The sequence below is a fragment of the Falco biarmicus genome, chromosome 13, assembly GCF_023638135.1.
Source record: "Falco biarmicus isolate bFalBia1 chromosome 13, bFalBia1.pri, whole genome shotgun sequence".
NCBI lineage: Eukaryota > Metazoa > Chordata > Aves > Falconiformes > Falconidae > Falco > Falco biarmicus.
This window is the reverse complement of record NC_079300.1, coordinates 12,036,489-12,278,441: the sequence shown is the minus strand read 5'-3', so window position 1 is coordinate 12,278,441 and position 241,953 is coordinate 12,036,489. Positions and strand designations below refer to the sequence as shown.

Below are 241,953 nucleotides of genomic sequence, written 5' to 3'. Positions count from 1 at the left end.
TATAATGGAAAAAACATACTTGACTTATACACACACACCTGTAAGTTTGTATATGATTTTATATGCTATGTAGGATCTTGTATAGTGTATATAAATTGTAGTGAGTTGGGATGGGTGTGCCCTCAAGAGCAGAACTGCTCATCCTTATGGGATTGCTTATTGCCCAAGTTGTAGCCTCAATAACACTTGCAGACCAGTGCTCCCGAGAGACTGGCCTTGCTGCTCCTGCACAAGGGTCCCCTGGCCACAAAGGTGACGGAAGGGGATGCCCCAGGCAGAGCGCTGCCCTTCACAATGCCCAGCATCCCATTGCTGTCACTCCAAGGGTCAGTATCCCGGATGGAGGTGAGGAGGAGGATGGTGGGGCTTGTCACTGGTGTGGGACGAAGGGGAGCCCACCATGAGCTGGAAGGAGCCTGGCAGAAGCTGAATTAAACACTTCTCCCACCCAGACCAAAGCCATTGGAGCAGATTTGATGGCTCCGGCCTTCTCCTGGCTTTCGAAAAGGTGTCACAGTTGGGGCACCCGATAACACCCCCATCTTCTGCCCAGCCCTTCTGGCCTCCCTTCTGTTTGCTTTTCCTCCCAGCAGCCCCATGACCGATGGTGCTGCACTTGGCTGGAGCGGAAGAAACCAAGCCACGCAGCTCAGCATGGCGGAGGCTTTGTCTCTTTCAAAGGGGACAAAAAAACAGCCGGCAGTCCCCAGCCCAGCTGGGGGGATCCTGCGGAAATATCGCAGTCAACACAACACCCTCAGGCGCCGCTTCCTCCCCGCTCCAAGCTCCAAGGCTTTGGTACAAACTCTTCTGCTGCCGTAAGGCAACATCTGCATTTCCAGCAGGTGAAATGCTGCTGGTTCCTTAGAGCTGCTGCCAACTTCTGAGTGAAAAGGCACCTTGTTTGAAAAACAGAGGGGCTTTTTTCTGCCACGGCCACCTAAAATATTGCACAACGCTGCTGCTGTTTGCTTTTTGAAATGACGAGGTAAAAAAACACCCTGCGTGGGCTGCGGCCGTTTGCTTTGGTTAGGAGTTTTATTTTCATACTCGTCTGTCTCCTGCAAGAAGCTTACAGGTGAAAATGCTGAGGCTTTTAAAAAGCCCTGCCTCAGACAGACAAATATTTTGCCAGAGAGCCAGCAGAGACGCGGCATGTTTGTGGAAGGGGGGTGCTGGTCTCCTGATGGCCCCAAGTCCTCCTGGCTCCATGACACCCACCCACTGGCCTCGGCCACCCTGCAGGGACACCCACCATGGCTGTGGGTCGGGCACAGGGTGCAGTCCCACTCACTCGGGGAAAGCCTTTGGCCCTGCTGCCCCAGGGAAAATGATACCCTGAGTTCACGCTTGCATCAGCTGTGCCTGCTGCCTGCCTGTGCCTGGGGGCAGGGGCTGGCTTCGAAGTGCAGCCAGCGGGATTTCAGCTCAGACCCTGCGACTCTGCAACATCCCAAGGGAAAGGCATGAGCCCCCCAAGGGCTATGCCAGGCACTCGAGTGCTGAAAGCACCCCAAGCCCTCTGGCTGCCAAATCTGGACCAAGCACCCCTAGTTTGAGGACCACATCTCACCCTCTTCTCCGTAAACAAACCTACAAGGCACATGGCATTGCCTGGGCCCCCATGGCACAAAGCTGGCACACAGGCAGCCGCAGGCAGGTGCTGCAACCACTGCCAGTGCAGATAAGGGGCAATTAGCACGCAGGGGGAAAGCTCCTGCTCTCCCTGCTCAACCTGGCTGCGCTAATCCCACTCCAATTAAAACCTCCTCTTTGCTTTCAGATATTGCTGTGAGAGATTAATGCACCCTAAAACAAGGCATTTCCAGCAGGCAGGCAAGATAAAGCCAAATCTCAGGTTGCAAAAGGCTCCAGCACCTGCCTGGGAGCATTTAATTACCCTGTCAGTGGCTTCAAAAGTAGAAAAGCCACCAAGGCCGCTAAAGCCCTGCAATCAAAAACCCACAAAGGAGGCACTGGCTCAGCCTGCTGCTCTCCAATGCCTGGGGCCAGCACCTGCAGGGTACAGCCGCTTCCCAAGAGCAGAACCATCCTTCCAACCTCTTGAGGATGCTTACACAGGGTGCTAGTTTCTTCTTTATGTTGATTGTTTTCCTTTGCCCTTTGGGCTGCTCTTTTGCCAATAAATGTACTTTATAAAAACACAAAGCAGTGGACAGGTCTAATCTCCTGAGACAACATGCGCCCTTATCGCAGAGGGTGGTTACCACAGAGTAGGCTCAGGCTGTCCTTTATCCAAAGGCAGCAGCATGTGCACACACTGCAGAGCAAATCAGAGGCAAAACTTACTGGGGCTTTCCAGCCCCTTCCCAGGCCCTCTTGCAAGCACAGGAGTGAGCAGAGAGGGGCTCTTGCTGGACTGATCCTTCTAGAGAAGTACAGCAGGTACTGCAGGACCCCATAGGGCAGGCATGTGCCTGGCAGACACCGCTCACCATATCTTCATGTTCTTTTATGGCTCCATCCAGACATCACTCAGAGCCCAGCTTTGCAAAGCTAGTGGATAACAGTCGCTTTCCAGACTCCAGATACAAATCAGCAATGACCAGAACAAAGCAGGATTGAGGGAACCCATGAGAAACCCATAATCTGGAGGCAGAGACCCTCGGGACTGTGTCCCAGCTCCTGCGTCAGTCCTCTCCCCGCCGCCGTTTTTTCTCTTTCCGCCTCCCACTGCTCAAACCCTCTCTCCCTTGTGCCAACACGATGTTGGGGCCAGGTCCACGGGTAGCCGTCAAACACACGGGCTTTTTCGGTGGTGCAGAGCGAGACAGACCTTTGATGTGCCCCAGGGTGGCCGTGCTGCATCCCCCTGCTTTTCAAAGGCCTGTCCTTGGCTATTGTGCTCACATCCTGAGCTTGTTTGTACACTTGCCTGAGGCCCCCAGCCCTGCAGCCCCCCTGCCGCAGTGACAGCAGCCCTGACCGCCAGATAAAAGCAGCCAGGCTCACCGGGCAGAGTTGCTATCAGAGCAACAAGTGGCACAGTCCCGCGGTGCGGCCGCCAAGATAGCAGGAGTTTTGCCAGGCTGACCCCACGCCACTAAAGACTCCAGTCAACAACAGCTCCTGCTAGATCTCCACTGGCCCTGCCTGCCATCGTGGGGCTGTCTGGGCACTTCATCCGTTGGCAGGAACAGTATCAGCCCTCTACACACCAAGGATTTGTCCTTGTGCTGCTGCTCTCCCCCTCAGCTGCACCTGGAGAGGGCCAGCATCTTGTCAAGTGATGTAACTGTCAGGCGGGAAGGAACACTAAAGTAATCACCTCATCTCCCTGCTTCCTCTGAGCAGGGATGAAGCAGGGATAACCACCCACCCTCCTCCCTGTAGGCAGGGTCCAGTTGTACTAGGAGCACGGAGGGGTCCCCAGGACTTTGGGGGTTAAAAACCCAGTGCAACTTAGTCTTTGCAAGCAAGGAAGCCCCATTAAAAGAGCCAGACTATTTTAACCCCACTGGGGCAGTGTCCAAGAACAAACCTCACAGCTGGGCCTCCGTGTCAGCCCCTGGCAAGCAGAGCAGCGGCAACAAGAACCACCACATCCACTTACCTCCTTGTGTGGTGGGAGAGATGGGCAGATGACCCTCCTCACTGCAGGGAGGCAAAAAAACTCCAGAGGTCTCTGAGGAGGGGGTTCATGGGATACCCCAGGTCTGCACGTCCATAGGAACAAGGGACCACACCATCCTCAGCCCCACATCTCTCCCCCAGGTGCTCGGTGCTTTCTGGGTCCCCTGGCTGACAGGCAGGAGCACCAGGCCAGGTGCAGACAAGGCAGAGAGCCAGGCCAGTCCCAGGCACTTCTCCAGGAAGGATGCAAAGATGGGTGTTACTCTGAAGGGAAGATGGAGCTGCAGCCAGCTCTCAATGTTACCTGCCATGCTTCCACTCTCTCAAGTGCCTTTTCCTGGCTGCACATGGCCCACCCCTTGCCTCCTCCACAGCCCCTTTGCTGCAGAAGAGGCAGCAGATCCTCTGCAGATGCTGGTGCCTGCTGCGATCCTTCCTCAGGCTGCATGGCAGCACAGGCCAGGACTGTGACCAAAGAACCAGAGCTCCCGAGCACAGCTGTATGCACATGGATTGCTGGGAGAGAGCAGGGTGGGGTGACCTCTTCCAAGGCAGCATGATGGTTTTTACTGTGAGGGTCAGGTGCAACTGAGAAATTGAGAGATGTGGCAGCAAAGGCCAAGAACACAAGGTCTTCTAGAGGACCCTTCCCATCCTGTTTCTCTCTTCTTTTCCTTCTGCTTTTTAGCTGCCTTCCCAAAATGTGGAAGCTGGTGACACGAGGATGCTGCAAAACTGAAGTGAAACTATATTTTCTTTGCCATATTTTGGTCTCATGTTTCAGTATTAATCCTGGAACACTGTCACATCATGGGATGCTGCACAAAGGAACCCAGAGTCATCTGAGTCTGAGTCAGGGGACTCACAAGCTCCCCAACTCAGAGGAACAGGGGACAAACATCTGAAAAAACAGGGCCAAGCGGCAATGAGGAGGAACGCCCTGATGGAAGCTGGGCTAAAGCGAGGTGTCAGGACAAGCACGGAGGCTCCCACACTGAACTGCAGGCAGGAGCTGGGCCAGGCAGGGAGCAGAGCAGGCAGAAGCAAGCAGGAGCTTGGCTAGGTTGTGGATACCTATGATGTGGCGCAGCAGGGCTTAAACAACAGTCTGCTGCAAACAGCTTCAGAGTTAAAATGCTCCCGGTCTTCGGGAACCAGACAGAGATCTCCAGGTGGATGGTGATGGGATGGGTGCGGGATGATGATCTGGATTTTCATGGGCCTGAATTGTGCTAAAATCACGCACACAGAAACCATGCACCTTGCTGGGATGAGGGATCAGAAGTCAGAAGTCACCAATCCTACATCCCGTTCCCTCTTTGGCCATTTCCCAGGTTTGGCTATCTCTGTTCCTTGCAGAACTTTTTGGCTGAGCTGGGCAGCCTGAGCACCTGGGCTCAGCATCACCTGCAGTGCAGGCACAGCTTTGTGAACAACACAGGTACCAATCCCAGGGGAGGTGGCACCAGCCGCTGATGGCCGGTAGCCAACCAACTCCCACGCCCCGCCTGCATCCAGCCCAAGGTGAAAGGCACTCAACTGCTCTCAGGTACCACGTTGCATTTGGAGAACCCTCATTTTAAGGTATTTCACTGCCAAGGCTAGCTGCAGTGAGAAAAAAATGTCTGAGTTTCCAGAATGTCAGCTTTCTTTTCTTTTTCCTGTCAGGTGTAGAAATGGGGAGCTGCTCAGCACATGGTAAAACTTATTGAGAGGGAACAAAAAACCACCTTCAGCGAGTATTTGTCAGGGCAGGTTGGGGCTGGCACAGCAGGGCACACACCACCTCCTCTGCTAGCTGGAAGGGAGGCACAGTGGACGGAGGCCACAGGGGAAAATAAACCAGACTGCCCCTTTCCTGGCTTGCATTTTGACATCGCTCCTAAGAACCCCGCAAGTTTGAGCTCTGCTGCAGATGTCCCTCCTCCAGTGGGACCTCTGCAGAAACACAGCTCTGCTCGGCAGCGCTGGCCGGCAGCGAGCACAGCCCCGTGCCTGGTACGGTGTGCCCAGCCAGCACGCACCAGTACTGGCACTGCCAGAAGGTGAGGACTTGGTCAGGGGGAGCCCAGGAGGAACGTAAAAAACAGGGCAGGGCTGGGACTGTTTTCTCCAGGTTATACTTCCCTGAGCAGCAGGCTGCATCCAGACCATTGCATTGAGGAACAGTCGGAGGATCCAGCCTGCAGGGCTGACCTCATCTTTCTGAACCCTCTTACTGTGACCTGAGGGAAGCCCGTGCTGAAGCAGGTTTGCTGGCAGGACTTTTGACCCCACGGGGGACCCACACTGGAGCAGTCTGCTCCTGCAGGACTGCACTCCGTGGAAGGGACCCACGCTGGAGCGGTTTGTAAAGAACTGCAGCCCATGGGAAGGACTCGCATTGGAGAAGTTCACAGAGTACTGTCTCCTGTGGGAAGGGACCCCACGCTGGAGCAGAGGAAGAGTGTGAGGAGGAAGGAGTGGCACAAACAATATGTGATGAACTGACCATAACCCCCATTCCCGTTCCCCTGCACCACGCCAGGGGAGGACAGAGAGAAATCAGGAATTAAGTTAAGCCCAGGGAAGAAGGGAGGAGTGGGTGGAACATGTTTTTCTGATTTGAATTGTAGTAAATTAAATTAATTTCCCCAGGCTGAGTCTGTTTTGTCCATGACAGTAATTGCTGAGTGATCTCCCTGTCCTTATCTTGACTCACGAGCCTTGTTATATTTTCTCTTCCCTGTCCAGTTAAGGAGGGGAGTGATAGAGCGGTTTTGGTGGGCGTTCAGCCAGAGTCAGACCACCACAGACGAGCAAGGGACGAATGAGCACAGCATTGCAGAACACATGCACACCCAAACCTTGAAGCATTCCCCGGTTCCAGCACACCTTTGAGAAATGACCTGAGCCATGAGGTCCGAGGCTGGAAGTGGTGACTTCCACTCGTGCTGGAGCCCAGACAGACAGGTCAGAGGAGGCTGCATCCACAGCCAGGGCCCACTCATGGCCGTTCTGGAGACAGCAAACATCAGTGGGTGCTCAAGCCAGGCAAGATGTTCTGCAGTGTCCTTGCATCAGCTGAAAGGAAGCAGAGCAAATACCACAGCCATGGTAGACCTCAGAAACTGCAGCAGAGAAAGCCCCTGGCAGGTGGAGCTCCCTTTGCAGCCCCAACTGGCGCCTGGCTGAGCTGCAAGCCTCAACTTGACATCACACTGACAACTGGAAACAGACTTCCTAAGGGCAAGGGTAGCTTAAAGGTTTCCTAAATACCCCTCAGTACATTATTTATCACTTTCACTCTAAAGTCGCTGAGCTGCCTCCTTACCCGTTGCTTCAACTTGTGAAGCCTGCTGAAAGAAGATGCGTGCTGGAACTTTGTTTCATCAAACGACCTGCATGTTGTACTTCTCCCTCAAGTTTCTTAGAAGCAAGACAGGAAACCACACTGCTCTGCAGCTGCTGGCTCTTACAGACCACGTTCTGCACACCGGGGGGCTCCCACTGCATCGTGGGGTCCCTCTGCCTGCCCCAGGGAGAGGGCTGGAGCGAGGAGCAGCTAATACAGAGCTGGAGCAATCCTGCGGTGTCCACCAGACAGATGCTTCTGCCAGCACAGCGTGAGTAGCCACAGAAACTGCTCTGCTGACATGGGCCACCCTTGTTTCTTGTGCCTGTGCACTACTGCAGTTGGCTGTCACGAAGGCCTGCCGCGCTTCTCATTGTGCAAATGAAACAGCAGCCTCGGGTAGCACAGCGTGAAGAAAAGGCAGCCTGGGTGCCCCTGCTCGCTCAGAGCCGAAAAGGCAGCCCCGAGCACAGCCGGCTCGCCGGGACCTGGGGATGCTGAGCACATCCCAAGCCAGCGCAAGTCCTGCCTCTGGTCCGCACCACCCAGGGAGGAAAGCACCTTCCCTGCTCTCTGCCCTCAAAGTGCTGAGCGGGTGGCACCGATGAAACTGCGACTGCTCCTTCTCGCCGCCGCCGGTGCCACGCGCGGTGCGGGGTCTGCTCCCGCCCCCCGCGGGGAAGGCGGCACCCGCAGCCGCCCCGCCAACCGGGTGCCACCGGCAAGCGGCTGCCCGCCCTCCCGGGGCACCCGAAGGCAACGTGAGAAGCTCGCGGCGGCCTTAGACACCGTCCCCGCGGCGGGAGCTGCTGCGGTAGGGCAGCACGGCAGCAACGGCGCGGCGCGCGCAGCGGGCGCAGCCACCCAAGGGCGCACGCCAGGGTGCCCGGGCCGGGCCCCGCCGGAGGGCGCGCAGGGGACAGCGGACAGAGGACAGGGGACAGGGACAGGCCGCCCCGCCGCCGCTGCGCAGCTCGGCAGCCAACCAGGGCCGGGCCGGGCGGCGGGCGGGCGGCCCCTCGGGTGCTGAGGGGGGGCTGAGGGGCCGGGCGTTTTCCTGCGGGGGGCGGGGCGGGGCGGGGCGGGGCGGAAAGCCGGGAGGGAGGTTGCGCGCCGCTGCGGCTGCCGGTGCAGCGCTGGTGTCGCGGCGGGGCGAGGTAAGTCACAGGGGGCGGCCGGGGGGCGGCGGGCGGCCTGAGGCGGCGGGGCGCGGGGAGCGCGGGCCGCACCGGCGGCGCAGCGGCGGCAGCAGCAGCAGCAGGGGCAGCGGCAGGAGCAGCGGTAGGAGCAGCGGCAGCGGCAGCAGCTGGCGGTGCGCGCGCATGCAGGCAGGCACGCAGGCGGCGGAGGCTGCCGGGCCGCGTGCCGCGGCGGGCGGCAGGGCGCGCGTGCAGGGCGCGCGGCGGGGGCAGGCGCGCGCAGGGCTCCCGCGCAGGGCAGACGTGCCCGCGGCGCGCGGCGTATCGCCCGGCCCGCTTATCTGTCGGCCCGCAGCCGGGCCCGGCCCGCCGTACCGGGGGCCGCGATACCGGCGGGGGCCGCGCCTGGTTTATTTTTCTCCTGTACCGTGTTTCGGAGGGAATGGGAGCCGCTGGCCGCCTCCCGGGGCTGCTGGGCGGGAGGGAGGGGGGTCGTGCCCCGTGAGGCGCCCGGAGCGCGGGCTGGAGGAAGGGCCTGGGCCGCGAGGGGCCCGGGGGGTGGGCTCGGGGGGGCCCCGCGGCCCCGGGGAGGCTCCCTGCCGGCTGTGACGCCCGCCGGCCCTGACGCTCGCCCTGCCCTAGCTGGCCTGGCCCCCGGGGGACCCTCGGTGCGCGCCATGCTGTGCCCGGCCTGCCGGGTGGGAGCCTGGGCGCGGGTGGCCGCGTGGAAAAGGCCGCGCAAAGCCTCCGGGGGTTCATCTATCTCCGTGTACTCTTGCCCTAAACAAAAGGTGAAATGAGCGGATGGCCACGGTTAACCCTTGATCTGCAAACAAAACCTGCTTCTGTGGCAGAGCTCCCAGGTGTAAAGCTAATCCACACGCATCTGAAGACCAGTTCAAAGAAATTTCCTAGCAGCTGTCGTTTGAGGGCACGCTCAAGTTACACGCTGCCAACCCAAACACCCGGCTCAACCCAAGCTGTCTAGTCACTAACCTACAAAGCTTTTTCAAGCATCTTTTCAGAAAGAAATGCTGAAGTAAATTGGTTGCAGTTTATGTTTTGGATAAGTTTGCTGTCTAGAGAAATCCTAAGTATAAAAGTTACTAAAATGCTTTTGGAGAGTTGTTCATGGCTATTCTGGGAGACTGGTCAAAATTGAAATTGCCTTCACAAAGCAGTAAAGAATATAGACATGTAGAAGGGACCTTGCATTTGGAAGTGTTTTAGCAGGGTTAGGGTTTGTGCTGGTTTGCCTTAGGGCATTGTGCTACTTCTGGCTGCTAATCAGACTCAGTTTTCCATCCAGATACATGATGTCCCTTTTCACAGTTGAGCACGTGCCTCTTGCAGCACTCTGAGTAGATAAGACCCTTGGCTGAAATTAGCTGTTTGAGACTATTCCTCATTTCTGCGCACACACACACATGAGTCAGTTTGTTCATCAGAATTTATATTTGCAGTGGGAGTATGTGAACTTCTAGGCTGCGTTCAAGGTTGGTGTGGTTCACCAACATTGTGACTTTATGTAGAAGCATGCACGTAAAATCCATGGGCAAGCGTTGCAGTAGTGGTATTGACTGATCTTGGATATCTTACGCAGTGGCAGGGGAACAGCCTGACTTGACTTGTGTTGTGAACTTCTAGAGCTTTGATCGAGTTGGTGGACACCCTTCCAGAAGGCGATGGACCATGCCAGAGCAGCAATCTCTAACTTGGTAAGACACAGTTCCCCATGTGCCCTTTGTCTCTTGGTGGGCTGGTGATACTGCAGAAGAAACATTCAACAGCATCCACGTCAGTATTGGAGAAGATGATGAATTCAAAGCAGCGTTAGGTGTTGCTGTGTACATTGTGAACCAGATGTCACTGTAGCTAGATAAGGAGGTGGCTTAAGCGGTTCAGTGCTGGTGGGGTTATCGTTAACTGTTACAATGTCTTGGGTCTCTCAGGAAGCTGATAAGGAGGGGGGGTAAGCCTTGACCAGTGTTCCAGGAGGAAGTGCTGCTGAGGAAGCCGTTTAAATGCCTATTGGTACAATAAACATGTGCTCAGTTATGTTATTTTTGGGGTGGGAATTCACAAGTCCAGCCTCTGAATGCAAGCTTTGCTTTGAAAAAATGTGCAGGAGGAGGTAGCTCTGGGCTTGCTCCAGCAAGCCCGCTGGTCCTAGAGAGCTTGTACTGTGAAATGACCCGAGGCTAGGACTGCAAATGTGATGGTTTGGTCTCTGAACAAGTATGGGGAATACATGGGGTTGAGGAGCCAAGCTGCCAAGCAGCTGAGCAGGGAGACTTCCAGGACAGATTGCAGTGTTGCCCTTTCTAGAATGTGAGCAGCCAGCTGTGTCATTGCAGGTAGCGTGGGCTAGAATGGAACTGCGTGTCTGAGATGACATTGGTTTAGTTTTGACCAACAAAGCTGACGTCTGGTCTCTTCACCTCGAGCCGCTGACTTGTGGTTTGAGAGTAAGCAGAGGACTGTGGATAAGCTGCTGAGATTGTAACCAGGCTTGAGTGTTTGCCACCAGCTGCTTCTCCAGTACAGTGGAGAGCGACTGCAGGACTGTTGCTCCCAAAACTATTCCTCTGGGCTGTTAGTTGAGGTAGCAGGATTCCCGTGGGTCATCTGTCTTCAGCCTGGCTGCTTTATAATACTCATCAACAGTGTAATTTAAGAGTAGCCTGGGGCAGTTTAATACAAGATTATCTAGATGCTGGATGAGAGTATTTATGTCAAAGTGGATGTGGCTCAAAGGCACAACCATGGAGGGGTTGCCTTCCCTTTCCTCTGTCCTGACCAAAGTTCCCTTCTGTGTGAGTTGTACCTGTTCAGGTCAGATCAGTGCACTCCTGATTAAGACTAGGAGTTTCTGCTTCTCAACGTTTCCATGGGGTCACATGGGAAATGCTGATGCCATTGACTGTGTCATATCTGTAACAGACTCCCAAGTTAGACTCTGACCAGTGTGGCTCTTGGCTTGTGCAGGGAAAACAGATGCTAAAATAGACTCTGAAGATCCTGAGCAGGTCTGGGTCTAGCTGTCTGTTCAGAGCAGGCAGCCTGACTTACTGACAGCCAAATGCTCAGGCCACACTGGAGCAATTTCAGGTGAACAAGCTGTATTTGGTTTGGAGCATAGGTACAGCTGGCTGCATGGACTGTGGGGTGGTGAGGCAAATGCTTCCATTACATGACAGTCTTTCAACACAGTTTGGTGGTGAGCCGATGTCATACACTCGCTTCAGCATTGCCCGGCAAACGGATGGAGACAACAGCCATGTGGAGATGAAGCTGTCTGCTGATGATGAGGAAGGAGCGGAAACTGGGAGACCAGAGCACCTGCATGCCAGCATGTCTCCTCCACGGAGGAGTGGCAAAAATCTCTTCTTCCTAGTCATTGCAGCTGTCCTGCTTCTTTTGATTGGTAAGGAAGGGTGGGAGGCAACTGCGTGAAGGGGATTCTGATACTGAGTGTATCTAAGGCTGTTAACATATGAATCTGTATTATTTCAGGAGATAATTTAAAGAGCCTGGATCCAGGCTACAGCTTCTGGTCACTAACTCTGTGTCTAGCTCAGACTTATGGTACAGAACTGCACAAAGAAGTGTGAAGCCTGGCAGTGGAATTGTGCCTTGGCTAAAGGGCGAACTGGTCCATGTGGCAAGTGTACTAGTTTTCCCTCTATTAATTCTTCCCACAACTCTAGAGAAGTGTTTTTAACATATCAGTAAAGCCTCTGGTGCTCGGCTTTCAAGGGTTTTAACGTTGCTACTGACCTCAAGTAAGCATTCCCCTTCCCAAAGTCCTTTGGTGGCACTCTGCCAAGCACAAGATCAGGTTTACAGTGTACCTTAAAACATGCCGGCTCAGGCAGAATGTCAGGCTGCATATTCCTGCTGTCCTTCTCAAAAATGGTGTGAGAGCAGACATGCATCTTAACCCTGAAGCTGCTTTGAGTGCACGTGTATGGTGTGGGGCTCGTCTAGTTGTCTTTCTGCAGCACAAAGAAATACCTGTTCTGTCTGTAGGGTTTCTGATCGGCTACTTGAGTTATCGCGGACGAATGCAGAAGGCTAGCAAGTGTCTGGATGGAAGTGGCAAGTGTGAGATGACTCCTACTGCATCTTACTTAGCGGGTGGTGATGACGAAACTGAGGAAGAAGAGGTTCCTGGACCACGTATTATTTACTGGCCTGATCTCAGAGCCCTGTTGACAGATAAGCTGTCAGCCAGACGTCTTGAAGATGGCTTGAGGTAACAGTTCCAGAAAGCTTAGCTATGAGAGAGGCACAGCCTGTGAGCAGAACTCAGGCTCCTTTGGAGAACAGGAGATGTTGTGGGGTGGCATGTGGTTGAATATGGGCTTAAATGGCTCATCCAACTTGGGTTTGCAGGCTGGAGCACTGCAGTGCAACCTGGTGCTGTAGCCTAAGCTGTACGTCTGTTACCTACAGGCAAAGAGTGAAAAAGTACTCTTTTGAAGCTGGCCAGAATGAAGATGAGAGGATTGCTAGATACATTCATGATGAGTTCACGAGCTTCCACTTGGATGAAGTGTGGAACGATGAGCACTATGTTAAGCTGCAGGTTAAAGGCAGGTATGTTGATGAAGAGATGCAGATCTCTTCCTTACAGCATGATTACCTGTAGTCTTGAGCAGACAAGACTGCTGATTTCTGCTGAAAGCAGTGCTAAAACTGTGAGCCGGTTAATAGCTGCTTCTCTCTCTTCTCAGGCTTTCTAAATCCAGAAGGTTTGGTAGCAGCCTGCTGGATGCTTTTTGCTAGGACAGCTGTTTCCTCAAGGCATGCTTAGAAAGTGGAGAGAAAACAAACTTGAGTAAAAACTCAGCCGAACAGCAGATTCCCTGTGTCTAGCATGGGTGACTGACTTGTCACCCAGACAGGCATTGCAGACCTGGCAGTGGCTCCTACAGTAGCTCAGGAGGGTATCAACAGGCATTGTGCTGGCACACAGCTCATACCCTCATGTCTTACTTGCCCCATCATGTCCAGGGAAAATAAATTTGCTTAGCCCCTCCTGTGGAGGGGACTAAGAGACTCGAAAGCAGAGATTCTTTCTGCTACTTGTCTTAGAAATTGGCCTTTGTTAATGTCTGTGAGCGACCCCAGAGACTCTTGCACAGAAGTGCTGGGATGAGTCTGCCTGTTTCAGGCTCTGCATTGACTTGATCAGAATTGCTAGGGCACAGACAGAAATATGCGAGCTAGTTAAATACGGAGTTTATGTATAGAAGAACATAATGCTGTCTCTTTACATTTAACAGGAGCAACAACAAAGTGTCTATTGTGGAAAATGGTTTAGAAGAGGAACTGGAGAGTCCCGATGCATATGTGGCCTACAGCTTGAGTGACTCTGTTGTTGTAAGTAACTCCAAGAAGATCATGGAAAAAAAAGTGCTTGCACACTTACCAGGTGTCAGTCTCCAAAATATGTCCCTTCAGGATACAGAGTATGTAAAACCCTCCCCAGTTGGAGAGCTGGGCTGGGGAGGGTGAGGACTGTGGGGCAAGGAGTGGGCCCACATAGTGTTATTACTTCTGCAAGATGCAGAAGTAACTGTTTAAACTTCTCTTCTGGGATCTAGACAGGAACCCTGACAGAAGTGCTGCTCCAACAGGCATGTTGCATGTGATCAGAGTTTACATTGCTGAGCTTGAACTCCCTAATGTTAACAGGAGTCGCTGTTACTGTGACTCTGTAGGCTGTTTGAAGTATCTTACTGACATAGGACTGCTGCATTTATACCCACTGTTTCTGTTCCAGGGCAAACCAGTCTATGTGAACTATGGACGGAAAGCTGATTTTCAGAAGATACAGAAGCTGGGTATTTCCCTGAATAAAACTATTACCATCTTTAGAGCTGGAAAAATAACGCTTGCTGAGAAGGTAAGCAGCCTGTGCCCCAAAGCCTGGGCAAACTTGCAGCTGGAAGCTATGCTTCCTCCTCTTCAAGGCACAGAGGCATGTCTTCGTTCAGGTCTGGTCTTGTTTGTTTGCACTAAGCCTCATCTGCAGGTCTGGACACCAGGACTGAACAGAGCTGGTTAGTGCTCATGGTGTCATTCTTCTTGGCCTCTGGCAGTCTTGCTGGGACAGCCAGACATCTGGAGTGATGTGGCCGGGAGGCAGCCTGGGGGCTACAGAGTGCAGAGCTGACTGGTGTTGGTGGATGCAGCAGCAGGGCTGCTAGAAGCAGAACAGCCTTGCCTCCCGAGCACCTCTTGCTGCTGCAGCCAGATACTTCCAAAGCTTGGCTGTAGTGTCTCACTTAGGCCCTTGCTGACTGTTCACTTGCACCAAGTGAAGGAGCTGTCACTGCATGCCCAGTCAGCTGCTTTGCGTGTTGCTGTGATGCTTCCTCTGTAGCAAGTAGAACTGAATAGCCAAGCAGCCTAAAGGATCAGAGTCCTGCATGCAAGCTTGTTCTAGGTCTGACCCAGAGCTACCCCTCAGATGGGGTGCTCCTGGGGAGGCCGGGCCGTAGGATTTCCTGTCAGACTCTGCCTGCCTGCATGCATCAGACACAGGCAGAACTGAAAAGTGCTCCAGCAAGGGGTGCTCACTGGTTCTCCAGTTCCCTTCCTACTTTTCAGACTGGTGCCTAGCCTTGCGAAGGGTGTTTGTACTGGTGGCATATCAGCGGCAGCTGAATTGTAGCTATGTTAAACAGGGTCCTCATTAGGCCGCTTTGCCTCTATTTTCCATGTGAAGATGAGCGTCCAGTGGCTGCTTATCTTGTCTTGAGGCTAACGTAATCTTGGGAAAACAGATGGAGCATAATGAAAATTAAAGAACATCTTGTAAGCTGCTCTGAGGAGCAAGTATGAACTGAAGGAATCATGGGGTGAGACACTGACCATGGACTGTCCTAACTGTTCAAAGGGGTGTTAGACCCAGTCTGCCTGCAGTAAAACCGAGCTGCTAGTATTCATCTTCCTTGTGTATTTATCACTATTGAGTAGCTGTTAAAACCTGTGGAGTTAGGCATTGAGGAGCACAACCCTTCGCCCCATTACTCCATGTACTTGCCTTAACCCCCTTTGCTTGCAGTGTAAATGTGCAGCTAATGTTCCTTTTTGCTTCAGGTTGAAAATGCCAAAGAGGCCGGAGCAGTTGGTGCCCTGATGTACCTGGACCCCTCCGAGTACAAGGACACAGATGATCTTGTCCCCTTTGGACATGTGAGTATGCAACTGGCTCCCCTGTTTGTTGTTCTCGTGCACCTTTCACACAAAAAATGAAAATTGTTGGGCTCCTTTGAGACTTGAGGACTCCTCTTGCTTTTCACAGGCTCACCTTGGAACTGGGGATCCTTTCACCCCAGGCTTTCCTTCTTTCAACCACACCCAGTTCCCACCAGTGGAATCTTCTGGACTGCCTCGCATTGTTGTTCAGACTATCTCTAGCCAAGCAGTAGGCAAGCTGTTCAGGTAACACTTTCTCCTGCCTTGCAGGCTAGTCTGCTGTGGCACTCTTGCAGGAGTGAGGATGGTGTTGAGGTGCTGTGAGCCCAGGGAGCTCTCTCCTGGTCTCCCCTGTGTATGGCAGGGAGCGCTTACTGGAACTGGCTGGAGAAACGTCACTTGTATCCATGTCTCCTGTCTTAAAGACTGAACTTAATCTAGTATTGGATTCCTCTTGGCCTCTGCATCCTGCCTCTGCAAATAGTGATGCAGGACTGCAAGCTATTACCTGAGCAGGCCCTGAACAAGGCTGCGCCTGCAGTTGCAGGTTTGTTTTTTTCACAGGATAGCTGAACGAGGTCAGAGCTGAATAATGACTTCAAAGGATCTCTTTTTTTTTTTTTTTTTTTTCTTTTTTTTTTTTTCCCTCAGCAAAATGGATGGAGACAGTTGCTTTCTGGAGTGGAAAGCTGGGGTCCTGGGATGTAAGGTGACACTGAGCAGCACAAGCAACATGACAGTGAAAGTGGAAGTGAACAACGTTATGGTGGACAGGAGGATTCTGAACATCTTTGGCGTTATCAAGGGATATGAAGAACCAGGTAACAGCAACTGCCTTGTAGCTCAGTCTTGAGGGGAACCCTTCCTTTTCTGTGATCATCAGAATGTGACAGCTGCTCCCAGATAGAGACAACTACTTCCTCAGCAGAACCAAGACCCTTCCCTAAGGGTCAAGGAAAAAGCTGAACCACGCTGTCAGGGGAAGGCTAAATGAAAGCAAACAGTGTGCCAGATCCAGGGGTCAGACTCCATATTCTCTTCCTCATACAGAAGCTCAGAGCTGCTCTTCTGATAAGTGGTGTTTGCAACCTGAAGCTTGCAGCTCGAATCTTAATGTCTCATTTATAGATCGGTATGTTGTGATCGGAGCCCAGAGAGACTCCTGGGGCCCGGGAGCAGCCAAGGCTGGCGTTGGAACTGCTATGTTGCTGGAACTTGCCCGTGTGATTTCAGACATAGTGAAAAATGGTAAATATGTGTGTACAAAAGCATGGGGGTGGGAGGTGATGCAGGTTTAGCTCTTGTGTGTGTTAACATTGAAGAGCCCAGTTGCAAAATAATTCTTTGGGAAGGCATAGCGAGTCTGACAAAGCTTCCTGAGAAGCTATTAGTTGTCCAACACAGACAGCTTGTCTGCAGTGAGCGCTTGCTTCCAAGGGACTGTCTGCTTTTATCTGGTATGGCTTGAATGCAAGAATGCCCTTGGATAATATACAGTGCAAACCTTAAACTTGAGCTGTCTATTGGACAGCTGGGCCTGGAGGTGGGAAAATGCTGAAGTGGCTGACCAGCTGGAGTGGTGGGAGTTGCATGGTGGCACTTAGTGTGAGTGCTCTTGTCTCTAGGGTTAATTTTGGGCTCAGGCAGCTAACCAAAAAAGGGGGAAAATACAGACGGCATGGTTTTCCTACACCGTTCTGCAGCGTGGGAGAGGAAGGGTATGGTGTCTGTGCAGCCACTAGTGTGCATGTTTGTCTGCAGCAGCTGGAATGCTTCAGCTGTGTTGAGGAGCAGGCAGTTCATCAACCCAGGCCCTCAGTGCTAATCTACATCTCTGTGGGGGAAGGGCAGGCATCTCAGACTCTCTCTTTACAGATGGCTACAAACCAAGACGCAGCATCATCTTTGCTAGCTGGAGTGCTGGAGACTATGGAGCTGTGGGTGCTACTGAATGGCTGGAGGTACTGTTTCTTTGATAAGACTTCTGCGTGATGACTGCGGGGTTGTGATTTCCTGTTCTGTGGATTAAACATCCTGGTGTTTTAGTGCTACTCCTGACCTTGAAATACTTGTTTTGTTCTAGGGGTACTCTGCCACGCTGCATGCGAAAGCCTTCACTTACATTAACTTGGATGCTGCAGTCCTAGGTAACCTGCTGCTCTAAGTTTCTTGAAACTGAACTGGAATAGCTTGACAGACATCCCTTAACCTGGGGTTGATGCTGCTGTTTGGCTGAAGCCTGGAGGCAGCTCTGCTAGGTCTCAGTAGACTGTCCTGTGTCAGTTGAAGATCCTTTGTCAACAAGCTGAAGATCAGTTGTTGCTCAGTCACAGGGCTGAGCAGCTCCAGCAGTAGTGGTTAATTGTGCCAGCATGTCAAACACCCTTTCGTTTTTGCAGGCTTCAGCCACATGAAGATTTCTGCCAGCCCATTGCTGTACACATTGCTGGAGAGAACTATGAAGGGGGTGAGTTGAAAGGTCTTGGGCTAGTCAAGGTGACTATAGTCGTAAGGAGGAGCTGAAAGCAGCCAGAGCTGTGCAGGGTCACTTTCCCCAGCTAACACCTTCTGAGGAGAAAGGGCTGAGCTACTCTGGAGGGCCCTGTCTGAAGTCAGCTGGGCTCTGGGAATTGCAGTTCATGCATGCATAATCTAAAGTCAGCAAATGCCACAGTTCAGTGGGAGGTGAATGGCTGTCCTGCATGAACCATGCCTGTGTGAAGAAAGGTCAGGGGAGCACCTGACTCTGGCATCTGCACAGCAATGCAAGCTCCAGGATGGACCTGGAAGCCCAAGCAGAGGTCAGAACAAGTGCAGTGACTGTCATCTCTGCAGGTGAAGGACCCAACAAAGGATTCGGGAAGCCTGTATGACAGAGTTGGCTCTGACTGGGTAAAAACAGTGTAAGTATTGTCATCCTGCTCCTTGGGGAAGCATATATCCATAAAGGCACGAACTAACTAGCTTCTGCTGTTTTTGCTGGGGTGTCATACCGTTGTCTGGGGTGGGCTGTACCTGCTGCAATGGGGTCAAACAAGTGTCAACACTAAAACAATAGCTGTGCTCAGTGCTGCCCTCAGCTGCCTGTAGGCAGCCCAGACACCTTTTTGTAGGGCAAAACAGCCTTGTACAAAGGCCACTGGCCAGAAAGAAATGGATGAGCAGGTGGGACTCCTTACCAGAGCCAGTCTTGTCTGGACAGAGTAGTCCATTTGGCTCAGAGCTTCAATGCTAGAGCTTCTAGCTTTTCTCCTGGGATGTCCAAACTGGCTGGTAACTTCTCAAAACTTGTCTTTTGCAGTGTTCCCCTTGGTCTGGATAATGCAGCATTCCCTTTCCTGGCCTACTCTGGAATCCCAGTGGTTTCCTTTGGTTTCTGCAATGTAAGTATTATCTGCCTGCCTGGTGTGCTCCTTTTGTGGAAGGTGCTGTAAGGACATCTGCTCTCCAGGATGGCAGAGCACAAGGTGCTGGTCCCGAGCTCATTGTTTGTGCAAGAGCCTCTCGGGGGGAAGGCGATGCAATCTCAACCTGGTGGCTGTGGCAGTGGTTGCTGTGAAGACTGCTCATGGGGCATGGTTGGCCTACAGTCTCTATTCCAGAGTCCTGAACACTTGTGTTTTGTTAGGAGAGAGGGCACTTGCTTTTATGGAAGCTCAGGTGTCAATGATTTAGAAGCTAAAAGCACTAAGATGATGTCAAGCTGTTGCTGCTTTGGTGAAAGACTACTACAGCCTGCTGGTCAGCAAGCAAAGTGCATTGGGGAAGCAGTACCGTTGGCCAGAGCAAGTTCTAACTCACACTGTTCAGGTCTGCTGCTGCAGCTTGAGGCTGGCAGAAACTGCATCAGCCAAGCAGCCCGCTCTATTACTGCATGTGTGTAGCTGGGAGCCTTTGCTAACAGGTTTCTCTGCTTATGAATTGCTTGGATTTTGGTAGCGTCAGACTTTTTTCCACAAAAATCCTGGAGTTATCCTGCCAAGAAGGGTTGGAGGGTACTGCCAGCACATACCAGACTGGGTGCTGGGGTTTGCCCGCCTGCACTTCTGCAGTGAACTCTGAGGCGGGGCAAAAGTCTGTGTATCTTTGAGTCCAATAAACTAGCAGAGCATCCAGCTGATAGCTGGAGACTGTGAGGGATGAGATGCAGGAGCTCCGTTCCCTGTGCTTTGAAGTTTTGCCGTTAAAGTCTCACTACTTAGCAACACAAGGAGATGAGATGTGGTGGAAGTAGCAAGCAGACTGTAGGGAGGCGAAATATCCTAGCTGATGAAGCACTCTTGCCTTCTTTCTTGCAGAAAGATAAGGAATATGCTTTCTTGGGCACTACTGAGGACACCGTGGAGAACCTGAAGAAGATTGACAAGTTGTCTGCTCTTATGCGTGCTGCTGCAGAAGTTGCTGGACAAATAGCTCTCAGGCTGACCCATGATCATGAGCTCTTCCTGGACTTCGAGAGATACGGTGAAGAATTGCTAGCATTCCAGGAGAAAATTTTGCACTACAATCAGGAAGTGAAGGTAAGAAAAGGGCTCTGAGTGCACTGAATTCCTGTAGGCTGTCATGGGGCTGTGTGTTAATAAGGCTCTGCTGCCAGTGGATACAACAGGGCAGACATCTTCCTCTTTTGGGCACAAACGTGTAGCAATGTGTGACCTGAATCAGTGTTCCTTATAGAGCAGTGCAGGCAGATTTAGCTAATCCGGCAGTGGTGAGCTCTTGAAATGGATGTGGATGGTTTCTTGTCTGGTTATCATTCACAGCAGAGTGCAGCTTTGCATCTCATTTGCACCTCTGCTGAAAGCCCACAAGAAACTGTGGGTGGGGAGAGACGTCACTGAGCTCAGTGACCTCAGAAGAGCCTGCCAGGAACTTGCTCTGCTACTTGATTAAACTGGCAAAAAAAAAAACCAACCCAAAAAAACCCGCTTGCTCTTGGTGAGAGAGCAGCAGCAAAAGAAGAAAATCAGGTTTGCTAACGGATTCTCCCTCACAGGCACTGGGGCTGACCTTGAACTGGCTGTTTTTCGCCCGTGGTGACTTTCAGCGAGCTACAGATGCACTGAGAAGAGACATCGCAAACAGCGACAGGGAAGACAGGGTTGTCCGCAGAGCCCTGAATGACAGGATCATGAAGGTGGGTAGCTACAACTGGTTTTCCATCCTTCATAAAGGAAGGGAGTGCTGGCTGGGATCGGCCTCTTTCTTAGAAGCCGTGGGCACTGTGCAGACCGGCATCTCTTCCACTTGTTTAGTGTCGACGGGACCAACTTTTGCACTTGCTATCGGGAGAGGGTCTGGCCATTGCAGAGCTGCTGGAGGAAAGGACTTAGTGGGGATCAGAATTTGGGAGCTCATGATGGGACAGATTAGGAAAGAAAACCTTGGGAGGTGAGAGTATAACTCTAAATTTGCACCTCTACTCCAGGTGGAGTATGACTTCCTCTCCCCATACGTCTCACCACAGCGTGCTCCCTTCCGCCATATCTTCTTTGGCAAAGGCTCCCACACCCTGCAGAGTCTGCTGGAAAACCTGCAGCTGCTGACAGTCGGCAGGGACAGCGTGGATGTGAATGAGCTGCAACAGCAGTTGGCCCTAGCAACCTGGACCATTAAAGGGGCTGCCAATGCCTTAGTTGGTGATATCTGGGATATAGACAATGAATTCTAGACATGGGAAACACCTGGTTAAGGTACAGGATTAGGGAAACCCACTCCCTAACATGGCATTATGTTTCTATAGATTATCTGGCAACCAATCTTTTTTGACCAAAGTTGAACATAAAATTTAAATCTGACATTGACAAATTCACAGGAGGCAGTTATAAAGCAGGTACTAAGATTACCATGAAATCTCCTATGATCAGGCTCCCACCTGACCACAGTCCAAACCAGTCACGTACAGCTGCTTGTGGGGCTTGCTCTCCAGCATATTTGAAAACTAATAGTTCAGGTGACCCCTGAACTGGTACCTTGAGTGGGGAGGTACCTCACCTATTTAGGTTTTTAATCGTTGGCCCCCTAAACCTAGTGACAAAACAGGCAATGGATTCCTCTTAATGCTTGCAACAAGGATCCATTCTGTGGCAGGGAGCTGCAGAGACCAACCTGCAGTTCAAAAATACAACAACCTAGTAAAAGCCCGCAAGTGCTGGATTATCAGCAAGCTCTGAAGTGCCTGGCCTGCCTTTACTCAACAGCAGGGTCCCAATGACATCTTGGAAGCTTGCTCCTGCCGAAGCAGGTCTCAATACCCAGGGAAAATGACCCAAAGATTATCTAATTCCCCATTTATATCCTTAGCTGGCACCTCAGCCAGTCCTGCAGCATTGAGAAATGGCCCTAGACTGGCACTTCAGACCTTGTTGCTCTGGGGCCTTTTGGGAAAATGAGTCTCTTGCTGGCCAAACCCTGTTTGACTGATGTCGTTTTGCAGGATGGCTCTTATTTGGCACTGAGATATTTATTTGTTTATTTATTTATCAGTGACAGTGTTCACTATAAATGGTGTGTTTTTTTTATAGAAGATAATTATCGGAAGCAGTGCCTTCCATAATTATGACAGTTATACTGTCGTTTTTGAATAAAGCAGCATCTGCTATTACAATCAAACATGATACTGGAACTTTGCATTTAAAATAATTTGAACAGGCCCCTCAAAAAAAGTTTTGGAAAACTATCAATTAAGCTTTCTGTGGCAAAAAAACACCCCTCTGGAAGAAACTTGAAGGTGTAAACCTGGTAGCAAGTCTCCGGGTTGCACTCCAAAGTGGTCCTTGAAATGCTGAAAACCTGGGTGGAAACTCAAATATGAGAAATTTGGCTTCCTTGCGGTGTCCATGCCCCTCTGTGGGCTTTAGACTCCGTCTTCACCCCCCTTTCTAGATGCCGTGTGCTTGTGTGGGTAGCACAGCTTCCTTCCTCCGGTGGAGGGGCCTGCTGTGTAGCCCTAGCTCTGCCCACGGCAGCACTGACAAACTTCTTTTACCTCAGCTGAGGCATTTTTTTGAATGGCAGCTTCCTGCAAACTTCCAGTACCTAATGTATCTTGAAACCTAACTGACATTATCGGGGGCAGTGTCTTCCATAATGTGTAAAGAACCAGGTAGTTTTTGCCTACCACAGTGTTATATCGGAGGCAGTGACCTCCATATGTTGCACTATGGGTGTACGTAATTATCGGGGACAGTGTTTCCCATAATTGTTCTATGCTTATCATGCAAGGTCATCTGCGAAGCTTGATGGTTAGTATCTAACATGGATCAGTTTCCTGCAGTCCTATTTTTTCACTCTCCTGTGGCGATGCAAATACAAACTTCGGTCTGTTATGTACTTCCCTAGATTCTACCTTCTCTAGGCTGAACTGTTTCAAATAGCTGTGCTGTCTTGAAGTGGCTTCCTGCCTCCAGTCACGGGACTGGTGCTTGAATGTTTATAGAAACTAGGCTAATTAGACTGTGTGCTCTGTGATTTAGTAAACTTCCTTCAAATCAGTTACAAAGACTTGGGCAATTAAAGGTGAATGTAGGGCCTGGGGCCGACAGCTGTCTGGAGGGCTCTGGTCATTACTCTGGTGTGTGTGCATACTAAAGAGCCTGGCCTGCTTTGGCACTGAAGTGATGCTGGTGTGCATGCATGGGAAGCTGCTTGCTCCCCAGGTCTCACTGGAAACTCCAGTCTGGCCTCCAGGGTGTTGTGTGGAAGGGTGGAAATCAGTGGCACCTTTCTCACGTTGCCCCTCTGCTCTTTGACCTGAAGCTGAACAGTGCTGCTGTGTGACACCTGCTAAACTGTACTGCCTTTTCCCAAAAAGCAGCTAGCTGGCTGTCACCAGCCCTGTGCTCTGCAACCAGTTTGATGTGATGTTAAAACCTAAACCAAGCGAGTGACCTAAGCCCCAGCAGTAGTCCTGGAGGGAAAGAACACTGTTCATCTGGAGCAGAGACCTGGGCCTCCCCAAGGAGCAGGCAAGGACGAGCCCCCCAGCCCCGTTACTGAGCTCAGTACTCACCAACTTGGAGGGTTGGATTTTCCTTATGTCCAGGCTTGTGCAGCTCCTTGCACTTCCTTAACTACCCTGCTGTCTGAGGCATGTGTACAACCCCGCCTGTGTTGGTTTGCTAGTGACACTCCTCTGGGTGGCATTTAAGAGCTGCTGTCTGGGACTTCTCACTGTAGTTAGTGTTTGCATGTATCCTGATGTCAGACTTAATCTTGCGCTTTATAGCCAGCAGAGAAAGATCCAGCCTGTCTTATGGCTAAGCATTGCAACTGTGACTACTGGGATGTTGGGCTGTGTTGCTGTGTGCTGGCATGTGGCTGGTATGGGGTGCTAAACCCCGTTGCTGGATTACCTGCTGTCTGCTTGAATAAAGTTGTGAAGCGTGAACACTTGACTCCTCGTGTGGGTTCTTGCAAAGCCGTGATGCTGTTGTGGTCACAGGTGAGCTCGGGCAGCTGGAGGGAGACTGCTCTCCTGCCCGATCAGGGCTGGGAAGTGGCAGCTCCGGTACCACCTTGTTGGCATGCGATAGCACATCCAAGCTCGCTGCGCTGCTCGGCCCTGAGGCAGGCCTCGCTGCAGGCGATGGGGATGAGGATTCTGGCAAGGAGGTGGAGGAGCAAGGTATGCAAGCTGTGTGGCCACCCCTGTCTTTTCACGGCCCTGTCCTGCCTGCTGCCTCTTGGTTACTGCCGTTGACCCCCTAAAGAGCCTGCAGCGTTGGGGTGGAGGTCGGGAGGAGGATGATGACATGTCAGACTTCCAGCGGCCCCGGCTTTGCAGGTCTCTGCTGGTGGGAAGGTGGCAGGGCAGGGCTGTGGGTGGCTGTGTCTGTCTCCCAGGAAGCCAGAGTTGTCCTCTGCCTTGTCCCTGCTCCTCATCACCATCCTGGAGCTTCCCCCCGGGCCCAGGTACATGGTTACTGACTGCTAAGAGCCCCAGAGAGCCCTGGCAGAGCAGAAGCTGTGCCCCCAGCCCCCAGGTGCCTGCACCGGCGAGGCCGCGCTGGTTTGGGGCTTTGCATTTTAAACTGCGCAGCGTTTCTCTCCTGTGTTTCCCCGTCCCTGGCGCCGGTCTCGCCTCCTGCTTTACAAACACGGTGCCATGAAGATGCACTCCTTATGGGCTGTCCCGGCATAGCTCTGGTCCCTCCTCTTCCAACAGGGATGATTTACTTGTTGGAAATGCGTTGTTTCCCGCATCTCCCTGCCCAGACCTGGCAGGGCTCCCCTCCCTGCAGCGCCTGTGCGAGGCACCCCAGAGGCCGGGCCGGGGCGGCGCGGAGCGCTGCTGCCGCAGCCAGGCAGAGCCAGCCCCGCCGGGGCAGGTGGGGGTGGGGGGGGTGGGGGTGCAGCCCCTCCCCACGCACCTGGGAGCAGCGGCTGGACAGCCCGTGCACCGGCCCCCGCCCCGGTCCTGCAGCGGAGCGGCCCCGCGGCCTGGCGCTCTGTCCCGGGGTGAGTCTGTCCGCGTCCGTCCGTCCGGGCCCGCGCCCCGCTCCTCACCCGTCTGTCTGCCCGTCCCCAGCCCTCCCGCCGTCCTTGTCCTCCCCCGCCGCTACGTGACGCGGCGCCTTTAAGAGCGGGGCCGGGGCCCGGCCGGGCGCGCGCCGCCCCGGGAGCTCGCGCCGGCAGGAGGCGGCGACGGCGGCGGCGGGGTAGGGGGCGGCGGCGCTCCGGCAGCGCGGCTCGGCGGGGCCGCGGCGGGGGGCGGCCCCGGGAGGGGCTCCCCCAGCGTGCGGGGCCGGGGAGGGGCCCGGGGCCGGGACCGCGTGCACCATCCGGGGGCAGGGGGCGAGCGGAGCCCCGGGGGCGCCGGAAGGCGGGGGGCTGAGCCCGGCGGTGCCGGAGGGTGGCGGGGTGGCCCCGGGGGTGCAGGAAGAGGGGGGCTTCTCCCGGGGGGTGCAGGAGGCGGGGCTGGGGGCGCTGCCCCGCGGCCAGGAGCTGGTGGCCGCCGGCGGCGGGGAGCCGGGAGGCGGCGGGAGGCCGGGGGGTGGCGGCGGCCCGGGCCGGTGGCACTGGGTGCCGCTGGGGGAGCGGACGAGCCTGCAGGAGTGGGGCGAGCGGCCGGGGCCGGTGACCGCCGTCGGCAGCCCCAAGCCGGGCGCGGAGCCGCGGCGGCCCCGGGAGCGGGGGCCGGCCCGGGCGCGGCGGCGGGCGCGGGGCGCGGGGGAGGGGGCGGCGGGGGAAGCGTTGGGCAGCCCCGGGGCGCTGCCGCCGCGGCGGGCGCGGGGCGCGGTGCGGGGGGTGCAGGAGCACGGCCCCAAAGCGGGGCAGGAGCAGGGCCTGAGCCGGCGGGCACAGCAGGAGCGGGGCGGGGGGCGGCGGGAGGCGAGCCCCCCAGCCCGCGCCCGCTGGTGGGTGCGGCGGGGCCGGCAGGAGGAGGGGGAGGCCCGGGGCGGGGTGCAGGAGGAGGGCGAGCTCTACCCGGGGGAGCAGGAGCGCCCCGGCAGCAGCCCCGGCGCACGGACCCCGGCGCCCCGGCAGAGCCGCCGCAGGGCTGCCCGGGTGTGAGGCCGTCGCCAGCACCCGGTGCCCGCTGCCCCGCGGGGGACCCCACCTGCGTCCCGGCCGCCGCCGGCGTCGAGCGGCGCACCCCGCCCCGGCGGGCAGGCGGGCACATCCTGCCTGGCATGCCGGCTGTCCCGGGAGCCACCGTGCCTGTCCTCTCCCTGCGGTGACGCTGCAAACCCGGCGCAGGATGCAGTGGCGGTGAGCACGGAGGTAAGGAGCGAGGCGCGACCCCTTGCTGGGGGGAGATGCGAGGGTCGGGGGGGGGCGGGTTTGGGCCTTGGCACTGCAGCGCTGCCGGGGTGGCGTCTGCCCTCTGCGCCTTGCTGGGCGCTGCTGGCACCGTGCCCTGCAGCGCTGTGGGCTCTGCTGGTGCTGCCATCGTGCCCAAGTGCCGCAGGGCCGCTGAGTGCCAGCAGGTCACACACCCGGCCACTGTGCTCGGGCCTGCCAGGGCAGAGCTGGTGCGAGTGGGTGCCCAGTGCCCTTGAACCCTCCCAAACGGCAGCAGAAGCTGGGGGAAGGTTTGTTTTCTTCCTGGAGGAAGGGCGGCTTTGCTCTGCTTCCTCTTCCCCAGGCTCGTGGGAGCTAGGGCTGAACAGAGCATCCTTGTCCTCTGCGGCCAGCCCCGCGCCTCGGGGTGTTGTGCTGCTGCTGAAACCCAGAGCAGCTGAGGTGCGGGGAGCTCAGCGGGCGGCACCGTGGCTGCATCCCACCACATTGCCGCAGGTTTTTCTCCAAATGCTCAGGACCCTTTGGGTACTTTTTGGTCTTTGTTTTGCTTTCTTTAATAAAACCTTTAAGTTAAACCTGGTAAGGTGGTGCTGACAGCCCAGGTGAGGATCCCACCTCACCAGGAGGACCCTGCTCGACCTTTCCCGGCACAGTCAGACCCCTGACCTGCTCTGCAAGCAGCAGCTGGGGAGGGGGTTTGCAGCGTCTCTGCCCACGGAGCCGCTGCCAGCCAGGGGCTGGAGGCCGTGCCGGGCTGGGCTGTCTGGGCAGGGCAGGCTGGGGCAGAGCCTGGCTCCTGCGCTTCCCCACGCACTCGCCTCCCTGGGGCCGCCTTGGCGCAGTGTTCCCTGGGGTGCCCCAGCACCGCTGGACTCTGGCATCCCACAAGGTGGGTTCCTTCTTGTGGGGTGCTGCATGTTCTGGGGGCCTACGCATCCCTCCTTTACTCAGCCCTTTGCTGAGCTGGCTCAGAGCAAAGCTCTCCAACACAGTTTTGCAGTACCGGGCTTTGCAAACTCTCCTAAAACCAGGACCTGCCCAGAGGGGTGTGTCTGAGCAGGTCTGTGCTGTCAGGCCTGTCTTGAGGGAGGGGGTCCAGGATGGACCCCAAGTGCTGAGGGTGCAAGCCCTGGTCCCGCTGTCGGCCCTGAGGCCACTGCTCCGTGAAGGGAGCTGGGCAGAAGCAGCGTCTGCGCCCCCATCCTGGCGTGCCAGGGCCCAGGGGTGAGGGGTGGGGGCCGTGCAGGCTGTGCAACCTGTTACCAACCCCTGGAGCTACTGGGGCCTCATTAGCCCGGTATTCGTTAGCGCAGGGTGTGGGCCAGCCCTGCCTGCGGGTATTGTGGGTATGGTGGGGGGCTGGCGATGCTTCCCCTCCTCCTCCTCCTCAGGCATCTGCTAGCCTGCTGTCCCAACAGGCCTTCCTGGGCAGAGGAGCAGCTCCCACAGGACCAGGAACTGCTGTGGGCTTGTAGCTGACCCCTGTCCCTGCCACCCTGCAGACCAGACCTTGCTCTGTGCCTCAGTTTCTCTGCAAGAGGCCTCATCCTGCCCCTGGAGCACCGGGGTTTTGACTCCAGTTGTGTCCACGAGGGATGGCAGCTGCCTGGGGCAAAGCATCCCAGGGGCATTACCCACTCATATGGCTTGGGGGGGGGGCAGGAGGGGGCTCTGCCCCCCCCCCAGCCCCCAGCCCCTGCTGGGGGCAGGAAAGCTGTAAGGAGAAAGTCTTGCTCCAGCCCTCTGCTGAGCAGCCCTGGGGGGCCACTGCCCACGCCGCAGCCTGGCTAATTAGGCCGTTAATTAGTGCTAATGACTAGCAGATGCTGGATGGTCTGGCCAGGGTGCTGCTCAGCTCTGGTGCTGGGGAACTCGGGGGTTTAGCCTTCAGCCCCCCACGTCCCGGAGTCCCAGCACAGAGGGGAGATGCTGAGGCATGGACGTGGCTTTGTGCCCATCTGTCCTGAGACCAGGCAAACTCATTTCATGCCAGCTGCAGCCTACCCCAGTGGCATGTCCTGCAGGGGTGTAGAGATGGGGGTGCCACTGGCAGCACCCTTAGGGCAGAGGGGCTGGCTGGACCCAGGGCTCAGAGCATTTGCTAGTGCCCCCCTTCCCTGGCAGGACCTGGGGGCAAAGCCCACCCATGTCCCAGGGCTGGGGGTGCAGCTCCACAAAGGCTTGTTCAGCTGCCTGGGCAGGGCAGGGCTGGCCCTGAGTTTGGGGAGATGTTCCCACCCCTTACCCCCCAGGGAGTCTGGAGGGGTGGGCAGACTGGGGGTGCTGCGCCGGAGGTCCCATCCTCACCTCTCCTTCCTGCTTCACCGCAGGGGGACCCCACAGCTGGTGTCACCACAGCCCTGCCTGCCCCATGGCTAAGCCCTGACGTCGTGCCCCCTCACACACTGCCCAGCTTGCTGTGACGTTGGGGCTGACACTGCTGCGGGACCCCCAGGTGAGACGAGGCAGGGGGGGTGGCAAGCACTGCGGCAATGTCCCCACCAGGGCAGCATCCTTGGGTGCATTGACACCCAAGCTCTGTGATGCCAAGGCTCAGTGACGCCAGGCCTGCTGTCCTCTCCCCCTCCCTGGCACTGCCTGTGGGCACGGAGCCCAGGGCAGGCAACGTGGGAAGGCTGCTGTGGGTGCTGAGGGGGTGTTGCTTTCCCTGCTTGTCCCCCAAAACACCACACCATGTCCCCGCCTTGATGGGAGAGCTCAGGGCTGAGGTGGGCATCAGCTGCAGGGTCAGTAATTCCTGCCTGTCCCCTGCCTGCGCTGGGGAGTTGGGAGGCGCAAGGCGGGCTCAGCCTGCCCTGGCTCGACCTGCAGAGGGGATTTAGTGGAGGAAAGAGGCTTACGGAGGGGATTGGGGTTGCGCCGGGCTCTGGAGGCGTGCAGGGGCCCTCGCCCGCCTGCATCTCTTCTGCCCAGGTGGCTACTGCTGCAGGCAGGGGCTCAGAGCAGGGGACGGTCCGTGCCAGCGAGCAGGATTGGGCCATGGGGCCAGGCTCTGGGAGCCCAGAGATGGCAACGGAGGGGAACCTGGCACCCCGGCCTCCCCGGCCACCCCCACCGCGGGGCTCGCCAGCCCTCCGTGCTGGCCCCCCAAGACCTCTTGCTTGCCTGAGCCAGCCCAGCAAGCAGCATCAGGTGCCAGCACTGAGGGAGATGAAACACCCGCCGGTATGGGGTCCTGCAGCGGGGATGTGGGGGTGGCACAACCCAGCAAGGGGCTGGGGACGGTTCCCGGGGAGCCGGGTGGCAGCAGCATCCCTGGGGGTGGGCAGGATGCAGCTGGCAGCCCCACCTCTGGTGAGAGCAGCGTGTGTTTGTATGCGTGGGTATGTGCATGATGTGTGTGCCCACACGCCTGCGCCGGGGAGTGTGTCACCGCAATTTGGGGCCGCCCCCGGGGCTCCGCCAGGGCTGAGTGAGCCAGCCTGGGGTGCCACCGCAGCCGCCCTGCTGCCGTTGCAGCTGGTGAGATCACTTCCAGGTGACAGGGCCACCAGGAAGGTGGCAAGCTGGCTGTCACAGCGAGCAAGGTGATGTGCCAGAGGTGAGTGGGAGACCCTGTCCCCTGTGGGAGCTTGTTTTCGAGACCCACCACTTCCCAGGGTCTTCTGTGGGGGTGGAGGCGTGGAGGGTGGGTGCAGGGCACTGGGGATGCTGTGGCCCTGGTCCCCAGGGATGCTGGAAGGGATGCAGGGTCAAGCGTGGTGTCCCAGCGGGCTGGGGAGGTCTGGTGTCCCTAGGGAGGGGAGGGATAACCTGTGGTCAGTGTGACTGTCACCACCCTGGGGGGGGCTGGGGACAGCATGCCCCATCTGGCAGCTGTCATTGTGGTGGGAGCCCCCCGGGGTGGGAATTGCAGGCAGCTGGGTCAGGGATGACATGGCACTATGCCATCTGTCTGCTTGCGGGGGACCTCGTCGTTTGGGTTTCAGCTGAGCATGGGCAGGTCAGGAGGACCCGATGCGTGGGGGGTGTGTGACCGGAATCCATGCCCAGGGCTGTGAGGACAGGGGCTATCCCCTCTCTGCTTGGGGACCCCACAGCATCGCTCTCACTGGGCAGGCTGGTGAGGGTTTCGGGGCAGCCAGGGCCGGAGGGAAGGTGGCATAGCACGTGCATCAGTCACCGGCCTGTGGCGTGCCAGCGCGGTGACGCCGGCGGGCCGCACGCAGGGGCGGCTGGCTGCTCCCACGCCGCGGGCTCACCTGCCTCGGCTCTGCGGCTGAGCTCACCTCTGTGGTATGGCAGGAGGAGCTACCGAGGGGCTGCCCCCTCCCGGTCCCCCCCCCCCCCCCCCCCGGGATTGGGGGTGTTTCTCTGGGGGGGTGCAGTGGGCTCGTGCCCCCTGCCCTAGCACGGTGACAGCCTGGTGTCACTCGTCTGGCTACACCAGGGTCTATGGGGCTGGGGGGGTAGGGGAAGGGGTGGGGGTTGTGGGAGCAATTCTAGGGGTCGGGATGGGTTGTTGTGCCCCGTGGTGTTGGCATGAGAAGCAAATTGTCCCTGGGGCTGTGCCAGGCCCCAAAGGACAGGCAGGTCCTAGGGGTCTAGGGGGGGCTGCAGACCCCCCCCCCCCCGCCCCCAGTTGCAGCTCTGGCCCAGGGGGCTCCGAGGGGCGCCGTGGCGGGGCAGTGTTGGGGTATGGGCCAGTCCCCATGTGCAGGTGGGAGGTTCCCCATCTAGGGGGAGGCTTCCCAGTGCCACCTGCCACTGCTGGGAACTGTGCCCAATGCAGTGCCTGGCGGAGGTCTAGGAGACCCCCAGCTCCTTGCGAGGGGGTGTGGGGAGGGGATTGATCCTGGGAGTGAGTAGTCGTCCTGGCATGCCCCCCAGGTCCCCATCCTGGCAGTGCCCGATGGGGCCTGGCTGCTCTCCCAGCCCTGCCATGCTTGCGCCACTGCTGTCGGGTCGCTGCAGAGCAGCCATCTTCCCAGCGCATCCCATCCCCCTCCGCTGGCGCAGGGAAGCGGGAGGGATGCTGGGGATGCTACCCGCCCCAGAGCCACCCCCCATCCCTCTGCAGGTGCCCAGTAGGCTGCCTCCTCACCTGCCCTGCTTGCCACGGCCCTGGCTGCTGATGATGCTCCCCGCTCCTCCACCCAGCTGCCTGCACCGCATCCCCACTGGTGGGCTGCATCGTGCCGGGGTGTGGGGAGAAAGGGGCTGCCAGCACAGTGCCGGCGCTGGCAGTGATGCCACCACCTCTCTGCTCGGGTGCCGGAACAGGGACAGCAGCCGGACAGTTGGGCTGCCGAGCCGGCAGGAAGACAGTGATCCCAGGCTGGGATCGGGGTGAGGATGGGCGCTCAAGGGGCTGCCCCCCCTTCTTTTTTCTCTGTCTCCTCTGCATCCCTCCATCCATTCCCCCCCTCCCCTCCATCACTGTCACGGTCACCTTCACCCTCTTGCTGTTTTCCGGAACTGCAGCAACTTTCTGCCATGTGATCCCAAGCCCGGCTCCAGCCCTCGCCACCCCCAGGCAGGCGCAGGCGTCTCTGCAGAGCCCCCCGCTCGCCACTGTGCCGCAGCCACTGCCGCCGCCCCGGCCATGGGTGAGAGATGCGACTACCAGCGCCTGAGCAGCGCCGAGGAGGAGGAGGAGATGCTTGGCCCCCTGCCCCACAGCTTCTCAGACAGCACCGGGCAGCGGGCCCTGCGGCTGGGCAGCGGGCACCCCATGCCATCCCCCGGGCAGGACATCGCCCCGGGCATGCCATGCCGGCGGGTCAGTGTTAGGGGGAAGCGGCGGGAACAAGTGGGGGGCCACCCGGCTGCCCAAGAGGGGCAGGGTCCTGCTGTGGGGCATGTGTCGGCAGCTGGCATGGGGGAGTCCCTGCATGGCATCTTGCCTCTCTGGCATTTGTGGTACCTCGCAGCATCCGGGGTGGCATGGGAATGGCACCCCCCTGCCTGGCTGTGCTCCCGTCCTGACCCATGGGAAAGGGGTTGCCTGCTGCTGCTTATTGGGGAAACTGAGGCACGGGGGAGTGGTGTGCGGCAGCGCAGCTCAGCTGAGCCTGGCAAAGCTCGGGGAGGTGGCAGGGGGAGCACAGTGCCCAGTACAGGATGCTGTTCCTTGGCCACAGCACTGCATCCAACTGGTAATCCCACAGGCTGTTGTCCCCATATGGGGCTGTCACAGAGTGGGGGGTGTCAGGCTTTGTGTGGGGGTGCTAGGGAGCACATAGGTGCATGTGGAGGGTGCAGCTGCCTCGGGCTGTGGGGCAGGTGTTGGGGTGTTACTGTGGGCAGGAATAATTGGCGGGGGGGGGGGGGGGTTGGCCACTTGTGTGCCAGCTCAGGTAGGTGTTCGTGACTGTGCGTGATGCCAGGCAAGCATGGAGGTGAGGAGTGTGCCACACCGAGGGCAGGCACCCGTGGGCATGTGGGGGTGCAGACAGCTCCAGGTGTGCATCAGGCGGAGGCGGGGGAGCAGACCGGTGTGCTGCCGCTGGCTGTGCAGCGGTGCTGGTGTGTTGGCGCACGTGCGGCTGGGCAGGGCGGTAGCTGGGGGGGGTACATGGAAGTGACGCGTGCGTGGGGGGGCGGCTGCGGTTGTGCAGGTGGCGGGAGGCACGCGGGGTGCCGAGGGTTGTGCCTGTGTGGTCCTGGGGTGCACGTGAGAGTCGTCACCACCCATATGTGAGCCTGGGTGCGCTGCACGTAGGGTGCATCCCTGGGGCTGCAGGGGTGGGTGTGCATGACGTGGCGCGTGTGCAGGGCACAGAGGGTTGAGCGGCAGCTGTGCTGGAGGCCTCTGCCATCTGTCAGATCATGGGGGCTGGACAGGTGTCTGTGACCCTGCCCAGGATGGGGGTTTGTTGGCAGGACTCGTTGGCTTGCCCGCTTCAGAGCCAAGGTTGCAGCATCATCCCCTGTGTCCATGGGTCTATTGCAGAGAGGGAAACTGAGGCACAGAACCTCCCTTAGCACAGTGGGCAAGGCTGGGTTCCCCCACTCCCTTTTGGAGACCAGTACTCCCAGTGTGGGCACTGAACTGGGCAGCCTCACCTGGGGTTCAGGTGTGCAGCAGGCAGGCTGGGGCACAGGGAGCAGCGCACTGGTCCCAGCGGGTGCCATCACCAGGTGATGCACCGTTGGAGGGCAGGGAACCCCCCACATCCCTGGCCTCCCCTGAGCTGGGGAGGGGGGAGCTGGCACGTGGCAGAGGTTGGTGCCGAGGGCACCGTGCCCGGGTGTCCCCAGTCAATGGGCTTGTTGTGCTGGGTGCCTGTGCTGCCGGGTGCCAGCTGGGATCCCTCGGCAGTGGAAGCCACAGTGGAGGTTCCTCTGTGCCTGGGGATGCATTTAACCCTCTCCTGGCTCCCACCTCGCCGGCGGAGCGATGGGCATGGTCTGGGGGAGCCAGGCAGGCGGGGGCTGCAGCCGAGGTTGCCGTGGGTCTGTCCTCTCTCATGCTGTGCGCGCCGGTGCAGCCAGCTGTTCTCCCTGGGGAGCCCGCAGGCAGGCGGCGGGGCTGGGTTTGGATGCTAGCCCCGCCAGGGAAGGGGGGCAAGCCCCAGGGTGCTGGTGGCACCCCACGGCGCAGCCCCGTGGGGGCTGGCAGCTGGGCAGCGGCTGTGCTTGCCAAGCCAGCGGCTCCCCCCGCAGTGCCCATGGCCCTGGCGTCGTGCCTGTGGCCTCGGTGGGGGAGCGGAGAGCCGGATGTCTCCTCTTCCTCCCTCCCTCCCCGCTTCCTGGGGGGAAACTGAGGCCCGGGAGCATTTCCCAAAGCCGGGGCGAGTTTCCATGGAAATGGGAGCGGGGGTCCAGGCTCCCAGCTGCCGGCACGGGCGCCCGCCGAACAAGGGAGAAAGCGGCACATTGATGGGAGCCCGGCCCCCTGGGCGCGCGTCCCAGCCCCGGCCGAAAATAACCCTCCCGGGGAGCGCCGCGCAGGCAGCGGCCGGGACCGAGCCCCGCGGCCGGCCGGGGGTCCCTGGGAAGCGGCTCCTGCCAGGGAGGTGACCCCCAGTCCTGCCTGCTGCCACCCCCCAGCCCCGGCCCCGTTGCGTTGGGGAAGGGGAGGGCCGGCCGGGAGGATCGAGAGCCGGACGGAAGGAGGGGGAGAGCCACAGCCCGCGTCCGGCCGCGGACGCCCCGAGCCCCCCTGCCCGCTCCGGAGGGATAGATGGGGTGGCCGAGCCCGGGGGGCGTCTCTGTAGCCCAGATGATGGGGCCGCGGGTACCCCAGCTGCGCTGAGCGGGCTCTGCTGTGGGACGTCGGCGCCAGGGAAGGGACATCGGCGGTGCCAGGGGCCGGCGGCGGGCAGCCAGGCAGGATGCGACGCTTCCAGGCTTTGCACCGATCCTTCCCCTTCCTCACCCGCTTCCGCCTCTACCGAGTAAGTGCTGACCCCCGCCCCGGGCAGACCCTGCGCTGGCGGTCACCGGCCCTGTCCCCATTGCCTGCGGGCGGGGGACCGGCTGTCCCCGGCCACATGCCGAAGGCTGGCGGCTGCTTTCGCCCCGCATGCCCCGGCGTGCCCCCGTGCGCCCCCGTGCCCAGCTGCTTGCCGCACCCGCCGTATTTTTAGCCCAGTGCCGAGGGCTGTAATTGCGGTGACGCAGCCGAGGGAGCCAAGCACGGGGGGCGAAGATGCCGGGGGGGCCGTGTCGTCTCCCAGGGGAGAGGAGAGGATGGAGGGAGCTGCTGTGTTGTGGGGCCGGGATGGGGGTCCCACCTCCCCTCTGGCTCTCAGCAGCGGGAGGCAGAGCCATGCCCCTTCCCAGAAAGGTGGTGATGAAAGAACGGGGAGAGCTGGAACAGCAAGGATGGGGAGCAGCGGGGGACATTTAGGAGGGGCATGTGGGTCAGCAGATGAGACCCGGCCCCATCCCCTCCCTCCTCGTGCCCTGGCATGGCTAGGGGGGTGCCACCAGCAGCGCTGGGGTGCCCTGTGCCTCAGCCCTGGGGCACTAGGACCCCCCAGAGGCCCTGATGTCCCTGTCTGCCCCCACCGTGTGGCTGCCTGCTGGGATGCCACCACCAGCTGTGGCAGAGGGGACCTGCCCCACCATGGGTCTGTGCTGCAGCCCAGTCAGGTGTGCAGGGATGCCAGGGGCTGAATGGCAGTGCCAAGGTGGCTGGCTATCCCTGCTGGGGACAGCTGTCCCCTTGCCAGTCGACCCCTCCAGCTGGCAGGCATGGGGCCAGGCATGGGTTGCCCCTCAGCTGGGGGCAGCTGCTGGGTACATCCATCCTGAGGCTCTGCCACCTACTGTGTCCCTGGCACCACTGTCTGGGGACAGCCTGTGCTGGAGCAGAGGGGTGGGTTGCTGTTTCTGTGGGCATGATAGGGTAGAGCAGGGGTCCCTGCCTGTCCTTGGGGGTCCTGCTGATGGGGTGGGTGCCTCTGCCAGTGCCCCTGGGGAGCTGGGGACAGGCTCAGAAGAGGAGTCCTGCTAGCATCCCTCATACCCTACCAAGGCTGTACCCCAGCCTTGGTTCTTAGCCCCTCCAAATGAGTCCCCAAGAGGGGATGGGGCAGAGCAGAGTGGGGCAGGGTCACCCCCTAACCTGTTGTGGTGTCCCAGCAGAGGCTGAGCTGTAGCATGCAGGCGGAGGAGGGCACGGACTGGCTGCTGGAGCTGCTCACCGAGCTGCAGCTGCAGCAGTACTTTCTGCGCATCCGGGATGAGCTCAATGTCACCCGCCTCTCCCACTTCGAGTACGTCAAAAATGAGGATCTGGAGAAGATCGGCATGGGACGCCCTGGTGCGTATGTCCCCCCCCAAACCTCCCCCCATATCCCAGGCTGGCTGCACAGCATCTTTTGGGGACCCCAGAGGAGCATGCGGTCCATGGGGCTGGAGGGGATTACAACTCAATGCTGGGTCAGTGACAGTCACTGCGTCCCTGTGTCCTGCAGGCCAGCGGCGGCTGTGGGAGGCGGTGAAGCGAAGGAAGGCCATGTGCAAGCGGAAATCCTGGATGAGCAAGGTAGGGATGGGAGAAGGGCAGGTGTGGCAGGGAAACGGAGGCAGGCGGGAGAAGCTGGACCTGTCCTCGTGTTCTTCCCCAGTGCCTGGCTCTCCTCGCGCCACTGGTCCCTGGGGGTTGGCAGGGAGATGGGCAGAAGCCCCTGCCATGCATACCCTGCCTGTGGCATGACCCTGCCAGCATGTACCCCAGTCCCCCACAGGGTCCTGGGTCACTTCCCAGCGAAGGATAGCCCTGCCACCACGGCACCTGGGAACTTCATTCCTCTCATGTTTTTTGCCTCTTTGCCAGGCAGCTCGTTTGCAGTTAACAAGCCACAGAGCCTGTGCATCTTGCCCCAGCGAGCTCTGTGGGCAGCAGCACTGCCCAGCCCACTGCCCACCCCTGCCTTGCAGCAAGGGGGCACAATCTTGTGCTTGCAGCCTGTGTGACTGGGGCAGGGGACCTTGGGATGCTTACATATGCCCCTGATGCGGTCCCATCCAGAGCTTGTGCTGCTGGCACCACCCGACACCTTGCACCCCAAAAATGAGCAGGGTGCTTGCCAGCTGGGCACTGGGTCATGGCCTCTCCCCTGTGTGACTCATCTGGGCTGGGACAGGGATGAGACAGACTTTTAGTAGAAGGCTACTCAGCCTCGCACTGGGCACAGAAATGCCACCTCCCAGCCCAGCCATGTGCCAGCCCAGCTCTGCACACCCCACACGGGTCCTGGCTGCTGAGGCTGGGATGGACCCATGTCCCATGGGGCACATCATCTGTCCTGGCTGGGGGAAAAGCCCATCTCTGTCCCCTCTGGGCTGACAGTGGCAGCAGTGCATATTGCAAGGCCCATGTCACTGCAGGGGTATGCCACCACACTCGGCCCAAGCTGGAGATTTCTCATGGCTTTGTGCTGGGACACATCATGTGGCCGAAGCCTGGCCAAGGAGTGCCCAGGGCCCTCCAGCTACCGGCCCGGTTTGCCGGGGCTGCTGTGAGAGGCACAGCCCCTTCCCTCCACACAGATCGCAGCTCAGCGTGCAAGCAGCTGGAGGAGCAGAGCCTGCTCCAGCAGCCAGCCTGCCCTGGGTCATCACCGGGGAGCGGTCATCATTAGTTTCCAGAGTGTACAACCCAGGCAGGGGGTGGTCCCAGCACTGCTCCCTCTCAGACCCAAGGGCTTGGGGCATCTCTGCACCCAGGTCTCACCTGCTCTGTGTCCACAGGTGTTCAGCGGGAAGCGCCCTGAGTCGGAGCTGCAGCCCCAGCCCCAGAGCACCTTCCGCAAGCCCCCCACACCACCACCCCCCGAAGCTGGGGGCCAGCACTCCCTCACCTGCCTTGTGCGGGAGCGGGACCTCTCACTCTTCGAGAAGCTGGGTGATGGCTCCTTTGGTGTTGTGCGTCGCGGCGAGTGGTGCACGCCTGCTGGCAAGACGGTGAGGGGCTGCTCATGGTGAGGGGGGGGCAGTGGGACCATCTTGCAGTAGGGGGAAGATGCTTTGGGGCTCATCCCCACTTTTGGCCGTAGCTGAATGTGGCAGTGAAGTGCCTCAAGACGGATGTGCTGAGCCAGCCAGAGGCACTGGACGACTTCATCCGGGAGGTGAACGCCATGCACTCCCTGGACCACAGGAACCTCATCCGCCTCTATGGCGTGGTGCTCTCCCACCCCATGAAGATGGTGAGTGTGGGGGGACGGGGCTGACCTCGATACTGCCCTGTGGTGGGGTCCCGTGTGGTGGGGTTACCAAAGTCAGGCTGGGTCTGTACCTGGAGTCCTCCCACTGGCATCCTCAGTGGGCCACAAGAAGGCTGGACAGCCCCTAGCCTGACCGACCTGCTGTCCCCTCCCCGTGGCCCAGGTGACAGAGCTGGCCCCGCTGGGCTCCCTTCTGGACCGCCTGCGGAAGAACCAGGGTCATTTCCTCATCTCCACCCTCTGCCAGTATGCCATCCAGGTGGCCAAGGGCATGGCCTACCTGGAGTCCAAGCGCTTCATCCACCGTGACCTGGCCGCACGCAACATCCTGCTGGCCTCCAACGAGCTGGTCAAGATTGGGGACTTTGGGCTGATGCGGGCCCTGCCCAAAAATGATGACCACTACGTGATGCAGGAACATCGCAAAGTCCCCTTTGCCTGGTGAGCTGTGGGGAGGGAGGGGGACCTGGGGGTGCAGCACCCACGACCTTCTGATGTTCATGTCCTTCTCTGCACAGGTGTGCTCCTGAGAGCCTGAAGACACGCACCTTCTCCCATGCCAGCGACACCTGGATGTTTGGGGTGACCCTCTGGGAGATGTTCACCTACGGGCAGGAGCCTTGGATCGGCCTCAACGGCAGCCAGGTGGGTGCACAGCAGGGACCTGCCCCCCACCCCGCTCACCCTGGTAGTGCTGGGGGGGGACCTGGGACCCCCTGACAGCACCCGTTGCCCCACAGATCCTGCACAAGATAGACAAGGAGGGTGAGCGGCTGCCACGGCCTGAGGACTGTCCCCAGGATATCTACAATGTCATGTTGCAGTGCTGGGCACACAAGCCCGAGGACCGACCCACCTTTGTGGCTCTGCGGGACTTCTTGGTGGAGGTGGGTGAGGTGGGGTCCGGGGGACAGGAGCCCTGGCAGCCTTCTCCACCGGCTCTGCTCAGGCATGGGCAGGGTTAAGGGTATCACCAAGGCAGGAGGTGATGCTGGGGGGCTCAGGTCAGGCAGCCCTGCAGGCTGGGAGGTGGCAGCTGGTGGTGTGGTCATGTCATCGGGAGGACCCTGAGTGCCACCTTGCCCTCGCCCATCCCAGAGATGTCACAGCTGAGGAGGGGCTGGGAGTGGTGATACTGTCTCTTGCCTATTTTTGGCACTCCCCTGCCCTGTGTGGGGTTGGGCCTGGCCTCAGAACAGGGCAGGGATGTACGCAGGGGGCTGTGTCCCCTGTCCTCACCCCCCCTCTCCCCCCAGGCCCAACCCACTGACATGAGGGCGCTGCAGGACTTTGAGGAGCCTGACAAGCTGCACATCCAGATGAACGACATCATCACTGTCATCGAGGGCAGGTATTGCACAGGGTGGGAGGGCAGCTACCGCATGGCCGGGTGGGGGGCAGCAGGTATTGCATGGCAAAGCACAGACCAGCTGGCAGCTTCAGGACTGCCAGCCTCATTGGGGACAAGGGACCCCAGGAAGGGGGAGACTGTCGGCACTGGCAGAGCTGTGGGGAGCAGCTGATGGCATGCGGGGGGGGCTCTGCCCCTTCCAGCACACCCGGCTGTGTACGCTGCGGGCAGGCAGAGTGCCCTGGCTCCCCTGGGGGGTGTGCAATCCCCCAGGCACCACAGTACCACGGGGCCACCAGGGTGCGGGGGTCACAGCCCACACTGTCTGTCCCCCCGACTCACCCCGCTGTGCCTGTGGCTTTGCCCTGGGGAAGCGCACCCCAGGGGTGCTGCCCAGTGATGGCGGTGGGGATGTGCCACCAGCACCTGGGGACGCGCAGCTGTCATGGCTGGGAGAGGCACTGTGGGGCTCGGTGCCACAGTAACCCCCTGTGCTGCCATGGGCTTCGCTCCTCTGTCACTGCCACCCACCCCAGGGCACGGCCACCCCCCCTCCACAGCCCTGGGGCACCTGCGGACTGGGGGGACCTTCGTTGTTCCCACATATCCGGCTTGGGGACAGCGAGGACCCCCCCAGGGGAGCTCAGCGTCCCTTTGCCCTGCTGGCGCAAGGGAGGCCGGCCCCACCGGCCCCGGGGGGTGAGGAGAGAGGCTCCGTCCTGCCCCTCCCCGCCGCGGGCCGGCTCCCCGCGGTTAGTCACGGCCCGGGGTGAATCAGGCCGGATTTGTGTGTCTGCAGGGACCGGCTTTCTCCGCGGCCGCCGCCAGGGATGACTCTTGCCCAGGGTCTGGCGGTTTAATTGCAGGGAGGGGAGGGGAGGGGAAGGGAAGCGGCGTCGGCGGAGGGAGGGAAAGGAGGGAGGGAGGGAGCGGCGGAGGGCGGCGCGGACGCGCCAGAGCGCCTGCATCGTCCCCGCCGCCGCATCACGGCCGGGTCGGGGGTCCCGCTCCCGCGGCCCCCCGCCCCGCCGCCGGCCCCAGGTGAACCGCGGAGCGTGGGGACGGGGGACCGTGGCCGCGCTGAGGGATGCCGACGGGTCGGGGAGGGCCGGGAGCGCGGTGGAGCCGGGGCGCAGCCTCCCCTGCCTCAGTTTCCCCGGGGGACGCCGGTCCCCGGTGGGCTCTGATCGGCACGTTTTGGGGGTGCAGGGTCCGGGCCGACGGGGTGGGCTCTGCAGCCGAGAGCGGTGGCAGGAGCCCCAGCGGCTGCCGGTTGCTTCCGTAGGGGAGCCCCCTCCCCGTGCCTCAGTTTCCCTGCGGGCGGCTGCCCCCCACCGCGCTGCCGGCGGGGATGCCCGGGCCGGGAGGGGGGGGTGCGGGGGGCTCCTCCAGGGGGCCGCATCCGGCCCCGCCGAGGCCGCCCGGGGCACCGTAAACACCCCCCACCCCTTTTCAAGCCCCTGCCTGTCGTTCGGCGGGCGCCGGGCGTGCGTACGTGTGTGTGGGCAGGAGCAGCGACCTACCTGGAAGTCCCCCCCGGGGACCCAGCCGGCCGCGGGGGGGGGCTGGGGCAGGGCCGGAGCGGGTTTGTGCCGGGGGTCCGAACCCGGAGCCGGTGGGACGAGGCGGGGAGCGGAGGGGCCGGCCCGGCCACAGCATCCCTGTGGCGGGATGCAGCCGTGCCGGGAGGGCGAGCGGAGGGGACCTCCCGGGGCGGAGAGCCGTGCCACCCCCGGTCCCGTCGGGGTGAGGGGGGTGCCCGATACCGGCTGGGCTCTGCCGCCCTCTCGCCGAGGGGTCCCGGTGCTGAGTAAGGCGGCTGGCTGGCGGCGAGCGGGAAAGGTAAACAGGAAAAGGGCTGAGCTGGTGGCCGGGGGTGACTCACAGGTGACTCCAGGAAACCGTCGGGCCCGTGCCAGCCTCGCCGGGCTGGCACCGCACACCGCCCGCCGCCCCCTGCCCTGCCCGTGGGCAGCAGGGCCCTGGCAGACAGCGAGGAGGGTGGGTTAGGGTCACAGCACACACACCCCCCCGCAGTCGTTTGGCACGATGTTGGGTGGGGGGCACAGCTTGGGGTGTCCTCCCCTGGCCCCTACCTTCCCTATCCCCCCCCACCCCCCACGCCAGTTCTCCTGGGCTAGGTGACCACCCCGTGCCTCCCCTGCCCCAGAGGTGGCTGCATCCTGAAACAGGCAGCTCCTGAACGGCTCCTGCGGCACACTGGGGACCAGCACCCCAAGGTGGCCTGGCCCACTCGGGTGCCTCCAGGAGGTTTCACAGCCTGAGTCCCGCTGCCTGCCCATCTCCCCCTGCCCACACCAGCCTGCATGGGGCTCACCAATAATGTAGGAAGAGAGCGAGGGAGACCCCACAGTCCCCTGTCCCCCCCGGCAGTTTCCCCCATGGGACTGGGATACTTCAGGGTTCATCGTGGGACCCCCAGGTGTGTCCCCTGTGCCGTCCTTGGCTGCGTGGGATGCAGGGGGACTAGTGGTGAGCAGCTCGGTGAAGGCATCACCCCAAGGCTCCTGCATAGTTTGGGGCCGCTGAGGGAAGGAAGAGGCACATCTTTCTGGGCACAAGTGGGGAGCTTTGTTCCCCACCACCCACATCCCCAGCACCACCTGATGCAGGGGCCATGCTGGGTGGGAGGCAGAGCATGCTGCTGTCACGGGGCTGGGATCCTGAGTGCCTGGGTTCCCTTCCCCCTTGTGCCACCACCTTGCCTGCATGGACTTGAATGAGTCACCTCGCCTCCTCCCCTGTCACTGGGACAGGTGAGTGTCCCTCTGCCATCCCCTCATCAGTAACAAGGTCCTTTTTATTCCTTAGGGCCGAGAATTACTGGTGGCGGGGTCAGAATAAGCGGACCCTAAAAGTGGGCCAGTTCCCCCGAAACACGGTGACCTCGGTGGCAGGGCTGTCGGCCCACGACATCAGCCAGCCGCTTAAAAACAGCTTCATCCACACAGGCCATGGAGACACCAACCCGCAGCACTGCTGGGGGTTTCCCGATAAAATTGATGAGTAAGAAACTTTTTGTCTTCTCTGCATTCCCTGCCTGATCCCTGCCTTCCCTGCTGCTCGCCGGGCATGGCAGCGAGGCACAGCTTGATCCCCCCCCACTGCCCCCCCGGCTTGTGAAGCATCTCTTCCCTCCTGCTGTACTGGGGATGGTGGCTCCGGGTAGGGTTCCTGCGGCTGGACTAACTCCCTCGCCTCTCCTTACTAATAGGGTCAGGGACATGGGGGGCTGCTGTGTTTGTGGGGGGCTGTCCCAGGGAGGAGCCCCTTTTCCTAGCCCTGCAGCCCCTCGTGGCTGTCCCAGGGTGGGGAAACACCTTTAGGCACTGCTCCGGAGGTGGCCATGTTACCCCAACGCTTTTGGAGTGTCACAGGGCTGCTAAACGCGCGCCTTTCAGCACCTGCGTGGAGGGAAGCAGCGGGGTGGGGGTGCAGCCCAGCCCCACGCTTTTAACAGCATGACTTCTAAAAAGCAAAACATGAAAAAAAATCGATGAAAATTCTTCCCTCCACCTCCTTCCGGCTGCACCAGGGGACATTCCGGTTGGTCTGTGATGGTGGGGGGTCAGGTGCCCATGCCCCCCTGCCAGGTGGGACTGGCCATGCCCAGCGTGGGTGCTGGGTGCAGGGGGACAGTGGGCAGGGGTGCCTTGGCGCAGGGCAGAGGGCATGGGGGGTGCCTGCCAGCGCTGAGCTGGGGGGCCGTGGGAGGGCTGTGTGTGGGGGGCAGGATAGGATTTCAAAGCCTGGAAAGCTCCTGCTGGGAAGAGCCAGCTCCTGTGCTGAGCTCAGCACGTCCCCTGGGATCGTGATCCCCACTGCTGTTCGGCATCCCGCTGCCGGTGCCCTCGGTCCCAGGCTGACCCCATCACGACACCCTGTGCCATGGGCTGTGCCGGCAGCCCCCGGAGGGCTGAACGGAGGCGCCATGCGCGCGGACCTGGCTCGTGCCCCGGCAGGCCTCCCCGCGCCCCGCTGCGTGGGCACAGGCGCTGGGTACGTGCTGCCCGGGCCGCCGAGAACACCGAGCCCGGCACACGCCCAGGCCTTCGGGCTGCACCGGCTCCCGCCGGCTCCCTGCCTCACCGTGCCTGGCTTGCGGTGGCTCGCCCGGGCCTCCCGGCACCCCACCGGCGTGCCATACTGGGGCGCCGTGCCCTGGGCACAGCATCGTGCCGCAGCACCCCAGTGCTGGGGGTGTGTCCCAGGCACCGCACCCTGCGCCAGTGCCCTGGGCATGGCACCCTGCTTGCGATCCCCTGGGTACGGTGCGTCACGCGCGTGGAGCCAGAGAGGGATGGGTGACACCAGGACCAGGACGGCACCAGGCTCTGTGCCGCAGCACTGAAAGCCTCTGGGGTGTGGTGCCCCAGTGGTCCTGACTGGGGCATGGTGTGTGGTGGAGGGGCTGTGGGGTGTTCCAAGGGACAGGGTGCGGGGCCCCCACTGACCCCCAGGTGCTCTTCTCTCTTCCCACAGGCTCTACCTGGGAAATCCCATGGACCCTCCTGACATTTTAGGTGTGGACCCAAGTGCTGCCAGACCCACACAGCTTCCAGGCAGGGCTAAAAGTGAGCGGCTTTTCCCATTCCCCCTGGCCATCGGCTGCATGAAGCCCCCATGTCTGTGCCCTGGTGCCAGGGTGATGGGCTGGACCTTCTCCTTTCTGTCTCTCTGCTGCCGCTTGCTTTTTGCAGCCCAGGGGAGCTGGGGTGACAGGGCACGTTGTCACCTGGCTATATGCCACTGCCAGCAGCCTGGGTGGCCCATGGGTCTGCCTGGCTGGACTCTGCCCTGCTGCCCTTCATCTGGGTCCCTTGTCCCCTCCCAGCGTCTTACAGCTGGGCTTCCCAGTACAGGGGACCTTAGCGGAGCTGCCACAGGGAGGGAGCGTAGGGGCTGGGTGTGTGCAGCAGCCCCTCTAAACCTGCAATTTTCCCTTGGCGGGGCTGCCCACCACATCCTTCCCACACCCCACTGGTGACAGGGGACACGACGAAGCATGCGCCCTGCTAATAAGCACTCTGGCTGCCACTTGCTCCACGCGCTCACCCTGTGTCTCCCCTCCTCTCGGGCTCTCTCTTCCGCAGGGCAACCACCTCCGCGCCCGCCTCAGCCTGCCGTCCTGCTCACCAGTAAGTTGGGCTCTTTGAGGTGCTGCTCTCCCTCTTTTGTGCCCCCCTTCTTTTCTTTCTTAGCTCCTTCTGTCCCCTCTGCCCCTGGGGTACTGCTGTGCACCTATGGGTGATGGCATCTGTGGTGGGGACACAAATGTGGAGCAGGGTGGCCAGCCTGGGGTACCCTGCCCTTTCCCACCCTGCAGCCCCCTGGCCCCCGCCCTGGTGTCCATTGCGGTGCCCAGGGGGGGAGCAAAGGTGGCTGAAGCTATGGGGTGATCTGGGGGCTTGGGGATGTAGATGCCCTTCTTTGCACCCCAGGGATGGGTCCCGGACCCTCACCATTCCTCTCTGTCTCCCCTTAGAGCCCTGCTACGACCCTGTCAGTGAGGAGGAAGAGGGTTTGCCGGGGGGTCTCCGGAAGCTCTGCCTGAAGAAGCCAGGCACAGGGAAGGGTCTGCGACCGGCCAAGCCATCGGCACGGGTACCAGGCACCAAGGTGGGCGAGCGGCAACCTGGCCGGCTGGCAAGCGAGGGGCCAACAGGCGGAGAGGTGACTCTCATCGATTTTGGGGAGGAAGTGCCCCAAGGTAGCCCCTCGCCAGTGGGGGAGCTGACAGCCCCATCATTGGCCAAGCTGGCCATGGAGGCCTTCTCCCTACTGGACAAGACCCCACCACAGAGCCCCACACGGGCGCTACCCCGGCCCCTCCACCCCACACCGGTGGTGGACTGGGATGCCCGCCCTTTACCTCCACCACCTGCCTATGATGACGTGGCACAGGACGAGGATGATTTTGAAGTCTGCTCCATCACCAGCCCCCCAAGCCGGCGGGGCAAGACCAACTATGGCTTTGTGGATGAGAGCGAGCGGGGACCAGTGCTGGAGGACAACCTGTTCCTGCCCCCCAAGGAGACCAAACAGCCCAGCATGACGCAGACCACCGAGCTCTTTGAGGAGCTGCAGCAGGAGTGCATGAAGAGGCTCAATGTCCCGCTGGGACTGGCTGTCCCCACCGATGACAAGCCCCAAATCCCACCCCGTGTCCCCATCCCACCCCGGCCCCTACGCCGCAATGAGCCTGGGCGCTGGTCGGGGGAGCTTTCCCCAGCTTCGGGGGGCGAGGAAGACCGGCCGCCCCAGATTCCCCCACGGGACCCACTGTCACAGCCCACCTCCCGGACACCCAGCCCCATGGCCCTGCAGGTGGGCTCCCCCCAGCAACGTGCCGCCCTCTGTTCCTGCCTCTCCACCTCGCCAGGGAAGCCCATGCCCACCACACAGAGCTTCGCCCTTGACCCCAAGTATGCCACCCCCAAGGTCATCCAGGCACAGGGCAAGGACTGCTCCAAGGGACCCTGCATCCTGCCCATCGTGAAGGATGGGCAGAAGGTCAGCAGCACCCACTACTACCTGCTGCCTGAGCGCCCTGCCTACCTGGACAAGTATGAGAAGTTTTTCAAGGAGGCCAAAAGCCCTGAGGAGGTGCCAGCATCCCGCCTGGTCACCACAGCCACTGTCCGTCCCATGGTACAGCAGCCGCCGCCAGACTGCAAGGCCAACTTCTCCTCCAACAACAGCAACCCTGGGCCCAAGTGCCTAGTGAAAGCCTCCTGCAGCCTCCAGAAGATCGTCTATGATGGGCCGGATGGCTGCCGCCCTGCCGACAAGATCCGGCTGGTAAGTGGCATCTGTGAGCAAGAGGGGACACGATGGCCTTGCTTGCGCAAGAGCCAGCCCCACTCTGTGCCTCTGTTTCCTGAAGTTCAGCCCCGGGGGATTAGCTGCAAGGGGTCCCTAGATGTGCTGGGGAACCTAAGTGTCACTACAACTCCAGAATTACCCCTTCAACACAAATTCACCCTACCCACGGCCTTCGGGAGGGGTGGAGGAAGGTGACTGTCACTGCTGTCCTCCTGGGCTCTCTGGGCTGGGTCTGTGGTGGCCAGGAGTCTGCACACAAGCCTAGGAGAGGCTGAAGATCCCAGGGTTGTGGATGGTCCCAGCTCCATGCTGACAGTGCTCCCCAGGAACAGAGCCAGGGTTGGGGGCAGCCTCAGTGCCCCCTTACTCCAGCCACAGGCTCCTCCCTGCCCAGAGGTGGGGGCAGGCACTGACCACAAGCTCCCCCCAGGTGCAGGACACGGTGCATGGTGTGACCACCGAGGAGTGCCAGGCAGCCCTGCAGAACCACGGCTGGAGCGTCCAACGGGCCATCCAGTACCTGAAGGTACCACACACCCCTGTCCTCCCACCTTGGCTCCCGCAAGACGTGTAGCACCCCTGTCATCCCCCTCACTTGCCCTCTCCCCTTGCAGGTGGAGCAGCTCTTCTGCCTGGGGCTGAAGTCTCGAGTGGAGTGCCACCGGGTGCTGGAGATGTTCGACTGGAACCTGGCTCAGGCCAGCTCCCACCTCCTTGATCCCTACAGCACCGCCCGCCAGAAGTAGGGGCAGAGGTTTTATTGCGGGGGGCGGGGGTGTCTCCATGCCATGCTGCTCTTGGCCAGCTGGCACCATCACCCCTCTGAGCTCATGTCCTCTCTTCTCCTTACAGGCGGTGACAGCAGAGACAAGGCGATTTGTGCTGGATCCGGAGCAGGTATCTCACCATGGGGCCACCCTGTTGGTGCCCACCCCCATCCACGCAACCTGCTGCTGGACTCTGGACTGAGCCCCTGCTCAGGGGATGGGGACACCCCATAAGGGAGCCTAACCAGCACCCCAGGCTTGTGGGGGTGTCTGCACCCTGGCTTCGGCACTGGGCTCTGTCCCCTGGCCCCTTGTTGAATTGTTTTTGTAAAGAGAAATGTAATTTTAATATATATTATATATATATATATAAAAAATATTCTATGGAGCAGAGGAGGATGCCTGTGGCCATCTCCCAGGTTCATCCCTGCCAACGCGCAGTGACAGGCCATGTCTCTATGGGTGCCAGTTCCTCCCTGCCAGCAGCCAGGACTGTCACCGGCGGGACCTGCCCAGGGATGGTGCCCAGGTGCAGGATGCCCAGGAGGGGGATGCCTGTGTGCTCTGGTGCCCAGCAGGCGCCGGGGATCCCCAGAGAGCTGTATGACACCGACACCTCTAGACATCCCTAGACACCCCCGGTGATGGCTCCCAGGCCATTTTGGGGTGCGAAGGTCTCTCCATCCAGGTCTGCTGGAGTTAGTCACGTGCTGTCCTACCCCAGGCCCAAAGCTTGAAGGCTGGGGACAGTTTTGCCCCCTCCTGAGCGTTCAGCGCTTGCTGGTGGCGGCGCCCCCGTGGCAGGGCCCCCCCTTGCCCCGCGGGACTGGGCTCCTGGCCACTGCCTGACTCATGCCTGGGCAGGGAGCGGCGGGACCTGCCTCGCGCCCCCACCCACGCGAGGGGCGTTGTGCAACCAGATGCCACCGCGCAGCCGGAGCCAGGTGCTGGGGGGGTGGCTGGCCCCCGTGGGGTCCCAGGCCAGGTAGTGGTGCTAACCCCCCTGCAAGCGGGTGTCGGAACCCCTTAGCTGGGTTCCCTGAGGTGCCGCCTTGCAGCATCAGGAAGGGCTTTCTGTGCAGGTTGAGGAGGACCTCAGTGCCCAAACCCACCAGGTCCGCGGGCATTGGTGGCACCTTGTCCCGGGGATGCCATCTGCTCCAGAGTTGGTGGCTTCAGAGGAGAGACCCTGCCAGGCGTGTTGAGTCACCCGGCAGGAGGGGCTGCCTCAGCATGGCCGTGAGTTCTTCCCCATGGCTGGTGGTACTGGGCCACATCACCTGTGTGCCCTGTGCACCCATGTCTGCTCCTCTCTGGTCCCCTGGCCCTCCTTGAGCCTGGGGTGGGGGAGGTTTGTTGGTGCTGCTGTGGGCACAGCCATGCATAGGTGCTTTGGACTCTCTGTGCCTCAGTTTCCCCATCTAAAGTGCAGCTACCGTGGCATGACAGCCAGGTGGGATGGCCGTCAGTGAAGCGAGGAGAAAAAAACCCCACAATTTCCTGGCCTTAAAGGATTCCAGAGCTGGGCTGGGTCCCATGAAGAAGCAAACGTGTGTTTCCTGCAGTGGCCTCAGCTGGGTCCCTTTGCACGGCCGGGTGCACCTGGCCTCTGTCCCTGGTGGAAGGTGACCTGCAACCCAGCACAATGCCTGGCCCTGCTGCCCAGGTAGGAGCAACACCTCCCACCCCAGCCAGGCTTGCGTGGGTGTTGCTGAGATGGCACAGATAACCCCGCACGCAGGGCCGTGGGCAGTGCCGGGGGGGCTGGGGCAGGGTTCACATGTGGGACCCCGAGGCGGCGGTGGGAAGCTGTTCCTTCCTTCTTCCTCCTTGGCGGCCACCCAACGGCTGCCAGGGGTTATTGGCCGTGTGGCCAAGCATGGCAGGGACCCGGCAGCAAACGGGGGGTGGGTGAGGGGTGCAGGGTCCAGGACTGACCCACCCCTCCCAAAAGAACTGGGGACCCCTGTCCCCGCTTGCCACCCCAGAGCCTTTGGGCCATGTGACTTTGTAGCCCATCAGGTGCTCCCTGAGGGCTGGAGACCCCAACCTTTGGGGTGTCAACCATGAGGTCACCCTGGGAAAGGGCCTTAAAACCTCCCGTGGCAAAGTGGGTGTCCCCCAGCATCAGCGCATCACCAGGACTAGGATGCCCCCACCTCTGTGGCAGGCTGTGAGACACGGAGCCGCCAGTGCCCCAGGCAGGGCACGTGGTGTCCAGGTCCCCCCCACCTGGGGGTGTGCTCACCCACGGAGCCACCCTGTTGCGTAGCTCCCCTGGGACAGGGAAAGCTGCAGCCATCCCTGTCGCTGAGGAAGCACCATGGGGTGCCGAGGCCAGTGCCTGCTCTGGAGCTGGATGCTGTGGGGGCTCTGGGTGCTGCCAGGTAAGTGTCAGGGTCACCTGCACTGCTGCTGGGCTGACCAGGTGGCTGATACCATCTGGGTGACAGGCTGTGAACAGTCCTCCGGCTGCTTGAAGGCTACAAATTCAAGCCCAGGTACCTAGCCAGGGGTTGCCCTGTCTGCCCGCTGGTGCCACAGCCTCCGCATGGTCCCTTGACTGCAGCAGGGGAAGATGGGGGTGGGGTGTTGTGTGTCAAATCGGGGCTCTTGCCCGTGGGGAAGGTGCCAGTCTTGCTCTTGGCATTGGTCCAGCTGTGGGTGCTGGGGTGGGGGGTACCAGCCCCAAGGGCTGGGGGCACCTTCCTCCTGCAGCAGGAAGGAGGGATGGGAGTGATGGGGACCCTGGGCTGGTTGTTTTTCCTTATTGTGCCCTCACCTACCTGCTCCGCTGCCAGCACAAGCTGGGGAGACAGAGGAGCAGCCCCTTGCCCTTGTGCCAGCCCCAGCAGAGCTGGGCAGCATCTCCACTGCAGCCGACAGCACCAGTGCTCAGCTGCCTCCGGAGCTGGGCATGTGTCAGGCATTCCCCACCGCTGCAGCCGCCCGGCCAGAGCACCCCTCTCCCACCCGCAGGACCACCCCCGCCGTGGGCAGCTACGGCTCAGGTAAGGCTGGCAGGCAGCTGGCTGCGGGCAGGTTCCTGCCAGCTGGGGCCGTGGCGGGGCTGATCCAGCCGTGGCTGCCTTGTCTCGCCCCACAGGCAGCCTGGTGCCGCAGGTGACTGCGAGGGCGCTGGTCCCAGCTAGGACCAGTGGGGAGCAGGGGCAGCCTCCCAGCACGGCAGCTTTCCCTGGGGATCTGGCAATGCGAGGCAGCCCCCAGGCAGGGGTAAGGGCTGGGGTCTCCTCTCCAGGCACTGCCAGCCACCCCACCAGTGTCTCTGTGGCTCCCACCACCACCTGGCACAGGCAGCTTCCATCCCTCATGCCAACGGAGCATGTGGTGGGTGTTGCCACGTTGACCCCAGCTCCAGCTGTCCCTGCTGTAATGGGGACAAGCAAACCACCATCAACCAGCAGCACCGCTCCCAAGCAGGCTGTGGAAGTGTCCAGAGAGTCTCTGGAGAGCAACCCTGGAGAGCCAGTCCTGGGAACAACTGTCCCCGTGCAAGAGGGGACTGTGGTCACGTCATCCACAGGTGCTGCCGATGCACTGAGAGGAGCCCCCCCAGCACCAGGTAGAGATCTGTCCCTGCCAGTGGCACATGTTCCAGCTTCTCAACCAGCCCCAGGAACAAAAGCATCTTCCTCAGTCCCTGGCAAACTGGATGATACCAGTAAGTTGGTGCAGCTGGGCAATGCTGTCACTGCAGAGGGGATGCTGAGGACAGCATGGACCACAGTGTCATTGCACAGCACAGGGACATCACCCCCCAGCATCAGCAAGAGCTCTGCTGAGTCTCACGCAACCGCTGTGCTCCTGTCCCAGGAGGTCACGCTAGGGCTGGACAAGGCCACCTCACCTCCAGCCACAGCAGCCAGCATCCCTCGGGACACGGGCAGCCCTGTGAAGCCAGCAGCAGCCTCAGCCAGCCCTGCCTCTGGCCTCCCCAGGGGTCCCCCCAGCACAGCCACAGAGGGAGCCAGGATGGCAGCCCCACCATCTGCAGAAGCCCCAAGCACATCCTCGGCAAAGGTCACCTTTTCTTCTGCCACCACTGACATCGGCAAGGCTACAGAGCCAGGGCCACGTGCCTTATCCAATGCTGGCCACAATGCCTCGCAGGACTCCCCTGTGTCCCCCCCTCAGCTACCTCCAGCCCTTTCACCCTGGCTGCCTGGTGGTGCTGTGCTGGGCACAGGAGACATGCTTACTCACAGCCCCAGCACGGGCCCTGGCACTGCTGGAGATGGGCTGCCTGGAGCCAATGCTGCTGCTCACCCCCAGGCCACTGCACTAGCTCTGGGCACACCGGCTATGGTGATGGATGTCACTGCTGCAGAGCACCCCTCCGCTGCATCACTGCCAGCTCTGGGAAGTTCTGATGCTGAGCTGGTGTCCGTCAAGAGTGAGGCCAGCGCCAGAGCCACAGCAGGCACCACTTTCCTGGAGACCAAGGCCGCCCCAGTGGGGTTCAGCATGAGGCTGTCCCCCTTCACAACTCCCAACAGTCCTGGTGGTCCCTCTCTGGGGCCCTTTCCACACTCCATGGGGTCTCTGCTCCCCCAGGCCCCCTCAGCAGGTCTTGGGGCCACCACGGCAAAGACAGCTGCAGACAGATCCCTTCCAGCCATACCCAGCACGGCCACAGGCTGGTCCCTCACGGCTGCTGGTGGAGCAAAGCCAGACAGGACCCCTCAAGCCACTGCTGTACTCACATCTCCCCTTGGTGCATATGGCATCATGACTGGGCCAGCTGCCCATCCATCTTCCCTCGTTAGCAGCACTCCAGTTAGCAAAGCAGGGATGGGAACAGCATCACTGGCCGATGGCGATGCCACCGCAAGGCTGAGGGACGCTGGAGCCACCCTGACTGTGCGTGATGCATCTCACAGCCTCAGCCAGCCTGGTCCCACTGCAAGCTCAGCACACTTGGGAACTGCTGCCACCCCTGGACCTGCACCAGCCCCACCGCTCCAGGCTGGGCCCCAACGTGGGGCAGCTCTGGGGGCAAAGACGTGGTCACCCAGCACTGTACCAGGCACGGGCACAGCTCTACCAGGAATCCCAGGGGTACCCAGAGCAGCCAGCATCCCCATGGTATCCCAAGCAGGCATTCCCGCTCTTCTGAAAGGCAGTGCTGCTGCAGGGTTGGCTCCAGGACCGTCCTCATCCAGCATCCCCCAAGAGATGGCAGCTGGCATGTCCCCAACCACTCTACTGCCAGCAATCGGTGCTTCAAGTGACCCCCACCAGGATGGCAGCACCATGGGGCGAGTGGTAGGGACAACATCCCTGGAGGTGGGCACAGAGGAGAGCCCAGGTGCCAGTGCAGCAGGGCCAGTTTCCAGCCACGTAATCGTCACTGCTGGGCCATCACCAGAGCCACCTGCCCAAGGGACGGATGCTCCAGAAACCAGGCCCACAGCGGATCTGCCTCTCCTGGCTCCCAGGGGTGGTCGCTCAGCCCCACCAGCCGTGGCTAAGCCCAGCCCAGCACAGGCTATGGCAAGCCACCTCCTCAGCACCACCACTGGCAAGACACCCCAGCCTGTGACACTGCTTCTCCCTAAAAACACAGCCATGGACAAAGGTGGGGGCAAGTCCCAGCCGGCAGAAGATGGCAGAGTCACACGGACAGCTCCAGGCTCAACCCTGGTTGAAAACGCGAGGTTGGGTGCCACAACAGGTATGCCTGACAGTAGTGACACCACCCTTGGGACAGCCCCACCAGTGCCACCCACCACCACAGCCAGCATCACTGCTCAGCAAAGCGGGACAGCCCCACCAGTGCCACCCACCACCACAGCCAGCATCACTGCTCAGCAAAGCGCAGCTGCATTGGACCACAGCTATCATACTGCTAAGCCCACCACAGACCTGGACATGGACCTGGACATGGATATGGCTTCTCCCACCACAGAGAATGGGCCTGCAGAGCTGCTCCTGGGGTTGCCCACTCCTATGGCTGGAGCGGCTGAGCCAAGCACCAGTGATGCCACCCCATCGGCACGCTCTGCCCTAGGCAGCAAAAGACCTACAGCAGTGGCTGTCATGCGTATGGTGTCACCCACAGCTCCAGAGCTGGTTGTGACACCTTACCTTGGCCTCGCTCACAGCACTGCTGAGCCAGATGTCAGTATTTCCTCTCCTGTCCCTGGGAACACCCATTTGGTGGTGGTGGCACCTTCTGTCACCCCCAGCATCACCATCAATGGTCCAGCAGTGGGAGCAGGTGACGCCAGTCTCAGCAGTGCCTCTGCTCCACGCAGCCCCCATGCCGCCATGAGGCCATACCCTGAGGCCACTGATAGCACCCGCGACCCCGGCTTGAGGGCTGTCAGCCTGGTTGCTGAGGATGAGACCACGGCTGCAGTCTCCTCGCTGGCTGTTGGCCATGCACACGTGTGGGAGACTACAACTGTGTCCCCATCAGGTGCCGGGAGTACCACTGCAGCCAGGCAGACCCCTCCCAAGCCAGCAACAAGCATCACTTCTCCCACAGCCATCAGCAACCATGCCATGGGACAGCCTGTGAGCACGTCACCTCCTGGCTTCCGAACATCTCTAGGGGCACCTGCCTGGGGGAAGAAAACAGCCACCACTGCTGGGAGCACCACGGCCACCACTGCAGGAAGCGTCACAGGCACCACTGCAGGCAGCACCACGGCCATCACTGCTGGCAACGCCATGGCCACCACTGCAAGGAACACCACAGCCACCGCTGCAGGGAGCACCACAGGCACCACTGCAGGCAGCACCACAGCCATCACTGCCAGCACCACAGCCACCGCTGCAGGGAACACCACAGCCACCGCTGCAGGCAGCACCATGACCACTGCTGCAGGGAGCACCACAGGCACTGCTGCAGGCAGCATCACAGCTGCTACACCAGGCAGCACCATAGCCACCACTGCAGGCAGCACTGCAGGGAACACCACAAGTACCACTGCAGGCAGCACCACAGGCACCACTGCAAGGAGCACCACAGGCACTACTGCAGGCAGCACCATGGCCATCACTGCAGCGAACAGGACAAGCACCACTGCAGGCAGGACCACCACAGCCACCGCTGCAGGCAGCCCCACAGGCATCACTGCAGGGAGCACCGCAGCCACTGTGGCAGGCAGCACCACAGGCACCACTACAGGCAGTATCACAGTCACTGCTGCAAGGAGATCCACGGCCACCACTGCAGGAAGCACCACGGCCACCACTGCAGGAAGCACCACGGCCACCACTGCAGGAAGCACCACGGCCACCACTGCAGGAAGCACCACAGCCACCGCTGCAGGTAGCACCATGGCCATCACTGCAGGGACCACCACAGCCACTGCTGCAGAGAACACCACAAGCACCACCACAGGCAGCACCACAGATGCTGCTGCAAGGAGCTCCATGGCCACCGCTGCAAGGAGCACCACAGCCACCGCTGCAGCCAGCACCACAGCCATCACTGCAAGCAGCACCACAGCCTCCACTGCAGGCAGCACCATGGCCATCACTGCAGAGAACACCACAAGCACCACTGCAGGCAGCACCACAGCTACTGCTGCAAGGAGCACCACGGCCACCACTGCAGGCAGGACCACCACAGCCACCACTGCAGGCAGGACCACCACAGCCACCGCTGCAGGCAGCCCCACAGGCATCGCTGCAGGGAGCACCACAGCCACCGTGGCAGGCAGCACCACAGGCACCACTACAGGCAGTATCACAGCCACTGTTGCAAGGAGATCCACCGCCACCACTGCAGGGAGCACCATGGTCACCACTGCAGGGAGCACCACAGCTACTGCTGCAAGGAGCACCACGGCCACCACTGCAGGGACCACCACAGGCACCGCTGCAGGGACCACCACAGGCACCGCTGCAGGGACCACCACAGGCACCACTGCAGGCAGCACTGCAGCCATTGCTTTTGGCAGCACTGTGGTTGTTGCACCTACAACCCCAGTGAGCCCAGCCAAGGAGGCAGAAGTTCTTCCAGCCCCAGGCACCACATCACTGGTCACACCACCAGCCACCACCAGCCCTGTTACCACCCCAGTTTCTGCCTTTGGCTCTCAGAGGGGATCAGCCACAGCACCAAGCACACCTGCCCACACCACCACCAGCCACAAAAATCCTGCCCCTGAGCCCCAACCCACCCACGGGCTTATCAGTAAGTAGATTTTATTCTTTCCAAGCAAAGAGCAGGAGGGGGTTGTCAGCCAGCCAAGCACTGTGATGGCTGAGGGTGTAGCCCAGCCTGGGGAGACTCATCTACATTGCACATCAGGCTGCCAGATTCATGGGGAAAGGTGAAACTGGACATCTGAGAGCATCCTATTCCAAGTTAAAAACTGGTTAAAAAATGGGTTGCAGTCTGTCAGAGCGCTGGTCTGGTTGGGGGCGTGGGGTGCAGGCACAGCATCCTGGCAGCAAACAGGTGAGTTTACCCTGGCTGCAGGAAGGATGGAGTAGACATTAATGTTTTTTTCACTTTTTGATTAATGTCCTGCCTGTGTCAGTACCAGCAGCCTCACTCTACCCCTTCGGCATGGAGGGAAGGGACCAAGAATGCGTCCAGAGAACGGTGGATTTTAACTCCCCCCTGTTCAAGCCAGAGATTGGGTTCCCCTTCGGAAAGTCGCTGCACGATGCTCTCTATGTGAGTTCCCCCCTTGCTGAACATGTGAGGAATGTGCAGCCTCTTTGGTAGAAAAAATCCCATGAAATGGAGCAGAAACCAAATTTCACCTGAATGTTTTGGGTTTTTTCCTATTTAAAATGGCTGATTTCTGCTTCCCCGTGGAGGCTAAAAGCTATCCCAGGAGCTGCCTAGGATGTCAGCAAACAATGAATTATTTTGGTTAGTTTACAGATAACGGACTGATCATTTTCCCACCCACTGACAACTACGTCCCCTCCAACCCCAACCCACCTCCCCAGGGCTTCAGCGGCCAGGAGAGTTTGCCGATGGTGGCTGCCTTTTGGGATGACGCAGATTTCTCTCAGGGTGTCGGCACCACCTGGTACCAGGTCAGGGTCACCAAAGATGTTCTCCTGGGAAAGCCCAGCTCCCAGTTCACCCATTTCACCCTCTGTCTTGCCAACTGGTAGGAGTACTCCACCCTCAGCTCTACTAAAGATCCCCTTGTCCATGACGTGGAAGCAAAGATTGAGAAATATCTGAAAACCTCCTACGCAGCAAAATGGACCTTGAAAGTGACATGGGAGAAAGCTCCAGCGTACCCGTCCCAGCAGGATGACTCTCAGGTGAGCAGTGGGGGACCCAGGTGATAGAGGGGACTGCCACCAGTGACAGCTGGGGCAGGGCTGGGCTGCTTGTCTCCCACAACTTGTTTTGGGTCTCACCACTTCAGTCTGCACTGTGGGGAGAGCTGGGGAGGCTTTGGGGGTGCTAAGGGGGTGTCCTGGATTTCTCCAGACAAGTACCTACCAGGCGGTCCTCACCACCGATGGGAACCGTTCCTTCGCCCTGCTGCTCTACCAGGATGGCGGGATGCGGTGGGACTATAGCAAGCTGGCTGCAGGCAACGTGCTGATCGGCTTCTCCAGGTGCTGTGCATGTGTGGCTGCATTTTGGGACAGCAGCAATTTCTCCCAGCACTATGTTGGGAGCATCACAGACATTATCCTCAGGAGAGCCCAGGTCCCACCCACAGAGCATCCCTGTCCTGTTTAAACTGCCTCTCCTGCAAACCGCAGCAGTTCCCACCCCAGCTGCTCTACGGGGAGTGGAGGAGGGTTGTGTTGGGAGGGTGACCCCAAAACTTCTCTCCACACAGTGGTGATGGCTATGCCCAAAATAACGAGCTGACTCAAAAGCCACCAGCTGTCAAGTACCGACCCGACCAGTACAGCAGCGCTGGCACCGGTACGGCACTGGGGGACCCCTTGGGGTGGGTGGGGATGGAGGGAGTGGCGTGCTCTCTGCTGGCATCCCTCGCACACATCCCTGCAAGGTGATGGGCCAGCAAAGCCACTGGGCAAGGGCTGGCCGCCAAGAGCAGAGCACAGGTGCCCCATGTCCTGCTGTGGCTTGCCACAGCCACGCTGGCTCTAGAGGGAGCCTGGACACCTCGTGTGAGGTCAACGGCTGCCGACGATTGTCCCCACGGGATCCGCGCCCCGCCCCCCCCCCCCCCCCCCCCCCCCCCGGCCCCAGCGCAAGACGAGACCCCGGCCAAGCTGTGCTGTTCTCTGGTTGCTCCCCTAGACGTGCGTGGGCTGTGGATATACAGGCTGGACAGTCGCTCCCAGGTGAACTACAGGCTGCGGTGCCTGGCGTGGCTGGAAGCGGAGCCAGCGCCAGGCGCCTGGAACAGCCAGCTGCCGCCGTGCCCCTGCGCCCAGCCCCAGGCAGAGCTGGACCCCCGCTACCGCCAGAGCAGAGGTGCCAAACGCCGCCCCCCCGGGGCCAGCCGTGGGGTGGGGGGATGGCAGGGTGTCCCCTCCTGCTCTGGGGGTGGCCATGACCCCCCCGCACCATTTCAGGCCCAGTGGACGGCTCCATGAAGATGCTGCGCACTGCATCCCCCAGCCCGGCTGGAGCCGGGGTGCGGTGCCTGTATCAAGACGGGAGCTTGCTTGAAGGCTGGCAGGAGAGAGCATGGAGCCTCCCCATCCACCCCACTGCTGGTAAGTGGGCACCAGAGCTCCCTCGCCCTAAAACACCCCGAGCACTGAGCGCTGTGCAGGCGCAGCAGGGACCCCAACACCCCCCAGCACCTGTGCACCTTCCTCTGCAGACAGGGAGCTGGAGGCATTCGACTGGTGCTGCCGGCGCGTGGGGAAGCCCCAGTTCTGCACCAGGTTTGCTGAGAAGAGACCACGGGTTGGCTGCGAGGGATATGTGCCACCAACTCCTGGTGAGTCCCCATGGCTCTGTCTCCTCTGTGCCAGGGTACTGGGTGGATGGCACGGCTGTATGCCGACCCTATGCATTAGCCACGGATGCACAGCATCCCAGTGGGGACTGCTGAGCCCAGTGCAGCACTGGGGGCTGCTCTCCTTTGTGCAATGACACCAGCATTTGCTCTTCTCCCTCCCACCAACACGCTTCCATCTCCTTTGGACCCCAGCTGTTGCCTTCGGGGACCCCCACATCACCACCCTGGATGGACTCACCTACACCTTCAACGGGCTCGGGGACTTTGTCCTGCTGCTGGCCAGTGATGCCCTGACCAGCTTCATGCTGCACGGGCGCACGGCCCAGACCGGCGCGGCCCAGGCCACCAACTTTGTGGCCTTTGCTGCCAAGTACATCTCTGCCACCACCACAACAGTGAGTAGGAATGACCTGGGTATCAGTTTGAGCTTCTAATGGGAGAGACCCATCTGGCAGGTTGGGCATCATCTCTACATCACCTACAAGTGGCTGGGACTTGAGGAGCATCTCCCTTCCTCTTCCTGACACTTCCCATGACCCTAGCAAAGTGTTAGTAGTGGTGGGTTGGACTAAGACAAACGGAACACACCTCTAACACCTTTAGCAAGCTGGCCAGCAAGGGCCTGGAGCTCTGCAGGAACATGGTCTGCTCTACCGTTGTTGCCCCACACCCTTTGCCCTAACCACTGCTCTCCTCTGGACACATTAGCACAAGCACGTACATTTCCTTGCTTTGCAGAATTGCTCCCCACACCCGTTTCAGTAAGCAAAGTCTCCTGGCGTCAGCAGAAGCAGCTGTTGAGCAGCATGAAGAGGGGGCTCAGGGGCTGGAGCCCACCAGCACAGCTCTCCATGCTGCCATGGTCAGCCAAGCAGCGGCGGTGGCCTGTGCATGCCCCATGCCAGCAGTGATGGGGGACACCTTGCTGTCCTCTTCTGTGCGGCCATCAAAGCTGCTGTATTGTGTATTGCTGGGGTGAAGAGCACACCAACACAGCCCCTGGGGCTGAGCCTCTCTAGCAGGGCTGGAGGATGACAGGGTTTAGCTTGAGCATCCCCAGCATGTGGGGACAGCAGGAAGGGACGAGCAGAGAGGCTGACTGGGACATTCACCATAATTTTCAGGTTGAGTGGACCTTGGGGAGCCAGGGTGACATCCAAGTCCTCCTGAATGATGAAACCATCCAGTTTTCCTATTCCCAAGGTGAGCAGGAGGTACAGCTAAATGTTAAACGTATCTGGGGTGACAATGTTAAATGTATTTGCAGGGAGGGGTGTCCCCACCCCATGGGGACCGGCCCTGCCCAGCACAAGGGCAGCCATTCTGAGCTCCATCAAACATCTCCCACCTGCACCCTGCCTCTGATGCAGCTGAGGTGGACGTGGAGTGCTCCCTTCCCCAAATTCAGGGGCATCATTTTAGATCCCAGCCTTGCGTGGACCCTCCTTCTTGTGCTTTCCTTCTCCTGCAGACATGAGTGCCGAGGTATACTACAGCCCTGGTGTCCTGCTGGTCAACACCTCCTCCATCACAGCCATCTTCGATGGGGCCATTGCCGTCTCCATCTCAGCCAACTCCGGGATCCTCAGCGTGGTCTGCAGCCTGCCTGATCGGTACCGCAACAGCACTAAGGGCCTCCTAGGTGAGGATTTCTGGCACCGCTGCCGAGCTGGGGTGAAAAGTCTCCTTCCCACCCTAAAGCAGGCTGGAAAATGCTGGGGGAATGTGCTTGTGAGGGTAGGGACAACCCCTGGGTCTAAACTAAACACCAGCCAGCACCAGAGAGGAGGTCAACCCCAGCGTGGGGGACTCCAATCCTCTGGTGATGCTTTACCAGGTGTGTGGGACCACGACCCTGTAGATGACTTCCAGATGCCGAATGGTACAAGCATCCCTGTGAACAGCAGTGAGGAGGAGATCTACAGCTATGGGATGACCTGTAAGTCCAGGCTCAGGATCCACTTTGACAATCCCCCTATTCCTGCACCTTCCGGCCATGCTTTTGCTGGAGACATTTAGAGACTTGCCTGAGCAAAAGTCATGCCAGGGAAGCCCTTTGGTCTCCTCACTGCTCTGTGGAAATGAGCCCTAAAATATAAGAAACCTTAAAAACCCAAGGCCGTACCCATGGTGTGCTCTCTTGCAGGGGCTGCTGGAGAGCACAGCTTGTTTGCTCAGCCTATGGACTCACCAGTACTGAACTTCACACCCATCTTCTTGTCTTGGCTGCGGCAGGAGAATGAAAGCCAGTACCAGCTGGCAGCCTCTCAGTGCCACAGCAGCAAGGAGTGCATCTACGATTCCCTGAGCACAGGGGACATGGCCCTGGGCCTGGCCACCCAGAGCCTCGCAGCCGACTTTCAGCAGAAGAAGACAGTACTCAGTGAGTGGAGCAGATCCCCATGTTCAAGAGGGCACGGCTTGGGAAACCAGTTAGTGCCCTGCTCCCTCCCTGGGCTCTCTTGCTCCGTGTGAGCAGGAGAGAAGTCACCAAGGCCTTGGAGCTGCATTACCCAACTGGCTAGTATCCAAGCCTGGGAGATGTCATCATGCTGTGCAACATGAGGTCCTTGCCAGTGCGTGGCCATGGCAGCACGTGCCTGGTGTCCTATCCTCACCAGGAGGGACTCAGAGCTTAGGGGTGCCAAGGCCATGTAGCAAACAACCAGCTGTGTGCTGGGCTGCTCTCTCCTCAGGTGCCTTCCCTCCTGTCATCACTGGTGACCCATCGCTCACTGCCTTCAGGACAGAAAGGGTCAGGAGGCAGTACCGTGCCATGGGGGTGGGTGCACACTTTGTCCCCCACCTCTCGCCAGAGCTCAACATATCGGGTAAGGAAGGAGAGATGGGACAGCTGGGATGGGATGGGTGGGTACCAGCCACCCAGGCCCTTTCCTCTGCCACCTCCTCTAACTCCCACCTCTCCCCCTGGCAGAGAGCGGGACCCTGACGTGGGAGCCCCGTGGGATGGCCCCACTCACCATCAACCTGGAGGCTGTCGGATCCAACAACCTCTCTGCCCTCCTCCAGCTTCGCTTCACCCTTTGCAACTGCAGTAGGAGCCAGGAGTGTGACTACAGCAACACCGTCACCCTCGGGGGGTCCTCCCTGCAGGTAGTGTGCCAGAAAGCTCCTCCGGTGCCACAGTGTCTGTCCCCATGCCAGCTGTCTTCTCTGCCCACCCATCCTGCTCATGTCCCCTAAGCCAGTGTCACCATCCCCTTCCCACAGCTGGCAGCCTGCAGGTGCGAGGGCGGCTACTCAGGTCCCTTCTGTCAGGATCCTCCAGACCCCTGTGCCCAGGGATGCTTCCCCGGCGTGGGCTGTGACTCACACGCTGGCTGTGGCCCCTGCCCTGCTGGCCTGACCGGTGACGGGCGGCACTGCTCAGGTGACAAGGGCTCACCATGGCCACTGGGAACCCGGGGTGCCTGCAGGATTGCCTCAGCTCCCGGTGCCATGCTGCATTGCCTCAGCAGATATCGATGAGTGTGCGCAGGGGACAGCGTGCCTGGGGAATGCCACCTGCACCAACACGGTGGGCAGCTATGCCTGCTCCTGCCCAGATGGTGAGGAGGGTGAGTACGGCACTCTGGCAGGCATGGTCCTCATCCCCATCACCCCCCAGCCCTCAGTGCAAGAGGGCTCCTGTTGGACCCAAACTGGCCGGAGAGAAGCGGGAGCTGGCTGAGCTCTGTGCCCAAGCCCTTGCTGTCCTTACCAGAGGGGACCAGAGTCCAGCTGCCCCTCATGCTCCCAGGCTACAAATCTCACTAATCCACTGGGGAGGGAAATTTCTCCTGTGCAATTTTTCTTTTCGAGAAAAAAAAAAATCTCATCCCGTCAAAATTCCAATGCATATATGGAGGTTGGGGGAGGCTAAAATCTAATCCTGTTTTCAGACGGCTGTGGCAGTGTTGGGGTGATGGGTTTTGTTCCTGTTCTAATGCAGCAGGCTGGGATTTCATAAGGGCAAAAGGCTCCAGCTGGGAGGAGGGGATGCAGGGCTTTTCCTTGAGGCTGTGAATTCATACTAAAGTCTTAACACATTAAAAAGAATACAAAACTTGGATTAAAGTCATTACAGAGAGGCTGGGGGTGGATCAGTGTGCTGGGGTTCTTCCCCTGCAGCCAGGCTTGTCCCTCCACCTGACTTGAGCTTCCCATCCTGCAGGCGAGGGGCCAGGCTGTGGCTCAACCTGTGGCTCCCGCTCCTGCCCCAAGGGCTACTGCAACAACGGGGGACGCTGCCATCTGCACCCCATCTCCTGCACCCCCACCTGCACCTGCCCCCCAGCTTTCACCGACCAGCGCTGCCTCGTGGCAGGAGGGGATTTTCAGCCGCTGCCCAGCACAGGTAGGTGCCTTGTGCCCAGTGGGGGCTGAACCCCAACCCTGCTTGCCCCAACCCTGGGATGCCAGAGCCGTGGCTGCGGCTTCCCCTGCAGATCTCCCTCGGAGAAGTGTTCAGCTGCTGGTCAGGACACTGCGAAATGCCACTGTCGGGGAAGTCAACAGCACCGTAAGTCACCAGGGATGGCCTCGGGGAGGGGGATGCACTGGCACTTCAGGAAGCATGGCAGCTTGGGGTGCCTGTGCCTCCATGTGCTCCCCTCCTGTGGGATCCTCAGGGATCCCCAGTGGATCCGCAGGGCTGGAGGGAGGCAGTGCCAGCCACATGATGCCAGCTGTGGCCGTGGCCGTGTGCCAGGTCCCTGGCTCATGAGCAAAAGGCCAGAGCAGCCCTTGGAGCTCCACTGCGGTGCCTGTGGTGCCCTTCAGCCTCTCCCCGTGCTGGTGCAGTCCTGCCCTCCCCTAATGCCAACCTGCTCCCCCCTCCCCCCCCCTCCCCCGACAGGTCTCAGCCATCCTGGGCTCCCTTGAAGTAAAGGCTTTCCAGAGCAACACCAACGTCACCCAGACGTGAGTCAATTGTGGAGCAGCCCTGTGCCCAGCCCAGGGAGCCAGTGGGGCAGGGTTAGGCATGGAGCCACAGGGTTTTTGGGACACAGAGGGCATTTTCCTCCACCCCAGAGTCTGTTTTTCCAGCCCTGATGCTGATAAACCCTTGGAGACATAAGCCTCATGGCACCTTCTGCCTCATCCTTTCTTTACCACCCTCCAAATGGGGAAATGGAGGCATGGGGAGGCTTGGCCACGCTGTGATGCAGGCTCTGCCAGCAGCCCGGTCTTTTCCCTGCAGGACAGACAGCGATGGCTTCACCTTCGTGGTAGTGTCCGAGTTTGCCTATGACAGCCGCAGCACCATCATCCAGTTCCTGAACGAGGAGCTGCCGGGGGCCATCACCGCTGCCTTCAACAGCCGGCGGAGGCGACGGGAGGTGGGCGCACACCTCCTCTTCCAGCGCCTGCACCAGGACAACATCACCGACCTGGTGAAGCGTGAGTTTCTCCCAGCACCAAGCTGGAGAGCCTCGAGGAGTACTCCACTGTCCCCATCATCTGTGTGCCCTGGGGTTTGGGTAGTGCCCGTGGGGGGAAGCGGGTGAGCAGCAGTCCACATGCCGGGCATGGATCCATCTCAGGGAGACCTAGGAAAGCATCAAGGGGATGCTACCTCATGGCTGAACCCATGCCTTCCCTCCCCAAGTGACAGTGGCTGAGCTGAGGTACTATTTTCCCTGCGGTCTGTACGGCTACAAGGGCTACCAGCTCCACTACACAGGGACCATCGGCTTCATCTGCATCTCCCCTTGCAAGACCGGCTACTGCCAGCACGGCGGCCAGTGCCAGCACTTGCCTGAGGGTCCCACTTGCAGGTAGCAGCAGTGCTAGGGGTGGATGAGGCCACCCAGCATGGCCGCTTCTTCCCACAGCATCACCATTCCTCCCTCCCCATTCACAGCTGCTTCCCCTTCTCCATCTTCTCCCCCGCTGGTGCCCGGTGCGAGCGGCTGGCCATCAGCCTCGCTGCCTTCCTCGGCATCTTGCTGGGAGCCCTGGCTCTGCTCTGCCTCCTGCTCACCACCGCTTGCCTGGCCTTGTGCCTCTGCCGCAGGCGCCGCCGCCAGCACCGGGGGTGAGCCATGGGCTGGACCTGCACAGGGGTGGGTGCTGTGGGTGCGGCTGGGAAGAAGGTTAGATGTCAGGAAGAAAAACTAGTGGAAAATCCATCTCTGGAAGACCCACGACTGGTGGGACCCACCTGGCCTGGGCAGGGGGAGCCTGCCCTGGGGAAGGGTCTGGGCTGGATGATCTTTTAGCATCTTCCAGCCCCTTTCCCAGTCACCTGCTGCTCAGGGCTGCAATGTCAGTGGGTTGAACATTAATTTCCCTTTTTCCCTCATGTCAGGGAGTATTTGCATTTCTTCATCATCCCACCCAGCACTCAGTTGCAGATGGGCTTTCTATTTAATTATAATTTGAATACCACCCAAATTATTTCCGCTGCAATTCACATTGGTCTGGAGCAAGGAAAAGGTGGTTGCAGGACTGGACCTTGCCTTCCAGCAGAGCAGGGGCATAGCAGATGGCTGACGAGGTGCAAGGCTGGGGTGGAAGCACCAGCATCTCCTTCCCTCCTCCCCAGCCCTTGGTCCCGGCATGGCATCCATGCTCAGGGGAATCTCAGTGCCCCAAGCCCCTCTGCACCGGTCAGAGCTGTCCCCTGCCCCTGCTGCTGGCTGTCTGACAGCCCTGGTGCCAGAGCTCTCTGGGGAGCGCCGCTGTTCCTTTGCACTTGTGGCAAGACAAGAAATTGTGTGTGCCAAGAACTGGGGCTCTTCCTCCTCTCATTGTCCCATCCTGCCCCCACACTCAGTCACTGCTCCCCTCTACCATCCGACCCAGGCACCAGGACAGGACCAAACAGGGGCTTTCCCATCCCCACCCCAACATGTTGTCCCCTTTTTGCTTCCCCCCCCCCCAGGGCCAAGGAGACCTTCTGGAGGACACAGCCCTTGTCCTGTGAGTACATCCCTGCAATCCCCCACCACCACCCTGGCTCTGCTTCACCCCAGTCTTCTTCAGGCTCTGCTCATCTTCCCCATTCCAGCTCTGATGATGGCAGGAGAGCGAGCAGAGCCCACGCTCCCCCACTCCCTGGAAAGGTGTTGGGAACCACAGCTCCAGGCCGTTGACCCCTCTGTCCAGGTCTGCCCAGGGGTTGTACCTGCGAGGGGCGAGGGTGGGGGGCTGTAGGCTGGGAACTGATGTCCTGATCCTGTGCCTCAAAGACGCTCAGGAGCTGTGCCTCCTCCTGGAGCATCACGGATGCTTTGGCTGCCGTTAGGGTCTGCACCACTGTCTGAGCTTGTTGCAAAGAGCAGAGCCCATGCAGCCCTGACAGCACGGCATGGCCTGTCCCTCCTTTACAGATAAGGATCCAGAGACCCCACATCAGGCCCCCGAGCCAGCCCCCGCTGCAGCCCTAGCCTGCCACCAGCCCTGCCCCACCGCCTCTGGGCTCAGGAGGACCCAGTGCTGCTGCTGGCCCTGCCACTCTCAGGCTCTCCGGCAATGGCACCCGCATGGAGGCAGGGGACAGGCAGCTGTCTATTGCAGTTGTGGGAGGATCCGCTCTGGAGGAGGTGCTCTTTTTTGAATGAAGAATGTGGGTTTATGTTCAGTGGCCAAAGCCAGAAGATTTCACCTTCCCCTGAAGAGACAACCGAGCTAGTCCCCGAGCATGTCTGCTTTGGGGTATGCTCTAGTGCAACGTAACTGGACCCAGAACAGCCACGGATAGCAGAGTCAGGTCGGGCAATGAGCCATTATAACCCATTAGGTGTTGCAGCACTCTCCAAACTAGCCAGCTGCAACAAGGTCTTTTACCATCACACCACAGCATACCGCCAGTCCCTCTGCTGCCTTCTCCTAGTCTCTCCTCACCCAGGGCACGCTTCTTCCTCTTCTCTCTTCCTTGACTGCTCTCTCTTCGTTGGCTCTCAACCACTTAACAGAACAGCCACAGCTGCACCTTATCCTCATCAGCCAACCCACCGCCCCTGAAGCCAGCCCACAGCTGTATATTATTGATGTTCATTAACCCAGCTTCATTCCTCTACAATTAGGAATAAAATAGAATATAACAAAAATGATGGCATGCTGCTAAGTTGCCTGCACCTCATGGTGCCTGTGTGCCAGCCCTGCTTCCCCATCACCAAGCTCTCAAGTCCCTGCTTTCTGCTGGTCCTGTCCACAGGACCAAAGAGAAGATGGATGTAGCTTTTTTTGTTGCTTCATCTCCTCCTTCCCCTTGCAAAGCTGTTCTCCTGTTCTCCCCAGGCACTGCTCACAGTGGCTCAGATCATGCAGGTCAGGCTGTGACCCCCCCCAAAGCCCACAGCCCTTCACCCAAGCAGGATGTTTCAGATCCCAGCAGACCCCAGGTCCAGCCCCGCTGCCCTAGAGCCTGGCTTAGCTGCAGGCGGTACGCTCACAGCACCAGCACCAACTCCAAGGGCAGAGGCATCCTGCAATCCAAGCCTGCCCTCACCACCACCTCCCACCCCAGTTTAGCAGAGGACAGGGCTGCTGCAGGATCAGCAATGCTCAGACCCCTTGGAGGCTTTATTGAACAGACAAGATTTGACAATGATTATTATTTTTTTTTTTTAAGAAAGGCAGGTGCTCTCTTACACACAAAAAAATTATTTTTCTTCCAACGTTTTTGATCATGGGATTGTGTTTTGCCCTCACACCCCCAGCAGAGGTGTCAAGCTGACTGGCTTGATCCAGAGAGTTGCCCCTTCTCCTGGGCACAGGGCCTGGGAACCACCTGGGGAGGGATGGCTGGGAGTCAGAAGTCAGGGACAAGATAGGACCAGCTCATGGAGGGAGCCTGCTGCACCACAGGGCTTGGCCATAGTCAACCAATGCGAAGTGCAAAACTCCTTTTCCCAAGTGCCAGGGGTCTAACCTCACCCCACAGCATGGGAGGCACAGTGGGATGTAGGGGGGGGACAGGGGGTGGTGTATGCAGTGGGGGCACCTGCCCACCTCCCTGCCAGCAAGGAGGTGCTCATGGGCACCCTCTCAGCTGCAGCTGAGCTCAGCTGAGCCGCCCTGCATGGTGGGCAGGAGTGATGGGTTCTGGGGGAAGCAGGGGGACACAAGATGAGCAGGAGCAAAGGACTCAGATGATCAGCCATGGCCCAGACCTTGCTGCAGGTGTGTAATGCTCCAGTTACTCGTGCTCTCCGTCTGCAAAGAAGAAATGAGAATTGCTCAGCCACCTTCTCCCTGGGGGCCTGGGGTGAGCTGGAAGCCCCAGGGAAATTTCCACATGGGGGGACAGGGACTGAGGGAAGTGGCCAGTGGGGAGGAGACCCTCAATCCTGCTCACCTCTCTGCTCCTCCGAGTCACTCTCTGTCTCCTCCGAGGAACCTGCTGAGGGTTGCAAGAAAGCCCTGCATCAGCTTACATGTGCACGTGAGCACCCCAAACCCCATCCCTCATCTGCCTGGGGCTCTTGCTGCCTTAACTATGGGGTGGCTGGGACATTCCCCTCCCCAGTCCTGGGCATCAAGACGGCATCACCCTGGCACACATGGGCTGCAGACCCACCCGTGTCAGGTGACTGGTATCCATCACAGCCAATCTTCGGTCTCTTCTCGGTGTAGCGGGCGCAGAGGTGGGCACTGCCCGCCTGATTACAGCACCAGTCATACAACTTCAGCTCCTGGTCTGGAGGCAAAAAGGAGAGTACGGGGATGACGGGGAGAGGAGAGGGGGACAGGCTGGCCCCGAGAAGGCAGGGTGCTCGCCTTGACTTTTGGCAAGTTCACGCTCCCTCCAAGGGCAGCAGCGTATCAGGAAGCAGGCTGGCACAGAGATTAACATGCTTTACAGGCTGCAGCAATGCCAGCCTCAGCCAGGGGATGCCAGGGCTGGCCGCGCTTACCACGGTATGGCGATGCCTGCCTGGAGGACCTCCAGTACCTCTCCTGCCGCCCCTCGATCAGCTGGCTCTGGCTGTCGTACAGGCAGCGGACGCCGGCGCCGTGCTGGTTGGGGAAGGCGGAGTGCAGCATGGACACCCGGGCAGCCCACCAGCCTGCAACGGGGCGGCGGTGAGCCTCGGCACAGCTCTGCCCAGCCAGCATCCCTGCGCCAGGGCGGCCAGCACGGCCGGCACTGCCTCCTTGTTATCCATTGTTCCCACCGCATCACCCGCCGTGCTATGGGGGTTTGGAGGGACTGATGGAGACCACCCAGGTGGTCCCCTAGCGTGAGCCCCTGGTGCTGGGGAGGGTCCATCCCCACTGTCCCCATGCAGTTTAGACCAGCTCCAGCCAGGCTACCAAGACATGGACAGGTCAGCCCTTGCTTTTTCTATCTCTGCAGGGAAGGGCAACCCCCCCTCATTTTCCTTGAGTCCCCCTGCTCACTAGGCCAGGAGGGACCCCAGCCACCCTTGCAGAGGAGGTGGGGAGGGACAGCTGAGGGACGAGGAGGGTGGGGAAGCAGTGTGTCCACTTGCCTCTACGGCTGCTCTTGAAGCGTGGGTCCTGCTGCCCTTGCTGCAGGGAGCAGGGACAGGTGGGCAGGCCCTGGCTCCATGCCCACGGCTCCTGCTGCCGCCCTGTCCACGCCAGGCACTTCAGCCGGTAGTTGACACCCACACGGCTCTCCAGCTTGTAAATCCACAGTCCGCGGAGGTCTGAGCAGGGAGAGAAACCACTAGCTGTTTACCTCTGGCCAAGGGGACCACAGGGGCTCTTTCAGCTCGAGGCAAGAAATGCTGATGCTGGAAGTTTAGCCCAGATTGACCCCCAGCTGTGGGACCCCACGTTTAACAGCTACCCAGTAGCAGAGAAATGGGGGGAGAGGCTCCTGCCAAAGAAGAAAGCCTTGGGACAGAGCCATTGCATTAAAAAGGGTCCACGGACACATCAATGATGTTTCAGCTCCAGGGCATAGCTGGTACCCAGGATAAGTATTTTCTGTGCTTGGGGGAAAAGCCTGGCCTCAGTGAGAGCCTTGCCACAGCAGTGTGATGGATTTCATCCTCTGGGAATGTCCCCCTCCCCACACAACCATTCCCCGACCCCCCGAGGGGCTGTGTGAATCTGCCCTGGCTGTGTGGCACTACCTGTGTTGTAGCCCCTGAACTGGTCAGGGTGATATTTAGCAGCTGGAGGTCTCCGAGTCAGGTCGTCATTGCGGTAAAAGCCATCCCCACTGTGTGCAGAGGAAAGGGGAAGAATCAGGGGCTGCTTTTCCTGGGTGTTGTTATCCCAGCCCCAGTCCCAGCCTGCCCTTCAGCTGCCCTGATATGGAGCCGGCAGGACCCCACAGCACCAAAATCACAGCTCCAGGGGCAGGAAAGCAAAGGCACCAGCTCCTCCAGCCTGCTGCCTCCTCTCTGCAAGGTGCAGCTAGTTTTGGGTGCTGCAATCACTCCTGCTGCATCACGGGCTGAATCCACAGACATCTCAGGACCCCTGTGAGCAGCTTTCACAGTTTCCAGCAGCTTGCAGGGCAATCCGGAGCGGAAACCCACGAGCGGTCATGCACAGGCAAGCACACACACATGCCTCTGCCGCCTGCGCTTCCTGGCCCCACCACCTTTTCCTTACCCAGCTGCAGCAAGCAGCTAATGAGCAAACCCTGGAGACAGCATGCATGGGGCAAGACGTAATGTAAGGAAGCAGGAAGCAACTGCTCCGGCCAAGCAGCAGAAATCCCTTCCTTCAACTGGTGCAAAGTTCAGCAAACAACCCCTGTTCCCCACTCCTTCCACCCAAACCACCAAGATGCTGCAGGCCTGGGACCCCAGAGGGATCTGTGGATCTTACAATGAGCACAGCCCAGCAAGTCAGCATGCTGCAGCATGATCCAGCCACTAACGGGGCAAATTTGGTTGTGAGACCCCCATATGTTAGGCTATATGGGTATGCAGACCCCCTCTGGGCTGCCCTCATCCTTGCAGGGCACTTCATGGGACACAGGGGGAAGGATTAAACCAGCTGGAGCCAGGGGTGGGATGCAGCCCAGTGCTCAGAGGAGGCAGCAGTAGGGGTGCTGAGCCTGCTGTACCTGGTATAGCCGATAAGCACATTGGTGGCAGCGAGCCTGGTGTAATCCCATCGCATGCCTCCATCCTGGTACAGCATCAGGACATAGGACCTGAAGCCATCAGTGGTCAGGACAGCTTGATACGTGATCGTCTGGGGAGAAGCATTACAGACAGGTAAGAAAGCAAGCAAAGATGTTTGCTTTAAAATTCAGGGTGTGGGTCAGTGCTCACTGGGGAATGGTGGGGCTGAGGTCCTGGTGTACAGGGTGAATGCAGACTGGGCTGCTTCACATTTTACATGGAAAATATGATAGTTTTACTTTGATGCTGTTCCATGAGAAGCCTCAGATTCACCCAGTTTTATGCTCCTGAAGAGCAGTGTTTCTGGTGCACAACAAACTCCCACCACATTAAAGTGAAAGATTTTACAGTGCAGGGAGAGTTCAGCTAAAGATGTCACCCAAAAAAATTGAAAGCCACCAAAACATGGGCACAGCCTAGTTCTTTTTGGTAAAAGTTTTTAAGACTGACCTTTTTCACAAAACTGCTTCTTATTCTCAGGCACAGACAAGGTGCTTGCCCATGGGTCTTGAGGGGTTTTTTTTGACAACTCAACAAGTGCTCAAGCTCCATCAGTCCCTTACCCTCCGGGTGTCAGTCTGTGCTCTGTAGGCAGGTGCCTTCTCCCAGGTGATCTTCAGGGTCCAGGCTGCGGAGTAGGATGACCTCAGGTACCGCCGAACCTTTGCTTCCACATCGCGGACGAATGGTGGCTTGGCCGTGTTGAGGGTGAGGAACTCCTGCAGGTTGGGTACACCCACAGCTTTGTTAGCTCCCAGTAGGGCAAAGACAGGTCTATGCTGGGGTCACGCATGGAGTGCTGTGACTGTCTGGGTAAGATCTGGGTGACTTAAGAGGTGACACTCACATGACCAACAGCTCTTAGATTTGACCCAGAAAAGGGAAACACTGCTCGTGGGGTCCATCAGTTACACATCTCAAGGGACATCCATAGAACAGGTGATGAGTTTATCACCAAAAGTTTCATGCCACCATGTAACTGGGTGGCTTCACTCACCTGGTAATAGGTGGTGCCAACGCCTCTGGAGAAGTCAGCATTGTCCCAAAACACAGCGATCATGGGAACCTCCTCATGGCCGTTGAAGCCACCGGGAGGAGGGTTGGGATATGTGAAGATGCTGTCATCTGAGGCTGGGAAAATGATTTGTCCGTTGTCTGTAAACTGAGCAGAGGGATCCCTCCATCAGGTGAGGTCAGGACCAACGGGAGCCCCTGACACAGGGGTGGCAGCCCTCCCATTTCCAAACCCACTCTGAGCGATGCCCAAGGAAGGCCACCACCCGCCACCACCAAAGGGGCCACAAAGTCACCTCCTGCTGCAAACAGACCCCGGCAGCATCCCAGCTGATTTGCCCTCAGAAGGGTCCCATCCCAGGCACCTGGACCCTGGTGCCTCCCGAGGTTTCTGGGGGACGGCCACATGCCCAACAGCAAGCCAAGGTAGACTCACGTAGAGAGAGTCGCGCAGGGTTTTCCCAAATGGGAATCCAGTCTCAGGCTTGAAAAGCGGAGAATTAAAATCCACCTTCCTTTCCACATACTCCCGGTCATTTTCCCGAGCCCCGTACCCATAGAGGGGTGCAGCTGCAACTGGAAAAGAAAACAAACCAAACCCCAAAACACACTTACAGCAAAGCCTTTGGTCTGTGCCAAAAACTCAAAGGGCTGAAATTATTTTGCTTCCCAAAGGCACACAGCATGGGCAACAGGAACATGGGGGGACACTGCCAATAGATGCCTGGGACACCCTGCATGTCACCTTCCCTTGCAGGAGCTTGCTCCTACCCCTTTTTCTGCTTCATGTACGCAGCTGCCCTAAATCAGCTGTGATGGCCTTTGTGGTCAGCATACCCTCCTGCTCCAGCCTGGTTGCACCACCATGCTGAAGGACCACCATTAGGAGAGGAAAAACATTGTACAGGACTGTGGGAGGGGGATGGCAGAGAATCAAACACCCACAACTCTTTCTAGAGATGTTTACAGCCTCCATCTCCCTATTTACGTCTCTTAAATAAAACACAGCATTTGGTGGGGATGGATTTTCCAGCTGATGGGATAATACTTGAAGGCAGGCTCAGCCTGCCCAAAATGCACACTTGTGCAGGAGCTTGTCACGGTGCACCTCCCCCAGGGCTACTGCCCCCAAAGAGCCCCCTTGGTCTCTGGCCACCAAATGTCCCACAGGACAGTCCATCAGGAGGCCAGACGTGATCCTCCTGCCTGGGCTGCGCCACAAGCATCACATACCTGCAGGGCCGGGCAGCGGGGTTGGGGTGGCCACCGGCCATCCTGGCGGAGCTGGAAACATGGGGGACGATGCATGGGAGGTGACAGTGGCTGCTCCTGCCCTGGGAAGCACCTCCCTGCCCCCAAGGAGGGGGGCTGGTGGGGCTGGGCCGGTGGTGGCCAGGCTGCAGGACACAGCTGGGTGTGTTTTGGCTGGGGACCCCCCCGGTGCTGCCCCCTGGCCTGGGAAGGTTGCAGAGAGGCTCGACCCACCCGTGGCAGGGGGTCTGTTTGCCAGGCTGGTGGCCAGCTCACCGCCCAAGAACGGCTGCAGGACAGCAGATGACGAGCCACCAGCAGGTCCTGGCCCTGGGGTCTTTGATCTGGGGCTGCCAGCAGCAATCCCAGCAGGAGGAAGGCCAGGGAGCCCTGGGGTCCCCCTGAGTGGGGAGCGAGTGGGTGTCTCCACATCTGCTCCGGCTCCAGTCACACTGGGAAGGAGCTGAGCCATGTCCCCTCGCCCTGTCATTGCTCTGGGAAGCATGGCACTCACTTCCCTGGGCACGGGGCTGTCAGCATTCCCCAAGGGGGCTCTGGGTCTTCCTTGCTGACAAGGAGGCAGGAGAAGGGCAGGTCCCCCTGGCATGGCAGCCCCCAGCTGCCCCCTTCCCCCTGAAGAGGACCCTGCTATTGACTCACGTGCTGAAAGAGGAGCAGAAAGCTCGGGGCTGGTGGATGGGTTTTCACTCTGTGGAGCAGAAGGCAGCACCAGGGAACCACTGGGGGATGTGGAGGCATGGGGAGACACTTCTCCCAAAGGTGCTGGCATCCCTGAAGCCACCTCGTCTTCAAGAGACCACGTCTGAGCACCTCCAGCATCTCCTCCCAGCCCACCCTGTGCCCCTGGTACCAGCGTTTTGCTCCCACTCTGGGTGCCAGGGGCAGAGTTGGGTGCTTGCCCTGAGCTCAGCCCATGCCCAGGAAGAAGCAGAGAAGCAGTCAGAGAGGTGGCCGTGCTGTCGGAGATGCCACTGCCATCTGGAGCCACTGGGACCAGGGGCTGCATCGCCTGGGGCGAGGTGAGGGTAGATGGGGCCAGCGCTCCTGACACGATCTGTATGATGCTTCCTGCACCCTCTCCCAGGCTGGTACCAGGGGAAGGTCCCCCGTTCGCTGAGGCTCCTCCAGGCAGCTCCACCACATTGACTTGTCTCAGTTTTGCATCAGAAAGTCCAAGATTGGCACCACTCTGGATGCCAGGGGCAGACACAGGGGGTTCCTCAGGGCCAGCAGCCTCCCTGCCTGTGCTCAAGCCACCACCAGCTCCACCAGCTCCAGGAAGGATTGCTCCACTAGCAGTCTCGCCACCCATCCCAGGTGATGAAGACCCCTCTGTAGATGGGAAAGAAGGTGCAGACTGCAGCACAGCTCCCATTTCTCCGTCAGGGGTTCCTGAACCAGCTGGTGTCTCTCTGACAGGGGCCTGGGACTGCCCTGGGGTTCCTCCATCGCCATCCATTTCATCTGCCCCTTCACCTGCACCAGGAGGGACCCCAGGCCCAATACCCAGGGAATTTTGCAGAGCTCCAGGAGCACCACCAGCTCCTCTGAGGGTGTTTGGGCTGGATGAATCTGAAACAGAGGATGGTGCAGCCACAGCACTGGGAGAGGCAGGACCAGACGAGGAGCCTGCGCCAGGCAGTTGATCCATGCCAGCTGCCATCCCACTGCCTGTAGTGGAGCTCAGGGATGGCTCAGACCCGGTCCCACTGCCTGCTCCTCCCAGTGCCTGCTCCACTGTGCTGGCTCCATGCCCTTCTGCTGCTGGCAGCCCCAAGTTTGTGTCAAGGTGGTCCCCGAGGCCAGGTGATGGGAGTCCTGCTGGTCCATAAGCTGCTGAGCCAGGGGCATCCCACGCCGAAGGCAAGCCAGTGCCTGGTACGTCGGCTCCAGGGAGACCTGCTCCCTGGGGAACACCAGCTGCCGTCCCCCATGGCTGTGACCCCCCGAAGGAAGGAGACACGGGTGCTCCCTGGGCAGCACTGAGGTTGGGGTTCATTGCTGTCCCTGCCCCAGACGCGGGGCTGGCCGCAGCCCCTGCGGGTGGGTAAGCAGCACCAGAAGTGCTGGGGAATTTGCCAGGCAGGTCCCCTTGTCCTTCTGCCCCTGAGAGGTCAGGTTCCAGCCCAGCACTGCTGGGAGGTGTGAGACCAGACACTTGTCCCAGTGCTGATTCTGCTTCTGCTCCTGCTCCGTCCCCACGATCTGATGGAGGTGACAGTTCGGCATTTGACAAAGCCCCTGTTGCTCCAGCCAGCAGCTCTCCGGTGTTAGTGGGATCCTGCTGAACACTAGAGGCTGAAGGACTTGTCTCCATGTAGGAACTTCCACTCTCTGGGTTTCCTGACTGTGACACATCCCCCACACTCTCAGTCCCCTGCACTTGAGTGAGCTCTGGGCCAGTTTCTCTGTCTAGAGAGGCAGGGGACAGGCTGTCAGGGGCTGTGTTTGGAATGCGTCCTGCCCTGTCAACCTCTAACACAGAGGATCCTGCTGCCACACCACTGGGAGAGGCAGGACCAGACGAGGAGCCTGCGCCAGGCAGTTGATCCATGCCAGCTGCCATCCCACTGCCTGTAGTGGAGCTCAGGGATGGCTCAGACCCGGTCCCACTGCCTGCTCCTCCCAGTGCCTGCTCCACTGTGCTGGCTCCATGCCCTTCTGCTGCTGGCAGCCCCAGGTTTGTGTCAAGCTGGTCCCCGAGGCCAGGTGATGGGAGTCCTGCTGGTCCATAAGCTGCTGAGCCAGGGGCATCCCACGCCGAAGGCAAGCCAGTGCCTGGTACGTTGGCTCCAGGGAGACCTGCTCCCTGGGGAACACCAGCTGCCGTCCCCCATGGCTGTGACCCCCCGAAGGAAGGAGACACGGGTGCTCCCTGGGCAGCACTGAGGTTGGGGTTCACTGCTGTCCCTGCCCCAGACGCGGGGTTGGCCGCAGCCCCTGCGGGTGGGTAAGCAGCACCAGAAGTGCTGGGGAATTTGCCAGGCAGGTCCCCTTGTCCTTCTGCCCCTGAGAGGTCAGGTTCCAGCCCAGCACTGCTGGGAGGTGTGGGACCAGACACTTGTCCCAGTGCTGATTCTGCTTCTGCTCCTGCTCTGTCCCCACGATCTGATGGAGGTGACAGTTCGGCATTTGACAAAGCCCCTGTTGCTCCAGCCAGCAGCTCTCCGGCATTAGCAGAGTCGTGCTGAGCACTGGAAGCTGAAGGACTCATGTCACTCTGTGTATCTGGATAGGGACTGCCATCCCCCGGACCTCCTGCCTGTGCTGTGTTCTCTGCACCCTCGGCCCCCTGACCCTGGACCCCAGCAGCAGGCCATGCCAATCCATCGGGTACAAAAGATGTTGGGCTGGTGGCATCTGAAGCTGAACTCCAGCCAGCGCCAAGTCCGTTGGCTCCCTGGGGAGCACCAGCTGCTGTCTCCCATGGCTGTGACCCCCCAAGAAATGGAGACATGGGTGCTTCTGGTGCAGCAGTGAGGTGTGGGCTCACTAACATCTCTGCCCCATCATCAGCTGCAGGTAGGGTGCCAGCCCCAGCCTCCGGAGGGGGGTAAGCAGCCCCAGGAGCACTGGGAGTGTCCATGGGGGATGGCACAGTAGCATCAAGTGGCAGTGGCTGTTCCTCAGTGGACGTCTGCCATGGAGCAGGCTGCAAGGATGGTTTGGTGAGGCCCACAGCCCCCATGTCCCCTGTGGGCAGTGCAGTGGCTGGGACTGGGGGATTCATGTCACTCTGTGCATCAGTGGGAACTCTTGGGGCCAGCAGTGAGGTGGCAGAGTCCTCTGTTGCCTCAGGTGCTGCGGGTGCCTCACTGGCTGCAGGTGACAGGGCTGAACCAGGAGCCTCTGATGACACCCAAGGAGCTCCCTGACCATCCACATAGCTGGCTGGTTCCAGTGAAGCAGCTGGGCTCAGTACTGCCTGGCCAGGGAGGAGGGAGGGCTCTCCTGGGTTTCCCACTGTTCCTGACACTGTTGAGCTCTCCAGAGTTGGGTGGGATGAGCCAGCTGTGCTGAATTCATCATTTACTGCATCTTCCCTGTCTCCAGGCACCAAAGCTGAGGGACTTTCCTCAGCAGTTGGGGCCATTTCTCCTGCCGGCTCTGGGGTGGTGCCCACAGCCCTGCTCAGCGCTGTGTCCTGCTGAGTCGTAAGCAGCCCCCCAGCACCAGGGCTGGGGGTCAAGGAGTTGGCACTGGCTTCGCTTTGGATATGCACAGGCAGGGTCACACCTTCCTCGACTGCTGTGGCTGTGGTCAGCCCTTGGCTCAGCGGCGCAGTGACACTGGCATCCACAGGGCTGCCAGCAGCTGGCTGTGCCCCCCAGGCAGTTACCGGTGGAGAGGTGGTGAGAAGGAACCCGGTGTCAGCGGTAGGGTCTACATCTGCTGCTGCTGCTCTGGTCACAGCCGTGAGGATGTCCTCCTTCACATCTGCCAAAAGAGGGGTGGTCCCCAGTGGGGAATCGGGAGCGGCTCTCGTTACATCAGACTCTGCCTCTGGGGTTACGGCAGGGTGCTGTGCAGAGATGGTGACAGCAGTTGTGATTGCAGCGGGAGCAGCCGAACCCCCCTCAATATCCTGTGACATGTTAAGAGGCTTGGTCACATTTGTCAAAGTTGGTACTGTAGGGCTGTATTCACTTGCTGCTGTCACCAAAACATCAGGCTCAGCCCCAGGAGGGAAGGATGGGCTTGATGGGCTTCCCATGAGGATGCTCTCCACTCTCTCAGCATCAGCCACTGTGGTGCTCGTCTCTGCAGTGCCCATCACCAAGGCACTGGACACTTTATTCTCTGCTGTGATGGAAGAAGCTGTCCCAGTAGCAAATGACTCCTCAGTAGTGACAGGTACAGCAGCAGCCGCCCCAAGCCCTGCAGAGAAGCACAAAGTGGAGCATTATGCCAGGTGCTGGAGCCAGCAGCCTGCCAGGCTCAGCTGTGTGTCTCCTCCAGGTGAGCATCAGGAAGCTCCCACCCCTTCTTAAACCCTGCTGCCTCCTCCCATGGCCTTACAAAGTTCTGATTTAAAAGCCAAAGAGCACAGCCTGAGCTGTCTTGGGTACAGCACCTTTTGCATCCCCAGCATCAGCAGTCACTGGCTGAGACAGGACACAGCTCATCACAGGCCAGGGAGAGATACCGGTGCAAGCACAGTGGCAAAGGCAGCTGCTGCAAGCCAGCCCAGTTACACTGGGGATGGTACCACTCGGCCACTGGGAATAGCTGGGGCTCAGTGAGTCTCGTTCATAGCCCGAGGGGTACCTGTGGATCTTTGCTGCCGTGGGACAGCCCTGAGCACAGGCACTTGTGCAGAGCCTGTGGGGTTCTTGCATTTTTTTCAGCTTTGAGTGTCTGAGGGACATTTAAACACACTTTACCCAAGGCCCTTTGGCAGATAGGACAGCCAGGGCTTTGTGAAACATTCCCTGGCTGCAAATGGCTTCTGACCTGCTGCAGTTAAAGCAAGTTCATTAAACCTCTCCTGGGGTGGGAGCCTGCCTGCTCCTGCCAGTTGGGCGCAGCCACCAGGGATTCCTTGCCCGTGGAGAGAATATTCATGAGTTCCCAGGACGAAGCCTTGCTTACAGCTCCCTCCTGCTGCTGCAAAAATCTTGCCCCACATCCATGAGCTTCGCTGAAAGGAGGAGATGCCACCCCACATCCCAGGTGCCTCTCCCAACACTCACTGGCACCTGTAGGTGACATTTCACCCAGTCTTATTTTTAGGACAGAGTTGTGGGCTCTGAGGAGACCAAGCTGCCACCGTTGGCTCCAGGAGGAGCCGGGCAGATCTGCTGACGCTTGGCTTTAGGTAGCTGCAATTAGGGGAGATGAAGGGCACCCCGAGGGCAAGACCCAGCAGGGTTTTGCCGCAGCCTGACAGCCAGAGCCTGTTCCCCATCCTGGTGCTCCGGTTCATCAGGTTCCCCCTGCCAGGCAGCCAGATCCCCCTGCAGCGGGGGTGCCTCCAGCCTCACCGCCGGCTCAGCTCATTAGCTTGTGGATAGTTTGTGCCAGAGTCGTTAATGAACATTATATCCTGTGCCAGACCAGTCCTTGAGGTGTCCATCCTCCTCCAGCTGCCCATTCCCCCTCGTGGCAAGCTGCTTCATCGTCATCTTCCCTGGCTGAAGTCAGCTCCTTGCACCAACCCCCCTCAGCTAGAGAAGCTCAGCCACTTCCCTCCCCATCTCAGGGAAAACAAAGCATATCAGTCAAGTCCCCCCAGGTTAGTTTGGCACACTCCACCCCAGTAAATCCCTGTTTTATCTTAATTCTTTCATGTGGAGCAGGAAATGCCATCTACCCCACGCTGCCCATTCATGGGAAGCTGTACAAGAGGGGCCTCAGCATGGAGCACTGGCGTTTGCTCTTCCCTGGGACGTGGGAGGGATGGGAGCATCCCGGAGCCCTGCTCTGCCGGCTGGCTTCCTTTGGCTCCCTTGCTGTATGCAGGCTCCTGGGCTGGGCTCTTGCCTTTCCCACAGGTCCATGCTTGCAACCAGCTCGTCAGGATGATGCCTGTCCCACAAAACACTTTTCTAGCTTTTTGGCTGCAATGCATTGCAAGGACTGGTCATCAGAGGAGTTTACAGTGCAGCCAGGAGGGAAAAGCATCTCACAAGCATCTCACAAGCATACCTGCTGTGCCCTGCAAGGGCTTGGGTAGCACGTGAGCTAGCAGAAAAATAGAGGACGTACCGTGCAGAATCCATACACAGCATCCCACGAAGGTGGAAAGTGTCCTTCCCCTGGTCCCCATGCCTCAGGCCTCCACACAGGCAGAGGACTGAGAAGCTCAAAGGTAGGAGAGAGCAGAGAGGAGCAGCTCGTCCGTCCGTCCGTCCGTCTGTCCCTCCCTCCCTCCTTCCTTCCCTGCCTGCCTCTCCTGCAGAGCTGGTGCAATCGTGCTCCTGTTCCCTCCTATTTATAGGGATGGCAGAAGGAGGCAGGTTGCAGGTGCCGTCCCCTCCCGCTCCGGTGCTTTCCCTCCAATGTCCTTGTCACCGTTCCCTTCCTGACAAGCCCTCTCCTTCCCAAGGGCTGGATGCCCTGTTCAGTTGGGGTATGGTCTGAGGGTTACCTAAAGGCCACCCTGCAGGGACCCAGTCCTTCCAGGGACCTGGGCACAGCCCTGTGCAGCTCCCTGGGCCACCAGCACCAGCTGGCGAGGCTGAGCCCAAAGCAGTGCACAGCACCGCCAACAGTGACACAGCAGCCACCCCACAGACCCCACAGAACCTGCTCCCCACAGCAGCAACTCCATGGACCCCACAGGACCCGCTCCCTTTGCAAGGGAGGGGGCCACAGAGCAGCAGGTTGTGGTGACGCGGCAAAGCCACCTGGTGCCACCATGCCTGTGAGGACACCGTGGGCACTGAAATCAGTGCCATGTCTCAGCCCAGGGCAAGGCAGGACACTGTCCCCGTTTGGCTCAAGGCTTCCCTGGGAGCACAGGTAGGTTATAAAGCGGGACAGGTATGGCCAAGGGCAGGCCCTAGGGTATCAGCCGAGCCTCCCAGCACCCAGCTACAACTGGGAGCCCTGGGGATCCCATCCAGAGCCCCAGTATGTCCCAGCAGGGTTTTAAACCTGCACCTCAGTATGGGCACAGCAGTGCCAGGGTGCTGGGAGGGGGTGCATGGGCCAGGGAAGCTCCTCTGCAAGGTGGGACCAGCATCCCCAGAGGCTGGAGCAGGAAAAGGCACAGCCCTGGACACCCTCCCCTGCAACGGGGATCCCTGGGGTCACTTCACCCCTGTGTCTCCCTTCTCCCCTTCTCCTGGAGCAGCAATTCCCACTCCACCCCCACCCTCCCATCACCCCCCCTCCCCCCTCCCGCCTTGAAAACTGCTGCCAGCTACCCCATGAACAGCATTATGCAAACCCCCACCACTACATGGTTTTGTAATCAACTAAACGCTCCTTAACCAGAAACGCCCTCAGGCGACTCCTGCAAAGTGTTATTAGGGGTGTTAAGCAGTACACAGTGTCCCGCTGGAGCCAGCCCTCGAGTGACACCCGGACCCACGGGCCAGGCAGCGTCCATGGGGAAATGCCAGGGGAGGCCAAGTCACGGCTGACAAAACCCCATCCTGTAAACCCACGCATGACCCCCAGCAGTGGGAACAGGGCACAGATGGTAAATCAGGGGAGAGAGCCACTCGCCTGGAATGGATGCCTGCCTACCAAAAATGCCAGTGCGGGGGCAAAGCTGGGGGGTGGACGGTGCAGCGGGGGCCCGTGCAACCAACCCTACAGACCACAGGGTGACCGCCCAGCCAGTGACCACCCGAGCAGCCGCCACAACCTGGGCCAGTGGAGGATTAGAGGGATGCAAACCCGCTGTGGGAGAGTCATTCCTGCCTGTGCTGACAATGCCGTATTGCTTTGGAAAGCCACCCTGACGGGGAATATGTGCTGACGCTGGAGAGAATTGCTCCAGCTGGTGTTTGAGGTGCAACGTGGTGGCAACCACAGGGACTGTTGTAAATGTGCTGCTCAGCATAGGGGAAAATAGCTGAAGCAAGGCACTTCCAGCCCACCTCACCCTCAGCCTGCCTGCAAGCTCCTGCCTGTGATGTGCTGGGACTGGCACCGTCTGGAAACGTCGTGCCTGAGCCTCCTGCCCATGTGTCCCCAGAAAGCCCTGTCTCCCTGCTGCTCCTCCAGCAGAGGCACGGGGGTGACAAACGGAGCTCGCCCCTCTGCTCTGGCATTGGCACACCCTCCAAGGAAATCCTTCAGCCACCGTGGGTCACCCCTCGTCTTGAGGATGGTGCCCTGTTCCCACTCCGTCAATGGGCTTTTCATTGATCTCTCTGCTGGGCCTGAAATCAAGGTCCCGGCAAGCCGATGGCTCCTGCAAGGATAACCCTTATCTGCAGTTATCAAGGACCAAAGCATTGTATGGGCATGGAGCCCCTCAGGAGCCCGCAGCAGGAGGGCAGTGCCATGAATCCCAGCGTCTGGGAGCTCTACACCATCTGGCACAGCCCAGCACGGTGCCTTATCAGCCTTCCTGGAATTAATGGGCTGGTTGTTACAGCCCTGCGGAGAACTCAGCATTACCTACCAGCACCAGTCTGGCCTTCTGGCAAGGGCATTTGGAGAGGGCTTAGGGGTGGTGGCGGAGGGAACCTGGTTATCCATCAACCACACAGGTTCTGGATGACTTGGCAAGCCAGCTTGCAACACCCTCCTGCTGGACAGTGGGAGCCAGGCTACAGCCACCGCAGGCGTGAAGGGGAGGGGGACACTGGAAGGGAGACCTGAGTCACAAGGTACTTGAAACATGTGCCCCATGATGCTGGTGGGCCCTCCAAAGGTGACAGTCCTGCTGGATGAGGGTCTGCTCCTTTGGACAATGCTGATGGATGGAAGCAAGTTACAGTGAAGAAGCTGAGAAATGATTTATGGGCTGGGAAAGCAGCGGGACCTGGACCCAACCTCTCAGGGCCCCTCTGGTTGGTGTCCTTGGCAGGCAAGCAGCCATGGGGTGAAGGTGGTGGCCAGCATCATCAGGGATGGCAAGCATGGAGAGCATGGGCAGTGTCAGAAGCTTGTCAGAGCTCCATGTCCCCGGTACACATGCAGCACCCACCATCCCCATGACAGCCACATCCCTTCACCGTGCCCCTCTTCTTGCTCCCAGGCTGGGGGCAGAGGGGCTCAGTGGGACTGGAGTATCTCCTCCCCCCACTACCCCCTGACCACAATAACGGTGGAAGGCAGCTGTGCCAGCAGGGGACAGTGAGTGCCCCGGTCACCTTTTCATCCCGGCACTTCAGGACCTTTTCCTCCCTTTGTGACGCAGTTTGGCTCCATTACCCTGGTCTTGGCCCTCGGCCATGTCCTGGGGTCTGAAGTTATGGATTCAACAGCCGGAGAAAACAGCCCAGTGGGATGCAGTGTGGGAGGACTCTTGGCCCAGATCCATGGCGTAGGCAGAGCACGAGGATTTCTTTCCCAGTGCCCTGTCAGGCATCCAGTGCGGGGACCCCTTCCGGCAGGCTTCGCCCCGCTCCCCGCTCCCTGCCTGGGTGCCAAGGGACCCCTCTTGGTATCAGCGGCTACAACAAGCCCCCAAAAGCCAGGCAGCCTTATAGAGAGCAAAGGGGCAACCCTGGGCTGTAAGGGACATCCCAAATGGGACTATCCCGATGAGCTGCCTGGACTCAGCCTCGAGCCCCAGCCCAGCCTCTGCCAGCCCCTGCGAGCCGGCAGGCAGCCAGGTGATCCCAGGGTGCCTTTCCCCATCCTGTCGGGCTGCTGGCTCCTTCCCAGCTGGGTGACAACTTGGGGAGCCCAGGAACCATCCCCAGGTTTGGCATCCCACAGCCCCATGTGCCTCCTCCCAGCCCTCCCCATGTCCCATGCCAGTGCGGCGCAGGCTGCCCCTGAGGAGCGGGGATCAGCCAAAAACAACCCCTGACAAGCAACACAGCTATTCTGCTAGTTATTTCAGTTTTCAATCTCCCGGCGAGGTGACTTGCTTAGGCTAATAATTGCTTCAGTTGGATTTTATCTGGCTAATTAATCAGTTAATAAATGACTTTGCTGCAGGAGGACAGATGCTGCGGCCGACTCCTTAGCTGGGGACTGGAAAAAAACAGGGAAGGAGTACAGCCCACGGGATTTCCACGGCCTGATGGTGCACACAGCTGACCTGGCAGCCATGGGGTGTCATGGGTTAGAGAGCACCAAAGTGGGGACCCCCAGCCTCTCAGGGTGCCAAGCCATCCTCGGCAACCTCTGCAGCAGCCCCTGCCAGGAGGGGACAGCCTGGAGCCTGTCTCTCCCCCGTGAAGCTTTTGGGACTCGCTGGTTTTCCTTGCTGGTACCTCCGCTAGACAGTGAAGCTGAAAACTGGGGAAGGCAACTTGGAAAAAAAGAAGTCATCATCTTTGCCATGGAAAACGTGGAATTTCCTTTTACTGCCCAGCCTGTGCTGGCATGGGTGTGCTCCTCTGTCAGCAATACCGCGGGCAAGCCAGGGAGAGCCCGTGTGCTGGGCTCTGGGTCCATTCGCCCTCCGCACTGCAGGGCTCAGGACCTTGGCTGGCCCTGGGACGGGGCTCAGGTGGGAAAGAGGGACTCTTTTCCTCTCCTGCCTCCTTCCCAGAGCCACCCCAGGCTCCATCTTGGCCTGCCCTGGATGTGAAGCAGCCATGGAGCATCTCTTGAAGACCTCAGGCACCACAGCCTCCCCAGGTTGCAAATCCTTGGAGGTCATCATCACCAAGCCCCCAAGTGCCCTGGGCACAGCAATACTGGGGGCTCCAGGTCTCCTTTCTCTCACCTGTCGGTCCCCAGGGTGGCTTCCATGGCTGAGCCAGCTCAGTCCCAACTGTAAAAGCCCAGCTCACTGGCAAAGCTTGGCGGAGAGGGAGTCCACCACAGAAGCCAAGTCTGGTGGAGGGTGGTGGGAGGGCTCAGGCTCTAGAAAGGCTGTGGGAAGGGGCAGGGGCACCCCAGCCTACGGGGGGAGGGGGCACTGGGGGATCCTCTGGGGATGTGCAGGGAAGGACGGGAGGTCCCAGGTTCAAGGGGAGCTGCACCAGTTACACTGAAGGGCTGCACTACCATGGAGCAGGGAGCTGGGAGCAGAAGGCTGGCAAGTCCATGCAGGTGCCAGCTGGGCGAGCAGCGGTGGTCAGGTCCTCCTCTTCCCTCGCCACTCCACCGCCAGGCCGGCGCATGGGAATGTTGTCTGCAGGTTCCCACGGAGCTGTGGGGAGAGGGCAGGTGTCAAATGGTGCAGGAGGGGGTCTCCTACCCCTGCTCCCCACCTAGGAGGGGCCTGCTCCTGGACCACAGCAGCCAGCGGAGGGTCTTCCCTTCACCTGAAAGGGCTCTGGGTGACATTCAATGCAATACGCAGCCATTCCCCTCCCACTGCCTGACCCCCTCCCCTGCTGGCTGGAGCGTGGCTGGCAGATGCAAAGTGGCATCCCCTCCCGGCACACCTCACCTTGGACAACACCAGCTCCTGCACCATGGTGTTCTCCAGGTTCTGGGGGACCATTAGACGCAGTGACAGAAAGAGGTGTGATGCACCTAGGGACAAAAAATGTGGCTGCGGTTATTGCCCTTGAACCTTGGGCTGCATCAAAGGATCTAGCTATCTCTCCCCAGATCACTGTCACAGACAGGTGACCTCCTGCCAGGTTAATCATGTCATGGACACCCTACACTGTCAGGAAAACACCTCCCCACCTGTACAGCAAACCACACATCCCACAGAGCATCAGTGCCTCCGTATTGAGGGCACCGCAAAAGCAGTGGGGCTCCAGGACCCCCTGCACTGGCCCCTGGAAGCCCGAAGCCACCAGTTCTGGGGTGGTGACGATGCCCACAGGGCACTGCACTTACTGGTGTTGGATGTGGCAGTGGGGCAGGTGGATGTCATCACTGACAGGTCTGCAGGGGTGCTGGGTGTAACCTCTGGGATCTGGGTTGAGTTGGTGGGGGGGGAAGAGGTCTCTGTGCCTGGGCAAAACAGCATTACGTTAGCTCTGCCTGCAGACAGGTGCGGGATGCTCCTACTCCCAGGATCCTAAATGAAACCAACTACACAAAGCTACCCGAGTACATGCCCAGCATCCCTGTGGAGATTTGCCACCCTAACCACACCCCTGTCTTCCAGATGTGCCACAGCTGCACCCACCTGTGGCTGTGCTGGGAGTCTCAGATAATGTTAGGGTACCTGAGGTCAGCCCCACAGTCTGGCTGGAGGTGTCAAGGGTGTTCCTGGATGTGGTCCCAGCTGGTCGGCTGGGAGTGGGGTTGCTCCCAGGGACCCCTGTGCTGATAGCAGGGGTGGCCATGGTATCTGCCAGCGTTGTCAAGGGCTCGGCTGAAGCAGCTGTCGGTGCTGGTCCAGTGGGAGGAGGCATGGTGGGAGGTGAGGTGCTGCCAGTCCCCAGGGATGTGCTGGATCTCTGCAGGGTGGAGGCTCCTGTTTCAGGGCTGGAGGGAGGGAGGGTGGCTGCAGCGGTGGAGTCGGTGGTGGGCAGCAGTGGTGAGGTCTCCATAGGTGTCAGGGAGGTAGGGAGAGTCAGGGACACGGTTGCTGTCACATCCGTGACAGTGGTCCCTGTAAAGAGGTTGGAGAACAAGGTGCACAAGGGCTGGCAGTGAAAGGCTGAGACCGTGGCTGTGCTGGGCATGGTGCAGCATCACCACCACAAGCTCCCCAAGGGACTCAGAACTGTGTGCATCAGCTCTGGAGCACTGGGAGTGGGGATTCACCGTCCTGCAGGGATCAAACTTGTGGATTCCCTGAATTGGCATCAGCAAGGCAGCAAGGTAAACCCTCCAGCCTGACAAAGCGGGAACAAGCCATGGGCATCCCTGGTCTCAGGGCAGAAACTCCTGTAGGCACCAGTGCTGAGACCCAGTCCCCCACCACCTTCACCAATCCCTGGAGGAAGTCAGACAAACCCGTCCGACGGGAAGAGCCGTGCAGGAACTGGTGACCGTGAGACAGGCGGGAACTGCAGCAGCAGCAGTTTACACAAACCCCTCTGCTGCAGATAGTCAGGAACTGATAGCGCCGGGTGTAAATAATGGCAATGGGGGAACCAGCCCCACAGAGGAACAAAGCCCAGCTTGCAGCTCAGGGCAAGTTGTTAGAGACGTGCTGCAACCCACGAAGGCTCTGCAGGGGGGTTGAAGGGTGCAGAAGGGCATCCTCTCTGCCCTCACAGACCCCATGCCAGGGCAGCATGCTGTCCCTGGGGAAGCCCAAGCATCTCTAACCCCCTCCAAAAGGGCATACTGAACAGCCTGGCTGCCCAGGCCTCGGTCAAGGGGTGCCTGCGAGGTGGTGGCTTGGAGATGCCAGGCTGGATTCCCAGGTGATCCCAGCACAAGCCCGGTGAATGTGGGGCTTTGCTCACATAGGGATGGGGAACCGAGCCATGAGCCACTGTCTGCTTTCAGCCAGCCCCACCAGAAACTCCCAAAACCCCCAGCAGCCTCTCTCTTCCTGAGCAGCTGCAGGCGGCAGCGAGTTAAATAACAGTGTGGGGAAGGACAAAAGCCTGATCCCAGCCCATGCCCAGGTAGGTGTCTGCACTGAAGGGTCTCATCCTCACACAAAGGAGCAGCTGTAAGCCCACCTCAGCTTCCCTTTTAGCAAACAGCAAACAGCACCCACAGTGTTTTACCCCCTGGACCCCACAGGCGCCTGCTGTGGGCAAAGCACCCCACCACCCTGGGGAACGATGCTCCCCACCCGCTGCCCACCCCACGGAGAGCATCACATCCCGCTCAGCCCTTACCCAGTGTGAGGTGCAGCACGGCGAGGCTCAGCAGCAGCAGGGGCAAGAGCAGCCCCCCTCCCTGCCTGGCCATGTCTGGGTGGGTGGGAGCCGATACCCCCGCCGCAGGCACTGCTCTGAGCGCTCCCCACAGCCCAGCACTGGGGTTCCTGGGACTCCTTTGCCCGCCAGAGGAAGAGCATCCAGGTGGGTCCTTTTACTCCCCAGGTGTTGGCAGCGAAGCGGAGGATTCCACCCAACACGGACACTCCCAGGGATGGGTGCAATGCCAAGCAGGCATCAGCTGCGTGGCTGGACTCAGAGCAGCCACGAGCACTGGGCAGGGCAGGCTGCCCAGGCCACCGCTGCAGCAGACCGGGTCCCTGCAGCTGGGGACCCTGCCGTCCTCTGCCTGCTCAGGGGATGGCGGCCATGGAAAAAAGCCCAGGGAAGTAGCCAGACTGCCTGGGACTGTCCCTGTGCCCCGCCACAGGGGTGATGTTCGGTGGTGGCTCCCACCACCAACGCCCTCGGGACACAACAGCCCGCTCTGCCCGAGCGAGCGTGAGGAACTGGCCGAGAACAGGCGACGCTCAGGAAGGGCGTGCTCCGGGCTGAGGGTTTGTCCCCTGGGCTGTCTGTACAGGCATCACTTCCCCGTGTCCCGGCATGTCACAGCTGAAGCACACCACTGACAGCTGGAGCTGCTTCCTTCTTCTCAGGGTCAGGGACAGACCAGTCGGAGATGCCTGCAGGCACTGGGCCAGGGCACAGGCGCTCCGCAGGCAGACAGGCATGCAGGGCACAGCCACCCTGCTGCTGTGCAAGTACACTAGGGCACTGCCACGGCACAGGCGCACTGAGGGTGTCACCAGGGTGCAGGAACCCTGCTGGGGTGTCTCACACTGTAGGCATTAGGCCAGGGTACAGGTACTCTGTCAGGATACAGTTGCTCTACCAGGGTACGGGGACATCGGAAGCACATGCACAGCCAGGGACACTCTCCCTACACGGTTCAGGGACACGGAGGGGGCTGTCACCAAGGTACAGCTGCAGCCCCAGGGTAAATGCTCCTGGGACAGCCACCAGGACACAGTCACACTGCTGGGACACAGGTGCCCCACAAGGAGCACTGCCAGGATGGGGTACAGTCACACTGCCGGGGTGCAGTCTCACTGATGGGGTACAATCACACTCCTGGGGTACACGCCCACAGCCGAGGGCCCCCGAGGCCCCGCCCCCGGGAGCCCCGCCCCGGTCCCGCCCCTCCCCGCCCCAGCCCCGCCCTGCGTGGGCCCCGCCGCGGCCCGGGACCCCCCCCGCCGGGCGCAGAGCCCGGGGCTGGGGCAGCCGCCGCACGCTGGGGCTGGGGGCCGGGCCGCGGGCTGGGGCGGGGAAGCCGGGAGCGCGGCGGGAGCAGGGACACCCGTGGGGACTTGTCACCCTGCTCCTGCCCCTGGCCTGCCGGCGGCCGGGCTGCACTCACCCGCAGCGGCGCTGGGGGTCCCGGCTGCCGTCGGGCTGGTCCTGGCCGGCTGGCTGGGGGCGGGGGTGCTCCCGGGGCCCCCCGTGCTGGTGGCGGGGGGGGGGCCGGTGTCTGGCGGGGTCGTCAAGGGCTCGGCCGAAGTGGCTGTCGGTGTCAGCGTCGGTGCGGTGGGAGAAGCGGCGCTGCCGGTCCCGGGGGAAGCGCTGCCGGGCGGTGTGGCCACTGCTGGCCCGTGGGCAGTGCCGGTGCCCAGCCAGGCGGAGGGGAGGGGAGCGGAGGTGGCGGGGCGCAGCGGGCTTGTTTCACCCCCCGGCCAGCTGGCAGCCAGGGCCGCGCTGCTCCCCACGGACAGGACGATGGTGGCCTCAGCACAGCTGGGTGTCATGGCCACGGCGGTTGGAGCTGGGGTGCCGGGGGCGAGACCCAGCTCTGTTGGGGTGGGGTCAGGCTGCGCCACAGTGGCGGCAGGGCTGGGGGCTCTGCTGCCCCTCGCCTGTGGGGTGCTGGTGCTGGAGGGTGCCAGGCTGCTCCCCCTGGGCGTAGCAGGGCTGGCGATGAGGGCGTCCATCGGTGCCTCTGGGGTGGAGGCTTCAGGGCTGGAGGGAGGGGTGGTGTCTGTGGTGGTGGAGTTGGTGGTGGGCAGCAGCGCCATGGTCCCTCTGGGTGTTGAGGAGGTGGGGAGATTCGGGGATGCGGTGAGTGTCACATCTGTGGTTGTGGTCCCTGCAAACAGGTGGGTGAGGCACACAAGGCTGGTGGTGAAGGCCTGAGACTGTGGCTGTGCTGGGCATGGTGCAGCATCACCACCACCATGAGCTCCCCAAGCTATGCGTCAGCCATGGATTATCAGGAGTGGGGATGCACCATCCTGCATGGAACAAGCCCACGGGTGTCCTGAACCATAACGTGATCGTCAGCAAGGCAGCAAGGTAAACCCTCCAGCCTGACAAAGCGGGAACAAGCCATGGGCATCCCTGGTCTCAGGGCAGAAACTCCTGTAGGCACCAGTGCTGAGACCCAGTCCCCCACCACCTTCACCGATCCCTGGAGGAAGTCAGACAAACCCGTCCGACGGGAAGAGCCGTGCAGGAACTGGTGACCGTGAGACAGGCGGGAACTGCAGCAGCAGCAGTTTACACAAACCCCTCTGCTGCAGATAGTCAGGAACTGATAGCGCCGGGTGTAAATAATGGCAATGGGGGAACCAGCCCCACAGAGGAACAAAGCCCAGCTTGCAGCTCAGGGCAAGTTGTTAGAGACGTGCTGCAACCCACGAAGGCTCTGCAGTGGGCTGAGGTACACAGGAGGGGACCTACATTTGTGGCTTAAGGCTTCCAAGAGGTACAAGCCTCAGGTTTATTCCTTGTGCTCAACTCAACACTGCTCTTGCTTTGTGTTGAGTGCAAACATAAGGACGGCATTTGCAGTTTTGCAGGCCCATGACATTCTGGTGATGCTGTCATCTGGGCAGGGCTGTTTGGCGTTGCTGGGCAGGTCATAGCAAAGGCAATGAGCCCAAGAGGGACCAGTATGCAGTACGGGGTTCCAGCTGGGAGCATGGTCTTCTCTGCCCGGACAGAGACACACGTGAAAGGCAAAAGAAATCAAGGCAAGCTTGTCGCTCCTGCGTTGCAAAGCACAGCCCTGTTTGCTCGCTGGGATAGGGCTGAGATATCAGAGAGTAAAGAGCACCCACAGTGTCTCACCTCTGTGGGTGAAGCCACCATGGGGTCACCCACCACCCTGGGGAACGATGCTCCCCACTCAGCACCAGCTCCACAGACAGCACTGCATCCAGCTCAGCCCTTACCCAGCGTGAGATCCGGCACAGCAAGGCTCAGCAGCAGCAGCAGGGGCAGGAGCAGCTCTCCTCTCTGCCCGGCCATATCCAGAGCCAGCACCCCTACTCCGCGCCTGGAGACAGGACCCTGCACCCGGGGACGCAGGGTGAGGGGATGGTGCCAGCAAGGAACTACGCTGCCGAGTGACGGCTGAAGGTGACCGGAGCCGCTTCCTTGTTCCCGGGGGCAGGGAGGGGAGGCACCGGCGGGCACTGCCACCCCCTTCCCGGGGGCCGGTGCTGCGCCGATGTCCCCGGCGCGCCCAGGGGCGCGCCGGCGACGTCGGCGCAGCATCGGCCCCGCTGTGTGTGTGGGCGGTGCCAGGTCCTGACGCCACGCCCCTTCTCCAAAGACCACGCCCTTTAGCCTCGCCCCCGGCTTGTGTAACACCCGGAGGGCCGCGTGGTCACCAGGTAGGGATGGGGGACCGGGGGGGGGACCGGCATCCCCGGGTACCGGAATGGGCAGGGCACTGGGAGCGGGACCAGGGCACCGGCATCCCCCGGGCTCTGGGGGAGCAGCGGGAACCGGGATGGGCAAGGCACCGGGAACGACCTGGTCCCGTTTCCCCTCTCAGTGGCCGCAGGCAACCACGCTGCTCCGGGTGCTGGCCCGGGCAAGCCTAAGGATGCCGCGGGGGCAAAGGAAGCGAAAGGCCGAGGGCACGGAGCTGCCAGGCGTGTCTCGGAGGAGGAAGGAGGAAGAGGAGGCCGTGCAGGAGGCCAGGCGGAGGGCGGCCCCGTCCGTGAGAGAGTTCAAGTACAACAAGAAGCGTGTTCGCCTCGTCTCGCAGGGCTCAGACCTGAAGGAGAATGCTCGGTGCATCCTTTACTGGATGTCCCGGGACCAGCGGCTGCAAGGTACAAACCAGCTGGGTTTGTGTGGAGCTCCCATGGGTGGCAAAAGCCTTGGTTGCTTCCCACAGGGGGCCTTGCAGCTGGTCCCCCCTCAGCGCGGGGACTGGAGGGGATTCCTCTTGGGAAACCGTGTCTCCATCCCCTCAGCAAACATCCCCGAACACTGTTCCATGTCCTTTCTCCGCAGATAACTGGGCTTTCCTCTATGCCCAGCGCCTGGCCCTCAAACAGGAGCTGCCTCTGCACGTCTGCTTCTGCCTGGTGCCCAAATTCCTGGATGCCACCATCCGTCACTACGGTTTCATGCTGAGGGGCCTGCAGGAGGTGGCCGAGGTACAGCCACTGCAGGGATGTCCACACTGGGAGTGGGACAGGGCTCCTGGGGAAGGAGGGGGGCAGAATCCCATCCCTTCAGCAGATGGTGGTGGGATGGGGTCTGCAGAGGCATGAACCATTGCATAGCCCTTTGCCCCTTGCTGCAGGAGTGTGCAGAGCTGAACATCCCCTTCCACTTGCTGCTGGGCTACGCCAAGGACGTGCTGCCCGTGTTTGTGGTGGAGCACGGCGTGGGTGGGCTGGTGACAGACTTCTGCCCCCTCCGCCTCTCCCGGCAGTGGGTGGAGGACGTCAGGGAGCGTTTGCCGGAGGATGTGCCGTTTGCGCAGGTGGGTGCCCACACTCTGGAAAGGGAAAACTCCGGCTAGTAAGATGTGGGAGAAACTTGTCTCCTGCATTTCGTGCCTGCAGAGGTGTGCTGCAGTGACCTGAGCAGGGAGTAATTGTTTCATGTATTTGGTACCATTTGCTTATCCTGCTCACACCCTCCTCCGCATCTTTGCTTGCCAGGTTGATGCCCACAACATTGTGCCCTGCTGGGTCACCTCCCCCAAGCAGGAGTACAGCGCCAGGACCATCCGGGGCAAGATCCATGCTCAGCTCACCGAGTTCCTCACTGAGTTCCCCCCTGTTATTCGTCACCCATATCCCCCCTCCTGCCCGGCAGAGGTACCAGCAAGAGACAGCTCCACACTCACTCATGGCCAGTCCCAAAGAGCTTCACAGCTGCTTCATGATCCTGGGAGGGGATGGCAGGGGATCGGGACAGTGACCTGCCTAAGGTCATGCACAGGTGCCGTGGAGATGGGGATGACCTAGGGAAGGGATGTTCCCACCTTGTTCATTCAGTTCTCACATCCCTGCCATGCAAGGATGGTTAGGAAAAGAAGGCTGGTATGAGCTGGGGACTTGCTGGTCCTTTTGTCCCCTAGATGTCCCCACTCAGAGCAGCCCTGGGCTGAAAAGCATCTGCAGACATACTCATGCTGCTTGGTTGCCACCCAGCCCATCGCTTGGGAGGCCTGTTATTCCAGCTTGCAGGTGGACCGCACCGTGAAGGAGGTAGAGTGGGCAACCCCTGGCACAACTGCAGGGCTGGCTGTACTGCAGTCCTTCATCACAGAGCGGCTGAAATCCTTCAGCTCCCACCGGAACGACCCCAACAAGGCAGCGCTCAGCAACCTGTCCCCATGGTTCCACTTTGGTGAGCATCCCAGGCTTCCCACTCTTCAGCAGGACCAAGCAGCCTGACTTACTCGGTGGCTTGGACCTGCAGCCTAACTTGCTCCCTCTCCACGTCCCCAGGCCAGGTTTCCACCCAACGAGCGATCCTGGAGGTGCAGAAGCATCGGGACAAGTACAAGGAGTCAGTGGATGCATTTGTGGAGGAGGCTGTGGTGCGGCGGGAGCTGGCTGAAAACTTTTGCTACTACAATGAGAACTACGACAGCGTGCAAGGTAGCATCTCAGGTCGGGTGGCCAATGCTGGGGGCTGGGCGGGTACCCAACAGGTCACTCCAACTTGGCAATCCCTTTTCTGCTAGGGGAGGGGCTGTGGGGGCACTAATGTGTCATCATTCTATACCTTCTAGAGGTAGGACAGGAGCTGGCACATGCCCTTTTCAAGGCTGGTGCCTCCAGGGTATGGTGCCCTCAGCAGCCCAGTTCTCCATCCCTTCTTCATGACCCTGCAGAAGTGGGTTGCTCAGCATTGCTCATCATCATCTTGCTCGCAGGTGCCTACGACTGGGCGCAAACCACCCTGAAGCTCCATGCCAAAGACAAGAGGCCTTTCCTCTACAAGCTGCAGGAGCTGGAGCAGGGGGCCACACATGATCCCCTCTGGAATGCTGCTCAGGTAGTGCCCGGCATCTCTCCCACAACACACTGAGCCTTTTCCCGAGGGGCAGAGGCGAGCTGGCATGGACTGACCCCTGCGGCTGTCCCTTTCCCCCAGCTCCAGATGGTCCGGGAGGGCAAGATGCATGGCTTCCTGCGGATGTACTGGGCCAAGAAGATCCTGGAGTGGACCCGCTCCCCCGAGGAGGCCCTTCAGTTTGCCATCTACCTCAATGACCGCTATGAACTGGACGGGAGGGATCCCAATGGATACGTAGGCAAGTTGCGGGATGGGCACAGGGGGTGGGGTGTCTGATCTCTGATGGTCATGGCCATGGTGCTGGGGGGTGAGGGCTCTCTGCAGACAACCCAGCCCATGCTCCAGCCCATCCTGCTTTGCACCCACATCTCACCTGCTCTCTGGATGCCTCTGAGCAAGAGGGAGAGCTGACACTCTGTCCCCATGCCCACCAGGCTGCCTCTGGTCCATCTGTGGCATACACGACCAGGGCTGGGCAGAGCGGGCCATCTTCGGGAAGATTCGCTACATGAACTACGCTGGCTGCAAGCGCAAGTTCGACGTGGGCCAGTTTGAGCGTCGCTACGCCCCCCACACATGCTCCCAGTGATGGACAGTGTGCCTTGAGATTGCTCATGTCCCTCTGTGCTAGAGGCAGACATGCCCCTGCAAAGATGCCAGCTCGCACTTTACGTGCTGGCCAGGCGTTGCCCCAGGTGCTGCTGCCAGGCTCGCTGTAACAGCAAGTCCCAGGGTTCTGTAGGTCTTTTCTCTGCCATCACCCCCTACTCGAGCTGCCGCACTGGGGCAGCTGCTGGAGCCCCACAGGACTGTGCAGGGCCTGCCTGCTGCCACGGCTTCCTTAACAGCTGTGAGAGCCCATCCTCAGCGTGCCCATGCCTGCCAGAAACCTCCTCCACAGCCACCATGCTCGGGAGTAAGCTCAAGTTGCTGTTGCTGCTGTGAAGTGCAACTTAGATTTAGGCTCAGCAGGGGTTTTCTGCGGAAAAGCCCCCCCAAAAGCTGGGTCCCTATGCCATGCTGCCCGGAGGGAAGCCCTGCTTTGCTCCATGCTGTGCTGTGCTCACACATGCATCCTTCAACAGTTGTTTTAAAGTTTACAGTTTTATCTCCTGTGTCTGTGGTGTTTATGGAGCGACGCATGAGCTTCTGCAAGGGGAGAGCCGGGCTGTGTAGGACAGGGATGCCAGCAGGGACGGGGCAGCCAAGGCCATGCCCCTGGGCCCCTGCCAGCAGCAAAGACAGACTTTACAGGGAGCCCCTTACTCAGTGGCTTGTACCTCCTGCCCGAGTCCCATGGGCAGTTTGCAGGGGGAGGCCCCAAACCAGAGGGATTAGTCAAGGGGTGGTGACAACAACCCGCTCCCAGTGACACCTGGTGATGCATCACCACTTGCGCAAGCTGTCCCCCCACTGCCCACTGCCATCAGTTAGTGCATCCTGCTTCCCCCCTGCCCCAAGGGCCAAGAGCCCCTGCAGCATTGACCCCAAGGTGGGGGATACACACGATTACCCCACCTGAAATGATGCCACAAGCCAACCAGGCCCCTTATTAACTTAGTTTATTAGGGACGGCATTTTTGTTGCTATGCTGTGCAATAGTCCCCAGCTGACAGCCGGGGCAGCCCCTCGCTCTCCCTTACAAAGAGCTCACCGCCTTGGCCAGTTCCAGCGTCACTCGTAGTGGTCAGTGCTGGGCAGCAGTGGCACTGCTGGGCACAACCCTGCCCTGGAGACCTCCACCAGGTTTGCAAGTCTTGCTGCTGCCAGATAAAGTCCACGGCAGAGGGTGGAAACCACAAATAACCCTTCCCTCTTCTCTAAACGTACTCAGTGCTTCTAGAAAGGGATGCAGGCAGCCACTAAGCTGCTGTCCCATGACATTAAAGTGCTTCAAACAAAACAGGGTGGATGGAGGTGTGATGCTGAGGTGGCTCCAGGGAAGGGGGGTGCCAACTCAGGGCAGCAGCAGGAGGGCTTGGCTTGGGGTTGGGGACAGGCACGAGAGTGTCTGCGGTGTCTGGCAGCCCCAGGGCTTGCAGAGACAGCGAGTGAGCAGAACAGCCGCTCCCCTGGGGAAAATAAGCGGAAGCAGGACAAGAGGCAGCAAAAAAACCCAAGGGAGCAAGTAGGGAGCCGAGCGCCCTTTCCTGGGCTAGACCTGGCTTTGTCAGGATGCTGCAAACATGGGAGAGATGCTGCCAGCCAGCAGCCTGGCCCCCAGCAGCGAGGCTTGCAGCCACCCTCCCCAGCCGGGCCCCACGGCCACCTCTCCTGGTCCCAGCCTCTGGCCCCCTCCCCAGTCCTGCCACCCCACCAGGGACAGCCTACGAGGGGTCACATCCCAGCCCCAAGCCAGGGTACGTGCTGAAAGAGCCAGTGCCCCTAGATGCCTTCTGCCAGTGTATTGCTGCCCAGACCCTCGACACACTTCTTGCACGTACACAAGCCACACTGTCCGTCCAAACACCCCACTGCCACCCCACATCCCACCCATGCTAAAGTGGTGCAGGACACTCACCTGTGCCATGGGCTAAAGTATCCCCCTGCGATGCAGAGGCACCTCCTTGGCTGACTGCCAGCTGCAGAGCGCAGAGCTCACCTGGTACCGCTGGGTCCAACCCGCAGAGCCGTTGGTTGTGGCAGGCAGCTCTGCGTCAGCAAGGGACCAACCCTTTGGAGCACCCCAGTGCCAAGCCCCTCTAGCCCAGGCACCCCCACTGCAAGCAGGCTGCCTGGCCACCCTGCCGCGAGGCTTTGCCTGGCTCAGGGACCCCTCTCCCAGGGCCAGTGGGAGATCCACTGGGCGAGCAGACACCCTGCAAATGCCAGCTCCATCCAGGGGTGAGCAGCCAGGAGCAGGACAGCCCTGGGGGTTTTATACCAGTGAGTCCCAAGCAGATCGCATATCCCTTAAAGAGGCATTTCAAGCAGCACCTCCCTGGGGGTGGGCGGGAACACAGTTAAAAATACAAACAACTGCGTAAAAAAAATAAAACCAAATCCAGCAGATTAAAAAACAAAAACCCAACCTAAAAGAACAAACAGACAGAGGCTCGGGGGATGTGGCCAGAGGGCTGGCTCTTCACCCGCATCCCAACGGGTCTTGGGCAGAAGGCAGCTGCACAGAAGTCAGGTTGCGGTGCCACCAGAGTGAGGTCCCATGTCACCCTCAGAGGAGCACATGTGCCCCCCAGGAAGGCAGACCGGCAGCGTAAGGAGGAAGAGGGTTGGAAGCCTCGCTTACTGCATCCCCTAGCTGTGGGGATCTGCCTCCACCAAAACCCCAGCAACACCAGTCCTTGTGCGGCTGCAGCAGGGGCAACGCGCCTCTGCAGCACAGGCTGCGGGTGGAGGGCAGGGAAAGCAGCTCAGCACAGACAGCATGGAGAAGTGAGGCAGAAATCTGGCATTTTCACCACTGCCACCTCCTCTGCTTTGATCCTGGAGTGAGAGCAACTGCTCTCTGGCAGTGTCCCAAGGCAGATGTGAGAAAAGGAGCTGTTAAATGCACAACCAACCCCAAACCCCCACCCACCTTCCACGCACACAACCCTCAGCAGCAGGACAGGGGATCGGAGGACTCAGAGAGCTGACTCCCCCCTCCAAGGAGCAGATGTGGGCAGAGCTTCCTAGTATACAGCTGATGAGCAGAAAGTACTGACCCCACAGGGGACCCTGCCAGGAAGCAGGGCATGGGGACAGGCAGCACAGCCCTGCCTGGTCCAGCATGAACAAATGCTTGGAAAAGGCTCCTGTTTTGCCTGCAGGACAGGCAGGAGCAGCCACCTTTCCCCAAGCAAAGGCATTGGAGAGCGTGAGTAGTACCTGGAGCAGACCTGGGCGATGGAAGACACCCCTTCCCCAGCCCAGCACTACCGCATGGGGAAAAAGCAGATCCCTTCAAGACAGCGCTCCAGGCCTCCTGATAGTCCTCCTCATCTCCAGTCCATGTGGCTCAGTTTCTGGTGACAAAGGCCATGCATGTAAATAAACCCACAATCTGCTCCTCCACTGCAACTTGCTCATGTGGCTGCCACCGTCTCCGGCTGCTCCAGCTCATCTTCGTAGTCTGAGATGTAAGACTCCATGCTCTGCTTGGCCAGCAGCTCTCTCCGGGCTTGAAGCCGCTCACAACGGGGACAGCGCGTGGATTTGAAGCAGGATTTGTGGTAGCAGGCTTTGCACTCTGCAGGGAAGAACATTGCTGAGGGCTGCCAAAGGCTGACACAGACTGCCTGATGCCCTGCACCTGGGCAGGGCTGCTCCAGGCTTGTCCAGGAGGACATTTCAAACCACAGCCATGGCAGAACAAGCACCAGAAGTGAGGGTCCAGCACTGTTCTGGAAGCAGCAACAAGTCACGGTCCCTGCACTGGCTTGCAAAGCCTTTGGGAACACAGGTGCAAGGTTTCCTGCTCCACACAAGGTCCCTCCCCAAACTTCCCTGATTCTCCAAGGAAACAGTGGAGTCACTGCCCCAAGTTTTCTCTGGCACTGCACCTGCCACGCCAAAGCTTGCCTGTTGTCAGGAACCTTTTCAAGCTACTTCAGAGGCTAGTCTCAAGCTGCAGGGACAAGCTCTGCTTGGCCATTAGTACGGGGCATTATCAAGGATGACTCCTGAAGGGGCCCAGGGATGTCCTGGCAGGCAGGAAGGGCACAGGGACAAAGCCTTCAGGCTCCCTCTGCTCTACAAGGTCAGCTCCAGCCATCCAAGCAGGGACAGGGGACATGCGTGCAGGCTGCAGCCTGCCCTGTAACCACAGCAGAAGGGAAGCCAGGGCTCCCAGACACCCACTTGCTGTGGTCACAACCCGACTGCCCGCAGCTGCTGGGGCAGACAGCACACAGCATGGTCAGGAAGGGACCTACATGCTCCACCATGCCAGCAGCTCTGGCCAAACACTGTTAAAATGCTGATCTGCTGCTGTGATAACATGATGCAGAGACAGGCCATGCACAGAGGCACTCTGGTCTGGCTGGCTCTGGCTCTGTAACTCTTGCTAGCACAAATGCCACTGAAACTGGAAGCTGACCTTCATGGCCCCAGGGTCTGTCCCCTACCTGTTTCTCCTCAGCATCTCACCTTCACATGTCTTGCACTTGTTGAGCTCAAAGGGGAAGATGATGTCGCCCTCATTCTGGCAGAACTCGCAGATGAAGCCCTTGGCTTGGCACAGCTGGAAGGAGAAAAGGTGAGGAACAAGCAGCTAAACGCTCCTCATTTCCCCAGCAAGCAGGGCAGGGCAGCAGGACAGAGCCCTGCTCTAACCATGCAGAACAGCCCTTCCCCAGCACGGAGCACAGCAAGACAGAATCAACACGTGTCAGGGGTGAGGGAATGGCCATACATGCTACGTAGGAGCTCTGTGGAGCAGGCAAGAACAACTAGCATTGAATCAGTTAATATGATGGCTTCCCTGCATGTCAAAGGCCTCCCCATCAGTTATCTTTGCAGCAAAGCCTGCTCCCCAAGCGTGTGGAGCCATGCAGGAGGCAGGCGAGGGAGGTCTTACCATGCACTTCTCAACGTGCAGGCTGCCTGCCTTCAGGAGCTCCGTCAGTCGAGGCACCAAGTCCCCTTTCTTTGTGGCACTGAGGTCGCTCAGCGAGTAGAGGTGCAAATCCTCCGTCAGGTGGCCAGGTACTGCATCGAAAGCATCTAGGAGGCTGCAAGGACAGAGAAACCAGAGCTCAGAGGAAGGCGACTCCATTGAACTCCCTTCTCTCCACTGCTTCTGCTTTCCCCCCTCCTCCACTCCCCTCCCCCCCCGTTGCTCATTGCACAGGCTGCACATATCCCAAATTGTCATGGGACAGAACCAGGACAATGAAATGGCTTCATCTCACAGCCCAGGACTCACTCTTTAGCTAGCCGGCACGTCTTAAACATGTTCTTCATGTGGAAAAGCTGGATTCGCAGCAGCTGGAGAGGAAGGGGGAACACAAGAATCAATAAACAGAACATGTTCCTTGGGCAAGCAGCTCTGCCCAGTTTCCTACGCTGGTGAAACCACTGCTGCTTCTCAGCTGCTGCTCCCCTGCTTCTGAAGTGTTTACACCATGCAGGGCAAAGCAGGCGCAACCACTGCTCCAGGAAACACAGTAAAGCCCAGCTGGACACCAGGCAGAAATTCCTTTTGAAATTCCTGCGTTACTGGCTGAAGAACAGGAGGTGGATGGAAACCCATAGTGCTGAGGTTTTAAGCCTCAAAAACTGAAATACCTGCTTCTCCCCGGCTTCCCTGGAATATGGTTTACAATTGGCAGCCACCTACCTCACTGAAACCACACTCAGGACGGCATGGAAAGGGTCTTACCCACACTTGGTTAAGAGACTTCACTTTCCGGTACAGGGCAGGATTGATATCCTGCACATTGAAGAGCGGGTCACTCCAGATCTTGCTCAGCAGGTCTTTAGAGAAGTTGCTCACGTAGTACTTGCTGAAGTCCCACTTGCGCAGGATGCGGCTGGGGATGACCGTCTGTGCGTTCTCGTGGCAGCACTGGCAAAAATACTTCCCCAGGTACTCACAGTAGCGCAGTCGCTTGATGTAATCTGGCCAAACCCAAGCGCAGACAAGAGAGGTCAGCCAAGACACGGACTCCCAACATTCCTCAACATTTCCAAAAATCAAGGCCGTCTGCCTTGCTGGTACCTCCTCCAGCCCCAGAGTTGCTGGGGTCTGCAAGCACCCCTGCTGACTGCAAAAGCATTTGGGACCACAGTCCAGTCTCGTGCAGCCACATCTACCTACACATTCAGGAAAGACAGCTGGTCAAAGAGCTCTGCAGCTGTACACACAGCAAAACCTGCTGGGAGCTTTAAGACCCCAACAGATGACTTTGCCTTAGAAGAGTCAACATCTGAAATGCCCTCCTAAGGATAGGCTGGCTGCTCTTTGCTTCTACCAGCCCTGTGACAACCTGGAGAAGGCTCCTCTGCGGGCGATGCACACGCATGTGCAGGCAGAGCTGGCAAAGGCAGCGTACTACCTCCCCTGTGACCCTGTGCTGAGCTCCGCCACCACCCACCCACTGCACCTTCCCACTTGTTCACAGGTTCTTCCTCCCTCTCCAACCAGGGCTCAGGGTCCCAGCACTTACCAGGATCAGTTCGAATGCCACAGCCTGCACACCGGTAATTCTGCTTAGCCATGGCCACCTTCCTCCTGCTCAGAGACAGAAGGCAACACGCATGAGTCCAGCCCTGACAGCACCTGGCACTACAGGACCAGTCTGGATGGCAGAGATGGCCACATGCTTTGCCACGTAGGTGTGCACAACAAATCCAAGGGGAAAAGCCCTGGTGTGCCCTGGTGCACACCAAAGGAACTCACTGCAGACTGGCTCCATCTCATAGCACCAGCTACCAGTGGTGAACACTCTCAATTTACAAGGCTCAAATCAGGGGAGCATTGGCAGTCAAGTGGGAAGGAGAGGATAATCATCCTTTGTGTTGGTGGAAAAGGGTTGGAAAGGGCAGGTCCCCAGAGAGCCTTTGGCCATGCAAGTCCTTACGTTGGGGCTGGGTGAACATTGAAGATAATCTGTGGTCGTGGTGGGGCCCACTCCAGGTTTCCACGCACTCGAATCCTCAGCTTGTAAATGTCAGCGTGTTCTCCATCGTCGGGAGAGATGGGCAGAGAGTCAGGGATGGGCAGGAGCTGGGAATGGCAGGCAAGAGGGTCAGATCCCTGCGTGGTACCGCAAAGGCAATGCACCCAGCAGGCTTGCCAGAAACCTGCAACAGGCATGAAGCTGCTGCTCCAGCAGAATTGGGGCTGGAGAAGGGACGTCCCCAGGGACGGGCACTCCACTGCAGGAGGTTGTGGTGGCAGAGCCCCACTCAGCGGCACCCATCTCCAGAGCCCAGACAAAACCGCTCCTCCAGCTCCACAAAAGGATCACGGGGACTAGCAAAGCCCTTTGGCAGGTGGCTGAAGCCAGGGGTTTGGGTGCAATCCTTGACTGAGGACTCACACCCCTACCTTCTGTGGGGCGTCGTGCTCAGGGACCAGCCACTCCAATTCAGAGGCAGCCGGGAGCTGCATGCCCTCAAACTGCTTCAGCAAGCCCATGGCCACAGCCTCTGCTGAGTTGGAATTGAGGAAAGAGTGGGATCTAGACAGAACAAGGAGTTGTTAGTAGCAGCTCTCACACCTGTGCCCTCCTCACAACCCCTGATGCTGGCCCCAGCTCAAGCTGAAGATGTTCTCTTCAACTCTGGTACTTTATTTCTGCACTGCTACGCAGGTTTAAAATTAATATACATGACTGATTTCTGTCTTTGCAGCTGCCCCCAAGCAAAGCTGGCTAATGGCACAACTGTTTAGAAAGGCAAGCAAAATCCCGTACTTAAAACCTGTGCCTGTTTGCAGGAGAAGCTGCAAAGTGAGAGCCAGTGTCTGTACAAGCCAGAAGTAACTGCTCCCCCAGTACAACCCTACAGAAGAGGCTGCTAAGCACAGACACAGCTTTCTATCTCACCCAGTGAGCAGAGGGGTCTCTGCATCCCCGAGGGGGTTTGCTTTCAGCGCATTAACACAGCAGCTGTGCTTAGAACACGTTGTGACTCACCTCCCCACAGCCCCCACCTCTCCACCCCAGGCCAGTGCTGGAAAAGGACTGGGCACTTCACGCTGAAGCTGCTGCTGCACTGCACAGAGGGTTTGTGAGCATCGCCGTGTGTCAGCGCTTCCACCTCTGGGTCACAGCACTGCACTGGGGCTGAGGAGAAGGTGGCAGCACCATGTAGTCCCACAGGCCATCCCAGCTCAGTGGGGAAGCATCGGAGGCTCAGAGCCAGCAGCAAGTGAGCAGCCAGTCCAGGTGCTCCAGGTTGTCCAGATTCTCTCCCCAGCCTCTTACCTACTGGGAAGTATGGGTGTCTCTCCTGACACCAGTCCATATCATACCAAACTCATGTGACTATCCTGATCATCCCAGGTGCTGCTTCCCAAATTTGAGACTAGGACCCAGTGCCCCACTGCTAAGTGAAGGGAGGGAGGGAGGGAGGGAAGGATGTCCACTCCAGTGCAAAACAGAGCTGATGCACATGGAAGAGCAGAGTTGGGCAGGAAGGGGAACTTGGTACCAAGATGTCTCTCCATGAGATGAAGACGTACATGGACTCTGAGGAGAGAAAGGACTTCCTGCTGGAGTCTGGATTCCTCTTGATGTCTGCATCTGAATCACAAACAGAGAAGGTGGAGCAGATGGGGCAGGGCAGGTGGATAAACTAATATCAAACCAAAGCGTTACTATAAAACTCATCAAACTGTTCAAAAGCACGTGAACTACAGCATCAGCTTCTACCAAGTGGCACTGAGCAGCAAGGAGAGGTGCAGCCTAATCAGTTACCTGTCAGAGTTACAATGGAAGGACACGGCGGGATGCTGTGAGAACAGTGAGCCTGGGGTTTGGGGGAGACAAGTGGATCCTGGTACAGGTCATACACCAAGTCCTAGCAGTGGCATGGCCTGAAACAGTATGCACACAGGAGCTAGGAGGGCAGGACAGCAAGGTTAGCAAGAAGGTTTAGTGGCTCTTTACACACAGTACAGGTGCTACAAGGGATTAGTGACGGGACGCACAGCTCTTCTATTTGACTGCAACCTGTAAAACCAGACGGTGGCCATGCCACAGCTTGTCAGCGACTGCACAGCTGGGGCTGGCAGCCTAAGCCCAGCACTCCAGAGACATGTCAGCATCCATGCAGAGAGTAGGCCAGCAGCCACAGGGGCCAGCCCTCTGCAGAGGCAATAGACCCATCTCCCACGAAGGGACGGGTCCAAGACAAGGTGCAGGAGACTGGGGTGCTGCTCCCTCCATCCCTCCATCATCTCCCCAACAGCCCTGGGCTGCCCCACATCCCTCCTTGGTGCCAGCCTCAGGTACTGGACAGTATCCATGGTACCTCCATCACTCATCTTTCACTCTGGCAGGTTAAGCCAATAATTCATCTCGGCGGTGGAAGGACCCTGGAATGGGAGACTCTTCCAGCAGTACGAGGCAGGCAGAAACCCTACTTCACTGCTGACAGACTCCCAGAAAAGGGAAGGAGGGTGTGCAAGGGGAAAGTACTACAGGTCAAGACACAAGAGAGGCCAACCTTCAGCCCAACAGGTCTCCTGTTTTGTACCTCTGGGGAGCTCTAGGAACAGGGTCTGCAGTGACCACTCTACCCCCAAACACAGGCTTGCAGCTCCCTCTGACCCACTGGTCCAGTGCCTGGCTAGAAGATGCACAGCTCAGGATCCCTGCTCCTCCACTCCAAGCAGGTCAGCTGCATGGACCCACACAGAGCCCACCCGATCCCAGCCAGGTACCAACTACATGCTGAAGCCAAGGGAATCACAGCCCGGCTGAGCAAACAGTGCTGCCCCGTGAGCCATCAGCTCCCCTAGGAAGAACAGGACTGTCCTGGCAGCAAGGGGAGCAAGTCCCAATCCTGCCTGACAATTTACAAACTCACACTTTGGAGTTCAGGATGGATGCTTGAGCCTCCTTGTTTGACATCCACTGGTAAAACAGGCAGAGTAAAGCAGCCTTATGCTAAGAAACCCACATATCTACATCATGCAAATGGACTTCTAGCTGCAGAAAACAGGGAATTCAGGCAAACATAGCCTCCTGACCACACAGGGCACTGGCCAGACACACCTGCCATGCTCTGGTGCCTTTGGCTTTGTGCAGGAAGGTGCCGCATGGTCCTAGACTACAGTGAACATGAGCGAACAGTGGGGCACAAGCAGCACAGGTGGGCCAAGTGTTATAAGGAGGTAGAGCTGGCATGCTCAGGCAGTGGCATCGTCTCCAGGATGGCAGAGGGAGCCACATTTGACCATAGGCTCCTGCAGAGGGTAGCACTGGGATCCTGCCACTGCTTGCTTCCCAACCTTAACTGCAGGCACTCCCCAAAAGCCTTGTTAGCTGCCCAAAATGCCTCTGCTGCCAATGCTATCACCGCTGGGATAGTCCCCAGGAGGCTCGTGAACAGCCCCCAAACCCAGGGACATCACCTCAGTCCCTGTATGCCAGCTTCAGGCCAGGATGAACCCCCCGGGACGTAAACACAGGACACAGCCGCGCTGGCCGGGAAGCTCTGAGCACCAGCGTTTTGGCAGGAGCAACACGCTGGCACCAAACACCTGACAGGAGAGATCAGCCACAGCCATGTAGGCTGTTCCCTTGCTAAAGCAAACAGGGAGCACGTGAGGGTTATTTAAATGCAGCCAGCAAACCAGAAGGATTATCTAGTAGTACTGTAAACAATAAAAAAGCTAAGTAAGACCTGGCTCCACGTGATCCCCGTCCCCAGGGCCTCCAGCGTGAACAAACTGCCTGTGCCCTGTCTGCTCTCACTACTTCTCCCTCCAGGACTTCCTTCTGGAAGCATTCTTCTCCAAGTCAAGTCTGAGCAGCACGGAAAGGGTTGGCTGTGGTTCAAATCAGGGCTATGGCATGCCAGCTCCACCAAGCCAAGCCGGGTAACGCTCCCCAAGGCACCTGGGATGGAGACCTGGTCCCACACTGTAGGGGACTGTGCTTATCCAGCCCAGGCTCAGCCTCCAGCAGCTACACAGCCACAAAGCTGTGCCATCGCCCTGCCAAGCCCTGCTCTAGGCAAGACAGTTCTTCACCACAGCAAGCACGTTTGAAACATCCAAAATACTGCATGGCAAAACACCCCAGGGGATGGAGCCCACGGCAGAGCTCCTCTGCCTCCTCCCTGCTCCATCCTGCCGTACCATCCTGCCCCGGCTCTCCTTGCTGACATCTGGATGATGCTGTTCACAGTTCCCACGTCAGGCAGATTTCTGAGAAGTGTGCACGTGCACACACACACACACCTTGCACACACACGCACGCGTGCCACAGGGGAGCACTGCGGGGTACTACCTGAGAACAAGGAAGCCATTGACACTGAGAGGCCGTTCTTGGACATTTGAATCAGGTTAGATCCATCGTTACCATCTGTATAACACGGTGATGACAAAACAGTTGACTTCAGTGCCTTGGCCAGGCCAAAGAGAAAGGGCATAATACAAGAGCAGCACTCGCATGAGAGAAGTCCAGAACTGAATTCACGCGCCCCTCTGTGGGCTTCAAAGCTGAGCCCAAAATCTAGCCCTCAGGACTGAAAGGAGCACTTTGCTATCAACAGTCAAGAGGCAAGAAGTTTATAGCTGGAGACGGGACTGCTCCATCTTCTTTTTAAAGTCAGTGAGATGGAGGTACTGCTTGGAGGATGAACAAGGCTCTGAAGGAAAGGGACACCCAGGGACCCAGACAGGTCTCCCGTGGGCAGCAAGCTTAGCCACCCAAGAGGTAAGTGGTCAGAGCTATGGCTCCTTCTGCCTGGGGAGGAGGACAGCAGGATGGCAGCTCTCCCACCTCCCTCTAGCTATGACAGCCGCTACGCGGGCCAGGCAATGACATGGAAACCACCTACCAGCCGGAGGCACTGAATGCTAGAGGGTTACAAAGGATTTTGAAGGAAAGTCATGCCAGCACATGAGGGAAACTGGTTGCTCTGCTCATGCTCAGAATTCAGCCATATGTTTGGGAAAAGCCATCCTGAAGGCCAGAGGGACATGCTCTTCTTCAGTGGGACTGCCCTCAACACAACCACACCGAGAAGTCTGTCTCTATGCAAGAAGCCACCACAGTCATCCCCTCCTACCTCGGATCTCGTACTCTTCCACATCCTCCGTGGAGCCGGAGTCAGAGAGCCGCATGGAGCCGTGGGAGCTGAACTGGGACCCGCTGTCTGTTGCCATGAGACCTGGGAGAAACACCAACACAGCCAGGCCATCAATGAAAGTGGTCTGAAGGGTCACTGAGAGCTAAGGCAGAAGTTGATAGACAGGTATGGCCAGGGCAGGGAGGGATGGAGATCAAGAATGGAAGACACTGTGGGTTCAAAATGAAATTACCTTCCATAACTCAGTGCCAACAGCACACAAGTGTTATCACGTACAGTATCAGACCCATTATGGGCTCCAATAGCAGCAGAGTTTCACAAATCTCTGCAGCACCTTGGTAGCGGTATGATTGTTTCCCATGAACGGGCAGGAAGGCAGGGTGCTATAAGGACAGGCAACAGACGGAAAACCCACTAGCTGGTGAGCCCAAAACATCACCCACTGTCTGAGCCCATCTCCTGGCAGGTAGGAAACAGGTGTCTCGTGCGGATCTGCTGACGCCGAATGCGAATCTTTTGTTTAAGCTCCTGGATCTCCTTGTCGCTGTCTTCCTCCTCCTCTTCCAGCTGCCGGCTCATCATGTTGCATTTCATCAGCTCAATGGCAGCGATCAGGGATTCTGAGATGCTGAAGTGCGCATTCTCCTGCAAGACAAAAGCATAAGCATTCAAGGCTGTACACAGAGAAACTAGGAAGGACTTGGTAAAATCTTGTTCCCCACCTGTGACAGCAAAGAGCTTATTACTCATGGAGGGCAGCAGAAATACCTTAAGCCCTGTTGATACCACAAAACCTGACTCTTCTACGAGGACCTAAAAACTAAAGCTTCCTTGGGCACCAGAATACTCACAAAACACAAGGGGCAACCGACAAAGAGGACGTGCAACACGTCCACTCTGGGGAGTCAGCACGTGTCCCTGAGGAGCTCTAACATGTTTCAGATCTGCTGTGCACACGCTGGATGGGCAGATATCAGCTGCCAAACACCAGAGGAACTCAGCCCTGGAGTTCTGTGCACAGCTCTGTAGGAGAAAATACTATCGGATTATGCTCCCCATGGCGGGAAGTATCGCTGAACCTGCAGTAAAATATGTTCTCCAATGCACACAGGCTGCTGCTGCCTCCCTCACCTTCTCCAGGTCTGCACAGCTGCCAAAGTCCTGCTCAGAGAGGTAGCTGATGAGGGACTGCCCTTCTGAGGGTCTTCTGAACATCCCTTCCCCCGAGCTCAGGTACTGTCCAGAGTCTAGAAAAGCAAGAGAGAAATGTATGAGGGAGGGACCTGCTGCTATCCCCATGCTAACAAGCCCTGCCAGTGCCCAACCAGCGTCCCTCAAGTAGGTGCCAGAAGCTGAGGCACCACAGCCGATGGAGGAGCCTGACCAGAAGCGAGTATCCCCGCTGAGGCTGGCTGTACTCACCGTACTCTATGTAAAGGGAGCTGCGTGTGCTCAGTTCACTGCTCTGGGTGGAAGCAGAGACTGGCCCTCTCCCTCCACCTGGATCATCATGGGACTCTGGAAGGAAACACAACACCATTTGTGTGTCAGTAACCAACCAGTATCCTGGAGGCACCCAGCCATTGCACACAGTGAAATGAAAGGGGCTCAGCATCACATGGGCAGCACAAATGGATGGGAAACAGAGGGACATCTTCCTGCTTCATGCCATGGCTGAGGGCAAGCCCAGGAGGGGACAAAACTAGAAAGGCCTTGCAGGCAGAGGAGGAGAAGGGGAAAGAAGGAGAGAAGCTCGCGAGAGCCACGGAGCAGTCAAGTCCCAGGCCTTCCTCTCTTTACCCCCTAGCAGAGCTGGGGGACAAACAGGCTCCAGCAAGCACTTCTGCCAGCCCCATCTTCCTGCTGGAGCATCTCAGAGGGAAGAGCTATCTCCCAGGCCAGACAGTTAGGAGACAAGGGGAAACCTGAGCAGCTGAGGGATCTGCGGGGCTCCCAGCCCTGAAAAGCAGCCTGGACAACAGCAGAAGGAGGCATGTGAAGGACATGCCCTTGCTCAACTAGAAGCCAGGACTCCCCACACACAACACTGGAGCCTGGGCTGCAGTGCTCAAGGTGACCTACACAGCTGTGGGCAGGACTCTGCCCCACCAACACGCTGTGGTGCAACTCCCTGCCAGGCTGAGCCGGCAGGAACTGCCAGGAGCTGGCCTGACCAGAGAGCAACAACGGATGGTGCCCTCCAGAGAGCCATGGCCCCAGGGAGCACCTGGACAGAGCAGCTGGGTGACAGAGGACTGCTGAAGGAGACAGAAAACACCCTGACTGGAGCGGAACAGGAACATGTGTGTGGATGTGGTGCAGACACTGGCTGACATCCCAGCCACAACAGGGCAACCCTCTCCTCTCAGCCTCCTGCTCCTCTTTGCTACCAGCTTTGTGCCCTAACCCTGAGGTAGCTGGAGGCTCTTGAGCTCACCAGAACCAGCACCCCTCCTGCCAAGACCATGAAGCAGCAGCCACCAGGATGGGATCTGGGACCAACCCACCCCACAGGCTGGTTGACAGACCCATCGGGGTGGGAGGCTCTCGCAGCTGGTTGCTGCAGCCTGACAGGGTATCCTGCAGCCACCTCAACCCTGCTGAAAACCAGCATGGAAACCACCTTGTGACCACTGGCCTGGGGGATGCCACATACAAGAGAGCCTACTGCTGAAGGGCAAAGTGAGGCAGTGCTTGGCATCCTCTGCTGGAGCAGAACACGGTTAGAGACGTATGTCTGAATGCCCACCTCCAGGAAGGAGCCTTCCCAGTCACAGAGCCCTCAGCATCCAGATGTGACCTCAACAAACCCAGTGCTGCTGCTCAACAGATGCAAAAGAAAACAGCCCATGGTTTTGAGCTGCTGACTTTCTGCATGTGAGACAATGGGATGGCAGCACCCCAGCACCTCTGCTCAGGGGGACACCTGCCCCAAGCCCAAAAGAGTACCTGGAGGCCCTGGCTGTGGGTGCAAGCACAGCTGGCTGGGACATGGCTGAACTCAGCCAACATCAAACCTCCCCATGCCACGGATCCACTACATGAAAGGAAAAATAAGATGTTCAAGCCCATGCCTGCTTAGCTGCCAGCCCTTGTTCACTAGGTGGGAGGAAACCTCTCCGGGCTCCCAAGGCAGTGGGGTGCAGGGAATGGCAGGGGACACAGCTCAGGGACTTGGTGGCCAGCACTCCCTAACGCCATGCAGGGAAGCTGGGTGCCCTTCTGGGTGTGGTCCACTGCTCCAAAAAAACAAGCTGGGATCTTCAGTCAGGTCACATGCAAAAACCTGACCATGCTTCAAAGCACCAGTTGGGACACGGAAGAATTTTTTTGTTTGTTTGTTTTCTAAATGGACACTAATGGATTGATGGAAATCCTGAACTTGATGCAATGACCACTAATGAAGGGCTGTTACACTGGCTCCCAAACCTGCCACTGGATCTTCTATTATAATGGTGATATCCCTGAGGCCTCCTGGGCAGACAGAGGAGGAGGAGGGCAGCGTTAAGGGAGAGAAAACAGAGAGACTGGTTACTACTCAGCAAGGACTTCCAATTCTCCCATGAAGGCAGCACTGGTGGAGCAGACTCCCACAAACTGATTGTCCCCTCACATCCTGCTCCCCCACCCATGCATTCATCCACACAAGGGCACAGGAGGACCCAGCAGATTACCAGTAAGATGACATCCTACCCACAGGATGAGCCCAAGCCCGAGCCCCAGCCCCAACCCAGTGCCCTACCACAGCCCCACACCCCAGCTAGGCAAGGCCAGTGGGGAAGCTGGACAGCTGATGTTACAGCATTGCTGCCATTTTCTAAGTTTTTGGTAAAAGCTGCCAATACCAGTAACAGACTGGTCTAGGGCATTCTGGGAAGCAAGATGTTAGCCCATCATTCCAGCGTGGAGCAGGAAAGCTAAGGACAAAGACCAAATGTTGCAACCACTTGCCCGCTGTTCCCCTCGTCAACCTGATCCACGGAGTCAAAAGGGTGGCCAGTATCAGCCTGCTGGTACCAGGGGCTCCCACACCCCAAACCCATCCCAGAAAAGCTGCCCCATTACCATGCAACTTTGCTGAAGCCACGTTGGTGTCGGAGTGTGAGCGCACATGGCTCTTCTTGAGGATGCCCTGCGGAGCTGATGACTGTCCCTCTGAGAAGCTGGACCGGCGAAACAGGCTCAGGCCCCTGCTTCCACCTCCACTTGCCCCCTGCTCCCCCAGGGATGAGACCGAGTCCAGCTTCTGGGAGCTGCTGGAGGAGAAGAGTTTGGAGCTACTGCTCTTGGTGCTGTTGGTGCTGGTGTTGCTGCACGCTCGGCCCCTGCGCCCCAAGTTCCCGATGGCCAGGTACTCCGGCCCATCGTTAACATCGCTCTGCGGATCATCCTGACTCCCTGTCCAAGTGTCCTCGCTCTGGCTGGTGGTGCTGGAGCTCATCTCGCTGGCTGGAGAGAAGGGGTCTTTGGGTGAGGGGATGTGGAAGGGGGTGACAGAGCCAGGCTGCTCCAGAGGGGACCTGCCCTCGCTGAAGGAGGAGGACCGGGTGGACGGGCAGCGCTCCTGGGGCTGGCTGATGCTGGAGCTGACAGAAGAACTCACTGGTCTCCTGTCTGGACAGAGGCAGGAGCAGGACGTCACACACCCTGGCACAAGCAGACTACCCTATGGCAACAGGCTTGTGGCTTCACACCAGCATGCCCACCCACAAAGGGGAAAGGCCAGGGATCTCCCTCCCACCACAGGCAGAGATCTCACACCCATCCACCACAAAGAATCCAAGAACAGAAAAAAAAGCAAAGTATTTTCTGAGTCTATCCTGATCTTCCCAGCCCACCCTCGTTACCTGGGAGGCCAGAGGAGGCTGGGTGGTGGAGGCTGGAGAAGGACCCAAAGCAGCACTGCTGTGTGCAGCCTGCAGCGGGGACATACGGGGGCGCGGGGAGGGCAGTCAGGCTCTGACTCTTGGTCACTGGAGGCGGACAGTCACTCTTCCTGGTAAGCTGAAGAGAGGTGGCATCATTAATAAATCAGCATTTACAGGGCTATACGTCAAAGGAGCAGCAATGGAAAGGAATCGACCTGCGAATGCCTGATCACCAGCAGCAAGGATGCAGCAGCCCTGGGGGCAGGAGGACGGGGAGGGAAAAACGGGGCAGCACAGAAGGGAAGCAGCTCTTGGTTCACAGCTACACAGCAGGCTCCCGTCGGGAAATTACCAGGCTCTCACTGAAACGATCCAGGCAGCCCAGCGCCCCAGGCAGATGGCTCTCATGTCCTTCAGCGTCATGGTCACACATCTCTCTTGTCCCAGCAGAAGGACCTGACATGCACAGGGATGGCAGTGACGTGCCGGCCAGCTGAAAGAACACAGCCCCCATTTAACGAAGGCTTAGTCATTGCTCTCCTCTGGAGAGCTCTGTGCAAAGAAAGCAGCTGCTGTTCTCCTCCTCTGGGGAGGGCGCAGCTGGTGCAGGGCTGCACTGGGGGTCACTGGCATCACCAGCAGGAGTGGGCACCCAGGTGTCCTGGGCTGCTGCCCATCCCCTCAGAGGTGGCTGACCCTCACAATCAGGCAGCTCTGCCTGCTGGCCCTGAATCCTGGGATTGCTGGAGAGGGCTTCAGAGGTGCCTCTTACAAGGAACTGATCCTCAGGTCCTCATACTCAAATCCTTGAAGCCAACCAGAACCAAGGTGCCCCACTAAATGGCCCACAGAGCCATCTCGCACACCCCGACCCCTGCCAGGCTTACACAGGCAGCACAGGGACCAGCTCACCACTCTCCTCCCACCTTGGAGCTCTTTTGCTACTTCCAAGTTCAATCCCTTATCCAGGGGCTCCATGTGCCCTGGATGAGAGTTTGCATGAGCAGCCACAGCCAGCTGGCGTCTGCGGAGAACCAGATGTAAAAGCCAGGACCTCAACTCACCATGGAGGTGTCGATCTGAGCCAGAAGCCTGGGGTTGTTCTGCTCGACAGCCTCCAGGCACTGCAGCATGGCCGTGACGTGGGCGTCACTGAGCAGGAAGGCAGTGTCTGGGGAGAGAAAACTGCTGCTTGGGGGAGTCCCTCTCACCCATGTGGTCTGACAGCACCAGCTGCTCACATGCAAACCACCTTTTCTGCTGTCCCCCCTCATTCCCATGTGGCTTGGAAACGCCACCAGTTAGATATTCTCCTAATAAGAAGGAAAAGGCCCATTTCTCTTTACCTGCGTAGAATTTTCTGATGTACTGCCGGTTCCCCAGGAGCGGTCTCAGCTGTGCCGACAGGCAGTGGCACTGCAGGCTGTGCTGTAGCCACAGCTGTGCGATGGCCTGATCCCCTGGGCCCTCTGGGTCAGGCTGGCCACTCTCCTGCAGGCTGATGAACTGGAAAGGGATACCAGGCACAGGTTAAGGCATGCACAGGCAAGCAGGGGAGCAGGCTTTGTTCCACCACACAGCTTTTGCCCCCCTCGTAACGGCAGCTTCCAGCACTGGTCACCACCATCGGGAAGGAGGACAAATCCCAGCAGCTCCCCAGCCACCAAGAAGGCAAAAGCACTGGGCAGGAACAATGCTTCAAAGGTCAGCCAGTGACCAAAGTCCTCCAACCACCACCAGCACTATGAATTTCTCTTGCACGCTCTCCCACCCATGGGCATGGCCCCTCACCCGCAGGGACCCCATGCTCCCAAATCCAACCCAACCCCGGTGTGATGGTCATGTTCTTGCTGACACATTAAATGGGAAATGTTACAGCAATGCCTGAGCTGCTGCAGCTTGAAGAGCTGAACTGGAGTCACACCCCACGTCCCCCCAGCAGCAGGCTGGACACAAGGACCACCAGTGGTCAGCCCCTTGCACTCATCCATGACAGGGACCATCAATGTCATCACGGGGCAGCCAAAGACCAGGAGCATCCCTGTACACCAGCAGTCAGCACAAGCCAGCAATGGGAGAACCAAACGCATGGTGAAGACACAACCCAGAAGACACAGTCCAGACCTTTAGAGGCTTGCACAGACACATGAATCACCCCTGCACACACACAAGTGCTGCCTGTGCCAGTTCCCTTGGTGATGCCTGCTGCACCCGGCCAAGCCGAACTGGAGACTGACCTGGGAGAAATAAGCAGCCAATTGTCTCAACCCAAACCACACCAAGCTCCTGGGACACGGCTTGTACACAAACACACGACTGCTTCAGCCGTGGAGCTGCTTTACCCACAGCAAGCCAACAGCCACTGCGCTACTATCCCACTGGTGAAGTTCACAGCCCAGCTGCCCTCTCCCCTCCCCGCCGGGCATGCAGGGCCACCCCACCAGAACCCACCTTCTCCAGGTGATGAGCAGAGCTGGGACTCAGCCAGCGAATGTCCTTCACAAACTGCCAGTAATCCTTCTGTCTGCAGCACACCTGCCCAGGACAAGCGCAGTTAGATACCACCACTAAAGTCTCAGTTAAATGACAACATCCCCCATCAGCCCCTTGCTGCCATGAGGACAGCCGCTAAACACAGCAAGATGGGCCAGAAAACAGGCATCAAAGAGCAGCACTGCTTTACAGAGGAGAAACACAGCAAGTATCTAACACAATTTTGTAGGTCAAGGGACCAAGACAAAAAACACTGGCATGACATAGGTAAGTGGCCTCCTGCCCCTCCCACGGTAACATCTCTGTTGTGGTCAGCCAAGTGACCAGACGACAGGTCCTCCAGATAGATTAAGCTCCATCAGGTAAGTTCCCAGTCCCTCATACCATGGAGACAGAAGAGGTCTTGCGACAGGGACCGCTGCAGTGCAATAAGGATTCTAAAGGCCAAACTCAGGTCTGCCAAGTTCAAGGTTGACCAAGTTCCCACGTCACTGTTCCCCTTCCTGCTGGAGTACAACCTGGAGGACAGCCCTCCTGCCTCAGCACTGCGGAGTCAGGCACCAGTGAGGGGACACAAAGAGCAACATGGAAACACATCCCAGCAAAACCAGCAACCATTGCTGTCTTTGATGCAAGCCACCACCAAGGACACCAGCACAGCTGAGCTGAGCACCCCAGGTAAGAAATTTGCATTTCTACCAGCTCTTTGCAGTCATTTGCCTCAGCTTTATTCAGACAATCAGTTATTTTTATATATATATATATATTTATAGTATTCTTAGCTATTCTTCCTGTTAAAGAGGAACTGCAGCAGAGTTGCTGTTTTCCTCATTATCCTATCACATGTAAACACAGCCTAAAAATGTCTCTCTCTCCTCACCAAAAGACTGATTATTTTTTCTTCCAGCTCTATTTCCTCTTTCACAAGCATCAGAGGAATGGGTTCAGTTTTGTGGTTTATTTGTTTGTGGGGTGGTTGGTTTGGGTTTTTCAGACTAGAGAACTTACATGGCAATTTTAGTCCTCTAGACTAAATTGGGGTTTCTGGACAAATACATGAAAACTCATTCAAAAGTTTAAAAACCTCTAACCCTAGTTCTCTTAACATGTATATATGGATTTTTTTCACCCTTTACTTATTTATTCCTAGTTGTAGGAAGAAAGTTGGTAAGAAAATAAGCAAAATGAAGGATTTCTATGGAGCAACTATGAGAAAATAGCTGTTGGGAAGCTGTATTTTTATGGGCATCCCTTTGCAGCTCTTACAGCTTCATTGGTGTCACACGTGTCCAAGCAGGGGAGAGATATCCAAGTAGAAGAGCTGCCTTTGTCTATAATAAAAGCACTGAGGAAGGCAACACAGTCCTGCTTTGCAGGTCTCGTGTGAACTGTTACCAACAGACAGGCAAGTACAAATCATTTAAATTTCACTTCCTGAAGCCTATTAATAGCACATCTATCAGAAGGGAGCACTGCACTCCTCACATGTAACAGGCAGCTTCTTTCTCTGTGGCTCTCCAAAGAACATCTCTGGTCCATGCCACTGGGAACTAACGGGAACACAGCAGCACTGTAATGAGTGCTGACTGCAAACTTAATAGATCCAGGGAGCAAAGTGCCCTGCTGGAATGACCTGTCAGCCTGGCTCTTCCTGCAGGCTTATTAACTTGGGTGCACCATTGCATAGATGTGGTTTTCCTGCTCCTGGACCCAGCTGGCCCATGCAAGCTGCCTGGGGCTCCTCTGCATTGCTCTCTTCTCTGCTTTGCTCTCAGAGTGGCGGAGCCACCGATGGGAAGCATGCCCCGAGGCACTCCCTGCAGACTTGCTTCAGCTTTCTACTGTAAATTAATTGTGCTGCTATTTGCAAGCTGAACAGGAGATCTTTGAGCCTCTGCACACAGCTGGGAAAAAGAAATTCTTCCAGGCAGCCATGGAATGGGGGAATGGCTGGGTGAGCAACTGCAAGGCATGATGAGAACCTGGGAAGACAGATCCCATTCACGCAGAGCGTGGATTTGGCTGCCAGTTCCTGTTATTAACACAGCTAACCAGAAACAGTAAAGATGCAAGCTTTCTTTTGCTAGACCTCACTGGGAAGTTGTCCAAGTGCAGATGATATGGGGCAGACCCATAGCAAATGCAGCTTTATTGCAAGGAAGAAAGGCAAGAAGGGCTGGCCTCAGCATGGGGGGCACAGGTACTTGGAAAAACCACGTCAAAGGGGGATGAGATAGAAAGAACATGCACCCAGGTCCCTCTGACAACTACAGCACTTGGCAGGCAAGCTCAGTCCCTGCTTTGATCATTTCCCACACTGCTACAAGTGTTGTACACACTCCGTGCTACGACCACTGCAGCAAGCTGCAGCAGCCAGGACTGCCCCACTCGCTCATGACAGGCACTGAAGCTGCTACAGACAGGCAGTAGTGCTGGCGGGACAGAGCCCTACCTTGTCATGGATGAGGCCGTGGTAGAGGATGCTGTGCATATCTCTGCAGAGCCGTTCCAAGCCGCCATACTTGGACCAGACATTCGGGTTGCTCGTGGACACCAAACCTTCCACTGTGGTCTTCAAGTTGCCTAGCAGCTTCCAGTGCTCCTTCCTGCAGAGGAACACAGCAAGTTGCATCAGATAATACAGCAAGAGGAGCTTCACCACAGGACCATGGTATTGCACTCTCTCAAGAAGACCCTGGTCAGGCTGAAACCTTCTGTGGTCCAGAAGCTAGCAGTGGTGAGCTAAAGGACTTAACAACTCCCTGTGGTCTCTCATGCATGGTTTGTGGACAAGAGGCTATACCATAATGATTCTTGTGATGACTGGCAGCCAACATCAATGTGGTCTCAGGAGACAGCCAGAACAAAGACTGATGGCTCCTGCAACACACCACTTGCTTAGTACAGGCCAACAACACAGAGGACAGCTTTCCAGCCAGCCTCTTGCTTCACTCACATGCTCTGTCACAGACTGTTTAGAGCAGCAGCCCATCAGGAGTACAGCAGCTGTAAGGCAATGGCTTGATGTTCACCACATCTAGCAGACACTGGCCGTGCTGCACCTGCATTTAGAGAGTGGCACTCCCCAAGCTACGTGCACTGCATCGAGCACTCCAGCACCATCAGGATGCAGAGGTGCTCCACTCCAAGGTCGGTAACTCTTCATCTGCATCTCCATCTGTACAGCTGCTCTCTGGCCTCCAAGCTGCTGTAGGCACAAGTTGACTGTCTTGCAAAAGTGTTCATCGTGTTCTGGACAGAGATTAGCAAACAGCAAACTGCACATGTATGCTAGAGCTTGCACAGCATTTCTCATTGATATCATCCCCCTCAGCTACCCTGCATACAGCAAGAAATCACCATAATCCACCATAAAGCAGGAGTGATGGTGCAGGGAGGCAACATCATTTGCCTATGCAAAAGCAACTTTGGGGAAATAAGCTTTGGATGACTGAGGTCCCCACTCACGCTGCTTGACAGCAATGCCAGAGGAACAACAGCTTTCAGAAAAATGTATTCAGATAGGAGCCACTGTCTCAGAAGCAACAGGAACATTGCAAGGCATATTTGGGTGTGTATCTGCCAAAAAAAATGCCTCTGCAGGGTTTGCAATAAAAGCACCCAAGGTGACAGCTTAGAATGAAAGTCCAGCCTTTCAACTGGCAAGAAACAAGCCAGTGTTTCAGCTCTTAATCCCTCCACAGCTGAAAACAAGCTGGATTTCCAAAGAAAAAGGAAAATATATTTAAAATAAATAACATTATTTAAAGCTGCTCTCATTTTCTTCCCTTGTGGATGAAAGTGGGCTGCACACTTCTGTAGCACAAAGGACACTAAAAAGTAACGTAACCCTGATATTTCAAAACCAAGCTTTTCCTGCCAATATTCTCTTTCTGAGATTTGTTCACTATTGCCAAACTGATTAAGCGAACAAGCAGATCATCACATACTGGCTCTACTTCAAGCTCTCCATTCACTCCCTGGTCTCCCCAGGGAAATCTCACCACTTTCAGTGCCCACCTAAGCTTAAACCAAATAGAAGCTAACCCATCCCACAGCAAAGCCTGTCACCCTGACAGCACAGGAGCTCTAAACCAGAGCTGCAATGCATATGGAAGTATGTATATTTTGGTGATGTACTTAGACTAATAAGCACCGTCATAGCTTTATCTCAGGAGAGACTGAAGAAGAAAGTACGGATCTAAATCAAAGGCAGTTTCCTGAAGGAGATCCGGCTTGGGGACATACAGAAAAGTGATCCAGCTCTTCTGAATTTATGGGCTTTCCCCATCACCACCCTGAGGGATGCAGATGCTCTTTGACTAGGGATCGGTGATGCTGCTCTGAGTGTCCACAGATGCCCAGAGCAGCACTGTCAGTCCCCAGTCAAACAGTATCTGCAGCCGCTGAGCTCAAAACTTCACCAGCTCCTCCCCAAGCTATTTCTAACACTCAGAGTTAGGAAATGCAAGTGAAAGCTCAGTCACGCCGTTGATCTTCCAAGTCAGCAAGTCAGGGAAACTCCCTCCTGTGTCATTTTGTGCTATAAAAAGCAGGTGATGCACACAAGGATACAGGGGCAGGACATGCATAGCTGTGCCTTTCCAAATGAACTGTCTCATTAAGGGAGTCATGCATCTCCCCAAAGGTAGGGAATGAGGATCCAACACATTGGACTCACAGCTCCCTTCTAGCACAGGGAAACTAAGATTAAGCAATCCTCAATCAAAATAACTTCAAAATGTTAAACTATTGAACTCAGAAGCACACAGGGAACGAGCAGCACAATAAAAGCACCTTTGCAGATTTGATGCAGAAGCTACCAAAAGTGAACTAAATCCCTGTAAGAGAGTAAGGATCCCATGTGACTTGTTGGGCCAAAGCAGTTCACAAGTTGGACACACAAGACCTACCGATACCCAAACCCCAGCTGTTTCTGGGCTGGGCCATGGTGCATGCTGAAAAGCATAGAGTGACACAAGGCTGAAGAAACGAAGAGCCATACAGTTGGCTGCAGGTGACAGGGAAATCAAGAGAGTGCGGCTAATCACATTTCAGCTTTGACTGGCCTTATGGGTTAGAACAGAACTAGCTGCAGGGTTTGCTTCCCTCCCATTGACAGAGCCTGAGCCTGGCCTGCCAGGAGGGATGGAGAAAGTCCCAGCTGCCCTCAAGTTCCCCATTTCAGCAGGTGTTCAGAGCAATATTAAGAAGTCTGCTTGTTTTTTCCTGAATAAAGTGATTTCTCCTTTGCTAGTGATAAGGAAAGCCTGACATGGGGTAAGGCAAATTCATATCACATCATGAAAATAAATACCCTGACTTACAGGAAGGGCAAAGTGAGCAACACACCCCAGGGAGGTCACAGTACATGAGCAGAGCTTCCCCTGCAAGAACCACACATGCTTCTGCTCTCTGGCTCCAGCAGAGTCTTGTTCCCCCAGCCAGAAGGGCTGCGGGTGTTTGCAGGGGCCATCACTGGCGGAACACTGGCAAGACCTCAGCCGCATTCCTCTCCTTAAAGACAATTTCTGATCTGGCCTCCAATTTTAACCCCCAGCTCCGTAAACTTGGCACAGAGTCTCCTTGCTTTGCCACCACAAACTCTATCCTCAGGTACAGCAACATCAACCCACCGCCAGGAATTGTCCCAAATATAACGGAACTTTTTGCACTAGAGAGATAAAGACAGAATCCAGCCCTGGAGCACCAAACAGCTTAAAGCTGCTGCTGACAACAACAGGGGAATACTGCTGGCTCTCCCAAGGCTTTCTGAGCCCCTCCATGCCAGCAAGGGTGGAAATTTCTCTTGGTTCAAGTCAGCGAAGGTGACTCACAGCAGAGGCAAGGAGCCATGCTGCTGAATCAGGTGAACTTCTTCATTTAAAATAAAACCAAACCCTAGTTACTTTCCAAAACAGAATCGCACAGGTAGCTAGTATTGAAAATAAAAATTAAAAAAAAAAAAAAAAAAAAGAGCAGCAGCTCATTTTTCTTGCAAACAACATCTGCTGTGTGTCTCCCTGTGCTCTGGGGGAGCCATCTAGCAATGGCTGCTTGAACTCTGTCCTCTACCTGGAGGAGCCTCTCAGTCCTCCTCAGCATTCTAAAGAGTTTTGGCTGAGGTTGTGGAGGGACTTTTGCCACATCTCCAAGGACGTTCCTATGCTGGCTGCTGGTTCCTCCTGTAGATTCTGAAGGCACTGTGCAACCCGCCACTGTGCACAGCCAGCTCCCGCCTCACCACCCCAGGGTCTCCCAGACAACCAGCAGCCCCTTCCCTGGGCTCCCCCGCCTGCTCCTCCAGCAGGCTCAGCACTGCTGGGAAAAAGGATTAAAAGAAAGGCAGGCTTCGTGCAATTCATCTGCAGCCACGTGGAGTGGCTGACAAGGCAGTGGAAGCCAGAAGAGCTCTGCCAGCCCGGCAGATCAGCCCTGCAGTGCCCGGGTGGGAAGAGTTGAGCAGGCCAGCTGGGAAAACAGAATGCAGGGTAGCTTGCACCGGTACTAAAAGCTTGCACCAGTATAAAACCGGGGGCACAACCACAGAAGGCTCCCCCAGCAAACACAGCCCAGAGCTGCAGCTTGTTGGAGCTCTCTTGCTCTGCACTAGCAAAGGATGAGGAAAGAAATGAGGGATTAAAGTGTTCTTTTTAGCCTTTTCCCAGCAGGGCAGATAGTTTTACCTGCTCATCCTGGCGAAGCCTGCCACAAGCAGATGATCACAACCTGTGGACCCAGGACACTGTCCATCAAGTTTCAATCTGTGCAGGACCTGCACACAGCAGCCACAGGCGGGGCAGACCCCCATGGCAGCCCACCTCCTTGGGACCAGCCGCTCACCTTCCTCCATCGCTCCCAGCATGGATTCCCTTTAGGGGCCCTGTCCTCTGGCCCTGCCATCCCTGGGGGCCTTGCTGGTGCCAGAGCCAAAGGCAGTAGCTCTTGGCTAACGTGCCCAGCTGACCAATAGCCCCTCTGCTCCCCTGGGACTGCTGTGCCCTCCACACCACCCCCACCCCCAAGGTATGCGAGCCCTGCTCTCTGCCCAGCACGAGGAGAGCGCTAACGCTCCTGCCATGCCTTGATGGGCATCACCTCGCAGCCCCTGCTCCCCGGTGCATTTTGGACCTGCTGCTTAGGAGGAGAGACAGCAAAACCCAGCACGAGATCCTCATTTTCCTCTCCTGCACCCACAGAAGGATGGACTTCAGCAGCATAACTTCTGCTTCTGTGTTTCCCATGATACATGGGAAGATGCATCCACTGGCCTCTATCCTATCACCATCAGTCACAGCCACAACCTAGCTGAAATTGCACCTCACCAGGAATTAAAATGCTAAACCATCTGCACAGAGGACAATGAGGCTGTGCAAGGCCCATGCCAGGATCCTCCCCAGCGCATCAGTGACAGCCAGGAGAACAAGCAGGTCCCCTTCGTGTGCCAGCATGCCCCTGCCCCTACAGGAGTGCTGGGGGTGGCACCACGTCAGGCCTATTAGTCACACGACGGTAGCAGGACTCACACTTGCAAAGGCAAGAAAATGCACAAGGGTGATTCTGGAGAGAAAAAGAAGTGAATGCAGTCAATTCCTTTTATCTTTCTGAACCTGCTGGGTCTAAAGCACTAGCTAAAGAGGGAGAATAGCTCAAACTGTGTAAATCAAAAGGCACCCCAAACCTCCACTACAGCTTTAAAAGCACCGGTAGCATTTTCCTGGCTGATGTTGCTAGCAGGAATAGAGGCTAGCTGAGCCCCTCAGATAAGGAAGGTTTCTCTCCCCTATCAAGTTTCAGCTGCTCCCTCCACCCCAGCCGACACTCCCGTTTCCATCCAACAGCCACCCTGCGCTTGTGAGTACCAGGGCAAAACTGAAGCACAAAGCAAAGGCTGAAGACATCCAAAAACCTGAAGTAAATAGGACTCGTCACCAAAACAGCTCCAGAGAACAACCTCTGCTGCTTTTACAAATGCTAACGAGAAAACCCATGCCTCAAGCACAGAGGAAGACCACGCAAGGTGAAGCCACCGCAGCACGGCCATTCCCACCGCCAGCAGTGTGCAAGCGCAGGACCTCGCCTTCAGAAAGGAAGAGCAGCTTTACCGAAGATTTCCCTCCAGCACCCAAAGGTGTGACACGATGGGCAGCAGCAAGCTGCAGAGCCACCGCAGCGCCAGCGCGGCCGTCAGGGCAGGATGGTTCCACCCGTGAGCACAAGGCGTGCGAAGCAGCGCCCGGCCCGCCGCCGCCTCGGCCACGGCTCATCCCCACCATGGCGGGGACAGAGCACCGGGGACAGAGGGCACATGCCCGTGGCCAGCACCGCCCCTCCAGCGGCCGGGACACCGGCCCGGGGCCGGGAGCAGCAGGATGCTCCAAGAGTCCCGCTCGCTGCGTGCTGCCTCCCCACGCGGGACCACAGCGGGGGCTGCTGGGGCGCCCCGCAGGCGCAGCCCCCCGCCCGGCACGGGGGGTTTGCATCTTCCCAGCCCACCCCCTGGTACCCCGCACCTGCCGGGCGCGCGCACGCCCTCCCGCACGCGCCCACGCAGCGCAAGAGCTCCCCAGGGACCCGCCGGACACCCCCGCGCATCCCCGCGCCGAGCGCGCACCAGCGCTGCCGCCACCCGTGCGCCCCCGCCGTGCCCCAGATACCGCACGCACCCCCGCACCCCGCGCGTGCTCCCCGTGCGCGCGCCAGGCCCTGCCCCCACGCGCGGCTCGCCCCCCGCGCACAGGTGCTGCCGCCCGCCCCGGCACAGACACGCGCGCCGCGTCACGCCTCCCGCTCGTGCCCACGACAGGCCCCCGTCCCCGTTACACTCACCCCTCCCCGGCGTGTCCTGTCCCCACCGGGGGGTGTCGCAGCCCCTCGCACGTGCCGTGCCGCCCCCCCCGCGCCCCCGCCCCCGCGCGTCACGCCGTGCCCCCACGCGCGGCCCCACCTGCTCTCCGCGCGCCCCTCAGGGGGCCCGGCCTCCATCCCGGGCGCGCGCGCGCGCGGCCCCGCCGCCGCCGCCGCCGCAGCCACCGCCCGCCGCCGTCACGTGGGGGTGAGCGCTCGCCCCGCCCCGCCGCCGCGAACTGCACCTCCCGGCGTGCACCGCGGCTGCCCGGCACCCTCCGCGCGGCGGGAGGCCTGCAGCTCCCGGCAGGCACTGCGCGGGGCCGCGCGCTTGCCGCTTGCCAGCCGCCTGCCGAGCGCGGGAACGCCGTGAGGCAGCGCCCCGTGGGACTGGGTGAGGGGGCGGTACCGGGCCTGGGGACCGGTGCCGCAGCGGCCTCCTGCCGCCGGCCCTCAGCCCCGCCGGCGGGCACACGGGGTCTTCGCCGGCTGCAGGCCTCCCCCGGGCTGCCGTCGGCCCTCTCGGTGTTAGCAGGGGGCTTCAGCTTCGCCACAGTGTAAAACCACAGTGATTGCTGAGATGGGCGCTTACCAAGCCCCTCACCGCAGGGGCTGTGAAAATTGTGGTGGCAGGAAAAGAAACAACCAAACAACGCGTCCCTGGCACTGCACGTACCAGCAGAGACATGCAAACGGAAAGAGGTTTCCATTATGTCACCCACGGTAAAGAGGATGTGAAAAATACTGCAGAATTACACATCCCTCCTGCTAAAAAGCAGTGAAATGAAACTCGAAAAAGGAAAAAGTGATGCTGCTGCCATCAGACTGTGAACAGTCAATGGCAAATTATTATAGGGAACAAAACCCAGATATGCTTCCAGTTGTTTGATGCCTCAGAAACCAAAGGTAGTTGCACAGTGGAGACTGCCCATAACCGTTCATCTTAATGACACACACGCTGCTTGCTGATGCTGCATGCATGAAGACACACCCCTGGGCCTGACACTTTCTATGCACGTTGTTTTACCAGGACAGTTTTACAGCAGCATTTGGGGGGAACAGGGTTCTGTACTGCTGTTCTTAAAGCAATAATAACAACAAAATGTTTTTCAGAAGGCAATTAGACTAGGACTCCCCATACATAGTAACTGTATACAAGTGTGGAACAACTTCCAGTGTGGTTGTCAGTCAGGCAGAAATTTTCTTACATTGAACCTACTGCGCTGACTGCATGGGTTGGAAACACTGGCTGTACGTGGCATATGTAAGCCGTCTGACTACACATTAATTCTCGCAGTAAAAATACTGGAGAAGGTAAAGCCATCAAGACTACTGTGATTATCATTATACAATCACATCTGGTGATATGGCGCATGTAGATGAAGCTGATGATCTAATTTAGCTCCTAAATCAGGAATTATAAGATTCTTCTAGTTCCATAAGTCAGAAATAGCCTGGATGTTGCTTAACAGTAATTTAAAAAAATTTCTTCAGAAAAATCTCTTCTTTTCCCCTGCTTCATTATGTTGTTTTGTATATGTTACTTATAGACACTGTTTACTTAACTACATCAATGCCCTTGTCAATTCAGAGAGCATATAAAAAATCATTCCATCAAAAAAAAGCCTTATCACACAGAGCCTATAGCCACACACAGATGTGTTAGCTTCTGGGACTGCACTAGAACTAAATTTAGGAGATAATCCTCCAGTGTAAAATCTGAGGAGTACCAACAGAGGTCAACAATTGCAAGTGTATGAAAGCAGTATGTATCCTCTTGCTGAACAGTAGCAGAATTTGGAATCTCGCAGACCTGATTGCTGTTTGGGGAAGATTTGGGTGACATAAAGTCAGTTATCAACTCCATGTAATTTCTTTACTCGTTAAAATACCTCACAGAGAAGGCAGAATTGGAAGTTATTGGTAGATGTCAGACAATTTCATTTTAGGAATGAGAAGCTATTTTTAATAGAAGGGAGTGCCTGTACCCCTAGGGAAGCAGAGACCTCCTTTGGAAGATGCACTGGAACAGCTCACCTGTTTCTGGGATCAATGCAGGTGTGATATTCCACAGCTCACAACATATAGCTTGTATGACATGGTCCTCTCTGGTTTCTAAGTGCATTTAGTACCTGATTCTTTGGGTGTGGTTTCTGCTGGGTAATTTTAACAGCTCCTCCTAGGAATTTCACCTAGGATGTTCGGCAGGTAACATCTAGTCTGCAATTCATCCCCAATGCACCGTAACAACAGGGGCTACTAGGCAGCCAAACCGTGAGGTCTCATTTTTTTGAGGAGACAACTGGTGCTCAGGAAGTCTAGGAAAGGCCCAGGAAAGAACCAGCCGCCAGAATTACTACAGCTTGTGGACAACTGTAGACACACTGTCTTCCTACAGTGGATACAAACTCTGCAGGGCTGTAGTCATACCCTACTTTATACAGTTGAAGTACTAGTTCTTTGTAACTGTCAATGCCACATGGAAGCTTTGTCACTTGGCTAGATGCTGACACAATCCTGAGAGCCAGACAAAAAACCAGGAGTTGATGTTTGCATGGTTGCCTTTAAGATCCCCATGGCATTTCAGCCATTTTGAAGACAGAGTAAAAATACTCCTCAGGATCAGAACTTTTGTCTGGTTTTCTGTTGTGCTGAGCAGCAGACAGCTGGCGTCCTGTTTGGATAACAAATACAAGCTGATTTCCACCTGTCATGAGGGCAGGCAGCATCTGTCACCTTTCCAGTTAGAAGATTTGTTTTAGGTAAACAGAGCATTTGTTTATCAGTGTGACACAGTCACCAGATGGAGCTGCACCCTATAGCATCACAAGAAATTGATTTAATATTTTTTTAAAAATACATCTTTTGATACCTCTGTTATTTGTATTTACTGGTAATCTGGCAATAGCATCTTTACTTTAAAAATGTAGCCTGACTTTTAAGAACCTCAAGTCCTACTTGTCATCAGTCACTTGTCATCAAATCCCACTTGTCATCAAATCCCACTTGTCATCTGGAGGAAAATGTGTAAATTACCAGAACTGTGGCTTCAAGACTCCATGTCTTACTTATGCTACATATGGAGAACACAGAGAAGAAAACACGGTGGAACTCTCAGCCTCCAGCAACGTACCCATGAGCTTCTCTTACTCGAAGGGAAAACCATTAGCTGAAGATGTCCTATGACAGTAACAGAGCCTTTCTCTTCTAGAAGAGAACATCGAGAAGACCATCCAGAAGCATGTTACTGGTGTTATTTTAAAAGGGAAGAGATGCATAAAGACTGTCAATGGAGACAACAAGGCCTTGTCAACAGTCTGTAGTACAGGACAGAGCAGAGGCCAGAAAGCCTCAACTCCCTCCTCTCATTCTTAGCTTCCATGATAATACTCCCAGAAAAAAACTCCAACTCTGCAGTTAAGGGGCAAAGCCCTGTATGGTATTTCAGTGCAGGTGCCCCCCCAGCACAGGATGACAGAACTGTTGCCGTGAGTTACGCATGCGAGGAGTTGGTTGTGCGTTGGGTACTTAGGATATCGCATCTGCCACAGAGTATTTATTTTAGCAAATGAGCATATGGAATATGTGGGCAGTTAATGAAATGTGGGAGTGTTCCTACTGCAAGGAGTTGTGTGTAAGGTCATGCATATGGAAATATTTATTCCTGCCCAAGGGTGTTCACAACATATTCCCTGGAGTCTCAGTACACAGCTCCCGCTCTCTGGAGGGGGTCAGCCAAACCCTAAACCAAGCTATACTTCGGTTATGTTGCAATGCCTACTGAAAGCCAAGGGTGACAGAAGTCAACTTTTGAATGGCAGCCTCAGCACAGCTCCCAGAGAAAACTCAGGGAGCTGTGGACAGTAATGCCACTGACACATCAGGAGTGGGGAAAATTGCTACAGATTTTCCTTTCAGCATTTGCTGCTTGGTTTCTGAAGGAAGTCCAGCCTCTGCAATCATGTTGTTTGGCCATCTGCTCCTTCCTTTACTATCTCTGGAATTCAGTGACCAACTTCAGCCAACTCTGAGCAAGATGTAGAGACCTCAAAGGTAATTACCATCTCTTAAATAAAGTGCCAAATTAAGTGCCACTGTGTAAGAAAGAGGTAGATCCCAGCCCTGTTGCAACTCCTTTAGCAGCAGCTAGCTGACCATGAGGTATGTGTGCACCGCTGACCCGCCAACCATACGCACAGCTCCAAGGAACGCAAATATACGGGGGAAGGATGTGGGGGGGACAGACTTCAATAGGTTCCTTGTTCAAAGAACAAGTTGTTAATAATTTCTCTTCTGAATTTCTGAATCATGTGATTCTGACCAAAAACTGGAGATGACAATTCTGAAAAGAACCCAAAGAAGACAAAATGTCAGTAGTCATACTGTTCTGTTTTTAAGTAGTAATTTTAAACTTTATGTGGTATTTTGAAGTAGGAACCTGGTTTGAACCCTGATGATTGACGTTTGGGCACAATTCTAGAAACCAGGATAGCTTGGTGTTCCTGTTCACAGAACAGGCTATTTCTCTTAACCGCACTGGGGTCCCAGGACAACGCACCCGGCGTTCAGCTCGACCCTGCACCACTTCAGCGCTCCACCGGCCCTGCAGCAGCGCCGCCCCGCCCCCTGCACCAGCAGCCCCGCTTCCCAGGCCCCTGGCACCCCAGGCCGCTGGGGCAGGGGGCCCTCGTCCCCCGGGGACGCCCGCTGTCCCCAGGGAAGCCCTCCCGCAGGCGGCCTCCGGGCGGCCGGGCCGCCAGGACCCAGCCGGTTACCTGGGCGCCCCGCCACTGCAGCCCGCCGGGTTCGGGGCCGCCCCCCGGCCCAGGCTGTGAGGGGAGCGGGCAGGACTGACCCCGGGCAGCCGCTGGCTCCTAAGGCGACGCAGGGGCACAGGGCCGCGACTCCCCCCTCCCCGACCCCTCCCGGCCCGCTGTACCTGCTCCTCCCGGCCGACAGGGGGCGGCGCGCCAGGCCCCGAGCGGGCGGGGGTGGAAGAGGGGAAGCGGCGCCGCTCGGCGCAGGCGCCCGCCGCCGGGGCTGGCGGGGGCTACTGCGCATGCACCAGCTGGCCGCGCCGGGGGGCGGGGCGGGCTGAGGCGCCTGCGCGTCCGCGCCCTGCGCATGCGTGCAGCCCGCCGGCCGAGGCGGTGAGGGGAGGCGGCGAGGGGAGGCGGCGGTGGTCCTGCGGGCAGCCATGAGCGGGTTCGGGGCTGCGGCGCCGCCTTCGGGCTCCTCGGCTGTGGCGGGGGCCCGGAACGGCAGCAGCGACAGCCTGGAGAAGATCGACATGTCCCTCGGTGAGGAAGGCGCCTCGGGCCCGCCGCTGTGGGGGAGCGGGTGGAGGGGCGCGGGCTGAACCAAACGCTGGGGCCGAGGGGAGCGGAACGAACCAACAGGCTTTGCCGGCCCCGGCGCGGGCGGAACCAACGGGGGCCGTGGGGAGGCGGCCTGCGCCAAGTCGGGCGGGGGGTGCGGGGGAGCAGGAGCCTACCACAGCTGGAGCGCGGGGGGGCGGGATGAGAAGCTGGCTTCGGGGCCTGTGGGCCCGCCGCGGCGGGGACGGGAGGTGAGGCCCGGCTGTGTCCCCGGGAGCAGCGGGGCTCCCAGGGGCCTGGCCTTGGAGCATCGCCGTCCCTGGCTAAGGAGGAGCCGGATGGGTCCCCTTTGTTCCTTCTGGGTGTCCGGAGCAGGCTGAAGACCGGGGCGCTGCGTGCATTTGGCACCAGCCAGGCCCACGGCGCCCAAGCCTTTTGCTGGGTGGTTCCCGGGAGAGCGTCACAGGACCTCGCCTGGCACTCCTGGTTACAGAGGTGGGCGTTGTGAGGTTGCCACTCGGCTGGCTTTGCCCTTATTTTCTTCTCAGGTTTGGAAGTCGGTAATGGCAAGTCTCCTTTGTAACCCTTTTGCAGTACTTTACCAGTCGGATCAAGCGTGATGTCGTCTCTACCACATAGTTTCCTGTGACAATCAACCCTCTCTCCCTTGGCCTCCCATTGGTTGTGTGTTAATTGCACAGCCTCGTTACACATCTGCAGAGCTGTGTCTCTGGAGTGTGTCTGAGAAACTGACATCTGTGCAATTTCAAAGAGGTATCTCAGAGTAGATCTGGGACTATGCATTGAGTTCCCTTAACAGTTGGGGACACTTATGGTATGTTCCTGGAGTGCACCTTCCAGTTTAGTTTTAGAAAAAAATCAAAAGCCAGCTGGTTTTGTACACTCCAAGGCTGCTCCATGATGCTACCAGAGTGTGGTAGATGGGTACTATCAGGATATTCACTTCAAAAAGCAAAGTCATAATGTGAACTAGAATGTTGGCTGTAGGTTTAGCCTTTGTGGATTTGTACAGTTTTTCCTTCAGTAAATAATCTGGTGGAGTTCTTTGTTTTGGCAATGGAGATAACTCGTTAAATGACATTTAGAGTGAATGTGGAGTAGCATTACAGCATTCATATAAATCTAGTTTTATTTGTAGCACACTGAATCTTTGTTTCCAAGGTTATCAAGGTTAATAGAGTTATTGATTCCGAGTGGCCAGTTGTATTTTCGTATATTCCAATGTTTCTTGGCCAAGTTAATCTTTTGATTAGCCACTACTATGTGTTCTGGACATTGACTAATAGATTGCAAAGGGCTGTTGTGTTGTCGTGGTGATACCTTGTTTAAGAGGCTGTTGTGACCCACATCTGTCGTGATATCAAAAAAATTGATACAACATTAATCTAGGAAAACTTAAAAATCTAGATCTTAATATTCAGTATTTTCTCATACAGTAATACGCTTGGCTTTGTTGCTGGTGTGTTATGTGCAACTCATCTGAAGCTAAGCTTCCAGTTTGATAATGTTCCCAGATTATTCAGCTGTTCTAACTGTGGGTTTGATTTCTGATCTCAGGGCAGGACAGGAGAAAGCTGAGACACACTGAAGCAAACAAATGCGTAAAGTCCCAGATACCCTTCATTTCCCCAAATAAGAGAATAGCTGAAACTTAAGTTCTTCTGTTTAAAAACTTGTAACCCTGTGTGCATCAACAACTAACTTGCTAAAATGGGATTTAAGATGGAGCAGATAAAACTGTGAAGCAAGGAACTGCGGTCTTAGAGTGGTGGGTTTGTATCATGGGTACACAGGAATGGGAGCAGCTATTATGCAGAATTACATATTCTGTTCTAACAGTTTTGAAAGTCTCAGGTTTTGTGGAACATCACTTTACTATTGGTGCTACATTCAAATAATGCTCCTGGTTGAGTGCTGCTGTTGGCAGTGATAGTTACTGCTATTTTGGAGCTGTATACCCTTTTGAAGTGGCTTTGGTTTCCTTTGTTGTATAAAAAAGGATGGTTTGGTAATCCTTGCTCCAGGGATGATCCCTTTGGTAAAGAAGATTCTATAGAAGTCAAACCCTGAGTGACATGTATCAGTATTCCTTATCCTAATAGATTTTTTTCTGAATATTCAATCATTTTTACAGCAATGTAAGGTGATTTTCTCTTAGCATTACTTCAGCACTATACAAAACACTGGATAACAATGCTGTGATTTTTGTTTGGGTTTTGTTAAAATGGTGTTTTCTCTGTTCTGTGCCATCTGAGTCCATTTGAACTCAAATGCAGTAACCTCGTTCCCATCTATCCCTGACTCAAAAAAGGATGTCGACATGTTTGTAGTAGCTCCCCGTTGAAACATAACATTTTTATCTGTTATGCTGTCATGATCTAGATGCAAGAAACAGAATTTGGCACTTTGATTTAAGATCATTAAGCTAACAGTCAAATAAAAGCCTGCCACACATCTGTTGCTTTGCTCTTGTCTCCTGAGCCAGCTATCAGGTCAGTGAAGGAAATCAAACTGGTGTGGTGTGATTTGCACTTGACAGACCTGCTGCTGTTCACTTTTCATCAGCTTATTACCTTACGTGTATTCTTAAGCTGATTAATAATTTGTTCAGCATTGTTGCCCTGGACAATAGGTAAGATGATTTTTTGGATTGCAGATACCTGGGGAGAGAAGTCTTGTTTGCTTTTTTCCTATCATGTCAACCTTGGTGAACATATGAAGATAACTGGTAGGCTGAGTTCTTGCTGTGTGATTTTCCTTAAGTAACTTAGGATGGAAGAGCTAAGTCTTGAACCAGCATTTTGTCTGGAATCTGCAAAGTCTGGGAGTGAGATGGGATTATTTTTTCTTTAATGGTGTATAAAAACTAATGACTCATTCAGTTTAAAATTTAATGCTGGGCGGAATGCCATGATCTTTCAAGCCTCTTGGGTTTTTTGGATGTATGCAACTGCTTCTCTTTTGCTAGGGCGTTGTATTATTAAGCAAGTGCTGTAAGACTAACAGGGACTGGATGTTTTATAGTGATAGTATTTCTGGAACCTTAACTTGTATGTGCTAGCCTTGCAAGGTTAACTGGTCTATTTGCCAAGACTCTTAAGCTGCTAAAGTTTTTTCTTCAGAGCTAGAGTATATCTGCAGCGTGTCAAATTCTTCATTTTTTGTTATTCTTACAGACGATATAATTAAAATGAACAAGAAAGAAGAGAGAAAGCAATATTCCCCTAAAATGAAAAGAGGACTTCAGCAGAATCGAACTCGACAGTTCAGGACACCAGGCTCCAAGTGGGGAATCCAACAGCAGAAAGGTGCCAAACATAATGTGGATTGTGCAGTATCTCTTTTGAGCTGAAATGTAACCTAATGGAATGTATGGATTGATACAGTCAGTTCAGGTGTCTTTCAAATATTGTTATGTGTAGTTTTGATTATAATTTGATTCTTTTTGATCCAATTATGTTTGGTTTTGTTTCTGGTTCAGTGTGAGAAAGTTACTGACATAGGAGCTTAGCTGCTTGAGGGACGTTAAGTCAAGGAAGAATTTACTTACTGATTTTTTTTAAAAAAATTATTTTTAGAAATTGTGTTGATACTTTATCCCTTCTCAGAGATGGATAGAAAGAGTGCTTATATCAAAGCCTGTATATTAGGAAATGGGGAGGCCTTGCCAGAGCTCAGGGCTTTGTGCAAAAGATCCAGCATATTTATATTTGCTAGGTAGAATTCTCGTAGTAGGCCTTCCCAAAATAGCTGTTTCTACAGACTGTAATGCTGGTTCTGGGATATATAAATGGATAGTGCAGAGTGTCTGCGTTGGCTTTTCTTGTTAAGAGCTTGGGACACAAAGGAAGTACTGTGTCAGCCGCCTTAGCCAATATTTTTACAGTGGAATACAAAAGGGTGGGGAAAAAAATCATATAGACAGGGAGCGAGAGAAGTGCACAGTAACAGCTTTACTTGCAGGTTCCCCGAGTTAACTGTCATCAGGTTTTTTGTGATAAACAAGGGTCATATTCTAAAATGATTCACAGGTTTTAGTCCAGTACTTGGCCAGCGCCTCTTTGAAGTATAGGCTGGTTTTGCTTACATTTAATTTTGAAAAGTACTTTTTGGCACTGGATGATCAAAACATAGAAAAGTACTGTCTAATCAGAAAGCTTACTTCAAAACAAGCTAATTAGGTGTTTAAGTTAACACATGCAATTTGTTGTTTAGTAGCATTCATTTAAAATGAATACACATCTGTCTGGTGTATTCACAGTGATCCCATTCTATTCTTTGTTTTGCTTCGTGTTTGTTGTAGCAGCAGCTGGTTGTTAGCACCTTAGAGTAAATGTCTTTGGGGATCAGTGGAATGTCCTGTTGCTCAGGGCTCAGAGGAGTTTTGCTTTTTATACAGGCCAACATAGCAGTGTTACTTGTGCATCAATTGGTGACAGTGCATCAGTCAGCCCAAGTATAAGAATATTGGTGTAGGTGAAGAGTAAGTGAATTTAAGTTGTAGATTGTCAAACATGTAGGCTTCTATTTATGACCACTGTTGTCAAATGCAATTGTTTATGATCTAAAGGGCACAAAAGAAGCAAGTATTAGAATTTAAAATTTTAGGAGAAAACTGAGCTGCAAATATAAAACTCTAAAGACGACCGTCTTGGCAGCTATTTTCCTTCCATGGAACCCTCCCTCGTTGCTTGCCCTTGTTCTAGGAAAAAGCAAAAAATTTTTTGTAAAATGGGCTTGCGGCATGTTGAAACATTGTGAATAGCTTTAACTGCTCCTTCCTATACAACTCCACACATTTTCTGCTGTTGAAAGCAAACCTCTTTTATATTGTTTTTTGAGCAGAAGATATATTTAATTATTCTGAGCATTCTGCTTATTAGTAGCTTATGACCAACAGATTTATTGCTGCTTTGTTGCCATTGAAGTTACTCTGATAAGTTGCAAATTCTCAGTTGTTTATGGACAGCTACAGAAACCACAAATGATCAACAGAATTCAATTCTTTGCGGTTTTAGAAATGGCTGCCAAACTCTGGAAAGAAGCTAGGAACTTGAGCTAGTACTCTTTTAAGCATTCGGGGGGAGAAACAGAGAGAAGAATATGGTTCTTTAAATAAAAGTTTTCCTTGGTGATACACAGAATGCAACTGCACAAAACCCTGTGCAGCCTGAGCTAACTTTGAAGTTGTCATTTTTTTGAGCAAAGATTGGTCCACAGAGCTCGTAAGGTCCCTTTCAGCCTAAGTAACCCTGTTTCTCAGCTTTTCTCTTTGAAAAGATTATTTGCTAACCACCCACAAAATGTGGGTACATAGCAGTTTCTCCATGGCAAATTTATCTAAGCTGTGTTTTGGTCCATAGCGTACTTCATGTGGTGGCTCCTGCCTCATGAAAAAACACAGATTTATTATCGATGCTATGAAGTCAGATATGTCAAAATTAATGTGTCTGTTGCTATAGCGCTGACTCCTTAGTCTTAAATTTATCTTGCAGTCTGAGGTTGTAGAGGGGATGATACTCGGGGGTAAAACTGAAACATGGTTGTTATTCATAGTGTGAGGCTAAGTGGCTCCAGACAGGGTTAACCAGACCCTTGTAACTGGAGATCTGAGATGTTTATACTACAGACCTCAGACTTAAAAACCTTTTATATTCAAAGGCTGCTTTCCATTCTATTTCATGCAGACTGCCATGCCGACTTCTAATTGAAAACACTTTAAATGTGATGTAATTCATATGCTGTTTAATATGGTGGTGTGGGCCAATTGCTATGTTCTTTTTTCTTAAGTCATGTCTTGGGAACCACTGATCTAAATAAATAAGCTTTGAAGTTGCTTTTGTTCTTTTTTTTAATAAAACTGGTAATTTAAAGTTTGCTGAATGGGTAGAGAGCTGGGGGTTTATTTTGGTTTGGTTTTGTATTATTCAGTGCTTGGTGAAGTTCCATTTCGGAGTATTTTGGTAGTTTTCTATGCCAGAATTAAGTTGTCCCTGTAGACATGTTAGCAGCAGAAATTAATGCAATGAACTAGAGCAAAACTGTGATCTATACGAGGAGCTGATTATTGTTGTGCTAGGGCTTGGGCCAGACCTGCTAAAATAACTGAATGACCAAATTGTCTTAAAAAGTATAGTGATAGGTTCTGCTCTAAGGCTTGAAGCCTGCAGCCAAATAACTTGGATTGCCTGCATAGCATCTTAAAGCAGTAAGCTTTTTCTTTGAATAATAATTGTTGAACTTCTCATGCTTGTTGCAGGTTATGGTAAAAATCGTTTGGGACGGAGGAAGAAGATAGCAGGGAAGAAGCGTTCTTATGGAGTTATAACCGGCTTGGCAGCCAAGAAAGCAGTGGGTTCACACAAAGGAATTAGTCCCCTGAACAGGCAACCACTTAGTGAGAAGGTAATTAATGCAGTTCTAGTGGTTTATGTAAGAACAGATTAAAAAAAATTAAATACAATGGCTTCAGCACAGTGTTACTGCAATATAAAATGGAAACATCTGGTACAGCCTTTTATTAAATTAGGGATGTGTTAGCTGAGTTCTTGTTTGTTAGAGGGGTGGTTAATGACTAGGTTGAAAGTTGTTTTAACACTTAATTGGGTTGCAAGTGATGAAAATTGAAGTACAGAAGTGTGTTCTGTGCAAGCATGGAGATAGTAACTGTATTTTTACAAGAAAAGCTCACTTATTAGGATGTCTTGTATTTGCATTGCTTCGTTACAAACCAGTGATTCAGCCAGCATCCAGACCTTAAGCATGTACAAAAATGGAAGCTTTTGTAAAATACTTAACTCCATCAGTAGGCTCCCTCTTCTGTACTCCTCCAGTGTATTGTCTACTCAATCTCATTCAGTATTGTAGGATGGGGATTGCTTTTGGATTTGTGAAGAATAATTTTAAAGATGTGTGAAGCATGTATTTTGTCAGTTTAGGGAGATATAATAACCAAAAAGTAACTGCTAAGCTCTTGGGTTTTGTTTTTGGTGGGGTTTTTTGGTGGGGGCCGGGGGATGGGGGGGGGAGGGTAGCCTGGAAAGGAGGGGAATATATATAACTCATGCAAGTGTAGAAGTTATTTTCAAATTATACTAGACTGTGAAAGGTAGGCAAAGCCAAATGTATTCTCTATGCAGTTTGTAAATTGGAATTGAAGGAAAAGTGTTTGTGCACAGTATACATATATGCTATGTATGTTTACTGTTTTTTAAGAATGCACAGAGGAATTACCCTGTTTTGAAAAAGAAAACAAACCTGCAGAGACAATCTGAAATGCAGAGAAAACAAGCTCCAGCCCTTAGGAGGCCTGCCCCACTAAATAGAAGGTAAAATACCAACTCTGCTTTCTGAACTGTTCTTGACAACTTTCCAGTGAGCCTTATTTGATGGGACTGAGTCCAGGAGAAGATGGTAGGTACTAGCAGTAGTGACACATTCAAGACCATCATGTGTATGAAGTTCTACAGATTTGGAAGCCAAGCACAGAACAAATGTGGTCTCAATACAAAGCCAGATATTTATTACCATGTAGAGCACTCTGTTTGTGAGCACCTGGTATTCTGCCTTCGTTTAAATCGTAGGCAGCCTATATGGAAATGGCCAATCTGGATTTTGGTAGCTTTGAAATAAAAGCCATGGGTTTCTGAACTTTCTACATAAAATGCCTTTGTAGAAGCTGGTGCCATCTTCAGTTTCATGGAAGCTATTGCATGTTTTATTTGTGCTGGAATTAACATGCCTGTTTTAAACTGCATCTTAACTGGTGTCCGTGATGAAAATTCTTACTATGTGACTATTGTAGAAAGTGTAAGCAAACTTTCTTTATACATACCAAGACTTGTTTTACTTTAATCGGCAACATTTAAAGTGCTGGAGGATACTGAGTGAAGTAAAAAGCAGAGTTAATGACCATACTGTCCTGTGAAGTACGAGTGTTACGCTTCCAAGTAACATAAGTGATTTCTCCATTTGAGTAATGTGATTTTTTCCTAGTAGATGAGCAGCTTATTGCAACTGAAATGTTCAGCCTCAAAGAGGCAACGTTGCAGATGTCCTTAGGGATGTAGTGGGCTCTAGCCTGCCTTCTGTCATAGTCTCTCTAAGATGTTATCTTTGGAGCCTTTGATAACTATACTTTAATAAATATTACAGGAATAACATGCCATCCACTTTTGCCAGAATTGGAAACAAACTAAATCAGCAGAAAGACACTCGTCAAGCAACTTTCCTGTTCAGAAGGGGCCTGAAGGTAATAAAAATCACTGAAAACAACAACAAAATTGTGCCATAGGTTCTAAGCTAACCTATAACTCTGATATTAATGAATCAACTCTGAGTATCAGAGCTGAGTAGAAACTTTAGGTGGACTGGGAAATAGGCACGGGTTCTTCTAGGCGAATGTACTTGTCCTTTTCAGTTACTGTAACCTATTGAGTCTTGCTTCCTGTTCCAGTGTAGCCGGACTGTTCAGAGGGGCATGGATCTTGTCAGAATGTTTGACGGTAGTTGCCACGTATTAATTTTTCCTTTTAAAAGTAAATGTTGGAAAGCACTGTACAGCTTGCAAAAGTTACCTTTGGGTGAAGGTTAGAGCAGAAATGTGTTTTAGAATCTGATTATGGGGTGGTTTGGGTTTTTTTTAAACTTTTTTTGGGGTGTGTGTATATATTCTAGTTATTTAAGTTATTATTTTAGTTACCTAAGTATTTTTTAGTTGTTTTGAGTAAGATAAAGAGAATAGAGAGTGTGCAGTGCATGATAAGGGGTGTTCTCAGTTTTCATTTGTACCCACATTCTATGTCTGCCATTGTTGTGAATGTAAGTAGCTGTTGTGTTCCATCCACGTGGATTGTGGAATTACGGACAGGATCAGGAGGGAGAAAACCAAAACCAAAGTCCTCTAAAACAGTAGTGAGGCTTAGTAGCGTATTGGATATTATGTATGTTAACATTCATCAGGTTAGGAACTAGCCTGGTTTTTCTTGCTGGCCTGATAACATTTTGGTGTACCTTGGTAAAGTGTATGTTTGCTGACATGGTCCTCAAAAATGTTTCCATCTATTGGTTAAGTTACTGTCATTGACAATTTTTAAATCATTTTGTGTTCTTAAAGTAATTTTTTCCCAATGTCTTACAAAGGTAGTTGTATAGCTATCTTTGAAGTCTCTGAAAGTACAGCCCCATTCGTGCAGAGCATACAAACAGCTTTAAATTTCTGTTTTTTTAACTGCTATATTTCCAGCTGCTACAATGGGAATTGAAGCAGTATTCAAATCCAGTGTCTGTATTGATGTGTTTTCAGGTGCAGGCCCAAGTGCAGTCAACAGATGATCTTGATAATCAGACAGTAAAGAGAACTCGTCAGTAAGTATTTAATTTGGAAAACTTCAATTTGGTTACTCATGATTCTTGTTTTAGCTGTGGCTTCCTGGCTATGATAATTGAATGGGGTTTTCCCCCCCCTGCAGGCATCAGCTGAGTGACAGTGAAAATTATCTTCTGATTTAACCAGGAGGACTTTGTATAAGATGCTTGCAGGAATGAGGGGGAAGGTGGTAGCTTCAGAGGATCAGACTAATCTCTACCACTTGTGAATACTGCATAGACTGGAAAAAAAATTCAAATGTCAGTGTTCTCCTGAGCTCTTGAAGTAATTTCTATTTTATTTAAAAAAAATAAATATATATATATAAGCCTATGGAGCAGTTTGGAAGTAAACAAGGCACGCCACAAGGTAGATACTTGGCTTTCCGCCCACGTATTCTTCCCATATCATTCTGTGCCTGTTAGGCTCTTAGCCTGTTGTGTTACTAACAAACAAGTTGCCGAGTTGTGTTACTAGCAGCATATGCCACAGACCTGCAGTCTGCCACCTCTGGTTTGCTGTGAGGACCATTATGGCCCCATCTGTGACAAGGAAACCGAATGTTCTAAAGAAGTGAACATCTCAACCAGTGCTGTAGTTCTGGTACACCCTGCCAGCATGTGATGTAGCACTGACCTGAATAGGTTTAGATAATGTAAAAAAATACAAGAATCAATAACCAAGCTTCTTGTAGATTGTTTGACTGCTTGTGGTGTTCATACTGGCCTATATTCTGAAAGCTTGTACATTCTTTACTAGCCAACATTTTGGACACACATTTAAAGGTATTGAAACTTCTGCCACATTTTTGTAAGTGATTTCTGTGTTTTCAAACTAGATGGCGAACTTCTACCACAAGTGGAGGGATTCTGACTGTGTCTATTGACAACCCAGGAGCAATCATAACCCCAGTGTGAGTTTTCAGAAAAGTTCTGAAATGTTCTTAAGTAACTGAAATCACTGTTCTGAGCCGTTTAGTAAGTTCCTTGCAGATAGTATTTCAGGTGATCTGAAGGTCACAGCTTTTTGCGAAGATTTCTAAACCTGCCCCGTTTCCGAGCTATATTTGTATTAACATCACAGCTGGATTTCACAAGGCATGTCCCAGTTGGGGGCTTGTTGTGGTGTATAAAGTTGAAGAGTGGTGGGCTGATAGATTTTCATCTTGCCTGCCTTTCCCAAATCACTGTATTGCAGCTCTTTTCCTTCTCTATCTGAATGAAAATGAATGAACTTCTAGTTGATGAGTGATGGTAATAGTTCCTCCCTGATTCATAAAGATATTGCTGGAGTTGTGATTAAAGAAAGCATTGCTTTATTTGTCTTTGGGAAATTGATGGTACTGTTGTTTCTTGAGGTGTTTTATTTTAAAAATCTCTTGAGTAGCTCTTTCATTAGTAGCATTTTACCTATAAGGAAGACTACCAATTGTTATTTTTTGTATTTGTGGGAATAATTAACCGCAAATGATGCGTTTGTCAGTAGGAGAGAGAAAAGATAAGATGGCTTCCGGCCGGGACACTTGCTGTCTGAAAACAATTACAAATGGTACCCTTTATAGTTCTGCTTGACTTTTACCTTCTCGAATTTGTGCCTTCCAGCTATTCATCCAGCCTGATCAAATGGCTTGATGAAACATTCATAATGCTATCTGCATTAAGGCTTTATTGCATAAAACATATATTCACTGTGTCCTTTGTAATATTCTTCTTTCACAGTTCCCAGAAATTACGATTAACTCGTACTCCTGTGCCACCATTTCTGATGAAGAGGGACCAATCTGAAGAGAAGAAGATTCCTAAAGGGGTTCCATTGCAGTTTGATATCAATAGTGTTGGCAAACAGGTAAATGCAGTTTCTTTCCTTAACTGTGGAAGTAATTCCAAGACAGATAAAAGCCAGTGAGCCAGGCACTTTCCTCCTAGGCTCACTAGTGACAGAAAGAGGGACCTAGTGTCTACTTCTTGTTTCCACTTCTGGTTCTTCCATTAACTTGCTATGTAACTTCAAGCAAGTACCTAAACTCACTGTTCCTGTTCTTCTACTTCATGTCCTGCATGCTGACATGCTTTAAATGGGATGTAAAATGTTGACTATTTCTGAAAGCCTTCTGATGTTCCTGCTGTGCTTGAATCAACAACCGTGTATAATTCAGGGATGAGCTTCTTGCAGTTGTGTAATGTGCATGGAACCCTGACAGCTGAATTTATAAGGCAACTTTTGCTATGCATCTAGGAAAAAAAGTTAAATGTGATGATGTAAAGGCTTGAAAGATGAGCAATTTTTCATAAGTTTCATGAAGGCAGGCAATTTGGTGCAGGAATCTTGGTGCTGTCATTGAAGGAGTTCTCTTATAATCAGCTCCTTACTACCAGCTGTAGAAAACTACATGAGGTCAGGGTGTCAGTCCGGATTTGTTCCTTCCATGAATAAGCAGTATGTCAAAAATAGTCTGCTACTGTATTGTGAAAATAGTTGAACTTTTGGACTAGATTCGAGTCTAGTGCCTCAACTGGATGGACTGGAAAGCAACCTGCATTAACATGGTTAGAATGCTGCATTTGTTGAAGTTGCATAGAACCTGTGTGGGGGAAATGAGTGTAGTGAAAGCTCCCTTTTTCAGTCCGTCCTCAGTTCAACTTACAATATTTTGAGTAGACTTTCAGTTTTGACATTGTACATTGTGTACCATGTATTCTTAACAAATTCTGAGAAATGCTAGCTCTTGATGTATAGTCCCATCTGATTTTTTAAATGATGCAGGAAATAATGAAATCAAATCAAACTTCATTTTTTGGGGTTTTTTTGTTTGTTTGTAAATCAAAGTAAGGCAATTAAGAATTCAAGTGATGATATAAAATGAGGAAAAAATTATTCTTGTCTCTGTTACCTTGATTACATTAACCTAACATCTTTTAAGTTTATGGTTAAAAGACTTTATTTTTCAGACAGGGATGACATTGAACGAACGTTTTGGGATCCTGAAGGAACAAAGAACAGCACTGTCGCAGAACAAAGGAAGCCGTTTTGTAACAGTGGGTTAACCTGACAGATGGACTTGAGCACTGATCCCACCTACCTAAGAAACTGAGATAAAAGTGGGCAAAAGAACACAGCATATGTCACTGAAATTCTCTAGACTTTTTGCTAAAATGGTGGCAGAACTATCTCTCTTTATTACTTTTACTTCAAATGGTAAAAGATACGATGCCCTGAGGGGGGAAAGTGGGGAAACTGATCTGCTGGAGTGGCACCATCACCTGGTTGGAAAAGATTACACGGCCCAGCTGATGACAAACACAGGTTTTGGTTCATCTTGCAAACATGAATTTTAAAAGTTTTGGGCTTGGGGTTTTCTTGTTGGGGTTTTTTTTTTTGTTTTATTTAGGAGTGCTCAGTATCAGTTCTTTGACCCCTCTGTTATGGTAAAGATTGTGTAACTGTTTCATTACAAACCCCATTTTAGGGTTTTTTAGGGACTGGCTATGAACTTTCCTTTGGACTGCAGTTTGGCACAGAGCCTCAGTCCCTGAATACTTTGGTAGTGATGTAGCAGCATTTTTCATGGGAGCATTGGTTGTACTTCTTTGTGCTTTTGAAGTTCAATTTTTTTTCCTTTCTTGAAAACTTAATGTTTTGCATCCTCACTTTTTCATAAATAAAGCTATTAGTTGAGACCCAAAATATATAAAGGGGATGGGGACTATTGTACTCTTATCCTTAAAAGTTTCTAGATCATATTGGAGGAATACTGCACAGGCAGTGTGAGAGTAATTTATATTACAATTAGCTCAAGTTCATCTTCCTCCTCTGCAAATGGGGTATGCCTGTCTCCTATTTTTTCTTTAAACTTTTGCTTTCTATTTGTTTTTTAAGTTGTTTTTTTCCACAAACTTAATGCAATAACTTCATATTTTTGAGTAATTTCATAGGAATAAATGCAACAGTTTACAGGGAAGTCAGTGGTATGGTAGAGTTCCTTACCCTCCCAGACAGAATTGTTATCTTTCATACCTTGCCCCAGAGGGTTTTCTCTGGCTCTTAGAAATAGCCAGAGGCAGGCAATCTAATGGCACTTGTTTGTATATACCAAAGAGAGTAAAGATGTGAAGCTCATCAGAAGTGGTCAGACATCTTGAAATTGGCTGAAAGTAGGGAACATTGCTGGAGGAAAAAGCCCTCAGTTTGCCAGTATGTGTAAGGCATTAAGCAAGAGCATGTAGTCACTTGCTTTAAGCTTAGTTTTGTGCCTCAGAATCTGCAGGATGGTAACAACTGAAACATCCTCAGCGTCTATTTTTATGATCCCTAAAACTGAGGCACCTGTTCAGAATTGCTTCCAGACCAAGAACTGATGAACTTAACACTGTTCTATAGCAATGAGATTTAGGTGCAGTTAGGTTGATTGGCTTGCTGCATCCAGAAATGTTTATGGTCTTTGAAGTAGGTTTAATTCCTTTTATTGTTCTTGAAGAATTTACATTTGACTTCTTACAGAGGTGGTTTCCTTGCATTTTTATCTCAAATTCCAAGTTAACTAGCATTTACCAGGAACTTCAACGTTGAAGAGCATTTGACAGTAGAAGGGCTTTTGTTTGTACAGCAGTTTTAAAGTCAGAGTGCATCCTGATGCTATATAGTACTTAAACCCTTATTTTTAATGTTGAAAGATATACCTTAGCAGAAACAAACTAAACGTAATGGTGTTAAGAGATTTTTCTTAATTACTAGTAGGATTTTTTTTTTTTTTAAAATGTCCCACTGTTAGAATTTGAGTAGATAAAGTGGTGTCAGTCACCTTATTTCAGTGTATACATTTTCCATGTGCCAGGATGCAACAAAAAAAAATCTTTTGCATCAGCACAGATGCAAAACATTGATGCAATGCATCAAAAAATGCTAGTTTGTATTTAATGAGAAGATGCTTTACACTGTACCTTTTGGTATTTTTTGGAGAAGTTATTACATTTGATCTATTCTGAAGCTGTTAATTTTTCTTTTTTTTTTTTTTAATAAAAAGTTACAGTTTCATACTGTCTTGTTCCTGTTATAACCACCTGGGCGATACATCGGTTATGTGATTTTCTGGTATCCTTCAAGGGCTTCTTAATTATTCAATTCTTATTAAGCCGCTATTTGGTATATTGTTTGGAACATTTAATTCAAAGAGGGCTTGCATTCATTGCCCAGCTTAATAGCCTGAAAATTGAGCACCGTATAAGCTCACTTGCATTTAAATGTGTCAGCTATGAACCTATTTTTCAGTAGCACCGTCTAATTTAGTGGATTGGCGTGATTATAGTACCAGCTCCCTTAATCTTCAGCCCAAGCACTGGTTTTCGTGTTGCTGGAGCATGTCTTGCTAGCAAGAAGTCGCTGCCTGGCGTTGCAGGATCAGCGGGAACGCCCTGACGGGCTGCCACAGTCACGACGGTGAGCGCGGTGCTGGCCGGAGGCTCCGGTAAGCAGTGCAAGTGCTGCTGTTCATTGATGGTGCAGGAAAAAATTACAGCCTGTAGGTACCAGTGGTAAGGTGGTGCCTACAGCCCTTGTTCTCCCTCGCCAGCTTCAGGCAGCCTGCGGACACGCTACAGTTGCAGCGTGAGCAGCAGGCCGGCGCTTTCCCGGAGCAAGGTGGGCATTTATTCGGACGCTGCAACGAGTGCGACTCCTTAAGGATTGATGACATCGAGGAAAAGACACGGAGCAGTTGGTACTTTTCCCTCCTGGCTCCCGTGGCCCGTTGTGCGGCAGCCGGCGGGGCGTCGCCCCCCCCCCGGGCGCCTACGCTTCCGGAGCTCGGAAAGCGTGCCGGCACCACCGCCGTGGCCGGGGGCAGGCGGGCCCCCTCGCACGCCAGGTTACCCCAGGCGAATGGAAAAATGACGCCCCAAAAGAGCTGATTTCGGGTTATTTTGACGAGGCGCCGCGCGTCCCCCCCGCCCCCCGCCCGGAGACGGGCGGCTCGGCTGCGCGCGCGCCCTGTCACGGGTGGCGCATGCGCGCGCCCTGCCCTGCCCGGGGCTTTCCCGCGCCTGCGCAGGGGCGCGCGAAGCCGGAGCGGCGGCGGGCGGCGGGCGGCGGCGGCCAGGGGAAATGGCGGCCGCGGTGCTGGCGGCGCCGGAGGGCGGCTCTGCCGTGATGCCAGCGGGGAACGCGGCGGCTTGTTCTCCGCCACCCGGCCCTTCAGGCCCGGGTTCGTGGAGCCGCTCCCTGGATCGAGCCTTAGAAGAAGCGGCGGCCAGCGGTACCCTCAGCTTGAGCGGCAGGAAGCTCCGGGACTACCCGCGGGCCAGCGCCGCCAACCACGACCTCAGCGACACCACCCAGGCCGGTGAGGGACGCGGCGCCGGGGGGCGGGGGGGCCGGCGCAGCGGGGAAAAGAAGGATAGGGGGAGAAGGGGAGACGACTGGCCCTGCCTTGCCCTCGTAAGTGCCTCGGGGCTGGGGGCAGCCGGTGTGGCGGGCCCTGGCAGCTCCCCATCGCGGGGCGGGGGGGTGGGGGGTGGCTGTTCTCCCCCCGCCGAGAGTGAAGCTGAGATCAGTTTGCTGCCTCCTCAGTAACTTGAAGCTGGATGCGCGAGGAGGAGAAATTTCCTCAGTGGATGTTGGGGGGGGTGGAGCCCCCCTCATTCTCTTGAGGGGTGTGGGGGGGATTCCCTCAGCGGTGGCGGTGCCCGCAGGACTCACTGGGGCCGCTTCTCCCTCACGTTCCGGCCGCCCCCCTCCGCCCTTCCTCCCCCGGCCCGCGGCGGGACGGGGAGCCGGGGCAGGGCTCTCCGCCCTTCTCGGCCCCGTGAGATCGCTCCCTTCGTTGAGTTTTTTTTCTTTGTCGTCTCTACTCTAGAGGTGTTTCCCTTCTTGGAGGCGGTTTTAAAACGAGTGATGAGGCTTTTCTCAGTACTGCTGCGGTTTTAGCCAGGCATGTTCTTGTTATGATGTATGTCTGTGTGAGGGTGTGTGTGTTTATACCCATCTATACGCGCCCTTGCCATCTCTCCCCATGTGGTGTTGGCAGGGGCAAACAACTTTCCAAGAAGGGCTGTCAGGTGTGCATGTGCCAAAGACAACTGTTTCTTCTGCTCTTATGCTTCTATTATGGTTATGACACCCATAAGCAAAATATGAAAGCTACTGTTAACAGAGTGATGTCCTTTTTTTTTTTTTTTCTCCTGTATGATACAGATAAAAAGATTAAGGATTTTTAAGAAATATTTTACAAGGTGTAGTAAGCAATAGTTTTTTTCCCCCTCTGCTCCTCAAATATGCACATAGCAGTAGATTAAAAAGATATACTTTCCTTGTAAGCACTTGATGATAAGCAAAACCATGTTGGCAGAGTATGTTTACATATTACTGTATTGAGTACAGAGATGAGACTTGGGAAATGAGAGTTTGTGCAGGATGTAGGATGTACATTGTATAGAGCAAATCTAGTTTATGTTTGTTTTGATTGTCTAGTTGTGTGAAGTAGGAGTAGTTTTAAAAGATGTCAACACGCTATTTGTTTAGCTTTGATTGCTTTCTATGCAGTCATTTAGATTTTCTAGTGTTTTGAGTTGTAGCTTAAGAAACTTAAACTCCAAATGTCACGTTTTTTAAAGTTACCATGTTTGTTAGTTTGTTGATACACTCTCAGTGAAGTAATTCACAATGGAGCCTCCTTTAAAATTGTCTGACTTCATACTCTGTCCTGTAACAACCTATTTCTGCAAAAATCTGTCATTAATAGAAAAATATATATAAAAAACCCAAACCAACCACTGACCAAACCTTGAGGCACTTGAGGCAGCCGTTTGGTTGACTTGACACATCTATAAATAAAAATGCTTCTTGTTAGGGTATAAAATTTTTTTTGTTCAAAGGGTTTTCTGCAAATGCAGTTGCACAATGTATGTGTAGTGGGCTGATCTGTAAGCAAATGCAGAACACGCATTTGTGAGGGATTTGGTTTTTTGTTTATACTACTATTCATTTACTGTACTCTTAAACAATTTGTGGGAATTCTTGTTTCCACCGAGGTTCCCATCTATTGTGATGACTATTTACATTGTAGTTGTTCAAGAAGCATTAAATGCTAATAAGCGGCAGTGCATACCATACACTTTTGTGCATTTATCATCACAATGAACCTTAGAAAAAAGCTGGAGCTGTTCTTAAGTTGTAAGAAGCAAAGCTTATGGGGTGGATGGGGGATGGAGACATTTTGTTTAAATTCTCTGTTTTGAAGGCTGCTGTGAATAACTTCTTCTTGTGCCTTTAGTGTGGTCCGTTCTATGATTTTCTGTTTTGAATAAGGCTGAACAGTGGAGAAAAATCTGTGCAGCCGTTTCTTACCTCCAGTTTTTAGTTAAGCACTCAGCTACAAGTTTAATCCGCTTCTTTCCAACATGTCAGTTTTTTTCTTGTGAACCTTCCAATCCTTTTGTATGGGAATAGCCACAAATAATACAGTATTATGTATATGTGTTTAAGTGTTTGCAACACCTAACAATAAATACTTTTAATAACTGCCTAGACCGTAGACTCCCAAGTGCCTTCCTGCATGCTGTGCTGCAAAGATTCAAAGCACATCAGGTGGGGCATGTCTGTGTGGAGTTTCTTTTATGAAAATCATTGGAATTCCACCCAAAGTATAAACTGAAGACAAGACAATGTATATGCAAACCTTACTCCTTTTTATGTTCCAGAATAGACACCTCTTTAGTGTGGATCATGTTATACTGGTATAGCTCATTCCTATTGTAGTAATAAAACTAATTGCGTGTCACTGTAACTGCATCAATGCTAAAGAGGTGGGAATGCGGCACATCCCTTATTAATACAACTACACTTCTAGAAAACCAGCACCTAGCATAGCCTTAAGCCTTAACAGAATCACTGGCCTTGCCTGGAAGCTGCTGTTAACACAGATGAACCAGCAAAGCGGGTCAGGAGGAACAGGGTATTAGAGATTAGATGCCTGATCAAGTTTAGTTGGGTGCTCTGTGCAGATTTTGAGGTTGATGGTGGGTGAGGGGAGAATCCCTTTAAGTAGATGTCAGTCGTAAGGTACATTTTCAAACATTAAATCAATGGGAAGATCACATTCATTGGATTTTTTATGGGTTCAGAGTTGACAGTAATACTAACCATGGTGCTCAAGCTGTAATAGCTTCTAGGTACCATTCTTAACCACTCACTAAACAATCATCAGAGCTGAGTTTCTGGCAGGTGTAACTTAACTGGAAAAATACTTGATAAACAGATAACAGAATATCTCAAGTTGGAAGGGACCCATAAAGACCATTGAGTCTAACTCCCAGCTTCTTGCAGGACTACCTAAAACTAAACTATATGACCAGATCAGGTTTGCTGTGTTTTTATTTTGGAAGTTAATATAATATTTCTGTTAGGCATCAGTGAAAAAATTAAGTTCCTTGTTAATCATTTGCCTCAGTCACTAAACTTTTCACTGGAAAGTGAATTCTCTAGTAATGTCAGAGCCTCATCTGCTTCTGGGCACTGCTGTTTTCCAGGTGGTGAAGACCCACAGGCAGCTTTTTAAACCAAAGTCAGTGCTTAAGGTTGTTCTCAGAACGGAGCAGGTAACTTCAGCAGGCATTGAAGTAACAGTAAGTTCCTGGTTGTTTTGTACTTCAACTGGAATTAAGATCATGTAATATAAAATCAAATTGAAGATGGGTGGTCTATGCTTGAGATCTTTGAATTGGATTAGCAGGAAGGTAGCTCCCCACAGTGTGTGATGCAGTAGTCCATCTAATGTTCCTGTACATGTGGGGTGGCTCATGTACAAGAAAAGCAGCATAATAATAACTTAGATACTGAAAGAGGGGAAGGCAGCTGTTCTTTATGCTCATTCTTACAACTTAATTGGAATTTTAGGAAGTGACTCAAGCTTTACAAAGTTCATTGATGATGAATAGTGAGAAGCTTCTTCATTAACAAAGCAAGGATGTACTCTTTTTTTCTTTCGTACTCTTTTCATTTAACATGCATTATCTATCCACATTTTATCTGGGTTTACTTACAACCCATTTGTTTATTCCACTCTTGTTCTTGACCAGGGAGTAGAAAAATGAAGGGCTATAAACCATCTAAGTTAAATATGAAAGGAAGCACGGTTGCATTTTGCCAGTGTTAATGTAGACTCTGATGTCATTATTTGACAGCTTTCCCAGTGGCCTAAAGCATACATTGAGCAGAAAAGTTATTTGTCAAATCCTCTATGACAGCTGTAATTACCTAAACCACTCATTGTCTCTATTTTTAAAGGGGAAGATGGGAACATGTGGGTTTAAGCAATAAAAGAAATGGCAGTTGTATGGAAATCAACTAGAAAGATGATTACATGCAGTGTACTATGTCTTGTTTCTGGAATATATTAATAGTGAAAAAGGATAGTAAGACTCAAAGGAAGAAAAAAAAATGGTCTGCTACTACCTTTTGAATGACCTTGCCAATAGGTATCTCTACAGAGTTTTGTTCATAGTAGCTTTCCATAGAAATGGTAAAATCTGGCCATGGTGTCAATAAAATTTCTATATGATAAGTGCTTGCATGCCTTTAGAAAGGTTACAGTTACTATATGAGTGTTCCGCAGTAAAAAAGTCTCACTGGTATTTTTCTTTCCTGCCAGAAATTTAGTTGATATTACCTGATGAAATGTGAAACAGCTTGAGAAGTACAGTATGGCTCATACAGTATTGGCTATATTTCCCAAACATTTGTTCTTAAAGCCAAAACAGCAGAATCTAAACCAGCCTAAGATTAAATAATTGTTTGCAAAAAAACATCTTTGGGTTACTGTATCTTGACTATAGTTTTACTATGGTCTTTTAAGATAATTTAGGAGGAAATGGGATTATTCTTTGTTCAAGTCACAGGCTATTTGTCAGAAGAGTTTGCAGTGTTGGTGCTTAGATTATCTCTAGTTTCAGTATTAAAAATCAAAACTAACATTTCATTAAGGTAGTTCAGAGTCTTGTGCTCAGATTTTTATACTTTTCTCTACCCTTACCAAAACCTAAACGGAAATACACTGTCCAGAGGTTCTAGTAGCTGTAGGGGTGAGAAGGAGGGAGGATGACAGTCATTCCCCAGACTTTAGATGGTAATCTAGCTTGTTCCATTCAGTTGCACTCTTTGCGACTCCTACTTATGTCAGTCCCTTTATAATTTAGCTTGCTTCCTCTTGTTTTCTTTCTTGTTACGTTTCTGTTATTAGAAAGTCTTGATCTCACGTGTGTTCTGTGCATAAATACTGGCATTTCTTAGTCTAGGATAACAGAATTAATCTGAGCGTGGTGCTTTGGTAAGGTGGTAAACTGAAGTTGGTTCTCTTGCTTATTTTGCTACCCTCAAAACACGGAGAGCAGTAGACTGTTGTAGTTCATTTTTGTTGTATGTGTTCTGTTGGGTTTTGGTGGAGAGCTGAGGCCTGCAGTGATGCTCAATGGTTCTTGGCACACTGGCAGTGTTTCTGCCTAATGTTTTATAGCATCTGGGGAAGTGGAGCTTAAGCTTGTAGTTTCTAATCCTTGTTGCAATAAAAGTAGTAAGTGACATTCGGAATGCCTTTGTTTAATGAGTTGATCTTTTAAAACAAAAAACCAAAAAGCCCCACCATCAAACTTTTACTACCAGTAAACTTGTCTAAGTGGTGTTTAGGGTTGCATGTGTTTCTAGTTACTTCCCTAGTAGTCTTCCACTTCCCTACCTCTATCATGATCAGACTTTTCACCCACCCGCCCACTACAGTCTTGTCTGCATACATGCTCCTTTTTGGAGATAACTGTAACTACATAAAAAGTAGAGAGGAGATTGATAGGTGAATATACTGAGTCCTGCAGTCACATGAAGGACAAATTCAAGTTTAGGAGGAAAGGAAACGTCTTTGTTTTTCTCATGGTGTTTCCAGCCCTCTTCTCCTGTGGCTGTACCTGTGCTTGGAGGTAGCAAATTTATATTGGTTAAGTACTCCCTGAAGTCTGTTGTAAATACACAGCCTAATGTGATCCAGGTTCTACGCTGATGCCAAACGGGGAAGGTCTGTCTGCACCTGCTGCTGCACAGTCAACACCAGTAGTCATTGCCTTCCAGCAAGCTGTTTCATACTTACCTGGCTGAAAGCTCAGTCAGTAACTAGTTGGATCAAATCTTTGGACAGCTCGCTACATTTTCATGTGTGTGTGAGTGCCAGCAAACAGAGAGGGTGGAAAGACTGTATGGGGTGATAAGAATGAGATGGTCTGTTTTGGCAGATATGTAAGCTTAAGTTGACTTGCATCAATTGTGATATCACATCTGAACTCTATTTTGTAGCCTTTACCACTGACCTGTTGTAGATTTGCTAATTATCTTTTGTAAAACAATGTGCTAGACTTTGAATTGGTAAGCCTAGGAATTTTTTCTTTTAGAGTGTGGCTTACAGAGCTGAATTGCATTCAGTGAAACTTTACTGCTGACAGATTTCAATCTCATGCTTTCATTTGGCAAAATACATTATTTTATGCAAGTAATTTTAAACTGATGGTTTAGGTTTCACTGTAGAATGCAGCAATCAGTTTCTTCAGTAGAAGAACCAGCAGTAAAGAATTATTTACAATAAACACTGCAAATTATATAGCATGTGTTAAAAATAAAATTACATGGTAGCTAACTAAAAGGCTGTAACTCAATTCAAGGGTTCTTCTCTCTTTAGTAACTAATCGGGCTTGGATCTCATGGTTTCCAATGTTAGCCAAACAGCTTGAATTAATTGCAGTTGTGTATTTAGCTGAAATCATGAGCTCTGCAGTGTGCTTTCTTCATCTGCTGTGTCCCCCTCTCCTAAGTGGAGGGGTCAAAACTCATTCATGTTAAGTGTCCTGGCAGTCCGTGCTTTAGAGTTAAAATACTGCTTTAGTTCTCTGGATTATCGATACTTAGAGAAGATTGCAAAGGATAATACATTGTGGTCTTTATAGGATTGTTTTGCTTAAGTTAGTATTTTTGTATATATGCAGGAAGAGGACATTTACACTTTGCAGTCCCCAAAACTGTCCTGATAGTGCCTTGCTTCAGCCTCATGTAGGATTCTGCACTACAAACCACTGCTTTCACTGACAGAGCCCAGAAGCCTCTTTAGAGTGAGGAGAGTCTTTGTTCTTTCCTAGCTGGTAGTCTTACTGATTTGAAAATTAAAATATTTGCAGTCATAGTCTTCTCTAAATGTAGTTCAAGCACTCCAAAATGAGGACATGCCTAAAAAAAATCCAACTTGCTATGCAGCCCAGGTGTTGGCTGCTGGAACATAGGGATTTTAACCATAGTCTGCTCTGTGCAGAAGGCAGTAGTGTTAGCAAGCATCTATTGAATTATTTTTCCCCTGCATTGCTGAATGACCCATGTGAATTTTAGTCTCTTTATTTTGCTTATTGCTTTAATTTAGCTCTGAATACAGAAATATGTTATTGTTGCCTTGGGCTTTTGGGTAGTGCTCCCTATTATTGAAAAGGTTTCAAACACTTTTTCATGTAATCTCTGTGAAGTGAAGCAAGGTAATGTTACTGCATTTTGTATATACATATGAAGCTTGGAATCAAAGCGTTTGCTGATTTGGGGTACTAAATTCAAAACAGTGCCTGAACTTTCAGACAACCAAGCTTGTACAGGTTAATTTTTTTGTTGTTGTTGTAGTTCTTAAGAACTTCATATGCCTTGGTGACTCCTCAGGAGTACTGGAAATCAAGCCCAATATCTAGAAAAATGGAAATACATGATTGATTACTACCTTTGGAAAAATTAGTTTAGAAGATTTGCATGGTGTTATGAAGGAAATATATGGCACTGACAGGATGAAATCTTTTTCCAAAGCAGCATTAAGCAACTTTCAGTTTAGCTATCCCTTTTTCTTTGTGTAATTCCCTGTCTTTTCCCTAACGTTTTTTCAAGAACAGTCTCTTGTATAAGACTGTTACTGTGATCAGTCCTGATTCTTCCAGTCATTTCATCCTGTCTGAAGAAATCTACTTGAACAGAAAAAGCCTGATCATGGGTGAAAAGTAATATGCAGTTGTTAATTAAAGACCTGTGGATAGTAGATACGCACAGGAAGTGAGCAATTAAAGTTATGTGGGCATCTTTGATCACAGGCTATGCTGTCTGCATACTTGATTTAGCAATGTCATGTAAATTTTTAACTGAGTTCTCTCTATGCAAAATGTCAGTGCCTTTTTCAGGTTATTTTCCTAATGCTGCATTCCAAATTCAGTCTGAATTTCTAGATTCAGTTAAATGGAATCATGCTGGCATCTGTGACTCATAAGGACAGTTCAAACCTTTACATCCATCAGGTCTCTCTTACTTGAGCCAATAAGAGAGCAGTAAGTTGTCATTCCTTAGGACCTGCTTGTGGAATGGGATGCTCTGCCTTTGAGTTGTACAGATGTTTGAGAGGAGAGGAGTGATGGTATGTGCAGGTCTTGGCTTCTGTGCTTGGTGTATTAGAGGAGATTGTGCTCTTCCAGGTTGGGGTTTCTCCTTATGTTCATGCCACATGTTCTGTCCCCAGCAATATGTTGTTACTTTAGTTCTGTCTCTTCTGTCCCCAATTTCTTTTTTCATCTCTTTCATCACAGCTTCCATGTCTCAACTTTTATTCTTTCCTTGTTAATCTTGCCCTCTGTCTGAAATGCCTCTCTCATTGCCAGCTCTGAGTCTTGTCACCCAAGTTGTTAGCACAATAAAAAGAAGAATAATCAGTATCTTAACGTTTGGTAGAAAACTCCTTGTAAATCCAAGGAAAATATTAATTTTAGGGTGCTGATAAGCCTAGTAGTGATTTAAACCTGCTTAATTCATTATTACTCTTATTTATGGCTGTATATATACTACTCAGTTCCATCTTAGGCCAAGGCTTTTACTGGTCTTTGAGTTGGTGTCATACACACTGTTCTCTAAGAGTCATTGAGCACAGTAATAGCAGGACAATTAGGTGCTTGTCATTACATTGACTCCAAGCTCAGCTATGGAATAAATGTTTTTGTAGGGGGCCACAACTGAATGTGGTTATGAGCCATAAAATATCTGCTACTTCCTTTTATTCTGCTGGCTTGCCAAGGGGTGGCTTAGCAGGGTACAAAAAATATCTTTGGAACCCATCTGTGCTAAAACAGCAGATTGATCGTTTGAGCTGTAAATGTGTTGCAAAATATTCAAGTGTTCTATATTGCATGGTGGTTCTGCTGCTGTGCAAATTGTATTCCATCATTCAGGGATGCCTGAATCATCATCAAATCAACAGATTGTTGTAATTACTGTTAAAAGTTGTAGTGTAAGAAGGAAAGTATAGAAGCTTCGCTGCTGATACCCTTCACTGGTGATTAAATGTTAGCTTTAATTCTGAGCATGGTAGAAGAAATTTTCGTGGAGAATACTACCCCACATACACCACCACCCCCATAACTGATACTGTTCAATCTGCCTTATAGTTCCTGTTCTCCTTGAAAACAATTTTTTAAAAAAAATCAGCTGTATGAATTGAATTTTCATTTTAAAGGTGCAGTCATAGCATTTATTGTGAGACTATATTTAACTGCAAATTTCTTACTATGCTCAACATAACATATTTTTCTTATTTTTTGTTTTTAAGATACTTGCTCACAATTTTTATCCCTTCAAGTTTTTAATTTTCTCTGGGGGAGAAAGAGTGTTAATTTGTAGTTAGAAATAAGAGGAAGAAGACTTTGGTTTATTTTGTTAGTGCCCAAATGCACAGCAGCTATTTAAAATCTGAAGTATTCCCTCTTTCTGTTGGTTAATTGATACGGTGAATATTAACAAATGATTCTGAGATTTATTCTCTCTTCATGTACAGTAAGGAGGCTAGTTTTTTATTCAAAAACATTCTTTTTACAATTTGCTGATGTTTACCTGAAGGTTTATTTATACTACCAGAAATATACTTTTAAGATTATTAATGTGATTATTAAACAAACAAAAAAAAACCCCAAACAAAAACAAAACAAAAAAACCCCCAAAACACACACACTCCTTAATATGAACATAAAGCCATAGTCCCTCTCTTACTTGGCATGTTATAATTTGAAGAATTAACTTTTTCCCAGGGCTATACTTTAAGATATCAAGAATATAAGGGATTACAAAACCACACCTGTATCATAATTGAGAACTTTATTGATTGCAATATGCCATAGTTTTTGCAGATTTAACTTTCGGTGCTTTTTCCATATCATTACATTCATCACAGGTTCAAGCGTGCAGATGGTTATGATCATGTGGTATAAATATGAAAAAATTTAAGTATGAATAAAGAGTGTGGTACAAACTATTTGTATATCCTAGGTCTGAAACTTGCGTTTTGTTTTTGAGGATACTTTGGTGGCTACAAAAATCTCTACATAACATGTTTTCTAAAAATTGGTTCTTTTAGATATTGAAAATACCTTGACAGTACTCTGTTAACAGATTGCAAAGTTGATTGCTCTTCTTGCTTTTTTCAAGAGCATTTCTGTTACTTAATGCAAGAATCTCTTCCAGTTCACAGAATTTCATCTAGACCAAAGTATTAAAGTAAATAAAATAAATCTTTGAACATGGCTTTCCTAGCCAGAAATACCTATTTCTTATGAAATTAACATGCTTCATGTTTTTCTTGAATTTAATTTTTTCTGCACCATGGCATTCTATTCAAATTGCTATTAGGGAACAGATGAGGGAATTATGTTCACTGCTATTAGTTAAGGAGTTTACAGCACTTTGAAAGGGGAAGGCACAACGGAAGTGGTACTTTTCCCTCACAAAGCCTAGTGCACATGATTTGCGTGTGAATTGTGTAACTAATACAGATGTAATCTTTGAAGTGTCTGCCTTCTCTGCTTTCACAAATACGTGCTAAAATGAGGAGTGCATCTGCTGATCTGTTAAGTACTTGATGTCAACATTACTGAGTGTAGTTTCTGTTCACAGTCCCTGTAGTGCTGCTTCAGAAAGTGGGTAAGAAATAAGTCTGTGGAAGTTCCATTTCAATCATGAGTTATCAGTTTGAAACTAGGTGTTTTAATAGCTTTTCACATTTAAATAAAATTAAAATATTATTCAGGTTGTATTTTTCTTAAAACATTTTTCATCTTTGGATATCTAAAACAAAAGTAAAAAATACATATTTTCATCAATAATGGAAATGTTGGCACAGTACTTCCAGATTTGCAGTATTTACATAGATATATGTATCTATGTAATACTTGGGAACACCACTTGTGACCAGTTACCAGCTGGATGTAACTCCATTCTTGTTTGTAAAGAATTGTTAAATACTATCAGGTGAAATATAAACTAAAATGGGTTTATTTTCAAAAATATTCTATGGTTAGACTTTTCACAGGTTTCTAATTCTTGCTTTATAGTAGCCAAAAGAGTTTTATTTTACTTTTTTTAGAAGTATAGATGTGTTTCTGTGCTTCTAGTGAGCTTGGGGTAGATTTTCTTCATCTTGTGCTTAGAATAACAAGATCAATAATACTTTCAGGGCAAGAGAAGTGTTCAGTACTGTCACTGTTGTTAGCATTTTATCATGATTTTTCTTTTTGTGTAAACTTCAAATACCCTGCTTGACTTGCATTTTCCTACCCTTACTGCTCACTTTTTGCTGATCACTCCCATATTTATGCTGAAGCTAAATTAATCTTTTAATGCTGTGCCATTTTTATAATGACTTCAAAATTGAATAGCAGGACCAATTATTTTCAATGCATAACCCTTCCATTTTGCTGTGTGAGATTCATTGGTTTGTTCTTTGCTATTCAGTGAAAATGGAATTTGTAATTTCAGGTCTTTCAAGTTATCAAGTACCCTTGCTGCATCAAAGCCCGTCTCTCCTATCTCTCCATTCTTCTGTGCAGACTTCTGAAGGCTGAAAGTTGTTGAAGCTGAATTATTTTCATTATGTCTCTTGATTAAAATCCAGGGAGTGATTGTTGTATGGGACTGTTTTCTCTGGTTTGGGGTTGGATTTGTTTGTGCAGTGCTGGAACTACTAGTTTACCTGCTTTTTTACCTAAGTTGAAGACTGTTGTCCCTCTTTTAACCCAAGCTTGTTATCCTAGTGAGGTTCTGAGGAAAATAAATGGATTGAGTAAATATTAAATGTATGCTTTTAACAATGCTTATAATTTTTAATAGGAAAAAAGTAATAAATGGATGCAGAGGTTTGCACATGGACTTACAATCTGGCAATAGTTCTAGTGTTCTAGCTCCATTTTCAAAGGGTTTTTTTATGGCTTTTGCTTTAAAATGGTTTTGGGGGGTTTTTAAGGTCTGTTTGTTTAGTTGGGTGATTCCTTTTATACCTGAAGAAACTGTATCTGGGAGGCTTGGGGGGATGAATTCGTTTACTGTGTATTACCCCTCTCTGCTAACTTTGTGAAGCAGTCCTGTAAAATGAAACCCTGCTCTGCTGGAACACAGTCAAATATTTCATAAGCAGTGGGCAGAAGGCAGAGTGTCGTTGCTGAGGAGCAGTAGTATGCTTTCATACATTTCATGTGTCATGCTTTTGTCCATGTGTTAGCATGTATGAAGCAGTTTCTCTGTAACTTTGAGATTTTTTTCCATTTGGATTTTTTACGTGCTTGCGAATGAGCACTTTTTAAAAATAAAGTTGTGTGTATATGTAGAGCTTTAAAAATACTAGCAGTTAAAATAGTCATGAAATGGAATAATGGAGATCTCTGGAAGTGGAATTTTCATCGTCATTGTTGTACAGTGTGGGCAGTTACCACGCAGATTTTCTTCTGTGGCTCAGTGTTTGTCAAGAATTCTTCTAGTGATGCAGAAAGCTTTTGTTCTCCATTTTCTCCTGCTCTGTGCCGTTTGTACTGAGCCGATATAGATAAGAGTTGTCTCTTGCACAAAACTGATGTTTCTCAAAAAGAGCTGGAGGGCTAGAACCAACCAGCCAAAAACTTTCAAAGTGACTGCTACGGTCTGAGATTAATTTCCATCATGGCCTCTTAAGAGCAGTGTTTACTGTTAAACCTTGACTTAAGCATTTCCCTGAACAGGGATGGGTTTGGTTTGGTTTTGAACAAAAATATCTTTTCAGTTGTAGTTGGACCATTTAGGGTTCTGTTTTGTGTGTTTGCTGCCAGGGATTCATAATATTTATTTGGTGAAAAGATGTACACAATTCACCTCAAATATTAATTTGAGTATGTAACAATTGTTTTGATAGAATTACTACTAGTTTTTAGCAACCTTAGCTTTTAAAAAGGTGAAGATATATGAAATTGTGACCACAATTTCTGTAGTCCTTGATCCCTGCTAATGTCTGCGTGGTATGTTTCTGACTGAAGGTGACTTTTATGATTTCCAGATTCAAAATTTATTTCATATTATGAACATGTTTTGGCAATTGCTGTCATTTATCTCCTCATTTAGCTGTTTGATATGAGATATTTTCCATACATATCCTATACTGTTGTTTTATTTCTTGACGCTAAAATGGCTTGTACTGCACAGATGACTTGGTAAGACTCCAGCTCTTATTCTAGAATTCTGGCAATAATTGTCCTATTGAAAATTGCAGTGCTGCTTGTGTAAAGTGTAACAGACTTTTTTTGTTAGGGATGATGTCAGCATGAGAGATGGCCTCAAGGAGTCATTAAAAGAACATAGGACTTTTGACTGTTGGACTTCATTGACTTTTCTCCTCAATAAAGTACCGTTCTGCTGAAGACAGATTAGTGCCCGCAGTGGTATGGGACATACTGGTGACCTTACTGTGTATTCTGATGAAGCTGTATCTAAGTGCCGCAAATTTGGAGGCACTCTATTAAGAGCTTCAGAGAAATGCAGTAATGACAGGCATAAAATTTTATAGAAATACTTGCCTTTCTCTGAAAGTAATTGGCCTTTTTATGTGAAATTACTCACTTTGCTTTTTAAGACCTTTGTATTTTCAGTTCTAGTTTGAGCTGGTTTGTTTCTAACTGTCCATTTAAGACATTATGCAATGTATTCACAGCTAAAACTTTTCTTTGTGGTATGCCCATCTGTTGCTGACTTTAATATATTGCTCTACTGAAATAGTCTGTGGGGAAAAAGGGAGTAAGGTAATATTTTTTTAACTGATTGGTGAAACGTATAGGGAGAATATGCAAAACTAATGTGATGCTAGGTAAATTAGCTGACGTGAAAATACTTGTAGATGAGGAATTGTTATCTACAATATTAAGATAAATTGAAGTCATTGCTAGCTTTTAGTAAAATAGATTAATGGTAGAAATATTAAGTCTTTACTGGTTGCATTTTACATTTCCAGCCCTCCTGACTGACTGACTTTTGCCTTTATTTCATGCCAGGTCTCCTTCCCCAAGTTATGGTTTAGTCATGGAGCCATAGGAATTGCTGAATACATTAGATACTTCACTGATACAGATGAAAGCCAGAGCAGAGCATTAAGCAAAGTGACAGTAAACTTCTACAGTCTTCCTCTCTGATAGTCTCTTCACGTGGAACTCTCAATAGCTATGAACAGATTGTTGAGGGTGGTTTGAAAACATAGTGGGTGTACCTGGAGTGTCTAAGCTGTTTGTGGGAGTGCCAGCTTGGGCAGCATAAATTTATTCAAAAGGCACTGTGCTGCCTTATAGGAGTTTTCTAGCCTGGCTCAGTGCTACCTAGGATGTCTTGATACTCTTCTGTCAGCAGTGTCATTAGCTATCACAGTACACTATCTGCATGAGGTTTTATACAAACCTGTGGTGTTACTTTATCCATGTAATCTGACCCTTCCTTCTCCTTCCTTTTTCTGAATAATTGAAAGTTGACTATTTTAATTTTTTTAAATTTTTTATTATTATTATTTAATTATCTTAAACCATAGGCTATGGTACCTGGCATAGTATCTTAGAGCATAATCTTGAAATCCTGGATGAACTAGTATTTATCGTATTTCTGTTTTCCTATCTTTTTTGTGAGAAGTTGTATGTGCAGTATAGTTTCTTGGCAAGAGTCTTTTCTATTTTACATAGCTTCTTCTATGTGTGCTACCTTACTACATGCTACATGCTTTCCGTGTAAAAATGGAGAGGTGAGGGAAATTGAATTGAAGGGGATGACAATGTGGGTTAAGACCTTGAAGCTCTCTGAGTGCTTACAGGCCACTCTCTGGACCATAAGAAAAATGTGTTTCTTTCAACTTGTAGAAATAAGGAAATGAGAAGTTGCCATGTAGAACACACAGCCTTCTCTCCTCTCTTAACAAGCAAATGACTTCCTATTACAACACCAGCTCAGCCCTCTGTTCTGGAGGTGACAGCTTCTGTTGTGTCCTGTAACAAAGTACGTTTTTGAATACAACTTACTGTGATCTGAGGACAATTTTTTTAATGACAATGGCAAGCTTTTTAATTAAAAATAAGATAAAAAATATGTATTATTAAGTGACTTGACTTTTAGATTCAGCATTCCAACTCAAGCCTGCAAAAGAACATCTTCAACTGAAGTTTAAAGAAGCTTCAGTATAGTTTGAGGAGACACTGTCACAACACGTTGAAGAAGCTTCAGCCCTTTCCCCCGTTCATTCTCCTCTGGGCTGTAAACAAGATCACTAAGAACAAGTTGCTCTAAGTTATGAAGTGACAACCAGGTTCCTCCCCTGTGAAAGTGAGAAGTGATACTCAAGTCTTGAGTCATCAGTTGTCTTGAAATAATCAAGAGATGTAAAAGAAAATAAATTGCTTTCCAATTGAGGAAGAGAGCCCGTAGAAGGGAGGCATGCCTTTCCTGAATAATATAGGATAAGACCAGCTCAGGCCTATGGGAAGCACAAATAGTGGAAATCATTGGTGCTTTCATTGGGAGTATAGCATTTTACTGGTATTTATTCTTCATAATCCTCAGTGTGAGAACTGAGAAAAGCATATGTCTTAAATAAACACAGATGAGGAAGAAATACAGGGGGAAAGGTAAATTTCATGTTATGTATACTGGGATTGAGGGCCTAAATCAAAGCAGCAAATCTGAACCATTTAATGATTCTAGGTCGCTTCTCCCAGATAACAAGTGATGTGACAAGAGGAAACGCCCTCAACTTGTGCCAAGGGAGGGTTTGGATTGGATATTAGGAAAAATTTCTTCACTGAAAGGGTGGTCAATCATTGGAACAGGCTGCCCAGGGATGTGGTGGAATCACCATCCCCAGTGGTGTTTAAAAAACACATTGATGCAGTGCTTAGTGGTGGACTTGGTAGTCCTGGGTTAATGGTTGGACTTGATGCTTTTAAAGGTCTTTTCCAACCTAAATGATTCTCTGATTCTGTGTTGCAACAAAATATTTACAAAACAAGCTTAATCTCCTTTGTTTTAGCCAAGATGGTTGCTTAATGGTAGAGGAAAATAGAATGCTTAAGTAATGAAGACTTTGATCTGATTCAATTCCAAGTAATGTCTGCTTAGAAAATCCTGATTAAGTATTTTCTTTCAAAAGTTGTTTTCTTTCTTCTGGCCTTTTTCTAAGCCTTTTTGTGAAGGCAAAGCTTCAACTTGTTTGTCAGTGTGCAAATAACAGCTACTTTAAGGAGACTGTGCTGCCAAAGGAAGTCACTGACCTTATGTATCCACTAGAGATACAGTTTTTCTAAGTCCTAGTCCTCCCCAAGTTAGCTTCAGGCAAAAATTGCAGGAGTAGTTGCAACAACTTAAAAAAATCATGTGAACTAATTTGACTGTTTTTCTGCCTGGTGAATTGGGAAATGCTCACTCAAGCGTTGCAGGATCAGTAGCTTACAGCATTGGTCTGGTAAGGAGTATCCAGTAGATACACCCTCTGGGATCCAACTATACTGATGTAAAATTGTATCTCCAAGACTTTCACATACAAATTTAAACTAACTTGGTTAAACTGGTACAAAAGGCTAGGCATACATGTTTCACACTATGGTTTGATTTTTTTCTTCTCTTTTTTTCTTCTTGAGTTTAAAGTCAACAAGGAGTAGGTTTGCATCAAACCAGAATAGCCTCCTTTAAATCAGGTTTATCAATGAAGGGGTGAAACTCCTTACTAGTTTCATAGGTGTCGTCCGAAGGCAGCTTTCCCTGGAGATAAATACAAAAAAACAGGGACCTGCAATGCAGCTGGCCTGTGAGGAGCTGAACTTCCCCAATTTAACCGGACTTGGTGAGGTGGAGACTCTGGTTCATTTCCTCAGTGTTAGATCTTTTGCAACATTGCTTCTCCAACTTTCACTTAGTTTGTTTGGCTTTATGTTTTAGGGTTGTTTGATAGAGAATTGTCATTATACTGTTGGCTGGATGCCCACATTTAGTGACAGAAGGGAATGCAATTGCTAGAATTGAGATCGGGGAGAGGAATTGTCTGCCAGAAGTTAGAAGCAGAGCATATATAAAAACTTCTTTAACCCAAAACCCCATAGGAAGGGGTTAGAATTAATCCCGATTTTCAAACACAGATAAACAGTTCCACTTTGCATCATCTCTGCTGTAGCAGTACGAGTTACAGTTTGTATTCTGTCTGTAATCTGTCCCATTGTATATTGACTGGTCATAAGGCCCAGCTGGTAGGTCATCTGACTTCCTTTATCTGCTTCTCTTTTAAAGCCACTGAATTCCGCTCCCTGCTAATCTGTGAAGTTGCTACATCTAATTCCTGAAGGTGTTTGCTTTGCTCCGCTATGTGCCATCCTTAAAATGTCTTGCTGTGTACTTAGTACCTGTACTGAGCAAAACTTGGGAATAAATCCCTGATCACAACTCTGTATTTGCTACCCTGAAAATAATTCTGTGTTTTATTAAAGTGTGTGTGTTAAGGAACCAAAAAAATGCAGTTTCATGGTTATTGTTAGTGCCTAGACTTATCAGCTAGTCCAAATCCCAGCTACTACCAAAAGGCATGGTCCCTTTCTTCCCTACACATGCAGCCACACATTCTCATCTTCTCCCTTATATTCGTGTTGGAGATTACACAACTGCAGCATGAATCAGATCAGAAGGGCTGAAAACTATTTATCGCATTGTATTTTTACAGGATTTTTTCTCAGTAATGAGAGCCAACTGGCTGTGTGGCAGCACAATCAGGAGTGCTGCACAAGGGAGGGGTTGATAATGCGTGGCCAGTAAGGCATCGTTCCTTTCATCATTCGCGGCTTAGAGTAGCTGACTGTGAAGCCAGGGTCTCCATTGAAAAATGAATAAATAATACTTGACATAATTTTGATCAGTTTAGGCTACTGATTTTCCTACTCTAGAGCAGACTATAAGATAAGCAGCCAGAGTTAATGGAATATTAGTTCTCAGTTCCTAGCAGGAAACTGGAGCTTGTCACTCTTGCCTGTTCTCCAGTAACCCCACAAGAACATCTGTATAATGGTGTTCTATAGTTTCTGCTGGGTTTTGGTTTTTATTTTTAATAAACAAGCAATATAATTCCTTACAAAAGGAAAATTAAATTATTTCAGAGGATGTGGCATTGTATTCCAAGTTGTTACTCTGATTAGAATGTTTATCCTCTTCTTGCAGTACTCATGAGGTCTGCTCCTGTGAGAAAGTCATGCTTTCATTGGGAATGTGCTTTCTTGTCAGAGGATGTACAGCAGCTGACATTAAGTGCAGGACTGTAAAAATATGTGTTTGTTTAGTCAGTGTTTTTTAGGGCAACAAACACCTGTGAGATTTTCATTCATGTATAAGAGAAAGGTAGACTACAGCAAATATGCATTAAAATCGTGTGGAGAGAAAAAAGGGAGGGAGAATGGGAGTTGGTGCTTAGAATCTTCTGTTTTCCTCTTTGATCCTGGGTATGACTGAGTTTTCTTATTTAGTATAATTATAGTTCTTACAAATCTTTGTACATAGATTTTTCTAGTCTTAATACAGAATAGTGAATGTTGCAGAGACCAGGCTTTGTAAGAGAGTCTAATTCATTAATTTCTTGGCTTGATGTGATGTGTTTTAATGGAGAAGAGTTGAAGGGGCAACTGCTTAAAAAACCCTACTGTAGTTCAAATAACCTGGAAGCCAGATTCTGCAAAATTCCCTTGTGTGACTCTTCTTAAGATGCACTCCTTTTAAAAAAAAAGCTACCCAAGTTTCATTTCATAATCTAGGTGTTGAAGGCAAAGGTAAATGCTTTGGCAATAGTTCTTGCTCACTAAAATTGCTTCAAGCAAGGTATTTGTGAACGTTCCTCAGGGAAGTGAGGGGGTTTTCTTGGGTTTTAAAACCTTTGGCAAGAAGCTTTGTTATTTGTATTGAATGTTCCAAAACAAAACCGTAGCCAGAGGAAATAGCATATGTGAAACTTTGATCCACACATCTGAAACTTGACAATGATTTGGCAATGGTTTGAAACAAGTTTTATAAAGCACAGTGTTAAGCAGCTTTGGTTAAAAGTATGTGCAAACCTTGTCTTTAGCACACAAGGCAGGAAACCTAGAGGCCTGATTTCAGTGTGAAGTGTAATCTTTCAATTTGCATGCAGGTTATGCAGTGTATTCTCAGGTTGATGAAGCAGGCTTTGGTGGTAAGCACCTCTGCATTCCAGGCGTAGCACCACCAAGTTGACATTTGGAAGAAACCACTAACCTTTGCCTCATTTTCTGTAACTGCAGAAATCATAGCCTATTCATGTTGCAAAAAACAGCAGGTTGGAGATTCTTGGTTACAAAACATTAGTCCATGGAAATGGTTAAAGCACAGTTTAATGCTACTGGTACTCCTCCTGATAGGAATGTGGTCATACCTATCAAGAATGGATCTGCTGAGAATTGAAATGTGGTAAGTGTGTCAAGGATGGATCACATTTGGAATCTAATTTTCCTTCCTGAAATATTGGAAATTGGAACTAGAAGTTAGGGGGGATATTTCATTACAGGACTGCAAAAATAACGTAGGTGAAAACAGTCTTCATTATGCCTGTTACTCCAGTATTCCAGCTTGGGCAGTGGTGCTGTGGTGGCTTGACCCAGGCTGAATGCCAGGTGCCCACCAAAACTACTCTGTCACTCCCCTCCTCAATCAGACACGGGAGAGAAGATATAACAAAAGGCTCATGAGTCAAGGTAAGGACTGGGAGATCACTCAGCAGTTACTGTCACAGGCAAAACAGACTCAACCTGGGGAAATTAATTTACTACAATTCAAATCAGAAAAACATGTTCCAACCACCCCTCCCTTCTTCCCAAATTTCTCTACATCCTCCCCCAGAACAGCATAGGAGAACCGGGAGTGGGGGTTATGGTCAGTTCATCACATATTGTTTGTGCCACTCGTCCTCCTCACACTCTTCCTCTGCTCCAGCATGGGGTCCCTTCCCACAGGAGACAGTTCTCCATTAACTTCTGCAATGTGAGTCCTTCCCATGGGCTGCAGTTCTTCACACACTGCTACAATGGGTCCCTTCCACTCAGTTCGGTCCCGCAGGAGCAGACTGCTCCAGTGTGGGTCCCCCCTGGGGTCACAAGTCCTTGCAGCAAACCTGCTCCAGCCTGGGCTTCCCATGGGTCACAGCCTCCTTCAGGCATCCACCTGCTCCGGCATAGGGTCCTCCATGGGCTGCAGGTGGAGATCTGCTCCCCTGTCAACCCCCATGGGCTGCAGGGGCACTGCCTGCCTCACCATGGTCTTCACCACCAGCTGCAGGGGAATCTCTGCTCCAGTGCCTGGAGCACCTCCTCTCTCTCTCGCTGGCACAGATTGGTTTTGGGTTGGGTTTTTTTTTTCTTAATATGCTGTCACAGAGGTGCTACCACCGTTGCTGATTAGCTTGGCTTTGGCCAGCGGTGGGTCTGTCTTGGAGCCAGCTGGCATTGGCTCCATTGAACATGGGGGAAGCTTCTGGCATCTTCTCACAGAAGCGACCCCTGTAGCCCCTCTGCTACCAAACCTTGCCATGCAAACCCACTACAGGTGCTATCACATCAGCAGTACGCGTTACCTAAGTAAAACAAAGAAGGAACAGCCTCATTTTGGTTCAGTAAATGCCACCTTCTTTCACCTTAACTTAATAGGTTTACAAGAAGTGTATCTTAGATACATGGGAGAATAGCTGGGAAAAGTTCAGGTTTGACAAGACTGGCAGGTAGAAGGTGAGTCAGGACATGACATCTCTGAGGTTTGTTTTAAGTTAGGGTATAACAGCAGTGGTGGTGTGTTACCACAGCAGGCAGGAAGAGGTAAAATCACCCGTCCTGTGTCAGGAAATCCTGCAGGTGTGAAATGAAGCTCTAAGGATGCCATCATTTTTAGTGCTTAGAAAGGAAAACATTTCCAGGTACTGAGTACAGAGACCATTCTATCAGAGAGGTACTCTTTTATGATTATTTCTGATTTTCCTGTGCAAATAGAGTCAGTACAATAATACCAGTAGCTCATCTGCTTAGTGCTGTGCTTTGATTTTATTAATTTTCTTTTAGTAGATTTATGGGAATGTTTCCTAAAAATCAGCAGGGTCCACAAGCATTGCTCTTCTCAGATTTTCATTTCAAGTTCTGAAATCTTTGGGAGGTGAAACAATTCATAAAACCAGGATGAATATGCATTAATTTATTGAGCTAACAGAATGAATAATAAAAAAAAGAGAAGTTAAGGTTTATATAACAATGTGCTTCAAATGCATTTGGAAATGTAATTGCTCTAATAGAGTTGATTCTAAGTATCATAATTAAGCAATCAAATGGCATCAAGTTCCTCAAAAGATCGGTTTAGTGACGTTATCTGAAACGTAAGCAGTTAATTTCCAGGGAGGAGCAGCCTGACTCTTCCGGAGTGGTAGTTGTAAATGAGTTGTTCAGGTGAGCCACTTTCCATGTCTGTGAGGTTACATCAGCTACTTCAAGGATATTCTTCAGTGTGATTTCGGTTTTGTTATTGCTGTTGTGAAACTGTGGTGCTTGCTTCTGGTCTTGAAGTTCTGTATGTGGCAGGGGGAGTAAGTGTTTACACAGTTCCAGATTCTTAGTATGTTCCTTCTTGAACAGCTGTACTTTGTCCTTTTACAGCAGTTCTTTCTACCTTTTGCCTTCTGTCACTGTACTGGCTGTCAGCCTCCTGGTCATTGATTGGTTTACCTAATTATTTATATGAAAATATATTTTTGTCTGTAAGGTGCAAGCTAATATATTTTAGGTTTGCCTGTTACAAAAGGAAAAGCAGGAATGTGCTTTCAAGTTACAATGCACGTTTCATGATTTTAGGTAAAACAGAACATTTGTTGCACTTCAAATTAAGTTATCCTAGTTGAGGGCAGTATATATGGCAGCCAGTGTTACCATCAGGATTCAAACCAACTCACCGACACCAGTATTGTTGCATCACTGCAGCATTTTCATGGCTGATGTCACACAACTGCAACTGGGTTACTACAGAGGACACGATACATTATGGGTGGGAGCCCACAGTTTACAGCTGCTGACATAATGTCACAATCTCTTTTACATTAGTGTTTTGCCGGCGGGTGTTATGGTGGTTGCTGACATTTGGTTTTGAATAGATGGCCAAAGTTCTATGCTTTGCTGTTTTAAATTAAAAAAAAAAAAAAAAAAAAGAAAAAAAAAAGAAAAAAAAAAGAAAATTTAAAAGTGTGTTGGGAACACATGCAGATCTCTGGTGACAAAAGGCAGATTTTTTTAATCAACAAAATTTTGTAGCACAGCCCAGGCTTAGAACTGGCCTTCATTGTTGTAGTTAATTGGAATGAGAGCAGAAGCCATATTCCCATGCAACAGGATTAATGGACTGATCACATTAGCATCTCGTGATGAATTGGAATTCACCACCACCCATCTAGTTTGAGTGCCAGCAACAGTTGAGCTGCAGCTCTCTTTCTTTGTAGTGTATGTGGTGGGTTAAAGTACCCAGTAGGTTAAACAGTGCATCTTTATGCATCAGTGATTTTCCTTTGGAGACAAAATTTGTGTTATAGCTTAAGTTAAAGATGTGTGAACACAGCCCTGGTTATATTTGATGTTAGAGGAACATTCTTCTTTGAGGAGGAAGAGTTTACATTTAATGCCAAATGATGCAATTTTAAATGTAGTGTATCCTCTAGTTGCATTTAACTTTGGATTTGCTGGCTTTCTGAATGTCATCCCAATTAAGATGGAAAAGGTCAGTGATCTGACTCCGCTCTGAGATTTCATTTTGTATTTGCACTGTTAGCTTTTTTATCTTTCACAGAGAGCTTAGTTCCAAAGAACGCTTCCCCTTTGCCAAAATTCCACATGATCTTGCCTTCAAGGAAATGCATACCATTTTTAGCAGGCTAGGATAGCAGGCTAGGATAGCCTTTTTTAAAAGCAGATTTCTCCTAACAGTAATTTTAACACATGAAATGTGAACACAAACAAATTAGTCCTAGTTCAATTTATAATAGCTGTATTTCACTCATGCTTATTTGTGATGAAATTCAGTGTTTGTGCTTTTTTTGGGGGATTAGTCATTTGCTCTTTGAAGCTTATGGTATGTCAAGCAGCAAGGGCGTGCACGTGCAAATTAAAGCAAATAATTTGCATCTTGCTGATTACTCCTTGCTTGATTTGACAGTTATAGACTTTTTCTTAATTCATGCTATAATATTTGTTTTTTAAAAAATAAATTAGACAATGTCTCACTGCAACATTCTGTCAATAGAAATTTTTGCACAATAATTTGTACTGTAACGCCTTTTTATTTTCTGGTTGTTGTTGAAGTTACTTTATGCATACAATAGCAGAAGAGTATCACTAAAACAAGTCTTAATTGACAACATATTTTCAATAAAATACATTAGATTTTGTTCCTTACCTCACTTCCACTGCAGGGTAGCATGTATATAAATATATAGCTGACCACTGGAGTGTGTTTTTCTTCTCTCCTGGTTTTGTTAGAACTGTTCCTTTCATTCAGATATTTTTAGGAATAAGGTGAGGAAGAGGATGGAGTTGTTGAATTGTTTCATACAATGACTGCTGTATTCTCTGCCCCATTTCTGGTCCCATTTAAGATCTACTCTCTGTAATGGGGGGAGGGTTCCAGAGAGATTGCGCAAAATCAAAAATGTCACTTGAGTTTTAGGGATGCTGTGTTTTGGACTTCGGGAAATTCGAATACTTGTTGGACATTTGCAGGAGGGCGAAGCAGGGATTGCAAATAACCAAAAGTAGTTCTTCATTGCAGATTCAGAATTCACACTGGATTTTATCATATATTGCTTCTGTCTAATTCTCAAGTTATTCTTGTTTTACAGTATAGCTTAGTCTTTTTTTTTTTTTTTTCCTAGCACTTGCCCTTTTTTTTTTTTTTTTTTTTTTTTTTTATGGTCTTGGCAGACCCATCCTTTTAGCTCCCTGTTTGAGCACATAAAATCATGGATGCTGTGTATAAGATAGTCTTCTCATGGCCGTCATGTGAGTAAAAATGCTGCAAACTTACTAACCAAACTTGTAATTGGTTAGACCCATTTTGAGTGATTTAAGAAACTATACTGCAGCATCAAAATTCAGCTGTGATTTAATCTGCTTTCCACTGACTTTCTACTGCTAAACATAAATACCAAGTTTTAAAAATCACTGCAGGTTGAAAGAAGTCTGGAAGGACATAGTCATTGCTGCTCATCAGCTTTGGTGTTACTTTTCTATCATGCTATGAGCTCATTTGTTGTTTAAAAAAGTGTATTTTCATTTCTTCATAGAATCATTTAGGTTGGAAAAGATCTTTAAGATCATTAACTCCATTAACCCAGTACTGCCAAGTCCACCGCTGAACAATGTTGGGGTTTTGTGGGTTTTTTTCCAGGGAGTTATTTCTTTAGAAATACTAAATCATAGCTCAGAATATATTAAATTCTTGACTAGTTCATGCCTTATCATCTGCACAGCATGTAAACACTAGGTTTTAAACATTCTTTGGTAAGATAAAGTGAAACAAAAAGTAATTGAGAATCCTCATGTTTGTGGTGAAACCCTTTCCAAAACAAACTTTTTATTTGCAACTCTTCTCCCAGTAATATGGCTTATTAATTGGGAAGCCTATTTCTTTGTTAAAATGGGTAGTATTAAAACAGACTTTGCCAGCACAGCTGTGTGAAGGAGTGATAAAGCTATGTGCTGAAGGATGTTCATGTATTGTCAGATGTGGTGGAATTCAGTTCCATCCTCCAGGGTCCCTAAGAAAAACACTCACACCTTGTATGTGAATGAATGTTGTAATAATGCTACAAAATAGGTGCTTAAACATCTAGTCAATGTGGAAGCTAAGTATTTTTTGTAAATTACTCTTGCTTGTTTCTTGTCATCTCTAAAATAATTTGCGTTCTTCTCCCTTTCTTATATAGTAATATACAACTGTACTGTGAAATTATCACAGATAATTCCAGTGGTTACAAGTACTGTGATTGGCTGCACTGACTATAAATTTTTCAGGTCACATAATTTTTTTTTGTGTTGGGACAGTATGTTTGTTTGGAAATTGCTGTTCTCTTGTTACGTTTTACAATAATGTTGGCACAGCAGATATCTCAGTTATGTAACTCAGATATGTAACAGTTTTGGACATTGCATTGTTGCATAGTTTTAGCACTATTACTGTGCTTTAAATCTACCGCAGCTATATAACTTTTAAGGGGGGAGGGTTGGAGTTTGCTGTCATTTTCACTACAACATTAATGAGAATTAAATTGTGGAAGGGAAAGAAACCCTGTGATAGACTAGTGCATTATGGAAGATGGCTTGTGCAAAGTAAGTGTCCGTTGCATAAATTTCCTTGCAAGTGTATGCTGTGTCCCTGCAGGGATATACACACTTACTTTGTTGACTGTTGTACTATCTACAGATTCTTAAGCAGGTACTGATCAGTATGATTCATTTGCCGCTTCCATTTAGGCTGGAATTTGGCAAGTGCTTTAAACTGGCAAAAGTAAGCCCTGCCACCAGAACAAGGGCCTTTGCTGCCTGCACCATCGTTTTTTCCTGGTGTTGACATAGGATTTGTGTGACTGTGTGATGAGGTAATCAAAAAAGCCAGTGTATTTAACTCTGATCAGTTTCCCACAAACTGACAACGCAAAGGGCCTGGGACAAGCAACAGAGGTAAGAAATCTTTGAGTTTAGCAGAAGCAGTAAGGAGGATCCATCAGGGTGGTCTGTCTTTGCATTTGATGAATCTGATGTTTTAGCTGGACTAGCATATAGTAAGATTAGGATGTTTACGGAAGCTGTCTTTAGCAATCTGTAAGCACAGGTTTTTCTTCGTTCTTAGAAGAAAAGAAAAAGGGAAAAAAAGGTTGTCTCACAAAATAGAAAAGGGGGGGCAAAGATCTCAAACTTTTCTGTTGTAAGACAATTAAATCTAGATATGCAAGGCAGACTTAATGCTGATGGATTCTATTAGAGCTGGTCGAAAATGTTCATGTAGTAGTGTTGGTTTTTCAGAATCAAGTTCAGGCAAGTTTAAACTGAGGGCATGTTTGAGCCTGATACAAGCTGGAAAGAAGCTTTTAGTATGATGTTATTATTTTTTAATTTTTTTATTTTTTTTTAAATATTCATTGCTGAATTGTTATGTTCCCTATTGCCTTTTTGTATCAATGGATTAGGAGTCTCCATGATTTTCATATTTTCTTATCTATGTGCACCCTGCAACATCTGCTGGATTTTATATCCATCATGGCCTCTGCTACAGTTTGCTTCAGTCATACCTGTAGCTTGGATAATGCAATTCCTTCCCACTTGTACATTAAAGTATATGTAGAGGTTTTTCTCTGCAAAGTTTTTCATAGTGATTCTTTCTCCAGAGATTTTTAATTCTGGTTATTTATCAGTAGTAGCTCATGGCTTGTTCTAAGCATTGAGGTAGACCTAGAGTCAGTTCCAGCTGCAGTTGAAGTGACTCTTTTCCTTGGACAACCTAGAGCAGCTTACATTGGAACAGTGCTAGGCAGGATATGTCTGAGGAAGTCTTTTTTACTCTGGAAAAGCTTCCCTTTCAAAAAAAAGAATTAATGTCAAGAGACGCAAGACCTATTTTCATTGTCAGTCTTTAAAAAGTAATCTGTATTGGATGATTCCTTCACGAAATAAAGATACAGAAATTACTGTGTCCGTTTATTGTATATGTTTTGGGGTGGGAGCTTTTATCCTTTCATGCTGATGAGGAGAAATTGAAATTCAAAACAAATAAAGAAAATAGAAATTAGATTTGGATTTATTTGGTTTTTTTAATCGTTTCATGACACCAATTCAGGTTAGATGCGTTTTTACAATGAATATCTGCCCTCCCTTGAAAATGCAAAGGTGAAGCATCAGTTCATTAAACAGGCAGTGTCTTCATAGGAACTCCCTGCTGACACAAGGTGCTGTTGATGTGAGCGTAACTCCTGTCAGAATTAAGAGCTGGGTGTGTTAGGGAAGTGGGAGCTGTTAGTGTGTGTATGTGAGAATTGTTCTTTGGCATTTATAAGCAAGAGCTTTCCTTGACCTTTCAAGAAAAAAGAACCCCTTGCCTACTGCATTATTTATCACAGTGCAGCTTTTACTCTTTCAGGAGAGTAATACTGACGGGTATTTTATACATATAGACTGGTAATTGGAACTGGTTAAGGAAAAATACTGATTCTTCAGCTACAAATATTTTATAGGGAGTTTTGGTTAAACTTTTATCTCTTGCCAAGCAAGGAATGTATAATCACAAAGAAACAGTAAACCTTACTGCTAGCAGCAAGCAGAGCATTTCTCTGCAGCTGTGAATACCCTTTGTTGAAAATCCTTTCATTGCCTGCTTGAGATTGCAGGGTTGAACTGGTGTCCCTCTGAAGGAGGGAATGCTTTGGCTAGAGTATAGAAGGCTTGTCTAAAGTGTGTGCCTCATGTTTCTGCTGTTGGAACTATTACCTATAAATATGTGTGTATCTCTATAAAGTATGTATTTGAGACCAGAAATTTGAAGCTGAGGTTTCCTTATAGCATAGAGTACCTTACAGGGGGCTGGGAGAAAAGTACTTTCTGACTCCTTTTCATTACAGCACTACCCACACAATACCAACACCAAAATCTAAAGATGGTCCTGAAACAGAGATTTGAAGCTGGGCTTTCAGCATGTTAAACTAGCTTCCTCTAAGTATAAGGCAGTTCAGGGTATGAAAGTGTGACTATGAGAGGAGTGTTGCACCTGGCTCTCTTTTTCTTATTGTGGCTGTAAGATTTTAAAAGTTGTTGATTTATTTTGTGCATTAATTGAGTCACTTCATAATCTTGAAACTTTTGCAGGCAGGACAGTGAAACTGATTCCTGTCCAATTGTTCCGACTGTGTGACGGCAAATACACAGACAATAGTTGTCCTCATGAATTTTTAGGATAGCTTTACTGAATGTTTCTTTTTTCCCTCCCTTCAGATTTGTCACGGAACAGACTGTCAGAGCTTCCAGCAGAAGCATGTCACTTCGTCTCCCTCGAGAGTCTTAATTTGTACCAGAACTGCATTCGGTATATCCCAGAGGCTGTTTTGAACTTGCAGTCTTTAACATTTCTAAATATCAGGTAACAATTGTCTTAGTCTACTGATGTTAAAGCAATATTTCTAGGTTTATAAATTTTGATGCATCCATAAGTAATGCTAACATGGTATGTAATCATCTTGTTGTTATACTGTATGTCATTGAATCAAAGCAACCTGAACCAGTCTTGCCCACTTCGGTGGATCAGGGAACATGAGGATTAAGCAGTAGCTTATAGAACTGGGGTATAAGAAGAAAGCTTATTCCAACTTAAAGGGCTCACAAAATAAATTCCAGTAGTTTTCATGTGAAATACAGGCATGTAGACTGAAAAGAGGTGATAGGGCTTTTGTATAGTCTTTACAATTAAACTCTCAGCAGCTGAATAAGGCTTGTGCGATTTCTCTGTACCTTCACTGTGCTGGTGGCTTTTAAAGATGTGTCTCAAGCATTAACACTTCTCTGTCAGCATTAAAAGTTAATTGCTGCAACTTAGCCTGTTGATGAAATTCAACTGGGTACAGCATCCTCCATTTGTAGAAGGTCTTTTAAGAGGTGTGGGAATTCCCTTGTCACAAATTGGCAGTGCTATCAACCAAGAACAACTTCAGGCTGTTTCCTTCTGGTCTTATGCTTTTGACAATTTAGTATACTTAACGTTTCTTGATGATGGTGAGAATTGTAGTAATAGGATATGAATCAGGTATGGGTTTCCTATTGCTATGATCTCTAGTAGATGCAGTCCAATTATTATCCTTTTGAAAGCTGCTGTTGGTTCACCTACTGCTCAGAACTTTTTTTATTGCTTTAATAGCAGGGAAATCTGGGTTTCAAGCATGAAAGAAGTATAGCAGCATGTTTTGCTAAATGTCAACATCTGATCAAAGCCTTATTTAAGATTCTAGTAACTTTCTTTCAAATCATCCAGTCACTGCTCCTTGTTATGTTTTATTTTTAAAGGGAATCTTTCTGTTCTACAATCCATGCTCACCCTGCCTGATTCTCATCTGAGGTTATGGTTCAGTCATGTGACCACGTATTTGCTTTAATAGTAGTTTATTATGAAATGTCCAAGCCTGGGTTTTGGAATAGTGAAATCCATCATACGAAGGTTTTTGATCCACATGACTTAGTTAGAAATATATTTTAAAAATTCAGTAAGTAATGACTTTATGGCATTTTGCATGTGCTGACCTGCAGTACTTACTACCTATCAGAAGGACTTTTGCACTTTGTTCAAACATACTCATTTGTGACAGAGGGTGACAGGTTATCAGAAGCATCTGAAAGGGCATGAAAATATCATATTCCCCAGCACTGAGTTCGAAAGCATCTGATCAGTCTTGGTACTTGATATTCAGAGTTTGTTCACATATAACTGGATAAAGCAAGTAATAAAGAACGATTTAATGGAATGACTTTCACGGTAACTATATAAAAACTGAGTTGATAATTGGAGTGTGCTTTTTGTATGCATCTTTCGTTGCATTAAAATGTGAGGTGATTTCTCAGTAGAGTTCTGATTTGTTTTCTTTCTGTCCAAAAAGTCGAAATCAGCTTTCAACATTGCCAGTACACCTCTGTAGTCTACCACTAAAAGTCTTGATAGCAAGTAATAATAAGTTGGTTTCAATACCTGAAGAAATTGGACAGCTCAGACAGCTGACAGAGCTTGTGAGTATACAGTTATTTTTTAACTATTACTCTTCAATCTTTAGTTTTTAATCGATGTGTTGAATGGGTTCAGAGGTGCTTCAGAATAAATCAGTTTTTTAAACTGATCAAAATAATGCAGTAATTAGGATGCTCTCCAGGCATGTGCAAGATCAACATCCTGTTTTTCATTCTGCTGAGAACTTTGTGATTGTAAACCAGTCACTCGTATGCAATGGCAAGTTAATTAAGTCTGCTCTTAGCCTAAGGGAGATTTCTATCTGCCATAATATCTCTTAACTATGTTCTGACTTTTTATAGAGGTGTTAGAAAAGAGTTTGAAATACTCTGAGATTTTAAAAAAAAAAATATGTGAGGAAAATATGCCTTGTACTGGAGAGCAAATGATCCATGTCAATTTAACTAACAGTCTTCCCTAGTTTTGAAAGGAAGGCTGGATGGAATTAGAGCTCTTGGTGCATTTGTTTGTGGTAAGAAGCTTTTATACAGCAAGTGGTGCTGTCTCAAATAATGTGGAATAACTTGAACGAGGTAACTTGAAATAACCAGAATGCTTAATCTTTTAAAGCTTTTATTTCCCCATGTATTTAACATGAGAATAATGCTTCATATCAGCAATGATATTTAATGAATATAAGGATCTTAGGCGTTACATAAATAGTTGTTTCTTTCAGTCCCTAAAGCGCTACATATTTTAGTTAACAGAGTATTACTAGTCAGTGGTAACTCATTCTTTACTCTTGCTTTGTAGGATGTGAGTTGTAATGAAATACAGACAATACCTCCACAGATTGGCAATCTGGAATCCTTGCGGGACCTAAATGTCAGAAGAAATAATTTGGTGCGTTTACCTGAAGGTGAGATGAAGGCTGTCAGTTATAACAGCAGAAACATCAAGTACTACTTTATTTTCCGTATCTTTTTCTTCCCCTGAGAGCTAGAAGCAGTGTACTTAATTATTTTGTAAAACACATATTTTTATACTTTTGCTTTTTTAAAATACTCTTTTAATCTGCCGAATTGTCTGTTTATTTTTCTATCTCCAGAGCTTGCTGAGTTGCCTTTGATTCGCTTAGATTTCTCCTGCAATAAAATAACAACAATACCAGTTTGCTACAGGAACCTCAGACATCTGCAGACCATCATGTTAGAGAACAACCCTCTCCAGTCACCCCCTGCACAGGTAAACTGCAGCTAGGAATTCAAATGCCTAGTTCAGCTAAAAAGAGCAGAACGAATGTAAAAGCTGAAGGATACAAACTTTACAAACCTTATTTAAGAACAAGAGGACTTTAAATTTTGTATTGTCTAAAAGTGTTAAATATACAGCATAGCTTGAAAAATCCCTTTTTCTTCTCTTACTGTATTAGTAGTCTCACCTATGGGATATTGCTAAGAATTCCACTGTTAGCATTGTACTAATGTTAGCTGAACATGTCTGCTTTCAGTGCAGGAGAGAGGAAGCTGTGTTAGGCAAGACTGATTTTGTGCCACTCAAGTGTCAGAATTTTCACTGAGGCCTCAGTGCTGCTGGTTCACTTTGCAGCAGAGTGCTCAAGTTAGCCTTTGAGCTACAAACTGCAACATGGTTAGTGACTAATTTGATTTTTAAAGTGGGTATGTAAGCCCTTGACTATTACAGGTTCCACTGTGAGCTGCTGCTTCTGAGTCAAGAGTGAAACTTGCTAGGACCTGTAGTTTCAGTGGGGTTTTGCCTCCCTTTTGAAAGCAAAGACAGCTGTTACTGGCTTCATTCACTTTAAATTTGAGCTTGCTTTGGCAGTCTGCCACTGCCATTCAGAGCTGGCCATGGGTGGGATGCATCTGTTCTGATGCCAAGGGTATAAATTCTAGTATTTGTAAATGCTTATGTCTTGTTTGCATGACGAAATTTCAGCATCCGGCTGACAAAGTTGCATGCAGAGCAGATGTACCTGGAGGACAGCTTCCATTTGTCTATCATGGGCGTTCTGTGATGCTCCACTATAGCTGTTTCTCTAAAATGCAGTGAGATTAGAAGAAAAGATGTATTGGTTGACATAAATGTGCTCGTTTATTATTCTCAACTACAGGTTAAATGTCTGTAGAGTACTTTGAAAATGTATTGTCAAATTACAGTTATGTAATCTTTAAATTTGTTGGTTTTTTTTTTTCAAAGATATGTATAAAAGGAAAAATTCACATATTTAAATACCTGAACATAGAGGCATGCAAGATAGCTCCGGACTTGCCTGATTATGATAGGAGACCCATGGGATTTGGATCTTGGTAAGTTTGGCACAATGCAAGTTCCTAGTTTTGATGATGATGATCAGGAAAATTTTGTCAGTCACCAGAGTTTTTAAAATAAATAGATCCAAGAATTATTCTTTGGTAAGTGCATTGATGGGGGTGGCTTTGAAGAATATAATTTGTGTTGTCTCATGGTGCATTCTAGCAAGGTACCACTGTGTAAGAAGTGAGGAGCAGTTCAGAAAACCTGGGCAATATCATATGAAAGGCAGTGTTAGAGTTGATACACAGTAAAAAAAGAGTGTTGGTATCTTCACAGTACAGGGGGTGTGCTCTTGTGGTGTTAACAGGCGTGTTCAGTTTATAAGATCTTAATATTTTCCACATACTTACTGAAGTATATCCCTGCTGTGATTTTTAACCTTTTGTACAGAATTTTTTAACTGCTGTGCTCAAACTGCAGGTGTAAGTGGTAATCTCCACCCCATTAGTAAACTGTTATTTTTGGCAAGCTTTCACTTGGCACTGTTGCTTAGCATTGTAACACAAATAATGCAACAGTCAGCCATATCAGCTGCTAAATTAAGATGTCTAGAGAAAAATAGGAGTTAAGATTTATTTCTGTCACTTGATATAGAAGAAAAGGGAGTCAGTGAAGTATGAAACTTAAATATATATGAAAATTACCTCAGTCATCTTGGAAAGTGGTAATAAGGTGTGGAGGAGTAAGTTGCTAAGGGATGTACCGCTGTTTTAGCAGCAATAAAACACAAATCAGAGGGCCTCACAATAAATCATCATGAGTCAGATTTGTGAAGAAGAATTTGCATGAGGGACTGACAGAGGGATTCCTCATCAGCACTGGATGTTTTAAATTATTTTTCTAGATGAGGTCAACATATGAGCATTTTTGAGTGTTACTCAGTTTCCTAGAGTATAAGCTGTTGCAGATGGTTTCTGCATGATACCGAAGATACTGTCCTATTACTGAAAGGGAGTGTCTGCTCTAAGTGAAAGGGAAAGGCTCTAAGTGATGAAATGTCACAATCTGTTTATCTCTAGCATAATTTGTTTATTTTTTTAAGAGAAGGTCCAACAAAATCAGTGGGCTGTGTGCTTACTAATGTCCATAGTTGTATATTACTATGGAAGTTTTCATTAATTACTGTTGTGAAATGAGAAGAATTAATGTATTTTAATCTTAGCTTGGGATTATGAATGTAAAAAACAAGTACAGAAATGGTTGAGGATGCTTTCTCTAGAGTTGCTTCCAGATTTAGCTGTATGAAATGAGCTTCAGCTGGCTTTCCTTTGGCTGTATTTCCATCCCCAAGAGGCCATAAGAGCTGGTGATAGAATTATTTGTTGTTACGGTGCTGTTTAGGGCATTTAGTGTTGCAGGTGGTTCTTCCTGTCTTCATGTGCCTATGGAAGAACTGTCCGTGGATTAGAGTACACATTAGGAGAAAATGGCAGAAAGACCCAGAGGAAGAGAGGATCCCAAATTATCTTATTCTTCTGGTTCTTGGGATGAGAAAAAAGCATTCAGCTACAATACAGTTAATATTTCTGGCAAGTCACAAGAGCTTTATTTTTGTTATCTTCAAGGGTGACCAGCAGAAATAAGATACCAGTCAGTACACCTAGACTTTGTTGCTGTTTTATCTTATAAGCTAGGTAAAATACTATGGAGGTTAAGAATCCAAAACTGAATGTGGAGATTCTTAAAGTTTAAGGAAGTTTGAGTTGTGCTGTGAGTTCACTCTTGATCAAAGATTTTTTAATAGCAAAGTTGTTAATATTGCTAATAAGACAAGATACTCTAAAACATTATGGCAGAAGGTGTGGTTTGGAGGTTCTAGTGCAGCTAATTATTTGTTTTAGCCTTGTCAAATTACATCAAACTGTTTTACCAGAGTGAAATATTTTCTGTTACAATCCTTTTCTAAACACAAGCTATGTGGAATTTGTCTTGCAGCAGGTTTTGATCTGCTGCAGTCAGTCCCTCGTGCAACACTTCAGGTTAGTGCTGAAGTGAACGTGATTGAGAGGAGGCAGAACTGCTGAAGCTGTGCAGTAATTCGTTTGGCACTGAGGCAGGCTGGTACAGTCTGGAATTAGAAGGTTTAAAATACGAAGTATTCGTGCACAAACCAGTGTAGTGGATATTCTGGGACTTGCACAACTGTTTGTTCTTTCAGGAGGTAAAAATAGGTGGTTTAGTGTGGCTTTGAAGGCATGTCTTTGAAATCTTGTCAAGTATTGTCTTTCCTTTAGCAGCTGACCTTATGAGTTGTTTAGCTTCTTGTCCTTTGATTTCAGACCTTATATTACTTCCTGGGTAAGTCGTAGTTGCCCCAAAATGCTCTGATCTATCCAAATGCCTAAATGTTGTTCCTTGTAGCTGGTTGGTTGAGGGGGAATAACGATCTTAAGTCTTAGCAGATTTCAGGATGGCTGCTGTATGATTATAAACATGTAAAGTGTGCAGCATTGAATAAGCTGGTTTTAGGTGTGAGAGCTGGGGAGAGAGAAAACAGCTTTCATGTTAAAAAGGAGAAGAGTCCTGGAAACAGTGATCATGCATTATTGAGCCTCCCGATAACCTTAGTGTTAGATGCTTTTCAAAATCTGTATTTGAAAAGGAAGGCTAAAAGCAGAAAATTTGTATCAACATACTTCCCCATTTTGGGGGGAGGTAGCCAAGCAGTCGCTTTGATGCTCTTCGATTTGCAATAATTGTTCAACTTACAAACAGGGTTCTGAGGACATTCTGAAAATATCAGTGCATTTAAAATGGAATTATACTGCAGATGGATTTTTCTTTTCTCTGACCTGTGTTTTAAATCCAGTGTTTAAGTACTGTGAACTGTTAGCATAAGTATTGTTCTGTTGTCAGTGATTCAAGTTAATAGTTCTTTAACTGCATTGGGCAATTTCATGGTCATTCTTTTTCCTTCAGCACCCAAAAGAAGGGAGTTGGTTTTTCTTTCCTCTTTTTTTCTTTAAAGGGGTTTACTATGCAGATGACCTTTCTGATCAAATACAGGGCTATAAAGGTGTAACTCTTGCATTAATCAAAATTCCATGCAGATACAAAGGCTTGTCTTTTGGTGTAGCAGATGCATAGTCTTAACATTTCTCATCTGTAGCCCTCTATCCTTCCTCCTTTTTGTTGCTATTTTGTGTCTATCTGAAAATAAAAATACCCAAAATAATAGTCACTGTTCTACAAAGTCCTATGCACGCATACAGTGCCGCAATAATAATAATAATAATTGAACATAAGTATTTCCTTAAAGGGAGATTTTAGAGGGAGCAACAACTTGAGAGTAATACCAGTGAGAAAATGACTTGCAATTTACTTGTTATGGGGTGAAGCGATTAGCTTCCTGAAATTCATTCTTCCTTGTGTATTATGTAGTAATTACTGCTGTAGTTCTCCCTGGGGCATCGAGTGCCAGCAGGACAGTTGAGCCATTGTGAAATGCCATCTGCAGTGGATCAGACAAGTCCCATTGTCTCTTACTGCAGCTATCTGCGGCAGTTGCCAGACTTGACATCTGTGATGGCTGTGCTGCTGAATTATGTTGTTTCTAAGCCCAGAAACTTAGAGAACTGTATGGCTGTTTGGTTATGTGTATTGTTAACGCTAGGCACATACCTAATGCCTTTGTCTAGACATGTCATTGACAAAGTCAGGCTTTGCAGATGAAAAGTGTACTTCTATATTTATTATATTATGAAGTCTATTTATTTATATTATGAAGTATCTGAAATACTATCCAGCTTAGTCCACAGTTTCTTAGGTAGGTACTTATGATACAGAAGATAGTTATGTAATGCATTCTGTGTACTGTTGTGTAGAAATAGTATATTCCGTATTTTTTAGTAATTCTGCATAGATTTATGCTTGCCTATGAAAAAGTTTGAGGGACAGTGTTTTTCAACCAGAACACAAGAGTAGCAGAAAAAGTTTGACTTGTTAAACAACAGTGAAAGAACAGACCACTTTTGCAGATTTCTTTGACATAATTCCTGTTTGGGAAGTGTTTGAAGTGTGGATATATACTGTGGATCAGATTTGCTTTTAAAATACTAGGCAGTGGCAGGTGGGCAGCTGACTGACAAGTATGTTTGTAGCTGTAAGCATGTGCCTCTTGTTCTATGTGGCAAATGCAGTACGAGGCTTTCTAATACGCTGAGCTTGTGAACGTGCTCAGCTGTGCTAGGTAGCTTATTCTGCTTTTGTCCTATATTAGCGGAGAAGCTTTTGGTGGTGTTCATATTACAGTAACTAAAACTGTGTGTTTGACAGCCATGAGGAACTCTATTCTGGTCGTCCGTATGGAGCACTTGATTCTGGCTTCAATAGTGTGGACAGCGGAGACAAAAGATGGTCAGGGAATGAAGTAAGTGTTGCAGCTTTATTTTTGTGAGTACAGTATTGTACAGGAAAGAGAACTAATAAGTATACATCTGGAAGCATATCCAATAGGTGACATGTGTATGCTAGCATGCAGGTTGCCTTGAGCCAAAGCTATTTGTTGTTTTATTGGAGAAAAACAAGCATAATTTTATACAGGATGGATACAAAGGTGGAAATTAAAAGAGAAATTTATAAAACTGTGCATGACATGACATTAATTTGCTGGAGTATAAAAGATGAGAAAAATGGATTTCCTAATTTTAAAAAAAAGCTTATAACTATCATATTACAATGCTGAGCCAACTACAATTATTCACAAGTAGTTATTTCAATACCATAAATCTGAATGTGAAAATTAAGCTTCAGAAATCCGATGGAAACTTTGTCTTCTTTCTTTGCAGATTGTTTCAAATGTTAAAATCTCTTTGCCAGTTTGAAGCAGCAAAATGGGATCTCTTAGCAAGGAGTCTGTCAATTATTCTTCCTGGGAGGAAGCTGTGTTTTCCTCTTGGGACAACCAGAAAAGGCAGTAGCCAAAACCTAAAGTGTTTCAGTCAGCTATACTCTGTATGCCTGCTTGCACTCCTAGTTTGGTTTTTGAGAAGATTCTAGGAGTTTCCATCCTGGGATGTTTTCAAACACTTGCAGATATTGCAGACAAAACTGTAGGCGAGCTGATTTTTTTAAGAAAGTGTAATTATATGTTTTTAAAACCTGTATATTTACTTATATATAAACTATAGCTGTATTTTGCTTTAGGTTAGTGTTTTGTAGGTGCAAAACAGGACAGTTGAAGTAAAAACACAAACCAAGAGGTAGTAGCTTGCAAGATGACGTTTCTGAAGAAAAGTGTTTTTTGTCTTCACTGTTTGCTTTTTAAAGCCAACAGATGAGTTCTCAGATCTCCCTTTACGTGTGGCCGAGATCACTAAAGAACAGAGACTGCGAAGAGAAAGTCAGTATCAAGAAAATCGAGGAAACACAGTCGTAACTAATGGTGGAGGTAAATAGTGATCGTTGGTTAACAGTATTTATTGTCATCATTATTAAAGTTCTAGAATATTTGCAATAAGTAGTAGGTTGTCTACAGAGGGGAAAAAAGAGAAAGATCTAGGTGGAATTATACAAAAACGCTGTTGTATTAAGGATGCTACAAGGCAAAATCAAATAGCATCAGAATTAGGATTATCTTGGAAATGGTGTGACAGCTACTGCATATATGCAATGTTAAAGTCTCCAACTGCTTTTAACAGTATTTTGGAATCTTGAATTTTGGTGCATGGAGTTTTGCTGCTTGAACACCTGGGGAAAATTCACAGCAGTAGTAAATTGCCAGTGCTCTGTGCCAGTTGCTGTCAAAATGGGATGAGCAACTTTGTCAGGGAATTTTGTATTTCCAAGTAGCAAAAGTGCCTCGTTCAGCAGTCGAGTTTTAATCCAAACCTGCATACCATCTAGGAGGGACTGGTATTTGTGAGTGACATTGCTGTTTTGTACTTTCTCAATTGGTTGTTCTGCAGTCGTACAGTAGCACCCTCATATTTGTTCAAGAGGTGATAATGCTTTCCATGTTTCTTGATCTCCGCAGTCCTTCTCTATTTTAACTTCCAATAATCTGCTGCTACCACTGTCTCCTCTTGTTTATATGTCCTGATTTTAGTATTGTTCCAAGTTTATTTTTTTCAGTCATTCCCCATTCTCCATTTTTCTGCACTACTTATTGTTAGATCTCATCCCCTTATACTTTGATTAATTTTTCTTCTTTCTCAGCTGCTTCCTGTTTTCCATTTCCCCTAATGGCTACAGTTCATATTCTCTGAGTGTCACTCTTCTCGGCTATTTTTAATCTTCCATGCCCAACTCCCACTTTTTCTTCTCTCCTCCTCCCTCTCTTTATCTTTTGCCATCTTCTTTTCTTGGCCTTACTCTTCTCTGCCACAATATTTTGTTTTCTTTGCCACATTTGAGAAACTTGTTGGTTGACTCACACTCTTTTACATGTTAATGGACAAAAAATTCCTTTCAAACAGTTAAAATCTGGTAAAGTTAGAAGAATTGAAGACATGGTGTCATGGGAAGCTCTGGGCAGCCTTAATAACAGGTAGTGCTGCCAGCTCTGCCTCCAAGACTAACTTTATTTTGTTCTTTGGGTTTTGTACACCAGAGATTTCAAAATGTTTCACTAGGCTTTTAAGATGGAGTACAGTCATTTCATGAGTAGGAGTATATGAGAGGGGCACAAGCTGTAGCATGTGGCTTTCAGCGATCCAGGAGATGCTTTCCAATTTTGTGTTCCTAACACAGATACTAATGTCTTTCACCCTCTTCTGTATTACTGTTAGTATTATTTAAGTTTAATGAGCAAGGCTGGAAAGAAGGGTGTTGTGTTTTGTTTTGTTTTCTTGGGGTTTTTTTTAAGATTTGAAACTGAGATGGAGATCTAAAGAAGCCAGAGTATATAGGAATGCTATTTTGGATGGTTGTAGTAGCAGAGGAGGTGGCTTTGGCAGTAACAGTTGCTAGATTGTGTGGTGAGGCAAAGAGAAGTCTGTTTTAGACAAGCAGGAAAGGGGCGGAGGAGTAGAAAAAGAATGTCTGCAAGAGAGTCTGGAGCAAGTTTGGGGAGTTTTAGGAAAAAACAAGCTCTAGTGCTCAGAAAGGGAGCTTATACTTTCCCCTGGATCCCCAGCACAGCATTTTTCAGCAGGATGATTTGTTCAATGTCATGACCCTCAGAATCCCTGGGCAGAATGTGTAAAAGCAGTGACAAGTGAAAAAATTGCCCTACATAATATCATCCACACAAGGGAAAATCAATGCTAGCCAAACTGTGCTATTTCTTGCTCTCGTTTCAATGGTTCCCAGTGCCTTTGTTTGTTTGTTTTTATAAAAAAAGTGCAGGTGCTTTTCTGTTGTTTTAGAGGGGGTTTGTTGCTTTCTGTACTGCCCTTTATGTCCACATAGACTTTTTATATTTATTGCATTTTATCCACATGACTTAGACATGCTGCCCTCTGTTTTGTTGTCATAGTAGTAAAAATAATAGAAGTATCTGTCACATCCATTCAAATTTTTCTGACAGAGATTAATTAGAACCAAGAGAAATTATTCAAAATGTGCACGAATCATTGTACAGTCGTGGTGTTAGCTGACGGATTTTGATCGGTAGGTTTTGGTATTGAAAAAAAACCCCAGTATTTTTCAGTCACTGAAAAAGTATCTGTGGCTAGCAATATAAAACTATGTGCTTGATACATGTTTCTCATTGCTTCTTAAAAAGCGTAAGTTTTATCATTACTTCAAAATTTGATGTTTAACAAATGTTAGTGGGCCTGGCAAAATCCAAGAGCGCTTAGGCTGAGCTTTCCCAGATGGAAGAAAAACAGTAGGACCTTAGTTCCTGACATTGCTTTTTTTGTTGGGATTTTCCTCTCCTATTGGTTATCTAATTATGGGTGTTTTCTTTGTGTATGTGTTCAAGTGGAACATGATCTCGATCAGATCGACTATATTGATAGCTGTGCCACAGAAGAGGAGGAGGAGGAGGTGAGGCAACCCAAGTGCATGGACTCAGACAGCCTCAGCTTACAATTCATGGCATATATTGACCAGCGGCGAATCTCTAATGAGGTGGTGCTTTTACTTAAATTAGTTAAATTCATACACCCCAGGAAAGCCTTTGTGATGGTATTAATGCTTCTTGTCCTCAGAGGTTTTCTTTTTTGTTTGTTTTAAATAAAAATATAAAAAAATTAGGTCTGCTCTGGAGGAAGGGCACAGTGTTGAGCTTTGTGCAGGGTCAGAGTTGGAGTGTTAAGCTGCTCCCAGGTGCCCTTTGGGATATGTGGAGTAAGTCTAAAGCAGCCACGCTTTTCCTATCATGTGGGTTCTTGCAAGTTTGTGCTTTAGGTATGTGTGAAGTAAATGGTTTTTCCAAAGGAGTGCTGTCTTCAAAAAACATGGAAGTTGATGCTTTATTTGGTAGTGTGAATATATACTGTCTTTCTCAAGGTTGAAAACTGTTGATTTTTAGCAGTGTAAAGATTTAGTACAGGAACTTTGCAACTCCATTGATTTGGCTGTTCATGTTGATTATAAGTCATTTGCCAGTAAACTCAATTTCCTGAGCATCCATTTTAAGTTTAGACTAACTTTTCAGAAAGCCTACTCTTTGCAGAGAACAGCTTCTTTCTTACTGTTGAGCAAGGCTCTGAACCCATGGGTACAGACTTGGTTGTGTATATAGTTGCCTTTCTGAATGGAAACTGCCATCTTTATTTTCAGATAAACCTGGCATGAAACTGTTCTCAGTCGGTAAAAGTATACAGTTGAATGAACAATAAGTAAAATTATTGCTAGACAGGTTTGAAAGTTCTCAGAATAGCTTTTTACAAATGTCTAGAAACAGGTGTGAATAACTTTGGACATTGCCCTGTTTTCTTTCACAGATAAAAAAGAAAAATAAAAAGAGGACAAGCTTAGCATATATTAGCCTAATAATAGCTGCTTCTATTGATTGCTTACTGTATCCAAGTGTTGTCCTGGCACAGGCAAGTGCAGTGATTCCAGTAAAGTTACTGTCACTTTTCTTTAGCTCATGTCATTTCATTGTTTTCTAGCTGCACAGGAATTAGTATGTGCTTTAATAAAACTCACTGGAGTTGCTTTGAAATAGTATGAATTGCCAAAACCTCTTTGGAGCTTAACTCTACATATCTTCTAAGTGATATTAATTATTTTCTACCTATATGTACTTCTCTGCATGATTTACTTAATAGTGGAAGTTTTTTATCAGTGGGCATATTTAATCTTGAAACTGAAGTTTTTTTAAATTAGAGGAAAAAATGAAAGTGAGCTTGCCTAGCTGGAAATGATCATTCCTGAATTATTTTTTTTTGTCCTCCTTTGTGAGGTATTTTGAATAGCAGTAGTTACAATGTAGCTCTACTAAGAGATTCTTTGACATTAATGTACAGCTTTCCAAATAAGTTGCTGACCTAAGTCTTCTGTGTTATTTTGTTTAGGGCTCACAGGTAAAGCCTGCATCCCTCAGAGAATTTCAGAGAACAGAGGATACAAGACGATATTTACATCAGAACAGGTAAGAATATGCGTTAACAGTAATTTTATCTAAAGTTTCAGGATGAATACAGCGCATGTATTTACTGAATGTGTTTAGAAAATGACGTTGTTTTCTGTTCCTTCACCAGAAACATGTGTGGCACTTTATTTTTAAATTATTGCTCCAGTTTAGAAATTTATATTCCAACAGTGGGAGTGACCAAAAGGTGTGGCTATTTTAGGCCAGTGCTTAGTTATAAATCAGTCAGTTAAATCTGCGAAATTAAAGTGTATACTTTTTAAACTGATTTAATGTCTGCTTCTGATTAGTTTGTGCTTTGATTAAATAGTTTATGTAAGCTATATTACATAAAAGACAGAAGGGATAAACATACTTGCACTACAGGTTTAGAGAAAGCATAAAGAGTTACTATGGGGTATCTGATGTATTGGTCACATTCTTGGTTGAGTCTTGGTAGCTGTAGTACTGGGAGGGTTAGTTTAATTAAAAATGTGTGTTTCTGTGCCATAATCATGAACTTACATCAGAGGAAGAAAGGATAGAAGGAGAGTCAGTTCTGAAAACAGGTTGCTTATTTTAACGAGGTAGACTTTTTGAATTATGTCCATAATTCCTCCACTTGGCTTATTGGAGGAAACGGTAATCTGTAAGATGTTGGACAGAATATAAATGAGGTGGCTAGGCTTGAGAAAAGACTGTTGTGTGTGTAGTTGAAAGAACAGAAGATAAGCAAATGTCTAGTTTCTTGCTAATGGAACCAAAATCAGAATTGATAGAACCTTTAATATGCCATTGAAGCATTCTGGTATTCTGTGGAGTGAAAGTGAATGTGGAAGAAGGACTCAGCAGAAAACCAGCTCAATTACTAGGAATGTTAAAAAAAAAAAAAAAAAAGACAACTGCTAGCTTTAAGTATGTCATTACTTATGCTGTCAGTAGAAATTAATTTTTAATGTCATTTCAAAATGGTAATGAAAGAGGAAATGAAATTAAGAATAGTGTGTAAATTTTTCCAATTTTGGCAACATTTGAGTAAGCATTTTGAAATGTGCAGTAAATGGGCAGCTGCAGTAGCTGTACTGATTATAAAGGAGGGTAGGTCCTTCAGTATATATCAGCATTCCTTATCCTGTAGTGTCTGCAGGTAAGGCATGAAATAATAAAGCAGTCTGACTTGTTCTCCCTGAGTAAAGTGAGTGCTCTTGGTGTGAAAAACTGGGAGGAAGTGTGGTGTGTGTGTGTTTGTTTATTTTTCTATTTGAACATTTCTGGTCAACATGGAAATAATTAGATTTTATGAACACTGGATTCCATGAAATAATAGAAGGCTAGTTAGCCGTGAGAGAGCTGCTGTTTACATAAGCCAGATTTTAGTGATAAAGGAAGTTGTAGCTCACTAGGATATCCAGTGTTTTCAAAATGTATGGCAGCAGATCTTCATGCAGAAGTAGTTAATCAACGACCCAAATGAATTATAGCTTATTCATATTAAGCTGCAGCAGAGTGAGATTCTTAATTAGGCACTAAAAACAGGTCATACTGTCATTGCCTTCAAAATTGTGTAAAAACAGCCATATGACAATGAGTAATTTTTTATATTTTAAGCTTCTATTAGTCAAATATTTTATTTGTGGCAACCACAAGCTGTAAATTGCTTCCACAATAATTGTGTGCAAATGCCTTGGCAGGCAGGCAGACCCCTTTTTTTTTTTCCTTTTTTTTTTTTTTTTTCCCCTTCAGCATGATTGAGCCATTAAAACTCTTTAGAGTTGGATGTAATGCAAACTTAATCTCAAGAGTACTTACATTAGCTGATTCAATGCAGTAAATACAGTTTGTGCTTCTGGACAGACTGTGGTGCATGCCTGGTGCAACAAAGCTGTGTGTACTCTGGTCTGAATATGCTTCTTGGCACTCAGTTGAACCCAGTCCTGTCTGTTCAAAACAGCACAGTAATGGATTTGTCATGTGCGTTAGTGTTAATTCAAGTAACAGAGGAGACCTGTAGCTTATGGGTCTTCCACATCTCTTAAGCTTCTCTGTGCAGAATGGGTAAAAAGTCTACATGCAGGCAGCAGGACCGACTTTTTTGGAAATGCATTGGTAAGGGTGGCACTATTCCATAGTTGCCCCAGAAGCGAAGGAGTCTAGGCTGTCAAGAGTAAGCTACTCAATTCCCATCAACTTTCTTTCTAGGCACCAACATGGCAGGGAACATGCTGTAGACTGTGGACCTTGGGAATTGTTTCAGTGCTAGCAGCTGCCTTCTAGCAAAGAACTGGCTGCAAAATTTTTATTGTTGACATGATGGACAAGAAACATCAGCTATTGTTTACCTTGTGACTTTGATGGCTTGTATCACTGACAGGAGGTCATCACATGATTGGTGAAGTGAGCAGATTTGTTCTGAAAATATCAGAGGGTACTAACGTTTACAAATAATCCTGTCCTTGACAGAGCAGAATAAGGTCTACAATAACCAGAAAACAGCCTTGAAAGAGAGGTTCCAAGTTTGTGTATTTTGAAACCATTGTTAATCAAGTTACCTTTATTTAATTATGAACTGCAGCAGTTGTGATCTGACTTGGTATCACAACATGGTTTCTTTAGCCATCCTAAATTTCACCTTTTTGGTTATCTGAAGCTAATTGTCTAGGCAGTTACTATTAGAAAAACAGGTGTAATCTAGAGAAAAGTTAATGTGACAGTAGTTTATATGCATCAATGGCCAATCCCCCTTCTACTTGGTGTTCACCTGCAGGGATACTGATGAATTACGAAGACCTGAAACTCTAAATTTGGTGCAGGACAGAGAGCATCACCAAGTACTAAGGAGTTGTATGGACAGGACAGAGAGGTAGGGAATAGAAACATATAGTTTCTACCGATTAATTTGTATTCCCACACACACACCCCAAATAACCACAGTAACCAGTTGTTCCTCTAAAAGAGGATCGTCTGAAAAGTTCCTGGATTGGTTACTTAACCAGCTCTTAGAGAATGGGTATAAAGTACTGAGTATCTCAATGTAATAGGCCAAACGTACAATCCCATTGGTACATTTTGAGCTATAGAAAAAAATCATCACAATTCAGGAGAAGAGATAGAAATGACTGCACAAAATCTGCCACACAAAATGAGTTAAATCTTTCTCGCAGTGTTGGTTTAACAGCTTTGCTTACTGAACAGTTACTTTACTGATTTGATGAGGTATGTGTGTGTCACTGACAACTCATGTATGAAATTTCGTTTATAATTAAGATAAAATGTATACTTACTCTCTGTTTTTCCATCTGTCAGACCCGCAGCTGATTCACCTTACTTTCTCTCTCTATCAAGTCACCACAGTCAGGTAACACATTGAACTCTTAATGTTTTATTCTTTTGGATTAGTTTTTTGCAAAATCAAACTGATGTTAGCCATAAGACATGGACTGTTTCTCTGTAACCCATGTGTTTTACCCTGTGTAGCTCTGTCTTTAAAGTCTGTTGTACTGTTTTCTTCCAGGTGCCTAATACAGATCCCGAGCTCCACCGCAGGCACATAGAGCGTACCCGTCGGGAGGCCCAGCTAGCAGCACTTCAGTATGAGGAGGAGAGAATGAGAACAAAACAAATTCAGAGAGAAGCTGTCCTTGACTTTGTTAAGGTACCTCCTTTTAGTACCTACTTGATGCTTTATCTTTTCTGAATCCTGTAATGAAAATTGCAGAGATCATTATACTTGTACATTACACCCTTGGGCATGCATGAAACTTGATAAAGAAAATGGAGAAATAGCTGTTAAGTCCATTCAGTGTTGGTACTGTAGGTTAACATAGACAAAACTAGAACTGAGGAGGAAGACAAAAGAAATTTACCCAAAATACAATTTCAGCAAATAATTTTATTTTTACATAGTCAGTCTCATTCTCTCAATTTTTCATTTGCATAGATGTAACAGGATTGGTGTAAGAGAAGGGATCTTTAATTGAGAAGGCATAGAGGCAGTTTAATTTTTAGGACAAATTTGGCAAAGAATAAAGAAATTATACACACAAGAAGACAACATTGCCTGATCTGTTTTGGTATTTTATGATGCATAAATAAGTTACCTCTAGGTAAAGCACAGGTGCCAATTTTTGGTACATCAGATACTCCATGGACATTGCATCTTTGCTGTCTTTTCCACTGCTGTCAATATGAAGTAGTCTGCTGCTTAACATGGAAGCTTGTTTATATGCTAGTTGACTTAAATTTATTTTACTGTTTACTCCCTTGATGACCTACCCAAATCTTGCCATCACAAACTTAAGACATATTGCAGTTAATATTTTGGGCTTAGGGTGGCCTGCAGAGAGGAAAAGAATGTTTTATTGCATATACATAATGTATGAAGTTAGTTTAGAAAAAGGCTTTTAGCTTCCCAAAACTAGGATTTTCATTAGCACCAACTAATCTCAGGCCCCTGTCAATGTTCTGTAGAAAAGCTGCTTTTATTAAAGATTGAGTTCAGTCTTTCTTTCAGATATTCAGACTTCAGATATTTAGGATGCATTTTGTTCATTGATGAGCCTTTTGGGGTTTGTGGTTTTGGTTGGGTTTTTTTCTTCTGTTGCCTTTGTTATTCATGAGCACTTTATTCTCAACAGTTAAATTCCTCCCTTGGGTTATATTTTGGGTTTATTATGCATCTTTAATATGCAAAAACAATTTGAGTTTTTTTGGTTGTGTGTGGAACAAAGGCTGGGGTTTTACTAATAGTATCAATGAAGTTCCAGCTCAGTGGAGACTTGCAGTTTCCTCAATACATGCTTTATTTTAAAATAAGACTTCTTGTGTTTTAAAACACTTCTAAATTGCACTGTTTTGATCTGAGCTTTTGTTTCTCTTTCAATTCTTTTAAATTGGTTTTTCATTTTTCCTTTATAGCAAAAAGCATCCTTAAGTCCTCAGAAACACAGTCCTCTGGATAGTGAGGTAAGAGTCCAATAGGAGTATTACTAGGGATGTCAGCACCTGAATTCTTAACTCTCTCCATCAGATATATTTTCCTGATGGTGGAGAGCTCTTCAGGACCGAGTTATAGCATAGTTTTTTCACACTTGCATATAAAGTCTTGGGTTGGGGTTGTTTTGCTTATGGGACTAGTTTAGTATTTCCTTCTGTTCAGGTAGATTGCCTGTCAGAGTGTGTTGTTTATTATTTCTGGTATGTTTTCTATGTATTATACAGAAAATACATTTCATATTCTGTTTCGAGATGCTCCTTGCAAGCAATACAGTTTATTTTCTAATAGGAGTATTCAGACAAGTTACTGTGTTGTAGTCATCCTTCATTGGTCAGTTTTCTCCAGGTTTCCTATCATTAGATCACCAGTTATCCCAGAAAGATTAAGCATTGAAATGTTGAGGACTATCAGAAAAAGAAATAAATAAATTTTTAGAAAGCTTTATTCTAGTGTAGTTTTGCAATCAAAACCAATAAGTCAGTAGAGAACACGAATCATACAAGGCTCAGTCTTCCAGAATATACAGAGCTGAGCCAACGACATCTGTTCACTTTCTGCATCAGAATTCTGCATAGTAGTAGCTCTTCCACTGCTTGCCATCCCCACTTTCCTCCAGAGGAAGATAATTCACTTGGCAGCGTTAATCAGATCAAAACTCTTAATAATATAATGAATATAAATAGGTTTTTAGCAGCATTTTCCAACTCTTTTTGTTAGAAAATTACTGAAACATGGGGTAAATGAAATAGTTTTTGCTCCTTTTCCTTAATGTTCTTCTGTTCTTAATTCGGTCTTTTAGTGTCCTTTGTTCTACCACAGTAAGAACTGTGAATACATAGTTGTCTGTATTTGCTTAAGACAACACAGAAAGCAGAATAATTGATTCCTTAAGTAAGATGAATACACTATAACTCATGGGTCATGTGCCTATATATTCTACAGAGTTACGTATGCTTTATGGATTTTTAACAAAAGCCTCACAGTGCTATAAACAAGCAGTACATGTTCCAAAATGTCTGTCTGTTCACATACCATGTGTTTCTGACATTCTGTGTGTTTCTGACATTACTCCATCTCTCCCACCTCCCAGTGTCCCTTTCCATCCCGAAGGTCTCAGCATACTGATGATAGTGCCTTGTTAGTGGTAAGATCCTGCACGTAATGGCCTTTATATGTGGCAGATTCTAGAGCATAGAAATAACAACGTGTTATGATTGTCTCAGATTAGACCAACTATTTTAGAGCTAATCTAAATAGCATAAAACATGACGGGCTTCTTTGAAAAGAGGCCTAGCTGTGACCTTTAAATTATGAATGTGTTAATACTTGCACTGTCAGCCATTTGTTAATATATTATTTTTTTTCCACAAAATAATTAAAGCTTATCTTTTGCCGAGAGCAAAAGAAAATTACGGATAGTAAAGAACAGCTTCTAAAATTAAAAATTCACCTCTAGTTCTGGTTTGATTTCTTCTCAGTTTAGCTTGCTTCCTAATTGATGTGCTCTTCAGTGTCAAATAAACAATGTTAATGCTTCAGGTACAGCATTCTATTTTAACATGTCTGCGACCTGCACATGGTGTTGAGAAATACTTAGTATCTTGGTAGATATCATAGCACAGGGAGAAACGGCTCTGCATATGAATGCTACAAATCATGACCTAGTCCTCATACCTTTTTATTATTTGTCGATGAAGATGTCTTAAAAATAATTTATTTTGAATGCTTAGCAAAAGTAAAAACATTTATCTACTTAGTTCATGTTTTATGCTATTTCTTTTTTTTATGGCATCTTAGCAATGTAGCATAATTAAAGAATATAATTGATGCCATAATCCATGTCTGTAAAAGAAAAATACACCTGATTTGCCTGCTGTTGCATGACTGCATGCCTGGGATTTATTTTCTTAATTCATGTGCTTCCATTATCTGCCTAAATTTTCTCTAGGCAGTGCTCTTGGTTAGAATATGTCTCTCCAGAACGTGTTGGTCAAGATATTTACTATCTTTATTCAGACTTTTTGGTTTTCCTGCTTTCACATGACTAGCACTAAATGGGAGAGAAAGAAAGCTTATCATATTAGAGGGAGGTTTAGTGGTCATACATGTGCCTGTTGAGAGAGAAATCACAATCAATTAGCATATAAAAATGTGCATATTTAGATAATAAGTAACAGCATAACAGCAGTTTGGGTTAAGTGTTGATACTCTGTGGTCAGTGAATTAATCTTTGGAAAGTATTTTAAAGAAACCTTTGAGGACCCCATTTCTATTTGATTAAAGTGATCCCATAACTTCTGTTGTAAACTAATATATAAGATTTTATGTTACATGACTTGGTATTTTCAGAAATTATCTTGAAACTGGCTTCCACTGCTGTTTGTTTCCTTTGTGTTTTTAACCAAGAAACATCCTTGCACTTCACGAAAAAAAGTGGCCAGGCTGGTAGGGAGAGTTTGAACTAGATTTGAAAGCAGTCATTTCTCCTTTCATTTTTCTTTTGATTCCTTGCTCTTTTCAGCAGCACTAGACTATAATAATATAAATATGGGGGTTTATGAACTGCTGAAGTATGATCTGCAGCTCTGTTTTGTAGTGGAAATACACATTGTGTCTAAAAATGACATATGCCAGGGCAGCTGTTTCTGGCAATTATTGTAACCAGAACATTAAGCCCATGTTATCTCATGAATTTGTAGCATTTTTGTTTCTGCCAATATATTTTGTATGATAAAAACTTTTTCAACAAAAAGGAAATGTTTCATTAGTTTGCTTACAAAAAAAAAAAGTCTGCCCTAAGAGTTGAAATTGCTTTTTACATTTTTATATTCTGTAACATTTCATTTTACATTTTCCCTGTCCTTATGGATTTGAAATTCAGCTAGGTCTAATTTCTGACCATGGGTTTTTTCCTCCTCACTGAAGTATAGAGGCATTTCATATCAGAATTCTGTAGATGAATGTTAGTTTTCCATACACATTTTCCATTTGCCTAGTTTCCTCTGTCTTTTTCTCTCTCTGCATAAAGACTGCATGCAGTAGGGTCAGCTTTAACTTGCAAAACTTTTGGACCTTGAAACTTGCAGATAGGTTAATTTAAATATTTTTTTATGAAAAGAAGTTCTGCTGAATTTTCCACTGATCTAGCTTTATGGTGGGGGAATAGCACTTTGTGGCAAAAGAGGAGAATATTAGAAGTATAGTAAAAGATCTTTTGTTCAGCACTTCCTTCATATCATCAGAGCTGTCTAAACTGAACACTTCCTTTTCTTTTGCTCCAAACAATGTTTTCAGCTCAGATGTAAGGTTGAAGAGTGTAAGATTTAAAAAGTAGTAAGTCTAATACATAGTTAGAAAGCAAGCGAGCTTTCTTTTATTTCACTGCTTCCCTCTTCTGGTATTGTTACTGCTTTAACAGAAATTTTCTTAAAACCAAAATGCAAGTTGTGAATCTCCATTTTTAAATCCTTACATCTTGGTTCTTTCGGTCTTCTTCTTGCGATCTTTTATCACTAATTAAAATGAAAATGCATTCTTACTGCACATTACTCTTGACAGTTTCCTTCTGTTTGCAAACAATTTCAGGACAGTCTGAACTCACAAAATGACTACCCATACTTTCTATTAATGTTAATAGTTTGGTTTAGTTCTCTTAATGTTAATAGTACAGTTTAGTTGTATGTTTCTCGTATGTTTCTTCTGCATACCTGTGATTAGAAGGGGAGTGGAGTTTGGCTGTAGTACTTCATTGCACACTGTTGGATTTCTTTTTGTTGACTTGTAATAAGCCAGACTACACATCTCCAGCAACATTTTAGTTAATCACTGGCCTTTCTGAGAAAACGTGCTGTATACCTCAAAGTTTTAAATTAGTCATATCCTGCTTGCTCTTCTCACAAGGGCAGTCCTATTCCTTACAATTGAGATTACTTGTTGAGATAGTATCAAGACTTCAGACTTGGCTAATGATTATAGCCTTGATTGCTTATGAATCTCACTTTTGCCCAAATATCTTCTTGTTTTCTCCCATACTGTCCTTTACAAGGTGAGTACTATGGAAGGAAAAAACCACACCTCAAAACATACTCAACATCCTCTCAAAGTGCTGCTCAATTCCTCTGTTGTGAAGCCTGTGACATACTTGATAAGCATCAGGCAGCTGGTGTGACCTCTTCCTTTTATAACCTTTGTATCATTGCTGCCTTGTTCACCCTCCATTGCACTGTGTTTCTTGTTGTGGTCTCAAACATGGCCAGAGGCCACTGTGTTACTGTTAGCACGTGGGATTTCTGAAGCATTTTAAGTTAAGTCTTTTAGGCACGAGAGTGTTACAAATAATAATGGTATGGGTAAAGTAAGCAGGACTTGAATTATGCTAACTTGTACCCTGGAGTTTTCTTTCAGACCGTTGGCATCCGTATGTGTATTCAGATGTTTAATAATCAAATTCCCTTGAAATATCCTTATTTGGTTTGTGCAGAGTTCTGGTTGGGCTCTGCTTTGGCAGTCCCTATATCTACAGTTGTTTCTGGCACAGGGAGATTTCTCTGACTTCAGTGTTAGACCTAGAGGCCAAGTGCAGCACATGGAGTAGGGTGTTGTAAAGTCTGAATTGCAGCATCCTTTCCTTTTGTATTGTGGCTACCTTTTCTTACAGATATTCTTTGCCTCACTTCATCCTTTCTTCCCTCTCTTTCTTTCCTTGCTGCCCCTGACAGAATGGCTTTGAGCCTCTCTTTGTGTTTGAGATTGACAATAACACCAATACCATTAAAAGGAGGCCAGGGACTCGCAAACAGGTGAAGAGCATGCAGTGTGTTGCTGTTGTGATTGTCCTACCCTGTGGTGTGCCGTGTCCCCTTCCCTTCGCCCACTGCTGGGTACGTGGATTGAGACGACTTCTTGTTACTCTGCATCAAGGTTGTCTTGCTTTTTTCATACAGGAATAAATAGCTATATTAATGTTACAGACCACCTACTTCTGTTTTATTTTACTCTTCTCATAACAGCTAATGTTTTGCTTAAGCAATATTTTGGAACTCTTTAAAACAAACAAAAGAAACCCACAATTTTTGCTCTGCCCTGCTGTGGAGAAAGAATCTGTCTTGAGGGTCAGTTGTTAAATCTGCATAGGGCCTAAAGATGTTTGTATTGAAGGCTTGCCTGAGTATAACCTCTCCTTCTAGTCCTTCCTGGCTGTACTGTTCTGAAGTGGCAGAATAGTTGCCAATCATTTTAAATATTAACACTCCCGAGTGTGTTGTTCACATCTGTAGAGTTTCTAGGTGTCATTTGGTCGTCTTTTCCTGTGCAGAACTGCCACTTTGCTATTTGAATGCTGTTTCAGAGACGACGGTTTAATTTTTGAACCATTCAGTCCTGAAATGTTAATGTTTTGACTGTGTTTTCAATAAGAGTTTGGCCTTCTGGATCCATCTGTCAGTGGCAAATTGGCATGCTGGAGCTCCTGTTCTGTAAACATGAAAAGTTGTTTATTTGGTTGGGTTTGATACTGGTTATAATTGAAATTTAGCTGCACTTTGTGACAATACTGTATATCTTCACACTGGTGTCTTCCCCAGGAGCTAGACTCCACCCAGGGATTCTTACCTTGTGTGTAATTCACAAGGATCAACATTAGGTGTTTGTGGCAGACAAAAGCATGTATTCTTGAGCCCATTAGATGTGGGTTTCTCTGATTTTACAAAGTTGGTAGGAAAATAACTTAATCAAATGCATAACATTTCAAACATTAAAAAGAAATATATTTAATTTGAATAGTGGCTCAGAATGAACTGTTGTAGGGTAAAATTTCCTTTTGTTTGATGGCACAGGTGTTACTAAAGAAGCTTTTGCCTTCTGTATTGTTCTTAGTTCTTATTTTGATGTGTAAAAGAAACATTGCACCCTCCCAAACTTATTAGCCTGAAAGCTCAGGAGGGTAGAAGGCTTTACCTGTAGTTCAGCAAGCATGTGTCTGTTGCCTGTTGAGTGTTTCTGAGAATGTGATCACGGTCACCTCTTCCTTTTTAACTTGTCTACTGCATTCCACCTTTGTGCATGACCTGTCAGCTGTTGCTAACACTGCTACTGCCTTCTCTTTCTTTCTGCATTCAGTCACCCTCAGGGTTGAATCAAGAAAGCTGTGTTACTGCCCTGCCTAATGCCTCTACCTTCAGTCCTGTCAAGGTATCTCTTGCTATTATTATTCACCAGTAAAGCCAACAAAAAACTCTTGGATCCACACATCTGTTTTAACAGGTGTTAGTCTGTCAGCATCTAATCAAAAGTTCAGGTAGGGTATGAATCCAATTTACCTGATTAAACTGTAGTAGGTGTTACCTCATCTTAGCTTTAGGCTGTGTCTACAGGAGGCCTAAGCTGCAAAAACATGGTAACCAGTCTCTGTTCCAAGGGGTTCTTGGTTGTCTTTGATGTTGCTTTTTCTGTACAAGATTATTTACTTTGACAGGGTTCATCAAAAATACTCTTACTGTATTTTTTACCAGCTTTCTTTTGAACACAGATATCCTACATTTCTTTCTCTTCTGTGGAAACTGCTATACTGAATGCATTCATCACAAAAAATTGTTTTTCTCTGTAAGCACTGTAATAAAACCACGGTGTGTTTCACTGGGGAGAGAGGTGTTCAGTAAATAGCAGTTTTGCATTAGCAAAGGTGTCAGAGGTGTATCCTTATAGGTGCTGCTATAATGCAAGTTCTGGATGTTATTTAATTACCTGTCTTTCTGTATCCCCTTTGCAAGGAATACTTTGAAAGTTCTGGTTGGAAGGAAGAGTAAACAAAGATCTGTCATTGCCCAGTCAGTGCTGTTTCATCATTCTTTTTACTCAGAAAAAAAGCAATTGTGTAATTTCTGCAAAAGGGAAAACTGTCACTTTCTGCAGAGATGAGACTTGGGGAACAATATACTATGTTTTTTTCACATTTCTGGGTTTTTTCCTGAAACACATTTGGATGGATGGAGTAAACCACAGCAAATTAAAATGTAGACACAGCCTTTGCAGATTAGGACCATTGATACTCTTCTGCTTTTTTTGTCCACAGAGTGATGACAGATCTACCATCTCCCCCGGCTCACCTACCACTCAGACAGGTAACAGGAAAAGGAAAAAAAATTGTGAAAAATAAGATAAAAATGCCTGCTTGCTCATTTGCACTATGAAGAGAAGGGAGCGTATGTTCCCATCTCTGTATGTGATGCTGCTGTGTTTGAGAGTTTACCCAGTTATTTGGGTCTCCTTCGAAACATATGAGGGGAGAGACAACAGGGGTGAAGCGTGCCCTCAGGCAGAGCATCGGGTTTGGCTGGTTTAGGCCTTCATGCAAGCTTTGGCACACAGGTGCATTCAGCAACAGTCAGAACAGTTGTTGGAATTGGTGTGTGGAATGTGCTTTGCATGCAAGTGTCCTCGGAAGTGCCTTTTCCTGCTCTGCGCTTTTATCATGCATGGCTGTAATTTATTTTGTCATTATTATATTAAAATTTTTGGTTTGTTCTTTTTAATTACCACATTGCTGAACCCATTTCCTATTTAAACTCTAACAGTTTACTTCTTCCTCCTTTCCTTTCCTGTGCCTTTCCACGTTGTTTAGTCCACCTTTCCCCTCCATATCCTGGCCATGCAGCCCCGCCTTCTTATAGAAACCCTTCCCAGCGACCTGAGAGTTTCCTTTTCCGAGCAGCTGTCAGGGATGAAGCAAACAAAGGTAGGTTATATAGCTCAGAAATTAGCTAGTTTTGCTACATTATATTAACATCTGCATTACCTAGGTTTTGTACTGTTCTATTACTTCAGGTCATTGTCATGAAACTACTTTTAGAGTTCCATTTGTAGACACATGGCTTTAAATACTTTGTGAATAAGCAATTTTTTTATTTATAGCTCAGATATTCTCTTGTCATATTTGTGGAAGTGTGGAAATTTGCTCTTCCTTGTGTCTGTGCTTGCATCTAAAAGTACAGCAAGGAAATGCACAGAAGCTTTCAACAGCTGATGAAGGCAGCTTGATAAATTTTGCATTGCACAGCAGCACATAAGAAAATTGTGATTTCTGTAGAAAGGCTGAACTGTTCCTACGTACTCCATCCAGCAAAACATTGTCCTCTTTTGTGAATGATTATTATGCAACAGAAGGACCAGAATCTAAACAAAGGAAAATGTGTTAAAAAGAACACCTCATTTAGATTAGCAGATCATTAGTTTGATTAATAATCAAATGAAAGAAACAGATTTGTGGAAAGGAATGCACTGTACCCATTCCGGAACCTTGTGTGTACATGTGTAGTACAGCAGTGAAGGACAATCAGCCAAACCACGCTTAATGATTTTCTTTCCTTCATGCTGCTTTTTTAGTCATTACTTCATCTTCTGCCCGTGCCTTGTCTCCTGCTAACGATTCTGCAGACCCTAGAGTACGACAAAACTCCAAACAGCGAGAGGAAGAGCTGGAGCTAATAGAGCAGCTACGTAAGGTAAGTGCTGCCAGGAGCCAGTATGTGGACATCTTAGTAAATGCACTGCATGCACCCTGCTAAATCTGTCCTTCTGTTTTGGACTGATTTCACTGGACCAGTATGGCGCACGGTTGACTGACATTAAATGGCATTGTACAGCCTAAGTGATCGTTTCAGGTGGATGCAGGGGTGTTCACTTATTTTTTTTGTTGTGGGTAAAGTTAGCTTCATACTCTGTAAAATAAACAGTGGTGATTGCTTCCTGAGTGTCTGGTGATCTCTGCTTTTAAAATGTATTTGTGCTTTCTTTCATCCTTATCAGCCTTCACACTTGTAAGGAACTCCCTGGAAAGTTGCCTCACTGTCTCCTTTTAATCTTATTTTAAAACTCCTCTTTGCTTTAAAGGCTACAGAAAAGCAGATGGGAGCGCAGAGACTACTGCCAGTCATGCTGACGGCATGGTTTCCTTGTGTGCTCCGGATCCATCTATTGATTCTTACCTTACCCTTAATTAAGTGCAGAACAACTGAGGCAGAAATATTCCTTGTACTTGTTCTTTTTGTCTATTCAGGGCCACCACACTCCTGGTTTGTGCATGCGTACAATGACAATACACATGAATATTGAGAATGCCACATGGCATTAAGGTACTGCTCTGCTTTGCCCCAGACTTGTTTCTGAAGAGCATGAAGGGTTTCCTTGAGGTGCTCTAATTAACTGTTTGAACTTTCACAAGAAATAAGAATTTCTACTTTTTAAAGCTGATTTTAAAAGCCATAAGCATCCCAGATGGACAGAGGGAATTCCCTCTCTTCGTAAATTTTACAATAGGATCTCCTTTCTCTAAAAGGAGGAAGTTATCTTAAATAAAACAAAACAAAATTCGGTGCTGTTTGCAGAGCCTCTCTTCTGTTACCTCAGAATGCTTTGTATGTAGTCTGTCTCTTGTTCTGCTTCCCAGGTAAGCTTAAAACTTTTTTGTAAAAAAAAAAAAAAACAACTTTAAAAAATTTAGATACAGTATAACAACTCAGTGAAATTCACATAATGTTTGAAATAAGATTAAAAGGCTGAATAGAGTTTCTGTCCGTTCCTTCACACAAATACTACCTACATCATTTTTTAAATACTCCTTATGCCAAGTAGTTCAGGTTTTTATTTAAAGGCAAAAAGGTTGTCTTGAATTCCGTTAACTGTGTTGTCCTCCAACCCACAAAGACAGTAGTTTTCACTTGCCTTTGGCAGAACCATTCTCTGAGAATATGTGGGGTTAGGAATACTGTTCCTAGACCCTGATTTCCGTTATTTTTGAGTAGTGGGTGCATTAGTCCCCTGTACTGTACAATGAAAACTGTTCATTACTGAACTCAGTTGCTCCCTGATTGTGGTCAGCTCTGGACCACAGTAGTGCAAAGAGCTTTCCTTGATGTTATTCAGGAAGCTGTTTGGAATTGTCATGAGGATGAACAGAGAATTGTAATGCAAGCAGTCTGCCTTTTGTAAAATGTTCTGCAGAATTAAACAGTTGGAGGAAACCAGCTCTTAATTTTTGTGTGTCCATGTTAATTTTTCTACAGAATATAGAATCACGGTTGAAAGTGTCATTGCCCAGTGATCTTGGAGCAGCTCTCACTGATGGTGTTGTTCTGTGCCATTTAGCTAATCACGTGCGCCCCCGATCTGTTCCCAGCATTCATGTCCCCTCACCTGCTGTTGTAAGTATGTGATAACGATACTATTTTATAGGTGTCCAGAATAACATCTAACAAAGTCCTGTAATCCAGACAAATGCTAAATCCCGCATCCTCCTCTGTGAACATACATGACAAAAAATAACCATCTCTTCTGTCTAGAAAAGGTCTCTAGCATCATTACAAGAAATTATATTTGGGTAGTTTCATTTAAATGAAGTTACTTCTAACACAGACTGTAAGAGAATGTTAACATTTCAAGTCTTCCCTACGTTAACTTGAAAACTAGTGAAATAAGAGACAGTTTAGTGTGAAAACTGAAATAGGATATTTCAAAAGATCCAAAACGTTCAGGAAAACAGATAGTAGAGACACATAATATTCTCTACAACGTTTAGGGTCTCAATACACAAGACACTGAAAAACAGGCAGAGAAGCCAAGTTGATTCCAGCGTCTACTTCACAGCGCTACAAATTTCTCTGCTTAGAAATTCTAGCAGAGCACACTCAAGCTACTTGGAGAGCAGCATTTCCTGGAACAAAACAAATCCAGTCATACCTTTGTGATAACAGGAGAAAAGGCAATTGTATCTGGGGACTGTTGAGAGCAAGGAAGGAAACATGCAGAAAAGTTTAAAATTATTGAACTTTTTTTTTTCTTACCCTGCCTAACTGCAGTGTTTCTGGAAAGCAATGAAGATCATCTATTTCTGAGTGCATTACTGTTTGTCACATAGGAAAAGCACAGGAATAAATAAAGGTCAAGACCTGTGAAATAATGACAGATTATTTACCTAATCTGTATTTGTGGAATTCAGAAAGTTCATTGAAAATATTTAGGGTCAGCTACTTAAAAGTATGGATGAGCAGACTGCTTGTTATGCACCTTTAAACTGTATAAATAAGGGAAAAAACCTGAAGATTGTACCTTGGAGAAGAAGTTGAAATATGCATGTTGTGTTTGCTTTTCCTTATTTTGGAGTCAGTCTTTGTGCTGGTTGGTATTTGAACTGGCACTTACAGGACTGCCTACTATATCATTGTGGTTCCTACCCCTTGGACTTAATGTGAACAAGCAGATGTCCTCATTATTTTGGGAAGGGTTGAACTGGAGACACCAACATTTTAGGCAGATTGTGGAATCATTAAGAGAAAAGGCATACAGATGCTTTTCAGAAGACTTGCGTCATTGAGAGTATCTTTTCAATGGCCTGGGTTTATGTGCTGTTGAATATTCTGTGTTAGGAATTAAATCATGGCTTTGTCATATAAATCCCAAGGAAGAGGCAGCCTTTAGCCACACGGCTCCAGGAGCAGAAGAGGCATCGTGGCATTCCTTAGGCACAATGTGATCTTTGTATTCCCTTCATCCTTCCAGAGAAAGCAGTCAGTGCTAGCCTTTAACCTGCTTCCTTGGGGGAGAAATATGGCACTTTGACAGAGCAGAAACCCCACCGCTTATGAAAAAGTATTGAACATAGTGGCTACAGCAGCTGCTGCGTGCTGCTGTGTAGACTGTTGGTAGCTTGTTCAAAGGAGCCAGAAGCTTGTGTGTCTTTTATCAGAAAAGAATAAGCTCCAAGAATAGAAACAAGACAGAGCCTGTGCTGTGGTATGTGTGTGCAGAGGTGTGAAAGCTAACTGTAGAAAAAAGCTTGCTTGAAAAAGTGCCAGTGAGTGCAATTCAGACAGCTACATCAAACACATCTACGAGAGGCTTACAAGCAACAAGCTTCAGTTCCAGTTTTCTTCGATTATTTTTTTGCTTCATCTAGCCTTTTTTTGATTTTATCCCTTTGTTAATTGAAATATGGTTTGATATTTCTATATTTCTGTATTGTAATCCAGAAGAGACTCCAGATTTGTTATGTCATGAAATAGCTCTGAAATCACGTGGAAGCCATGCATGTGTGTTTCATTCAAAATGTATTTTTAAAATTATTATGCTGTAGTCACTAAAAGCGTTAGCCAGTTTTATATAACAGCTTGTATATAAATAGTGCACAGCTTAGAATTGTCTTTTTTTAAAAAAAACATACAGCATGCATAAATTAGCTTTTCATAAAATAGCTTTGAAATTGGAGGTTCCTTCTCTAAAGCAAACTTCAACAGAGCCTGCTTTAAATTAGAGAAGCTTATGTCAGTGCAGTGTCTTTTTGGCAAAGAGATTTATTAAGAGTTCTATTTAAATAAAAAATAAAGATCTTTTGAAATCCTGCCAATTAAGAGCACTGTATGCCTGCCTGCTTTACTTTGCAGCCTAAACTTACAATGGCAAAATGCAGACGAAATGTGGAGAATTTCTTGGAAGCTTGCAGGAGGATTGGAGTGCCTCAGGTATGTATTTCTACTATCCTGAGAAAATGTTTCAGGTGCAGTTTTGTGTTATGCTTCAGAAAATAAAACTTTGAAAGACTGAATGAAAACGGAATGATTAGAAGTTTAGAAGGTTCAGGTATAAGCTATGTCTTGCAGTATAGATCAGACTTCTCCTGCATTGTCTTCAGAGCAAAATGAAGTCAGATATAGCTTATCAGAGGTCTGATTCGCTTACTGCTGTGCCTCAAATTTGTAATAGCCAATGCAGTTTGAGTCTGCCTTTAGAATTGCGAAGTGTTTCTTGTAAAGCAATTGCAAGATTAGATGTTTGACAGCTTAAAAGTGGGATAACATTTGGATGATGTTTTGCATGTGTTATTTTAATCCCAAAGCTTTTCATGTTCCTTCAGAAAACTTCTCTTACGTAAATGTCTTTACTGTCTTACAAACAAGTCGCAGTATTATTGGCCTTTCTCTGGTGGTAGCTATCTTTGCATAGATCCTACTTCTTTTGTTACGTGCTAGTGGTAGAAGTCTATCTTCTGGTATTCCTTGTCCCCTTCTGAAACTTGGAAGATCTAGGAGGTGGGAGCATATAAAATAGTCTATCTGAGTCCAGTTACCCTGTTTTATGCTGTCCTGTACTTTCCCCTTTGTCTTATTCAGCAGCTGTCTCAGTACAAATAGTTTTGATATCGTGTTTTTCTTAATTTTACTTCTAGTGCATCAATTTGTTTGGTTTCTTATACTGCTAAGCATTAGTGTTTCTGTTGTAGGTGCTGTTTTCTTTTGTATTGAGAAAGGGAAAAGTAGACCTAGTGACTCATTTCCCAGCTATTTCTAAAAGCAGTGTTCTTCAGTCAGTTGTGCAGTGTTTTCTGGTGTTTTCAGATAGCTTCACTTGCAGGCATTTGAGCCATTGGGATTTCAGGATAGCATATTTATTGAGCTGCCTGGCAATTTCGCATGACTCAGTGGTGAATCGCGTTGGAACGTGGTAGGGAGTTGTAAGTGATTGTTGGTACTTTGAGACCCTGCACTATTTTGGTCCCCTAAGAAACTTCAGGCTTTTATTCCCAGCAGAACTGCACAATATAAATTTGTCTGGAGCAAAATTGTTCAATTCCATCCCAGCCTCCCTATGAATAGCTCCCTCAGATACGAAGATTTAATTTTTATGGGATTGCAGTACAGAGCAGATCACTGAAATGACCCACATTTAAAAAAGTGACCCACAGGTGAAAAAGCCACTGAAGAAAAAGTCCCCTATAGATCTAGTCTGCTACATCTACTACACCTACTGTCTAGGACCCTCCTGTTTTTGTTTCTTGCTTTAATGCAAAAGAGTTCAAGGAGAGTGTTTCTGGGGAAACTTACTGAAATACCCCCACCTGAATTCTAAAGTTGCTTTCACGTGTCTACATTACATATCTACTGAGATGTGAATGTAAGATATCTGTATGCAAGAATGGCGTGGCAGCCTAGTATATTTTTCTTGAAAAGATGCCTGCAGGTATTTCTGTTCATTTAAATTCTCATTACAAAAATAAAAGGCTTTCTGAAAGTATGGATCTATGTAGAAATACTTACCTTCTAAGAGGAAGGCTACTTTTAGAGAATGCTAATTGCAGGCACCACAGTAGAGTAGCTGTTTCTATAGGACTTTGCTAGTTAAAGCTCTGGCATTAAAAGAAACCAAGAGTTGAACAGATTGGTATGTGTGTCTAGATTTCACTGATATACAGCAGTTACCTGTGTGAAAGGGAGGGAAAAGATACATAGTGGGAATAGCTACAGAACACTTAATCTCTTAATTAGTAATAGATATTTCTGCAGGAAACCGCATTCAAGCATGTTACACATAAATAATCCCTTGTCCTACTGTTTTCGTTAACTGAGATAGATGTGGAGACTTAGCTTTGGTGAGTACTCAGTGCCAATAGCATCTTGGAAACCCGTAGCCTCTTCATTTCCCCTGGAGAAAAATGGTTTTCAGTAAGGCATGTGCAAACTGCTGTGTTTTTCACAACAAAGAATAGATACGTGTTTAAGCTGTAAAGGTGACAGGCACCTCACTGAACACTAAATATTTGCATTGTGAGCTCTTTTCGATGGGAGTCTTGCAGATTCCTTTGTGAGATTTAACCAGCTGTGGTATGCTTCTCAAACATGTAGGTTATATCTGAGATGTCTAGTAACTGACTGCTTCGTGGATGTTGCTATGACTAACTGACCTTTTTTTTCTGTCTGTTTTCCCTTCCTGCTTACACACTGTGGACAGGACAATCTTTGTTCCCCTTCTGACATTCTTCAGCTAAACCTCAGCGTTAAAAGAACAGTTGAGACTCTTCTTTCCCTGGGGACAGATTCAGAAGAATCCAGTCTTGTCTCCCTTTCCATTCAGCTCTGGGGCTTTGTGGTGTTTTACTGTACTCTGATGCTAACACTCTGTATGTTCTATCGCTGGGTCTTTTTTCTCTAGCTGAAGGGTAGTGTTGCCGCTTCCTCCCTCCATCACTCCGGTGCTTGGGAGGGATTTTGGGTTTTGTCAAGACTGTGTGTATGAAGTGCTTTCTTTCCCGCTGATGGGACAGAGGTGACAAGTACGATGTGCAAACACATTGGTGCACCCACATGACCATCTGTGACATAATTCACATTTGTATTTGCTGTGTCATATTTAGCAGATATGTTGCTTTTACAAGGGAGAAAGTGCTGTCCATGGGCTAGAGCAAGGGGCAGAGGTCAGGACGTGGGTGCATGCTATTGTCTGCTGGCAAGTGTGATGTAGTACTGGGAAAACTGCATTGGCAGTTTGTGCCTCAGTTTCCCCATCTGTATAACGGGATTTGCACCTACTTTGGTAAATCGCTTGAGGATTATCTGATGAAAAATGTTAAAGAATGCAAAGTATTTTTTTTTTTAACATCAGTGTTCTTGATGAGATCTCACAGTCTTGGGAGACATGGTCTGGTAAGTTTTGTCCATAGGACTTTGTAACTGGTGCTTTTTTTTCTTATTCACAGTCCCATATCCTGCTTCTGAGAGCATTTGATTTCTTGTATTTGTAGACTCTGGTGTATTCCTCTGAGTCAGGATTTCTAAAATAATGGCTAGTGAATCCTGAGCTCCTTGAGCTTCATAACAGATGAAGAAGGACATTTTCAGAGAAACTGAGCTCTTTACCAGCTTTGAGAAAAAATTTTCTGGCACAGAAGGAAAAATCATTAAGATTCTATCGAATGCCACAGAACGTCAGAGCATTTTACTGTGCTCTGGGTAGAACCTAACAAAAACTTGAGTTGCCACTTGATTGTGGGCACCACAACCCATGCTTGCCCTATGCTTATTCCCTTCTTCCTCTTATCCTGTCGTTTTCAGAAACCTCTGTATCATACAGTTGCAGAAATATAAGCCCCAGCTGCATGATCGCTCTTCACTGTTTTACAAAACTCAGGTAGCCTTCTGTAAAGCTTCAAAGCTTTTCCCTCCCTAGGAAAAGCATCCTGGTGCTTCAATGCTTTAATGTCTCAGGGACACCTCAGAACTTCAGGGCACTCCTCATGTGATGTGTAAAAGACCATGTCTCCTCAGAGTGTAGATTGATTCAGGGAACTCTGCTCGGAGATCAGTGACAGGTAAGTGTTAGGTAACATGGCTGTTCCAAATGTGGTTTCAATAAATGTCTGTTATAGCTGAAAATACAGTAAATGGCTTGTAAGCCCAGTTGAAGTGGTGTTAGCATTCCGATGTTAACCTGGCAACAACTCTGAAGCACAGTTTAAGATACACAGGAGTTCAGTTGTAAATGTGGTCGCTACCAGTAAAAGTGTGTTATGGGTACACGGATCTCACAAGCTCGCATAACATAAAGTGAGTATTTAACAAAAGGAGCAAGTAGAGGAGCTGATGCCCTCTTTTCCAAATCACACAAAGTGTTCCGTCCAAGCAAAACATTTTTGAGGAAAGAGGGAACCTTTGACAGGGGGAGATTGTTTTATTTTTAAATAAGCTATTTTTGCACTGCTTATTGGTATGAACTAAAACGAACTCTGTTCCTGTGTTTCTTAACTTCTCCTAATGAACACTGTGATAAAAGCTGCAAGGGGTTTTACACTAACAGTGCCTTCCAGTTTTTAAATTTTGTTTGTCATGACTGTCTGTGGTAAGGAGTCATTCCAAAGCTTTTCCCCTTATCTGTTTGCCTACATAAGAAGAAAGATAAGGCTTATTTGCTCAAGTTTACAAGTGTTTTCTCCAAAAGCACACTTTTTTTCAGAATAACCTAAATTTGCTGGAAAAAAAATGTATTTCAGCCTGATCATATGGCTTACTGTGAAAAATTCAGTCTGGGTTCATTTGTTTTCTCTCCACTGAGCTTTGCGGGAGGAGTGTTGGCTGCCGCTGTTTATGCCGAAGGATTTCTTTAACATCAAAAATCCGTAAAGATTCAAAGAGTGGAGAAATACAGGTTGCTGTGGAAATAACGTGAAAAATAATCTCTGTAGCTCAATAGGAAGGACACACTTTGGTTATTGTCTACAGATATAGAGAACTGTTGGACATGTATCCTGACTGCTGTGGAGTAAGGATGGCCAGGATGTGCCAAGGACTTACGTAGGAGGAGGCTTTAAATACATCTTAGACTGAGAATAGCACAATTATTAATAAACACTTTGAAACCTCTTTTTGCATTTTGCGTATTACTCTTTTCCTTAGAATGATTTTGGAGGTTCCCTGCTAAGCAGGTGTACTTCTGGGAGATAAATGAGCCGTAGTGACGCATTCTCTGCTGTAACACGAGGTCTTTCCTCACGTTTGATAGCTAAACAGGCACGAGGAGTCCCTCAAAGGCAGGTGTGTTTTGGAGAGGAAGGCATGGTTCCTTTCCTCCTCTCTGTTGTAGCAGGCTCGTCGTGTTGAAGCGAAGCTTTCCCCCTCCTTAAGTTCACTTGCTTTTGGTTTCATAACCTGCTGCCGTTTTAGTATGGGCAGAGACAGAGGACAGTTTGCTGCCCCTCACTTCTCCCGCAGTCCTTTTTCAAATTCTTATTTGTACAGTTTCCCAGTAAGTGAACACAATGATTAGCCCAAGGCCACCTTCTCTGGGTAGTCAAGTTCATGGTTCTGTAGTCAGAAGCAGAAATCTCATCTCATACCTCTGTGTGTGTGTGTGCTTAGCTGTCCATAACATTTCATATTTCAGCCATCTTTTGCTTAATTTTTTTTTTCTTTTTGGTTGAGTGTTTTTCATCCGTTTTGTTTTTGTCTTTGTTTTGTTCCCCATTCAGGAGCAATTATGTTTGCCTCTACATATTTTAGAAGAGAAGGGTTTGACACAGGTAGCTGTGACTGTCCAGGCGCTCCTGGAGCTGGCACCCCCAAAGCAGCAGCAACTTCACCACTTGTCTGCTGTGTAAAGACCTCCAGGACCTTTTGGGTTACCTTGGCTAAGCAGAAGGACGCGAAGACTTTACTGCCCGTGCAGTGCATCCAAACACACAGAGCTCTGTTCTAAGGAAATGAGTTTCCGTGATTCCTGACAGGAATGTTTTACTTCATTTCTCCATTTTTTTGGAGATCGCAAGAGTTTCCAGTAACATTTTTATTACCAATATTTTTGCCCCATATTTAAAATGAGAGTTCACTGGGAGGAGGGCAGGGGATTCCAGTGGCTGGCTGTTGGAGCCAGCTGTAGAAACTGACCTTGTAGACTGAAGACGTGGGTGTAGAATTTGGAAAGCAATTCCTGGGGGAATTGATTTGGGGAAAGAAGAAAAAAAAAAAAAAAAGGATATTGCTGCAGTGGGCACATGGGGAATTAAATTTCTTTCTTCTCCTGCCCAGGGTTCAAAGGAAGGGAGTTTCTTTGCCTCCAAAGAACAACAGCTGTTTCTGTTACATATTTTTAAAAATGCAACACAATCTTAACCTGCGGAGTTTGATAACAGAGTTGAACCTCGTGCAGCTGTAACTTGTGTTGGCATGTCCTCATTACTTAAAATTTTAAAGCGGGGAGGGGGGAAGCTAATGATTTTTTTTTTTTTTCCCAAGGGAAAAAATAGTACATATTTTCTCTGCAGGAAACCCCTTAGTAAAAGATACTAAATCGGAACTGTTCAAATTGTACTAATCGCATCAGCATTCTTACTGGATTCACTTTCTGTTTGGGTTTTAACATGTCTTTGTCTGAACACTTTTCCAACATCAGTGGAGGGAGATCTCCTGTGTCCTCTTACCTCCCCTTCTGGTCACGGAGGGATGTGTTTGGCTGCTCAGTGGTTTTATCAAATGATGCCTAGGTGTCGTCAAAAGTCATGGATGTATTTTCACTGCAGTGCGAAGAATTACAGCTTGCCATGCTAATCATTGGACACCCGTTATCAAATAATACGTTTATTAGAAGTTGAAGCATCCCGTGCAGACATACCAACACTGATGAATGTCCCAGCAACTGAGAAATTTACCGTTTTAAGAACACGGTTACTGAATTTCCAGAGGTGGGCTGCATATTGTTAAAGGAGCAATCTCTTGCAAAAGGTAGCTTCTATTTCTGGGTTTGACAGGGCTTTAAATGAGGCCTTTTATTGTTGGAGCTTATGTAGAGAGATGCACTGGTTTTACAGAACTACCATTACTTCCTCCTTCTTTCCTTAACGTAAAAATGGAAATTCAATATACAGGAATGGGAGAGGCAGCTGAGAAGTTTTACATTTTGTTGGAAAGTTCATCTGCAGAACAGAGTCTAGCTCTGTGTGCTCTGGTCCTAGTGACGAGGCCAAGCTCACTACCAGATCAGTTACAGTATTTATTTTTGCCAAAAGAGAGACCTTGCAAAATCCAGTTCTCCACCCATGCAGTTCCTTTGTTAGGTTTTGGACAATTTAACGCATCCCAGAACGTTCTGCTACTAATACATGGTGCACGGGGTCTGAAACCAACTTCCAGCATCAGAGGTGTTCCATCTGGGGATACTTTTAAAGCAGAATACGCCAGGAGGATTTTATGGGGATAAAGGGGGAAGAAATGGGCACAGGCTAGCTAAAAGTCATTTTTGCGGAGGTAAATGTGCTGTGGGAACACTGGCAAGGACTGGTCAAAGCTGGATTTTTCCCCTTTTGATTTGCAGTTTAGTTTCTGCTCTGTTTTCATGTGTTTCTTCCAAGGTCCATTGTGGTGACTGTTGAATCCCTTGTTTCACATAATTATTCCAGTTGTTTCTTACTGGCATTGCTTGATCACGTTGCAAGTGGAGAACACCTGAACTGAAGGGTGTTTGAAAACAGCACAGCTGAAAAGAGAAACCTTTTCACACTGGGTGAGCCCGATGCCCTGAGCACCCTGCAAGAAACGAAAATGCCAGTAACTGGCAATACACATAGGAAGAGAGAGCAGTTCCATACAGACGTACCTTCCTCCTTAAGTAGGTCTTGAATTTCACTTGCAAGGAGTGTTAGTTAGTCTTAAAGTGTTACATAAAAGCATCTGAAGTCTCTGCTGTGGAAGATTCTGCCACTCGCAAGCAAACAGTACAGACCACAGATGATCCTTGTGCGCTCGGCTCTGCACACGGTTTGAAAGAGGGGGGCGCCGAGTTCGTCTTGAGGTTCCGACGTTAGGTCACTGTGTTGTTACAAGGGCGTGTTGCTTTGCAGTCGCACACCGTTCGTGGACTATTGAAATATTCCTGTTTTGAGAAAACTGTTCCCTTCATGGAATTGTGGGGGGAGGGGGCAGTGTTTGCTCCAGTCCGGCTTCCAGCGCTTAGGGAAAATGAAATTTAACAGTATTCAGGTTGGTGGAAGTTTGACATTTCATGAGTACTAGTGTTTAGGAATTGATGGGGTGGGGGGTTGAGTTTGAACTGCAAGAACCGGCCGTTTCCCATTGTGCCTGGTTAACGCAGCTACTGGGCTGCGCCAGCACCGTGTGCGCAGAGCTGGGCGCGCGGGAAGGGCGGTGGCTGGTGCGTCCCCAGCATCACTCACCTTGTTCTAAGCAGTGGTTCACTCTGGCAGTTTCGATGTGTGTGATGATGTTAGTTTGACGTTTATAATCCTGTTTTCACGCTGGCAAATGCTAAATTTTGACCAGATGTTCAGGACAAAAATCCAAACTTGAAGTTTCATCGTACAGTTTATTTAATGTATGATACCAAAACCAAGTGTGGTTGTCTTTTGCAAAAAATTGGTTGGGATTTTTCGGTGTATTTATGTGCAATTTTTGTTGAATCCCATGAAAAAGAGTATTTTAAAGAAAACGTGTATAAAATTCTATTTTGTGTGTTAAAGCAAAGAGGCAATTGTCTTTCCTCTGGGGCATTTGTGTTGGAGGATGTGGGAGGAATCCATCTGAGTGTTCCGTGTGTGCTGGTGTTTACACACCGACTCCGTTGTGTCGCCATCCTTCCTCAAACCATGTCCAGCACGGAGCTGCGGTTGAGGCTCAGCAGTCACACACTTGAGATCGAGTGGCACAGGCACTCGGGTGTCCAGCGTTTGGGTCTTCCCCCTCCTGGAGGGGGGGGGCTGTCCCAGGGCCCTGACCTCGGTGCCCTGCGTAAAATACATCAGAGAGAACTTCTTACAGCGCCGAGAACATTCCTGTTGTTCTTGGTCGTGGCACGATGGCAAATGGTATTTTTATCCTTTTACAACTGTAAACGGTTCTTTCAAAAAACATTTTAGGAACAGAGGACTTTTAAAGTGAATTGGGACATCTAAAAAATTCTTTTGTATAGATATTGTGATGTTTTACAAAGCGATCTAATTTTGTTATTTCTGAAAACAGTGTAAACGTGTAATTAATAGAGTAAAGGATTTTAAAGCTTCATCCCATGCTGTATGTCTGTAAATACATTCCATAATTTCTAAGTCTGTTACATATAAATGTGTCTGAATATTGTATACTTTATTTTAAATTGCCTGTATTCTGCCAGTAGTGTGAACTTCTAGCACATCGATAATACGAGAGGAAACCATGGGTAATTTGAAATAAAGTTTTAAAACTTAGATGAAAGTTTTATCCTGCTGTTTTTCTGTTGCATCAATGAATGTCACATCCTCTGTGTCGGGTGTTTGTTCCCCTTCCACATCGTCACCGTTGGCACTTGGTGGACCTGGTTTGTCTCTCTAGTTTTCAGAGTTAACCAGGGTAGAAAAATTCTGGCATTTTTACACACATTCTGCAGCTACATCAGGAGCTTTTTCTCAGGGATATTTTTCATCTTCCCCAGACACTGAGAGGCAGCAATTTTGTACAGAATCCTTTGCTCCTCCCTCCCCACCCCCACCCACCTTTTTTTTTTTTTTTTTCCGCCCTTCTCACGGTGAAGCGTACATTCCAGGTTTGGGGAGTTTGCTGCCGGTGCTCCTTGCCCTTGTCATCTTTTGCTTGGTTTTATCCTGTTGTGGGTTTGATCTGTAAAATTTGCAGCCCTGCTTCATGCCCCCACAGCATGTCAAAGGTTTGTTATTATTAGACAAAATACTTGCTCCACTCTTCTTCCTTGCTCATAGCTAGTTTTTATTATTTAAAATTAAAAAAAAAAAAAAAGCAAGGCCTGGAAATTGCCAGAGACCCACCAGCTCTCCCTGCTTCGCTACACACCGCAGCCCCCTGTGGTGCTGTCCCTGCCCACCAAGCTGCCACAGTGTCTTTTTTTGACCTCCTGGTGACTCCGTCAGCCACTTGGGACACTCATTCCTGCCTTCCGGAGGGCTGCCCAGCTCTCTCCAGGTGTTCATTTCTCCCTCTCCGTCTAACGCCGCCTCCTAACCAGCTTCCCAACCTCCAGCCTTTCCTCGCCATTTACCTCCCGGGAAGCCGGTTTCTCCGAAGGCCGTGTGATTCCTGGTGTTCCGTGCAGGAGGGACCGTGGATGTGCATTTCCATCTCATCTCTCCGTAGCTGGAAAACACGAGCAGTCCCAACCCTGGCAGAGTTCCTCCAAACTCCCCGGTTCTGGGACACTGCGCTCTGCTCCCTGGATTGCTCGGCATGTTTCCTGGACAACTGTACAGCCAGGGAACAGAGCTGCGCTGCGGTTCCAGCCGGGCAAGGTGAGGCTCCTCGGGAGAGCGGTGCCTCTGGACGGGCCGGTGCCACCGAGGAGGCGCGCGGGAGCTGCAGTGGGGCCACGGTCCCCAGGCAGGAGCGAGCTGCTCCCACCCGGCAGGGTAAGCTCCCGGGGGTTGGGGTGGGTTAAAAACCTTCGTCCCCATCACACCACCCCCCACCCTGGTGGCCAGGACACTTGTTTTGGGACTTGAGATTTCAGCACCCCCTCCTTCCTAGAATAGCAAACCCTGTGCTACTGTTGCTTTTTTCTTTTTTTTTTCCCTCCCCCTTCTTTTTCCTCAGAATTATATTTCGTTCTCTGCTGCAAAGCAAGCAAAGCCCGGCCCATGCCATGTTTCAGATTTCAGTTTGGCTTCGTGACCAACGTGTGCCTGGAGTTCCATACAAACAGCGGAGATTACTGCCCCTCCATTCTGTCCTGCATTTTCCTTAGCTCAAAACCTCTGCAGAGTTTGCAACCAAACCTCATTCCTTCCACCCAAACAGGTCACCTGCTAACACCTGCCACCTATGGAAACCACTAACCCCAAATGAAATGTACCGAGTCAGTAAGGCATGAAGAAGAAGCGTTAAAATTAGGAACGTGACTCCCGCGGGTGCTCCAAGGTGCTTCCTGCAGCAAGGAGCCGTGGGGCAGGCGTGCGGTGTAAGCACGGCCTGGCCCGGCTCCTGCCAGCGTGGCACCCGTGTGATCCCTGTTCTTGCCGCCACGTAGGGACCATAGAAAACCGGCAAACGTGATCGCCACTCCAGTACCGCTGCTGGGGTGGGCACGCGGTCTGGTTTCAAGCCAGCAGCCGTGCTGCGGCGGTAACGCCGGTACGGCTGATGCCGGGTTGTCGGGTGTCCGGAACGTCAGCGCTCCCTTGGCAGCCAGCTGCCCCAGCGCTGGGCACCAGCCCCTTCGCTCCCGGTCAGCCCGTTCTGAGCCAGTCTCTGCTCGTGATTTCGGTCTCACTTGAACTTTAGTGCTTTTGGCACAGTTCAGCTTGGACACGAGGACGCTTGGGCAGCGCCGGCACGGGCCGGTCACAGAGCACAGCAGACTGGCTGTGGTTTGAGCTCACTCTCCTGCGTGGGAGTGTTAGAAACCAGCCAGCTCCACCGCGGGACTAATTCTGCGCACAGGCCTGCGTGTGATTGACGGGCATGTCAGGAGAAGGGGCTCCCCTCCCGGCTAAAAAAGCAGCACGCTGCTCCGCTGCAGCCTGGCGCCCTGCCCTGCCTGCGGCCTGGCCTCGCTGGCAGTCGGTGGCCGGGGTGCTGGGTACGGCTGCGACAGACCAGCTCCCGCAGGAGCGCGGCCAGCCGCCTTTTTCCGCTGCACCTTCCCATGATCGGAAGGTATTTGGAGCTTTTCTGTCTATGCGCCGACATTTTGCAGGACTGTGGGAGTGGAAACCTGCGCGCTTTGACTGCCCTGGTGTTTACACTGCGAACTGTCAGCAGCTTTCCCCTGCTGACCCAGTGCCAGCGCTGCCGGCGGGGCCGTGCAGCCTGAGCCCAGACGCGGGTGACTTGGCCTCCCTGCCTGACGCAGAGCCACAGCCAACGCCAGTGCTTCGGCCGCGGTCAGTGCTCTGGTGCCTGCAGAGGGGGTTCTCGGTGCGGAGCATCCCGTGCAGGTGAGTTACGGGGCTGTTAACTGGTTACCTCCTGCTAGCCGTCACGTTTCCATAAAGCACTTTGGGGTTACAGCATTTCCCAGTGCTTTGATGGAAATCCCCTTCTCCTGCAGAAACTGTGTCTTTGCACAAGGCCAGCTTCAAGACCTTTAAGATTTACTGCAGCCTCCCCTTAACTGTGTCTGTCACGAACTGTGTTCTGCAGAATAGTCCCAGCTCTGTTAAATGGTTTATTTCATCCTGTCTGACAGAGAGGCCACAGTGCCCTGCCCAGCAGCAGCCCTGGAGCACAGCTGCAGCCACTTTTTTTACTTAACGCATCTTTTTCTTTTCTCCAGATTTTCCCTTTTTCCCTTTTTCTTTCTGCTTTGATAGCTGTTTCTCCCGCATCTTCCTGAGGGCCTGGTAGGGGCCAAGGCTTCTGCGGACCATTGTAGCTCTCCACCAGGCCTGCAGCTGGAAGAGAGAGAGAGGTCTTAGGAGAAATCGCTTGCTGTGGTACCTGGTACAGCTCAATGACCGGAGAGCCTGTCCCGCACCCCCCAGCTGCAGGAGGGCACCCCTGGCCCACGGAGCAACAGCTGGGCCTGTGCTGGTTATGCTGACGGTACCCGCGTGTGGGCTGAGGGCATCTGTTGCTGGTGGCAAGGGGACAAATGTGGGAACTGCCCCACGCCCCTCCCTGTATCGCCCGTGCAGCGGGGCTGTGTGATGGGCACAACCCCGTGTCATTCGAGGAGACTTGCTTCTCCCTTTTGTTCCCCTCTCAGACCTGCAGCCAGCTGCTGGCTTTGCAGCTGCCCCAGTGCAAGGGGACAGGCTTTGGCTGTCCTCTGCTTGTGCCGCCCCGCACCAGCCAACTGTCTTGGGCTGTTTTCTGCTTGAACAAAGCCTGTGGTGTGAACTCCCAGCTACTGACGGAGCAGCACCGCCTCAGCTTCGCTGCCCTTTACCTTCAGGATGCTCTTCAGCTCCAGGGCGTCCTGCTCTAGTTGTCTTCTTTTAGCCTCCTTTTCCGCTCGGTCGCTGATGATGGTTTCCTCAAATGTCTGGCACTGCAAGATAGCACGGGGGTAGCAACAGCTGCATGAAAAACACATCCCCTAAACTGCAGGGCCAACCTTCGAGGCTCACTCTGCCCAGCAGCTTGCCAGAGCAGGGCAGGGCTCGCCCAGACCCTGGTGCAAGGAGTCTTCTCTGGCTGCCTGCTGGTCTCACCCTTGCTTCACGCCTTTCACAGCCCAGCCAGGGCTGCTCCGGCCCGTGGGATGCGGTGTGGATTCCCACCTTTGCACCAGGGAGCTCCGCGGCAGCCCAAGGGTGACGTGTGAGCGCAGACCTTCCTCCCCCACCTCCTTCACTTCAGCCTTCCCAAATCCAGATGGCAAATGTTGCTCGTTACCACTGTCAGTCCTAAGGCACTGAGAGCTGCTGCCAAAGTGAAACCTCTTGCCACCTGGGTGTAATTAACCCTCTGATCCTGTGCTGTAAAATGGCTGGCTGATGGCGTCTCAGGCAACAGATGGTGGTAGGACGGAGCCGTGCTCCCCCAGGCTAGGCAGCAGATGATGAACAAACACACTTGGGACGCTGAGTTGACAGTGTACAGAGTGGAAAATAAGCCCACAAGCAGGGAAACTTCTAATTCGGTACCATCGTCTCAGACCCAGTGACAGTAAGGAATGATTACAAGTTAATTCCTTCTGGCTTTAAAACACCCCTTTTTCTAGACATTTCTCTCTGCCCTGTGCCACCTGCTCCACTGTGCCTGCAAGCTGTGATCAGAGCCCAGGGGTTAACCAAGAAACCAGTGTCGGACAGGAATGGCTTTAACTGGAATCGATTCCCTTATAACAACTGTGCCGCCGTGAATGTGCATCTGCAGGAAGGGATGAGGTGCCTTTTCCAGTCTCGGCCTGTCTTACCCCAGTGCTGCTGGAAGGAGCAGATCTGTTCAGACTCAGGTAACAAACTAAGGTGAGGCATACGGACGGGTGGGACAGTGTCTTTGCCCCTCACAAAGGCTGTCAATAGCTCGCTGATCGCTTGCTGGTATTTGAAAATAGCTGTAGGGGAAACATCATCATCCTTCCTTGATGTCACACGTGACAAACAGAAGATGACTACTCGGTCCCTGCCTTCCCAGGACCACTGCTTATAAACCCTCCCTACACCTCAAGATTACTTTTTTTTCCCCCATGGTCCTGGTTCCTTATCTGAATGAGAGAAGGAAAAAAACTGGGATGCAGTTTTGCGTGGCTGAGCACTGACATGGTGCTGAATGTCTTACCTCCTTGGCAATTCTCTGCAGCATTTCCAAGTTGTTTGCCTTTGATGCTTTTAGGGCATTCAGTTCTTCATCTTTAGCATCTATGCTGTGTTCATACTTGTCCATCCAGTATTCCAGCTCCTCTTCCACCTTCTGCATGGGGACAGAGTGGTGCTCAGCACAGTACAAAGAGGGTACAGGGGAAAGATTTGCTACTGCTGTGTGGCCTGCTGTCAGGATGGTGGTAAGGGTCCCGTAAATTTTGCATGGTCAGTGTTTCGTTCTCACCTTGAAAGGGTCAAACCCCTAGGCCTAGTGATAAATTACTGGTGGCCTGCAAGCCCTTCACTGGGTTCACCACAGCAGCTGCAGAACTGGACTGGGGATGAAGAGAGACTAAGCTGGACTTCCAGAGGTGCACGAGGAGTGGAGAAGCACTGGGTGTTAGTTTTGTGCACAGTCAACCCTGGTGAAGTAAGTGACAACCAGAAGCCCTTCTTCATGTATATACAGAGGGAGGGGGAGGGGTTAAGAAAAAGAATTTTTTGGTGCAAAAGCTTTTATCCTCTGCCTGACTCCCTACTCACTTTCTGGATTAAGCCCAACGCACCAGGAATAAGGTCCCAGGGGACAGCACTTCACGCTATTTCAGGTTGTGAACTTGGCTTTTGTCTCACTCGTGAATAGGAGGGCAGGTGTTTCTGAAACCGTGACCCAGACGACTTCCTCCCATTCACAAGTAACTTCTCCATAGCAACAACCACGATTGCTTGCATGGAAAAATAATCTGAGGAAAAGCATCAATCTCATTACAGCATCACAGCTGGACACACAAGGGAGATGGAGGGCATGGTCATCCTCTTCTCTGTGTGCCTCTATAAAGCCACCAGCTGCCTGAGTACAGAGAGGCTTGTACTTTGCCGTCTGGTAGAGGTCAAATAAGCTGCAGCTTGTTCCCAGAAAGTCCCCTCACTATGAAGCGCTGATCAGATTAAGGCTCTGGGATATAGAGGACACTACTTAATTGCTCACAAGATACAGCACTTCTTTGCACTCAGATTACATTTTTTTTAAATTTATTATCTTCTATTAAATTTTATACTGGTGGTGATGTTAGGTACCCTGCGGTAGTAGAGGTTTTCTTCCAGTCATGCAGTTTATGACACTCTTTCCAGTGTTATTTGCTGTAATGGGCTCTGCTGTTGACAATCGGGAAGTTCTGAACCTCTGGATCAACAGCACAAGGACATTCATGGTTGCTGCTGAAAATGGCTACGATAATTGTGAGTTGGCAATTATCAACGCTGCTTCTTCCTCAGATTAAGGTATGGTAAAACCAGGCTGGCGGTTTGTGTTATTTCTTCCTTAGTGCCCCCCCTGTGCAACACTTGGGTCTGTGAAACGGCTGCCCTCACTTTGTGCACTTGCACTCTTCATGGGGTCACTGGGAGTCCCAGCTACTGCCAAGGAGGGTCTAAATAAAATTCCAGTTAGTTGAATACAACTATCTGAGGGAGGAAAAATCCGTAACACCCGAATAAACAATGCTAATCATTACATGAACTCTAATTTTAAGGAAATGTATCCAAATGTAGCATATCCCAGGTCTGGGAGAGCTGGGTTAATTAACACTTGAGGATATGTAGTCATTCAAACAGTAGCAATCACGAACCTGGTAAATTTGATGGAGCAATAACTGGTTTTCTTTAGATACTAATTGATGGTATAATGTTTATCAGTTGCTATTTTAAGGATTAGCAGACAGTCACACATACCTTATAGTGTTGCCTGAGGAAATTTTCAATCTCCATGTGGACTCGCATCTCCTCCTCAGTTTTGCTCCTCAACTTCTGTGATCAGCGCAGACAGAAAACACGAGAGACAATGTCAGTGCAAACGTGTGTGCAAACAGGTGCTGCCGAAGGCCCAGCTGGTGAGCAAGAGTGCAGGAGCCCCCTGTGCAGTCCACAGCCATATTTCCCAGTGACAAAATTAACCCAGGCAGTCCTTGCCCCTGGGCCATCCATGAAAAAGGGACAACTAGATCAGAACTTGATCAGTCAAAAAAAAAAACCAAACAAAAAGCTTGCAAAACCAGAACAGTTTTCTATTCCAGCTCACCTTACCGCATCAACAGCTCTATCAGCATAATGTGCTGTGGGCCATGCTGGGAGCTTAGGCTGCTTGTGTTGCTAAACAGCCTTGTAACTGCGGCCCCTGGACATAGTTACGGGTCTGTTTCTCTGACGATGGTGTTAGTTTAAGCAGTCCCTGCCTCCAGCCGCTGTCCCCTGCAGCCATGCCAGCTGTGCTGTTGCTGTGTGCGTGACCATACAGAGAAGCAATGGAAAAGAGAAAGATTTCTAACCTGGATGAGTTTCCTGATCCAGTTCCAACAGTTGTGTTGGCGACTGTGATGGGGAACAGAAAGGGCATCTAGGGAGTAAGGGAGGACTTTTTTCTTAGGAGCTGGAGATGCCTTCCAGTAGGGGCCATGGGAAGGGCTTACCTGAATTTCCATGTCCAGGGCATTCTCTGCATTGCTGCACTTCTTCTGGGTTTGGTGGACCTGGAGGTCTGTGCTTTTCTTCACGTAGCAGCTCTCCATGTTCATTTTGGCCTTCATCTCTTGGAGCTCGTCTTTGAGGTAAAGAATCACACTATCTCGGTTCTGGTGTGGAGACAGAAGAAGCACAAAAGCAAGGCCAGAGACTGCGGTCAGCTCACTTTCTTAATCTCTCCACTCCTTGATAGCCTGGTCTCTTCTGAGTTTATAAGCTTCACACGTTCCCTGAATGTTGCTCCATTTCACCCTCTACTTCAAAGGGAAGTTTGATTTGTAACCCACACAGAAGGCAATAAGCCCGTCAGCAAGGACTGATTACGTCTGGAGAGGGTGGAATGATGAACAGAGTGGGACAAGAAGCCTGGCCTTCTGGTCTCTGGTCCAGGAAGGGATTCAGTCATGCCTGTTAGAAGCATGAAAGAAGCCAAACAATTCAACTGCTTAAAGTTAGGCCTTACTAACCTCTTGGATTAGGCTGTCTCAGTGAGTGAGCGAGCATCTGTAAGATGAGGATAATGCCTCAGCCTGACATAAGCCGCAGTTTGATTTCCTAATGTATACTCTATTGCTTGGATTCATTTTTTTCTAGTTATGCAGCATCTGTATAAATATCACCTTAGGAACAGGTGAAAATCCAATCTTGTCTTACTTGCGTGTTTAAACAGTTCTTTCTTGAAATCTTACCAGGTAGATGGTACCCGCTTTGTTATAAAAGCATACACCCAGGGTGAGGAAGAAGTACCGAGGAAAAGCTGGCTATGAGCTTCCAGCCTCTCCCTGTGCCTTGTTTCACGATGGAACTGAGCTTTCCTGGGGGAATTCTGTCCCTGGAAGCTCCCCCGTCGGCAAGAATCCTGAGCCAGTGTGTCTATTTGTCTGGCTTTTGGAGCATGCTCGGGAAGCAAAGTGCATTTGTTTTATTTGGGATTGTTGTTTTGTTTACTCTTTTTTAATGAATTTCTTTGACTAACAGATAAAAGTTCATTAATCTGGGGTTGGAACTTGGAAGAACCGCCTGTAGAATGAAAAACTCTAGACTTTTGTATTAAGAGTTAAAAGGTCATCAAAGTCTGCTGTGCAATTATGCAAGATCAATCTTAATGCCTCTGGTTTGGCGCCTGATTGCTCCATTACAGCCTTTCTCTTTGCTTTCCTGCCATGCTCTGACAGGTTTGACATTCATCAGCCAGACCTTGCAGCTGAAGATGAAATACCAAAGTGCTGGCATTTAAATGTTTTGAAGCCCACGTATCTTGTCTCTGAAGCACCATCACATTCCTTAGCTGTGTAAACATGGAAAAATGCCACAGGAGGAAGCCAGCTCAATAGTGCTGTGTTTAAAAGCCTCTGCAGCATGACTCATTTGGAAAAGGTTTCCTTATAAGAAGACTTTGGAACAGTTAAAAGGAAAATCCTTCCCCCTGCAACCCTTGTCGGACATAGGAAGAGTAAAGTAAGTTTATAAGGCTCAGGGCAATTAGGGGCCTTGGCTGATGCTGTTTTGTGGGTTTAGAAGTCATGCATTCACATTTTTTTGAAGGCTTCCAAAATCAGATACTATTTTACAGCCATATCATCATATGACTGCAGACAGCTACAGGCATGACCTGTTTGTGCCCTGTTAAGGTTTCTGGTAATGGCTTTTATTTTCCCTGGTATGAAATTTTGGTGGGCATTGGGATGGGTTGTGTTCCTGGTCAGGAGACACGGGCGGTGAACGTAGCACTTTGAGATTGTCTTCCTGTGTCATGGCAGAATTACGTCTAAATTGAAAGGCTGGCAGAGAGACTGGGGAGACGCGAATGCAGAACACCCATTTTTTGTGACACTGAGGCTCAGCAAAGCCAAGCGCTGCTGATGCCAGTGTGTTACTGCTATCTGCTAAGGATCTGCAAACAGGTCAGAAAAAAGGGTTCAGCCTAGATCACAGAGTACTCAGATATTAGAGAGGTGGAGCAGAGCATGAACACTTCGCCAGATTATTTTCTATTTCGTATTTTAGTAAAGCAGAGGGAAAAGTGCTTTTGATTCCAGTGCCCCGAGCCTGGGATGGGGGCCCATCTGCTCTGTTTGTTTTCTTCGTTGTATGGCATGTCAGTGGTTTGGATTTGGTCTGCGGTATTGTAAAACATTTTCGTTAGAGGTGGGGAGTCTGGGGGCTTGGTTACACAACCCAAAGCAGACGGGAAATGAAATGCAAAACCCCACTGATGGTTTACAGCAACGCATTCGCTTGGAGAGGGCAGCTACTGCAGCCCAGCTGATGGACCTGGCACTGCAGAACTGGGGCACATTTGTTAGTAGGTTGTGGGTAGTAAATGCCCACAAGCCGTGCACACCATCTGTAGAGTATGCTGTTCCATGAGCTTCAGGGATAGGCACTGGGAAAATGAGTTAATTAATTCTGGTTTATCATAGCAAAGGTCCCAGCCAGGACACAGAGCAGTTTCATAGTTAATGCAGTAAGCCTCTGGGCTGCTTATTTGGGATGACTTCAGCGTCGAATCTGCCAAACCAAAGATGCAAAATCATACCCCATGTGTACAAAACTATCACAAAACTGGCAGAGACCAAGATCAAAACCCAGGAAATAGTTGTCAAGAGCCAGTCTGCTTCACAAGCAGGTAAACAAGCTGATTTGTTCTGATCTCTCAGTTCACAGAATCAGCTCAGAGGCCTGTCTGCTGCTGTTACCACGCGGTGCCATAGGAGTCTGCCCCACAGATGCTGTCTGGCTGCAAAAGCAACTGCATTTAGCTGGAGAGGGTATGTGTGCTCCTGTATTTTCATTTACTTTGATTTATCTGTCTTGCAAGTGTCACCTAGATCTCTCAGCTCTTCCACGTCAGTTAGTATTTACAGTCACTTAAAATACAGCTAGTTACAAAAATAGCCAACAGGCGTAAACAGTCGGAGGAATTTCTCCAGCAGCTGGATAAACACCCTGCTACCAGCAGCGCACCCAGTGCTCGCCATTTGGCAAGCACTGGGAGGCGGCAGGGAAATGGGTGCTGTGCTCTATGCAGGCAGGATCGTGCGGGCAGGGCGCCCTGCTGCCTGCCTCCTGGCTTCCACACCGAGTGTGTATGAGCTCAGGTCTCTCCCCTGGCAGCTGCAATATCTCAGCTTGCAAAGCCTAAAGATACGCTTCGATCTACACACCTGCTGCAGCCTGGACTTGCTCCCCCCGAAACCACAACGTGCAGCCCTACAGACACTTCAATAAGGCCGTAAGCGCGTTTCTGTCCCAGCTGCCAGAACATCCCCATGCTGCACACCCCCTAGAAATGCCTCAGCGAAAAGGACAGCAGGCCTGGAAGGCCACCCGGTTCGACACCATGGCTTCTGCAGCCCTCCACTAGCTCGCCTCCGATCCCCAAAACTGAGGGGGCAAGCCGTGTGAGGGGCAGTTTGCTGGCAGAGGGAGCAGACCTGAGGACAGCAGCGCTCTTGTCAAAAGTCCTGTCCCTCTGGAGCCGGGTTTGGATCTAGCGCACCAGCTCTGGGTCCTGCTGAGCTGCCCTGGGGCTGTGCCAGCAGTGGAATGAAGTCACCCAGGAGCTCAGGACTATCACAAACCTTGTGCCTTCTAGTGTAATCGCCTAGTGCATTTTTCCACTGGAAACCACTCCACCAGTGAGTGCATGTTTAAAACATTCCCCCAGAACACTTCTTTGATGCCTTTGTCCTCCTGGCAGAGATAACAGAAGTGACATGATGGATTTTTGTCGCGCTACTAAAAGCACCATCGAGCGGTGCAGTGATACAGCTGAGCTGGGGGTGTTATGACAGCCTACATAAAATAAAAGTTACAAACCTGTTTTCACTGGTACCGTGGTGCAACGTCTTGGTTTTCTGTCTGGTTGGTAACCTGCAATATTACTGCTTGTTATAAAATTATACCGTGACTTGACACATGTATGGCATGAGTATACCACAAAATCTACAAGAGATGAAAAGCCTTTGGGTGAATACCAATGCAGGAACTCTAAAGTTTACATTTCCTGCATTTTTATGTTAAATTATATAATCCTATACAATATTAACTTGCTTTAGAATCTGTACAGACTGCCATCACTTGTCCAGGAAACCAGAGGAAGTGAGTAATTCTGTACAAGCTAGAAAGTGAACACTGCAGCAGCAAACAGAATTCCTGCAGCCAAGCTAGAGCCATCGGTGATGCTCCTGCATGGAGGGGGAAGAGCAGAACCACACGGATCATTTCAGCTCCTTTAGAGACATCCGTGCTTTCCAAGAGAAAATAAAACAAAATAAATAAGAATATTCAGCATTGATTTGTGTTCCATTAAAAAGAAAAATGAGCCGAGCAGGCTAATACAGCATTAATCAGCATCTCATTAAGAGGCAGCAAGATTGAAAATACAAAGATACAGGCAGCATGCATAAAGTAAAGGCCGTGTTTTTCTGGTTCCATGATTTGATTTGCTTGCTTTTGTTTTCTCATCCACTAGTCTGGAGACAACCATGTAGGCTTTTGTCTACAGGTCTGTGCATTACTGTTGTTCAAAGTACTCCAAAATCAGCAATCTGTATTTTTGTTCTTAATTAGTTGGCAAGGTGACAGATAATGCAAGTGTCTGTAAAACTGCCTATGGGAAAATCCCATATGAAGCGAATAGAAATTATTCTCCCTTGGGAGACATAGTGAGACACCATTATTTTTGGCACAGGAGGAAAGCAGTACTTGAAAGTAGTCTTGTCTTTGATTTGTTATCAAAGCTGAAACTATAAGGAAGCCCAGAAAAGGGCTTTTAAGCTGGAAATATAAAAACAAAATCCCAGATGAGTGCAGATCCCAATTGATGAGGCAAAAAGGAAGAGCCAAATTAGCAGAAAGTACTGAAAGAACACGGAGAAAAGCACCCTCTCAGGACGGGAGCTACATACCTTCTTATGACTGCAAGAGGTAGGAGGGGTGCAGGGCAGGACACAGAGAAGCGCCCAGCCTGACTGCACAGTGCCACAACATTGCTGCTAGTGCGAGACAGGATGACTGTAGCCCCCCGTACACCAGTTCCTGACAAGGCATTAAACCAGAACCAGATACGTATATTGTGTGCGCAGACACTGTGAGGTTTGAGGAGCACTCCCTCATCATGTGCACTAGCTAGGGGAGTGGGAGAACGAGAGCTTCCCGGGAGCCGTCAGAATCTGAATGAGAAGGGACAATGTGCAGAAGCAAATGGACAACATACAGTCTGCCACACAGATGTCAAGGGACTTTTGGGTTGTCCCATAGGGCCTGGAAATAGGCTCTCATATCATTTCCAGTGGCAGTAAGTGTATATTGAGGTATACAGCTCCCCTTCTCAGTCCTGGCTCTGACCTCTACATCCTTTAGATGTTCTGTTCAAATCTGTAGGGGAAGAAAGTTCATCCTGCATTTCTCTTTTAGTTGCCACAACTCTTCTTCCTTGGTTTGTCTCCTAAATTGCTTATTCTCCATTTTCTTCAGCGACTCTTCTTCTTTCTCCTCTCTGTTACGACCACATCGTTTTTTTTCCAGTGTTCTTTTCATCTTGCTGTGCTTCCCAGTACGTTATGCCTTTCCAGGATCTCTACTAGTAGATGAGTACTGGCCCAAAGGAATTTTCCTATCTTGTACATTCCTGCTTTCTTCTCTGCTGTTCTAATATCTCCCCTGGACTTCTGGTGTTTCTTCAGTTATAGACAGCTGCATACGCTATCAGCGCAAACAGATCCTTCATGTTCTTGCAGCCATCCTGTATTTACAGTTAAACTTTCCACTGCACATGCATCCAGGCTGCCAACACAAAACCTTTATGTTCTATAAACTGTACTTCACCAGCATGTCAGTGGCTTACAGTTCCTCTCTGTAGCCAACTATATCCTGGCTTGATTACTGTCCATGCTTCTGTCCAAAGACAAAATTCAGTGATAGCAAATCTTTCCTCAGACGCCCTTGCTGTTCTCTTTCTCAGTACTGAACCAAGCACCAGATTCTTGTTCCTTCTTCCTGTCCTTGTAGAGCTCTGAACCTGCCTACCTTTTGCTTGTTTTCTATCACAGACTCTTTCCTGCCTCAGCAGGGCCAGGCTATGTTTCTATGTTTCTGCACAGAACTGCGTGTGCTTGTGCTGCAAAGCACTCACGAGCATCAAGTCCGAGCTGGCTGGTGAGCATCCTAGTGACCAGTGACATGCCATTCAATTGATCTGCATTTGTTGTAGCAAGTCTGACATTTCCAGAATGCCCCACATTTAGTGTGCATGCACGCACTATTTGTGTGCTGCAGGCAGAAGGGCTGAAGCTTTCCAGAAAGATCAAGTTGACAGCATATGTGCAATAACATTGATTTTCCCTTTTGTAAAAATCCTACGTTTGGGATTTTCTAATATCTGGAAGCCTAGGAAAATAGATTAACACCATGACATTTTCACCAGACAAAGTCGAAAAATGATGTGCCCCTATGCCAGGCATCTTCTTTCCCTGTCCTTCATCATCACAATTTCTTCTGTGCCAGGCATCACATCTGCATGAGTATGTATAACAGAACCTTAGATACTGCTATCTACAGATAACCTGTTTCTTACTGATCACAGATATTGGTGCTTTGCTGCTCCCAGCAGTGTTTTTGGGGTATTCTAATTTGATCATGGTCTCTCATGATTATGAGCATTTTGAGCTCCCATTTGAAGACCACTGGACACTGCTCTTAAAGTCATTAACAGGCTTATTAAAACTACAGATCTTTATTGCAATTATTCTGCTTCTATATTCCTAAATGATGGATCATTATACATGCCACATGTCCTCTCATCTGAATGCTAGTTCCTGGGCAGCAGAGGCAAGCTTGCTAACAGGCTTCCCCCCTGGCATGATGCCCAGTGCTAAGTCATCTCACCTGAAGTTCTATTTCAGTTTGTTCCTTGACATCTTGCAGCTGTTTCTCGAGTGACTTTATCTCCTCCTTTCCTTCCTCCTCCCTGAAGAAAAATGGGAAAATACAATCACTTAAATATATCAAAAAAGACAAGAGCTGTTGACCTAGAAGGAGAGCTTCCTGTCTCCTGATCCATTGTGGCACCTAGCTGAACACTGTCCCACTGATCCCGCTCTCTCAATGAGTTTCTAACAACTGAACTAGAAGGAGCGGACACAAAAGCTCAGCCTCCTTCTTCAAACCAGCAGAAGACAAGCTGTTTCCTGTGGCTTGAGCAGCAAAAAAGACATTCATCCCTTCACTGAGCCTCGGGCAGGCTGCACATCTGCAAGTCAGAAACAGAGACTTCTCACCAAAGCTAGTGACTTGGTAAATAAATCCTGAAAGAAGAGGTGCACAGACTGAGCAAGGAAGATGGGAATGAAAGGAAGAATAAGCCAAAACCCAGGGGATGCTCTTCTTGGAAGCCTGGAGTGGAGTTGAGAATGATGCAATTCCTATAGCAGAGGGAAGATGCCTTCACTGAGTAACTATTTCTGCGTTTCAGGCAAAAATCTCCCTGATTCTGTGAAAAAGCATGCCTAATCAGCAGACAGTGCCAAATTGTGTAAGTTTCATTATATATATGGAGAATTTTTTCTTTCTTTCAAAATTATTTTCAGTCTTTCAAAAAACATTGCCTCAGGTTCTGAGATCCATGAAGAGATACGAGTGAAAGCCAAAAGCTAGAGAGGTGTCTACCTGTCTAAAAAAACTCAAATGCAGTAACTTTCTAGGTCTTCTTATCTTCACTCGGAGTGCTTTTCTAAGTTTTTATGCTTATAATTTGATTTAAAGCTAGTAAATGCTACAGTTCATACCTGAGACTTTGTACCATATCCCAGCCTTACAATCAAACATACACTTCATTTTCAGAGCCCTTAGCTGGGTGACTGTAATGAACAAAAGCCCCTGATAAAGAGTTCCATCCTTACTGCAGACTGCTTTCAGACTAGTATATTGACACAAAACCAGGCAAGTATAAATTATATTGAAAGACAGATCAAGGGAATTCCACGAAAAGAATGTATAGCAGAACAGACAATATATTGACTAGATATGGTTGCCAGAACGGAATAAAAAGTATTATGTCCTTTCTAATTGTAATTGGTCTGCTCCTTTCCACCTTCCAGTATTGGATAGTTATTCCACAAGGAATTGTTGCCTTCATTTTTGTTTTCTGTCCCTTCCATGGATAAACAATAAACCCATTGGTTTTAGACAGTGGAAGAGTTGGGGTTTGTGCTTGAAATCACACATTTCAGACCCCTGAGCCACCACCAGAGCTGCTCCAGTAGGTTGGACTCATGACAAATCATGACTTTGTCTACCTTCAATGATAGGCCTGAGCTGCTACTCAGAACAAAGTAGCTTTAAAATGGTAAAATACTTCTCTAATGAGTGCTATTCTCTCTGACAGGTTTGAGATTGAACCAGAGCTTCACATGCTGAAAAAAACTCCATACCTTTAGTGCACAGAACTTTGAGCTAAGGAATCACCAGTCTGAGTTGATAACAAACCCGTACCCTGTGAGGCTGGGGACAGAAGAGGATCTGTAGTGCAGTGGCTGGTGGATTAGTTTTAAATAGGACAACTGCCTCTGTCACCATCTGTGCTAGCCCCTTGCTGCTACTGGGAAAAGGGACCACATTAGCATATGGGTCAGAGCAGATTCTCCTGAGCACCACATAACCTAAAGACCGTATGTTGCTGGCCCTGATTTGAACAGACTCTCTGCTGCTCTGGCTTTCGCTGGGGACAAGAGTTAAAGATCAGGGAGCTCCTACACTGCATTATGTTTTAATTGATACAGGGCAGCATTTGCACTAATGCAGACACTGGTGTCCAGTCTGGTCAAAGCTCAGGCAATTCCTAGCTCAGATCATCATCAGAGCCATCCATTATTTCTTTCTGAAGGGGAAAGAAATACAATTTGTAAAGCAGACAGAATAATTCAAGCTGAAAAAGCGGAATCCATTCTGTATTTTGGGTTGTGGCTTTTTTCTTCTTAGCATGTACTAAGCAGGAAGTACTGAACACAGTTAAGAGGCTGAACACAGCACTAACCTCATGAGGATGTCATGAAACTTGCTCTTTCTTGCCTTCTCTCTCTCATTAGCTTCTGTCAGGCTATTAAATGTTCCCAATTCCTGCATCTTTTTCATAGTAATTGTAATTACATCACTTGCATACTGCCTGCCAGGAAAAGGAACACAACAGTAATTTATAGGTACTGGTAATACAGTGTCTGGTGCCTTTATCCATTATTGTTTACAGCTAAGAAGGGAAGGAAATATAAGATCCCATTTCTGTTCTTATGTCCTATCAAACTCAGGAGTGCTTCTCCCATGGTATCTGCTTCCTGTACATCTGGAGAACTCTGTATTAGGAGTTCATAACTTATAATTTTAAAATGCTGTCCCGAATGCTAGTCTAGGAAATAGCAAAAAGGCAAAAACATACCCATGCCATGCCATGGCCAGCCAGGAAGAAGGCTGCTGGCCTGCAGTAGTGGTGACAGATAGGTGGATCTTGGAAAACAAGACCTGGGGATGCAGATGAGTGTGTCTGTGAAGGGATATCTGGCTGTCAAAATATCCCAGTACAGCCCTAAGCTGATCTTAACAAATCCATGGGCTTGCCCAGTTTATTGAATTTCATAGTGCTTTGAAATACGGTCTTTATATTTTAGCTGCATTTTCCTCATTTGTGTTAGCATCTTCTTTAAGCTTTTTGTTGAAATAACATTAAAGAACAGAAGCCAGGATGCAGAAAAATGCATACTGAATGCTCAGCTCCCCAGTCCATCTTTTAAACCAAAGGCTGCTGGTACTTCTGCAAATCAAGGCACTGGATTAGGTGCAGGAGTAAAATTTATTTAAAAAAAAAATAAACTCTTTGGTCTTTATATACATTATCTGTTCTATAAAGAATGGCTGTAGCTGCCATAGAAGCTCTGTGTGCCCTGCAAATAAGTGAGTTCACGAGACAATGCTCAGATCCCACTTTGTCTGTACATACCTGCTAGGGGAGCCTGACTCCAGATACCAGAACTTCAGCACTGGTAGTAAGTACCTGGTGTGAATTCCACCCAAGCAACCATTATACTCTGGGTAGTATTTTGCAACTCCATTCAAAATAAACTGATCATCATTACTTAGCATCCAGAGGCAAGCAAAGGCCAGAACTAAATGGCCTATGAAACTAGACCCCGCTGCTCTCTTTAGAGGTACTCCTTCTGGACCAAGCTGAGGTACACCAGCAGCAGGTGAGCAGGGAACTTGCATTTTTGCTTTCAAGAGATTTGACTGAGAACTTTACAGCTCCGAGCATCCCCACAGTTACCATATTTGTGCTTCACTCACCTGTCAGCCTGAATCTTTCTGAGATTCTCTACTGATAAAGCACTGTCTTTCATGGCCCTATTGGAAAGATGATGGATTCTTTTTAGATCCTCAGTTTTCCCCAGCTGCTGCTCGTGTTTGCTGCTTTTCAGAGACATGAAGGTAACTGTTTCCCCACTCCCTTGCCTTGCTGACATAAGCTCTTGGTAGCTAATATCCAGCTCCTTCTGGGTCTCTCTGATTTCTTTCATTTCCTGGATGCCAGTCTAAAAGGGAATCAGAGAGACCTGCTTGCACACTGGGCAGTAGAAATAAACCCTCTGCATCATTATCTGAGAGGAAGAAAAATTAATAATAATCTAGAATGAAGCTATTCTAAGAGCAGTTGATAGTGTATGTTACATTCTGCACAGAGTAGAAGAACAGAAATGTTTCTCTTGGGTTAGCTTTGAGCACACAATGTAGACTTATTAAAGTTCTTGGGATCAAAAGTTCTAAAGTGGCTATAAAAGGCCTCAAAAGGTGAATTCATCTGCCCCAAGAGATGATGGTTCAGACTCTCATTCCTGACACGTTTTTAATGATGTCCAGCAATGGAGATTACGCACCCTTCTGCCAGTGCCAGCATATCACAACAATCTTTACCATAAGAAAGATTTTTTTCTCATCAGCTGCAGTTGAGCCCCTGGCGGCTTCTCCTAGTCTCTAGGAGAACAAATAATTTCATTCTTCTTTGCAGCAGCTTTTATGTACTGGAAGACTGTTAGCCTGCTTCCCCTCTGCCTTCTCTCTATCTTGGCTATTTCCCACTGCTTGTCACCATGACATTTCCCTACAATATTATTGTTATAACAAGAGCTGAGATGTGTGAAATAAATGATAGGCATCAGCCATCTACTTAGCTGGGGTTTTTTGAGAGTGACAACAGAGGAAGTATAACATGAATTCAAAGAAGAAGTTCAAAATATTGTCAGTTCTCTTCTACATGGAAAGGTATCTTGTGGCTGTGCACAATTTTATTAAAAAAGAAAACGTCCCAGAAAAGCAAAAGCACGCTATAAAATCGGCTGAGCCCTTGCTTCTAGGAATTTCTCTGCTTTATGTGCTATGGGTAAGAAAGCAGGTGTATGCAGTGGGACATTAAAAGAGAAAATTTTCTTGCCTGTCTACCAGTATCTCTGTGGCTGAACACTTAGTAGCAGTACACTGAAGCCAGTAACGCAGTCACTGCCAGCCCCATCCCAGTCCAGAGCTGCCTACTCCCCACCCTGGCTGCTTGGGGAAATGGATTAAAGGACTCACTGAGCTGAAGTATTTTCCAGCAAAAAGGAAAAAAAAATAATTCATTTTTAGCAGCACCAGTTCACAGCCCAGATCCCTCCACAACCACATGCACACGTTTGTGCCAACACAGCACAGAGGGCAGAGTAATAGGCAGTCAGGGCAGCAACTGTGTATGCCAGTACTTCCAAGAAGTTACTTGTCGAGCGAGGCTCCATTAGTGGCCTGCGACGCTGCCGTACTCTGCGAGGGCAGTGAGCAGGGCACTGCAAGGGGCTGCTTCGTTCCAAGTTCTGAGTATCTGGGACATCTCCGGATGGGATGAATCCACCTCTGGCAGTGCCTGACTCACCACTGACTACAGAAGAAGTCTAGGTGACTACATGCTTAATTTCTGGACATTTCAATTTACATTAAATGAATCGCATGCAAAATATACACAGACCAATGAAAATTACATCGTTAACTAGAAAAAAAAAAAAAGGTTTAAATAGTTTGCTGGTGATGGCTGTACTTCAGAAAGAACTGAGTTTGGCAAACAGGCTTTAATATCATGTAGATTTTATGAATGTTCTGACAAATGTTTTTTAATGTCTGGGAAAGTTCAAGACAGGCTATAACTGGATTGTCTATAAACAGGAGGGACTTGCATGCTAATAATTACCAAATAACTATGTAAGAGCAAGGGATTTGTAAACTGCATGTGTTGCCATCCATGTGTTCTCCTAGCTGTTTATCTTTTGCTAGTCTTTTTGCCCAAAATTCTGCAAACAGAAAGGCAGCTTTCCTCTGGGGGATGCCCTGCGTGAAGCAATGTACAAAGTCCCTGATTTGGAAAATCGATGAGGTGCTGGCCAACACTGTAATTAATCCTCTCAAAACTGTCATCAACTGAAATTTAGATGTCAGTCTTTGAAAATGTTGTTGATTTGTTTGACTGACAGAGCTCCAGGGTGCTTTGTAAATACAAGTCTTCTCCAAATACAGTAACAGACAAATGTAAACTGAGAAACGAAGAGGAATATCAAATTACAGAGCACCAAAGTTAGCAAGTAGCTTCCCTAAGCCATTTTCTTGTTTCAAAATTGTTTCCTTCTCGATTTGTTTTGGCATCTTTAAGAACACAAGCAGGGTTTATAGTCTGTGAGAAAATTGTGGCTTAAGTAGTGACTTGGTAAAAATGAGCATCTGTGATTGAAGAGAAAAGCTAAGGTGTTTTCTTTGTAATGTAAGTGTACTTTTAGTAGGTCTACCAACCTCAGTCTGTGTGTCTGAAGAACTCCTACTGTCCTCGAGATATATGCTCTTTCTCTGTGATTTTGTTGCTGGCAAAGAGGTTTCCCACCCAGGTCTCTGAGGGAGAAGCATCCTCTGGAAGCAGGTGAGACTGGCTCACAGGACTCTCTTAGGGGAGGAGTGCCCTCTGTTGCACAGTCTAAGCATCGTTCATGCCCTAAAATTTACTGAAACACCAGTTTCTGCTGCTTCGCACTGGATTTTTGAAAAGTAGGTGGTATGGAAAGGAAACACGTAGAAAATAACATATTGATTTACCTTCCTCTTGCATTCTTAGTGGTACGTTAGACAGAGCAAACAGCATTGGATCTGAAAACTCAGATCCCAGTTTTTATTTCCATCCTAGTCACACACTTTTTGAGTTCCTTTTAAAAAAGTTTCAAACTGGCTTAAATTGGAAACCATCTGCTATGTCACTTAAAATATATGACGACAGAACTTAGAACCGTTTACCCCTCAGGACTGTCCCATCCTGTTGCATGTGTCTATCAGCTACCAGAAATATCACATCTTCCTCCACAGCAACACACCTCTGCCTGAGAATTAGGGCTTCTTCTCTGCTCTTTGTATCTCTGCCCAAGCCCTGTTAGTTATGATGCCTATTAGAAATCAATTAATTAATAATGGTCATTGAGAATGGGTAGTTACTAACCTATTTTGAAGTGGAATCTTTCTTAATTCATTGTCTGCGGGGACTAAAGGAACTTTAGCATGGACTTAGAGAGGAACAGAATTACCCTGGGTTTGAGTACTTTCAAATATACTACTCTTTTGTATCTACATAAGAACCTTATGTTTTTCTTCCTTTTCCCTAATGCTTTGCTTGTCATCTAACCACCAAGATTTTAAAATTATAAGCCCAGGAACCTCATCTTGGGTCAATAGAGTTTTTTGCACAAAACCTTGACAGAGGCTTCTCAGTGATGCTGCAGTTGATCAGCCATGCACTTTCATTGTCTTTCTTCACCCAAGGGTCATGGAGCACTTAGAAAAAATATGAACTGATATTTTAAAAAATGGTGGTAGAAAACATAAAACCAAGACAAGAAAAAAAAAAATTTTTTTTTAAGCAGGGAGGATAGAGGCACATACGTGGCTGAAGTCTGTCTTGCCCTCATATGAAACTGGCATGATATATCCAAGAATTGAGAGTTGATCCACACAATTCTCCAGCACAGCAGTAAACAGCAGAGCTTCCAGATGAGTGAATTTTTCCATTTCTTTAGTCTCTGTGTTCTTGCTAAGAGGAACAAAGACAAAAGGTACCAATGAGAAAGACTATGGTGTTAGTAATGTTAGTAACAGTAGTTTAAACTAAAGGTAGAGCTGAAGTAGCATTGGCAACCTTTCATATACTTCCCTAGCTTTGTTTATAGCCTTTCATACACTGTTTATGAGGGGAGCCATGCTCTGCTAATGGCTGCATTCAGGGACAGTGGAAATGTTTAGCTTTCACAAAACAAAGTAGGTCCTGGTCCCTCCTACAGTAGATTGGGGTAGACAGGCTGAGAAGAGAATGGATATGGAAGTCACAAACTAGGTGAGGTGGCCTCACCATTCAGTTCAAGGGGGAACAGTGTTTCATGATGGACTTTGTTCTTTGGGAAACAACAGAACGAAGGTGCTTTTTTAAAAGGAAAAAAAATATCCACACCTTATAAAATCTCAGATGGCGAACCTTCATGCTCTAATCATTCCTTGTTATTACTATGTAGCCTTAACACTTTTATGATCCCAGTCCCCTCAGCAGGAACTGTTACCACCTTAAGATGCTGAAAGTCAAACAAAAACCAGTATCTGGACTAAGTAAACTATCTTTAACATTCTGTGTTGTTTTATTTTAAAATGCATTTCAAATATGAAACTGCTCAGATGTATACTTAAGCATCCCTTTGTCTTGCTCACATGTATACTTAAACATCCCTTTGTCTTGCTCACAGACATTTTTTTGTTGTTGTTGAAGAAAATAATTTACAATTGGAACATGAAATTAATTTCACTTGCATAAAACACGGGCCACTTTTCAGTGCAGGTTTATTAGCTCTCTATCAGAACAGAATAGGTAAACCAAACAAATATAACTTAGATTTTATGCATTTGTTTCTTGATGTCCCTGACTCCTACAGTAAGTTGTTTAATAGAATGTATTGAAATGTAGTGTCCTTTGTAATAGGACATGGCTCCCCTTGTGCATGAGACTACAATAAAAAGCCTAGTGTGTGAGTGGCAGTCTTTTTCATGACAGCTATATGTACAGTCAATGAAACTGGAATATTGCTCCTTTCAGCCTAGACCCTTTTCTTTGATTAACTGAATAATAACTTAGAATGCAAGACTACCAGGTGCAGAGTCTTGCATTAAGGGTTTTCACAAGAGTTTCTGCTATGAAGGTGGGAGCACAGGGTGGAAGAGAGGGTTCAGGGGTGGCATGACTCCAGTGTTGTGAACCACGAATAATGCCAAGTCCTATGATGTAGCAAGACTGCTATTTTCAGCAGATAAAAAGAAGTACTAGTGCTGCTGCATAAGGCTTCAGTAAACCTCATATAAGGCATGGTGCATGTTTCTAGTTGTTTGTGTTTAAAAACAAGCACAGGTACAGAAGGCGACTAGTGGCATGATCATGCGAATAGAAATTCCCTTTTACAAGGGGTTAAAAGAATTGAGGGTTGTGATTACTCTCTATAATGTAAATATATGAAGAGCAGATACCAGGGAGAGACAGAGCTATTTAAGTTAAAGGATAATACTGGTCCAGGGTCAAAGGAGTATAATTTCCCCATAGCCAGGCAATTATGATAAGGTCTCTAACTTCTGCATGGGTGAAGATACGGAACAGCCTTTCAGAGAAGATAATCATAGAGGCACCCTAAATTACTTCAAGAAGCTTGCTTAAATCATGGCAGGAGAAGATAACAGCAAAGGAGTGATTCTGAATATTACAAATATGTTTACTATCCTTCTTGTATTTATATTGTCTTACCTAATTCCCACTGTTCAGGTCTTTTGATGGCCACCTATGACTAAGCAGGAATTGATTTCCTCATTTTGCTTCTGAATTTTTTTTCTCTTTCTCTTAAATACAAAAAAAAAATGCTACAGCTTGAGATAGAAATCTGATAATTAACAAACAAATAGCTAATGATGTGTGTAATGAACTAAACCCATCACTTTTCCTTTCTTTTCAACCTTCAAATCAATGATAGAAGTGGAGATGCATGAATGAAGTATTTTTACATAGAGAAAGCCGGATCATGTCTCTTTCCAGTCAACAGGCACTAATAAAATATTTGTAAAACTTTTACTTGTTTTTATCTTTTTAAAAAATCTGTGATCCAAATGTTGAGTCTAAACAACATAAGGATAATCTATTACATGTAGAGTCCTAATGCTAAAAATACAGTGAAAAAAGATCTGTTGTGAGATAGCTGTGACAGATGATTACAACAGCATTCTTGAAAGAAGAAACAACACTTGAAGCTCTCATAGGAAAAAGTGACTTTTTTGGAAACAAAGCAGAATGCAACAACTTTCCTTTATCCCATCAGCAGCTTCTGTCCAAGAAAGAATTAAGTCAAGATATTAATATGCATTAAGAAAGTTCACAGCTGGAATGTTTCTCTAAAGCCTGCTGGTTTGCTCCCCCTGTGTATCTCCTCCTATAACCGTATACTCAGCAGATGCGTGTGCCAAGCCAGCACACTCTGGGCTTATGTTGACTTGGAAGTGAGAAGGAAACCACTGTCTGGGGCGTTAAGAAACACTGCAAATAGTCAGCTGCTCTCCCTGGATTTTAGCGTTTACACAGTGCCCACAGATCATCCTGATGCAGCAGTTGGCATCAACCTTAATCACTGTGCTTTGCTGAACTCCTTCATTAAACTGCATTAATAAAAAAAAAAGAGGTATGTGAAGCTTGCCCCAAGAGTCTAGGTTGACATTCTTTCCCTGCTGATCTAAAAGGAAAGAAAAACATATCAAGAAATAATTTTTAAAACAACTGTATAAAAGGTCTGGCCTCCTGTCCCTTTGGGGATTGCAACTCCCTCTGCTGTGTGAGAGTCCTGGATGCATGTTTCTCCCATCCTGCTGCCTGATAAACTAAAAAGGCTTCAAAGGCAGCATGTTTTACAGCATTCCTTATAGCTGATTAAGGAGATACCAATGAATTCCAGTGATAAAATGTGAAGCTGGGAACATTACATCTTCTTTAGCTCCATTTTGCAAATGATTGGCAAAGAGAGATTCTGAATATCCACAGTAGCAGTGACTGGGCCACAAATCAGAAATACCTTAGTTTTTAACAAAAAAAAAAAATCTCTTAGGCAAGCAAAATAGTTGTGGCCTTACAAAACTCTGCCTACCACTCAAATGTTAGAATGTAAGTTGCTCATCTGAAGAGAGAGAGAGAGGAAAAGAAACCTTGAAAAGCTGAAGTAATCTTGGTTTTGGCAATTTAGGACTAACTGTAGAGAGACATTTTGCTCCTGCTGTCTGAGGATGTGCTGACGAGAACCCTGGAGAACTGAGCACAGGAGTGAAAGACATGGTGCTACTTTTATCTGTACGTCCATATGGGACTAAATCTGCATGGGACATTAAAGATAAGATTTAGAGAGCATTTACTGGCTGTGTCATCTCCACTGCTGGAAAAGAGAGTGTTCTGACAGGTAGTTTATTCTCCTCAAAGCAGGGATTGTGTCCTTTCTCTGCGCAGAGATTCCCAGCACACATTTGGTACTGTTAAGTGGGTAGATTACTGAACATTGCTTTGCTTTCTACCTTTTCCTTAAAATAGAAGCCAGCAGAATAATTTGGAGAATTCATGTTTCATCCCTTCTTTGCTCCTACCTCCTAACAATTGAATTTATTTAAAGAAAACCTCTGCTTATGCATGCTTACAAGGCATTAAGTGCTTCTGCCCTGGCCCAGCAAAGTACAGATAGACTTAATTGTACTCCTGCATCAGGATTTAATTCCTCAGTCCAGGTTCAAGGTCTCCAGGCCCAGCCAGTGACAAGATGATGGTAGATTTTGCTCCTGAGGTCCAATTTTTCATAAATATGCTCTGGGCACATGTTCAAATGCAGCTTAAGGCACTTTAGGAACAAAGTTACAGGGAAAGTCCAGACAGCCAGGGCACATTTTGTATTTGGAGTAAGTTCCTAAATCACTGAAAGTGCTCTGAGAATGCATCTGAATTTCTGGCTGAGGGAAGTGAGGGAAATCTGGAGCGAATGACCCTGATGTGGGAAAACGGGTAAGTACATGCTTCCACCTGCTCTTCTTTAGGAAAACACAGGAATGTGAAATTTCATTACAGGGATTTGAGCATAGAAATGAAGTTTTCTGTCACCAAGGCGATATCGGGAATAAAATGTTGAGATGATTCACTGATGAAGGTGAGCCCGGAGGCGGGCAGGCAGGGCCTGGAGGCAGCCATCAGAAGAGCCCCCCGAGCCCGGCCGCCCCCCGAAACGCCGAGAGCTGCCCTTCGCCGCCTCCCGCCCCCTCGCAGCCCCCCGCCCTGCCAGGCCTCCCCTCCACCCACGCACCGGGATTTACCCCCGCTCCCACCCCGGGCGTCCGCAGGGCGCTGCCCACAGCAGCTGGGCCGCCGGTACCGGGCCGGGCACCCCCTCGCTCGCTCGCCCGCCTGCCCGCCCGCCGCCGGTGCTGGGAGCGGCCCGGCCGCGGCCCGCTGCAGCGCTCACCGGGACGCGGCGGCGGTGGCGCCCGTCTCCATGACGACCCCCACGCTCCGGGGGCCTCGCGGGGCTGCCCGTGCGGGTGCCTGCACGGCGGGGCTGGGGCCGCCCCTGCCCGGATCGCCGCCCGGGGGAGGGAGGGGGCGCGGGGCAGCGGGCGCGGGACGGCGCTGGGGGCGATGTACCCGACCCGCCGGGGCCGCCTGGGTTTCGCCCGCTCAGGCGGTGCTGGCGCCCCCGCGGGGGTCCTGCCCGCCCATATCCCGGAAGGCAGCGCGGCGGGGCTCCCTTTTGCCGCCATCTTGGTTCGGCGCCGCGGGGTGAGCCGGGGAGCGGCGGCGCGGGGTGGCGGGCAGGGGGAGCTGCCCCCGCCGTGGGGCCGTCGGCGGGCGCGAGGCTCCCGGCGCGCTGCGGCTGGCGCCGTGCGGAGCGGGTGGAGGGCGGGATGGCGCCGATGTGCGGCGGATGGTCCCGGCCGCGGGTTGAGGCCCGCAGCTGAAATAGGGCTGGAGCGTCCCGTTCCGTGGGGAAGCGGAGGGGTGCCCTTCCCTGCCCCGTGAGCCGGAGCCCGGCCTGGGGCGGCTGGCGGCCCGCGTCGCCTTGCTCTGGGTGGCCGCCGGCCGGCAGAATGTCGCGGCCCCCGGACTGGGCCTGCGGAGCCGCCGGCCTGCGGGACTCATGGCTTGTGTGTCCCTTCTAGGCCTGCAGGGACCGGGGCTTCAGGAGGACACAATGACCGGCAGGTGAGTGACAGCCCCGAGGTGGCTCTGGGCTCGCTGTTACGGTGCGCTTTCGACAAGTCCTCTAGACAAGCTGAGCGTTTCTGAGAGCTTTTGTTAAAGCTGCGGGCAGTCATCCGTTTTCCTGCGGCAGTTCTCATTTTCCAGGGCCGCTTCTCTGCCCAGTATCCTGCTGGGCCTTCTATTGAACGCACCCAGTTGTAGCTCCCTGTTCTGAAGCTGGTTGTAGCTGTTGGTGCTGTGTGCCACGCTTTCCCTGGCCTGTCAGTAGATGCAGGATATTAATGGTGGTTTTGATAGCATAGTCTTTGTGCACCTGCACTGTACAGCAGAGGCTTTGACATACTGCTTCTTTGGGTAAGGGAGCTGCTGTGCCATCGAGTTTTCCCTATGGTGGGTGTAGGGCTTGAGTTTGTAAATGGTGGAGGGATTGAATCTGAATCACAGCTTTTTGTCTTGATATTTATGTGTGGAGTTTATCTCACGTTGTGCATGCGTGGAAGGTGGTACTGGATAGCTTAGTTTGATCCCTGTTGTGCTATGGGACAGTTGCTGGATGCAGTTGAGACAGTCATGCTGTGTACACGATGTGTGGAATGAGTCCCATGGTTGCCTTACCTGTGTAGTACAGGCAGGTCTTCATCATGAAGAATTGTTGAGTTTGTGTAATGTTTCTTGTCCAGTGTATGTGGGACTGTCTCTCTACAAATTAGCAGCGGTTAATATCTTCTATAGCAGTTACTGCAGCACAGGAGATTCAGTTGATGTTACCTATAGAAAAAAAAGTAGTATTTATTCATCACTGAGTGTTAGTAGATATTTGAAAACGTAACACCTACTAGTGCTGAAGCACTTCGGTTGTAGTGTGAAGCCTGTAGTGGCAGAAATTTATAACAAGCAGAAGGATACAAAGTGCTCATAAATACTTCATGTTCCAGTTACTTAGCTTTCCTCTGTTGACTGAACATAAGGATTTGCAGTAATTTATAAAAGCAAAAGCGACAGGATTTTTTCCTCAGCTAAATCTCTACTGGTGTGGAAATAGTTTGTGCTGAAACAGTACCTGATTTTACATTTGATACTTCGGAGTGAATTGCAATTTGTAAATGTTTTCCATGCCTTTAGGCTGTGGTGCAAGGCCATCTTTGCTGGCTACAAACGTGGCCTCCGAAACCAGCGGGAGCACACAGCCCTTTTGAAAATTGAAGGTGTTTATGCCCGTCAGGAGACAGACTTCTACTTGGGCAAGAGGTGTGCCTACGTATACAAAGCTAAAAAGTAAGTTACTATTTATTAGTATGCCAAATTAGCCAATTCCTATGTCAGCTTTTGTAAATGTCAGGATGTGAGCAGTCTGTTTATAGAGCTTTTTTGTTAGAACAAAAATAAATTGGGCTCAATATATCAATAAAATGTCCGTGAAGTACTGTATAGACCAGTTTCCTGGGTTGGTTTCATTTTTGAAGTCCAGCAGAAATACTTTGTGAAGTCTGGAGGAATTTGTATCCTGCCTTTTGCATGCTGATGTCAGAGCACTGTCAATTCTGCTGTGCTGGCATTGGTGGAGGCCTTAAGAACAGTTACTTACTAACTTCCACTTTTCTTTGAGTGTAATTGTTAAGAGTTCCGAATTGCATTGAATAAAACTGATCAGACTGTTATCTTGGAAATGATGGTGGTCAGGCTGGCATATAGCTTTTCTTGTAAAGCAATTTTTAGCAGTCTGTCCCAGTGGCTTAGGCCTCTCCAGCCTTAGTGTCCAGAGAAATCTTACAAATAAGATGTTTCATTTTCTTTGGAGTTGAAATTGAGGAGGTTTTGGATTGATCATATTAGTATCAGTGTTTTCCAAATTCTTAAGCTTTTTAACTTGTTTATAGCTCTCCAGTGGAGCTTCTGGTGAGTTACAAGCTGCACTACTTACCCATTTGGAAGGTATTGTGAAAATTGCAGGCCTAATGAATTTCACAGGTAAATAATAGTGGAAGATACGTTATTAAAGGACAGTTGTTGAATAAAGTTAATGAAGTGTCTTAAGGAGCCTGCATTGTCTGTACTGCCATTGATCAGTCCTGTACAGAGCTGTGACTGGTGTGCTCAGCAGTTCTTTTCCTCTCTCCTCAGCAACACCGTAACCCCTGGTGGCAAGCCCAACAGGACACGAGTGATCTGGGGGAAGGTAACCCGCGCACATGGGAACAGTGGCATGGTTCGTGCCAAGTTCCGCTCCAACCTTCCTGCCAAGGCCATTGGACACAGAATCCGAGTGGTAAGTAGATTTATTTTAGCAACAAGTTATTGGCAGTTTTTGGTGTGCCTTTTTTTTTAATCCTACTTAGTATGAGGAAAAACTTGAGCTATGGTTTTGCTCTGTTGCTGTTGTGTATTTGACGTGGCAATTTGAGAAGTGCTCCTTCTGGAGCTAGGAAAGGTTTGCTGCTGGCTTGTTGTGCTGAGGGGGGGGATTGTCTCATTGCCAAGGGTTCTGTATGCTTGCTCAGGTTGACTGGAAGGACTTCTCAAGTTCCAGGACTGCTCCCCAGCTCCCTTCTAAAGTTATCTTGTACATGTATTTTTGTACCCTCCTACTCCAGTTCCTACCTGTTGATAAGATTCTACTCCTACCTCCCAAATGTTTTAACTGAGGGGTGTGCTGTCCTGGTTTGTCCACTAGCACCTCCTCCACAGTTGATGTTTTGGCCCCAGGGCTTCAGTGAGACTGTCCCTTTAGGTCCCTCACCCAGAAGTCTAATGCAATACTTTTCTAGTAATGTCAAAGGGAGTATCAGAGGGGTGCAGTCCTTCCTGTCTGTCTGTCTGTCTTCTGTGCCTTAGCAAAAGCACAGTAGAAGCAGCACAGTTAAATCCTGAAACTAGACCCATGAGGGCTCTCCCTGCCAGTGAGCGGGAGGGCCAGCTGCTGGGGGAGTCTGTACCACCAGTGAAACGCTACTTTGGGTCACTGAACTAGTTGTTAACACTTTTCCATTCTTGCACCTCTTTGTAAATGAGGGGGTTGCTTTTATAGTAGATGAAGAGATTGATCTAGATTGTAACTGTAAAACTTGTGTTTAAGATAGTAGTCTAATAATAATATTTCTAACAGATTCTGTCTATTCTTGTATTTTACAGATGCTGTATCCATCTAGGATCTGAATTTTTATTGGAAATAAAATGGAGAATCTGTTTAATTTTTGTCCGTTTCTGTTTTTATCCCCTCTGCCTATTTTGAGGGTCTTTGTTCTTTTTCAGTAGCGTATCAGAGTTCACAGCACAGGGATGGAGTAGTGACTCAGCTAGATGATGAAATGGAGATTCAACCTGTGCTTGGCAAGGCATTTGTAGAGCAGACTACATTCTAAAGACAGATCACAGGCAGATTTTACTGCAAGCTGTCTCTGCCTCCCATCATGGAATCTGAATGGTTTGTACGGCTAAACAGCAAATGTTTACAACATCTTAAACTGTGCACACAAGCTTTATATAGAACATGAGAAGCATTTGCTTGGCTTACCTTCTAGAGGGAAAATTCTTGTCTTGTACTTTGCAATAACTGCTGTTGAGACAAAACTGTAATGCAACACTAAATCCTAGCAGGTATAAGTACTGTTTTTAGATGTGAGCTAGGAGTTCTAGTAGAATCACAAAGAATGAGCTGTGTAGCATCTGCTTTATGTAATTTATTAAGAAATTTTCATCATAACTCTCTCATGCCTGAGTTAATACTTGCTGGTTTCCTGGCCAGCCTTATCACAGTGTGTAATGCAGGGTGGCAAGGATCTTTGCATCAAGCCAGTGCATCATCTTCATGAGTTCTTTAAGGTTTGTTGAATAAGAAGGTGGTGAAAAAATAATTTAAAGATTCTTGAAGTACAAGCCTCAGAGTTTCTTAATATATCCCTCAAAAATACTGGGTAATTTTAAGACCTGGGAGCACAGGGATGCCCTGCAGAGGCAAGGGGTGTAGCTGCAGGGTGTGTGGCTGGGATGGGGAGGAATGTAGGCACCCGGACAGCTGAGGAGGAGAGGAGGCAGAATGCCATGGGTGCTCTCAACCTGCATCCATGCTTTGTTCTTCAGCTAATCCTGGGTAGATATCCAAGAGTCTTGGAGCTCTTTGCTGCTGTGACTGTTCCCCCAACCTGCTGCAGTCCCAGCAAAGGCAAGTCACGGGAGATCTGCTCTTTAAATGCTGAACACCCTCCTCATTTTGACTAATACAGGGTTGGCAAGTTTTCGTATGCTAGCTCTGCTGCCAGGCTAGCAGGAGCACTGTGATCCAGCAAAGCAGGAACAAGGGGCTGTGGCCTGAAACCTCTCCAGCCAGCTCAGCTAGAGCAAAAAAAGGAGATGCTCCAGCAAGAATTAGGAGCGCTGTTGCATGGCCCAGAAGCTGGCCAAGGGTAACAGGTCTCTTCCCAGGATAGAGGAGAGCAGCCTGCTCTGCTCAGCTGGCATTGCATGCTGTGAGAGCAGCAGGGAGCAGTTGTCCTGTGGGCTTCTGGCA

The 241,953-nt window shown here is 50.0% G+C and overlaps 12 protein-coding genes and 2 long non-coding RNA genes across 58 annotated transcripts; 9 read left to right on the top strand and 5 right to left on the bottom strand.

The window, feature by feature from the left end:
- Nucleotides 1-7,525: 7,525 nt before the first annotated feature.
- On the top strand, nucleotides 7,526-23,668 carry TFRC (transferrin receptor). 5 transcript variants are annotated; one of them, XM_056357869.1, is made up of 19 exons: nucleotides 7,526-7,742; nucleotides 9,715-9,785; nucleotides 11,268-11,494; nucleotides 12,100-12,325; nucleotides 12,526-12,669; nucleotides 13,359-13,455; nucleotides 13,859-13,981; nucleotides 15,181-15,276; nucleotides 15,386-15,525; nucleotides 15,931-16,100; nucleotides 16,408-16,527; nucleotides 17,155-17,240; nucleotides 17,363-17,426; nucleotides 17,679-17,746; nucleotides 18,115-18,182; nucleotides 18,581-18,662; nucleotides 19,578-19,799; nucleotides 20,276-20,416; nucleotides 20,708-23,668. In XM_056357869.1, exons 1-19 carry the CDS (start codon nucleotides 7,533-7,535, stop codon nucleotides 20,948-20,950), a joined length of 2,598 nt encoding a protein of 865 aa, XP_056213844.1. In that variant the 5' UTR covers nucleotides 7,526-7,532; the 3' UTR covers nucleotides 20,951-23,668. The 5 variants fall into 5 exon arrangements, with proteins under 5 accessions (XP_056213844.1, XP_056213845.1, XP_056213847.1 ...); XM_056357870.1 differs by lacking the exon at nucleotides 7,526-7,742 and adding an exon at nucleotides 8,005-8,085; XM_056357872.1 differs by lacking the exon at nucleotides 7,526-7,742 and adding an exon at nucleotides 8,067-8,085 and having other exon boundaries at nucleotides 11,281-11,494.
- A 1,879-nt stretch (nucleotides 23,669-25,547) lies between these two features.
- Nucleotides 25,548-47,027, top strand: TNK2 (tyrosine kinase non receptor 2). Of its 10 annotated transcripts, none has more exons than XM_056357864.1 (17): nucleotides 25,548-26,004; nucleotides 28,356-28,480; nucleotides 35,584-35,761; nucleotides 35,916-35,986; nucleotides 37,195-37,407; nucleotides 37,500-37,652; nucleotides 37,834-38,111; nucleotides 38,189-38,315; nucleotides 38,411-38,557; nucleotides 38,927-39,021; nucleotides 41,854-42,048; nucleotides 43,525-43,616; nucleotides 44,136-44,180; nucleotides 44,528-45,843; nucleotides 46,298-46,393; nucleotides 46,482-46,609; nucleotides 46,720-47,027. In XM_056357864.1, the coding sequence occupies exons 3-17, from the start codon at nucleotides 35,599-35,601 to the stop codon at nucleotides 46,724-46,726; spliced, it is 3,126 nt and encodes a 1,041-aa protein (XP_056213839.1). In that variant the 5' UTR covers nucleotides 25,548-26,004; nucleotides 28,356-28,480; nucleotides 35,584-35,598; the 3' UTR covers nucleotides 46,727-47,027. The 10 variants fall into 10 exon arrangements, with proteins under 10 accessions (XP_056213839.1, XP_056213840.1, XP_056213843.1 ...); XM_056357858.1 differs by lacking the exons at nucleotides 25,548-26,004; nucleotides 28,356-28,480 and adding exons at nucleotides 30,497-31,335; nucleotides 31,471-31,768; XM_056357865.1 differs by lacking the exon at nucleotides 28,356-28,480.
- A 5,196-nt stretch (nucleotides 47,028-52,223) lies between these two features.
- Nucleotides 52,224-66,128, top strand: MUC4 (mucin 4, cell surface associated). Its single transcript, XM_056358873.1, has 29 exons — nucleotides 52,224-53,076; nucleotides 53,560-54,222; nucleotides 54,301-54,804; nucleotides 55,154-55,293; nucleotides 55,500-55,664; nucleotides 55,746-55,901; nucleotides 56,074-56,204; nucleotides 56,435-56,523; nucleotides 56,866-57,042; nucleotides 57,144-57,287; nucleotides 57,398-57,517; nucleotides 57,731-57,933; nucleotides 58,663-58,741; nucleotides 59,010-59,180; nucleotides 59,376-59,477; nucleotides 59,685-59,921; nucleotides 60,235-60,369; nucleotides 60,474-60,652; nucleotides 60,770-60,929; nucleotides 61,018-61,116; nucleotides 61,713-61,895; nucleotides 61,987-62,060; nucleotides 62,397-62,461; nucleotides 62,742-62,941; nucleotides 63,150-63,318; nucleotides 63,405-63,578; nucleotides 64,428-64,465; nucleotides 64,554-64,651; nucleotides 64,876-66,128. Exons 1-29 carry the CDS (start codon nucleotides 52,224-52,226, stop codon nucleotides 64,930-64,932), a joined length of 5,565 nt encoding a protein of 1,854 aa, XP_056214848.1. The 3' UTR covers nucleotides 64,933-66,128.
- A 10-nt stretch (nucleotides 66,129-66,138) lies between these two features.
- Nucleotides 66,139-67,545, bottom strand: LOC130158447 (mucin-4-like). Its single transcript, XM_056359188.1, has 4 exons — nucleotides 67,405-67,545; nucleotides 67,068-67,187; nucleotides 66,846-66,890; nucleotides 66,139-66,703 (listed from the first exon to the last, which is right to left on the bottom strand). Exons 1-4 carry the CDS (start codon nucleotides 67,532-67,534, stop codon nucleotides 66,687-66,689), a joined length of 312 nt encoding a protein of 103 aa, XP_056215163.1. The 5' UTR covers nucleotides 67,535-67,545; the 3' UTR covers nucleotides 66,139-66,686.
- A 235-nt stretch (nucleotides 67,546-67,780) lies between these two features.
- LOC130158265 (mucin-4-like) lies at nucleotides 67,781-71,891 on the bottom strand. Its single transcript, XM_056358871.1, has 8 exons — nucleotides 71,786-71,891; nucleotides 71,054-71,193; nucleotides 70,601-70,765; nucleotides 70,167-70,322; nucleotides 69,543-69,673; nucleotides 68,596-68,684; nucleotides 67,984-68,163; nucleotides 67,781-67,800 (listed from the first exon to the last, which is right to left on the bottom strand). The coding sequence occupies exons 1-8, from the start codon at nucleotides 71,889-71,891 to the stop codon at nucleotides 67,781-67,783; spliced, it is 987 nt and encodes a 328-aa protein (XP_056214846.1).
- Nucleotides 71,892-82,341: 10,450 nt separating this feature from the next.
- Nucleotides 82,342-89,590, bottom strand: LOC130158459 (mucin-2-like). 2 transcript variants are annotated; one of them, XM_056359213.1, is made up of 6 exons: nucleotides 89,459-89,590; nucleotides 87,649-88,371; nucleotides 84,566-84,994; nucleotides 84,271-84,387; nucleotides 83,870-83,955; nucleotides 82,342-83,626 (listed from the first exon to the last, which is right to left on the bottom strand). In XM_056359213.1, the coding sequence occupies exons 1-6, from the start codon at nucleotides 89,532-89,534 to the stop codon at nucleotides 83,552-83,554; spliced, it is 1,506 nt and encodes a 501-aa protein (XP_056215188.1). In that variant the 5' UTR covers nucleotides 89,535-89,590; the 3' UTR covers nucleotides 82,342-83,551. The 2 variants fall into 2 exon arrangements, with proteins under 2 accessions (XP_056215188.1, XP_056215189.1); XM_056359214.1 differs by having other exon boundaries at nucleotides 84,605-84,994.
- Nucleotides 89,591-89,606: 16 nt separating this feature from the next.
- On the top strand, nucleotides 89,607-93,669 carry LOC130158458 (deoxyribodipyrimidine photo-lyase-like). Its single transcript, XM_056359212.1, has 11 exons — nucleotides 89,607-89,645; nucleotides 89,842-89,902; nucleotides 90,067-90,349; nucleotides 90,534-90,679; nucleotides 90,829-91,011; nucleotides 91,193-91,351; nucleotides 91,688-91,886; nucleotides 91,988-92,140; nucleotides 92,419-92,540; nucleotides 92,640-92,799; nucleotides 92,996-93,669. Exons 3-11 carry the CDS (start codon nucleotides 90,118-90,120, stop codon nucleotides 93,148-93,150), a joined length of 1,509 nt encoding a protein of 502 aa, XP_056215187.1. The 5' UTR covers nucleotides 89,607-89,645; nucleotides 89,842-89,902; nucleotides 90,067-90,117; the 3' UTR covers nucleotides 93,151-93,669.
- Nucleotides 93,670-94,108: 439 nt separating this feature from the next.
- On the bottom strand, nucleotides 94,109-126,519 carry RUBCN (rubicon autophagy regulator). Of its 8 annotated transcripts, none has more exons than XM_056359208.1 (23): nucleotides 126,420-126,519; nucleotides 115,086-115,239; nucleotides 112,592-112,675; nucleotides 111,487-111,646; nucleotides 111,205-111,311; nucleotides 110,493-110,633; nucleotides 110,120-110,276; nucleotides 109,338-109,721; nucleotides 108,702-108,746; nucleotides 106,695-106,790; nucleotides 106,404-106,519; nucleotides 105,716-105,917; nucleotides 105,252-105,353; nucleotides 104,468-104,542; nucleotides 101,692-101,752; nucleotides 100,555-100,687; nucleotides 100,085-100,230; nucleotides 99,671-99,735; nucleotides 98,884-99,122; nucleotides 98,428-98,489; nucleotides 98,080-98,233; nucleotides 97,650-97,743; nucleotides 94,109-96,750 (listed from the first exon to the last, which is right to left on the bottom strand). In XM_056359208.1, exons 2-23 carry the CDS (start codon nucleotides 115,122-115,124, stop codon nucleotides 96,587-96,589), a joined length of 2,826 nt encoding a protein of 941 aa, XP_056215183.1. In that variant the 5' UTR covers nucleotides 115,125-115,239; nucleotides 126,420-126,519; the 3' UTR covers nucleotides 94,109-96,586. The 8 variants fall into 8 exon arrangements, with proteins under 8 accessions (XP_056215183.1, XP_056215179.1, XP_056215184.1 ...); XM_056359204.1 differs by having other exon boundaries at nucleotides 109,338-109,886; nucleotides 126,420-126,517; XM_056359209.1 differs by lacking the exon at nucleotides 126,420-126,519 and adding an exon at nucleotides 121,581-121,727 and having other exon boundaries at nucleotides 109,338-109,886.
- An 85-nt stretch (nucleotides 126,520-126,604) lies between these two features.
- FYTTD1 (forty-two-three domain containing 1) lies at nucleotides 126,605-140,931 on the top strand. Of its 3 annotated transcripts, none has more exons than XM_056359217.1 (10): nucleotides 126,605-126,780; nucleotides 129,476-129,547; nucleotides 129,996-130,127; nucleotides 133,079-133,224; nucleotides 134,035-134,147; nucleotides 134,974-135,070; nucleotides 136,124-136,185; nucleotides 137,025-137,099; nucleotides 137,905-138,031; nucleotides 139,139-140,931. In XM_056359217.1, exons 1-10 carry the CDS (start codon nucleotides 126,678-126,680, stop codon nucleotides 139,142-139,144), a joined length of 933 nt encoding a protein of 310 aa, XP_056215192.1. In that variant the 5' UTR covers nucleotides 126,605-126,677; the 3' UTR covers nucleotides 139,145-140,931. The 3 variants fall into 3 exon arrangements, with proteins under 3 accessions (XP_056215192.1, XP_056215190.1, XP_056215191.1); XM_056359215.1 differs by having other exon boundaries at nucleotides 126,607-126,780; nucleotides 139,135-140,931; XM_056359216.1 differs by lacking the exon at nucleotides 129,476-129,547 and having other exon boundaries at nucleotides 126,609-126,780; nucleotides 139,135-140,931.
- Nucleotides 140,932-142,230: 1,299 nt separating this feature from the next.
- LRCH3 (leucine rich repeats and calponin homology domain containing 3) lies at nucleotides 142,231-210,590 on the top strand. Of its 16 annotated transcripts, none has more exons than XM_056358259.1 (21): nucleotides 142,231-142,520; nucleotides 170,572-170,716; nucleotides 172,221-172,347; nucleotides 173,099-173,204; nucleotides 173,394-173,530; nucleotides 174,506-174,615; nucleotides 178,898-178,991; nucleotides 179,891-180,011; nucleotides 182,490-182,554; nucleotides 184,033-184,109; nucleotides 186,853-186,948; nucleotides 187,392-187,443; nucleotides 187,600-187,740; nucleotides 189,003-189,050; nucleotides 190,172-190,225; nucleotides 196,151-196,199; nucleotides 196,700-196,813; nucleotides 197,461-197,579; nucleotides 199,140-199,277; nucleotides 201,513-201,590; nucleotides 203,854-206,258. In XM_056358259.1, exons 1-21 carry the CDS (start codon nucleotides 142,283-142,285, stop codon nucleotides 204,052-204,054), a joined length of 2,310 nt encoding a protein of 769 aa, XP_056214234.1. In that variant the 5' UTR covers nucleotides 142,231-142,282; the 3' UTR covers nucleotides 204,055-206,258. The 16 variants fall into 16 exon arrangements, with proteins under 16 accessions (XP_056214234.1, XP_056214242.1, XP_056214246.1 ...); XM_056358270.1 differs by lacking the exons at nucleotides 186,853-186,948; nucleotides 203,854-206,258 and adding exons at nucleotides 195,199-195,270; nucleotides 206,864-210,590 and having other exon boundaries at nucleotides 142,232-142,520; nucleotides 182,490-182,638; XM_056358258.1 differs by lacking the exon at nucleotides 203,854-206,258 and adding an exon at nucleotides 206,864-210,590 and having other exon boundaries at nucleotides 142,232-142,520; nucleotides 182,490-182,638.
- Nucleotides 152,985-154,334, top strand: LOC130158017 (uncharacterized). Its single transcript, XR_008825133.1, has 2 exons — nucleotides 152,985-153,184; nucleotides 154,019-154,334. It is a non-coding gene; the product is annotated as an uncharacterized LOC130158017 (long non-coding RNA).
- Nucleotides 210,591-212,317: 1,727 nt separating the features above from the next.
- On the top strand, nucleotides 212,318-221,944 carry LOC130158149 (uncharacterized). Of its 5 annotated transcripts, none has more exons than XR_008825189.1 (5): nucleotides 212,318-213,277; nucleotides 215,008-215,254; nucleotides 216,722-216,871; nucleotides 219,283-219,565; nucleotides 220,768-221,944. It is a non-coding gene; the product is annotated as an uncharacterized LOC130158149 (long non-coding RNA). The 5 variants fall into 5 exon arrangements; XR_008825188.1 differs by lacking the exon at nucleotides 212,318-213,277 and adding an exon at nucleotides 214,341-214,604; XR_008825187.1 differs by lacking the exon at nucleotides 212,318-213,277 and adding an exon at nucleotides 218,074-218,193 and having other exon boundaries at nucleotides 214,341-215,254.
- On the bottom strand, nucleotides 213,284-237,007 carry IQCG (IQ motif containing G). Of its 3 annotated transcripts, XM_056358633.1 has the most exons (10): nucleotides 236,713-236,812; nucleotides 232,091-232,238; nucleotides 228,443-228,687; nucleotides 227,145-227,273; nucleotides 224,999-225,080; nucleotides 218,056-218,217; nucleotides 217,322-217,396; nucleotides 215,568-215,699; nucleotides 214,231-214,332; nucleotides 213,284-213,733 (listed from the first exon to the last, which is right to left on the bottom strand). In XM_056358633.1, the coding sequence occupies exons 1-10, from the start codon at nucleotides 236,742-236,744 to the stop codon at nucleotides 213,590-213,592; spliced, it is 1,251 nt and encodes a 416-aa protein (XP_056214608.1). In that variant the 5' UTR covers nucleotides 236,745-236,812; the 3' UTR covers nucleotides 213,284-213,589. The 3 variants fall into 3 exon arrangements, with proteins under 3 accessions (XP_056214608.1, XP_056214607.1, XP_056214609.1); XM_056358632.1 differs by lacking the exon at nucleotides 228,443-228,687 and having other exon boundaries at nucleotides 236,713-237,007; XM_056358634.1 differs by lacking the exons at nucleotides 227,145-227,273; nucleotides 228,443-228,687 and having other exon boundaries at nucleotides 236,713-237,007.
- Nucleotides 236,897-240,637, top strand: RPL35A (ribosomal protein L35a). Its single transcript, XM_056358635.1, has 5 exons — nucleotides 236,897-237,026; nucleotides 237,407-237,449; nucleotides 238,572-238,724; nucleotides 239,571-239,715; nucleotides 240,579-240,637. Exons 2-5 carry the CDS (start codon nucleotides 237,439-237,441, stop codon nucleotides 240,600-240,602), a joined length of 333 nt encoding a protein of 110 aa, XP_056214610.1. The 5' UTR covers nucleotides 236,897-237,026; nucleotides 237,407-237,438; the 3' UTR covers nucleotides 240,603-240,637.
- The last annotated feature ends 1,316 nt before the right edge of the window (nucleotides 240,638-241,953 follow it).

Excerpts from the sequence above, each read along its gene's own strand:
- FYTTD1 (XM_056359215.1), top strand. The coding sequence starts at position 126,678 with ATGAGCGGGTTCGGGGCTGCGGCGCCGCCTTCGGGCTCCTCGGCTGTG. Across the intron at positions 126,781-129,475 it reads GAAGATCGACATGTCCCTCG|ATACCTGGGGAGAGAAGTCT; the intron begins GTGAGGAAGGCG and ends TTTGGATTGCAG. Across the intron at positions 130,128-133,078 it reads GGGAATCCAACAGCAGAAAG|GTTATGGTAAAAATCGTTTG; the intron begins GTGCCAAACATA and ends TGCTTGTTGCAG.
- TNK2 (XM_056357858.1), top strand. The coding sequence starts at position 30,866 with ATGCCCCCCAGGTCCCCATCCTGGCAGTGCCCGATGGGGCCTGGCTGC. Across the intron at positions 38,112-38,188 it reads CGCAAAGTCCCCTTTGCCTG|GTGTGCTCCTGAGAGCCTGA; the intron begins GTGAGCTGTGGG and ends TTCTCTGCACAG. Across the intron at positions 39,022-41,853 it reads ATCACTGTCATCGAGGGCAG|GGCCGAGAATTACTGGTGGC; the intron begins GTATTGCACAGG and ends TTTATTCCTTAG.
- IQCG (XM_056358632.1), bottom strand. The coding sequence starts at position 237,007 with ATGGCGGCAAAAGGGAGCCCCGCCGCGCTGCCTTCCGGGATATGGGCG. Across the intron at positions 232,239-236,712 it reads GCCACCGCCGCCGCGTCCCG|CAAGAACACAGAGACTAAAG; the intron begins GTGAGCGCTGCA and ends TGTTCCTCTTAG. Across the intron at positions 227,274-232,090 it reads GCAAGACAGACTTCAGCCAC|GCAGTATGCAAGTGATGTAA; the intron begins GTATGTGCCTCT and ends TTTTCCTGGCAG.
- RUBCN (XM_056359209.1), bottom strand. The coding sequence starts at position 121,618 with ATGGAGGCCGGGCCCCCTGAGGGGCGCGCGGAGAGCAG. Across the intron at positions 112,676-115,085 it reads ACGGCCTCATCCATGACAAG|GTGTGCTGCAGACAGAAGGA; the intron begins GTAGGGCTCTGT and ends TGTCCTGGGCAG. Across the intron at positions 100,688-101,691 it reads TTTCTCTCCTCAGAGTCCAT|ATCCCACTCTTTCCTCAATT; the intron begins GTACGTCTTCAT and ends TGTTCTGTCTAG.
- LOC130158447 (XM_056359188.1), bottom strand. The coding sequence starts at position 67,534 with ATGCTGCACTCCGCCTTCCCCAACCAGCACGGCGCCGGCGTCCGCTGC. Across the intron at positions 67,188-67,404 it reads GCAGGCATCGCCATACCGTG|ACCAGGAGCTGAAGTTGTAT; the intron begins GTAAGCGCGGCC and ends TTTTGCCTCCAG. Across the intron at positions 66,891-67,067 it reads ATACCAGTCACCTGACACGG|CAGGTTCCTCGGAGGAGACA; the intron begins GTGGGTCTGCAG and ends TGCAACCCTCAG.
- LRCH3 (XM_056358256.1), top strand. The coding sequence starts at position 142,283 with ATGGCGGCCGCGGTGCTGGCGGCGCCGGAGGGCGGCTCTGCCGTGATG. Across the intron at positions 186,949-187,391 it reads TGTATGGACAGGACAGAGAG|ACCCGCAGCTGATTCACCTT; the intron begins GTAGGGAATAGA and ends TCCATCTGTCAG. Across the intron at positions 196,814-197,460 it reads CAGGGATGAAGCAAACAAAG|TCATTACTTCATCTTCTGCC; the intron begins GTAGGTTATATA and ends CTGCTTTTTTAG.
- TFRC (XM_056357869.1), top strand. The coding sequence starts at position 7,533 with ATGAAACTGCGACTGCTCCTTCTCGCCGCCGCCGGTGCCACGCGCGGT. Across the intron at positions 15,526-15,930 it reads GCAGTAGGCAAGCTGTTCAG|CAAAATGGATGGAGACAGTT; the intron begins GTAACACTTTCT and ends TTTTTCCCTCAG. Across the intron at positions 20,417-20,707 it reads TGAATGACAGGATCATGAAG|GTGGAGTATGACTTCCTCTC; the intron begins GTGGGTAGCTAC and ends CCTCTACTCCAG.
- LOC130158459 (XM_056359213.1), bottom strand. The coding sequence starts at position 89,534 with ATGGCCGGGCAGAGAGGAGAGCTGCTCCTGCCCCTGCTGCTGCTGCTG. Across the intron at positions 84,388-84,565 it reads GACTCCCAGCACAGCCACAG|GCACAGAGACCTCTTCCCCC; the intron begins GTGGGTGCAGCT and ends TGTTTTGCCCAG. Across the intron at positions 83,956-84,270 it reads CACTGCCACATCCAACACCA|GTGCATCACACCTCTTTCTG; the intron begins GTAAGTGCAGTG and ends TTTTGTCCCTAG.
- MUC4 (XM_056358873.1), top strand. The coding sequence starts at position 52,224 with ATGGACAAAGGTGGGGGCAAGTCCCAGCCGGCAGAAGATGGCAGAGTC. Across the intron at positions 54,805-55,153 it reads ACCCACCCACGGGCTTATCA|TACCAGCAGCCTCACTCTAC; the intron begins GTAAGTAGATTT and ends TGCCTGTGTCAG. Across the intron at positions 59,181-59,375 it reads CAGCACTAAGGGCCTCCTAG|GTGTGTGGGACCACGACCCT; the intron begins GTGAGGATTTCT and ends ATGCTTTACCAG.
- LOC130158265 (XM_056358871.1), bottom strand. The coding sequence starts at position 71,891 with ATGGCCGGTGGCCACCCCAACCCCGCTGCCCGGCCCTGCAGGTATGTG. Across the intron at positions 70,766-71,053 it reads CCCTGCGCGACTCTCTCTAC|TTTACAGACAACGGACAAAT; the intron begins GTGAGTCTACCT and ends CCCTCTGCTCAG. Across the intron at positions 70,323-70,600 it reads TTGGCACCACCTATTACCAG|GAGTTCCTCACCCTCAACAC; the intron begins GTGAGTGAAGCC and ends CCCAACCTGCAG.
- RPL35A (XM_056358635.1), top strand. Across the intron at positions 238,725-239,570 it reads TACGTATACAAAGCTAAAAA|CAACACCGTAACCCCTGGTG; the intron begins GTAAGTTACTAT and ends CTCTCTCCTCAG. Across the intron at positions 239,716-240,578 it reads TTGGACACAGAATCCGAGTG|ATGCTGTATCCATCTAGGAT; the intron begins GTAAGTAGATTT and ends TGTATTTTACAG.
- LOC130158458 (XM_056359212.1), top strand. The coding sequence starts at position 90,118 with ATGCCGCGGGGGCAAAGGAAGCGAAAGGCCGAGGGCACGGAGCTGCCA. Across the intron at positions 90,350-90,533 it reads CCGGGACCAGCGGCTGCAAG|ATAACTGGGCTTTCCTCTAT; the intron begins GTACAAACCAGC and ends CTTTCTCCGCAG. Across the intron at positions 91,012-91,192 it reads AGGATGTGCCGTTTGCGCAG|GTTGATGCCCACAACATTGT; the intron begins GTGGGTGCCCAC and ends TTTGCTTGCCAG.